The sequence below is a fragment of the Carassius auratus genome, chromosome 18, assembly GCF_003368295.1.
Source record: "Carassius auratus strain Wakin chromosome 18, ASM336829v1, whole genome shotgun sequence".
Lineage (NCBI taxonomy): Eukaryota > Metazoa > Chordata > Actinopteri > Cypriniformes > Cyprinidae > Carassius > Carassius auratus.
The window spans coordinates 23,420,617-23,656,019 of NC_039260.1; the positions used below are offsets into that span (position 1 = coordinate 23,420,617).

The 235,403-nt window shown below is 36.6% G+C and overlaps 7 protein-coding genes across 9 annotated transcripts in view; 5 read left to right on the forward strand and 2 right to left on the reverse strand.

Annotated features, from left to right (window-relative positions):
• The first annotated feature begins 16,977 nt into the window (after window positions 1-16,977).
• Window positions 16,978-24,468, forward strand: LOC113118705 (bone morphogenetic protein 2-like). Its single transcript, XM_026288093.1, has 3 exons — window positions 16,978-17,429; window positions 22,151-22,482; window positions 22,857-24,468. Exons 2-3 carry the CDS (start codon window positions 22,158-22,160, stop codon window positions 23,807-23,809), a joined length of 1,278 nt encoding a protein of 425 aa, XP_026143878.1. The 5' UTR covers window positions 16,978-17,429; window positions 22,151-22,157; the 3' UTR covers window positions 23,810-24,468.
• A 24,784-nt stretch (window positions 24,469-49,252) lies between these two features.
• On the forward strand, window positions 49,253-89,580 carry LOC113118706 (protein phosphatase 1 regulatory subunit 37-like). The gene is made up of 13 exons (XM_026288095.1): window positions 49,253-50,787; window positions 63,523-63,620; window positions 75,316-75,361; window positions 76,071-76,171; window positions 80,825-80,944; window positions 81,019-81,169; window positions 81,989-82,144; window positions 82,253-82,365; window positions 83,539-83,680; window positions 83,792-83,958; window positions 85,023-86,268; window positions 87,793-87,894; window positions 87,987-89,580. The coding sequence occupies exons 1-12, from the start codon at window positions 50,199-50,201 to the stop codon at window positions 87,879-87,881; spliced, it is 3,018 nt and encodes a 1,005-aa protein (XP_026143880.1). The 5' UTR covers window positions 49,253-50,198; the 3' UTR covers window positions 87,882-87,894; window positions 87,987-89,580.
• A 604-nt stretch (window positions 89,581-90,184) lies between these two features.
• Window positions 90,185-97,389, forward strand: LOC113118708 (zinc transporter 10). The gene is made up of 3 exons (XM_026288097.1): window positions 90,185-90,629; window positions 93,571-94,215; window positions 95,216-97,389. The coding sequence occupies exons 2-3, from the start codon at window positions 93,576-93,578 to the stop codon at window positions 95,848-95,850; spliced, it is 1,275 nt and encodes a 424-aa protein (XP_026143882.1). The 5' UTR covers window positions 90,185-90,629; window positions 93,571-93,575; the 3' UTR covers window positions 95,851-97,389.
• Window positions 97,390-101,810: 4,421 nt separating this feature from the next.
• LOC113118707 (SH3KBP1-binding protein 1-like) lies at window positions 101,811-111,247 on the forward strand. The gene is made up of 18 exons (XM_026288096.1): window positions 101,811-102,009; window positions 102,296-102,349; window positions 102,558-102,603; window positions 102,698-102,771; window positions 102,853-102,911; window positions 103,014-103,094; window positions 104,129-104,266; window positions 106,069-106,159; window positions 106,234-106,424; window positions 106,507-106,622; window positions 106,738-106,825; window positions 106,943-107,059; window positions 107,193-107,363; window positions 108,067-108,222; window positions 108,302-108,398; window positions 108,482-108,666; window positions 108,741-108,867; window positions 109,879-111,247. The coding sequence occupies exons 1-18, from the start codon at window positions 101,963-101,965 to the stop codon at window positions 110,432-110,434; spliced, it is 2,394 nt and encodes a 797-aa protein (XP_026143881.1). The 5' UTR covers window positions 101,811-101,962; the 3' UTR covers window positions 110,435-111,247.
• Window positions 111,248-113,303: 2,056 nt separating this feature from the next.
• Window positions 113,304-121,015, reverse strand: esrrd (estrogen-related receptor delta). The gene is made up of 7 exons (XM_026288098.1): window positions 120,885-121,015; window positions 119,802-120,196; window positions 117,930-118,046; window positions 116,935-117,045; window positions 116,563-116,724; window positions 116,209-116,478; window positions 113,304-115,336 (listed from the first exon to the last, which is right to left on the reverse strand). Exons 1-7 carry the CDS (start codon window positions 120,938-120,940, stop codon window positions 115,092-115,094), a joined length of 1,356 nt encoding a protein of 451 aa, XP_026143883.1. The 5' UTR covers window positions 120,941-121,015; the 3' UTR covers window positions 113,304-115,091.
• Window positions 121,016-125,689: 4,674 nt separating this feature from the next.
• On the reverse strand, window positions 125,690-203,236 carry ltbp4 (latent transforming growth factor beta binding protein 4). Of its 3 annotated transcripts, none has more exons than XM_026288099.1 (38): window positions 202,993-203,236; window positions 198,967-199,037; window positions 197,528-197,816; window positions 193,386-193,588; window positions 184,989-185,183; window positions 172,863-173,087; window positions 165,631-165,899; window positions 163,548-163,650; window positions 160,433-160,501; window positions 157,492-157,614; window positions 154,717-154,881; window positions 153,144-153,521; window positions 152,955-153,062; window positions 150,568-150,696; window positions 149,669-149,794; window positions 149,444-149,563; window positions 149,097-149,216; window positions 147,960-148,082; window positions 147,585-147,704; window positions 146,167-146,286; window positions 145,508-145,627; window positions 145,056-145,175; window positions 143,158-143,277; window positions 141,305-141,430; window positions 138,510-138,635; window positions 137,391-137,513; window positions 136,145-136,276; window positions 135,935-136,060; window positions 134,974-135,117; window positions 132,718-132,942; window positions 131,621-131,692; window positions 131,410-131,538; window positions 131,183-131,326; window positions 129,911-130,063; window positions 128,416-128,680; window positions 127,037-127,287; window positions 126,805-126,954; window positions 125,690-126,720 (listed from the first exon to the last, which is right to left on the reverse strand). In XM_026288099.1, the coding sequence occupies exons 1-38, from the start codon at window positions 203,160-203,162 to the stop codon at window positions 126,584-126,586; spliced, it is 5,889 nt and encodes a 1,962-aa protein (XP_026143884.1). In that variant the 5' UTR covers window positions 203,163-203,236; the 3' UTR covers window positions 125,690-126,583. The 3 variants fall into 3 exon arrangements, with proteins under 3 accessions (XP_026143884.1, XP_026143886.1, XP_026143885.1); XM_026288101.1 differs by lacking the exon at window positions 202,993-203,236 and adding an exon at window positions 201,487-201,519; XM_026288100.1 differs by lacking the exon at window positions 157,492-157,614.
• Window positions 203,237-233,293: 30,057 nt separating this feature from the next.
• The window catches only part of LOC113118836 (uncharacterized protein C14orf132), an 8,896-nt gene continuing 6,786 nt past the window's right edge, over window positions 233,294-235,403 (forward strand). Inside the window, exon 1 of the mRNA XM_026288248.1 lies at window positions 233,294-233,342. Within this exon, the coding sequence (XP_026144033.1) occupies window positions 233,316-233,342 (27 nt within the window). The 5' untranslated portion in view covers window positions 233,294-233,315. The remainder of the gene's footprint in view (window positions 233,343-235,403) is intronic.

A 235,403-nucleotide genomic window follows, 5' to 3' on the forward strand; every position in this document is an offset into this window, starting at 1 on the left:
GTTTTAGTTAACTATTACAACCCTGTTCCATATTCACTATCAAATTTATTTATTTATTTATTTTTTCCTTAAAAAATTTATTCCAAGCATTCAGGCCTTCAGATCAAAAATGTTGAAGATCATGGTAAGCATGTTTTGTGCCTGCAGCCTCCCTCCTGATTTACAGTGAAAAAACACACCTCTGTGTGTGTGTGTGTGTGTGTGTGTGTGTGTGTGTGTGTGTGTGTGTGCGTGCGTGCGTGCGCGCGCGCGTGCGTGCGTGCGTGCGTGCGTGTGTGTGTGCGTGCGTGCGTGTGTGTGTGTGTTCCTCATGAAAACCAGTAGTTGCTTCTAAGGTCAAACATATTTCAGAAGAAATGTTGATTTTAAATGAGAAGTCCGTGAGTCAGCGATGGTACAAGAAATCTGCCCTGTCCAGCTCCATTGGCCAGCAGGAAGCACATTCCAGTCCGTCCTGTATGCGGCCCTCTCTCTCTTCCTGCCAGGCGCAGGAACATGTCTGTGATAACTTACAAAAATACACCACAGACCCTGCGTCCCCTCTCTGAACCATCTCTACCAAACCAACCAGCTGAATGAATGGCCATCATATATTATCATCTGCACAACTCAATTTTTTTCTACAGCGATGACTGCGTGTACCTTCCAGTGAGTCACATGATTGATGTGAAGTCTTTAACGGTTGTGTCCGTCCATCATCCAGTGACCTTCTGTTATCGCCTGCATTGTTATAGATCTATTTCTGTTGAAACAGAATCTGGTGTGTAGTTCACCTGAACATCACAGTGAATCACAGATAATGGGAGCTGAAGAGTCCAGCAGTCCTGAGTTCCTAAGATGAATAAACATAAATGGGACAGATCTATACAGTATTTGACTTTGTATCTCGGTCGGCACACAGTCTCTTAATGTTTGGTTTGGGGCAGAGATGTTGGCTCCGTCTCTTTGGGATGTTTATCGCTCTGTGCCCATTGTGAAGGCTCTGAGTCACCCTCGACCCGGCCGGCCTGAGCTTTGTTTAACTTGCTTTCAAGGAATTTTGGAGCTGCTCCAGTGATTGTGCCTCCGCAGGAGTTAATGTGGCCCGTGAACCGATCACACTCCTGAAGAAGGACAGAGACGAAGGTCAAGGACATGTCAGATGACACTACCAGAAACCCATGGCCCCACGGTAAAACACTTCAAAACACGACTGGATGTTACTTTTGACTCTGTGGACAATTAGAAAAGAAAAAAAATGTCTTGCATTCTCACTATTTCATTTTTCAATTAACATTGAACTATTTTATCATGACTTGTTTCGTGGGACTCATATTGAGCAGTTCACCGTGCAATGCTGCACCGGGTTCGCTAACGAGCAAGTTTACTATGACAGGAAAGCCAAATATACGGAGCTGGTTATGTGATGCAAACACCAAAATGTATTAGTTAATTAATCATGCACTATAGTAAAAGTGTTTGAGCTCATAGTATAGTATCGTGCAAGGAACTATGGAAAAAAATATGTCTGTATTAATTGATAATCGGCCCCTATAATCATAGTTTGTGTGAAATATATGTATTAAGTGTATAAGTGTATTTTTATATATACAGTTTGATTAGATTTGTACTTATTTCATACCTTTCGTGTCTCATACATGTTTCCTAATAGCTCAGTACAATATGCTTGCTTTATTAGAGGCAAAATTGTTGTTTATATCAGACATGATGCCACAATTTTGATGTGTTGTGTATAAAATATTCTCACATCATAAATCACAATAAATAAATAAATAAATACCATGATTGTATGATAATTCCAATATTAGTTTTTATATATAATACTATTTTTTAATGTCTTTTCATAATATAAATAAATTTCCACATAAACAGCATGTGAAAAATTGCTTAATTAAATGAAGGCATCAGAAGTCACTGTAGCACAAATAACATCAGACGAGTTCCATACTGAAGTTAAATCTTCATAGAGGTGTGTTGTAACTCTATAATAGTGATTTCTTGTCTTGGCTAACTCTACTAAAAGCCTCGAGGAGTTTTCTGCTTGTTCTGGTAAAACAGGTGGAGGTTGGGTGGGACACACGGCATCTGTCTCGACAGGAAGGACTGGACACAAGGGGAGATCCTAATTATAAAGAGATGAGAGATAGCTGCTTTTATCTGAACCAAAGTGGAGGGTCTCTCCCCACACCCCTCTGGGATTAAACACAGGAAGATTGCGCTAATGAGAGACCGCGCTGCTTTAGATGACATTAAACTCTGTCTTATGGGGAAGTTCACTTGACCATTCTCCCACGCATTATCTGATGGGAACATGATAACCAGCTATAGAGACGTTTTCCGAAGGCCAGTATCTCTTCGGTCTGCAAAAACCAAACTGTTTTGGGTTCTGGGAAGCAGTGCGGCTGGAGGAGGATGAGTCTGGATCAACTTATGAAGAGTCTGGATCTTATGTAAACCTTACGCTAATGATAACTGTGTGTCTGATGCTCAGCCTGCCCTTAAAATCAAAGCAGGGTTATTATTAGAGTTAAAAATAAACATAAACCATAAAAAGTTACTTGAAATAAAATATAATAAAATGTTTTAAGCGAGTTACTGCATTTTTCATTTAAATTAACTTGACATACTAAAATAACTAAAGTTATAGTTTTATATCATAAGACAAAACATTAAATTACTCAATCTAAAAGGAAAAAACATACAAAATATAAAAAATATAAACTGCATGGAGGAAGTTGGTTCAGAAGCATCAGTATTTGTCTGTAGTGAGCTCTCTGAACAGGTTTTAGCGAAGCATTAGGCCTGACAATGAAAGCTGTTAAGAATTTGCTATAATAATTCTCTAATTAGACAAAAACAGGAAGTAGACAAGCAATATCTACTGAGTGGTTTCCTGTTGGAAGCCAGTACATTTGTTGTCGGTCCAAGTCCTAAAACTGGGACCCTGCCATGCCAGAGTTATTTTCATTTTGACTCTGAACGGCATTCTTCTCTGCTGAGAGGCAGTTTAAGGGCTTTCTGTCAAAACACATTATGAATCGCCCTCAATTTATTCAAGTAGTTACATTGAATCACTCCAGGAATGTTGTGGACAGGATACACAAAGAACACTGTAAATGTGTGTGTGTGTGTGTGTGTGTGTGTGTGTGTGTGTGTGTGTGTGTGTGTGTGTGTGTGTGTGTGTGTGTGTGTGTGTGTGTGTGTGTGTGTGTGTGTGTGTGTGTGTGTGTGTGTGTGCGTGCGTGTGTGTGTGTTCCTTATGAAAACCTTTAGTTGCTTCTAAGGTCAAACGTATTTCAGAAGAAATGTTGATTTTAAATGAGAAGTACGTGAAAAAAAGTATTCACTCTCTCGTGTTGTTTGGAGAAAGAAATACAAGTGTAGTGGAATCTATAATAATTTTTGGTTGAACTTTTCCTTTAAGTGTTCCAGTGCCAAATATTAAATAAAAATATTGCAGGACTCTTTCTGAAACAGATTTTGCTGAGCCGTTTATCTGCATATTGTCACATTCATAAGACTTTAAAAAAGGTACGTCAGACTGATTCCCATAAACCCATCCCTATGTCCTCTGAGCTGTTACATTGCCCCCCCCCCATCTCTCTCTCTCTCTCTCTCTCTCTCTCTCTCTTTCTCTCTCTCTCTCTTCCTCTCCTTCATTCATCCTCTCGTCTGTCTCCTGACCACAGCTGTGTTGATCGGTGAAGTGCAGAAAAATGGAATTAGGAAAGGCGCTTTGTCACTTGTTTTACACCAGTGAGTAACTCTGTGGATGGGCTTGTGTTTCAAGTCAAATTAAAGACACAATTATTTCTACTGGATAACATAAAAAGATATTCAAAGAAATATCTGAAGCTGTCTTAACAGAAAACAATAATAATGTAAACAAATACTAATATACAGAAGGTTCACTGTGTCATTCACATCAATCCAACACACAGTCATGACAACACACGACACTAAAATAATAGAATAGACATTCATTTTACAATTTAATATAACAATTATATTATTATTAGTAGTAGTTTATTTTATTTGTAATTTTTTTTACTGTGGCATTTTTTATTTCATTAAAAAATAGTAAATATTATCAACATCTGGTTCATAGTGTCATTCCTGCTTGATCTGTCCGCTGATTTTGACACGGTTAATCACCAGATCCTCCTATCAACCCTACTGGCAAATGGCATCTCAGGAACCACACTTCAATGGTTTGAGTCTTACCTATCAGATAGATCCTTCAAAGTATCTTGGAGAGCTGAGGTGTCCAAGTCTCAACATCTAACTACGGGGGTGCCTCAGGGCTCAGTTCTTGGACCACTTCTCTTCTCTGTCTACATGGCATCATTGGGTTCTCTCATTAAGAAACATGGCTTTTCATACCACTGCTATGCTGATGACACTCAACTCTACCTCTCATTCTATCCTGATGATCCGATGGTAGTTATTCGCATCTCAGCTTGTCTAACAGACATTTCTTCCTGGATGATGGATCATCACCTTCAACTCAACCTTGCCAAGACAGAACTGCTTGTGATTACAGCATATCCATCGTTCCATCACAATTTCACCATCAAGTTAGGCACATCAACCATAACTCCTTCAAAAACAGCTAGAAGCCTCGGAGTTATGATTGATGATCAGCTGACTTTCTCAGACCACATTGTTAAAACTGTCCGATCCTGCAGATTTGCTTATTCAACATCAAGAAGATCAGGCCCTTTCTTTCGGAACATAAAATTCAAGGCATTGATGTTTGCCTACAAAACTACCACTGACTATGCACCCATTTACCTAAATTTGTTACTTCAGACTTATGTGCCCTCTAGAAGCTTGCATTCTGCAAGTGAACGTGGCTCGATTGTGTAATCCCAAAGAAGCACAAAGTCACTTTTACGGACATTAAATTAAATGTTCCCTTCTGGTGGAATGAACTCCCCAACTCAATCCGAGCAGCTGAGTCCTTAGCCATCTTCAAGAATCGGCTTAAAACACATCTCTTCCATCTTTATTTGACCCTCTAACTTTAACACTCACTATTCTAATTCTATTCTTTAAAAAAATCTTACTACCTTTTTAATCTTTTGTTGTGACCCAGAGATTTTATTATTCTTGAAATTGCGAGTTAATATCACATATGACTAAATCCTACTTACTTTATTCATACAGAGCATTTGGCCATTTTTGTACTTTTTTGGGTCATTTTTGCACAGTGAGCACAGATTTTGCATTTCTTGGATCTGACTGTTATGCATCTGACGTTATGCAGTTTTTGTTTGAACATTATCCACAAATAATGATTTCCCAGCTTAAAATCTGAGGTGCATGAGCTCAGATCAGTGTGGTCTATGAACAATCAGCTCCTAACAGAAATACAAAAAAAATGCACTGATTGAAAGAAAGCAAGTTTGAATCCAGTATTTGGAGATAAAATAGCATAACAAGAAATTTACAAGCAATTTAGAAAAGGCTGTTCATTTTTGACCGGGAACACCAGTATAATAAGTAATAAGAAAGTTTTCAAAGAGACTTTTAACCATCATATGAGCATTTGTGCAACTGGTCTTTTGATTTGATAGCTAACAGCTGAGATATTGCCCTTGTGTCTCTTCTTCTGTAATAATTTGTCTCAAACATGCACATTCATTTCCTGCACACTTTTCCTTCTCTCTCCTCTCCATCGTTTTCTCCAGCACTTGATTTACGTCAGTCAGGACAAGGACATTGAGCCGCTGACGTCGATGTGACCGCCCATCTCTCCTCCCTCTCACAAATTGGGGTCACCAACCTTCATCAGCCAAAGCGTGTGAGTCATCATTGGGCCAGAGTCACCGCGGGACGCCTCCACTTCCGTCTCTCGCCCAAATTAAGCAGGGCCGACCTGACATTGTCTGTTCTGTACTCTCAACCAGAGAAGAGGAAGAGCGGCTGGATTCATGATTAGGGGCTGGAGGAGATCCGGGTGGGACGAATGATGAGATGAGAAGAAGACAAAATAAAGGGGCAGAGAGGAAAGGATGGAGGGATGGACTGGCAGGGTCCCAGGGCACATCGCTCTTGGCCAGCGTGTTTACTGATCCTATCAGTGAGTCTGGATCTGAATAAACACCGGCTCTAGATAAGGAACAGAAGACATATACAGATATGCATACACACTCAGTCTCCTTCCAGTCAAACAAGGCCATCCCATATCTTAGACTTCAGTGGAAGAGTGATTTGCACATGTATTTGCATATGTTGTCTGTGTTTATTTTAGCACCTAGTTTTACAAATTAGCTAACAGCAGAAGCAGACACACATTTAAATGATGATCTCTCTGGAATACTTGATTCTGATTGATTAGTTGCTGTAATGCGCCTTCATATATTTCTATATAATAAACAGTATGTTATATTGGACTTTGTGCATGTGCATTGTGTTTTAGTTTCCCTTTCAAGGGGAACTTCGAACTGCCTCCTCTAGTGGTCGCTATGGGGAACACCTCGTCGTGAATCATGTCTGGGACATACATTAAAAAAACACTAACAAGTTGGCAGGCAACAGCTCTTGATGTCACTACTGGTACGATTATAGATAAATAGGACACGTTATAGAACACGTCATTCTCTTCTTCATCTTCATTGACTGTTCTGTTTGTAGCGTGCATCTGAACGTGGTAAGAGCATTCCTATCAGTCATGGCGACTACTAGCAAAGTGTTTAGACAGTGTGTGCATCCGTGTCAGCATTATTTGACACCCAATGACACACACAATCTTTGCGTTGTTTGTTTGGGTGAAGAGCACACAGGCGATGTATTTTAGGGAGCCATCTGCGTGCAGATTTTCAATGAAAAACCTCCGCTCTCGTTTGTGTCTCTTTCCAAGGAAAGAGGGGCAGCCATCTTCTTCCCGCTTTTCAGTACCCGCTTTTGCTGAGGCATGGAGGAGGATGAGCTCGTGGGGATCACAGGTGGATCTGGCTAAGGAGTTTGGACAGGGACTTTCCCTTTCGCGCTTGTCTGTGGCTGTGGACGAGAGAGAGGATGATGTTATTTCTTTAACACTTTCCGATACAGAAGATAGTGTTCTGCTTGATTCGGCCCAGGAAGAGCAGGAGATGTTTGAGGATGGCGAAGAAGCTGAGGGTGAGCCTTCTCAATCCCTTGTCCTGCTTATGTAGAGCTGTTGGAGGTTATGGATCACACCATGGCAAAGTTGGACATGCCATGGAAGCGTATTAACAATGTGACACCATGAGGTCGCTTTAATGAGCGTTATCTTTCTGACCATAGCCCTCCAGCTCAGGTGAGCCTTCCATTTCTGTCTGATCTCCATACAGAGATCGAAAAGGAATGGAAGAAGCCATTTTCTTCTCGCATCCATCGGTTTCAGCATACGAGTTATGTCAACATTGAGACAATGCACGAAAACCGATGCGCCGCACAACAGATCTCTCTCTCTGTGCTAACAAGGATGCCCCTGCCATAGGCAGGTCTATGGCAGCCATGGTGGTTATGAAGAGACATCTGTGGGTGAACCTGGCAGATATTGGTAAGAAAGAAAGGGGTTTTCTTCTAGATGCTCCGTTTTCACCTTCCAAACTTTTCGGAATTTCCTTTGAGATGGTAGAGGTGAAGGCGTGCTCAGCTGCCTTCAAATCCTTCGTTCCATGAAGGTCCAGGTCTGAGCCCGAACAACATAGAGGTCCTAGTCCGTCTCGGTCTAAGGATAAAAGACGGGCACAAAAGGCTAGTGTCACGACTCACGCTCCTCCCCCACCTGCGGGTAGGGTTAAGAGGAATCCTGGGTCAAAAGGAAGGTCGGCAAGACCTAAGAGATGTGATCCAAAGGAGGCATCAGCGCTTTCGTCTAAATCAGAGCGATACTTGAGTATCTACTCGTGCCCTTTGGGGGTTTTTACATCTGCCCTCATCTTCCCCTTCCCCTGTAACCACCAGCTCTCCACCTGACCAAGGTTAAGTGGGAACTTCTTGCATAACTCCTATGCTGGACCTATGATGTTTTTGGTTGGTTCTATGGTTCATAGTAACCACCTTACTGATGGGTTGGGTTCCAGCACAGGAACCAGGGTGAGTATGATCCATTCTATATATAGATATACATGTATTAAATTGCTGGTGGTTATGTGTGTTAATCCTTAATTTACTAAACACTTGTTGATATTATGTCCAGCCAAAGTGATGTGACATTCAGCCAAGTATGGTGACCCATACTCAGAATTTGTGCTCTGCATTTAACCCATCTGAAGTGCACACACACAGAGCAGTGAACACACACACACACACACACTGTGAACACACACCCGGAGCAGTGGGCAGCCATTTATGCTGTTGGTTTATGCCCTTGCTCAAGGGCACATCAGTCGTGGTATTGAAGGTGGAGAGAGCACTGTACATGCACTCCCCCCACCCACAATTCCTGCCAGCCCGGGACTCGAACTCACAACCTTTCGATTGGGAGTCCGACTCTCTAACCATTAGGCCATGACTTCCACGACTTCATGCTTCCGGTATCATGCGGACAGGTCATAGGTTTCTGCGGGAGCCTTCTTGCTCATTAGGCCCAGCACTATACTGCAAAGAATTTTCTGGATGTCCGGCCAGCTCACCCTGAGGGGCTTCCTGGTCACCTGGATATCCCTTCTTAAGGACGCATCGAGTGGGAAGTAGAGGTGACACTTTCTAAAATCAGTGCTGGGGTTGCTTCGTGCCCTCTCTTGAGTTGGTAAAAGCCCAGTTCATCTTGGGAGCCACTCCACCTATATGTATCCTCACATACCTATCTAAACAGTTGCTACTAGTGATCTGTTAAGACAGTTACTTCAGCAAATTCATGCAAGAGCAAGTGGTAGCCGCTGTGTGACAGGCAAGACTTAGTATAAAATGCTAGGCTCTTTGCCGTATCCCTTTAAAGGAATCTTTCTTTATTTTTTCCAAGCCTTGAGCTCTACCCTGGGTTGAGACCCTAACAGGTAAGTTGGGTATGTAGCCTTTGGCCATAAGGGATGATGTCACGGACAGCCGTCTAATGTCCCAGGGGCAACTCCTTTGGAAATGGTAGAGTTGGTACTTAGTGTTCACCATGATTCTGGCCTGCACTCCCCTCAGAATGGTGGCATGGGTATACAGTTCCCCATAGCTACCCCTAGTGGACACAGTTGGAAGTTCCCTTGAAAGGAAATGTATCATGTTACAAAAGTAACCATGGTTCCCTGCGTAAGGAACGACACACTGCGTCCTCTAGCTCCCTGCCATGCTTCGGGCACAAGACGAAGAAGTGTTCTCCTGGCGCCTATTTATCTATAGTCTCACCGGTAGTGGCGTCAGAGGCTGTCAGCAGCCAGCTTGTTGGTGTTTTTTCAATCTATGCTTCAGACACGGGTCATGACGAGGTGTTCCCATAGCGACTCCTAGAGGAAGCAGTGTCTTGTTCCCTACTCAGGGAACCATGGTTATTTGTAACTTGAACAATTTTCTTACTCATTTTGGCTCAATATTCGAGTGATATTTTTTTTTTTTTTTTTTTGAAACAGTAAGTACAAATCTCTGAACAGTTACTTTCTTGTGTGCAAAGAATGAGCAAAAGTATCTATAATTTGAACAATAACTAAAATGCACATGCTGATGAGCTGAATGTCAAAATAATATTTTAATTTATTTTTTTCTTGTGAGCCACCACATGCAAAATTATCCATTCAATTATGAAAATCTATTAGACATACATGTATATTTCATAATTATCTATGGCATGGAATGTTTTCTGTTAATACGAAAACAAATGTAGTCCTGCTGCATACACACAAATGTGCAAATGGTTTTCTGTGAACTATTGCTCTGATTTTCCCCAGTAAACTTTTACCTGTTGAAATATGTATTTAGAACACTTATTGTGATACTATATAGTAGTGTTTGTCTTGTTGCTGGACTTTTTTATGTTACAATGAACAAATTTTCTTTTTTCTTTTTTTAAGCGGGATATTATACAGTCAGCCTTTCATTATCATAAAATAAACCCCTTAATGATGCAAGAGCCCCTCCAAGATGAATGGAAGACCAAATAATAAAGTTAGGCAACACCCTTTGTCTTCGTTTGACACATAATGAGTTTGTCCTGTTGTTTAGAATGGCCAGATGTGATGCAACACAACTCTGCTGAAAGAAAACTACTGCTATTCTGAATTCAAGCTTTTAAGATAAACTAAATCTATATCATCCACACATGTAGGCACCTGTTTTTGGCTGGTGGTCTCTGTGTGCTGCATGGTACGGGGTCTCAACTCGACCTTCGGAGGCCCTGTGAGTGACCTGTGGAGGAACGGAGCACAGGTGTGTTAATGTGCGTCTGAGCACCTGCAGGCTCTTTCCTCTGGAAGCCATCCACATCTGGCCGGGATCATGGTTTTGCCCCAGCAACAGACATAAATTAGATGTCCAGCAATGTGGGACCATCCTGCGCTGTCTTACCAGCTCTGAATTACGACCTGCTGTTTTTCTCTCTCTGTCATTTCTCTCGATCTGCCTTTTGTCATTTTCATTTCTCTTGTTTGTGTTATAACCCCCCTATCAGTGGGTGAAACATTATCTTCTCGACTTGAGATGTTTTGAAGGACGTTTTCACCAGCCACATGATTCCAGTGATATTGGATTAGACTGGCATCCTTTCAATGGGATTTCTGATCAGAGATCTGAGACTGGAGTGGTGTTTCATATTCCATCAGCTCTCTGGCACGCCTGTGTGGACACAGTTTCCAAGAAAAGTTCAATTGCTTGATGATTTTTAGTTGTTTTTTCTTTTTTTTTTTTACTTCTTTCCTTCTTTTGGAAAGTCTGTCTGAAGCCCAAACTGTGCGGAGTTTCCATGTGTTTAGAGAGCGATGTATATCTCTCTGATATCGAATGGCACATTCTGGACATGTGCATTAAATCCAGAGGCCACCCATGAGGACAAAAGAGAGACTGATGATTGGAACTTTTCAGCAGGAGTCTGTTAGAGTTATCCATAACATAACGCCCAGTTTACTGCTCACTAACTAAGGGATAATGTGAGATACTGTTGCACGCTGTTGTGTTATTTACTTTATAATTAGTGCAACACAAATTCTGATTGGATGAGCCATGCTCTGTAACACACTCTTACACACACTCTCGTATCTGCACATTATACAGTACATTAATGTCCCAGGGTAGTTTGCTATTCTCCATCATCAAACGTCTACAAATATGAATAAACTATTTAACTTTTTAATTGTATAGTCTGATTATTATTAATAACATCAGATAGGCGGACATATAGACAGACAGAAATATAGATCTGGTTTTACCAGGTTTATTGTGGTTGATTGTCTATTATCACACTGTTGTTCACCCCTAAGCAGGTTTTTTGTTCTGTGCTCCTTCACTCATGTTCTCTACTGTAAACTGTTTACACACAGTATGGATGGTCGGCAAGGAGACGGATCATGGATGTGGTGGAGGGAGTCACAGGTGTTCCTGTTTGGATTCTCCGGGGTTTGTGTGTGTATGTGTGTGTCGTGCTGCTTTCTCTGTTTCGGAGGAAAAATTCCACCACTGCTATGGACGTCTCCAACAAGGCTGATTTATTTATTTCAGACGTCCAATCACCTAGACACGTTTACATGAGCAGAGGAGAGCGCACTTCCTGTTAGTTCTAATCTTCCTCTTCTTCTGAAAGCCCCTCACCCCTGGGGCTTGCTGAATCCTTACACTCCTCCTGCCTCCGCTGGCGATAAACAGAGGTCTAGATTAGAGCTAATTGCAGGACAAGAGTGTCACTTGCTATCGTTTATGAGCGCAATCTTACAGCTGAGACTCCTGCAGCCGTTTGCCACGCGTACAAACACTGAACAACATGAAGAAGAGGTCATACAATCAACAAGATTAGACTAAACATCTGTGTATCAGCAGGTTCAGATTATTTCACGATGAGTGTTTGAATGACAGCTCATATCACTTTAACAGCAGGTACTTACAAGCAAAGTCTCTAGATGGGAGTTCTTATCAGGATGATAAGCAGTCAAACATTTTAAAAGTAGCTGAAGTGTTTTCTTAGCAATGTTGCATGATGAAATGATCAGGTTTCTTTGCAGTAAACATTACCTGAGAGGTGAGGATGATGCTCGCATTCATTGAGACCGTTGGGATAAGAATATGGGATTACAGTGTGTGTTTTTCCCTTTTTTACCTCTGAAACATCATGTGAGGAATAGCCAACAAAATATACATAAATAAAAATGACATACAGTAAGTATTAGCATGTGTTTGTTTTTTATGAACATCAAAAGTTAACTTTTTTAATACTTAAAAACACACACGTGTGTATATATATATATATATATATATATATATATACTTGCAGCAGTCTCAATAAATAAAATAAAAATAATATAAATTGAGTAAAAATGATTATTAAAAAAAATCTATTACCAGAAAATATACTATATATATTGTTAATATAGATTTTAAAATATATACTTGGAAAAGTCTCAATAAAGACAAAAAGAGTTGTCATGATTTTGTCATTTTTGTTTTGCAAATATTCCCAAAATGGCAACCAATATGTAAAATATGTAAGTAAAACATGTAAAATCAGACTTTTCTTTGATTTAATTGCTCATTTGGTTTTAGATTTGTTTATAGCAATTCGATACATATTCTAAAGTAACTGGGCATGTTACCAATTTAATTGCTAGTTATTTTCATTTACTAAATGAGTTGATTTGATCTGATTTCCCTTTATTTACTTGCCAAAACCATGTTAATTGCATTTGTTCTCAATGCACAGAGTTTTATTCTGGACTTTGCATGTAAATCCAGGATCCAAAATGGACTTTATTCAAGGAAAACCGTACAGATCAACAGTGGCTCTTGCATTTTTAACCCAGTACTTGTTTTTGTTCATTACTATGAAGTCACAATTACAAGACATAAGATATAAAGTTGAAGTTACAACCACCACCAAGTCAAAGTGAACAGTATCAGGAACTGAAGTTTAACAAGGATTTGAGATCTTTGTTTTGTTCACACCTTCCCTTGGGTGAACTGATGCTTAATTGAGTCTCAAAAGAAGCTGTCAGGGCCTTTAAGGGCCAAGGTGAAGTTTCAGGGGCCACCAACACAGACTCTCATCCACCTACACCAAGCTCCTGTGCATTAGATCACTGACAAAATCACTGCATTGATAACAAACGGGACGAAAAGCCTGTTTACATAGAGACACACACCCTGGTGCACGTTTACCATGTGATGACCTTCGATGACATCATTGGAATGTGTTGTGGAGGAGGGAGACGATAACACAATGAGAGTGTGTGTGTGTCTTTATATATCTGTGATGGCCAGCCGTGTTTTATCATGTAATGCAGAGGAGCGAGGCTTGCCAAGTGTATGCTAGCAGCACAGCGATTAACACTCAGGAAGCCGCTGGTCTCTCACCGTCTCATTCAAAGAGCAGCTACGGGAACGAGGCATGGGACACCCCCAACCTAATCTCATCACTCTCTCCCTCGCTCCGTCTTTCAACAAACCATGACCTAAAGAGAAAGGAATCTTATCTCCGAACGTACTTTGGAATTCTATCGAATGCAAAGCAACCCGTGTTTGTCCATTTGTGTGGAAGAAAAACACAGGGAGAGAATTATTGGAGCAAGTTATTCACCTGTGTTAAGTAAACTCAGATTAAATATCATGATCAAGTAAAAGTCGCTGCATGCACCAGCTCATTTCATTGCTTTCTTTTCTGTATTGAAAGGGTCTGTTATTTATACTAAGCTCTTCAAATGCAAGTAATGCACATACAGCATGAATCTGACGTCTAAGGTCATCATAACCATGTCTTGAACTTTAAGGCGCGGCGTTGTAAAGCATTCCTTTTTACATAAAGAATAGAATGGATTTAAATGAATTAAATGGAATTAAGAAAAATAGTAAAAGTAAAATAAATGTAATTTATTGTAAAGCAATACATTTGAGCTGTCTGCAAATAACATGCACGCATGCACTCTTAAAAGGTTACCAAAATGCTAATTTTACCATAATTTACTCGCCCTTATGTTGTTCTAAACCCATAAGACATTCATTCATCTTTGGATCACAAAACATATTTTGGAAGAAATCCTTAGAGGTTTCTTCCCCCCCACTGAAACTCTGTTCAGGTAAAAGTTTCAAGCTTCAAAACGATCTGAAAAACATTGTAAAAGTAATCCATGTGACTTCTGGGGTTTAATCTTAATTTTATGAACAAAATAAATTTAAAACAAAAGCTAAATATCTTTATTTCCAAATGGCATCCAAATAAACTTTTAGTTTTGGGGTAAACTAACCCGTTAATTGCATGCCTAATGTGTCAAAAAAAAGAGCTTTGTTTATGTTTCTTTTCTTTACAGGTACATGAATCACAAACAATAAAGATTATTTTCAATTCCAAAAATAGAATAGAATAGAATAGAATAGAATAGAATAGAATAGAATAGAATAGAATAGTTTGCATCACTGGATGTCACTGTCAGTCATTTGACATTTTCTATCCAAACATATTTGTAAAATATTAAATGCTTTGCTTCTTCTTACCTTGTACTCTCTTAACACTGAAATTAAATGTTGTGCTGGAATTCATGTTTAGCTTCTCTGAACAATAAACTCCATCTACTTTGATTTAATTGGCCATTTTAAACATTTTGTTGGCTGCTGAGGAGGACCAGCCTAAAAATGTAAGTTTTTAATCATGCCAACTTTTTTTTACTAAACTTAACCTAGCAGTGGACTACTACTCTAATGAGATTTAGTTGAAAAGTTGCAAAGCTGTTTACAAAAAATCAACTTGAATTTACATGAATGTAAAGCGATAACGCCTCTTGTGTCATTACCAGCGGAGCCACATTTCCTTTCCGCACACATCAGAGGTTAAAGTGGACGGGAACTCCTGAGTACAGACAGAGCTGGAGGGCAAAACAAAACCAGATAGAGGGGGGAAAGGAGGAAAAGAGGAAGGTAAGATGAGAAGAGAAGGAAACATGAAATGATATCATGGCCATCATTGGGGTGGGTGTCACGTTTTCGATTAGTTTAACAGTAAATCTCATCTAGTGTCCCTATATGGCTATGATGGGTAATTCACGGAATGCACGGGAAAATCATGCTAGTATATGCTAGGACTGAAAATACATGTAAGGAAAAGAAAAAATATATAACGTCTATTGAGCGAGCAGATGGTGACCGTCAAACAACAAAGCATCTCGAGAGATTAAGAAGAAATATTTCCAGTGACATTTGAGGGTTTGCATTCGGTTAGATGTAATTTTCCTGCCGGCCACAGGCCAGAAACAGCACGCCACAACAGAGAGGAATAGTTTGTGAATAAATTCTCACAGATCTGCACAAGGACATCGCGGCCAATAAATAAATGAATTAATTCAGGATGCCCCACCCGTGTCGGAATGCAGAAGACTCTCCCAACTCCGAGGAGGAAATGTGAGGGCGATGACATTTCTCTTTCTCTCTGAACCGTTTCAAACATTGACTGTGAACATCAACTGAGAGCAAGTCTACAGGAAGATCCTCGTTTTATCAGCCAACAGTAGTCTTGCTCTTTTTCCTTCCTTTTTATTTCTAGACAAACCAGCCAGTCAGACTCGTTGACCAAAAATGGGTTGCAGGTCTGGTCTAATATGGCAAGGATAATGCATTTGGGAACAACTCCTGGAGGATAGGATAGACAGGTTGCATGATATTCAGAAAACCATGAGTGAAACTACTCAAAATAAAGACAATATAAACTCTGACTATAATAAATGTGTGCGATAGGAGAGCATGAAATGATTTCCAATTTAGACATGTTAATATTTGTGTATTTTTTTCCTGTGCAATTTATATATAGAACTATAAAACATTTAAAAATATATATATTTGTGTGGGTGTTTATTATAATTTTAGACATAAAATCCATCAAAATTAGATTTAAACATGAATAATTATTATTGTTTTATTTTATTTATTTATTTATTTTGGAGGTGAATTTAGCAATAAATATTAAGATTTAAGTTTTCAAACTCCAAATTCTAAATTCTAAAACTGAAAACTGAACAGAAAAATTCCAAAAAATTGTTTAAAAGTCACATCTCAAATTTAGATCTGTCATTTTATTGTTCTATAATCATGTTACTGATTTTTTTTTTTTTTTTTTTTTTTTTTTTTTGAGTTGCCACTTGATTTCCAATGTAAAATCAGTATCATACAGTACTATACCTTAGAAAATTCTGGAAAGTAGTGTCCTTGCATGAGTGAACCAGTTTCTCTGTATTTGAGTGTGTGTGTGTGTGTGTGTGTGTGTGTGTTGAAAAGGGGGTGTTTCAACTGATTCAACAGATGCAATCCAATCTGTCAGACGATGCTTGTGAGGTTACAGACATTTTCTCATTGCCCTGCCAGATGCATACCAATGCAGTCCACTCCACCGGAAGGACGAGCACACCTTGCTCCCTCTTTCGTCTCTCTTTCTTTTTGCGTTCCTTTTGCACTCATTATATTCGTGCCCATTTCTCTCTCTCTCTCTTTCTGGTGATAGATGTGTTTTTCTGGCACCCCCTGGCTGTTCATTAGCACCAATGACAGTGAATTAATCTTGTATCATCATTAGTTCTCTTTCACCTTCATGACTCCCTCAAAGAATAAACAGTCGCTCAGATAATGTCAGATCAACCGGCCGTTGTGTGCTCAACTTTATCTCTGACGTTTTTTCCCGTTTCCTGCTAAAGAAACATTTAGACCCAAATGTAAAGTTGCAAATGGCAATCTGACCTGTACTGTGTATTTAAAGCAGCCCTGACCTTATCTTTGTTTGTGTGTGTGTTTGGAGAAGGTGGGTGGAGGGAGGGGGCATCGGTGACATCACTATCAGGGAGGATCCGAATGGACAGGAAAGTCAATTAGAGTTTAACTGAGTTTACCAGCTGGTAAAAGAGAGAGAGAGAGAGAGCGAGGGAGGGAGGAAAAAGGGGAGGAGAGCACAAAAGAGAAGTACAGACAGATTGAGAGAGGAAGGGAGAAAGTCAGCTACAAAGCCAGAGGAACAGGAGGGAATTTGGCCGGCAACAAACTTCCAATTCTTCCTCTATCATCCATTTCATTGTCCTGTGCTCCTGTGCTCCCCTGGACCTGGCAGAACAGCGGCGTCTGGTCAGCCACAGGGAAGCCGGTGGATGTTTTTTAAGAGCACACTTCTCTGACTCTCAGAAGAGGATGAGTGCTTGAGGACAAGCTGGAGAGGCTGACGTTATTCCAGAGGTACATTCACTTACCCAGGAGAGACAGACAGCGTCTACTCCATCCTCAGGAGCGAATGAGAGGAGAGGGTCTGTAACGCTGGAGCTCAAGGACAAACCATGGACTCTGCACACCTCCCACTTCACCTGGACGTGAGTACCAACCTCCGTCGCAGAACACCTTGACACTTCCAACATCAGTTGTGTCCTGTGCCACGGGCAAAACTAATGACAAGTACTTGTGTAGAACATCGGAACTTTTTTTAATCAAGACAAACTGACTTTGAGAAGCAAAGTGGTGTAAGAAAATTTGAAAATAACTCCAGAGTTAAGTTTATTTTATTACCTTTTTGTATAACACAAAGGCACAGATAATATCAACTTTACTGAGGTGTTTGCTTTGAGTTTTATCTCACAGAATTTTACTTCACGGGTCAATTGATCTTGATTTAAGGATGTTTAGATAATGGAAAGTGATTTAGATTATTATAATCCACAGTGTGTGACTCAAATCTTAAATCGTCAAAGAACCACCCATTCCTTACCAATCTGTCTTCTCCATGATAAAAATTCACGTTACTCACCAAACCCAATGACAGATTCATAGTGGAGATGCATCCTCAGAACATGTTAAATGGGCAGGTCAATGTTTCCACCAAAGGCAAAAAGCAGACAATGTTCTGTGAAAGACTTGCCTTGCTTTGCTGGAGCATGCACACAAAACTACTGTGGAGAGTAGATCCTTGCTGTCCAGGGCTGGCAGAGAGCTGAATATATGCTTTTGGCTTGGGGGATAAAATGTATAGCAAAGCCCTTTGATAACTGGATAAATCATAAAGACACAATCTGGCAGAAAAAGGAAGTTGTGATATGCGATGTGTCTTTTCAGAGCTTACAAAATGGGATGTTACAATGTTGTGTTAACTCATTTAGATCCATCTGCATTTGCCAGACGATAATACAACATTGCCTGAGGGTTTCAGGGCCGTCGAATAGGTCAAATTGATAACAGATTGTTACGTTGGGGTCAGGGGAGGATTCTGGGAGGAAATGTCTTGTCTGGTCTACTCATCCTTGGAGACCACTTTAGTCTGTTCTTAGCTCGAACCTTTGGCAAGCTGCATAGAAAGTGTGTCTATGTTCCTATAACTGTATCAGTTCTGGAGTGTTTTTCAGTCTGTAACAGTGGGGTTCGTGTGTATTTGTGTACAAACACACGAGGTCACAGAGGATTGTTCCGCTGAATGTTATGGGGCACAATCTGAGGTCTGAGCTGCTGTCATTATCTCTTAATCGTCCAGCTGAGATAAATTACAGTTTGATGCTAATATACTCCAATAAATCTACTCCTGCAGGCTACCTGCAATACTATTCTAATGATTTCATGTCTTTAATGCAGCAGAACAGAGGCACAGCTCTAACATTTGTGACTTCTTGTATGCCTTGGGGACTCAATATATAAGCCCCATTTCCAGCGCAGGAACTTTCTCCCAGGAACTAGGGACACTGTGTGTTTCCAACACAGGAACCAGGATCTAAATAAAGTTCAGGGTAAAACTTTGCCGCGAGGTTATACTTTTTTAAAGATCAGGAACTTTCTGGGATGGGACTTGGTCACTGAACACACTGATTGGTTGAGTTCAAGAATTGTATTTCAACCACCATTTATTCACATATTTTTTTTAAATATTACTGTTAATGTGTCATGAAATTGAAAACTCAAAAACTCAAGTTTATTTATAAAGACAACACCTGATTGAAAATGTGCGCCGCTGAATATGGAGATGTGAGCTCCATGCGATCAGCGGGCGTTCAGTGCTCATATATCCCAGTGAGAGCAGCCACAACTCGGCATTTTCAACTGAGGTGTTTTTCCATTTGCAGAATTACCATTTGCATTTGCATCGTCCTTTCTCAAGGAGTTCTCACTCCCGAGTCGAACTCGCAAAGTCTGAAATTTGCGTAGGCATACTTGGTATAGAGAAACGCGTGCAGACCATCATCAGACTAGCCTAATCTTCACGGTACAGACAGCAATACACCTGTGGGGAAAAAAGTTCCTGGGACAAATTGTTCCAGGTAATTTCGGTGGAAAAGCGGCTATAGTGTGGGTAATTTTTGCATATGAAAATTTAGAGTAATTCATGCTTAAGAGTGTTCCTTCAAGAACAAAATGGTTGTGGGGGGGGGGGGGGGGGGCGAGCTGGGGAGAAGTAGCCTAGGGAATGAAGGAAAGGAAGAACAACAGGAAAGGAGAGTGGAGGGAATGGGGTATGGAGTGAAATGTGAAACATGAAGACAGCGGTGGAGGATAAATCAGCAACAAGCAGAGGCACCATGACCCCCACGGCCCTACACTGCTGACTTCTTAGTAAATCTGAAAAGGCGAAACATAAGAGAGAGAGAGAGAGAGAGAGAGAGAGAGAACGTGCTTTTCCTAGAACAAATTAACAATATATCAATTCTGGAAGTCATGCTTTACAGGAAGAGAACTGATAAGAAGAATAAAAATGAAGGGGGGTTGGAAAGAAAGCTGAAAGAGATAAGTGGATGCAAAAAAAAAAATCCTGCCCTCCATTCTGAGGTCGACAGGCCATGTAGCTCTGGTAATGGCACGAGTCTGGCTGACCTTTTCTCTGCTTGTGTCACCTCCTGCCGTCTGTTCTGGGGTCTAAAAAACGCCTCTTTCCGCCCCTTCTGTCTGATTACTGCTCTCCTCCTGTAGAGGAAGTGATTACATGTTGAATCCAATCGCAACAGAAACCATAACACGTAGTCGGCCCAAATGCATGGGGGAGGGAATGTGGGGAAGACAGAAGCGAAGGAGTCTGAATGAAGGTTTATTGGCGAGGCAGTATTCAAGACAAGAGAACAGCTCCATCTGGAAGCTACACCTCTGAGAGCTCCCACTGGGCGGAACAATCGAGTGGATGGGTAAAAGCCACTTAATCTACTTTACTGCCGGATGATGTGGGCGTGGGGGACTGTCTTATCCTATGTGTCCTCTGAGGATTCAGCTGGAGTTTGGTGAATGAGTGCGAACGAGATGGAGGGGACGTAGAGGACAGCGGGAGGATGGTATACATCCTCTTTTCCAGTGCGTTTAACACCTGCAGTTGAGGGTAATCCAAGACTCCCAAAGGAGACACTGCTCAGCAAGTCCTGACTTGAGCACATTCTACATCAAAAGACTATTTAGTTTGTCTCAGATGTAAGTGTTCCTGACCTGTGAGACCACCCAGCACCTTGTAGAGGCATATTCTAAGCTAAATACAAGATAAGCTGTTTATAGGCCACCATTTAGACTAATCCCTCAGTATGTAAGAACAGACTGTGTGATGACCATTGTTAAATAAGAAAATAAATCCAAGCATACAATGGATGCCCCATCGACTTTAAAATCGACTGTAATTCAATTTCAGCTGAAGCTGTTGATAGAATTGCATTTAACCCCATATATTCTTTTAACAGTGTTTCTATCAAAGCTCTCCAATGACCTCTTCAACACCTCTCATGAACTCTACCAAAGTACATATTTGTAAAGAACCCATTAAAGGCTTATGCTGACTTAGAGTTGAGACCAATGGGAAGGATAATTCAGTACAGTAAGCTTTGAGATTTTGTCACTAATGGATGACAGCTTGGAATAATTAGCTGTTACTGAAAGGAAGGAGATCTAAGTGCTGGAGGGTCTAAGTGTTTCTGTGCCAATCTGTCCTTTTAGGTTTTTTTTTTTTTTTCATGTAGAACTCTTGCATTGCAGTTACGTACACAGGGCCCAAATTTGGGCTATACATGTTATATATTAAACATGTCAAATCCAGTTCATAAAATGTATGACTGTTTCCTCTTTTATTTCTTTATTCTGCAGAGGATATCAATGAGTACATAGATAAAAGTGCTATCAAAATTATTCACAAATATGTATGTACTAGGATAAATGTCTATAAACCATGGCAATTTTAAACCTCTCACTCTCAAATTACTTTTGAAAGGTGATTTACTTTAGATTGAGTGCTACCATAAACATCAGTGTGCTGATACAAACTTTAAACCTTTAGCCTAGTGATTATTTTCAAACAGCTGTTTTAGACACAAATGACAATGAGTCATTTTCTCTGGGTCACTGGCAAAGTCAACAAACGGCAAATTTCAAATCTACTTTCATCATACTCTGAACATTATAATCATTTAAGAATGATCATGTGCCTCATGAGCATCCTATAATAAGTCACGCCACATAATGTAGTGCAACATGGCCTAGAAGAAGGATATATAAATTTGCAAGCAAGTTTGCATGCTTTTCAAGAACACAGTGCACCAATGCTCTAACTCCTGGGTTATTCTCATTTGTCAGTTAAATCAACTCAAGAGACACAGGGTTAATGAATTAGTCTAACAGGCCCATTGTAGACCTCTAAATCAAACAGCACACACCATAATCTCTGTTAAACTACTTCAGTTCCCTAATGACACTGTTTCTACGATTACGGTATCCAACACAACAAATACCAGTAAATCAACAACAAAAACACAGAGCGATAGTTTCTTACCACTCTATGCAACAAACCAGACTATTAGTGTTAAATCAGCCAACATATGAGGCAAAACAAAGACACATGACTTAACGGCTAAAGCTTAAAATATGGTTAAATGCAACACTAATTGGGACAAGAAATACATTATGAAAATGATTTCTTGTGACTTACTGGAATAAAACACCATCAATTAATGGAATAGTTCACCCAAAAATACAAGTTCTATCATTGTGCCATTCCAAACCTATATGACGGTTTTTATCCATTCAAAATAGCAATGAAAAACAAACTTTTTTTAAATGTCTCACAATGACTTGTCTTTTTGTCGTTCTGCAGGTCCAACATGTTCCCTGCTAGCCTACTGGTTCTGATGATCCTGCTGCTACCTCATGTCTCATCAGGTCAACAGGAGGGTCCCAGTCAGAAACATGAAAGCCTTGGTAGTCCTCTGGAACCTAGCTTGGCCCATACCATTCAAAACCTCCTGCTGACCCGCTTGGGTCTACAGTCACACTCCAACCCCAGTACAGAGGCACAGGTGCCCCAGTATCTTCTAGACCTGTATCGGTTCCACACTCAACAGTACCATCTCGTTGAAGACCCAGAGTTTAGCTTCCCATCCCAGCATGTGCAAGGAGCCAACACAATCCGATGCTTTCACCACACAGGTATGAGCAGCTATTGCACTAGGTCATAGGAACACAGATTCCCTTGGCAGTCATTAAAAGGCTAAATTTACCATAAACGCAGCACAGAGACATGTGGAAGTCAATTAGCCTGCCTTAGGTGCCAGGATGCCCACTGAAAACGCTACCAATGGATATAACATTCTGATATTTTTCACTCAAGTATTGGCATCAGCGTAGACATCTTGGAACAAGTTAAGAGGGACGAGGCTTATTTTCATAAGTGTTCCTAGCAAATAATGTGCAATTATTATTTAGTTGGACAATTATGCCATTACCCAGAGAGCAAGTGTTTGAACATGATGGAAAGAAAGATTTTTACAGCTAGAACTTTGTCTCTCCTTTTTCTCGTCTAGATTCTACAGTCCTGAGTGTTCCAGAAGAGCAGAAAACGACAGGGGACAGCATTCACATTGGCTTCAATCTGTCCTCCATTCCGTTAGAAGAGAGTGTGGTGTCGGCAGAGCTCCGTTTCCTGCACGAAGGATCAAGTAAAGACTCAACTCACGTGGTCAGCCTTTATCTTTCCAACAACGACCCTGCATCAAAGCCCACACTGATCCATTCTCGCCGACTTACTAGAGATCAAAAGACGGCAGAACTCTGGGAAACCTTTCCCTTGGATGGAGAAGTGTTTCAGAATCTATCTGAGAGGTCAGGGAGCCTGTCTTTCATTCTGGACATTATTGCTGACAATAACAGCAGCCTTTACAAAGAGAGACATCTGCGGGTTCGCAGGTCCACTGGGCAAGATGAGCACAGCTGGGCAAAGCAGAGGCCGTTGCTGGTAACTTACAGTCACGATGGCCGCAGCGAGCCATTTATGCCCCTTAAAAAGCAGACCCCTGCTGGCAGACGAGGCAGGGGCAGATGGACCAGAGGCAGGTTTAAGGGTGATAGGGGTCAGGGCTCTGACACAGGTTGGCGGGTGGGATGGAATGAAAGGCGGGTGAAACGACATGGTGGGAGGGCTGCCAAGCTCAAACGGCTCTCCCGTTCTCGCTGCCGTCGACACCCGCTGTATGTGGACTTCAAAGATGTAGGCTGGAATAAATGGATCGTGGCCCCATCCGGTTACGATGCTTTCTTTTGCCTCGGAGAGTGCCGCTTCCCACTGGCTGACCATATGAATTCATCTAGCCATGCTATGGTGCAAACGCTGGTCAACTCCGTAAACGGGGCTGTCCCGCGGGCCTGCTGTGTGCCAACGGCCCTTAGCCCCATCGCCCTCCTTTACCTGGACCAGGAGGAACGTGTGGTTCTGAAAAACTATCAAGACATGGTGGTGGAGGGCTGCGGCTGTCGATAGCAAAATTCTCATGGAATAGATAGGAAGGGTGGACTTGAAAAATAGGACTGAAAGCAAGTTCAAAAAGAAAGCATGGTAAAACTGTCATACTAAAAACATAAGCACCTACTTATAGTCCTCTGGAACCCAGCTTTGACTTCTTGTGTCCAATGAAGCATTGTGTTTGTGTGAACAATGACCCTTAGAAGCACTCAGTCCCAACGTGATGTGTCTGTCTTATGTATGTAGTACACTCCAGCTTTCGGTCTTGTAGGTGTCCAGTAGCGACAGTATGTTATTGTTGTTGTGTCCTTCCTGCTCCTGTTTTGTGCGTCTTTCCCTCATAATCATTAAGTCATTGACAACTCAAAGGGACCAAGAAGTGACCGTGGACTTATTGAGCATTTGGCGCTGGGCAGACTTAAACCTGAGGAGAGACAATAAGAAAACTGAAAGAAACTTCAAAGTGTGCACTGTGACAGAGACTATAACTGATTACAGGGCACTTCTCCTTGTGAGCTATTTAAAAATCACGACACCAAGAAATTATGATGTTATTGTATGAATGTGTTAGTGCTATTATTTATGGTGACCTGTTATTTTTTTTTTATGTATGGTGCAGCCCAAAGAAAAGTTTAATATACAAATACTTCTGTGGTAGTAAAGTAAATCTAATTTAAGAATGCATATATATATATATATATATATATATATATATATATATATATATATATATATATATATATATATATATATATATATATATATATATATATATGTATATATATATATATATAAAAATGTAATATTTAATCTTGACAAATACTGCAGATATAGAAGTACCACAACGCCTTATAGATCCATTTAAAGCCAGTTAAAACTGGTGTTACTTATCTATTATTTGTAAAAACAACAGCACTGAATCATGGCAGCTTTATATTGGCATTAACTGAGCTATGAAGGAAATTTCATTACAATTGAAGCTTTGTGAAACAAAGAAATTTGCCTAAACATTCCACAGTGCCAAATGTTATGGTATGTGCCATAGGTGTGCAAGCTTGCTAAGTGGTATTATACATAACTTTGTCTCTATTGTCATCATGTAGTTATCACACAAGTGTTGACCAAACTGTTTGTATTTATAGACAACAGGTAAAAAGAAAAAAATGTCAGATCTTATTCCGATGTTCTGCCATGAATAGCTGATTATATTTTAGTGTGATGCTTTACGTGCAGTTTAAACAAAAAGCCTTGAGAATGTCTGACATTGTCTGGAGCCATTGTGAAATGTGTAATAATAAAGAGCAAACTAATCAGGCAGTTCTCATTATCTCAATCTTTGATTTCTTTTTCCAGAATTGATTTCCTAAAATTTTAATTTGAAAAAATACAGAGTAGTTAACATGACATAAATAAATACAAGCTGTAATCTGTCTTTTTTTGTGCGCTTTAGAACACTAGTTAGACCAGCTTAAGCTAGTTAAGTTTAGGAAGGTACTGTCATTTCAGGATGGAAGGAAGTTATCTGATGGAAAGGATCTGAAGTGACAGGAAGAGACTTTCACACACTCTAAACTGTCTGCATAAGTTTATCAGCTCTCATTATAGATTCTTTCTCAACATCTGTTTTTCATCCTCCTGAGGATCTTGGACCCAGTCTGCAGCGGTCTTGATGTTCATTCATCTCATAGTAAATGAGAGGAGCTTCAGTATTCTCAGTTCCTTAAGCCTTTGGAGACAGAAATGATAAAGATTGAAAATGACTGTACAGATAGCTCATTAGTGTTGCATTTATCTTTTACAGTGTGTGTGTGAGAGAGAGAGAGAGGGGTTCAGATCAGACTTACATTTTGTACTTAAACAGATGTAAAAAGTTCCACATCATCAAAAAGAACATGTGAAATACTACATGAAACATCTTAAGTAACACTAAAGTAGAGACCTGCACCTCCGCGGGAGTACCGCAGGACCCAATGCAACAGGTTGCGGCACAGGACAACAACACTTGATGGGCGAGTGCATGTGTGGGCGGGAAAAGACTTGTGTTTGCGGGATGCGGGAGAAAAACTTATTTTTGGGACTCACAAAATAGAAATTATCTGAACGTAAAGTGTCTAAAACATATATATTTTTATTTATCTGTTGCACAAAGGAAAAAAGATCAACTAATATTAACATTAAAATGATTCACATGTGCAAGCTAGGCATCGTTTCTATTTACAACATGTGTTTAAAGGGTTGCGCAACTTAGCCAATCACAGACTCACCTGTTGATTTCTGGAATGCAATGGCCAATCAAGAATCGACTCAAATTGCATGCTCACAAAACCTCTCTTTTTGACACAAGAAGTGTAGACAGACTGTGAAAGATGCAAAATGCAAATATTAAATATATTTATTGTGAGCTTATTTCTGAGCTTTATGAGATTATGAGAGGTTTTTGAGGGCGGGAGCGGGACCAGATAAGATATATTACTGCGGGAGTGGGCGGAATGGAAAAATCACCCCATGTGGGTCTCTACACTATGCAGGTCTCCACATACTTACAGGAATATGACCTTCGACCTCGGATGTCTTCCTCCCCATTCCCATATCTCAGTTTGCCATCACAAACAGAGCTTATCTTGCCAGGTGTGAGGGTCGGGCTGGCCTATGAACTGAACTGCAGTGGCCTTGACATATTTACATGTATACTGCACATTCTCACAACCATTAATCAACAATGAGACCCATACAGCATCCATGGGAAAGCATGGATTATGTTCATAAATTAATTTCTATGGCATTAAAGTCCAATTTATGTGCACTTAATGCTTTCTAACTACAGGCAATTTTTTAGTTTGTCTTTCATCTCTGCCTCCCTAAAAATCTTTCATAAACTCAACTGTCAACACCCAATTTATAATAGCCTAATTAGTCCCCTTAAAAATTAGGCCTCTGTGATTATCTGATCTTTCTTTTCATGTTTACTGTAAACAACAGCTGCTGATTACTCAGGAACCCACAGGCAGTGACAAGGCCTCAGCGTAAGCCAGGACAAAGAGAATGAAGCTGTATTCAAACAGTTGTGCTTGAAGTCTCCACTTGTCTAGACATAATGTTGTTGAGCAACACTCCAGTTTCACAAAGTAATACTGTTTGAAAAAGAACAGAACAGGATACAACGTTCTGTTATGTTTAAAGCTTCATTCAGTAGTTTGGTGCTAATGTAACAAATATTACACATCAAGAAATAAACTGTTTTTGTGATTTGAAGAGCGATCTGAATGGTGAACAAAGTTTTCTTTTATATATATATATATATATATATATATATATATATATATATATATATATATATTATGTATGGTGCAGGTCACCCCTTTTAATGTATTCTACCAAGCTGAAATAAAGTGACCCATGTTGTTTCATTAAACGTCAAAGAGAATACTCAGAAAGTGAAAATTAGATACTGGAACATACTTATCGTTGGGCTATTCGCTAATGATTGTATGGATGAAAAAGCAGAAACATCTTGAACAAAGAAGACTCACAATTACAAAAACTATTGCAAAAATTAGTACAGCATCATTATCATTTGATCCAGAGCAGTGGTGCCTAAGTTGCTGATTCACATTGATAGATGGCAGTGCAGAGCCAAAAAAAACTGGTACATGGAAATGGTACATAGTTAACAAAAAAATAAATAAAAATTACAGTGATGCTAATGCTAGCCAAGAGACTGTTAAATGCATCTTTGAAAATATTAGGCTACTCAACAATGGGAAGTTTATTCACACCAACACATAATGAACTACCAACTAAGGTTTTGGCCTCAAAAATATTCTATTCTAAAACGACACATCTTCATCAAGAAATTTCAGACACCAGTCTTCAAAGATTTTATCTCACTGGTCGGTGAGGTTTCTTTTTTTTTTCCTCAAGCAAACTAAAAAAGAAAAGTGCATGTTGTGGTTGTGTTTTTCACCATTTTTGAGGGTGTGCCTTTTTCCTATTTTAAAGATTTGAAAAGGTGTGAAAAGGTCTCTAGACATTCTGTCTGAGATCCATGGTAAATCAACTCTGAAAGGTGTCCATTGGGTCCCCTCATGAACGACAAGTTGAAAAACAACCCAGACATCTTTTCTTCCATTTAGTCCCACCTTTCAAGTAGTCTGCAACTTGTCAAAACCACAATTGGCCTGGGTATGAACTTAAAGGTTATGAACAGAATTAATAGGTGTGAGGTGCTCATTTTCAACCTTTTACAGAGGCGATGTTCCCATTTATTTCATCAAAGGCCATCCTCTTTACTTTCCAAGTATAAGTCAAACTACATTTATTGCCAACAATTTTAGCTGACAGGATTCATAGCTTCGTCATTGAGCAATTCAGTTTAGTTAATTACCACATTTCAAATGACACCAAAGGTCCAAATAATTCTAAGTAGGCTACTCTATGTAATGTTACCCTCTTACACCTGGTTCATAATAACTTCATATATACATTTTTTTTTCATAAGAAACATTTTGAAAGACACATTTTTTTTTCCCTCTGTGTTCAGTTACAGCAGGGTTGTCCAATCTTGTTCCTGGAGGGTCACTGACCTGCAGAGTTTAGCCAAAGCCCCTTGAAAGCAAGCTTGCAACCTTTTTGCAAAAAATCATAGCGGCTAATGATAGTGTTGCGGCCATATATATGTATTGGCAGTACACAGAAAAAGGAGACCAGACTCCATTGTATGATTGGCTGAAATGCCTTACATGATCAAAGTTAGCCATTACACTTTTTTTAGTGGTCATTAATACAGACCCTCTTATCTCCCAATAATAAGACTTTGGACGCACTAGACTGTGTCTAAAAACTGGAAAATGCTGCCTTTGAAGAACACATTTCAAGATATTTCAAGGTAGGCACATTCAGATTCAAAGTTAGCTTCACTTCCTGTCTCCTGAGATGCCTTCTTCTGCTTGGTTTTTGAAGGCAGCACAGATGTGTCCTTTGCTGCGTTTGGATTATATTCCATAATCCTGTGCATTCCATTCCAAGATGGTTGAGCTAAAATAATACAAAATTGACGTCTGAAAGTTGTGTTCGGTGGTGAGTTTGCATCTAAATGTATGTTTCTGAACTTTTTGCACTTCTGATGTTATTTCTTGTCTTTCCACAGTTGAAACACTGATTAAACGATTACATGAGATGTTCATTCATTCAATTTTGCGTTGAAACTATAGTAAAGATGAAAGGATGATCGCGCTCCACGCTGGTATTTGAACTGAGGCATTTATAAAACATCCTGTCACACCACATCAAAGAGCATCATAACGGCATATACTCTCTGAACTTCCTGAACAAATAAGACCTGTATGGACCAGAGATATTCCTACCTGCAAAGGTGAGAATCTCTCAAATTAGCTGAGAATGTCGGTTAGATTATTAAAAACAAGGAAGACAGATCTTGAGGCTTTGATCGGTAGTGTAGTTGACGGAAGCAAGAGAATTGAAATCTAGATGATATGGAGATTAAATGTTGTACTTTAAATCAGTGTTCCCCAATCCAGTTCCAAACCAACAGTTTTAATGTCTTCTTTATCTGACACATTTATTTTTAGTCTTGGAGTCTCTATGAACAAGCTGAAGAGTTGACTCAGATGTGTATTAAGCCCCTTTCACACTGCCATTCCGGCAAATACAGGGGTAAAGTGTTCCTGTAATTGTTCCCTGGTCGCTAGATTTGGCACTTTCACACTGCCAGTGATGACCCGGTATATGTGCGTGCTTTCACACTCAACCCTTGAAGATCCCGTAAGGACACGTGACATCAGCGCGTGACGTGTAATGTACGAGTCGACAACGCTTGGCACTTTATACTTTAACTGAAGCAAGCAAACGATCTCTGAGTCAGCGCGGAAAGTGAGGAACTAACTGATCTCTGCTTCATTACAGTTTGCACATATGTTTTCGTCGCGAATGTTGATCTTCCTTCAAAACAGCCGGTAAAAGAGTCGCGTTATCGCGCGTCATCACTTCGATACGGAATTAGATCTGGCTTTTGTTCACACAGCGCTCGTTCCGGATCGATTACCGCAATGTTACTATGTCCCCGACCCGGGTTCGATTCGGTAATCAATTCCGGGACGTGGTTGCTTTCACACAGAAGGCGACCAGGCAATGTTACGGGAATATTGCAGGTCCGACGTGCAGTGTGAAAGGGGCTTTAGTAGCAAGAGTCTGAAAATCTGTATTGTTGGTGTGCTTGCAGGAGCGGAGTAGGGCAACACTGCCCTGACTGCAGAGTTTGGCTACAGTTCTAATTAAACACACCTGAACCACCTAATCAAGATCTTCAGGATAACTAGAAACTTCCAGGTTGTAACTAGACTGCAGTAAGATGGCCCTCCAGGGACATAATTGGTCACCCCTAGGAAAACATGCGCTGGTCACTGATCCCCGTCATGGGAAATTGGTACCCGCACCAGGTGCCTGGTCAAGCTTCTACCAACTTTGTGAGCTGGCGAACCTGCTACCCCAGAACCAAACAAGCTGGTTGGGTCTCTGCTTCTTGGACAGAGTATGCCTTTGTGGTCAATGGAAACCTAAAGCAAGAAGCAGGACAAGGACTTAGTGGTAGCGAAGGTAATCACACACATGCACACATGGACCAACCAAAAATCATTCCTCTCTTTTTCTCTTCCATTTTCAGTCTGCTCCTTCCCCCATAGCCCGAGATGAAAAATTATGTTTTTACAGGTGTCTCGCGATGCGGATGCTATCCCCGCTCGGCTGGAATTCACATTCATTGCTCCTCCTCCCTTTTGCCTTCTCGCTCCCTCTCTCCAAGGTCCATCTGCCAGACTGTGTGTAGCTCGGCCAGTGCCCTGTTTGAGTGGATGCTATGGGAGATATATCACCAAAACATTACAGCAGGAGGTTGGCTCAGGTACATGTGAGCTTAACTTTTACAGGTACCCTAGGGCTCAGCTAAGGGTTTACTCGGTTGTTGTGTCTGACTGTCTATATCTCGTGTACTTGCCCTCGATGCTCCTGTAGCCTCTCAGGAACTCTCTGTGGAGAAGCAATAAAAAAGCAACCAAGATGAATTACAGTAACTCAATGTGCGCCCTACTGGAATGGGGTTCACAATGTACCTACTCACCTGCTCTTGTGAAAACACAGTGAGGTCAAAGTGTTGAAAACAGGATTTAGGTTTATGCAAACATAATAGAACAATTTATTGAAGAGCTTCTTCTATAGTTCACCCAGACTATTTACAGAAACTACACTGCTTAGTTAGAATTTGACATGGGTATGATGCCACAACTATGGTTTTCTTAATTTGCAGGTGTTTTATTCTATCTGCCTGCATTTTGTCATTTGCAGCACATTGAGCTCTCTCGGCCACCGTGCACAACCTTGTTATCATGTGAATATATCACATAGGTCAAATTAATATATTAGATATTTAGTATTCAGGAGCGTGGTCTGCCATAGGGTCAACTATTCTGGAGGTTAGCCAATCAAAGATGTACCTTCTGAAAAGGTACTGCCCCAATGACATCTACCTTTATTTCTTAGAGACCACAAAAAAAAACAAAAAAAAACATCTTTCCTGTTTAGGACTCTTCTGAAGTCAATTGGTTTTCGACAGTCCCGGTTTGAGTCCCACCTACAGCATTGGTAAACATGGTTGTCAATCCCAATAGAAATCTTACTGATACAGTAAAACCACAGTATGGGCAGCATATCTTAAAAGCATTGTAAGCCTAAGCAGAATGTACTGTAGAAAACGTGGCACTGACAGTCAGTTCAGGGCCAGACAGAGGGTGCAAAATAATAGTTTGGTTCAGGTTTTCTGTCAAAACAAACCAAGGTAAAACCTTGGCTATCATTACAAGAGGTCTTCAGGGAAAAACTAAAATACTATAGTCACAAATAATATGCCTTCTTTAATATAGCATGCAGGAATACTGAAACGCAGCAGGACTGAGAGTCTGTTGGCCACATTGAGGGGACAAGAAAAGCAAGGAATGAAAAAGGGACGAAAGGGAAGAGAGAGAGTTGGAAATGAATAAACGGAAGGAAGAGAAGTTATGACAGCTGTTCGGCTGTTTACTCCTCAGATGAAGCCCACAGAGGAGCGACAGGCAGGAAAGGTGGGAGGCTTGTTGCCAGGATGGAATCATCATAGAACGTGTTTTATGACTTTCACATACAAAGTGCTAGAGAGACTAGACAGGAGCGAGGGTCAATAGCAACAGTGCCCAGTACATCAGCCCAGTAAACAGAAACAGAGTCGTCCGAGTGGCACAGCAGGTCTTCTCATTATATCTCTCAACAGCATGAGAGTATGCCTATTTTGAGACGGTTTCATGACATGCCAAATAAAAAGTGACTAATGAGTTTATGCTGTTGTGGCAACTTAAAAAAAAAATAACCATCTGAAATGTCTGCTGCTCAATCTTCTATGATAACTAGGACAATCAATTAAATCAATTACCTGATAATTTGATTAATTAATTGAATTGTGTGTGATGAATCACCTGTAATTATTTTTTTTTTCTAAAGACAAACCCCAAATGAAGATAATTCAAAGACATTGCATCATTGTGGCAGACAAATTATTAAACAGACCAGTGGTTCTCAAACCCTTTTAACTTCAAGTTTTTCAAGACAATATTGAAAGCACCATAATGAAGACTTTGAGCATTCAATTTAAATACGCAGTGCAGCCACCCATATCATTTGAGATTTAATTAATGGTTCTTAAAGCAAGGATTACTACATCGTTTTAACATTATATTGAAACAAATGAACAGCTCTGTGTACACATGGCAATTTGTTTGGTTTATGCTCAATGGGAAAAAATGCAGGATTGATTTCTGCTCAATGATAAAAAATTAAATCAGGATTGCAGTGACATGGCTGAAAAAAAAACAAGGACAGTGGGAGTGGACAGGTGTAGATAAAAGCTCAAAGTCAGTAAATCAGCATGCACATATACCAAATTCAGTTGACATTTTATAGATCATAATTTATGTCCATTTTAAACATTTCAAATGTAATTAATTTAATTGACCGTAACAATAACTGCATTATTAATTAACAATTGATGTGAACCCGTTCTGGCTGGGTGGTCTCGGGTTAATGTTAAACAACAAGCAGTATTTGATTTCACCAAAAATAATTTCACTTTCAGTGCAATAAGAATTGTTCCCTGTACGAGCTGCCACAATATTTCAATGCGGCTACTGTATTACAAAGACCCCTCGTTCCCCGCCAGTGAAAAAGAGGGGGTGAAAACGGGAAAAGGAAGAGATGTAGGCCAGAGCAAGACACAAGTCAGTTTTTCCACTAAAGTAGAGTATAATTTCAGATATACGTGACCCTGGACCACAAAACCAGAATTAAATCACTGGGATATATTTTTAGCAAAAGCCAAAAAATGTATGGGTCAAAATTATAGATTTTTCTTTAATGCCAAAAATCATTAGGGTATTAAGTAAAGATCATGTTCCATGAAGATATTTTGTAAATTTCCTAATGTAAATATATCAAAAACTACATTTCGATTAGTAATATGCATTAATGGACAAATTCAAAGGTGATTTTCTCAGTATTTAGATTTTTTTGCACGCTCAGATTCCAGATTTTCAAATAGTTGCATCTCGGCCAAATACTGTTCTATACTAACGAACAATACATCAATGGAAAGATTATTTATTCAGCATTCGGATGAAATATAAATCTCAGTTTCAAGAAATTGACCCTTATGACTGGTTTTGTGGTCCAAGGTCACATTTGTGGGATTTTTACATTTTACAGCAGGATCGCAACCTGGTATTTTATCCCGTCCATAACTATGGAATTATGTCGTGAAAGAAACAAAACACTGAGTGAGTAAATGAGAGCTGTTCAATGAATAAAATGACTACCTGAGAAAAAAAATGAGAGCTCATCGAATATGATAGATGGTCACCAAGGGTGACATTACCTAAAAAACCTCATCCTTCCCTTTTCCCCTTCACCTCATCTCTGTTCTCCACTTGTTTTTAGTCAGCTCCGGATTTCTACAAGATTTTTTTTTCCCCTATTTTCCATCTTTTCCAAGAGAAAAGGCCCTCATTACATTTGCACATGTCCCTTTCCTCAAAAACATGGCCGCTAACAGGCAGATGAATGACTGCAAAAGATTACCTTGCATAGTACATGATGCTCCTGAGAAGCATTAAAGTGTATTCCATCCTTTCCAGAAAAGCCACGAGAAAGACAGGAGGAGGAAGAAGGAGTTAAGAAGTAGAGGCCTGGCAGAGAGATTAGATTAGCACTTTAAAACATCTGTGAATTCGTCCAGCCCAAACTCCTGCTTCCCGACAGATTACCCCTCCATCTCGCAATTCTTCAGCTCCTTTCCCGGCTCTGATCTGTTTTCCTCTCATCGAGCCTGTTTATTTCCCCAGTCTCTCCATCCGTCGTCGGCCGCTCTGAATCGTAAAACACAATAAGAAGCTTTTAATGTCTGCGGTCGCGTCGCTTTCAAAGGAAGAAGATGGTTTGGCAACATCTCTGAAATATGACAAAGAATATAAACTTTATTAACACATAAAACCTTTGTATAACTCACGTCTAGGCTGAGTTACCAGAAAGAGGGCCACAGTGGCTTTTGAACCTTGAGTTTTGGATGTCAAACGGCCCAAAAGGTGTAATATCATGACACATTAAATCAAAAGGACAAAAATATTTAAGCTTTAGAAGCAGGACATTTAATTTCAGATGCTTTAAAACTTGTCAAGTGAGCTGTTGGTGTTGAATATTCCCATCCTCATCCCAAGAGTGGCTGCCAATTCCAAGAGGGATTTTAAAGAAGTGATAACGTGCAGTCCTATGATGCTCATCCAGGAAAAAATCAGCAAAGGGACATGGAAATGTGCGTTAGTCTTTAAATGCCTTTTCCTCCCACTGCTCGAAACTCTTCCTGCAGTGTGAAAGACAACATTATCCCACACCCCACACACATATACACTACAACACACACACACCCAGTCCAGAGGGAGATTTCAGCTAGGACTGGGGTTTACGAATCCATTCTCATAATCACTATTAAGCCTACCTTTCCTGCATTAAACAGACCACTGACTGAGAAGCAAGTTTAAAAAAAAGAAAGCACCTCAGGGATGATATACATCCTCACAGCACCCAGTAGACTCCATTACTCTTCCCAAAGAGAGGTGCTGATCTGTGAAGCCCACGCAAAACCAAATCAGCTCCTCTGTTTATAGGATCTGACCATTTCAGGACCTCTTTCGCCACCAAATATATCTTGCTTGTTGTGCCTTTGGAGACCAACTATTTGAAATTCAGTGATTAGGAACATTAAGAGCTGTGCATTTCTCCGTGGGAGTATTGCATGCACTACCATGCTGTCAAAAATGTCTTTCTACATTGAAGACTATCCTAAGGGAACAATGCCATTTTTATTTATTTTTTTGTATTGCAAATACGTATTGAGTTTACTCATAAAAGTGTAAAATGGACTTTGTTTACCCATTGCTCCTGAATAATATGAAACGTGGTGTTTATCCCAAACTCATTGAATTCAAAGTTGTAGCTCTTATTGAGATGAATTGGAATTGAATTGTAAACAGATGGATTTCTCCAGGTGCTATAAACTTGCTTAGATGTTACTGAACCACATGTTAACCATGACAATTTGCATCCATACAGAAATGATCTTAAAATGCAACATGAACAAGCTAAATGACTTGACTGAGTGCATAGTTTATAATCTATTTCTCTTAACAAAATGTGTCATCTGGGGCAATGGTTTGATTTAACATTAAAATGTGCTGTATTAGAACATAATGGAAAACAAACCAGATTTCTTCTGGAAGTAAAGTACTATATTTCAATTCCTTCCGCAGCTATTTCCAGTACCGACATCCAACATCAATTTATTTGCAAACGCACCCTATTCTAGTTTGCATTGCAGCTCTTAGAGATGAGAGCAGCTCGGGTGAATTATTTTCAAAGATGTGACTACATTCAAAGAATTATAGCATAGAATAATAGAGAAAAATGTTTGGGTAGCAAGACATGACAGTGAACATATGCAAAGTCAGCAAAAACATCACTGTCAGTGGAAAACATATGTGGGATGCATCTTTTCTTCTCCCACTTGATTTCTTCGCAAACATGCAGTAGATCGAGGTTGTGTTCGACACAGAACCTGCATGCAAACCACCTGTGAGAGGAAAGAAACAAATACAGACCTCCCAGCATGGTTCCAACCGTTATCAAACATCACTGTTTAATGATAGTAATGAGAATAAAACAATCCTTCTCGCACCAAAATCGGCATGGGATAACAACTGGGTTCACCGTCACAGAAATAAAAACAGATTTTGGCATTTTCTTACCAATGCATCTTACGAATGCAAAAGGACAAAGACACTGTAAGCCAAAGAATGAACCAAAAATAACAGTATTAGATAGTTAAATATTAACAATATGCATTACACTGGTTGATCAAGGTGTACACTTACAAGTCTACTGCCACAGTAGGTCACTTTTACAACTGCAAGAATGGACTTGAGTCTGGATCTAAATGGATATTAGGCGTTCTCTGAATAATTTTTAATTCACAGTTGTAAAAAAGGTACTCAGTGGAACTCTAGTACTATAACGGGCCAGCCACGCATCAAATGAACTTTCTAAAGAGCCTCCCCAGGTTGTGATGTGGCACTGGTTCAAAAAAAAAAAAAAAGCAATAAGTATCACATGGTTTAACTGTGCTGACATTGGAGCAGGTCAGCGGTGTCGGTCATAAAAGGTTATTATGGAGTTTTAATTTTACTAGGTTGATGTGTTTCGTGTCACAGGAGAGGAATCTGGTACCAATGTATCAAGTTTAACAGCTGCATAAAAACAAAATACCTAAAAGAATAAAAGACCCACCTTACGCTATCAGAAAGGAAATTACATCACCTTGAATTTCTGCGTAACGGTTTAATGGCCAGTGGGAAGTAAATATTAATGTCAAATCCAATGCAAATGCTTCCAAATTAAAGGGACGGTTCACACAAAATGTAGTCACCATCCTGTTCTAAATTCATATGGCATTCTTCTGTTGAACATAAAGAGGCAATTTTGAAGACTATCCTCTCTGCTATTTTTTCCCCCATACAACAGTGAATGGAGGCTGGGGCTCCAAAATGAGCAAAATCACCATAAAAGTACCATTATAGTATTTCACATGACCTGCACACTATATTCCATGTGTTTGCACAACATACTATACATTAGGGCTGTCAAAATTGCTCAAAAATGACGTTCGAATATTCCCTCTAAAAAATACACTAATATTCGAACTATTCGAACATCTAGTTGCGCATGTTGTCAATGACGCGCATTACGCCAATAACAGGCCAAAATAATACAAAGAGACATAACTACTTGTATAGGTAGTCTATTTAAGTTTAAACATATATGACAACGTATTACCTACACAAAAACAAGGAAATCAACTAATGGCCAAGACTGCAGACCTCACGCTCTCTCACCCTCACGTTCTCTGCGCATAACGGTTTAAATGAACAAACACATTTTTGTGCAAGCAATTTAAGGTCGCGACTGTTGTCCCAAATATAGCAGGCTTCATTCAGTGATTGAAACAAATATTATTAATATTAATTGAAGTTTTACAGCATATAGAGGTGACATTGAATGCTCCGAGCGAGCTGTGCTGTGGTAAACATGGAACTTTTCTTTGATATGAAACGATAAATAATCAAACCTTTGATCCATTGCTTGACAGAACTCTCATGTCAGGTCTCATGTCCTTACAAATGAACGAAATTATTTTATCCATTATCGCCTCTTGTCGTGTTGCAGACAAAGAGCTTGCGGCGGGTGATGCAGAGTAACGTTAAGTGTCAAGACGTGATTGTTTAGCTGGAGTTCCACACATTATGCCATGCTCATTTGGGTGCACATTTTTGAGATGTGACCATGTTGCTAGTGGTCGAATGGTATGCTAACTGTATCTTAAATAGCTTGCATACAACTTTATCTCGAGGGTCAACAATTTTACATCACTTTCTCTGCTGCGGTCGAGTTGGGCTCTGCACTTGCTGCCATCTTCCGTGAAGACACGTCAACTTTCAGCAGTGATGCTGTGACCTGTCCCTGAACCCTCAGGAGCGCTAGTGCGCCCACTCGCAAAGCAGACAACCACACCTCTACTACCGCGGGCCTTTTTTTCCACATTTTTTTTTATTCGAATATTAATTTTCACCTTCGAAGTTCGTTTTTTTAAACTATTCGAATATATATTCAAATTTAGAATGTTCGTTGACAGCCCTACTATACATTATCTTTCAGTGAGAAACAGATAAAGAGGAACCAACAGGTCTGTCATCACTTACTGTTCATAGCCTTTGAATCAAAGAAGCTGCCTTTAAATGTGTCACATCAGATTTAAAGTTGAAGACATCAAGTTACATTGCAACACATCTAAAGTTGCCATTTTTTTTTAATCAAATATGACCATTGTGTCATCATTTGAAAAACCACACTCATGTAAATATGGAGAAAATGCGTGCTCAGGTCAGGATATTCTTCTCTTTTTTTTTTTTTTTTTTTTTTTTTTTGTGTGTGTGTGTGAAAAATTATGTATTTTTTTTTTCCTTTATCAATGTTTTTTTTTTTTTTGCTTCATTCAATAAACATAGCTATAGTGTAAAAACTTGCACTAAAATGAGCAAAATCAGAAGTATATACTTGGTTATTGCACTTAACCTAGTGGATTGTACTAAATGCAATGTGTGAATGTACTTAGTGCAAGGTATTTGTTTTCTTTTTTTTTTTTTTTTTTCAGTGTAGGCTTATCAAACCACAAGGTTTTACTTTAATCCATAACCTGGATATCTCAAGTCAGCAAACTGCCACAGATTGATAATCTTTTTCATTCAGACAGCATGGCAGATTTGCAGTGAAGTCTCACAAGGTCAAGAGTCAGAAATCATTAAGTTTCCTTCTGTTTTTGGCCATGGATATGGTACAATAAGATAAATGACACACCGTTCATCGCCAGAATGAGAAAACCAAACGTGCTAAGTCGTAATACTTCTTTACTGGCCCGACCCAGCTCACCATCCCACACACAAACACACTCACAACAACACATATGTCCTCCGTATCGCTCACACACACATGCACTTATGTATATCTGAAGTTCTCACGCTATCAGCAGACTCGGGTAAGGCTGAATGTTATTGTGAAACTGACACGCAGAAGGACATGAGGCCTGTACTTTGAGACCCACTGCTCAGAAACAGCTAAATTACTACGGTAAACAGCAGAGGTTTAGCAAAAGATCACCAACCCACTAAAATCAGCCCAACCTTCATCTCAAATCAAGTCGGACCACCTCAGAGAAGACCCTTAGCAATTACGCTGCCGTGCACATTGTCTCCAAAATGCAAATAAACAGAAACACTGGTTTTGTCCCCCGTCACGGCCTGAGTTATATTCCCGCTATCCCATTGGTAGAGTCCATTTTTTGCTTTATTTGGACTGGACTGCCCTCAGATTCATAAACTGTAGCATTACAATTGCAGCCAATTTGTCCAAGTCTGCCTTTTGTTAAGCAATGCATGTGTAAACCTGGAACAAAATGAGAAAAAGCTGCTCTGGGCTCAGGCCTCAGACGATGTCAGAAATCACCTGATGCTGCAGAAACAGTATATTTAGGCTTACTGTGAAAATGTGACGCTACTTACAAGAAGTTTGACTGTGGTTAAACTGTTTACAAATTCGAGTGGCCTTTCCATTAACAAACTTCTTTTTCCAAAACAGTAGCACGATAAAACACTGATTGCTGTTTAATGATAATGAGCACGCAATCTTTCCGTCGAGTGAGTTCAGGGAAGAATCAAATGCGCAGCATCGGAAGGTTTGATTCATTAGTGAACCGATTCAATTCTAGTGAATCAGTTCACATGGATCTTCCTATTTTAGCACAGGAAATCTGATTCATTTTAATGAATTGGTTAATTTTGACGGTTCATGTAAATGACCAACTCATCCGAAATGATTCATCCGAGTCTTCTTTTCTATATCACAATACTAAGATAGATTCTGCTGTTTAGATTTCATCATTCTGTTTTCGATCTTGTATATTAACCTATATTACTTTTTTTTTTTCAGATTTGACTTTGATGTTATATGATCATATGAAATAATTATGAACAAAATGTATTTTATTGCACCTGAATAATGACATTTCACCCTAAAAAATTTATTTTTTAATAAACTTTAATTAAATTAATTTAACTTAGTTTTAGCTATTATTTTGCATATAAGAAAACAAAGCCTGTTTTAAAACAATTTTTAAACAAATATATATATATTTTTTTTAATAAAATTCAAATATGAATCTTGTGATGTCAATTTAATGACAATTAGGCATATTTGGAACATTTTACTTTATGTAAAAAATTCTAAAAGGCAAAAAGTAAATATTATGCAACATATTGTAGGCCTAATTTGCTTTACTGTATTTTCATGCTAATGCATACAAAATATATATATATATTGTTTTGAGGTATTTTATTGCAACATATTGCAGAATTGCTGTATCAACAATAATGAGAAAGAATAAAAAACAGATTTTCTCAGTATGCTTTAAAGTAATGGATATTTTAGAGGGAAATATGTTAATATGTATGTAATTAGTATGTATGTAATAATTAATATGTAATTAGCTATCATAAAAGTAAAGAGCAATTAAAAAATAATAATTTTCTCTGTTGTTGATGATGAAAACGGCAGAGTGTGCAGACAGACAAAATTATAGGCCTTAATGTTTCTCAAGTAGGCCTGTAGGTCCTTTACTAGAGCAGCATATGCAAGTAGTAATTCAGACTTATTACAGGTGCTATTAGATGACAAATCTGACATATTACCAGTGAGAGAAAGAGCTTTAAACAGCTAAACTGAGCCTCCCTCCAGGACCCCACTTTCTCCCCCAGATGTCAAAGCAAACAGCAGATGCCATGGACGAGGTCCTGAACAAGCACAACTACTGAGTCAAGAGCAGGAGTAATGTCAGTAATGAGAGCGCTCTGATGGAGAGGGGCAAACTAACGGGTGATGCAGCCTCCGTCGGTTCTCAAACGACTCTCTGGATGCACTCCGGCGCCAGGACACACAGAAACTACATCCACTCCACTTCCTACAGATCTTTCCCAGGGAAACCAGGGGGACTGGCGCAGGAAGCTCTCCCGAACACATCCAGGACGGAAATTAATATTGAAAAGAAGCGGGGAGAGGACGCAAGGGGCGTGGCTGAGTGAAAACACCGGTGAACGTTCTTCACGTGCAAGCAAATATTTCATGATGTCATAATTACAAGTTCAGGTGTTGTGTTGTCGGAAATCTTTGAGGACACCAGGTTCATTCTAGCATTTTTCTTTGGGAAGTCTTATTAACTCTTTCCCTGCCGTTGATGGAATTGTCCAGCTTTCCATGTTTGTTCGTTTTTTGAAGGTAAATGCGATGCACAAAATCAAGCTTGCATATGGAGAAGTCTTTGCATTCGCATTCTCCGTACTTGAGTGTCTTTAGGTCAGAGATTTGGGGTGCAGGAAGAGATAATGTTGGAGAAGAGATAAGGTTCACGCTGCACAGGTAGAGTTCAATCAGTGGACGCTGGAGGAAAGGAAGAGGAGGGAGATCAGGCCCCTGTTCTCTAAAGACATGGAAAAGGAAGAGAAATTGCGCTGACTGGTCGACGGTCCCCACTCGCAGGTGCTCGGTCGCAGATCAAATAGGTCCATGGCTTTTATATCTCCTCTGTTGCTTTCGTCAGGGTTTAAGGAGAAGAGGTGCTTTGGTGATTCGAAAACCTTACAGACATGTGGAAGTTATCAGCCAACAGACTGTGGCCTAGCCTTTTTCCTTCACCCCCGTTTTGTCCCGCGGCCCGAGAAAAGCTCGAGGGAAACTGGGAGGAAGAGAAAGAGAGACACAGAGGTAAACACAGAGCGAAAGGTGAGAGCTAATTGCGGTTTAACGCCTGTCTGCCATCGGAGTCCTTTAGCTGATTAATAAACGGCAGCAGGCCACGGGCCAGAATGTGCAACTGATGGGATAAGTGACAGGAAGCATGTCGAGCCGGTGTTTGTATTTCCGTGCGTGTGTGTCGAAGGATTGATTTGATTAATGTCTGTGTTGACTGCACTAACTCTGAATTTACACTGACGTATAAACACGTCTCTGAACTGCAGCGTGGGTATCGCTTTACAAATAGCCTCATGTGTTTATATATGGGTCAGTGACAAATAAGGATGTCTTGAGTTGATGAGGAGGAGAAATCTTTTAAAAACCTGGTTTAAACGCAAGCGCCAAGATCTTGAAATGTAATCTTCAGGATTCATACAGTCTTGAAAAATGTGCAGCATTTTCTCGCACATTTTGTTTCAATGGTTCAGAAAATGTCAAGTAAAAAAGTCATCGGGAATTTTCTTTACAGCGTGAATGCACCTTTGGTGTATGCTTTTTAACTGTGTTAAAAAAAAAAGGTCCCCCCCCCAAAATATTCAATGTTAATAAAAAAATAAAATAATAATAATAATAATAATTTGAATTAATAACTTTTAAAAATTACATTTATTCTTGTGATCAAATCGGATTTTTTTAGCATTATTAATGCTGATTTGCTCCTCAAAAAAACATTTTTGATTATTATTAACGTTGAAAACTGTTGCCGAATATTTGTAATGCAGTTGCAATACTGTTTTTTATGGAAGTTCTAAGCGGCCATGCATTATAATTTTTTTTCTTCTCGTTTTCTCGTTATAATGACTTACTTTTCTCTTTATCTTGACCTAACGAAAGTTTTTTTCTCGTTATAACGACTTAATTTTCTCGTTATCTTGACCTAACGAAAGTCATTTTCTCGTTATAACGACTTAATTTTCTCGTTATCTTGATCTAACGAAAGTCGTTTTCTCGTTATAATGACTTAATTTTCTCGTTATCTTGACCTAACGAAAGTCATTTTCTCATTATAACGACTTAATTTTCTCGTTATCTTGATCTAACGAAAGTCGTTTTCTCGTTATAATGACTTAATTTTCTCGTTATTTTGACCTAACGAAAGTCGTTTTCTCGTTATAACGACTTAATTTTCTCGTTATCTTGACCTAACGAAAGTCGTTTTCTCGTTATAACGACTTAATTTTCTCGTTATCTTGATCTAACGAAAGTCGTTTTCTCGTTATAATGACTTAATTTTCTCGTTATTTTGACCTAACGAAAGTTGTTTTCTCGTTATAACGACTTAATTTTCTCGTTATCTTGACCTAACGAAAGTCGTTTTCTCGTTATAACGACTTAATTTTCTCGTTATCTTGATCTAACGAAAGTCGTTTTCTCGTTATAATGACTTAATTTTCTCTTTATCTTGACCTAACGAAAGTCGTTTTCTCGTTATAACGACTTAATTTTCTCGTTATAATGACTTAATTTTCTCGTTATTTTGACCTAACGAAAGTCGTTTTCTCGTTATAATGACTTAATTTTCTCGTTATCTTGATCTAACGAAAGTTGTTTTCTTGTTATAATGACTTAATTTTCTCGTTATCTTGATCTAACGAAAGTCGTTTTCTCGTTATAATGACTTAATTTTCTCGTTATTTTGACCTAACGAAAGTCGTTTTCTCGATATAATGACTTAATTTTCTCGTTATCTTGACCTAACGAAAGTCGTTTTCTTGTTATAACGGCTTAATTTTCTCGTTATCTCAACATAATGAAAAAATGAAGTCGTTATAACGAGAAAACAACTTTCATTAGGTCAAGATAACGAGAAAATTAAGTGGTTCCATATTTTTCCATATTTTTTCAGGATTCTTTGATGAATATAAAGTTGAAAAGAACAGCTTTTATTTGAAATAGTAATCTTTTGTAACATCATAAAAGCCTTTACTCCTACTTTTAATAAATTTAATGCAACTTTGTTGAATAAAAGTATAAATTTCTTAAAAAACTAATCAGTGACACTTTAATTAGTAATTAACAAATGGAATCATGTGTTAAAAAAATTAAATGTCATATTGTCCCACGACTGACCCCTAATGAAGGTGTTTATGAATGTTTCTCCATATGCTAAAACAAATCACAGGAATTCAGTCTAGAATTTATTTATAGACTGACACTTTGTGTTGGGGCCATGTGTGTGTTCATTTGAGGTTCTCTAAATATGTAGCATCTGTGTAAATACACGTGTATATGCATTCATTACACACAAGCCCCAAATGTTTGCCTGTTTATAAAGAGTGTCCTTAGGGACTAGAAAACATGAAACTTAACCTTTATATTTTTCTCGCTCTCTTTCCCGGACCAAGTGTGCGGTCCAATACACACTTAGTTTCATAGAAATAGAAATAAATGTGAACATTAATCTTCTATAAAAAAAAGCAGAATGAAAAGCCATTCAGACTCATTTTACCTCATTTATATTCTATCAGAGGAGTTTCATGACAGTTGCAGGATGAGCATTCAATCGGGTTGTGCTGCTATGAGTTATGAGTCAATGTTACTGTCGTGAAACCAAAGACTTTGGCTTTGAGCTCCTGTATGTGGTTTTTTTAAGCTATCTCCCAAATTTACAGTCTGAACTGTGGTCTTATTTGAAACGATCAATAATGTAGTCAAGGAAAATGGATGGATGATACCTTAAATCCTGCAACTTGTTGACAAGGTTTTCTAATGGACTGAAAACAAGAGAAAATAAATCCCAGAGAAGGATCTGTTCGACTTTGGGAACAGGTTTTTTTTTGACACGGTCCAGTAAGAAGCCATCGAGCAACCATCTTGCAATTGCATAGAAACTAACCAACAACCATTCAGAATACCACATGCATCCAATCTGAAGCAAAAAAATATAAAAAATTAAAAATAAAAATAGTTTTAAGTTAGTTTGACTGAAGTCAGATTTAGATCAGCTGTTCTTTAAAAAAAGATGCTTAAAGTTAAAAAAATAATAATTTATCTAAAATATCATGTACAAATGTTTTTACAATATCAATTTAGTGCATCCTTTCTTTGTAGAAGTTTTAAAGGAATAGTTCACCCCAAAATGAAAATATTTTCTAAAAATTTCCTTACCCTCTGACCATCCAAGATGCAAAAGAGTGTGCTTAATGAGATTTGGAGAATTGCATCAGTGTCTCATCAATGAGAGTCCAAACAGCTGATAAAAACATCACAATAATCCACAGCACTCCAGTCCATCAGTTAACATCTGGAGAAGACAAAAGATGAAACAAATCCAGCATTAAGATGTTTCCTACAGTAAAAAAACAAATATATATATATATATATATATATATATATATATATATACATATATATATATATATATATATATATATATATATATATGTATATGTATACTGTATATAAAAGTCAATATCCTGTTTGCTCTCATCTGATTAGACCTTTTTTAGACTGTTATTTTATTTATTTATTTTCAGCAAATATGGCTTGATTGGTGCATATTTCTCAATTTCTCATATTTCTTCATGATTCAGACAAGACATATTTTTCGATGGATAAAGGAATATTATCAGCTGTTTGGACTCTCATTCTGACGGCACCCATTCACTGCAGAGGATTCATTGCTGAACAAGTGACAGAATGCTGCATTTCTCTAAATCTGTTACTGACCAAAACGTACGATGCATATAGTATACTCAGGTTAAGTTGAACTGATTGCTTATATGAAACAAATTTTATAGCTTGTTTATATCATGGATTTTATTTTATAATCAGCAACGAGTGTCTCAGATGAATTCTTAACCCAGCTGTCCTTTAAGAAAGAAGCTGTTTCTTCTTCGCACTTCATTGACCGAAGCCTCATTCTCACTCCCCGAGTGTGTGAAAAGCATTATCTTTATTTAGAAAATGAATTCTTTCCCTGGGACCCAGAGCCTTCTCCCCCAGCTTCTGCCTGACGTCTCCATAAAGAAAAGCACCGACCTGAGATAGAGTAACAGTAAAATCCTCCGACCCGCCACATTTGTGGATTTACAGCTGACTGAGGGAGAGCCAGGCCTCCCTGAAAGCCCACCAGTAAAAGTTCCCCCCCGCTCCCGTGCACCTGCCTCCCACACACACACACACACACACACACCTGATAGATGGTGGACAAAAACAGGTGGAAAGAGCCGCTCTGTCGAAAACCATTTCAAGACACACCCCGAAGCCCACCGCGCTCTTCGAGGAAAGCCAACACAAACATTAGGACTGAGTCTGTGCTGTTTTCAGTTCACAAAGAGATGGATGGGATAAACACACTTCAGATTTCTCCCGATGCTCCCAGCGCCTTTGATACTGGAACACATTTTGTGAACTTTGACCCTTTCAGTCTAAAACCTCCTCAAGACCTATGGCTTCCTTATGGCGCAAGCAGATAAATCGCAGAAATTGATGTCGGTCGAAGCATATGAGTAATGTCCTGACAAAGACGCCAGCCTCCCCTAAGACAAGGATCATAGCTGGATTCGTTTTCAATTTGTGCAATGTGCACGATAAATCAAATGCGGAGGGATACTTAAAAAGCGCAGCCATGGCAACCTTACAGGAAGTTCAGACAGATCTGTGGTTTCCTGTGGTGTCAAATAAGGCATGTCCACACTTGACAGAGGAAGAGTCATCTCCAAGGGTCTGTCAGACATGAACCGAAGCGTGGTTATGCCACATCACGAGGCTTCAGTCTTCACATTTTCCCACATTCGCTCTCAGTTTCTCTTCACGGTTGGTTTAGGAAAAAGCGCAGAGGATGCAGTCGGTGTTCCTCAAACCGGATCACTGGCAGTGGCACAAGAAGCTGTTAATAACTGCAGAGGAAGCCCAGAAAAATCACACTGAAAACAAGCTAAGCAAGTGCCTCCAATCTGATGTTAAAATATTCACTTTCAGCCACCTGTGGGAGGTCTCTGTTCCTCGTCTTCGCTCAATTAAACTGCTCTGGTAACTGTTTCTGTCTTCTGCACAGAGGAAGGGTCAACTCACACATTACACAGGCCCGAATAATTAGAGCCTGAACGCTCACATGGTTATTTCAGAACCGTACAGAGGAACACAATAGTGCCAAGAGTTTCGAATGTGGAGACTTCTTAATATTTAGACAATGGGTCAAGTGACGGGGAACAGGCCACAACGGGCCTCTCTGGTTTAAAATATTAGTCTGGCACCCAAGAACTCAGCCATTTGTGATTATTTGATTTGTGCAGCTGGATTAAATCTAATCAAGTGAACATATACATTCACACTTACTTCTATGTATAGTATATGTGTGTGTGTGTGTGTGTGTGTGTGTGTGTGTGTGTGTATGTGTCTCGCTCTCTCTCTCTCTCTTTCTTGATAGATAGATAGATAGATAGTTGAGATCAGAAATAAATTAGAAATCAGATTAGAATTAAGGTGTCTCTGACCTCTAGTGGTGAGATGGATGAACTGAGTGTGTAGATCTTACAGGCATTTAAACAACTGAAATACTAGAAGGATGCAGCACACTATAGTCGACAGGGAAGTGTGGACATGCTGCATCATGATAAGAACATTGCAGTTTTATAATATTAAGGTATTTGAACATTTATTTTCAAAGTACTGTAGTGCCATCTCTGCACTGCACACAGTAGCTACTTTAAGCAAAACAACAAAACACAGATAATTACATTTCACACATTTTCTTGTATAATGTGTGTTACACATGAGACTGGCCAATGTAAACATTTAATGCATAGCCTACACGTTCTCCATCATCATAACATCATGAAATGTCATGCAGAAGGGAAGACCGTGCAAATGTAGTGCACTTGTAAAAGTGGGTGCCTCCCTACAGCCACAAGTGTGAAGCACACATTTCACACCTTACAGATGCACATTATCATCTAGTGTTGCTGCAGGTGGAGTTAGGGGAGGGGCTAACTCATTCAAACAAGCTTGTGATTGGACGGAAATCTCATGAGTCATGAGTATTGTCTGTTTACCATGTAGCCTATACAGGCATAATTCCATATACATAAGAAAAAGTGGGCTCAAAGTAAACCAAATGTTGTACATTTTATTAATGACTTATAATTATTATTATGACAAATTATATATAAATCTCTTGGAACAAACAGAAATTAAAAAAAGCACTGAAAACATGTAATGCTCTGAAATCATTGAAATGTATGAAACTTTTTTTCTCTCTCTCTCGCTCTCTTTTCTCTGGCAGCTAATGTTAATTTGATTATGTGAATATGTAATACCTCATGTTCTTGTGGCATTGAATTAATAAAGCATATAAAAAAACAAAGAAAAAAAGTTATTTTGTAATTACATGCTCTCTTTAAAAGATGTTACTTGAACTTATTCACACAAAATAAAAATGATTGAGTACGTCGTTAACTCTTACATTTTGGAAAGTAAATATTACATTCAAAAACAAACATTTGCGAAATGCATACCAAAATGTATTTTTATCGGACATTTAATATTTGAAAGAGTCTCTAATGCGAATTAATAACAAAAAGAATGACATACAGTTATATGTCATGGAGGATTATTGTTCTACAGTTCACAAACTTTAGTCCTTGATTTTGTCCTAAGGAAGGAAGATCATTTAAACTATTGTTTAGTTGTTTTTATGTATGTTTAATTATTATTATAATAATTACTTCATTTATTTATTTATCTCTTCTCTTAAATTCTGTTTCAATATTTTCTTCAATAAAAAAAGAGATATTTTAAACATAAAAAAAAAAACAAGCCTATACAGGCAATATATCTTTGCTAAAAGTGAATAATGACAAGGTCAAACACTGTGTAAACTAGTGTCTTTGACTTAATAGGGATTTCAGGAAACCATGTCATTACTGCAAATAATTCATAAAACACTGCCATGGTACCATTTTTAAACAAATCATAAAAAAACACAACAACACAGTCCCATTATTGACATCAATAACATAAGAACGTCATTTTAAATAAGACGCTTCCTGTGCTTTTTGTGGTTAGTTTTTTTTTTTGTGTGTGTGTGTGTGTGTGTGTGTGTGTAATATATAATTCGACGTTGTTTCTAAAATATGAGATATTTGGTTTTCTAAGTGTATGCTATTTACCCAGTAGACTAAACAAGCATGCAGTATATTTATTTACATTTACATATATCCATATAGATATATTGTTTTCTCAATAACACGCGTCATACAACAGCCAACGTGACAGCTGTTTGGCAAAGTTCAAATGTCAACTGATTCGTTTTTTTGTTTTTCTTACGGTAAAATTAAAATATAGGTGAATCACAAACGCAATTGCTTCAGATGAAAATCTGCTAAAGAAACACACCACGCAAGCAACTTTGTAATTTTATTGCGCACACGTCCTCATTAACAAACTCTCGTGTAGAAGTCGTGAAAGTGCGGCAGCTGAAACCTCCTCGCGTTCCCATCCCGCGGTGATGACGTATCTGTGAACAGTCAACAGACACACACACAAACACGGTCGGTCCGGACCGGACCGGAGCTACACCGGACAATATCTTCTCTTTTCCTGCTGTCTGTACGGTTCGGCGATCTGTTTAACATCGTTGACACGAGGCGGCCGGGATTGAGTGTCCACACGGAGCGGACGAGGCCGTTTATGTCGGTTTCTGTGGATGAGAGCGACGCCTGTTTTTATTCGTGTTCACTGCGACACGGAGAGAGACCGAGCAGAAGTCCTCCTATTAACATCTCAAACACACGACTGGAGCCTTAAACATGCTGTTTCACCTCAGTTCAATGACTTAAAGAGTCAGTTTGAGCACTTTAGTCGTCTCGCTGTAGGAGGCCAGTGGAGGAAGACTAATCTTCATCATCATAATCTTCGTCGTCATCATCATCATCATCCCACGCCTGTTGTTTATAGTCTAATGTTTCAGATGTATATACATCTGTCAGTGTTTAACTCATTCTTGAACACGATGAGAGGAAAGTAATGGAGCTTAGTGTTGTCAGCATGATGTACATGTGAGATATTTCTCTTTTAATGTGGATAAAACTGAAACTGATCGACTTTGAAAGATGCTGTAGGTGTTTACATGTTTGTTAGGAGCACAGGCTTGCTAAAGAGAAGACTTGAGACATAGACTAGAGTCAGGTGTCTTGTGCAATCCTTTAAATCAATACTACATATGAATGAAGCGAGGTGCATGAATACGGTAAGGACCTCCATTTAAAGCTACAATGTGAACTTTTAGTATTCAATGCACTTGTTAAGGAGATATTGAACTGTTTCTCCCCGGGTTTGAGAGGATTGGACTGTATTGTAGGTGATCGAGGGAACTCGTGTTGGTTTTGACAGACAGTGGCGTGTGCTCCAGCTCCCTGGAAATGAGAAAATGAATTGCGAGGGAGAAGCTGTAGATTTGTGCAATGTGTCTGCCGCAGACGAGATCCTTCCTCGTGACGGCCTCCTGGCGACGGATGGAGATCAGGAGATCCTGTCCAGCGTAAACGACGTCCATTCGAAAGACAACGGTTCCTCGGAGCTGAAAGCAGCACAGAGTAAAAACAACGGGTCTGTAGCCGTGTCGGCTGACCCTGTTAACGGCTCTGCTGGAGATCTGCAGCAGAACACCAGCGAGTCTGAGGATCCACCGGCGAGCAGGTGCTCCGCTGGAGACGGTGAGACGGATATCGGTGTGGATTTGAGTCTGGACGAAAATGGCGTTCTGGAGTCCGAGCCAACGGCTCCGACTCAAAGTGCGGAGAGTGCCTCTCTCTGTGAGAACTCGCTAACATCAGAAACTGTGAGAGAACTGCAGCCTCCAGAAGATCATCTTGAAGATGTGGCTTCAGAAACCGTCTCAGCGGCTGAGCCACCAAGCAGTGCATCTGGTAGTAAACACGGGTCCAAAAGAGTGACCTTTCCGTCAGACGAAGACATCATCTCGGGTGCGGTTGAGCCGAAGGACCCTTGGAGACACGGTAAGATCTTTACAGCTCTTCTTGCATCACTTCTGAACCATCTGAGCTCATCTCCTGTGGTTCGCATTGTTTGTGTAATTGTGCTCCAAGTCTTCAGTCCCTGCTTAGTTGAAGCCAAGGCTTTGAACGTGGCTTCTGTTACGCTCGGAGTGATTCAGGACTTTTCCTGAAAGCCTCCCGTGATCTGAGTGTCATTTGATCCGTGCGTCCTCGAGGGTCATTCATTCGGCTGTATAACAACTGCGATCCGTGTGAGCCTGCGATGGAGAAACCTCCCGAACTCTTCCTGACGGTGGCTGATGTGTAAAGCACATTCAGAGACATCAGCATCCTGCCGGACGAGAGCCGGTTCATTTCCTGGAAAACCGAGAGATCCAGTACCGCACGTTTTTCTGCTCGATTAGCTGTTGAGCTGTTTTGGAGCCAGCAAAACTATAGCAGCGTGTTCTGTGTTTTCTAGGCCAAAGGTGTTCGAGGTGTGTCTCCTTTTAGCCTGCAGGGAACCTCCTCTGCGTACATCGCACTGGTCAAGGTGTCGCCCGTCGCTTGTGTCTGCGGAAGTCTTAAAAGGGAAACAATGACGCTGTTGAGACACAATAAACACAGTGTTTTGTCTGACAGCTGCTGTTTGTTTACTTAGAAGCGCCACATTATAAAGGCACTTGGAAAATGCAACGTTTAAAAGTATTTGTCCATTGTTTCCAGTCACCTACAAACGCAGTTTAGTCACCTTTTAAAAGCCCCAGGGAGGGGCTTCAGAGAACCAGCCGTTTGCACCAAAACAGAAATGTAAATAAAATGTAAAATATGTGAAAATAATGCATTAAAAAACATGTTACGCAACCCATAAACACAATCAAGCCTTTGAAAAAAAAAAAAAAAAAGCTTATTAACCACCCCTTTAAATATGAATATATTCTACATTAAACAATTAAATATTGTGAACAATAAACAGTAGTTTTACAGTTTACATGTTTAAAACATTTTTAACATTTAAAGTTGCATAAATAAAACATAATGAATTGTGAACGAACTTAATCAATGAATGTGCATTTACATTATTCTGTAAAAAACAAAACAACTGCATTAACTAAATGATACCTGTGTTATGCAGTGTCTGAAAGATCATTAGTAATGTTTATTAGTTCAAAGTATTATCAGTTTACTTCAGTTTATGCATTATGTTATCCTCTTCGTGGAAAAGTGAGCTTTGAATTGCACAGTTGATGCATATTTTAAAGGATCCAGGTCCAGCTATCCCAGGCTGTTTGTGCTAATGGCCTAATGTTTAAGTATCTGATTAGTAAGCACAAAGGTTGCTGGTTCATTTCCAAGTAATGTTGTCCCTGGAGTTCCAGCGATCCTTATCCAGCTCCGCCATCATTGTGCCTTCGAGCAGGGCACAGTGTGTTAGGTCGCTCCAGCACGACAAATACTGTGGATTGCAATAGTTTAGTTAAATTACTGCTCTGAATTTTAAAGAAACTTAAACATGTAGTCCACACTCTCTCTGCAGGCACCAAGTTGCATGTGCATTTTTCTCACAGCTTTTCATTTCTTAAACTTGCTTTCCAATACTCTTTTGTCATTAATGATGATTGGGAGGGAAGCTTTTTCCACAGGTGTTGGCTGCTCTTATTTCACAGTCACACATTGTTCTGTTGTTATTTAGGTTATGAGGAAGTCGTTTAAGTCACCTGCCTGTACTGTACGCACTATAATTTCCGTATATTCTGAGGCTGAACTTCCCACTTTTGTAGCTCGGTTTCCTACACCATTTCCTCCGAGCCGGAGACTTGGTCTCAGGGAAACACTGCAGTGTTTGTGTAAATGACTTCATGAGAGAGCCACTGGATCAGATTGGAAACCGAGCTGTTGTTCTCTGTTACTCGGTGACTGGTGACTTACTACAATAATAATAAAAAAAAGTATATATAAAGAATATTTGTAATTCATATTTAACAAATAATTTAAATTTCAGAAACTAAATTCTTTTTTTTTTTCACTTGTATAAAAGTTTGGGGACAAGTTTTTTGTGTCTTATGTTCATCAAGGCTACATTTGCTTGATTAAAAGTGCAGTAAATCCGTAATATAGTGATTGCAACTTCAGTTTGAATATTTTGTAAAATGTCATTAATTCCTTTGATGCAAAGCTGAATTTTCACATGATCCTGTTTTTTTGTTGTTTCGCATTTTATTATTGTTTTGCATCGTATGCCAAAAAAACGCTAAAGAAATCATGGGTTAAATACAACCCAGTGCTGGGTAAAATATGGACAAGCCCAGCCACTGGGTTGTTTTGACCCAGTGCTTAAGTTACGTGTTTAACCCAGCTTTCTGGGTCTGTCCATATTTTACCCAGAACTCGGTTGCATTTATCCCAGAATTTTTTGAAGTGTATAGACAAGTGTTTATGAATTTATGAACTTTTTTGCAAATGTATTTTTGCCATTGCCATAAATTTATATGACAGAACGTTTCTTGGCAGCATTTCTATATAGCTGATAATTTTTGTCAATCCGTTTACCAATGTACATCCTTGGATGTTTCTAGACATTCCCGAGACTTCTTTAGGACCGATATCACTCATGTCTGATTGATCATTAACAGGATTCCTGATTCCTGTTTCTTCAGACAAAAAAAAAAAAAACATGCCACATGACACACCTATAGTTTTACCAATTTTACTATTTTATTTTTCCCCTTCTATTTGTTATTTATAGAATTGATTTAGTTTTTATTTAAAGGGTTAGTTCACCCAGAAATGAAAATTACCGTGTTTTACTCGCCATCCTATATATGACTTTCTTCTTTCAGACGAATTCAAACAAAAACGTACACTTCTCTCTCACTTCATGTTACTGTGGTACGCAAAAATGGTTCCAGTGGATGACGTTGGTGTTGCGTGATTAGTGACGAACGCAGAGAGAGAACAAAATAAAACAAAAAATTAGTATTTGTAGCGAAACATGTTGGAGGATTTCGATATAAGCCAGGAGGAGACTTGTTTTCCTTAAGGAAAAGGGAACTTTTTTAGCATTACTTCGAGGCGAGTGCATCACGTCATCCGCCAGAAGAGCTTCGGCATACAACAATCAGCAGAAAATATGGATATTTTCTTACAAAAACGCATGGGTCTGATAAAGGAGGCCTTTATTTATGCACGAGACTTGTGAAGCATGTTTTATTTTGGATGCGTGTGCTTTATTTACCGTGTCTTGGACTGTTGAACAGAAACACCCACCCACTACAGTAATAGAGCTTAGAAGAGCCAGGACAACTGTAAATATAACTCTGATTGGATTGGTGTGAATGAAGGAAGTCATATACACAGAAGGGCTTGAGGGTGAGTAAAACACAGGTGAACTGAATTTGCTGCATCTCTCTTATTGTTCTATAACACGATGTTAAAGAGGCTTTTTAACTCCTCTGGTGGTTTCATTCAGGTATTTTTGATGTGTGTTAGCTAGGGAAAGGGCATGGCTAGCGTGGGTGTGTTTTCTCTCTCTGTGACCGTGGCACTGCTGTGTGAATGACTTTGAGGTCCTCTAGCATGAGGTGGTGTGAAGATCTATTTTGGAGCGTATCGCTCAGATGTTACTGCCCCGTGGCGTCCCTGAGAGCTCACTCATGTTTGAGGCCCCTCCTGATATAACGGGGGGTTAGGGATATGCCTTCGTTCCCCAAAAGTATATCTATTGTTAATGATATTTATTGCAGAAATACTTTGTAGAACTCATGGTGAAAAGTTGGAAAGTACTTTGGAGGCAATGGTGTACTAAAAACTGAAAAGTCTTTCCTTTTCTCACATTTTCAGAAGTTTGCATTTTCAGTCCCCTTTCCATTTCCATTGAGAACATTTAATATCTGTGGAACCTTCCTTTGCACAAAAAGTTCTTTGTAGTAGAAAAGGGTTCTTGAGACTAATACAGTGTCCTTCAATTTAATAATAAAACAAATGTTCTTTTAAGAACTAATTGGTTCTTATATGGTTTGACTGCAAAAACACTCATTTTGGGATCATTTCAGATAGCATATGAAAGTCTGTCTACCTTTAGTTGCGTTATTGTCTTATTTCTATTATGCTTTATGATTTGAGGCCAGCTAACAGGCTAATCAGACAGGTTGGTTTGCTCTTTTCAAACAAACAACCAAAAAAAAAAAAAAAGTGGCTGATCAGGTCACTGAGTTTAAAGCGTTTCCTCATCATGAATATGAACAAATCTCATCCATTTAGCAGCACAAACCAGTGGCCTTTCTTCATCATAAAAGCCTGAGTCTTGCTGACACTGCAACCTTACAGTAATAACAGAAATAGAAGATTGCTTTTCTTTTCTCACGCTTTGTTGGTCTGTGAGATATTGGGAGGCTTGCACAGGAGATTGTAATTCATGACACAATCTCATTTGGTCTGTGGTACTTCGGCTTTGGAAGAGATTTTAGCCGAGTCTGAGCTTTATTACAGCTCCAGTACTCCTCAAGAAATACTTGAGTATTTGTCCAGCTTTAGTCACTTTTATGTCAAGGGGTTAAACAGATATCAACATTTTTCATTTTTTTGCATTACGGTCACCTCATAACAGTCTTAGGAACTTAGGGATAAAGCCACCATCAGTTTTTTGTTATAGACAAAATTATTTATTATTATTATTATTTTTTTACTCAGTTCCTACCTTGGCACAACTAGAAAAACACATATTCATTATAAAAATATCTATTATAAGAGTGAGATATTTTAAGACTTTTTCAGGTCTAGAAATCCAACTTTTAAAATGAGCCCTTTTTAAAAAGTGTGGGAACCCTGTTTTATTTATTTTTTAAGGTTGAAGTTGTTGAGTGCGTGAATGAAACTAAAATATTTATTGACTTCTCTTTTTTGTGATTCATTTAAATCGTTGTGTCTTATTTTGAATCATTTTCTTTTATTTTGAGGCCTCCTGGTTGAGAGCCCTTGTCTTAGATTCAGTTTTTATATGAAAATGCGATAAATATTGAATGATAAAACGATTGGATGAAGTTAGATTTAATAAATTCTGACTTTTAGTTTCCTTCATTTGTCACAATCAACAATTTTGTTACTAATACAGATTTTAATGTTGTTGTTCATCAAGGATTGTGTCAGTGAAGCGCTTGCTTGAGATGGATTATAAGACATGTGATGTGTGAAGAAAACAAACCGCTGTTTTAATTTCATTTTCACTGTGAGTGTGTGAGTAGTGCCTAGGGCTTGTGAGGTGCGTTTGGTCTCGTGCCTTGAGCTGAGAGGAGATGAACACGGTGATGTCTGGGCTTGTTTGATGGAGAATGAGGACAGCGTGCAAGCGTTTGCATCTGTACCCCGAGGGGCTCGATTCTGTCTGCTGGCAGCACCTCGCGTCAGTTGCCAACATTTAGTTTTTTTTTTACACGTTATCCTCATCAAACGGTGAAATCCAGAAGCTTCCAGTATCTTTGCTCTGAGGAAGACCAGGCCTTGCTGTACTTTACAGTTTGAAGTTTGTGCAATCACACTCCTAGAATCTGTTTAAACTGATGCACTTTTATATAAACTTGTATAATGTTTAAATGTAAAGTTTCTTAACTGAGCACCTGGAGTATGGAATGAATTTCAAAATGTGTCTTTAGAAACTGGACTGTTGGAGAATTGACATAGTGCCATTTTAAATGTAAAACAGTTCCAATATTTTCAGAATCGGTGGTTTTTGTGCCTCTTTGTTGTTCTGATTACGATGTGGAGAATTGTGTTGGTGTTAGATGCATTAACTTTGTATTGATAGGTTTTTTAATAATTGTATGTGGCTCGAGCTGGATTGAAATGGCCTCTGGCTTTGTTACCTTACTTATTAATTTTCTACAAACATAAATACATTATGCAGTTAATATTCAGTTGCTTCAGGGCGGGCGAGTAGACTCTTCCTGTGAATTTCAGGGATGTATTTCACAGTAAAGTGGCACAGTTCATTTACACTCTTTAACCGCTGGCTTCAGAAGATGATTTTTGTGCTCTGAATTATCATCAAGGTGTGTTTTACCATTGAGTTTTGGTGGAAATGTGCATCAACACACCTGCACTTTAATGCCTTTACAGTTTACAAGCTCTTTTATTTCACTGATGTTAGCTGCTCTGACATCCGCTGTATACATTCAGGTATGTATTTGATTTAAATCAGATGGAGATAGTTTACATAGAGATGTACGAAGAAGGGAGCTTTCTGAACTGTGTATGCTGACAACTGCTTCAGTTATTAAAGTTCATTGAGTTAGTGTATTGTTTTATCTGCCACTGATGAAATTGATCTGCTTTGCAATTAGGTGAAGGTGACTGGAGAAAATATTGTCTAAAGGGTTCATATGATGCATTTTCAAGTTTTTCATTCTCTTTGGAGACTCACAAGATCTTGGTGCATAAAAAAGATGTGTAAAGTGGACGCTGTTCAAATTTGCCGTGCCACAGAGCGCCATCTGCATAGTTTTAATTAGGGCTGTGACGGTGGCCGATTTTTACCACTGCGGTAGTCATGGGCCAACAAACACCGGCGGCGGTGTTGAAAAAATAAATAAATATATATATATATATATATATATATATATGTGTGTGTGTGTCAAAATTTGCTAGTTATTGAAGGCTATATATATATATATATATATATATATATATATATATATATATATATATATATATATATATATATATATATATAATTATTATTATTATAATATATATATATATTTTTTTTTTTTTCAGGTTAACGTAAAAAAAACTAAACTCTGGAAGCACTGTTGATATAAATGCCAATTTATAGTGTTTTTAATTAATAAGCTTAAGTTCTTCTTTTATATTCGTTTCTTATTTATATGGTTTTATCTTATTTTAACTTTGTATCATTTATTTAGGCCTATTTTATTTTCTTATTCGTTTTAAAAACACTCTAATATTGATTGGCTAAGCAGTAAACGTTCTATGGTTCTTATTTGTTTGGGTCCACAGTTTGCCGATTTCAGTTTTTTTTTTTCAGCCTATTCATGGTCATGGTGGTATTTTTATTCGTTATTTGTAATAAAAGGTCTGTATTTAATATCAGTGAGCTTTTTTTTTTCATTCAAGCAATTGACGCCGGATTGCCAATTGACACTAATTCGAAAGTGAATGTATAACGTGCACGCATTTAAAAACTAGGATAAGAGGACACCAGGGCTTGAACTGATGGTAAAACTAAGGACATTAATAACTCTCTTTACATTTATTTTGAAAGATGAAGTTTATGATTATGGAAAGGGGCATTACATTTCTGATGAGTGCTTGCGGTGTTCGGCCAATCACAATGCACCGAGTCAGTTGGCCAATCAGAGCAGACGGGGGATAGAGGACCTTCAATAATGTACAGTATTTGGAAAATAATGTGTTTTTTGAACATTAAGGCATGTCAACAAATTATGTTACACTACTAATACACAAAATAATGATCTTTAAAAAAAGCATTATATGACCCCTTTTTTGTGTTTGAATGCTGCTTTATGATTTTGAGTAGTCCAGGTTTATTTTCTCTGTTGTTTACAGACTCTTTGAACTGATTTGTTTCTCAACAGCCTTATGACTTATAAAGTGTTTCAACATGAAATACATTCCTTTGAAAAGTGACTTTTTTCCCCTCACACAATAAAGTCTGTTAATTAGAACTAATGTTTGTTTGTAATTTTTCTAAGAAAAACACTGAGAAAGTACAGACACTTAAAAAGTACTTTTAAAACAAAGTAAAAATACTTCACTACTGTCCGTCTCTCCAAATCTATTTATCAGTTCAAATCTTTTTTTTTTCACTTGTCTTTCTCAAAATATTTATTCCTGACATTCTGAGGGAAAAATATGTAAAATAAATATACTAAACATAAGACAATATCAATAAGTAGCATGCATGTCCATTATTGTGATATAATATTTTATGCCACGTCTAAAATATAGCTGAATTTAATTGCAGCATGTGCTTATTTATTTATTTATTTTTTTTACTATATTTCAGTTAAATAGTGATATTAAATCTGGCATACGTCACCTTTATATTGGCTTTCAGGCCTCCCTGCTGGCTTCAGCATTGGCATCAAAAAGCACATAGAAGGGACTGCTAACCAAAATAGTTTGATTAGAAATATTTAATTTTGTGTTTATTTCGTGAATGGAATGACACACGTTTGAGTGAAAGATGATGACAGAAGTTTCAGTTTGTATGAATTATGTTTCATGTTTGTGCATGTTTTTCTAGGAATGTGTGCTGCAGTACTGCTCTCGGTGTCGTGATCGAAGTGTAATGAGTTTTAATCTGAAGGAGCAGTCTTTAGTTTAGACGTCTGGCCAGCTCAGCAGCACACTTTAGTAAGTGTTCTCCACTGATGCTTTTGGAAAGACACCATTCAGAGGAATGCAGACCTCAGGTTTCCCCAAAAGACTGTGTGCTGACGGACAGATCGTCATTGATTCACCCCGCTCTCATGATCTTAGTGCATGTAGCAATAGGGAAGGAGATACTGCGTGGTGGTTAATGTTTATCACGGTAACGTTTTCAAATGTACCACGCTGAAATCTCACCAATGTGCAGGTCTATTTATCTCAGTTGATCTGGAACCTGGAAGTGGTAGACACGTGCACGTGCTTTTGGATGTTTTTTTCAGGTTATGAAACCTACACAGATTGCGTGTCCAAATAGCTGTGCCAATTTGGTAAAAATGCGAAGGCTGCACTGCTTTTCTCTTCTTTGTAGACATTTCATGACATGGACTTCATGATCTCATCTAATGCTCAATGCCAGCGCTGGCACTGCTGAAGGAGCCAGCTGTCACGTAGTCAACATGTGAAAAGAGATGGCATTTATCTGTGTGCATTTGGAAATATTAAGCGGTGTTTGGTATTGTTTTCCCATTTTGGGAAGTCTCTCTCTCTCTCTCTCTCTCTGTCTTTCTCTCTCAGAGAATGTTTACCCACGCTGAGACTAAAAAGCGAATGCTTTTCCAAGGACATGTTGTACACAGAGTACATGGAGCATGTTCAGTACTCTGCCTCGTCTGACACGGCCCTCATGTTCATAATACACGTGCATTTAGGCTGGAAATCTGTATGGTCAGCATATTTTACACCTTTAAAAAATTACCCATACCTTACACTTTAACCCACACTTAGATCTGCCCATACCACTACCACCAAATCTAGTCCCTAACATCACCCGTATCCCACCTCAACCACAGCAGAAGTGTTTTGCAACACAATATAAACACAATAAGTACATTGTACAAATAGTACATAGTAGTTAAGGCCACATAATAAAAAGTGGGACCACTAAATCAAACATATGACTGTGCAAAATCAAGAAAGGAAAGAGAATTTGCCCAAATTGGCTCAACTAATCGTGGGACATTTTGCACTAATAATAGAAGACCGCAGAAGAAACCAGTTTGAAATCAATAATTTGTGCAGTTAAATAAACGTTGCTGGAATAACACACCCCAAATTAACTCTATACCATGTCCACTTTCACTGAGTTGGGGACCTCTGTACTGAAAAACGCTCATTACGTTACTGATAAAACCACAGAATTGAACTGTTAAATATTGACCACTTTCACTAAGAGCAATGTTCACCAGTAATGATTATTTCCTGTGATAATCTACAAGGTTAGTTGTACTAAGTGCACTCAAAAGGCCTCAGTTTTGGTCTTGAGGGAGTGTGTTTTATCAGCTGCTGTGACTGGTTGATGGAGCTCAATCTGATCAAGGGCCGTTCACACAGAATGTGTCTTTGTGTCTGAAAATGCCACACTCATCGCTCAGGAATGGTTTTTAAAAAAGGCCAAGGGTTCTGGAGACGCGCTTTTGAGACGTGATACAACACCGGAAATATTTACCTCCAGGCTTTTTTATTATTATTATTTATTTTTAAAGAAACAGTTTATGATCACTTGAAGAAATGTTGTATAATTCAGAGTATCCCATAAAGAGTGCCTCTTCCACCATATTGCCATAAAATAAACAATACCATGCCAGTTTACGGTCTATGCTTGCCCCGCCTTGGTTTTCTGATTGGTGCACTGTTTTGGGACTAATATTGACAAAAGTTTGACACTAAGTCTTAAAAAACGTGGCGTTTGTGTGAAACGCTGTAAAATACGTGAGCAAAAGGGTCATGTTGCGTAGTGCATTTACATAGAACAACAATAGATAAGTAGAGCAAGTTTTTGGTACTGTTCTGTAACAAAAAAGTGCAATCTTACAACTGTAAAGTTGCATCAACGTCTGAATGAAACTACAACAGTGTTAGTAGCCTAGTGAGAAGGAGGTGTTGGGGGAATCACCTTTTTTACTCTATTTCATCAAACTGCAGTTTTCGCAAGTTCTCGCAATATAATTTGGCTTCACTGTCATGTAACAAATCGGGAAACTGCTTTGCGCGTTCTTTTGCGCTTATTTTTGTGGGCAAATAAGAATGATTTGCGCGCTTCAAGTTTCACCGCGGGGTTTGCAGATGATGTTCACATCATGTAATTACGTCACTTCATAAGGTTCCCAGGCAATAGGGGAAAATGGCAATTTACTTGTGTGAAGGAAACGCAACATTTTTCAACTTTCTGCTAATATATATGTGAGTTTTTTTTTGCAACGAAAATACAGGGATTATGAAATCATGCTAGCCTTTCTGAAATCGGCAATTTATGCGGCAAAAGAGTGGCATATTTGAAAAAAATGCGACCCCGCATAAATATGCGGCCTTTGGCTGATTATGCATTAAATCAAGCGATCGCATAATTGCGTTTTTCTGGAGGGACTGATTTGTGAGTAAACCGTGCTTGATCATCACAGTTTGCAAACTTTCAATTAACCTAAATCTTTTGGAATTTAACTTTAGCACTTTGTGCCGCATTAGTGTTAGTGTTGTAATTCTTGGGCTTTGTTTTGGTATTGCTTACATATTAGACACTGCAGATGTAGACCGGATTAAAGAAGTTTTGCTGATTCGCCAGAAGGTGTTCCAGGTCTTCGCTCTCGGAGAATGAGCCATTGGAAATCTTTTAAAGCAGACTTTAGTTTAATTAGATTGCCTGAGGAGAAGATGAAAGACTCATGATGCACTCTTAGCTGAATGGTTCAGTCGTTCATGTATTGGTTTATATTTATAGCCAGTTTGGTGGTCGTGATTGGTCTGCAGCTTCTTAGATGATAGCAAGTGTGAAATGCTTGAACGGCATCCAGTCATCTAATTATCATAGAGTCATCTACTCTAATCAGCAATACTCTGCTGTGTTTCTGTGTTTATATGGACAAAAGATGTGCAAAAAAACAAGCAGAATCCACGTTTGCCTTTTTTACAATAATTAAAGATTTAAAATGTGCTAATATTGCACTGTTTTGATAGCCTTGCGGTCAGTATAGCTACGTCAATGTAAACATAACACAGCTTTATTCCTGAAGTCTGCATGGAATCAAATTAAATAAATTATATTCAGTCTTTCAAGTCATGTCATCTATGAATTAGTAAATATTTTTAGTGAATTAAATATCTGCAAAGATCACCAGAAGAGACGTGGAAGATGTGATGTAACTAATTTTGAAGTACAAATATTGAAGAATGATTAAAGCTCTGAAACACAAGCTTTACACTTCCTTGTCAACCCTCAGGCCTGCAGAGCTCACGCTTGTGATTGTGTTTACAGTAAACATGCTTCTCGTTTGTGTATACACACGGAGAGACAAGTCATAATGAAATTACTGCTAATCAACAGCATGCACAGCTGCTTTACATTAACATTAGAGTCAAAACCACCCACAATATTTTTTTTTTGCAAGATGTAATTGTTTGTAGCTCACAGTGTGAAATTAACAAAAAAGAAATGCAAATAATTGCTTTAGTATCATTATTTTTTATTATTATTGTATTGGTATAAATGTTATAAATATTTTCATAATTAAAGGTGTATTTAAGTAGTGATTTGAGTTGGAATAATTATCGTTATTACTACTTCTAATCCAAATTTTCATTATGCATATGTATTTACATTAATAATAAGAGATTAATAAACAATTAAACATTGGTTCCACATTTTGTTATTGGATTTGTAGCAGTCATACAAATAAAATTGCATAGAATTACTTGAAATGATCTGTAATAATAATAAAATGTTATGAAATATAGATATGTAAGCAATGCTTTTTTGCACTTAAACAGTCAGCATGCAGTAATACATCATGCATTAGTTCTGAATTGCTTTTGGTGCTTCCTTTGCTTTAAGATTTCCGTTGCCTATTTTTATATTATGGTTAATATGTTTGAATAACAAATGACACTGTAGTATCACTGCAATGCAAATGCAAGTGAAATGCTCGTGTTGTAGAGCATAGTATTTTAGTTTAGCCTTAAACCATCTTCCACACTGTGTGTGTGTGTGTGTGTGTGTGTGTTCATGTGCTACACAGACCCTACAGAGAGCGCTCAAGAATCATAGTGTACACGCATTTCTCTCAGTCTCCTCAAAGACTCACTCGCTTACATTGTTCAAACTCTTCTGTGTCCAGACTCTGTCACAAACCTGCCTATGAAAGCTGTGTTTTAAGGCATCGTAGGAGCGATTGCTTTTCCAAACACAGTATGAGACGAGCTGTATTCAGAACTGCATCCAATCAACTGTTGCATATGCTGTGCAGTGTGTCTCTGTATGACCTTTGACCTTGTCGTTGTGCGGTTTTGTCTCTGCAGCCCAGAATGTGACGGTGGAGGAGATTCTGAATGCCTACAGACAAGCATGCCAGAAGCTCAACTGCAAACCAATCCCTAAAGTGTTCAAACAGATCCAGGTAACACACATTTATTCACTCAGTCTCTCACTTCAGCAAAACATCATGGGGATTCTTCAAACGTTCATTTTGATATGCGACAGCAGGTAAATGTTTCAGCTGTGTCCAGCTTGGACAGTTTGACAATATTGATTCCTCTATGTAAATCCGTCTTCATTTTAATGACCTGAGGTCTTTGTCTCTACTGGTTTTCAGTAATGCGTGAACAAAACTTAGAAGCTTTGCACTTTGCTACTTTTTATACGAAAGTCTGGGCTCTAAAATTCTATTTTGTAACAAAATTCAAACAACAATCCATGTCATTTCGAAATGCATTTTCCTCAAGAAATGTACCTAAATATATGCACTATGCTACATATTTAGGGCTCAAGCCCAAAGGGCGAGAGGCCTATTGTTTTCCTTAGGATTATTTTTTATTATTATTATTATTATTATTATTTTTTTTTTCCAACGTCTCGGGGGCTTTTGGGGCCCTTAACGTGCTTAAAAAGTCTTGAAAATTGGCACACAGATTGGAACCTGCGGCCATTAGGGCCGGGCAGAGACTGATACACGGGCGTGGCACAGGGGCTCTACAGCGCCCCCTGGAATATGGAGGGCCATATATCATACATTCTTGCTCGTAGACGTATGAAACTCGGTACACATATAAATCTCATCAATCCAAACAACTTTTGTATTGCATATCATAGGCTCCGCCCAACAGGAAGTTGGCTATTTAGGGTTTAGTATTCAAATTTTTCGTCAAAGTTGTGGGGGCTTTTGGGGTCCTTAACATACTCAAAAACTCTTGAAAATTTGCGCACACTTTGGAATCTGTGGCCTTTAGGAGCCTGCAGAGGCTGGGACCCGGGCGTGGCACAGGGGCTCTACGGCGCCCCCTGGAACACAGTCAGAAATGTTGATGTATAGCTCACACATACTTGCACATTTTCATATGAAACTCAGTACACATATAGATCTCATCGTGCCGAACAACTTTTGTATTGCATGTCATAGGCTCCGCCCATCAGGAAGTCAGCTATTTAGAGTTATGTAAAAAGCGCATGCTCTGGAATTTGAAATACTTGTCATAGGTTTTTTTCTCGATTGCCGCCAAACTTGGTCAACATGATCTCAAGACACTGGGGATGAAAAATTGCCAGGGGATTTTTGATATCTCGAACGGTTTGCTCGTGGCGAGGCGTTGAAATTATGGCGAGAAATGAGAAACAGGAAGTGTCTAATACCGTCCACATACATTTCCTGATTTTAATCAAACTTCATCAGATTATTCGTTGTATGATGTCGATCGCATATATGTGACTATTAGGAGTCAAAGTTATAGCGCCACCAACTGGCAGAAGGAAGTGTGTCATTTTCAAAATGATTTGAATTCAGCATCTTATTATTACTCGATTTGCTTCAAACTTCATCAGAATAATGTTAAAACACAGCTGATATAAATCTGCAAGGGGGATATTGATATCTAAAAAATTGTTGGCGTGGCAACATGTCAAACTGGAATACTTCTCAGGTGATTTTGAGGCAAATAACATACTTAGAATTTCACAAAACTCTGAACACACATCAGTATTTCTGATAGGAACTTAAATTGTGAATGGATTTTGGATAGCTTGAATGGTTTTGCCGTGGTGATTTTTTTAAATGACCTTACAAAGGGAATCATTATTGTATTTTTAAATTGCAGCTTCCAAACACGTCAAATAATTTTTTCATACAGATGAAAAAGTCATTCTGAGGAAATATGCATAGTTTCACGACTTTACAACACTGTATGGATAACAGAAAATTAAAAAACTGTCAGACATCTCATCTCACTCTGTCCCTCTGTTTGAGTATATGTGCTTCAGACTTCCATCGTCTGAGAGAAATAGCGCCCCTACAGGTTCAATTCCCGGACTTTTACTTTCACTTTTAAATCGGTTAAAAATACAAACAAATACTTAGATTTAATTCACACTGACAAGCTAAACCAACATATCTGATTATTACCGGTTCAGGGCTCATGGATAAATTATTTCTGGCCAGAGATACGTGAGAAATAGGAGAGATGAATCACCGCTGTGATCACGAGCGTCTGGAGTAAAGAGCTCAGAGAAAACGAATTTATTCCTGTTTTAAAGCTTTTAAAAATAAATTATTACAGCGATATCACACAATCAACCAATTAGAACACACCAAGAGCTAAAATAAGATGTTTTTGAACTGTTTGTGTGAAAATGAAATATTTGCAGCTGCCTATCTGAAATCACCGCCTCCGATCAGCGCGTACAGTGTCGAGCTCAAAACAAACGAATTTATTCTTGTTTAAGAGCTTTTTTAAATAAAATATTACCACAAATGCACACAATAAACCCATTGTAACACAACAAGAGCTAAATGCAGGTGTTTGTGACCCGTTTAAGTGTGCAAGACTATTTGAAAGCGCGACTGGCAGAATAACATATCTCTCGAGCTGCAGGATTCTGGCTTTCGTCGTACGAACGAACACATCACGGACAAGATTATTTCAAAATACATAATAGCTTGGCGACTATAAACGAAAACAGCCACGTGAACATAAACTGGATCTACTGGATTTGAATATTAAAGTGACCACATTTACCACTTGTTTCTGTCTTCAATTTTAATCTATATAAAAAAGGAAATTCATTCGACTTGGCTGCTTTTTTAATGTGTGCGTATTTATTTATTTATCTTTTTATACATTTTGTATAATTTCATAGTTTGTGTATTACAATTATAAAAACAAAAATAAAATTAGCCACTCACATAGAAATAGCTTAGGCCTTAACCTTTTTCTGACAGTTTTAGGGATTTTTAAAAATCCTAAAAAAACCTTATTTGTGCTGCAAATAATAATTTCAAACTCATTTGATACTGACCTATGACATCCTGTGACATTATATTTATTTTAATTTACATAATCTCATGGATGTAACAGTAAATCTGTTCAGCTCACAGATCAATACTAAGCTGTAATACAAGCAGAACTTTCACAAATGCTTATGAGTCATTTAAGGATTTGATTACACTGTAAAATAATGTCTAATTTGTTAACATTAGCAAATGCATTGATAACACTTTATAATAACTGCACTCATTAGTAAATAGTCAGTTCATGCTTTATAAAGCCTTGTCCCAATATCAATAGTCAGTAGTAAGCAGTTTATAAATACAGCTATAAATAGCTTGTCCTTGGTTTATAAGCACATTTATTAAAAAGGAGAGTAAGTTATCTTCCTATGAAAAATAAAAGATAAAAATAAACAAACAACAACACAGATTGATACAGAACTCAGAAATTTTATTGTGGATTTATGATAAAGCCTGCAAATGAATTCATACTCCTACTCATACTACTCCATACTCCTTTTTCAACATTATGCCTATATACTGAGATGTTAAATTGTGAATGGGTTTAGGATAGCTTAAATGGTGTTGCCATAGAGATTTATTAAAGTAACATAAAAAAATACAATAGTTATTTTACTATATCTTTACAATTTTTCATTCTAAATCTTCATAATTTTTTATATAAGTAGAAGTCCTCATTTGAAGGAAGCACAGTAAGTTTCATAGCTTTATCACTTTCAAGAGCCAGCATAAAATGTAAACTATCATAACTTATAAATCAAGCTTGCAATTCTTAGTACCTATAATGGCCACCAGAGGGAGCTATAGGATTACTTTTAAATAATTATTGTAGAAACGAGTATGATTTAAATCATTTATAGAAATCTTTCAAAAAAAAAAATGAATTGTATATATTTTACTGATAAAATGACCCTCACTTAATTAGAATAACAAGCTGAAGTATTTTGATCTGTATATTAAGAATAATTCTGTATAGGCTTTATGGACAGATAACTTTTTGAGTGACTCTTGAAGGTTCAGCACCACATCCTCGTTTACCACTGTTTAAAGAATTAATCTTACAGAATAGGTGTGAATGAATTTTGGATAGCTTGAATGGTTTTGCCGTGATGATTTTTTGAAATAATAGTAAAAAAGGAACCAGTAAATGTCTTTTTATTTTTTTTTAAAGTGCAGCTTCTAAACACTTAAAAAAAAAAATGTACACATAGAAGACCAGTCATTCTGAGGCATATTTCCTCAGAATGACTGGTCTCATGACCATAGTTTCATGACTATACAACACTGTATGGATGATAGAAAATTAAAAAAAACTATCATACATCTGATGTCACTCAGTCCCACTGTCACTGTGGGTAATGTGTGTGTGTGTGTGTGTGTGTGTGTTAAGTGAATTAGGTGTGAAACTATCAGGGTGCATTTAGTCTCCAGCGCCAACATTTTACAGAACTGCCACTTTCCTGGAGTCTCAGAATTACTCGGTGTCAGGCTCTGAGAGACTTAACATTCCAAAATATGATTTAATTAGAATACCATGAAGTATTGTGAAATACTATATATTAAGTCTTTATATATAGGCTTTATGAACAGATTAGAGTGACTCGTGAAGGACCAGCACCACCTCCTCTTGTCCGATGGTTTGAGGAATATATCTTCCAGAATCCAGGATTAAGATTTAGGAGCTCATTTTTATTCCACCTCCTTTCCTGAAAAGTCTGTCTTGCAGAATTGACTAAAAATTAATCTTCACATTAATTACTAATTATTTTGCAATTCTTTTTGTCAGTTCTTCTTGACCTGCTTTTTTCTTCTTCTTTTCTGACCTCATGACCCAGTCAGTATTTTTTGTACAATGGTCAAGTCTTAACTTATCCATTTCTGTATTGCATTTGTGTTTGATATTTATCATGGGTATTTCATAATTTTCGACCTTACAGTTTGAGTTAAAAGTCTATTTTAGCGCATTTCATCTGTAAAAGAAAACATGCCTAATAATTCTGCACACATGAATATAAGGAGTTTTCTCTTCCAGCTTTCCTGGACTATTGTATAGCACTCATAAATGATTAAATAAAAAATAATGGTAGTTATTAAGATTTATATGGTTAGGAATTGGTAAAATGTGCTTGGAAAAAAATCACAATAAAACAATGTTTTAATGTTTAAGTTTGGAATATTAACTGACGTGAATGAATGCTATATAAATATTGTTCATGTTAACATAATGTTTATGAATGGAATCTTATTGTAAAGTGTTACTAAAGTTATACATATATATTGTTCTGTGAATGTGATTTTAAAGTCTAGATGATTCGGATTAACCCTTTAACTGCCATATCCTTTAAAACCTCACTGCCAGAGGGATATTGTGAATGCATGTGCCCGCTGGGCACAGTTTACCTGATGCCACCGGGGTGGCGATGGCACTGGTGGCTTGAGCCCGCCATCGCTGCTTGCAGCTATATTCATTATATTTGTACTTTTAAATGTATTAATGTGCATTTGAATAAATATACTATAGCTTTTATTTCAGACGCTTTGTGTTTCAACGAATCGTAGTGGAAATATAATTATATTGCAATTGAATGTAATCTAATAATAATAGTTAAAAAGTGCAATTTAAGTGTTAAGATACAACTCTGTTTTTATTTGAGTGTTGATTATCATTTTAGTTAATTATTTGAAAAATACTTTAGTTTGAGTTAAGTAAAATCGTTTCAGTGTTTAAGTCAAAATTTCAATGCTTCACTATTCAAGACCTTGAAATTCTGCTTGAGGTCGTAAAGTGTTAAATTCACACTCACTGAAGAAAAGGGAAGCCTGATGGCGCACATTAGTAACCTGTGTTGTATCCTCCTTTGGCCTGTTGCGCTGGATTACATCTGTGCTCGGTTCACAAACGTATAACCTCACAAATCCTCTGTACAGTCACATGCCTCCTGCATCACGCTCACTGAAAGCCTCTTATACACACAGCGCTGTAAACATACCATACTGAGTCAACAAACGGTCAGGGCTTCCTGTCCTGATGACACACACACACACACATTCAGAGTCAAATTCTCAAACGTCAGGGATTTACCTAAAGCATTTTATTGGTTTGGTTAGAGCCCAACATGAACGTGCCTGTTTTCTGTCAGTGAACGTTTAACTACATGACTTCCTAAAACAAATATAGCAATTGTGTGCTCTAGTTACTAATGTTATGATTTTCAAAGGGTCAAATTGGTCACATACACAGAAGCACAAAGCACAGTTACATAAGAGTCTTAATGGCTCCGCACCAAACATCAGAAAGAGGGAGGGGGAAAAATACCTTTGATGTCTGTGATGATTCATTGTAACTTTTACAGTTATAATGGAACCGTAGTAGCAACCAAACTTTTACTACATATTGTGACATATATCAAAAGTGAACCAGTTTATTAAAAATAAATAAATGTAGGGTGGATATTTTGATATTGTAGATGATCAATAAGTTTTAAATAATGAGTGAATGCACAAAAGATTAAATGTTATTGCTACATTTACCTTTAATTGAATATATTTAATTATGTCTAAGCATATATATATATATATGGTTTTGTAGACTTTTCCAGTCTGTATTGGATTCAGTGTGCAGCTAAACAACTTCTTGTTCATATTAGATTCATTATAACATCATGAAATCTGAGAATCATTGGTATCAACTCTAATTGAAATCAGTTGATTTAATTCACTTTCTTTGAACTTATAACTCATTGGCTGCTCAAAAATAGTCAAAATTTATGAAACCTACATATTCAAACAACCTAAATAGTAATCTGCAAATAATAATTAAAGTAATAATAATAATAATAATTTTACTTTGATAACTTTCACATTGAGGTCGAAAAGATTTTATCAATTTTTTTTTATGTTCATGAAAGTGTGAAAATAAGTCTGTTACATTGCATAGAGCAGTGGTTTTCAACATGTGGTCCGCAAAATCGTCATAAAATCACAATTTGAGTGTGTGCGATTTCTAAATCGCTATATAGCACATTTTTCCATGGCCCTGACCTCCCGTAGTATGCTGTCCAATGATCCAATCAGAATGCATTCACGCGGTAAAAGTCTAGAAATAAAAACGTGTGAAAATAATTAATATATAACACATGAGCATAAAGAGAATTGTGAGTGCACAGGACGATGTTTAAGTGAGAGGAGACACATTTTAAGTGCGCACACTCTCTCCGCACAGAGCAGTGTGTATTTGAGCAAGTACGTCTGGTTTTGTGACAGAGCAAAGGAAATTTGTGTTTGGACAGAGAGATTCGCACTCGTGCATTATTTTAATGTGCTTTCGCGTCATATGTATGCGCTCTCGCTGCTGACCGCATACACATACTGTATACACACTGAAAACACCTGAGGCACCGCTACAATTAATGAGCTCTTTGTTAATGATTTTTTTGTTGTTGCCATAAGTCTATACATTTTGTTACATCTTTACCATAGTGATAATTTTGACTTATGTCTGTTCTAGAGACGTTACAACTTTTTGATAAAGCTCTAATTGGGTTTCTTTTAGAAATGTTTCAAATTAATCCTGAAAGCATTTATGACTGTAAAGCATATCCGTGTGTGTCACAATCGCAAAATGGATCAAAGAAATCACGATATCATCACGTTTTTTTTTTTTTTTTGTCCATATTGCACACCCCTAGTTCATTCAATAATACAGTTAGCAATCTAGCTTCTGAGTACTAAGTTAATAACCCAACAATACTGGGGTCAGTTAATTTTTTTGAAGTGGGCCGCACAAACGTGTGTGGTGAAAAAGGTTGGGAACCTAAAAATGGACCTAAACGCAAAATCTGTTACTTTTTTTAATGGTTATATATCTTCAAAACCTCAAAAGTATCCATATTTTGTTATGACTTGCTCAAAAAATGCATTTTGTAGGAAGAAAGTATTTCATCCATGTCCAAAGACCACAATGCATTATAAGAGAGTTAATGATAGACAGGGTTCAATTTTCATTTCATGTCGACTTAAAGAAAACCCATGACAGATTTGAGGTGAGGTGAGGCAGGCGTTATAATGAGACAGGAGTGAAGCAGATCAGTTTCTCCCGTCACTGAAAACAGACCGACAGAAAGAAATCATTATGGCCTGATGTTAGCACAGAGATGCCAGCTAACTCCCACAATCCCTCTCCAACCAGCACTTGCTGCCGCTCTCCTCCCCTCTTTCCCTCCGCTCATGTCCCGCTCTTTTCTGTTTCCCATCTGTTACTTTCCAATCTTTCTCTGAAAGTGTAGATTTTTTTTTTGTGTAATGTGTTTTTGTGCGGTGTGTGTAACCTGTAGCTGTCCAGAAAGGCATCATCAGTCTGTTAAACCCTTCCAAGGGCATGATGGTAAATTTCCACTGGGAGTCCCCAGGGCAGAAAATAGCCGGTCATTACTCTGTGTGTATGTGTGTGTGTGTGTGTGTGTGTGTGTGTGTGTGTGTGTGTGTGTGTGTACGTATGTATGTGTTTTTCCACCACCTCAGTCTGTGCTTGTGTTCCTCTCTCCTAATTGCTTAGTCACTCTTGGAAAAATGACTTCACAAACAGGCCTGTAAAAGAAATGCACTGGAAAGGAAGAGAGTTACTTAGATTAATGCTCCTTTTATGTCCATTTACTCTGCGCAGATTATATTATATTATAATGTTATATGCTATTATGGATTATGTAAATGCAATGAAAGGAATGTTTATGTGTTTATATAATACACATTAAGAGTGTTTGTGTTTTATCCCAGTACAGCTCCCACTTCCAAATGGCGCAGCAAGAATAATCATTTTTAAAACATTACTTAAATGACAGTGTTTTAGGATAATTTTATTTTGGGATTTGTTATATATCTGGTTCTCAGTTATAAGGTAAAACCTGTTATTTGCAGCCAATTAAATCCTATTATACAGATTTTTTACTTTTAGTCTAAATCAAGGGCCAGATTTATGACAATCTTTTTTAAGAAAGAAGCCAAGCAGTTTTTAAGATAATGCTAAGAATGTTTCCGAGTGCTATTCTTTCTTTAAAAAGTAAAAAAAATAAAACTGACTTAACTGACAATCAGTTAAGATGTTTGACACAAAGTAACCAACTGCAGTTTGTTTTTATATAAAACCAATTAAAAGCATGTAACATCAACAAATAAAATTTATTTCATAATATCACAGTAGCATGTAAAAAAGCTTTCTGAGAATTTGTGAGAACTTTATATATATATATATATATATATATATATATATAATTATTTTAGTAAACATTGAATAAGCATTTAACCCTTGTGCTAGGCTGAAAATCCTTTACCTAATTTGGTGCTCCTGGTCAAAAATGACCAGCATTTCTGAAAAATCTCTCATTCTGCTATATTATCACCAACTCTTCTACTGTTTTTTTCTTCAACTTGCTTTCCTTCAATCAGCAAAGGCATTTTGGTGTTTAATTTTGCCACTGATTGATCATAGGCCTCATTGATCTGAGCTCATGAGTGAATAAAGCATGATCTGTGGATCATCTTGTTAATGTTCACTCAAAATCTGCAGTGCACGAGCTCAGATCAATGAAACCTATGTTTCAAAAATAAATGCAAAACCTGTGCTAGTTGAAAGAAAAAAAATTGATGAAAAGATTAAAGACAACATTTGATGATGATATAGCATAATAAGAAATGTGTCAGCAGTTTTACAAGCATGTCATTAACTTTTCAGGGGGAAATCCTTTCTGGGTCAAAATGAGAGGAATGCAACATGAGGGTTAATATACAGGTGCGTCTCAATAAATTAGACTGTTGTGGAAAAGTTCATTTATTTCAGTAATTCAGCTCAAATTGTGAAACTCGTGGATTCAATTCAGACGTAGTTTAAATTCTGAAGTAGTTTAAGTCTTTGGTTCTTTTAATTGATAAAACAAAAACCCACCACTTCTCAACATCAATCTCAACAAATTATAATATTTCATAAGACCAATAAAAAATATAAAAAAAAGTGAATTGTTGGCCTTCTGGAAAGTATTTTAATGTACTGTACATGTACTCAATACTTGGCAGAGGCTCCTTTTGCTTTAATTCTTGTCTCAGTTCAGCGTGGCGTGGAGGTGATCAGTTTGTGGCACTGCTGAGGTGGTCTGAAGTTCAGGTTTTTTTGACAGTGGTCTTCAGCTCATCTGCATTGTTTGGTCTCTTGTTTCTGATCTTCCTCTTGACAGTAGCTCATAGATTCTCTCTGGGGTTCAGGTCTGGTGAGTTTGCTGACCAGTCAAGATCACCAACACCATGGTCATTTAACCAACTTTTAATGCTTTTGGCAGTGTGAGCAGGTGCAAAACCCTGCTGGAAAATGAAATCAGCATCTTTAAAAAGCTGGTCAGCTGAAGGAAGCATGAAGTGCTCCAAGATTTCTTGGTAAATGGCTGCAGTGACTCTGGTTTTCAAAAGACAGAATGGACCTACACCAGCAGATGACATTACAACCCCAAATCATCACAGACTGTGGAAACTTAACACTGGACTTCAAGCAGCTTGGGCTAGGAGCTTCTCCAGCCTTCCTCCAGACTCTAGGACCTTGGTTTCCAAATGAAATACAAAACTTGCTCTCATTCCTCATTACGCCACTGGGCAACAGTCGAGTTCTTCTTCTGTGGTCATCTGTGGTTCAGGAGTGGCTTAACAAGAGGAATATAACAACTGTAGGCAGTTGTGAGGGGGCTCTTGATGCCTTGACCCCAGCCTCAGTCCATTCCTTGTGAAGTTCACTCAAATTCTTGAATCCAGTTTGTTTGATGATCCTCATAATGCTGCGGTCCTCTCGGTTGGTTGTGCATCTTTTTCTTCCACACTTTTTCCTTCCACTCAACTTTCTGTTAACATGCTTTGATACAGCACTCTGTGAACAGCCAGCTTATTGGCAATGAATGTTTGTGGATGACTGTCAGATCAGCAGTCTTCCCCATGATTGTGTAGCCTAGTGAACCAAACTGAGAGACCATTTTGAAGGCTCAGGAAACCTTTGCAGGTGTTTTGATTAGCTGATTGACATGTCACCATTTTCTAATTTGTTGACATAGTTAATTGGTGGGTTTTTGTTAAATGTGAGCCAAAATCATTACAATTAAAATAACCAAAGACTTAAACTACTTAAGTCTGTGTGCACTGAATTTAATACACGAGTTTTCACAATTTGAGTTGAATTACTGAAATTAACTTTTCCACAACATTCTAATTTATTGAGATGCACCTGTGTGTGTGTGTGTGTGTGTGTGTGTATATATATATATATATATATATATATATATATACACACATAATGCGGTTTTGGTCCTCCCCTGTACGAGGTTTGTCTGTGAATGGGGAGTACAGATGAGCGCAGATGTCTTGTGTAACAGCAGAAACACAAGGTTCATTGAAGTCACATGAGAAAGCTCAGGGTCAGATGCTGCTTTCATGGCAGCGTTAAATGTCTCTGAATGCTTCCGAGTCTTTGCTGATCACAGAACAGGTTTAGGGCCGCTGTTCCTGGTGTCTCACAGCACAGACATCACAGTGTTTACACAGCCTTCAGACCTTTCAGTCCATTTGTTTGTCAAGGTGTAGGGTAACCAAGAGACATGTTACAACACACACACACACACACACACACACAGTGTATTAGTCAGCATATTTATTGATTCTTGTGTCTGCAGGTGAAGGTGCACACACACTTGTTAAACTAGAGTTATATTAATGGCATACCTGTCCAATAATATTCATCTCTCAATAGTAAACTCTTTCTACTTTGTTTTTTCTTTTCTTTTCTCCATAGGACTTAAAAGACCTGACACAGCGAAACGAGTGCCTAGAACTCAAAGGTGAGCTTAAAAAACCTCCTTATCTCAATGTTCAGTGTCTGAATGATCGAAAGTTCAGGGAGTTTTAAAAAGAAATGGTATATTTCCCATCTTCCAAAAATGAAAAGTCTTGGAAATTTGAGAAATGTTTCTTGAGCAGTAAATCATCATATTTTCATGATTTCTGAAGATTATGTGACACTGAAGAATGGAGGAATGATGCTGAAAATACAGCTGCGCATCTTAGAAATAAATTACACTTTAACAGAGATTCACACAGAAAACAGCTGTTTTAAACTGGAATAATATTTTAGAAAATAAAAATCTTACCATTTACAAACCACACAATTTTTACATTTAGGTATACATTTAAATTTACATTTTACACAATCTATGAATAAGGAACAGTTACGTCATGAGAATGCATTGAGATCACACACACACACACACACACACACACACACACACGTGCAGGTCTTCTGTTGAGTTCAACCTGTTAAGACTGGTTTGTGTCCTTGTTTGGTTTGTGTAGTTAATGGGTGTGTGTCCGTTGGCGAGCTGATCTCACCATCAGATGATTCAAGTTTACTGTAAATATGAAAGTAGCAGAAAAATCATCACTATGCGTTTGACTTTGATCAGTGTTTTTACCAAATAAAAGGATCTAAAGAGCCGTATCAGTGCAAAAGTTGCATCTAATATCTCTGTCTCTCTGTGTTTTCCTCTGTAGGAGAGAAGCTGGACTATAAATCATGTGAATCTCTGGAGGAGATCTTTAAGAGGGTGCAGTTTAAAGTGGTGGATCTGGAACAGACAAACTTAGACGAGGATGTGAGTGCTGCTCTTTTTTTTTTTTACCTCGTTGAGTTTCTTACCGATCTCATTTCCTGACCAGCTCTCTGACCGCGGGGTCATTCTTGGTCTGTCTCTTTCCATCTTTAAACCTGTCTGAGCTTCTGTTGTGACGAGTGCAGCGCTCTGATTTCTTTTATCAGTGCCGTTACATGATGCAGATGTGAGGCATGTGTCTCTGTGTGTGAATACATGTGTGCTGTTCTGACACGGTTTGTGTTTGTCCAACATAAACAGACATCAGGAGCTCTGGAGATTCAGACGGTTTCTGTTAGGTTACTTAAGGTCACTCCTGGCCTCTGACTACTGTGTTTGAGTTAATGCAATCATTTTGAAATAAATCATAAGTCGGGTGGATCTCAGCATCCTCCATACACACACACACACACACACACACACACACTCCTTACAGCTCATCTTAAGGGAGTATCAGTGTTTTTTTTTGTTTTTTTTTGGCTCTTTTGAAATAAAAGATGTGCTATGTACACATTCTAAGTCAATATTTATGCACGCATTTGTTTGTTTTTATTTATTCTAATTTAATTTGTATTTTTATTCGGGATGCAACAATACCATTTTTTCAAAACGATCCAATCTGATACCAGCAGTTTTTTTTTATCAATGTTGAAATTTTTTATGTCACTCTTTTGTGTGTTAATCACAATCTACTACATATAAACAACTTCATTTGAATGAAAAATAAATGAAAACATATAGAATCATAATCTATTACAAAAATACTATTATAAACTAGGTTAGTGGATAATTCAGCAGCAAAAAAAATGCACAATTTTATAAAAACTAGTGAAATATTTTATTTTGCAAATAAAAGAGAATAAGTCTAAAATCTGGTAAAATGTTACACATTGTTCTTTGTATTGTTATAAAATACATTCATGAAAAAACAAGTTTATACATTTATATAGATATCTAAAAGACGTTTCTTTTCAATGTATAGCACTGTGTAATAAAGGCAGCAACATATGATAGATAGGACAGAGCAAGAAAAACTATTAATAATCTTTTATTGTGCAGAAAAGTATTATAATACTAAAGGCTCCAGTATTGAGCGCCACAGAGCGCTTCTGCACATCCTGTGTGCTGAATGATGAGCTTGAAACAACACAGAGTCACAGTGTGCAGGAGACACGAACCGTTTCAAACGATTCAGTCCGATTTGGTGAATCGGTTCACTAAGAAGAACCGGTTAAATCGAACGATTCATTTGCGAACTGGACATCACTAGTACAAAGGCAAGAGATATTGATTCGCAGTGTATTAAATCTGTGCGTTAGTTTAATGAGCCTTTTCTTTGAACAGTTATAAACCTCAATTACTGTGCGCTCTTAAAGAGTTTCGTAGTTTTGACTGTAGTAACCGAACGAGAGAGACAGACTGAGCACTGAATGGAGGATGATAGACAGCCGCAGTGTTTTTCATTTATTTATATTTATCTTTATGTGATTTTTTTTTTATTGATTGCATTTCAATATTTTTGAATTATTTAATGTATTTTTTATTTTATTGCCCTTAATTGCTGTTCTGAGATCAGTTTCTCCTGCCCAATTTCATCTTCTCCTTTAAGTGTTGTTGGAAGCAGGTTTTGTCCCCGATGCAGAGCCATGATCAGCATGTTTGTTGTCTTGTTTTTCTGTGTCTATAAGTGTTTGTTGCACTCCTGCTGCTTCTAATCTTCTTTATCTTTAAACCCTCTTTATTATGAACTGCCTTGCACTTGTTCTTATTTTTTGGCTCCTCCAGAAACGTTGAGCCTGTCCTCCTCCTCTGTGAGAGCTCTTGTATGCAGACATTGTATTTATAGGGTGTGTGTGTGTGTGTGTGTGTGTGTGTGTGTGTGTGTGTGTGTGTGTGTTCAGGGTGGAGCTCAACACCATACGCTGCAGAGACCTGCTCAATTAAACACCGCTGAGTTTCACTTCTGTCCTCATTCTGTATGAGGGCAGAGCAAAATGTCTAGCATCATCTAAGGAAGTGATGATGTTTTTTATTTTATTACTAATGAAACTATTTGAAACAATTATACAAATAATACTCTTAGTTCCTAAATGGATAGTTCACCCAAAAATGCCCCTCATGATGTTCCAAACCTGTTAAGAACGTCAGTAACCAAGAATCATCTTGTTCCCCTTTTTAAAATGTTTGAATCCAAGTGAAGAAGATATTTTGAAGAATGAGTTTCTGGTCTCAACTGACTTCCATACTTTTTTTTCCCATACTATGGAAGTTAATGGGAATATAAGATTATATAATTTATATATATATATATATATATATATATATATATATATATGTATATGTGTGTGTGTGTGTGTGTGTATATTTTCTACTTGTTACTTTAGAATTTATTATTTTTGGGAAAAAAATAAATAAATGTTAACTCTTATGTCTGTTTGATTGTACTGTATCATATCTCTCTCTCTCTCTCTCTCTCTCTATCTCTCTCTCTCCATCTCTCTCTCTCTCTCCCTCTCTCTCTCTCTCTCTCTCTCTCTCTCTCTCTCCTCTCTTGGATGTTGTGTCTCATCTTGTCTGAGATCACTGTGTGATTCATGCTGCTCAGAGGACAGTGTAAATCTCTAGTGTAAAGATGCTGGAAACAAAACCATGTTTTCTCTTGAGGCACACATATATACATAGACATGTGCACATGTATAGACATGCAGACTAAATCTTAGCACTTCTATGGGACACATTCTGGGGCTTTATCCTGAATAAAAAAAATGCATACATCTTCAAATATGCCGTGGAGAATCACAGAAAGTGACCGAATTAGGTTTTATTGTGGATTTTTTTTTATGGAAAGCAAAAATATAGCGAAATTCGGATTTCATTTTTATTTATCGAATAATTAGAGCAGAATGACTATTCGAAAGTTCGACTATCTGTGCACACCCCTATAATCAAGGTTTACATCATATCTTAAATCCAGTACAATTTCACTGCCAGGTTTCCTCATCAACAGTTTCTCACTCTTGTGGGGTTCCTCAAGGGTCTGTCCTAGGGCCATTCATTTTTTTAATCTGTACATGCTTCGACTTGGTAATATAATTAGACATATTTAATCTTGTTTCATTTCTACGCTGATGATTCTCAGTTATACATTCCATTAAAAAATTGATATTATTCGCAGCCTCTTATGGACTGTCTGAAGGATTAAAATATGGATGAAAAATAATTTCCTCCAGCTAAATAATGAAAAAACTGAGGTGATTATTTTTGGTCCCTTTAAAACCAGAAACTCTGTAGTTAGACAGTCTCACTCCATATGTTAAGTCCCATTCAAAACATTTAGGTGTTATTTTTTTTACTCTGAGCTTTGCCTTGAAAAGCAAATTAGCTTAGTTGTTAAAAACAGTTATTATCAATTGAGAATAATTTCTAGACCTAAATCAACACTTTCCTTTCAAGACTTGGTGAAAAGTTAATTATGCATTTATCACATCACGACTGGACTATTTTAATTCCTTATACCTAGGTTTTCAGTTCAGTTGCCACCTGACATTGAGAATGCTCTGTCGGTTTCAGTTTTTAAGTCTAAACTTAAAACACATTTTTATTCTATGGCCTTTCCTGATTTTTAATTTCTGGATTATTGTTATCTTAGATTTTAATTTGTATTGTATTATTTTATTTTATACTTGTGCTGTATTTTATGATTGTTTTGTACAGCACTTTGGTCGTCAGTGTTGTGATTTAAATGTGCTCTATAAATAAATTGTACTTACTTGTCACAAATTAATAAGTCATAGGAACAAATTAACAAATTGCTGTGTCACCTGCAAAGTACACAATATGTAATAATTATCTGGTGAAATTACTTGGTTACTACATTTCTATAGCTTTCCGTGTTGAACAACGTGTTGTTTATATTTTGATGTACTTTTAAAGTTTAAATCACATTAAAGGCCTAATTTGTACATGGTAAATGAATCATGATGCATATATATTTGATCACCGTCACTCACAGACACGATTAATTTTTTCTGACAGTTTAACTGAGTTATTGTCATGTTTTATTTAAACCATAACAAATAATGTAAAGGTGTCTAAATAAATTTTAGTTACACTGTGTGTGTGTGTGTGTGTGTATATATATATATATATATATATATATATATATATATATATATCTTAGTAACATTATGACATAAAACATTTTATGTATATGAAATGAACCGGCTGATGAAGTAGCAAAGGTTGAGAACTGTATAATTAATATAGCTATTTTAGTTGTTATTATTGTTATTTTAGTTTAAATTGTTATTTTTATTTGTATGTCAATTTTTTTTAAAGATTAAATTAAATTATTATAATCATTATATTGAAAGGATCTTGAATGGTTTTAATGATGCTATTGAATTGTTTTTGCCATGTGTATAGCCATTGTTGCTGACTTGGTATTAAATCATAAATCAGTTAAAACATACAGACATGTATTTTCCCCCCTCATCAGTTTCTGAAGCAGGTTGTTATTATGGTAACTCAATGTGTCTGCATTTGATGCTGTTTTGCATCTCTTTCATGATCTCCTTCTGCTGAATAAACACAAACAGACTGCTATTAATTCTGAAATGCTGTGCAGAATAAACATTGTTTCTTTCTCTCTCTCAGGGAGCGTCTGCTTTGTTCGATATGATCGAGTACTATGAATCCGCCACTCATCTCAACATCTCCAGCAACAAGCACATCGGCACACGCGGCTGGCAGGCCGCCGCACACATGATGAGGAAGGTGAGGCTTGAGTTCTGCTCCGTTCACACTTTACTGACGAGCTGATCTCCTCATGTGTGTGTGTGTGTGTCCAGACGAGCTCTCTGCAGTACCTGGACGCCCGTAACTCCCCGCTGCTGGATCATTCGGCTCCGTTCGTGGCCAGAGCGCTGCGGATCAGCGGCAGTCTGACCGTCCTGCACCTGGAGAACACCGGCCTCTCAGGACGACCGCTCATGCTGCTCGGTAACACTGTGGACATTAACCCTATAAAACATCAGCAGATTTGAAAAAGTGTTTCTAAGTGCTTTAAATGGCCTGCATGATAAACAAAAAAACCTGTTTGTCTACCAAAGGGCTTCTGTCATAGTGTGTGCTTTTTAGCATGTAAAATGCCTTTTACGATAACTGTACAAAGGTCCATTTGCAGCTTGTATGAGAGTTTTTCTGTTGAGTATCATGCATCAGGCTTTTTATGCTTTTATAGTTTGATATAGTGAGAATATGAGGAAAAACTTGTCATTTATTCAGAGACTCAAACTGAGCAGGAATATGTAGTTTGGTGCAGATATATGATGAAATTATGATGCTTGTAATTTAAATCAATACGATTTTATACATATAAATGTCAGTCATCATTCTATATTTCCAAAAACACGTCTTAGTAAGATATATATATATTTAAATGCTTAGTTTAGTGATCAAAACATAAAATGCATATGTAATACAGTAATGATTGAGAGATTAACAAATTAACGTGCCATTAAAAGCCTGATGATCATATTTATGACTTTATTTAATTAAAAATAAATGTTTATATATATGATGGATAATCAAGTAAACCTTTAGTCCAGTAATTGTTAATTTTGAAATGACATTACTTGATTAAAAAAATCTAATCAAATCAAAATATTAATCAGACAACAAAAGGCATGTGTAGATTTTGTTCAATAGATATTAGAGGCTTTAAAAATGCATGCATCATAAGATATATATTAACAGTTTTCTCAAAATGAAATGTGAATGAAGCAGTTAAAAAGCGGTTTATTTCATACATGTGTTCAGCCACAGCACTGAAGATGAACATGAACCTCAGAGAGCTGTATTTGGCTGAAAACAAGCTGAACGGTCTGCAGGACTCGGCTCAGTTGGGGAACCTGCTGAAGTTCAACTACAACATCCAGATTCTGGACCTGAGGAACAATTACATCCTGGACTCAGGTCTGACCTCGTCCTCTCTCCAGATCTCCTCCGTGTCTCGCTGATTGGTCTCCTGCTTCAGTAGCTTGTCGTTTAACTCTCTGTGTTTGCGTCCGCTCGTTTCCTCAGGGTTGGCGTATATATGTGAGGGTCTGAAGGAGCAGAGGAAGGGTTTGGTGACTCTGGTGCTCTGGAACAACCAGCTCACACACAATGGCATGGGATACCTGGCCGCCGCTTTGGTAAACACACACACACACACACACACACACACACACAACTGTGTCACAAACGTTTCCATGAGAAAATACACATCTTCAGGGCTTATTCTAACCAAGAGCAACACAACGAACACAGCGAAATCGCCAAAACTCACACTGCAGAGTTATTTATATGAACCAGTAATTGACTATTCTGCTTATTTACAGACCATTTCTGAAAAATGGAAAATATTTGTTGACTTTATAGTTGGAAATAGTGCTGCAAGTTAGATATACCTACATATCATCTACATATCTCCAATAAAAAATAAAAAATAAACCTACAGGGCAGAAGAAAATTTAATTTCTGGTCCATAATAAGCATTATTTTGACTTATTATCTTTTATTGTGAAAATTAACACTTGAGCAGGTGTTAAAACTCGAAGTTAAACTTGAAATAGAAATATTTTGTAACATTATAATAACATTTATGTTCACATTTGATCAATTGATTTATTTGTATCCATGTTGGATAAAAGTATTAACTGAATAAAAGTATTACAATATTTCAGTTTCCACAAAAAATATTGTGCATCACAGCTGTTTCCAACATTGATAATAATCAGAAATGTTTCTCGAGCAGTAAACCATCATATTTTCATGATTTCTTAAGATCATGTGACACTGAAGACTGGAGGAATGATGCTGAAAATACAGCGGAGCATCACAGAAATAAATTACACTTTAACAGAGATTCACACAGAAAACAGCTGTTTTAAATTGAAATAATATTTCACAGTATTACTGCTTTTAAATAAAAGAATGCAGCCTTGAAGAGCTTAAGATCTTCTTCTAAAAGACCGTAGTGAACAAAAGACGATTCTCTTTAGCCTCATCGTATAATGACCCATAATGCAGCACATCCAGCCCAAACACACGAGATGAGCTCAGCTCGTTCACTCAGATGCTCATTAATACTGTGCATGTCTGCCAGCTGCTGACCATGCAACGCTCAGGTTTACGTGTGTCCTGCCGTCGTCTTGTTAATTAAGGACAAAACACACACACACACACATTCTCACAGCCTTGTGTTTAATGTACTGCAGTCCGTGCTGGTCTTCGCTTGTATCATGAAAATCTCTCACTGCAGAGTTAATCCACTTTCAGTTTTTCTGTGTTTACCGATCCGTCTGGTGTGCTCTCTGTTGCTGTAGCCTTTCACTCAGAGTTTGGAAACGCTGAACCTCGGTCATAACGCAGTGGGGAACGAAGGAGTGCACAAACTAAAAGACGGACTCATAGCGAACCGCTCCATCCTCCGGCTGGGTCTGGCCTCCACCAAACTCTCCTGTGAAGGTGAGATCGGGGACGAAGTGTGAAGCTACTGTCATGTAAATAATGAGTTAGTTTCTTCTAATGCAAAGTTTAGAGATGGGCTTGTGATAAGCGTGTGTGAATGTGTGATAGGAGCGGTGGCTATCGCTGAGTTCATCGTTGAGAGTCCGAGGATCCTCCGGCTGGACATGCGTGAGAATGAGATCAAGACCGGAGGCCTCATGGCTCTCACGCTCGCATTTAAAGTCAACACATCGCTGCTCCGACTCGACCTGGACCGAGAGCCCAAGAAAGAGACGGTGAGCGCTTGTTACATGGGAAAGGATTTCCCTGCATGTTTACATTTATTCTGCTACTGCAACTCTTAACATGTCACAACGTGGGTTTATTCGGACGTTACTTTCCATTCTCATTAGATTTTTTCCTTTTTTTTTTTTTTTTATCTCACAGCATACAATGTGCATTAAAAGTGTAAGGTCATATAAGACCATTTTAATGGAGTTTAAAACTGTTTGAAAATCATGAATGCTCATTGAAGTCTTCTTGTGGCCTTCTTTATATATTTAAATAAATGTACATATCGCTGTTTATTACAGTATGATGTTATATCGATGTAAATATATTCAAATTACAAGTTATATATTAGTATATAATATTTACTGATTTTATATTGGTTTTCAAATGATTTTATATTTTATATTATATTTTTTTATATTACCATTCAAATGATTGGGGTCAGTAAGTATTAAAAAACTAAATAAATAAAGACTTACTCAGCGAGAACACATTACATTTATCAAACGTGACCGTAATGTCATTTATAATGTTACAAAAGATTTCTATTTCAAATAAATGCTGTTCTTTTGATCTTTCTGTTCATCAAAGAATACTGAAAAATTAAATGTATCACTGTTTCCACAAACATATGAAACTGTGTTCAACATTGATGATAATCAGAAGCAGCAGATCCTCATATTAGAATGATTTCTGAAGATCATGTGACACTGAAGACTGGAGGAATGATGCTGAAAATACAGCTGTGCATCACAGAAATAAATTACAGTTTTCTATATATTCGCATCTATTTTTAAATTGTAATAACATTTCTGTATTTTTGAGCAAATAAATGCAGCCTTGGTGAGCACAAAAACATTTAAAAGTCTCCCCAAACTTTTTAATCCATACTGTATATATATATATATATATATATATATATATATATATATATATATATATATATATATATATGCAATAGATTGGATACATTTGTTTAATTAACTAGACTTAATTATATGCCTCACTGTTCATTACATGCATGAACTTTTCATTGCATAACTGCACGCTATCTGTTTTTGTCTCACAGGTGAAGAGTTTCATTGAGACACAGCGCGCCCTGCTGGCAGACATTCAGAACGGCTGCAAGAGGAACTTCATCCTGGCCAAAGAGAAGGAGGAGACGGAGCAGAAGATGAGGCTGTCGGTTTCAATGGCCGAGATCGCCACTGAGGACCAAACTCAAGAGGATGAAGATGCATCTGCAGAGAAAATCGAGGAAGAAAACCCCACAGATCAGGGAGACGCAAACGATGAGGGCAGTGTATTTGACAGCGAAGAGGTCAAAGATCAAAAAACGACACTACAAGACGACTCGGACTCTGACACCGAGGATGAGGACGCAGTGGAGGAGCCGAAAGCTTCTGCAAACACCACACCTCCCATAGAGATTCCTGCAATAAACGCCTGTACGGCCGTGGCCTCGACGCCTCCTCCACCAGGATCTCCAGCGAGAATAACAGTGACCGAAGCCAGCCCTGTCCCCGGATCCCCAGCATCTCCTGGACGCTGCATTTCAGTGTCTAGCCCTGGCAGAGGACGCAAAATCTTTATGGTAACCCGTGTGGAAAGCCCTCCGGAGCAGCAACAGATGAATGCATTTGGGAAAGGCGTCAGCGAGAGGGCGGCAGAGAGCCAAACTCCCACACAAACTGATATCAAAGCACCTTTAGATGCACCATCAAACCAAAAAGCATCTGAGCTCAGCACGTTAACATCACATGCAGAAACAACACCAGCACCTGTTCAACCGCTCAACGTGTCTTCACATGATGAGCAGGAGAATACGAAGGAGTCTTCACCAACAGGAATCGCACCGGAACCTTCTACGCCGTCTGAAAGCCAGAAGGACGCCATCGTTGCCGATCACTTGATTGTAGATACAAACATAGAAACATCGCACAATGTAAGCGAGACGTGTTCTCACACGGAGCAGAAACAGGACACACAGCCATCAGTTTCAGGACAATCCCGAGATCCCGAGACGCTAAAGCCAAAGGTCGCACCATGTCCAGAACAGCTGGGGGAAGTTCATCCAGGTGCTAACGGAGGAGAACGAGTGCAGTCAAGTGAGCAGCAACAGGCCACTCACGAACCCCTCGATGAGGACGACTGTGCCCGGGCGGGATCTCCTGACCAGATCTCCACAGAAGAAGCTGAAGGTCATCCGGCTGGGAGTATGGGAACAGCGCTGCCCAACGGGCTCAAGCCAGAGTTTGCCTTTCACCTGCTCGAACCCGAGGGACCCAAACCAGCCAGCTGCATTATGGAGCATGGTGAGTTACACTGGGCCACCTCATCTTCCACAATATCGGATTCAATTACATTTACATTTACTCTTTATACCAATCCTGATGCGACTAGATGACATGATACAATATTATCTGTCGGGGTGTAACGGTTTGTCACGGTTCTGCAGTCACCGTTTTGGTACGGTTCAGATGTGTTATGTTCGGGGGAATTACTATATTGTTAAATAGAAATAAAGAAAATAAGAACAAATTGTCTAATTACAAGCAAAAGCACAAATAAATACAATAAAGCAAATATACAAATAAAATAATCAGGGTTTTTATGTAGGTCTAACACTTGTTTTAGGTACAGGGATTGAATAAAGTAATCGAATGTAAAATAAAATTGCATGTTTGACTATAAATTAGAGCCTGACAGATACAGGTTTTTGGGGCCGAAACCGATATTAGGGAGTAAAAAAAAGTCTGATTTTGATATATCAGCCGATATTCATTGTGTGTATGTTATTGTAGACAGTAGATACACACACTTCCCATTCGACTGTATATAGAATACAGTATATATGGCAATAAAAGCAACAATGTTTGTCCGTGACAAGTAATGTACAATGCTATGCCATAATAATAACATGCTTGTTCATCAGGCGGATTCAAACCGATAATACCATGAATTTTTGAGTCTTTCTGAGTGATTCATGAACTAGCTCCATAATGCGATTATTCAAAAATAGAAAATAAATCAGTATTGCAATGTTTTATATTTAACTACACATTTAATATTGAGACTGATATCATGCAGGGCATTGTTTGAATCATTTTTACTCAGAAATGCTGATTTAGGTAAAGATTCATCAAACCGATATTTATTAGTCTTTCGGAGTAATTCATGAAAAACACAGGTCCAGTTTCTGTATATTTATATAGTGAGTCATGCTTATTCGTAAAAGTTCAGAGTTCATTCATTTGAAGATTCATCACACCGATTCAAACCGATAACATCTGAATTTATGAGTCATGATTAGTGAATCAAGAATAAACTGGCTCATTTTCTATATATCATATATTATTATATTATGTATTATAATTTGTGATTCTTTGGGGGTTAGTAATGAAGAAATACATACTCATAACAGTAATTGTCTCGTGAATCAGATTATGCTGGTCACATTGTACGTTTTTTTGCGTGCAGCTTGTGAAGACGATTAAATAGAAAGAAGGGTTTTTTTGCTATTAATGCCTGTTCACGCCAAGGCTAATATTAGACACACCGTGAAATTAACTAATTTAAATCTCTCTGCTGAAAATTTTTGTTGGTTTGAACAAGTGTTTACCTTGTAGTATTTGTTTGTTTCATCGTATCACATGCTAAGCTCAAATATTGATGCTTTTGCATCGTTTAGTCGTATTGGACTAAGCTGTGAGCGAGAATTTATGAATATAATGAAAGCACAAAGACATGTGATTATTATAGTGATTTTGAGCATGCAGTGAATGATTCGGTGTGTGTGTGTGTGTGTGTGTGTGTGTGTGTGTGTGTGTGTGTGTCAGTGAGCGTGACCGCAGAGCTGAGCTGTGGGCAGGATTTAGAGGAGCTTCTCCTTGATGCCAGTCTGGACACCAGCAGAGATGCACCATAATGCTGTAACCAAGGTAATGCAAGGAAATTCCCATGTTTCTGAAGGAATTCCTGGAATTATAAGTCAGGTAAAATGAACCCTTAACCCGTCTTTGTCTCTTCTCAGGATCCACACATGCAGAGAGAATCAGAAGGGCCGGTTTGTTCTTGGCAACATGGCATTCGCTCATATTCCTCGGGTCTCTTTTTCATGTCTTTTCCACTAATTTTCCAATCGTTGCATCAGAACACAGAGGACTCCCCTTCCCTCCAGTGTCCAACTTTGATTGAAATTAGGAAAATCTCTTCTGCGATTTAAACATTTGCCGTAAAGTTATACATTCGCACAGTTACCAAAGACGCACAAGCAGAGAAACACACACACACTTGCTAACCGGCGAATTTCTTCTGTTCCTCCCCGTTACGCTGTCGACTGTGGCTGCCCCCTGGTGGACTGGAGGCTGTAATGCAGCACAGAGACTGACCGGCTGAAACACGCGAAGACATTTCATTGGTTTTGGCTTTGCGATACGGTCACACTGTTTGATGAGAGCGTCGTTGCGTGTCTCTGTGTGTGTGCTTGTTGTTATTAAAGTCTCGTTAACACAAAAAAAGACTTGAGATCTGCTTTCCGTTGGTTTCTGCTGCTCAGGAATCGGTCAAAACACTCACTTCTGATCTCAGATCTCACCAGGTTCCCTTCATCAACCAGCCTCCGAAACCTGCAGGAACGTGTGGAACAATTTAGCGAGTCATCTGAATGATTCGGACATCTGAACGAAGCTGTACGCTTTTCACGCTCTCTTACTATCTCAAACACTCATTCTGTCTTCCATCGGTAAATCCCTGTGCGTCTCTGTACGTACCCATCCGAAGACAGGACAAGACACGTTTGCCTTTAAACCTTTTTTCAGCTCTTTATTCTGGCTGCTTGGCTGAATCAGTTTGTATTTATTTTAAACAACCCGAGTCTGTTGTGTGATTTTATTTTATTATTATTTTCCTCTTCGTTTTCCCCATCTTTTTTTTTTTTGTTTTTTTTTTTTTTTTAAAGCTAACCCTTTTTGTGGGACTTTCCCCCTTTGGTGGTGTATATTTTCATATTCTATAAAGAGCAAATATTAAGTTTAAAGTTTTCCTATTTTGATTGGTGGGGGTTTGGGAAAGGTATTGATTTATATAAATAGGGCTGGAGCTCTTGGAGAAGAGTATATGATATAAACGGGGCGAGAAATGAAGGCAGTAGGAGTGCCGGAGCACAAGACATCATGAAGAAAACACTACGCTTGTGTGAAGCTGCTGCCACTGGAGACACTAGAGACGACACTTTACCTCGAGAGACGTCGCCATCGTCAGACTAACGTGTGATTCTAGGGCAAACGAGAAGCTTGTGAGATCTTGAGCTGATCAGTGTAGTACTTTCCACCATTCCAGGCTTCTGTGGTTGGTGCTTTTCAGTCTCTCTCTCTCTCTCTTTAACGTCTGGTTGATGTCGACTCTGACGTCTCTCTGCCAGGCTTCAGAGAAGCTTTGCATCTACATCCAGATCGTCTTTGACCTTGAAATCAACACTTCTGTGCTGCTCCCCAACCCGATGTTTGTAATGCTTTATTTTTAGTCATTTTTAAAATTACCTGTTAAATTAATCCAACTGTACTGGTAAAAACAAAGAGATGTGTACGGCTTTTCCCTCTCAAATAAATGCATGTAATGACAAAAACAGCACGTGTGGTTTTTATAAAACACCTTTCCTAATTGCACCTGTTTGACATTGGTTTTGATATATGAAGTAATTATTTAAAAGTAAAAAGTGTGTAAGAGTGGATGAAGCCATTTTTAGCTTGAATGCAGTAGACTTTATAGTTATTTCATCTTTACAGCAGTTCTCTAAGATGCTTAATAATGCATTTCAGCGTTTCTTGCAGTCTCTTTGTAATTATTTGTGAAATTTAGTAGCAATTGCAGCGTTGTTCCTATGTTTCCCTCCAACATAAATTAATAAATAAATCAAAGCTGTGTATAAAATAGATTATTGGACTATGTTTCTCAAGGAAATGTTATTTAAAAATATTAATAGTTAGGTAGTTATTAAGTTTAGGTATGGGGACCTAATATATGATCATGCATGAAATAAATGCTTTTTAAGTATAAACCGCTAATATGATAGTAATATGCATGCTATTTAATAATGAGAAATAGCGCTTAATAAAGTTAAGAAAGTAAAACTATTGCTATATTACTTTGTAATTATTTGTGGAATTGAATAGAACTTTCGTTTCAGAAAAAATCCTCCTACTTGTTATTATTATTATTATTATTATTATTTCAGTGTAGTTGTATGCTGTTGTTCCTAACGTTTTCTTCATCCACTGTTCTTTTAAAGTTGATCAAAGAAGGACCGAACGGGTGCAAAGAAATACAGAACTTGCACACTGATTCCTGTTAGTCATTAAGATCAGAGTATTAGTCATTTCCCACAATTACTGATCAACAGCGGGTAAATGTTAAATCTGAAGCGTGTGGTCTGCTGGTAGTTCAGTGCTTTTAAGAGCCTCTCTCTTGTCAGACTGGATGTGACGTGTTAGTTTTCTGCCTCGAGTTCTCTGTCAGAGCTGTGTGAGGAGGATTCCCTCAGAAACAGAGAGTTCAGTTTTTTCTGTGAATGTGAGCGAGCCGCTTCTGCTTCCTCACGTGACCGCGCTTACAGAGCGAGCGCGCGCTCTTCCACTCTGGACTCTGAAGACTCTGGAGCGCGCAGGATCCTAAACAGGTACATGTTGATCCTCTTTAATACTCCAGTCTGACTTTTTTGAGAAATTTTGCGTTTTTACAATATAGTGTTATTCTGAATGCAATATAACTAAAATATAATATGACTTCTCCCTCAGAATTCCAAGTTTACATATCCACGTTTTTACTTTTTTTCCTCAGAATTCTGTTTACTTTACTTTAGTTTGTTTACTTTATATCCCATAATAATAACGTGTTTGTTCATTTGAAGATTGATCAGGCTGATTCAAAACGATAACACCTGAATTTGTTTGTTTGTTTTTTAATCATATCCCAGTTTTGACTTTTGTTGTTGTTGTTTACATAGTTGAAAAATAAGTTGTTCTTCCTTTTTGCATAACTTTAACAACCATTATATTAAAATACTTAGTTGTCAAGTACTTTTTGAACCATAGATAGATAGATAGATAGATAGATAAATAGATAGATAGCAAATGTTAGGGCAATTAAGCATGTGTTTAATTATCATAAAGATAAAGCCACAATGAAGTCGTTGGTGTATGTGCACCTGTGGATCTGTTAAGCACATAATAAGTCACATCAATAAGTCATAATTAATGTAGCTGTTTAATCAGTGTGAAGTCTTCACTGTCTCTCCATCCAGTCCAGGCTCGAGCACTTCATCATGAAAGCTGTGTGTTTTCTCCAGTCCTGGGCTTTTACTGTAGTTCAGGTCAGAGTGTCTCAGACAGAGATATGTGTGGATTCGTACAGTCTGAATGTGCTGAAGTCCTGATCGAGCTCATGGCAACCGAGTCCATCTCTGACACTTAGTATTCAGCTCCACTCAGTGTTAGTCTACAGCAAACAGCAGAGAAACCATCACTGTAATGTGAGGAAACCAGTGCACATGTGATTGAATCAGAGAGGTTTAATCCTTGTGTGAGGGTGGAGATCAGCGTATACAGATGAGTCATGTTCACCGAAAACATTTCATAATCAAGTCATGTGTGTTTTAATCATTTGTTTAGAATCAGATTCCTGAATTAATCACTATCTAATCTGTCTGATGCATATGCAAAAAAAGAACCCCCAATTTATTACATTGTAATACGAAAGTAATTGCAACTTTTTCTCTTGCAGTTGACTGTTTCTTCATAATTGCAAGTTCATATCACATTTGAGTTTTTATGTATTTTATTTATTTTTTTTATTCTGAGTTTACATCTGTTTGCTTTTTGGGAATTTTCATATTGCAGGCCTTTTTTTATCTCTGAACTCTGAGATTATATGTTATAAATGTTTTTTTCTATGCATTTTCAGTTTAAATTCTGGCTTTATTTTTTTTAATTTTTTTATTTTTTATTCTGAGTTTGTGAATTTCTTTTTAGAATTCTGTCAATTTTGTCTTTTTTTAATTCTGAGTTTATATCTTGCAGTTTTTTCCCCCTTATAATTTCCTAACATCTAAATAACAATTTATAGGGTGAATACTGGTGAAGTGGGACACTTTCTGATAATTTATATTCTGCATACTTTTTTTATTATGATCCAAATGTCTTAGCCGCTCATATGATACTATTCTAAATAGCTTAGGAGCTCTACTATACTATAGACAATAAAAAAGAAAGAAAAATTAAACACAGGATGGATGACTCTTCCTCAAACACACAATGACCCCAAACCACACTTTTCAAGGCGCTACTGTCAAACTGGGACATCTTTATTGGAAAACTGGGACACTTAAAACACATTCAGTTGTTATTCAAGTGTAGGCCTTATAAATTAAATACACCATAACAATTTAAACAACAACAACAATAATATAAGCATCGCTTTTTATAAGAAGGGGTGCAGGTACAGCAAATTCAACCAACCCCCTCCCTCGCCTGCCCACAAAATGTTATATTGGGTTAAATTTATTTCATACAAATTTAAAAAAATAAAATAATAACCTTCATTAACAGAGAGAGCTGAGATTTTTTTATATCTTAAGTAACCCGCTCTGTGTAGTCTGTCGGTCTCCGTGTCCTCTTTGCTTTGCGTGAGAGCGTGTGAAAAGTGTTAACTGCGTGTGTCTCACGGTGAAGGCATGAGAGCTGGCATAGTTTAAGTCAGTCTTTGTTGAAATATCTAGCTAACTAACTAAATGTATGAGGGACATATAAAAAGGTAACTCAATTCCTCCATTAGAATGACTTGAATGGCTGTCCCAGTTTGCCAGTAATACCCTGTCTCAATTTAACAATATGCTATTGGCAAACTGGGACAGTGTCAAAGTCGCATAAAAAAAAACCCCAAGAAGATTAATATGAATGTGATTTTTTTTTTAAATTCTGATTCACCATTACATCCTATAACAAAATATGTAACAATTACAAATGATCCATGAGTTGTTTTATTTTTATAACCTTAACATTATTTACCCCTGAATGCTATGTCATTTTACTTACCATCACAGTTCACTGCGAGGTTGTTAAATATGATGTGCCACACCCCGGAAGTGATGTCATAGACACAGAATTTTTATTTAATTTTTATCACATAATTGCTACTGATGAGCTCAGTGTTGATTTTTAGTTAAAAAAAAACATATCCATGTAAAGATATAAATTATTAAGCTTAACTGTCCCACTTTACCAGTATTCACCCTATATATTTTTTGTTTGTTTGTTTGCTTGTATTTTGGAATTTAAAATTTAAATCTTGTAATTTTGAGTTTTTCCTTTTTAATTATTTTTTTTTTTACATTTTGCAGTCTTTTCTTTGCATAATTCATCTCACAATTCTGCCTTTTTTATCTCTCTCTCTCTGAATTCTGATAAGTTTAAATCTCACAATTATGACATTTTCTTTACATTTTACATTTCACAATCTTCTCAAAATACAGTGTCAAAAAAGCGTGCACCAGTGCAGAAAGTTTTCGAACACTCCTGGATTAAACGGCGTCTTTAAATCGATCCTTGCTTGTTATTGTGCAGGTGTGATGGTGAGGATATCCAGCTCTTCTTACATGTTCCTGCTGGTCTTGACCTTGGGCTTCCTCGTGTTTGAGATTGTAGTCGGCCAGATTTGCAGATCTCTCCTCATCGCGGTGGACAGCTTCCACACGCTCTATGTTTCCATAAATCTGGCTCTATCATCCCGTCCAGACGTCTGTGCTCCTGGAGCTCCGGGCTCTCTCTGTGTGGAGGACTACAGAAGGATGCGTCTCAAACCCTTCGGCGTCCTGCTCTCAGCTCTGCTCTTGGCCTCTCAGTGTGTCTCCATCAGTCTGGAGATCCTCACACATCTCGTCCAGCCTGAACCCGTTCAGCACCCGCTCCTGTCCACTGTGGTTGGAGGAACTAGTCTGATATTCAATGTCCTTGTGTTGGCCTGCAGCAGAGGGACTGATGGAGCTGCTGATGGGATCAGCAAGAGTCTGGTCAGAAACGACACCCATTCTACATTTAACCCTGAAGCCTCTAGTGATCAGGATCCAGAAGGAGCGGAGTCACCAAAGTCCAGCATCTCTGATCCAGTTCAGTCCAGTCCTCGTATCTGTGGAAGTGCTCAGGAAATCATTAACTATTCAGAGCCACTTCCAGAAGAACCGCGTCGCTCCGCCTGCACTGAACCCACCGGTGACCACAAGTTCATTTAAGACCATACAGATCTACATGCATATTATTAAAATGTGTGAATCTGTGATGCTCCGCTGTATTTTCAGCATCATTCCTCCAGTCTCCAGTGTCACATGATCTTCAGAAATCATGGAAATATGATTTAATGCTCAAAAACATTTCTGATTATTATCAGTGTTGAACACAGTTTGTGCATTATACGTGTCTTTACCGTGACTTTTGATCAATTTGGTGCATCATCGCTGAATAAAATTTAAATATTGTGCAGCATAATTATTTTCAACATTGATAATATTCAGAAATGTTTCTTGAGCAGTAAATCATCATATTACAATGATTTCTGAAGATAATGTGACACTGAAGACTGGAGGAATGATGCTGAAAATACACAAGAGATAAATTACAAGAGAATAATAAGAGAAAACAGCTGATGATAATATTTCACAGTCTTAATATTTATAACTGTATTTTTTTATTTAAAAAATGCAGCATTAATGATCAGAAGAAACTTCTATCAAAAGCAATAAAAAAATAAAATACAATAATTTCAAACTTTTGACTAGTAATATATTTTGCAAAATAGCACTAAAAGTGGTTATTTGGCTCATAATCATACAGAGGAACCACTTTGAGTGCTACATAGCTCCTATATCTTTAAAGATGGTGCTATATAGCCATTACAGGTTCTTCATAGTTGCTATAGCACTTAATTAAGTCAAGTGCTTTGTCAATTCTTCCACATGTACAGTACATACATAGAGAATCCAAATTGCGTAACTCTCAGACCCCTGGTGCATACAGATAACACTAACAGTAATGATCATGAACCAAAGAACCACTTAGCAATGCTATAAGTACTACCATAAAGAACCGCTGAAGAACCACATGTCTTGTGTGTGTGTGTGTGTGTGTGTCTACAGAGATGTCAATATGATTGCTTAATTTCAACATGTCACAATATATATATATATATATAATTTGCTGGTTTTTAACCCGTCAGTTTCCCGGTGTGCTTATGGACTCATGGGCTCCCTCGCCGTGGTCCAGGATCTTCTGGGTTCAGTGCTGGTTCTGTGTAATGGTCTGGTTCTCCTGCTGTCTGCAGCACACTGTCATCAGCCTCACTCTGACTGTCATCTGCTGGTGTATCTGGACGCTGGGTTGTCCTCGGTGTGTGTGCTGGTGCTGTTGACCGTGGCTCTGCCGAGGCTGTGGCGCTGTGGGCTGCTGGTGCTGCAGGCGACGCCGCTGCATGTGTCCGTGGCTCAGGTGCGGCGGAGGATCACACGAGTCCCAGGTGTGCTGTCTGTCCACGAGCTGCACGTGTGGCAGCTGTCCGAGGCGCTGCTGGTGGCCTCGCTGCACGTGCACTGTCCGGCCGAGCTGAACGCAGCGCAGTGCACAGATGTGATGGAGAGGATCACAGCAGCGCTGAACGCTTTCGGCATCAAACACTGCACCGTGCAGCCGGAGCTCAGCCGGAGCGCCGCCACAGCCTGCAGTCTGCGCTGTGGTCAGGAGTGTGTGGACAAGCTCTGCTGCTCCCCTCGAGAGGAACAGGAGGAGTCCTGCTCTCCAGCGCCGGGCAGTGGTGATCAGATCACAGATGTGGTTATTCAGAGCACGTACCTGTGATGATCAAAGGGTCATCGGATGCCCATCTTCCACGAGTTCATTTGTGACCCTTGATCACAAACCAGTGTTAAGGGTCAATTTATTTTATTTTTTTCATCGAGATAAATTCATGAAAAAATAGTCTTTCCATTGATGCATGGTTTATTATAATCGGACAATATTTGGCTGAGATGCAACTAAAAAAATAAATAAAAAATAAAATCTGGAATCTGAGGGAGCAAGAAAATCTAAATGTTGTGAAAATCATCTTTAAAGTTGTTTAAATTAAGTCTTCAGCAATGCATACTACTAATCAAAAAGTATATTTACAGTAGGAAATTTACACCAAATTTGTATGTAACATGATCTATATATGATGTCCTTTTTGGCATAAAAGAAAAATGGATCATTTGTACACTGTAATGAATTGCTGTAAAAATTACAGCATTATTTTACAGCCGCGGACTGTTTTTTAATAATACAGCATATTGCTGTAAACTGCAATGCATTCTGGGGTCACGTGTAGGTCTGACTCAAATTTACAGAATTTTGCTGTAAATTTCAAATCTTCGGAGCCGCATCGTCAACGGTCGAGGAAGATTAACGTTAAAGACAAGAGGAGTGATTCACAACTGTGGTAAGTGACTTCAGTTTTTTATATTTCTTGTTTGGTAGTTTATAGTATATGAATGCATCTACATTCGCGGATTATATTGGTAACCCCAGATTCAAGCATCATCCGTCCGCGGGGCGCGAGGCAGAATTGCGCGGGGTTTCAGTAGCGCGGTCGCGGTAGGATTTCACACATCCCCCGGCGCTATAGCAGCCATGGACAGAAAATCTCTGGAATCCTTCGTTATGAATGACATGTTTCAGTGCTAATAGTTTATATTCACTGTAACTTAGTGTTTATCAGCACACTTCGTCGTGATTATTTTATGATGTAAAACAACTTTGCACATGCAGTCATCTGTTAACACGGGCGCCGAAATAAAACGCGTTTCTAAAGCCTCGCGGTCAGTCAGGGCCGCTCACGGAGGATGTGTGTGTCATATAAATTCTCAGTGGTGCTTTTCTAAGAGGTTAACGTAACCAGTGAGATGTAGATTTTTTTTGAGCATTTGCTAACTTCAGGTAACGTTAATGTGAAAACTTTAACAAATCTGTTTGATATAAAGTCTGCTTTGTATAGTTAGCCTAATTTATTACCTTAGGGCGACCAAATACGTTTTCCTTGAAATTATTAAATATGCTATTTATAGATATGTGTCTATATTTATGTCGGCCGGCAAATCTTGTGTGTATTTTGGCACAGGGTGCACAAATGCTCCTTATCAGTGCGGTGACACTTGAACAAATGAACTGATCATGCGCGACACTGACCAATAAACAAACGAGTTGTTTTATTGCGTCTATGACTTGAATCTTATCATCAGTTGTAGTGATGGGAAGTTCGGATCATTTTACCGAATCGGACTTTTGAGTCTCGTTCAGCAAAATGAACGAATCTTTTTTCGAGTCATTTCAAATGAACGAACAACCAGAAGGTTCAGGAAGAAAAAAACAAAGTGCTTGCAGTCTGTTTCACATTAGGAGGCATTTTGCTTCATAATCGATCCACCACAAACCATATGCAACTATGGAAGCTCAACTTCCATTAAATGGACTGAAAACGCTCAAGTAACGTTATAGGTCTCAAAACGCTTGCTCTGCGCCAGTGGATACACACCATAGACAGTAAAAGAAATATGTGCATGTCACAGACTGTCTGGGCATGCACTTCCGCGTTTCAGAGATCCGCCTTTTACTTTCCGTCAACATTACATTAATTAACGTTTAGAAAATTTATTTTTGACATTTGTGAATCAGTTCAGAATCGTCTGCTTATGCATTGCGATACATTTAAGAATCACATTTTTATCCCACCCCTACTAAATATAGTATGTAATGTAAATGTAAAAATCTGAAATACAAAAAAAAAAAAAAAATGGTATAGGTATTAATTACTATTGTGATATTGATTGTTTTAGGAGACACTTTGACAAGTGGGCACTGGATGCTGAGTATTGAAGGCGAGGTGGTGTGTGAGGGCACTCAGCCCAGTTTCCTGTCCGGCCTTGCCACTCTGTTTGCTGCTTATTACTAGTTTAATCTTGAGTATCAGGAGGAAGCAGTGTGTACCTTGGAGTTCATTCAAAGGTAATGGTTGAATTCTAACAACTTCAGAACCAGCATTTTATAGATAAGTTATATCAGAACATTCCTTTTAATAATGTTATGTTATCAGTGTTATTTCTGTTGATGCCTTTAAAACAATGTGTCTTAACTCGAGAAGAGAATATATTTGTCTCCCTATTTAACACCAGCAAGCTATTGAGTTAAATATGTTTTTTTTTTTTTATTAGTGGACATCTCCAACTTTCTTGGAGGTCCTAAAACCGCTCTTAATTACATATTGTCTGTTTCATGACCCTTTAGGTGCTTTGTGGGCATAAATCCAGAGAGAGGACCCAAAGCCAAGGGAAAAGTGCCATCGAAATAAAAACAGGACAAGTGATACAGAAGAAAATGTGTGGCAGTCAACCCACATGTTGCCACTCTTCTGTGCAAATTCCAATGGAATTTCTGAAATGTAAGGATACACACACACCAAGATTGCGTCTTCCTTTTATTGTTCTCTATCTGCCTTTGACTGTACCTCTCATCCCTCTGTCTCTCTCTGACTGTACCTCTCATCCCTGTATCTGTCTCTGACTGTATCTGTCCTCCCCCTATTTGTTTCTGAAAGTATTATTATGTTTTGTAATATATCTAATGTATTGTCCTCTTTACTCTTTTCAATATTTCTAGTCACACTTTGAATCCTGGGATGGAACTTCATCTGGAGCATAATTGTTATTTGGTTGATTTTTATCTGTTTGATGGAAAGTTTGTATGACTTCTGCAAGTGCGCGGCTCCTTCCGGTCAGTCATGCATCACTTTTTTTTGTATGACTTGTTTGGCAATATTGGTCTATTCCTTAATTATGATAGCTATCTGAAATTGTCTTTGTGGTTTTTAAAGGATTAGTTCACCCAAAAATGAAAATTAAGTCAATAATTACTTATGTCGTTTCACACCCGTAAGATCTTCGTTCATCCTCACAACACACATTAAGATGTGGCTCAGTGAAGCGTGCATTTCTAGCAAGATCATTTCTTTTTTTCAATGCCCAGAAAGCCTCTAAAACATTTAAAACAATTCATGTGACTACAGTTGTTCAACCTAAATATTATAAAGCGACGAGAATACTTTTTTTGCCAACCCCCCCACCCCCATCTCCCAAAACAACGATTTTATTCAACTATATCTAGTGATGGGCGATCTCAAAACACTGCTTCATGAAGCTTAGAAGCTTTACGAATCTTTTGTTTCAAATCATTTGCTCAGAACGTGTATCAAACTGCAAAAGTCACACGAACCATTGAAATTTCAAAACACTTATGACGTAACGAAGCCTCATTTACTGAAATCATGTGACTTTGGCAGTTTGATATGCTCTGATTTGAACTGAAAGATTAATAAAGCTTTGAAGCTTCATGAAGCAGTGTCATCCATCACGAGATACTGTTGAATAGTCATTATTTAGTTTTTTGGCACACAAAAAGTATTTTCATTGCTTCATTACACTAAGGTTGAACCACTGTAGTCACATAAACTGTTTTAAATATGTTTTTAGTACCTTTCTGGGCATTGGAAAGGGAAATGATCTTGCTAGCAATGTAGGCATCACTGGGCCATCAGGTTTTATAAAAAATATCTTAATGTGTGTTGTGAAGATGAACAAAGGTTTTAAGGGTGTGGAATGACATGAGGGTGAGAAATGACAGAATTTTCACTTTTGGGTGAACTGTTTTAATATGACCATGTTGGTCATGTTTCGGTTATAACGCAGTTTGAATATTTCTTTGTGTCAAGGTCCATGATGGCCATTATGTTCCAAGTAATAAAAAAGAAATCATGCCAAAATTTCATATCCATTTAAAAAAAAATGAAATAATTTTAAAATAAATAAAAATGAGTTCAAAATAATATACTTTTTATGTCATTTTTTAATGTAAATTTGAAAGTGATTTATAACATTTTGACCTGTTTTTTCTTAGATTTTAAAAATGTTATTTTTTTATTTTTTTTGGTGAATTAAGTTATGCATTATATAACACTTTATGCAGTTAAAGTTAAGTCAGCAATAGGGAAAATATATTGTATGCTATCATTTTACATACTTTAAATATAGCAAATACACATATGCTTTTTTTCAAAGAATTGCTTTGCACAGTAAACTACTTGAAAGTGTGCATTTGCTATTTAAATAATTGTTAAATGCCATATACAATGTATTAAAAATGCAGTATATAATATATTTTTTTGTAAAAATGCAGTATACAAAATATAAAAAAATTACTGTAAATTTTACAGTAAAATACTGGCAGCAGGGTTGCCAGCCAGTTACTGTAAATTTTACAGTAGTCTTACTGTAATTTAATTTACAGAATTTTACTGTAATTGAGAATACAGGAAAAATCTGTAAATTAAATTACAGTACGACTACTGTAAAATTTACAGTACCTGGCTGGCAACCCTGCTGCCAGTATTTTACTGTAAAATTTACAGTAATTTTTTAACAGTGTATAGTTGGCTATTGCTACAAATATATGTGCTACTAATGACTTGTGCTCCAGGGTCAGATCAGATTCTTTAGGCTTTTAAGAGCCTCTTGTTTTTTCATGCACTTGTCAAGTTTGAGTTTTTTTTTTCTTTTCAGACTAGTGGAAAGAAAACATCCAGAATATATTTTTTTCCCATATATATATATATATTTTTTTTTTGTCAATAGATGTCCATTACAATAAATGTTTTAAAAGCTGTTTTATCAAAGTGATTTTCTCCTACACTGACATTTGTAGACCCCCCAATTGTGATAATTTATTGTTTTCTCGCTATATTTCCTGAATTATAGAGTGAAAATAAATGACATTCTCAAAATTGATGTCAGTAAATAAATACAAATTTTAAAACCGACTTCACTCGGTGTTTAGATTTTTGTAAAAGAAATGTATGCACATTAGTGCCTATTTCATTAAATAATTTTTAAACAGCAAAAATGAATAGAGGAGGATCTTGCGCTTGGTTCCATTCACATGTAACAAGACTTTCAGTCAGAAATATAACCCATCATACAAATAGAATCCAAATAAATGCCTTTTTTTTCTTTTTTTTTTCTTTTTTGCTGTGTTCAATACGTATAAGCATTAAATGTTATTTATATACGTAAATATACATGACTGTAATGGCAGGAGAAAGCAATGTAGAAACGAATAAAAATTCACAGTATACTGCTATGTTTTACAGGAAAGTTATTACAGCTGTTGAGAAAGGCCAGAGCATTAAGGTGTATGTGATGAGGGATGGATGTCCTATACTTTATAACATATTCACACATTAGTGTTAATGAACCTTTTTAATGAAGAATATTACTTCCATGATGTAATGCAAATAGCAAAAGCTTAAACTTGTTGAAACGCAGAAACGTTTTTTTTTTTTTTGACAAATGATCTCGCAAAACTCAAAACCCAACTCAAGTGAGGTCATTAGTGATTATGTTTTGCTGCTGAACTCTTGTACCTTTTCTAATTAAAGGTGAGAAATATGCCTTCCTCTAGGGCGCATTACTAATGTTGCATGTCAAAAACAGGCACTAAGTATTAAAATGATTGTGGATTAGGTGTCTGATGGGAATGTTATTGTTTGTAGCCTCCATCTGTTGTTTTTCTTACTTCGAAGTATGCAAACAATCAACAAAGAATACTCTCTTTCTAAAATCATGAACTAGGCATTGATTGAATCAAAAACACACGTCTTTTCCTCGAGAAGAAGGAGCGCTTGATACTTCTAGGTTAGTTTGAGGACCTTTATTCTGAAAGTCGGGTGCGCCTTTCACTTCCGCAGGAAATATTGCGTGACAAGTTCCGCTCCTCTGCCGTTTCCTCACCACGGCTAGTGAACTAAACAGCTTTTTTATTATGAAGTTAATATTAACACCTTCTTAAAAACACGATAAACTCTGAACGCTTTGCTTTAAAAGCGAAGATCATGGCGAGGATTGGAGACATCATTCATCTTAACGTCGGGGGGAAAAGGTTTTGTTTTAAACCAAACTACATCCTGCTCGAGACAAGCAACACAACTTATAAACATTAGCATTTCTTACCCTATAATGATGCTTTAGGCTATCTATCTTTATAACAACTAGTCTGCAGTAGTGTTTTAGTGTTGTTTTTGACTTAACTTACTGTAAATATAGATTAATAAACATCTGCACACCTTTACACGGAACTCTGTCGTGTTCTGGATGGGTGAAAATGATTTTTTCCTTCTTTTTGGCTAAATGTTTTGTTGTTTTTCCGTCTGAATGAATAAACACAGGTTCAGTTCCTCCAGACAGACTCTGACATGGGTTCCTGACTCGTTCTTCTCAAGGTTTGTGTGCTTTAGATCATGCACTAGAACAAACCTCTGCATCTTTGATGGATATTGACAATTTTAAGAGCTTTTAACTTAAATTAGGTTTAATTAATAATAACTGATATGTAATATATAGGCTTGTTTTTTGGAGTAATTCTTATAAGAACTGAAACAATAAATGCATGTGTGTGTGTGTGTGTGTGTGTGTGTTTAATACTTCTAGTTTACTAAGTGGACGGATATCAACCCTGAAAGATGAGACTGGAGCGGTAAAGTTTATTATACATTATATACTTGCTAATAATACTAACACACAATCTTTTCGGAAATGTTTCATGCAGCCCAATGTTTGTCTGTCTTTAGATCTTCATTGACCGAGATCCGTCTCTGTTTGCTCCCATTCTCAACTTCCTGCGCACCAAAGAGCTCCACCCCAGGCGAGTCTGTGTTTTGTAAAGGAGATAATTTAACACTGTCTTATTTGGTTTTAAATGGCTTAACTCTGTTTTGGCTGACAGGTCTATAGATGTGCGCTTATTGATGCACGAGGCAGAGTTCTATGGGATCACGCCGCTGGGTGAGATCAGGCTGTTCTGGGATCATTCTGATGTTTTTGAGACACTTGCATGTTGATTAGATGGTGGTTTCTCCTCTAATTGTGTCTTTATCTCCTCCGCAGTGCGTAAGCTGCAGCTGTGTGATGAGTTGGATCGCTCCTCCTGCGGGAACGTGTTGTTCAACGGCTATCTGCCTCCGCCAGGTACACAACAAACCCTGAGCTCAGAGACAAAGTTCAGCTCTACTTTAGACAGACTGCATGATTCAGAGAGACTCGTTTGGTGTGTGCATGCAACCATTCCTCAATTCTATTCAAGCAATCCATTTAAAAAAAATCGGTAATAAAGCAATAAACCGCTTTCAAAATCATAATAAAACATGAATCTATTAAGACTTTAAAAAAGCTATGATTTAAATAGATATATGCGGTGCAGGTTTATTATTTGTGCATGCGTACAGTAAGTGTGTGTGTCAGAGCGGATCCATTCACAGTAAATGCTGCTTCGCACACACTTTTATCGTCTGACAAGGTGGCTCTGCACTCTCTCTCTTTTGAAGCTCTGGATCTTTTTTGGTGCAATCAGGAAAAAGCCTCAAGCTTCACAAGGCTTCATTCTCCAGTTCTCATTTATATGTGTGGAGCATCTCAAACTCCATCTCTGCATGTTTTTGTGTGTTATAACGTTCATCTATGAGTGCAACGTGTTATTTCATCAGATCTGTAAGGCGAATCATTAAGAAAGCAACGCAAATCCAGAAGAATACAGTGATATATTTTTAAATATAACTTTTGATCATGATTTTAAAGTTAGAAGCTTGGACCCTCGCTCTGAGTGTCCATGTTTTGATGTTCTCACATCACATTGGCTTTTCTATTATAATGAAATTGCCAAAGATTAAGTGGAGATTTAGCCAAACGAGGATTAGATCGTGCAGCCTCTGACCGGTGGCGCCCTCTGCTGGTGTTTGTTATAATGCGTAAAGTACATTAGCTCTATTGTTTATAATACATTTTGTATTTTAACAGTTTTGTTGAATAAAACCCTATGGTAACTTGCTTTTGATTCTTAATTTGATCTAATTATTATCGCCTCATTGCTATTATATATGTATTTTAAGTCATTTCAAAGGCTATTGTTCAATTATAATTATGATTACTTGATTAATCGTCAGAATAATCGACAGATTGCTCGATTACAGAACTGATGGTTAGTGACGGCTGATTGTGTGTCACAGTGTACCCGGTGAAGCGCAGGAACAGGCACAGTGTGGCAGGAGCCCAGCTCCGGGGGCCGGTGGAGAGGGCCCCTGTGAGGAGGAGTAACACAATGCCTCCGAACCTGAGCAAAGCTGCTCTAGAGGAGAGAGCCACAGGTCTGCCTTCATCTAGAGAGCCTTTCACTATTCTATTCTACTCTCATTTTCTCTGCTCTTCTTCTTCATTGCATTCCATTTTAATTAATTCTGTTCTATTATATTCTGCTGAGATTTACATTTGCCAATTAAATTTTTTTTTCTATTATGATAATTTACTTTGGTATGTTCTATTCTGTTATTTTCTATTATACTGCACTCTTATTTACTCTGATTTATTCTGTTTTGTTTTCTATTTTATTCTACTCAGTTCTGCCTTATTATATTCTATTGTACTTGGTTCAGCTTATTTCTACTGGTTTATTCTATTATTTCAAATACTATAACTCCGTTATTATCTGCTTGCTTCAGTTTTATTTCACGCAGTTTCTATTAATTTCTGCTCTGATTTTATTCAGTTCTATTGTACTCCGTTTCAGTATGGTTTATTCTGTTATTCTCTATTTTAGTCTGATAGTTTCTACTGTGATTTATTCTGTTTTACTCTACTAAGTTGTTCTCCTTTCATCTGATTTGTTACATTCTATTAAAATTGTTCTACTCTGTTTTATTGAACTTAGAATCCGTTATACTCTGTTCTGTCTGTTTTTTTATATATATATAATTTCACTCAGTGGTGGTACTCTACTTGGTTACTAATTACCTCTGGTGAATTCTGTTCTGTTTTATTCTATTATTCAGTTCTGATCTTCTGTTTTATTCAGTTCAATTCATTTCCACTCTGGTTGTTCTATTCTGTTCTGTTTTACTCAAATAATTTTTGCCAAGATTAATTCTATTTGACTCTATACTAATTTCTACTCTGATTTCTATTGCACTGTAGTTAATTCTATTCTATTTTACTATGTTATACTCTACTCATTTCTACTCTGAAAAGTTTTATTCTATTTTATTTCACTCTACTTGGTTGCTAATTTCCTCTCTGGTGAATTATGTTTCGTTTTATTATATTTTTCAGTTCTCCTCTTGTCAGTTCAATTCTGTTTTATTCAATTAATTTCAGCTCTGGTTCTATTCTGTTCTGTTTTAGTCAGGTCATTTTGACCCAATTAATTTTATTTTACTTGATTCTACTCTACTAATTTCTACTCTGATTTTCCTATTGCACTGTAGTTAATTCTATTATATGTTACTATGTTATACTCTACTCATTTCTACTCTGAAAAGTTTTGTTCTATTTTATTTCACTCCGTGGTGGCATTCTGCTTGGTTGCAAATTCCATTTCTTGTGAATTCTGTACTGTTTTACTCAATCATTTTTGCCATGTTTAAGTCTATTTTACTCTATACTAATTTCTACTCTGATTTCTATTGCACTGTAGTTAATTCTATAATATTTTCTTTTATTTTACTCTGTTATACTCTGAAAAGTTTTATTCTATTTTATTTCACTCTGTGGTACTCTACTTGCGTGCTAATTTCCTCTGGTGAATTCTGTTCTCTTATTATATTTTTCAGTTTTGCTCTTCTCAGTTTAATTCTGTTTTATTCACTTCAGTTCATAATTTGAAGCTCTTGTTTGTTTTATTCTGTTCTGTTTTAGTCAGGTCATTTTTGACGTGATTAATTCTATTTTCATTCTATTCTACTGTGCTAATTTCTACTCTGATTTTTGCTCTGTGGATAATTCCATTCTATTTATTTGAGTCTGTTCTACTCGTCTCTATTCCTGTTAATAACCTGTCTGGTTATTCTTATTCTGTGTTATTTTACTCTAGTTCTCTTGGGTTTTCTCCCAGTTTTCAGTTGTAGCTAGTGATTATTCGTACTCTCTTGACTGGTGTGTGTTGTGTGTTGTCCAGGGCCGGTCTCTGACCCAGGTATGGTCAGAATCGTGTGTGGTCATCATAACTGGATTGCTGTGGCATATGCTCAGTTTGTGGTGTGTTACAGGTAGGGCTCCTCTCTGAATGACACACACAGGAATGATTGGGATGTATACGTGACTTGTGTTCTCTGGTGCTCAGGGTTAAAGAGTCGACTGGGTGGCAGCAGGTGTTCACCAGTCCTCAGCTGGACTGGGTGATTGACCGAGTGGCTCTTAATGCCAAAGTCATGGGCGGATCCCTGGGGGACAATGATAAGATGGTTGCTGTTGCATCAGGAACAGAAATCATACTGTGGGCGATCTGTCCTGATGGAAACGGCAGTGAAATTGGTAAGCTCTCATGCTATATAATGCAGTCCGGGCTCTTTCTCAGATGCTAGTAAACCAGGATCTTGTGTGCTGTGATCCGCAGGTGTGTTCAGTCTGAATGTGCCGGTGGAGGCTCTGTTCTTCGTGGGAAATCAGCTCATCGCCACCAGCCACACGGGGAAAGTGGGAGTGTGGAACGCCGTCACCAAACACTGGCAGGTAACCAGAGCTGACCGATGCGTTTGTGACTCATTTCTTCAAATGACAACCATTCCTTCATATGGAAAAAAGCAGAAGTGTTCACGTCCTGATTTCTTCACCTCTCTTAATGCAGAACCAGGATGTGGTTCCTATCAACAGTTACGACACAGCCGGGTCATTCCTCATTCTGGGATGCAATAATGGATCTATTTACTATATAGGTAAAGTGATAATCGGTGGATAAATACCTAATATATCATGCTTTCAGGTTTTGATTTGAGTTTTTTCATGGTTGATGAAGCTGATCTCAACACGCTGTGCTTTTCTGTGTCTGTCAGATGTCCAGAAGTTTCCTCTGAGGATGAAGGATAACGATCTGCTGGTGACCGAACTGTATCGAGATCCCACCGAAGACGCCATTACTGCTCTGAGTGTCTACCTGACGCCCAAAACAAGTAACGCCAGCCCGCATAGCACTAAACCCTACTCAACTAGTGAAAGAATAAATGAATGCGATGTTATTAAATTAAACTTGGAATGCACTGACTTGCATTTAACTGCACTGTAATGTAATCTGTGTTTGTTCAGGTGACAGTGGGAACTGGATCGAGATCGCGTATGGCACTAGTTCAGGCACGGTGCGTGTGATCGTGCAGCATCCGGAGACGGTGGGATCCGGTCCACAGCTCTTCCAGACCTTCTCCGTCCACCGCAGCCCTGTCACCAAGATCATGCTGTCTGAGAAACACCTCATCTCTGGTACAGTGCAGAGTGTCTGGAGATCAGTAGTAAAAAATAACCATAAGACACTTTACACAAAACTTCTAAAACATTTATTTTATTCCTTTTAATCAGTGACCTTGAGATATTTATTCTTCATCAACTGTCATGCTCATTTATGTACAGAATATAAAAGGGATCAAAAATATGAAATGACTTTTAAAGAAAAAAAAGAATAATAATTTTTTCACACTGAATTGAAAAACAAGAACATCCGTATTTTTTAAAACTGCAAAAAAATTGATACTGCATTGGAGAACAAGAACTTCGGTGTTTTGCAAAACATTAACTTAAATTAAAAGTAAATTGCAAAAAAATTAATACAAATAATAATACACGTGCTCATTTATGTGAGGAATATAGTAGAGATCAAAAGTCTGAAATCACCTGTAAAAATATTTAGCTTTTTTCTTAAAAGAATAATAAATCAGTGTAATTAACATTGAATTAAAAACAAAAACATTTTGCATTTGATAACAAGGATCAAAAGGAAGAATCACTAGTGTAATAATTTGCTTTAAAAAAAAAAAAAAAAATCATTAATGCTAAATTGGATAAAAACAGTAACTCCAGAATTTCCTAAACCTACAAAAAAAATTTTTTCTTCAAATTCTTTTTTTTCGTTATCTGTTTCCCCGTGTAAATGAAAGAAGTAATTAACCCTCTGTGGTCCTTGCTGCAGTGTGTGCAGACAACAATCACGTGCGCACCTGGACGGTGACACGCTTCCGAGGCATGATCTCCACTCAGCCTGGCTCCACCCCCCTCACGTCCTTCAAGATCCTCTCACTGGACGATATCGACGGCCACGGAGGCTGCTCTGCTGGCACTGAGATCGGTGAGATGTAGTGAGTGGAGTGAAATCACATTCATATTAATAGTGCTGCTTCAGGGTCATGATGTGTTGAGTGGTGCAGGTCCGTATGGAGAGCGTGACGAGCAGCAGGTGTTCATCCAGAGAGTGGTCCCCGACACGGATAAACTCTACGTGAGGCTCTCCTCCAACGGGAAGAGGTCAGACACAAACAGGACACACCAGCACCTGACTAGTTAATATAACCGATGTTAGCTCACACTGCTGTGTGTCTCCTCTGAAGGGTGTGTGAGGTGCGTTCGGTCGATGGGACGTCCATCACAGCGTTCGTGGTGCACGAGTGTGAGGGATCCAGCCGCATCGGCTCCAGGCCGCGCCGGTACCTCTTCAGTGGACACAGTAACGGCAGCATCCAGACCTGGGACCTCACCACAGCCATGGAGATCGCAGGGAAGGTGGACATCAAAGGTAGGAGCGGAGGATGACCGTGAGGACAGCCGAAGACATCGGTTTCTCAGTTTGTGTGTGTGTGTGTGTTGCAGCTCTCGGGGGTCCCACTGAAGAGGAGCTGCTGGAGCTTCTGGACCAGTGTGATCTGGCTCTGACCCGAACACCAGACATGAGTCCCGCCGCGTCTCTCACACACTCCTCACGCAGCTCCACCTGCAGGTACACACAGACGCATGATCACACACACGGGAAACACTTAACATCATACATGTTAACATAGGTCTGCGGGTTTAACTATTGTAATCACCTAAATATAAACCTGCTGCATTTTACAGACATGTGGTCTGTTTTTTTAATCATCTGAAATGTGCTGCAATTCATTTTCTGAAGAACTTTTTATATTGCATGAAGCACACGAAGCGTGCATGGATTTGCACGCTACATTAGTTACATTAGTTCATTACGAACTTGACATCATCACACTACATGCAGTCAATCAAACTTTTATTATGCATATATAAATGCACTTTCAGAAAATATATTGTTTTGTTATATATTGTATAATATAAATATATAAATGTACATTTAAATATTTTCCAAATATATACTATATGTGTGTGTATTTAGATATACAATATAAATTAATATACATAATAAATAAGTTAATTTAAGGTACATTTAGAACATATAAAATGTGTGATTAAGTTGCGATTAATTATGATTTTACTCAAGACAATCATGTGATTAATATCAATATAAAATCAATAGCAATTTAATATTTTTATCAATTAACAACATAATATACATATGTATATTAAAAAACATATATTACTAAATATTACCATTTTATTTGTTTACTATATAATAATTAGTAATTAAGTATTTAATACTCCTTTATTTTAGAATATAATAGTATAATCACACTTTATTATTATTATTATTTTTTAAATAACTAAAAGTGCAATAATATTATCACTATTATTATTATTATTATGAATAATTTATTTTTGATCGTTATATTTAATGGGTCACAGTATGTGCAGATCTCCAGGTTTTCTTATAAATGTGTGTGCACCTCTGTTTATTTGCATGTAAATATGAAAGACACAGTAGAGTGAAGTGTTCCTCTTGTCCTGTAGATGGCAGTGTTGCTGGTTTATATTGTGTGTGTGTGTGTGTGTGTGTGTGTGTGTGTGTGTGTGTGTGTGTGTGTGTGTGTGTGTCCCTCAGTCTTCAGTCTCAGTTCAGTGAAATGGCTCGAGCTGCTGGTGGTTTTCGGGGTCCGGCTCCTCTGACCGGGAGTCTGCCCCGTCAGGCCCCTCTGGTCCCCCTCAGACCCCGCGAGCCGCCCCACCTGGGCCTGAGCCAGGCGTCTGTGGCCGGCAGCGACCTCGGCTCCATCCGCAGGGGCAGCTTTGTGGAGCGCTGTCAGGAGAGGGCCAAGAGCTCGGACGCGGCCGGCCTGGACGCGGGGAGACGGAGCTTAGCCGCCTGCAGCGAGCTGGACGCACGGATCAGCCTCAGAATACAGTCCTCATTCTCCACACCTTCATCATCATCATCAGCAGCAGCAGCGGCATCCATGAGGAGACCAGCTTCAGCAGCACCAAGTCCTGCTCCTTCACCGCTCAGTCCAGCCAGATCACAGACGCCCGCCTCTCCAAGACGACCTCCGACCTCTCCGACCGGTGAGAGCCCGTCCAATGAGATCGTACCTGGACAAGAAAGCCCCGCCTCTTCATCGTCCACCAGCCCCAAACCTCATATGAATGAAACCAGCTTCTGAGAGGAACGTGGACACACGGGACAAAATAATAATAATAATAATTATCAGATTGAATGTTCTACCCTTAAGCAGAACTATTCAGAAATACAGAATTAGTCATTGAATAATATTTATCTATAAGTATATATAAAAAATGATATGTATACTTCTTTTAGAACAGTATTCTCAATATCAGAGAATATATATATATATATATATATATGTATGTATGTATGTAATTCACAAAAACTGAGTATTTCAAAATTATGATAACATATTATAGCATTTACAAGATATTTCTTTTAGAACAGTGTTCTCAGAATCACTGGGTGCCTTATAATACAGAGTGTGGAGTTATTATGATCCACAAAGTCTTGATTTGTTTAATCATATACAAAAATGGACTGGCTGGTAACTTTTTTTTGGCATGTTAACATACTTCCCAAACGTATGCAACTAACGATCACTGGAAAGTGGAAACACTGTGTCTCTGGTGCTGTTGAAACATTGATCGACCAATCGAGTGAGAACAGGGCGGGGCAGTGGGTTTAGCCAGCCAATGACAGGATGGGGGCGTGTCTAAGCGGCCTGTATGAAAACGGTCATTATTTGGTCAGGTTCATGACGTGATGCTGCTGGAGCAGAAGTTACACGTCATCGTCTCGAGGCTGTGCTGGGTTTAGAGTCAGAAGTGTGTGTGAATGCTGTTCAGATTGACAGGGATGTGTAATCACTGCTCGACAGCTCTGTGCTGATTCTGACATCTGTAGAGCACCATATATTACAGTGTTTACATTACACATGTGCATTATAAATCAACAAGAGCAAAACAAATCTCATGTTTTATGTCTGTAATAAGCAGTTTACAGGTGGTTCTTTTTAAAAGTAAAAAAAAAAAAAATACTGTAAATGTCAGCATGCATTGCAAAACAGAGCGAGAGATGAAGTGTTTGCTTACAGAGTAGTGCTTGCAGCTCTGTTACAGGCAGCACTATATATATATATATATATACAGTAGAGACCAAAAGTTAGGAAAAATTACTATTTTTAATGTTTTTGAAAGAAGTTTCTTCTGCTCATCAAGCCTGCATTTATTTGATCAAAAATACAGAAAAACAGTAATATTGTGATATATTATTACAATTTAAAATAATTGTTTTTAAATGTATTATACTTTAAATTATCATTTATTTCTGTGATGCAAAGCTGAATTTTTATGATCATTATCACATGATCCTTTAGAAATCATTCTAATATGATGATTCATTATCAAAGTTGGAAACAGTTCTGCTGCTTAATATTTTTTCAGAACATGTGATACTTTATTTTAGGATACTTTGATGAATAAAAAAAGAAAAAGAAGCTATGTTTTTAAAATGTAAATATTTTGTAATAACAATATACACTACTCAGCTGTAATTTGTTTTTGTTTTTTTTATAAATAGATATTTTTCACGTTTTATTGATCAAATATATTAGACAGCAGAACTGTTTCCAACACTCATAATAAATCAGAATATTAGAATGATTTCTAAATGATCATGTGATCGACTGATGTTACATGTGACACTGAAGGCTGGAGGAATGATGCTGAAAATTCAGCTGCGCATCACAGGAATAAATTATTTTTTAAAGTATATTTAAATAGAAAACTATTATTTTAAATTGTAATAATATTCCACAATATTACTGTTTTTTCTGTATTTTTGATTTTTGAAATTAATGCAGGCTTGATGAGCAGAAGAAACTTCTTTCAAAAACATTAAAAATAGTAATGTTTCCAAACTTTTAGTCTGTACTGTGTATGTATGTATATATATATATATATATATATATATATATATATATATATATATATATATAAAATCAGCAAACTTTGAACCGGGTTTGCACAGATACACACACGAGCACAGACTGCACTCCGTCACGCATCAGAGGACTGTTGTGTGTAAACGCAGACTGCTGTCGGAGAATCTGTGCGCCTCTGAGATGACAAAACATGAGTTGCATCTTATAGTCAGCTTGAATTTGAATATGTTAGAATATGAAGTCTGAACGTTCACTGCATTCATATCATAACCTGTCCATGACAAGCTTGAAAATGTGGTATCTTAACAGTATTAATTCCTAAATGCATCTGAAACTGAAAGTTTTGAATGCAATGAAACTTATTGTGGTTATCATGAACCATTTAATGAGTTATACTTGCATTTTTTCTAACCCTATTCCTCTTAGAACACTGAATATAGCTTTTTAAAGTTATTGTTTGTAAATGCACTTGTTCAGATATCAATATCTACTTTTGAAAATACCAGAAAACCATTTTCGTATAAATACATTAGAATAATAAATGGTAAAATAAATCTTGATCATTATTATAATTTGAATTGATACATTAATATTAAATATACTTATTCATGATTAATTATTAGTTTTGTATAATATATATTGTCTTTTATATATACATAATATACATTTTATATTGTTACTGATTATCACTAAAATAATTCATTAGCATAATAATTTAAGAAGTCATTCAAATGGACATTAATAATATATTTAATTATTATTTATTAATAATTACATTTGTATAATAATGTATTTTATGTAATATTGTTACTGATTATCAGCAAAAAAAAAATACAATAATTTAACAGATGTTTTAAAATATTATATAAATTATATAATATTTTATTATTCATTATTCCTTAGTAATATGTTTGTGTGTAATATAATAAACGTTTGTCGTTATATATAAAATTACATTTTAACATGATTTTTATTTTTCGTTATCTACATAATATTAGAATAACTTTCTATTATATAGTTATTCTTCCTAGAATACTTAACCTTTTTAAAGTTTAATTTACCTGAAAAAAAAAGCACTCTGGACAATTCCAAAAAAATAATTTATTTTCATATAAATAACAGCAGATAGGTGGCATTTGTAATAAATTAGACAATAAATAGAAAGGCATATTGCTCAATAGCTTGACAATGTTCTGCAGACTATTTGTGCTGCCGTTTATGATGCTGAACTGTTTCGCGAATTCCCAAAACTAGAGAAACCTCTACAGAATCAAAAAATGAAAAACATTGATATATCATGTAAAACTAAAAAAAATGCCTCTGAACTATCGCTGACACCATATCAAATGGTAATCTCGGTATAAACCATATAAGTAGTAAAAGATTGTGCTTCAGTGAGACGGAGAGCGATATGAACCTCTCGTCGTTGAGTGCGGTTTAGCTGCCAGACTGGGTTAGCACTGGACGTGATTAGCCTGATTTAAAACCCCTTGAGTGACATCAGCCCACCTGTAGGACGCTTGGTGCACTTTATATCGTTGTCTTTTATCTTTATTACATACGATGTAATCTCGAAATTCATCCTGTGAAAACAATGCTGAAAGGGGACATTGCTTTTCCAGAGCCTGTCTACGGAGAGCCTTCTCACTCCCTATTAAGTCCAATTGTACCGAATTTTGGTTGCAGTACCACCAGAGTTCCACTGGGGGCGCTCGCCATGAGTGCAAAATGAATGGGAGTCTATGGGGCTACACGGCTAAATTTGTCCCTTTCACCCGATTGCCGCTGAGAAATCTCAGATCTGATTGTAGGTTTTGCAAGTTCAACATTGGTTATAGGTCGAAAGTTGAATGAACGAGTACTTATGTCCTTTCGATTTCTTACAGGCTGGGTTGTTGTTGCCCATAACACGCTAGCATTCTGCTAATGAATGTGAATGTGTATGACGTCATTGACATTTTAAAAGACTTTTTAAAGCAAATAAGTGACTCTAAAAAATCTAACACCCAGCAATGTGTAATTTCTCTGCATCTCCTTTTGAATACAACATTCAAATTACTACACAAAAAAATTATATCTTGAGAAAAGTGGATTCTGAGGGGTATACCGGCTTTGACATCCATTCATTCTGCACTCGTCCTGTGAGCGCCCTCATATGGAATCAGAGTGGAACTGCACACAGTTCAGAAGCCGGAAGTGTAGTGAGAGTGAAACTTCTCGCCATATTAGACATTCTCTGATGGTACTTTGTTTTTGTCAGTCTCCTCCCCCCAATTGGGCGGGGTCAGGTGTCATATTACGCACTTTTAGTACCAAAACTTTTTAATAAACCACATATCGTCGGAAAGGTCTGTGTCTCCAAACTCCATATTGGGTGGTTATTTTGAGATTGAAGTCATGGGATTGTAATAGAGTAATAGTACTAGTTAGTATTACTTAGTTATTTGACAATTATTTTCCTTAATAGTTAATTAGCTAATAGTATTCATTAGTTTTTAATAGTAATTAAAAATGATAGCACAGAAATTTAGATATGCATAAAAAAAATTCAATGGAGTTTGGATAGCACCTTGTGGCTGTTTGTGGTATGACGCTCTAAATATTTTTTTTATTTTTTTATATCAACTTCAAATTTGGAACATAGCTTTTTTAGACATAAATTTACTTTTATATCAGTTTTGGATTGGAAAATAATTATTTTACATTAAAAGAAATGGTACAGGTTTCTTTACAGTAATTAAAATTTCTATAACTTTTTTGAAATGATTCCGCTTTTTAAAACTTCTGGATAAGCTGTGATAGTGCACTTCCACATCTATGCTCATAAATGGGGGTGACACTTAAGGGGTTGAAACGCCTCAGTCCTGCTCTAGATCGTGGCGTCCAGCATCTCCAGGAAGAGTTTGTGCATGGGCACGCGTCCGTCTCTGTGCAGCCGGCTGAAGCAGCGCACGGCTCTGAGCGCCGTCTGACGCAGCAGAGGGAGCGTCATGAGCAGGCGTCCGGCGCGGTGAGATTCAGACGGACGCTGGCTGCTCTCGTAGTCCTGTAGGGCCTCGTGGAGCCCGTCCTGGAAGCGCTGCACGGCCTCAGCACCCTCCACGTTTTCTGCGTCTGAAAGAAAGCGTCGGCGAGGTCACTACAGGCCCTTGGGTGCTGGAGCGCAGTGTTAAACACTTACTGTGGCTTAATGCATTAAAATGGGGTTTTAAAAAGACCAAACTGCATAAACATTATTGATAAATCATTCTGTGTACAGACAAGCAATTATGAGCCCATAATACAAACGCAATGCTTCCTATTATTTTACATTTAGTTATTTAGCAGACACTTTTATCCAAAGTCGACTTAAATTCCATTGATGCATGGTTTGTTAGGATCAGATAATATTTGTCTGAGATACAACTACAACTATTAGAAAATCTGGAATCTAAGGGTGCAAAAAAAAAAAAAAAATCTAAATATTGAGAAAATCACCTTTAAAGTTGTCCAAATGAAATTCTTAGCAATGCATATTACTAATCAAAATGACATTTTGATATATTTACGGTAGGAAAATTTATATATATATATATATATATATATATATATATATATATATATATGTGTGTGTGTGTAAATATGTATATTTGCAATGTTTATTGAGTTTGGTATTTTTAAAACACTGTTTTAATGCATTAAGCCACTTTACCTTTCTTTATAGTGGTTTTCTTTGGGAGGAAAACACAATGTGTAATTAAATGCACTGCCTTCTTATTTTGGACTCATCTGCTTGTCTGTAAATAGTTTACTTGATTAATAATGTGCTTACTGAGTTTGGTGTTTTTAAAACACCATTTTCATGCATTAAGCCACAGGGTTTAGGCAATCCCTCGACACTACTGAAGAAGCATCAATACAAGCATAGATCAGGAATCATTTTTTTCCCTGTCATTCCACTTCATGACACACAACTCAATGTAAGAGGTTTATATAGGTGGATGTACCTGAGTTGGCCAGAGCCATGGCTTTGAGCGTGAGCAGCTCCTCCTGGCTGAGGCTCATCTGCTGGTATTTGGAGGTCAGGTGTCTCAGAGCCGTGTAGAGATCGTGGAGTCCTGCGGCTCGGCTCTGGCTCTCGTTCAGTCGCAGGTTCTCTGCAAACTGAAGCTCGTCAGCCGAACCCTGAGATCTCCAAACCACGTTCAGCACCAGCGTCTCCATCCAGCCGCTCTGGAGCAGCGCCATCTGATCCACCAGCGAGAGGCCGGAGAAACCTGCCCGGCACATCGCAGGTCACTTACACAGTCAGATGAAAAGTGTGTTGAGTATAAAAGCATTAAACCCCACTGGCTGTGTACCTGGAATGTGTTTGGCCCAGCCGATCATGACCAGCAGCTCCCTGTTCAGCAGGTCACATAAGGTCAGCAGGGTTTTAAGGTCACTGTCAGGGGTCGCGGGGTCAGGGGCGGCTCTCAGAGGAGCTGGTTCACATACGAGGAGCTGGGAGATCACTTTGTTTCCTGGAAAGGAAAAGATGAGTATGTTTTATTAATGATGTTAAACCGCTAATCAGGTTAAATGCTCAACCACTCATAATCCGCTGAGCACAGTCTCTAACGCTGGGCTTCATGCTCAGGTCCGCTGCTCTTTTGTTCATATTTAAAATGTTCTGAAAGTTGCGTGAAGGCTGTTTTAGTGAATGTTAGTTGTATGTGTGAGGTGAGACTCACGGATGGGTTTGTTGGGGTGAGCGTAAGGTGTTTTGGTGAAGAGAGAGAGCGCTGAATCCACTCTGCGCTTGTATTTCTGTCGGCCTCCTCTCACACGGTCCATACGCACACCTGCACACACACACACACACACACATGGAAAACAGTGTGTCATTATAACATAAATAAACATGACTAGTTCTTACTGCTGTTGTGTTTACTCTTAGAAAATAGAAATAGAAAGATAGACACTGTGTCCAAATGTACGGAAGCTCATTTCTGCAACATTAGAAACAAGGTCATAGTTATAAACTATAACATGTACTGTCACAACTATGACTTTAGAAAGTTGAAATTAAGACAGAAAACCCATACTTACAAGATAAAGTCAAAATTCTAACCAAAAAAAATTTGACTATAGAAGTCATAAATGAAACGCACAAAGTCACTTTACAATTTGAAATTGAGATAAAATCTCACAATGAGATTAACTTGAAATTGTGACAAGAAATCATAATTAAAAGATAACATTATGACATACTAAGCCAATAAAAAAATAACATCTCATAATTTTGACATCATAATTTAAACTTTATCTCATAATTATGATTTAGTACATCATCGTTTCGACTTAGTATGTCGATTTCAACCTTTTATGCCATAATTTAACTTAAACATAAATATGACTTTTAAAGTTTTGAGACTTGCAGATAAATACTGCACCAAATGTATAGCTCATTATTAGTAGCTGATGTTACCATACAATAAAGAGTATCTTTTTGTTTTAACCACACATATACTTCTTACCAAACTTTTCTAAAGAAAAAGAAAGCACATTAGCAATATTCGCTCAAACGGTTGTGCTACAAATATCTTTTCATGTATATACATGCAGTACTAAAATACTAAATATAAGTGGTCTCAGTCTTTTTGGATCGCACTGAAGGCATATATATGGAGGTGAGTTATCATTAGCCGAGGAAAGCAGACGTCTAAAGGGTTTCAGAGGAGCTCACCCTCTCTCATCATCCCGGCGCGCAGGCACTTCTGGAAACGACACGCTTGGCATGATTTCCTCCGTCTCTTAGTGATCTCACAGTCGTTCACCACCGGACAGCTGTACTCGATGTTTCCTGAAACACCGACACATTTACACTTAACCCATTTCACTTTCTTCTTTTGGCCTTATTCAGAGGAAATTAAAGACAGGGAGGAGGGACAGTATCAGAAAACACTGCTAGCTGGAGTTGATCTCATGTTGCAAGTGTGAGCAGCACGACTCAATATGCAAGTACACATGATTTAATGTTGTTAGTGGATGGCATTAATTGTTTGTTTGTTTGGGTTTTAATTAAAGACAGATGCTCAGTTGTATGTACTAAGTGCGATAAATCTATCATATGTTCAATCAAACATAAAGTCCATTGGTGCCATGCTTCACAAGCTGAGCTTTCACACAGAAATCCATAGGAGTCCAGACAGAGCTCAGCTATTGATCTGCACCGCCTCATAATTTAATAATCATGGCAAGAGGTAGGAAGTCAGTGCTTCCCCAGAGGCGAGAGTATTGACGACTGTTCAACACTCATTAATGCCCAGAGAAGCAAATCCCGGAGTTTCCACGGTTAACAGTGATCAATAGATTTGACTAAATCACGACGCTGGACAAGAGTCTGTGGGACGAGAGCATCCATTATGTGATTGAACACTTCATCAATATATTGATGTGTTAACACACACTTGTTCTTTGTCTGCCCAAGGCCAAAGCCAATACAAACACTCTGTCTGCATCCATCAAAGAACCTTTATAAAACTACCCATACATGTACAATATATATAAAAATGGTTTTCATGCAGATATGTAATGCATATGTTGACAATACGTGCCAAGAGACAACAATTCTGTTTTTATATTATGCATGCTTTTACTACATTTTTCACACACACACACACACATGCACAAAAATCTAACAATAGAAATAGAAAAAATGTGATATGAATTCCAGTGGTTAATTATTAATCACTGGCAACAGTTTCATCTCAGCTTTACAGTTCATAAAATAATAATAATGATATAACTGAATTTTAATTTGGTATTTTATGAATACCGTTCAAAATAATCAAAATCAAGACAGTTGTATTGACTGTGCTTTGATGAAAACAGCAGCACACTGAGTCTTCACACACAAATCAATGTCAGACAGATAGTTAACTCATGTCATATTGATCATTACATTCATTAACAGCACTGATGCTTTAAAAATACACCCACACACGTGAAAACACATTTTCAGGATTAAGTCTTTAACTAATATGTGACCATGGTGGACCACAAAACCAGTCACATAAGGGTATTTTTATTTATTTATTTATTGTTTTAAATTGAGATTTATACATCATCTGAAAGCTGAATAAATAACCTTTCCAGTGATGTTTTTTTTTTTTTTTTTTTTTTTTTTTTTTTATGGATAAGATATTAGGCTGAGATACAACAAATCTGAGTGTGCAAAAATATGAAAATGAGAAAATCATCTTTAAAGTTGTCCAGATTAAGTTCTTAGCAATGCATATTACTAATCAAAAATTACGTTTTTATATATTCACGGTAGGAAATGTCTAATATATCTTCATGGAACATAATATCCTAATGATTTTTGGCATAAAAAAATAAAATAAATTGTTTTAATTTTATATATATATATATATATATATATATATATATATATATATATATATATATATATATATATATATATATATATATATATATATATATATATATATAAATTTTTTATTTTTTTTCTATTACTATATAATAATTCAACTTTTTTCAGTTTATACTAACTTCCATTAATAGTCTTCTGATGTTTTGTGGCTCCAGCTGTTACCTTGAATGGTTCTTTTGAAGAAGGCCTTGCACGCCTCACACGACGCGACGCCGTAGTGATACCCGGACGCGAAGTCTCCGCACACCAGGCACAGGCGCTTCGGCCCCGGGTTCAGAGCCGCGATGTAGTCGCAGCTGAGCAGGGACTCTGTGTGACCGACGGGCTGGAAGAGAGCCACAGCGCTGCTGCTGGAGATGGAGCTGGAGCTGACGGGGGAGTCCGGGTTCAGAGACGGGTTCCCGGAGAAGACGCTGTAGCCGCTGCTGTCCGACGCGCTGCCGGGGCTGAAGGGGGTCGCGCTGCTGTCCAGGCCGAGCGAGGGGCTCAGCGGAGCGGCTTTGAGCGGAGCATCGGTCGGGGACGGAGGCTCATCAGAGGCGGACGCATCCAAAAGACTGATGTGAGGTGGAAGGAGTTTAAAAAGTGTTAGTTTGTCTTTCAATTACTCGTATATGAGAGGCAAAAGTGATGAATTAGCATGTCATACTTTTCAACAGATAGTGTAAGCTCTTTATGAATCCATATTTTATATGTAAACTGCATGAATTACTGACATGTTAAGCAAAGTATAATATTTATGAATGAGTTAGGTTATTAATCAATGACTTTTCAGTCATCTAAATTATTTGCCTATGCACTAACATGCATTAAGTACCAATTTAGTCATTTCACAATCCTTGAAAGTGAAATACTACAGATCTTAAAAACATATGCATTGAATAGTGCACTGCACATTTATGATACATCATGAAAAGTATAGCATTTAAGTTACATATTTGCAGTGACATGCAGTCTTCAAACAGTCTTGTGTCATCACATTACACACCACAAACGTTACGGCCCATTAAAACTGTAAACTGAAGCTTCGTTACTGGCATTTTTAGTCAAATCAAACAGTTGCAAAAGTTACAACCTGCACAAAAAGTTCATTTTGCTTTTTAAAAAACACTCTTTATCAATGAATAAGAACTTTGAGCTGTAACTGATGTATAACACATAGGACAACACTTTCTGCAGAGTTTAGGTCTTAAACGTAATATATAAAAAGGCATTTGAATTAGTAACAGTATTAGTCCTGCTTACTTGTGCTGGTTTAGAAACTGTAAGTTCTCACTCAGGCAAAACTCCTTGAGGTCCATCACTTCTGTTCCCCAGGGACTGTCTGTGATGAAGGGAAGGAAGCTGCACACTGAGCAGGAGCTGCAGAGCTGCAGGTTTATGTAAGTGATGCGCGGCTGTGGGCGGGTCTAATCTAATCCAGATGCATGCTGATTAAAACCCTATTGATGAGCTCTCATAACTGACATTATGACAATATAAGCAACCCAACTGCAGATCAGCTGCTTCATAAAGTTTATAGAATACATTCTTATGGGCTTCAATACACATTGAAACCTGTGGAGAGTTATTAAGACGATGCTTTTTCATAATTGTTACCCCCCCCCCCCAATTTTTTCTCCATTTTCCACAGTGACCAAGGCTCCTTGTTGTATGTAAATAAATATAAAGACATTCCTTATCTGCAGTTGGCTGTGAACACCAACAAACCACTCCCGCCACATCAAATCTGCTTCATTTCCTTGTTGCTGCCTCTGTTGTTGACCCTCAAAACAGACTCCAATTTGAGCTCTCTGTACTGGAACTACAGGATTTCTGCAAGATTAAGTCCCATCCAATGTCACTAGAATGATTGTTTGATATTCATTCTATGGTGTAAAGTTGGGGAATATTGGTGTAATATGCTAATTCTAATTTGGCTGCTACATTAAAAATGTATTTTGACGTCTTTTACTTGGTAAAGATTAAAATAGAAAAAGAATAAAGCAAGCTAGTGTTAGAGGCTTTTTTGGTTAATTGTATGATAAATAAAAACATAACAAATAGAATACAAAAATAATAGAGAAGCTAGTTAAAAAAAAAAGAAAAGAAAAAAGAAACCAAGCAGCTAGTAAATTAATATAGAGTACAAGTCTAAAAGGGGAATGTTTTTATTTTTTTATTTTTAAGAACAGAATTAGAATAGTGCTAGAGTTAGAGGGTCAAATAAAGATGGAAGATATGTGTTTTTAGCCGATTCTTGAAGATGGCTAAGGACTGAGTTGAGCAGGTCATTTTAACAGGAGGGAACAGTTATTTAAAAGTCTGTGAAAGTGATTTTGTGCCTGAATTGGTGAAATTATGATGAAATGATGAGTTTGATGGAACCACAAGCAGTTCTGTCTTTGCAAGGTTGAGTCGAAGGTGATGGTCCATCATCCAACATGAAAATGTCTGAGACATGCTGAGATGCGAGCAGCTATCGCTGGATCATCAGGATGGAATGAGAGGTAGAGTTGAGTGTCATCAGCACAGCAGTGGTATGAAAAGCCATGTTTCTGAATGACAGAACCTAATGATGGCATGAAGACAGAGAAGAGAAGTGGTCCAAGAACTGAGCCCTGAGGCACACCAGTAGTTAGATGTTGAGACTTGGACACCTCACCTCTCCAAGATACTTTAAAGGAACTATCTGAGATAATTATTAATAATTTGCAGTGCATTAATGAATGTCAACATAAACTCTTGATTTTAAAACTGTATTACTATATGTTGAAATTAGCAATAGGAAAGATGATTAAATACTGTAGAAGTAATCTTTATTAGTAGTTCAAGTAAACCTATTTTAGTATCATTGAGATACTATTATAATTTTTTAATTAATATTTTAAATTCATTTTATTTTTATATTTTCTGTTTTCATTTCAGTTTTATTAATTTTGCTGTGTTTTGTGATTTTAGCTTTTTAAAATGTCTATGTAATTTCATTAATTTTTATTTCAGTTTTATTTGTAGTCATTTTAGTGCATCTAGGTAAACTAAATGAAACTGAAAACATTTTACAACTAGATGGAATAATTTATTTTTTTCATTTTATTTATAAATTGTTTTTGTACTACACATCCTTATTTTAGATTTTATTTTCTAAAATTGATTTATCTTTTTAGTTTTATGTTTTTAGTTCTATAATAACCTTACTAATGCAATCAAGTAATTTTGCCAAATAAACCTTAGTGTAAATTTATACTGGATAATTGCACTGGTTTAGGCTAATATGTTTAAGGATGAGAATTAATTTCATTAGTGATCCAAACAAAGGCATCCAACAAAGGTTTATTTCTGGTAGTGGTCAGATTGGGAGCGTGGCTGTAGATGTCCAGTCAGTAGGTCAGGATTTGTGCAGATGCAGGATTACATGATGCCTTAAAAAACTGCTGAGGCTCAGTATTTAGCTGCACTCTTTGTACTCCAGTGACCTACTATGAGAATCATAAACCTGTCTGTCTCACACACTGTGATGCAATGCTTATGTCTGCGTAACCTTATTACATGCAGTACTTTGTTATGAAATAAGATACACTTTCTAAGAGTCATGTATATATATAAATGATTCAGCATAAATAATTATCATCACAATTACAGTGAAAAGTTGAAAGATCCACACATTTGTGTAAAACCCGACTCCCATTTTCATGCTTCAATGAAAGAACAACATCCGAATGTCTGTCCATAGGGTCACGTGATCAATGTCACCAATTTGATTAGTGACCTAGAAATAGTGCAGAATCTGAAATGTTTAAAAACAAATAAACAAACAAAAAATATTTAAAATTAAATAGGGTAATAAATATATACAAACTATTAAATTTACAAAAGCACAAAATTAACATTAACCCCATTCATATAAATATAGTACATTGTGCCATTTTTATGTTTTTTTTTGTGTTATTAAAAAAATAATAATAAAAAATATATACTCAAATAAGCTGTGCTCATATTCCGTACTTCTGCATTCAATATTTAATTCCTAAGTATAGTATTTATTATGATTTTGCATGAAATAAGTGGGATCATGTACAGTCAGATGGTCATTATCGTGGAGTTACAAGACAAAACACGGACTGAGCAGCTGCACATCGTCCCTTACATAATTATTACAGTTCTTTTCAGTGTTTTCCACAAAAGTGTCTGTTCTTCACACCATAGGAGTTGATTTACATAACTCACAGAGTTACATTGTGGTGTGAGGAGGATTAGAGCGCTTCCTAAAAATATGTGTCACTTGGTTTGCTCGGCTGTGCGATGTTGACCCGGTTTGGGGTGTGAGGTGATGACCCTGTTTTGGAGTGTTACAGAACACTGACCCATTTCTGACCCAGCGCAGGTGAGAGGATTAGTGTCTAGGCCGGCCAGGAACACCTGTCTTGTTCCCCACAGGCCTTAATCCAGGAGAGGCCTCCTCAGCAACAAATACAGACAATTGGTGTTGCATCGTTCAGTGAGAGTGTGACACAGCGATGCCGAGCACACTCGTGTTTCTCTAGCAGACGCTTGCATGCGGTGTGTGAGATCAGGAGCTGTGCCGCTGTGTTCTTTACTGCAGTGTCATGTGTTTATGTGTGAGAGAGAGAGAGAGAGAGAGAGCTGACTCTCACTATCGCTAACATGAGCAGGAACACACACTCAAACTCTCACACTCCATCAATACAGACACTCACAGAAACTCTCGAGAAATGGCAGGGTGAAAATTCACTTAAAAATCAAGAAATTATATGTTTCTGAAAGAAGTTTCGGTAACACTTTAGTATAGGGTCCAATTCACACTAATAAGTAGTTGCTTATTAGCTTGTCTAGTATTAACATATTGGCTGTTTATTAGTGCTTATAAAGTACATGTAATGCATGACATCCATAATCCTACCCAATACCCTAAATTTAACAACTACCTTATAAACTATTAATAAGCAGCAAATAAGGAGTTAATTGAGGCAAAAGTCATAGTTAATGGTTAGTGAGAGTTGGACCCTAAAATAAAGTGTGACCGAGGTTTCTTATCTGGAAAAACATACATGGTTTTGTTTTTGAATGAGTTGCTTGTGTTTTTTAAGTGGTCTTTTTTTGCAGATGGAACTATATATCATTGTAGTATTTGTTGTACTGAATATTGATGTCAATTAAAAAATATGTGGCTGGAAAGATGACTTTCATCACATTATTTATATAGCATTACATTAAGGAGAATTTTGTGGGGAAATGTATTTGTCATGATAATGAAATGCACTGCAAAAAAAAGAAATGCAATATATATACATGTGTGTGTGTGTGTGTGTGTGTGTGTGTGTGTGTGTGTGTGTGTGTACAGTATGCATGTGCGCATGTACTTCTATATCATTTTGGGGTTAAGCATGACCCACGCATTTCATTTCGACATTCACTCACCCACCACAGCAGCACAGTGAATATTACTCTCTTCTAAAATGACCCGTAGCCGTAACAACAGTGTGTAAATCAATGATAGTGTCACTACATGGTGACGTCAGTGGAAACTTAACCGAATCCAAGAACTTTGACCTAAAACTCCACCATAAACATCCAGCAGCCAATTCCAGTCTTGTGTGTTTGTGAGCGAGTGAGTGAGTCATTTGTACTCGTGCCAGTCCAGTTCAGGCCGTGTTTAACCTCAACACACTCCAACACTATCAACAAACGAGGATCAGAGGAAGTTTACGGAGAAAACTGAAATCCTCCACACAATGGAGTGAAAGCTGATATTCCGCTGCTCGCTGCAATCCACCGAAGTACATTAGGAGCGAAGTGAACCCCGTTAATCGGCTTGGCTGAGTGATGTGGGCGGATTGGCCTATAAAAGGACTTATGAGCTGGATTCATATAAACACTAGGAACATTAGGAGCACGCAGAGATAAGCTGGTTACAAACCTTCTCAAACAAAGCACGTGAGAGAAAGAGAGACGGCCTAAGAATGACAACAACGGGATTTCAATTATATCGGCCACATTTAGAGTAAAAAAAAATCATGAAGGAAGCTCATCAACAAACAAACACTTCGAGATCGGTGGGAACTTGTGCAAATATATTTCCAGACGACATAGAAGAGATCAAAAACGTACACATACAAACATCTGAGATGTACAATAGCAGTTCACGACTGCATTTCCCCCACAAATACAGTGCATTTTGTGTTACGTGACGCGGGGGTTTCTGACAGACTAAGAGAAGAGATTTTACAGTATCAAAAAGCAACGTGGTGAAATTCCAAAAATACATATATTTATATATAGCATACATGGAATTGCCTTCATTGATATGGGTATATAAATATGAAATCTGAGTAAAAACACTTCTAGTTTATGCAGTTTCGTAAATATTTATGACAGACATTCAAGCTCATCTGGCCTGCATTCAAACCAATGAAAAAGTCCACTAATATATAATTTTATTTAACACTTTATGTATAACACATTATAAAAGTAAGATAAGGATAACACTTTTAATGCATTAATTATGTCTTGTAATGCACTTCATAATGCATCCCGTGAACCAGAGTTAAAATACATCAGCTATTCTGTTGCTCTTTTGTTGTTTTTGATTGCTTCTGGATAAAAGTGTCTGCTGAATGACTAAATGTAAGCTATACACTAACACATCTTTAAAGAGTGTAATGCATGAAAAACAACCCTTCAAATATTAGAATGCTTTTTAACTTTGGTTACAATTACTTATGCATTACAACATGCATTGCAAATACTTTATAATGCATTATAAATAAAGGCTTGAAGTGTTACCGATTTTTCTTTTGCGTACGACATTATTGATCCCCGTGTGTAAAGCTTCACTATTAGACTTTTAGGATATACACACAAGCATTGTCATAAAATCAACAATTTACAGCAAGGTGGTGGAAATAGGGAAAAATAATTAGTAAGTCTCTAAATGCAGTCCCTGATCAAGCCGGGATGCAGTGGTTGGGTGTTCGGGACATGATGAAGCCCCTGAGACACACACACCTGTACGAGCCCTCCGTGTTCACGCAGCGAGCGTTAACGCAGTCGAGCGCGTCTTCATCGTCACACTCGTCCACATCTGCAGGAGTCAAACACACACATCTTCAGTCGCTTCCCCTAGTGGTGTGGCTGTTTGAGAAGAGATCATGGAGGAACAATCTACCTGTGCACGTCATGCTAGTGATGTCCAGCTGGTAGCCGTCGTAACAGTCGCACGTGTAACCCTCCTCCACGCGAATGCAGCGTCCGTTTTCACAGCCGTGGACGATGCCACACTCTTCTGAACTCAGACTCCCGTAGGATTCATATCTCCCTAAAACACACAGCAGTCAAGAGTTTTTCAAATACATTTTGATATTTTTTATCACTAGGGTAGACTTTAATTTCAGACTCACGCTCATAGGCTTGTCGTGGTCCCTCCCGTCTGTCAGGAAACATTGGGAATGGGGGCGGGGCTCTCCATGACTCCTCCCCCTCTCTGTACGGGGAGTTTTCCGGGAGCGGGGCCAAACTGAACGGAGGTCTGTCCGGACGGGACGGCAGGGGTCGAGCATCAAAGGTTCGCTCGCCGTGAGGATCCGGGATACCGAAGGGAGGGCCGGGCGCAGTTTCATAATCATCCTCCTCCTCATAGTAGCGACTTCCACTGGAAATGAGTCGAGTACAGTTACACACAATCAGGTTATTACAGTCTGCTTACACACATTTTCAAAGCTTTTTTTTTTTTACACAGAAATCCAAGAATTGCACACACAAAATGCAAAATCCCTCACATGTCTTGCAAAATGAAGCAGTGCATTCAAAATATCACAATATGCATCTCAAAAACAAACATCTGCAAACACCTGTGCCATTATATTAATTCCTGTTAGATTTTTGTGTGTTAAATAGAGAATTGTGAGTTTTATGAAATTGAAAAAGCTGAGTCAAAGGCTGAGAATTAGTGTATGGTTTTGCAGATTTGGTGCATGCTTCTGATGTTTGAGTGTCAGCTTTCAGAAGTTGTGTGACAAGTAAAAAGTTTGGGCCCTATTTTAACGATCTAGGCGCATGATCTAAATCAACATACAGAACTCCCAAATTTTGCTATAAGTGTGACTGCATCATATAATAACTGCTGTCACTAGTGTTCATCATCTGGTTGAGTATGTCTTTAATTTATTTTTTCCGAAAATTTCTGTCATATGCACATAAACTGACAGTCACCACTGATTAGGTACTACTAAATATTGTAGAAATGTAATTTTCTGTAAAGTTGCTTTACATTGATTCGTACCGTAAAAAGCGCTTTACAAATAGACTTTAAATGCACCTGCGCCTTGCACTTGAATTCAATTAAATTCGTGTCTGAATCCTGGTGCATTGTCTACAAAGTTTGTCTCTATTCTCTTAATGATTAATGAGTGTGTTTTGGGCATAACGTGCAATAAAACAATCAGAATTACATCTGCCATTCCCTTTAAGAGACAGTTATGATCGTGCCATAGTGGAGTCGCTATTTACACGGTGGAATTTGCAAGTGCAAAGACAGAACGCATCTCCAGAGATGAAACAGAGCTGATTCTGGTACATGCAATGACTATCCATTATGGCATGTAGGGATTTTTATATTGATGTAGCCAATACAATAATAATCTTTTACATTGCAATACTTATTTTTTTTTATTTGGCATGTTTGTGTGTATGATATGATAGGGTGTACGATAGGACTCTCTGTGTGTAAGCAGTTGAGAAGAACTGCAGTAGTTGTGTGTCATTCGTGTGACCCACTCACCCAGAGGCCGGGGGCCTGTAGGGGGCGTCTGGGAGCCCGTATGAGCTGGGGGGTCTGCCTCTCAGCCCCGAGCGCCGATCACCCGCTCCAACAGGGCTGTAGTCATCATAACGAGGGGATATGTAGTCGGTGCGTCCCGGCTGGGGTTCGGGGTACTCTGGGGGGCTGTACGGCGGGCGGTACTCTCCTCTTTCAGACAAGCGCTCATAGTAAAGAGGAGAGTAAGGAGGAGGACCGAACTCATTACACAGAGCCTCATAGGCCTCTAATCAGGAGTCAGACAGAGAGACTGAATGAGTGTGTGAGCGTTGGGCAAAACTGAACTTAAACATTAAAATTTAAATTAAAAGAAAATAAACATTTTCAACACTTTAGCATACTTTTATGATGGAAAGAATACACTTAGAATATACTCGAGTGTGAACTAAATGTAATGTTATGGACACTTAAGTGCATTTTATTTAAAACTTTAGAACCTTAGAGTGTTTTTTGACCCACTTAAGTAGGACTTCAATACATGTTTATATGTACCTTCATAATTACTTAAATTGTCTTTGAAATGGTAAAACTTACTCCTGAATGTACCGACAAGCATTTTAAATATACTTGAATGTAATTTCTATTGAAACTTATATTTAAATATATTTGCAAGTGCATATTTGGAATGAAGCTACAATTTAGTACAATTCAAATATATTAACTTTAAACATAATATGAAATGTCATGCTAAAAAGTTAAAGTTAAAATATACAGTGCTTTGCCCAATCTTAAGTATGGTAGTAAACATCAAAATAAGTGTACATCTTTAAAACACAACATAATATTATTAAAACATAATGATTTCAAATGTATTCAAAAGTTAAAAGTATTCAGTTGACATTATTACAAAGCACACTTTTTAAAAAGTCTTCTAAAGTGTGTTAAGAAACAGCCATGAAAGTGTCTCTCTTTAATTCACTTAAGTGCTCTTTTATTTAAATAGTATTTTATAATCTTTAAGTAGGGTCTTTAATAGCATACTTTTGAGATTTGAAGGACACTTCAAGAGCACATTCAGTACACTTTAGCACACTATTTTAACAAGGCTTGTAAACCTGATTAATGTTGTTTGACTTGATTTTGAAGACTTCAGATGATCTGAATTTAAAAGGCATTTGATGCATCCCAAATACACTATGCATTTATTCACTATTTTTCAACCATGTAATGTATGAATTTTATTTGTCATAAATAATTATAGCCTGAATATCTCCTCCCTCTCCCTTGTTGAGTGCAGGAAGTGTCTAATATGCCACAATTAAAAAAAATAATAATAATTTTGCACCATCCAGGTTTTTAAAGCACACTTTTTTTGGTGAAATCTCACTATTTATACTACAAAACGACACAGAATAGTGCATAAGTACACAAATTGGGATGCATTGAGAATCCAGTTCTGACTGGCACACATTTCTTTTGTGTGTGTGTTGTATGTGTGTTGTGTGTGTGTGTGTACCTTCATCTCTGTGGGGGCAGAGGGCACACTGCAGACCCCAGGCTTCACCATACAAACAGCAGCACTCAGTGAAGGTCAGCTGAGTTCCTAACAAAGGACTCTGACACACTAGACTCGCTGTGACGTGACGCCAACAGAAGTTTAAGTTCTCATCTGAGAAAAACACAGACATACAGATGACAAATAAACTTTAAAAAGGAGCTAAAGTTGTCATTTTACACATCACAACTTTTATATTTTTCCATTCTTAAAGGGACAGTTCGCCAAAAAATGGAATCAGTTACTCACTCTTATGTCGTTCAGAACTTATAAGGGTTTAATTTATCTTCAAAACAAAAATTAACATATTTTTAAATAAACTTCTGCACGAGGTTTATTCTTGCATGTCATTCAAGTGATCGAGCTTCCACTGACCATATTTAATGAGCTCTAAATGTGTGTTGGTGGATATGTGAATAAAAACCTACATTAAATCTGTTTAAACTGCTTGATTACAGGGTATTTACAAACTTTAACTTAGAATTTTTGGTGATTTGGACTTACAGTGGAGGGACATGTGCTCCCAAAAAAATAAAATAAAAATAAAAAAATAAATAAAAATAAATTGTGTTTGGAAGTACATGAGGGTTAATTTTTGGCAAAAATGCATATAAAGAAATAAAAAAAAAACTAAATAAGAAAATACCAAAAATGTATATAAAATTAAATTAAATATCTCTTTAAAACCAAAACTTTTAACTCATAATTTATATAAAAATATTTAATAAAAAATTATAGCATTAAAATAAAATATAAATGCAAAAATAATTTGAATAAAAAAATAAAAATACACCTTTAAAATTAAATACTTAACATATAATTTAGATAAGAAAATATAACAAAACACATCTAGTAAAATAAAATATATTTACATAAAGTGACAAATATTTATTGTAATAAAAAAAATCCTTTTTAAAATTAAAGACTTAACTTAAAGTTTATATAAAAAATATCTTGAAATCTATCACAATCTATATATATATATATAAATATATATATATATATATATATATATATATATATATATATATATATATATATATATATATATATATATATATATAGTAGTAAAACCAAATATTATCATAATGGAATGGTCAAAAAAATATATTTTTTTATAAAAATAAAATACAAATAGTTATATGGCCAGCATGAAATACTGGTGGTTGCTAAATGTTATCAAAGGCAGTGTCAGAGAAGTCATTGTAGTGTGTGTCTCTGTGCATCTCTCACCCTCGGCGAGGCCGCTGGCATTGACACAGTTGCGCTGTGTGTCGTCCAGCACTAGAGGGGGCTCACACGTACAGTAAAACGTTCCCAGTGTATTGACACACTGACCGCCAGCGCAGGTCTCCTCACTCTCACATTCATTATTATCTACAGGAGAGACAGAGAGACAGAAACATCAGTCTGCTGAGCTGACTTCTATCCCAGCATGCACTGGTGATTTGAAGGCTGACCGATGCACTCCAGCAGATCCGTGTCGTAGTAGAATCCACTGGGACAGTAACAGGCGTAGCCGGGAATGTTGTTGACACACACGCCCCCTTTACACACCTCCGGGTCAAACAGCTTACACTCATCCACATCTGTCCGGAAAACAAACACACTTAGATTATAAACAGCCAATGCATGGGGACTTGAGGGACGTTTATGGGAGAGTCTGTTTACCCTTGTAGCTGAACGCTCCCGTTTCAGTGGTGATGTACCCTCTTCCGCTGGGACACAGAGACTGGAACTCCACTGAACACAGAGATATTGGATGACAGGAAAAAAAGTGAATAACTCATCCGTGTGAAAACTGGAATTTGTACTTGAAATCTTAAGCGTATTTTTAATACTGTCCTTGCAGAAGTTAATTACATCTAAGTGCAATTTCTTTACACACTTGTGTAGACTTTTAAGCAGTGCACTTTGTATTAATGTCAAACTAAAAGTTTTCATTTAAAATACACTTAAAATAAAAAATAAAAAACTTTGGTCATGTTTAAAGTACACTTATTTTGAAGTGTTTACTTACATAAAGTTAATACATTTTACATAAAATACATAAAATGCAACTTAGATTTAATGTGCAGATCCATTACACTAAAATGTGTAATTGCAAATATATTTAAAATGACAAAAGTAGAAATAGAAATTATATTAAAGTATATTTGAATTAAAATTTCAAACGTTTGAATTATGAAATCACATTAAAATGCACTTAAGAATGTTTTTCAAATTCATCAATTCAGTTCATAAAATACACTGAATAAATACATTTTAATACTTTTAAACTATTTTAATAAATTTACACTATACATCATTTTTATTTAAATAACATGGAATTAAGGGTCCAAAAACCTTATATTTTCTTTAAGATTATTATATAGTAGTCAAAATTTGAAGTGGATTAAAAACTTTCATCACATTTGCCTTAAAACCTAAAACCAAAATAGGACAACTTTTTAATGAACTTTTTTGATCCGCTTTAAATGTTGACTACTATAGTTACTAAACTAAACTAAACTAAACTAAAAATTTTATTTTAAATAAGATAATATTATATTTAACACTAAACATTATTTCAGCTAATTATTCAACATTTATAATTTTAATGCATTTTATCAGGATTTATTTACATGAAAAAAACATATAGACATAAACAACAACTAAAAAATATACAAAAAAATTACTACTTCACAGTATGTTAGAGTGTACTTATTTTTCGCAAGGCTGACTGATTTGCTGCAGCATTTCCTCAATGTTAGTGTGTGTTTGTTCACCTGTTCCCATCTCGGGACAGACGTCATATTGGCACATGAGGCCCCAGCCCTGTCCCGCTGTACAGCAGCACTCCTGCAGTGTGGTGTTTGGGGCCAGTATCTTGCAGGAGTATGGCTCAGATACACCATAGTAACACTCTCTGGTTTCTCCGGGCCGAGACTGCGGCAGAGAGCCGGACGATCCAGCCGAGGAAGAGGAGGCTCTGCCAGGCAGCTCTGACTGACCTGCAGCCAATCCACACACAGTAAGACTTCATTTTGGGACTGGTTCTCACTATCAACTAGCTGCTTATTAGTATGCATAATTACTAGCATATTATTAGTATTTATAAAGCAAGTACAGTATTAATGGCTTATTCTGCACAAACATATTCTAGATCCCTAAATCCAAATTAATACCAAAATGTAACAACTACTTTACTAACTATAAATAAAATAAAGTAGGAGTTTACTGAGGGCAAAGTCATCGTTAATGATTACTTAATAGTAGGAATTGTCCCCAAACTAAGGTGTGACCAGAAAATTGTCCTTTGATCATTTGGAAATAATGTTTCAAATACTATAGAAATATTTTTTTACTATAAAAATATCAATAAATATTCAGAACTCAAGAAGACATTCGAGACAGTGGCCAGATAAGGACTCATTACACTTATAAATATCACTTCTGAAAAACAAGTGCACTTAATCATACTAAATGTGCTCTTGTAGTGTACTTCAAAGTTTAAAAGTATATATAAAAAACCGTCCTTGCAAATAATATAATATTACTTTTAAAAGACCACTTAAGTGACTTTGAGTGTCACTTTCATGACACATTTAAGTAGACTTTAAAATTAACTTTGTAATTTCAAAACACTCTACTTTAAAGGACATTACAAATCATTATGTTTAAATAATATTGTGTCCAGTGTTAAAGAAGTTAACTTTTAAAATCAATAAAATAAATTATGAAATGCCATATAATGATGTACTGAAGTCCTATTTAAGTGGATCAAAACACTCTTAAGTTTAACTAACTGCATTTAATATAAGTGTAAACTATAATACATTTTTATTTGTTTGTATATAACATAACAGTTAGGTGTACTGTACACTCAGTTCACACTTAAGTATATTGTTTAAAAGTACATTATATGTACCCCCAAAGGATACTATTATTTCAATAAAAAGGATACTGGCAATTTATATAAAAGTAGATTATTTACCCAGTATCTGCATGAGAATTCTTACTTGTATGACACAGAATCACTGCCTTTGTAGAGTGTAACATCAGTGTTACTTCAGTGTTACTTCAGTGTTACTTCAGTGTTACATCGTTACATCAGTATAACAACAGTGTTACATCAGTGTAACATCTGAGTTACATCAGTGTAACATCAGTGTAACATCAGTGTAACATCAGTGTTACATCAGTATAAAAACAGTGTAACATCAGTTATACATCAGTGTAACATCAGTTATACATAAGTGTTACATCAGTGTAACATCAGTGTTAAATCAGTGTAACACCAGTGTTAAATCAGTGTAACACCAGTGTTACATCAGTGTAACAACAGTGTTACATCAGTATTACATCAGTATACCATCAGTGTTACATCAGTATAACATCTGTGTACATCAGTGTAACATCAGTGTTACATCAGTGTAACATCAGTATAACATCAGTATAACATCTGTGTACATCAGTGTAACATCAGTGTTACATCAGTGTAACATCAGTGTTACATCAGTATAACATCAGTATAACATCAGTATAACATCTGTGTACATCAGTGTAACATCAGTGTTACATCAGTGTTACATCAGTGTTACATCAGTGTACATCAGTGTAACATCAGCGTTACATCAGCGTTACATCAGTGTTACATCAGTGTAACATCAGTGTTACATCAGTGTAACATCAGTGTTACATCAGTGTAACATCAGTGTTACATCAGTGTAACATCAGTGTACATCAGTGTTACATCAGTGTTACATCAGTTACTTGTAGTCAGCAGAAAGTCAAGCAGTTGGCTTGTTTTTGGAACAAAGGCATCGTGTTTGTTATATTGTTTGGTATGCATGTGTTTATGTTATATAAAGTAATAAAATATAAACTTAATTTATAGCAATAAGAAAAACTTATTAATAATCATTATTATTATTAGTAGTTGTAGTAATACCAGTAGAGGGCAGCACTGAAACAGAGTTACTGTGCTCCTGCTGGAGGTTCATTAGAGTGTGTGTGTGTGTGTGTGTGTGTGTGTGTGTTACCTGTGCTCTCTCTGTTCACACACTGGCCTGCTTTTATGTCAAATTCCTCCTGTCCGTTCTCACACTCACACGTGAACGAGCCCTCGACGTTCCAGCAGCGCGCCGAGCCACACACACCCTGCATCGTCTCACACTCGTTTATGTCTGTGCAGGGAGAGACACAAAGGGGTTACATAGAGAAGAGGGGATAAACACAATTTCTAAAGAAAAAAAAAATGAAATTAAATGTGTTGAATGTGCACTTGTGGTGGAATTCAAATCTTGCAAATATATTAATGAAATAAAAGGCAACTTAAGTGACTTAAAAAGAGACACTTTCATGACACTTTTTCAAGTTAATTAACATACTTAAGTAGATTAAAAATAAGTTTTACTTTAAAGAATCATGGCCATGAGCTAGAAATAATCCCCTCGGTTTATTATTTGACTGGCATTTTAGTTAAATTGTGGCCACGTTTTACTTAATAATCTCCTTTTTATTATTTTAATTTATTGTATAGATATGGTGGCAATTTTATAAAGTGCACTTTGTAATCATGCCAAATGTATTTGTTACTTTAAAGTGCATTTTACATCATCATGTTTTAATTTAAAATGTAATTACAAATATATTTTAGAATAAGTACACACAAATACATGACGTTTCAATAGAAAAGACATTAAAGTATATTTTTGTTGATCATAAATGCTTGTCAATAAATTTAATTTCACCATATATAAGTAATTATGAAATGACCTATAAAGATGATCTGAAGTCCCACTTATGTGGGTCAAAAAAACTCTTAATTTAACAAATCACATTTAATACACATTGAAACTGTAATGCACTTTTATTTAAATCACATGCAGTGAGTGCATTAAGTGCCTGAGAACATGCAGTACACTCTTTCGAAGTATATCATTTCTGAAATATCTCTTGTTTTTTTAAATGACACTTGTCTTCCTGCAGTCATGGACTCACCCACACACATCTGTCCATCTCTGGTGGAAGTGTAGCCCTGGTCACACAGACACTGATATGTGCCGATCAGATTCTGGCAGAAGGCGTGATGTCCGCACACCGTCTCGTTAGCGCACTCGTTAATGTCTGCGAGAGAGACCCTGCTGTCATTCTGCACATGTGTGTGTGTGTGTGTGTGTGTGTGTGTGATTTGCTGCCGGTCAGACTCACCCACACACTCTCCGGAGGCAGTGATGTGGTATCCGGGCTCACAGGACGCCAGACAGCTGAACGAGCCGATGGTGTTCTCACAGCGCTGGGATCCACACACCAGTCGCTCCGAGTCCAGACACTCGTTCACATCTGCAGAGCAAACTGAGCTGAGATCTACACACACACATCCCTGACACACAGCTACTTTACTGGCCGCGTGGGAGCTTCACACTCTAAGCACAAATAAAGCGTAAAATAAAGGGAAAAGCTAAAAAAAAAAAAAACATTCTAATTTCAAATTATATTACAATAATTGTAGACTTTTTATTAGGTCTCTATAATGACTTAATATGATCATTTTATCCTATAATATACTTTTTTTAACAGTGCTGAAAATTTGCCTAAGACATTCTAATGTGAACTTTTCCCTAAGAACTTTTATTTTATTTTATTTTACTCACCTTACATGCAGACGGAAATGTACATCACATATATATTCCCCTGTTTTTAAGTTAAATAATTTTAGTTTAGTTAGTTTGTTTAATATTTTTTTAACGCCATGTTAGGATCGGGTCTATTTAATTATTTCATGGTAAACACAAGGTCAGCATCATAATCCATACAATTTTACATTATTATATTAACTTGAAATAAAACAAAAAATCTAAAATACATTCAGGTGATACATTACAATTTCTTCAACTTGAATATCCACAGTTTAGTAACTTGTGTCATTGTTTCAGTTAAATCATAATTGTTGTATTAATTTGTCCCTCATTTAATTTGACCACAATAATGTTTTTTTTTTTTACATCATGTTGAGTGCAGTGCTCTTCAATTTGTATTATTTGGTTAAATTTTAATTTAATTTAATTTAATTTAATTTAATTTAATTTAATTTAATTTAATTTAATTTAATTTAATTTAATTTAATTTAATTTAATTTAATTTAATTTAATTTAATTTAATTATTGCTGTTGCCAGTATTGTCATGGTTAAAAAGCCAATAAAAAAATAAATAAATAAAAATAAAAAAAGAGCCAGGCCAACATATTGGTAATACTTTATTATTTTAATTTTTGTTTTGTTTTCTTTAGCATGAAATTGTAGAAAGTATAACATACTGTTTGTATGTTTCCCTGATGTAACCCCTAGAAATGTTGTGATAGTAATCTGTGGATGTGGATGTGTGTGTGTGTCTGTCTGTGTGTGTGTGTGTGTGGCTGTGGGTGTGTGTGTGTGTGTGTGTGTGTGTGCGTTTTACCCAGGCAGGCTGTTCTCTCTGGGTTGGTGGTGAAGCCGGTGTGACACTGGCACAGAAACGATCCCTCAGTGTTGGTGCAGCGGCCGTCCTGACAAACTCCCTCCTGAACACACTCGTCCACATCTGGAAACAAACACAAAATGCATGAGATCATCCCACGCAGAAGCCATCAGTAAGAATGCTCAGTCTCACAACAGTTTTGCTCTGCTCTGGATGATTCAGACCGAGCTCGATTCACAGGAACAGGAAGACTGGATAACTGCATACTGAGTCAAATTAGCCCAATTACTGAAAGTCGCTCCATGATTGCGCAAAACATGTGTCTTTTATTATGAGCATTTTACACCCTCTCTCTGACCCTCTGAATCAAACTGGCTGCTTTTTGCTGTACTGTTCCTTTAAGATCTCAGTGGAGAACACATATGAGTGCTGTAATAATACATAGACTTTTGATAAAAGTTCATAAAACTAAATTCATTTAAATGTCAGTAAATATTAATAAATTATTGTAATATAAAAATGTGTCAATATATAAATATATGTAATAGAATAAATCATGAAAATGTCATTCAAATAAACATGTATGTTTAAAATGAAATGTGTCAAAAAAATAAATATAAAACTGTTCTGCAGAAAAAAAGCAAGCGTTATAGTTTCTGACCTACATTTTTAATTACTAAACTAAAACTAACTAAATATTTAAACAAAATATTTTCAATAAAAGTATATGCATTTGCAATATAAATGATTCAATACTAAACACATAGAAAAATGATCTCCAATTACAGGTTCTCTACAGTATGTGAGGGTGATGTGCAGATGTTTCCCTTTATCGCATTCTGCCTAATTATCCTGCATCTTGATTTTATCTCCTAGGGTGTGTGGTGGACTTGTTGAAAGGAGAAATGTTTACTTCAGACATTTGACTAATGCAGCTATGTGAACAGAATCATTCCATCAGAGAATTGAGGAAAATTTCACATCGGAGAGATTGAAACAACTCCCTGATGACAAGGTCTTATATAAATTCAAGTTCACTGAGAAAAGCACCAGTCACGGTATAATTTTTGTGAGAAACGGCTGCTTAATGTTGGCTGTGCATCTCCTCTGGAGCCATACCTTGGCAGGACGTCCCATTAACGGCGCTCCTGTAGCCCTGCGCACAAACACACTTATAGGATCCCTCCGTGTTCACACACTCTCCACTCGGGAAGCAGAAATCTCCTTCCAGACACTCGTTAATGTCTGAGCCGGACAGAAGGGTGTTAAAAACCACAAAACCAGTCACAAGGGTCCGTTTGTTTAAAATGAGATTTGTAAATCATCTCAAAGATTAATAAATAAGATTTCCATTGATGTATGGTTTGTATCAGGTCAATATTTTGCTCAGATGCAACTATTTGAAAATCTGGAATCTGAGGGTGCTAAAAAAAACACATATTGAGAAAATCATCTTTAAAGTTGTCCAAACGAAGTTTTTTGCAATGCATATTACTAATCAAAAATTAAGTTCCCTTTCAGTCGGTCACTCTCGACGCCACGTCGGGGAACGACGAGAATGTGATATTGCTTCAATAGACCAATCTACTTTGAATGTAAATTAAACAAGCCAATGTACATTGGTATGCAATTATTGCATCCAGCTGCCGCTGATCACAAAGTGAGTATAAGAAGGCAGCAGGTGCAATGCATACCAGCTTTTCACTTCGGGGCCGAGCGTTAGTATTGTTCTGCTCAACTGTGTCTGCTGTGACTTACGTTCAAACTTAAGTTCAATTGGGGCGTGGAAGCGGGGAACTCACCGTGTCCAAGTTACACCGGCCTGTTGCAAAACCCTCACCCCGTGGTCAGATCTTGCATTTCTCCGGGGAGGGGTGCCCCTAGAGCAGATCTCCAGGCATGCTGTGGTTTACACGGATGCCTCCACCACCGGCTGGAGGGCCACGTACAATGGGCATGCAGTCTCAGGGGTTTGGACGGGCCCACAGCTACAGTGGCACATCAGTTGCCTAGAGTTGTTAGCAGTGCACCTTGGCTTGAATCGTCTCAAAGGTCACTTACAAGGCAAAGTCCAGGAGGACAAGGAGCAAGTCTTGCTAGTGGTGCCATATTGGCCCACTCGGACCTGGTTCCCAATCTAGTGCTCCTTGCGACAGCCCCTTCCTTAACTGAGTCCTTTGAGGAAGGATCTACTGACTCAGAGACAGGGCACCGTTTGGCACCCGCATTGAGACCTTTGGAGACTCCATGTCTGGTCCCTGGACGGGATGCAGAGGTTCTAGGTGACCTACCCCATGAGGTAGTGGACCCCATCACTTTGGCAAGAGCACCATCTATGAGACACGCTTGCACCTTGAAGTGGAACCGGTTTGTCGAGTGGTGTTCTTTTCGCTGAGAGGACCCCTGTAGATAACCGATTGTAGTCGTGCTTTCCTTTCTGCAGCAAAGGCTGGATTGAAGGCTGTCTCCCTCAACCCTTAAAGTCCAGGTTGCCGCTATTGCTGCGTATCATGACCCTGTGAATGGGAAGTCTTTAGGTAAGCATGACCTCATCATCTGGTTCCTTAGACAGGCCGGGAGGTTAAATCGTTCCCGGCCCCCCTCTATACCCTCTTGGGACCTGATTCTAGTGCTTAAATCAGTACAGCAGGGCCCATTTGAGCCTTTCCATTCAGCTGAGCTAAATTTTCTTTCATTGAAAACTCTGCTGCTGCTTACACTGGTCTCCATCAAGAGGGTAGGGGACCGGCATGCATTTTCAGTCTACGATTTGTGCCTAGAGTTTGGGCCGGCTGACTCCCAGGTAATCCTGAGGCCCCGGCCCGGCTACGTGCCTAAGGTTCCCACTACACCCTTCAAAGACCAAGTGGTGAACCTGCAAGCACTGCCCACAGGGTGTGCCCTGCCCATTCAGGTTGCAAGCTCACTCAACTAGAAGTGTTTTTTCCTCCTGGGCGCTGGCTCATGGCACCTCGCTGACAGATATTTGTAGAGCTGCGTGCTGGGCGACCCCTAACACGTTCGCTAGGTTCTATAGCATTTGTGTAAAGCCGGTATCCTCCGGTATCCTCACCTCAAACGGATAGTGGCACTGAGAGGTCCCGGTTAGTGTCGGCTTGCTTTAACTGCTCCAGTGTGTCCGTTCTGTAGACCCTGTTGAGATCCTCCATCACCCTAGGCAGCTGGACGCAACGGAGCGTCTGGTGCCAGGCCTTCATGATGTATCCGTGAGAACCACGGAAGGGTGGGTTCCATATTGAGACCTAAGCGGTACTCGCTTGTGTATAGTCCACGGTATAGCCTTAGAGCCCGTGTTTCCCCAGCAGACTTCTACCTTTCCAAAAGGGTTTTAATCACCTCAAATTTCTTCATATACACCTAAACAGATGCAGATGCCCAGTGAGGTAGTGTGCATTGGCTCATTTAGTTTACACTCAAAGTAGATTGGTCTATCGAAGTTATTACTCATACTCGTCTGTCACAGATGTGGCGTCTCCGTTCCCTCCTTCAGGGAATGAGGGTTACCATACGTAACCAAGATGTTTTGTTATATCTATGGATATGAAATTTACAACATACCTTCAAGGAACATGATCTTTATTTAATATCCTAATGATTTTTGGCATAAAATAACAATCTATAATTTTGATCCATGCAATGTATTTTTGGCTATTGATACAAATATACCCCAGCAACTTAAGACTGCTTTTGTGCTCCAGAGTCACATATTTGCATGTAAATACATGTAAATATTATCAAACTATATGCATGCACTTGTTTACATAATATATGTTACATAATAAACAGTACACACACAACAGAAAATTTCATTTTGGATATGATTAATGGATTGGCAGCACGACTCAGAAGAAGAAGAACAGAAGACGAGTATAAAGCAGTTATATTTGTCTGACCTCTGCACTGGCGCCGTGGTCCGGCCGCTCTGAACCCTGGTGAGCAGTCGCAGCGGTACGATCCGTCCGTGTTCACACACACGCTCTGCGGCCCGCAAAGGTTAGGACTCACACATTCATCGATGTCTGAGAGGAAAACAACACGAAATGAGTTAATAGAGACAGTGCACAAACATACAAGCTGGGCATTTATAAATTTTTATATTTGTCTGACAACACAGGTTTAGTCTGACATGCATCTCATACTTTATCTTCTGCCTTGTCGCTCCCTTATTATGTCAATCATGCTTTTTGCACCAACAACAGATATCATTTAGTTTTCATGACATTTTACGCCCTCTCTCTGAATCTCTGAATTAAACAGATTTTTGCTGTACTGTGCCTTTAAGACATAAATAAAATAAAATAAAATAAAATAAAATAAAATTCATGCAGTTAGCAGACGCTTCTTTACATTTTTTAAAAATATTTTATAATGTATATTATATATATATATATATATATATATATATATATATATATATATATATATATATATATATATATATATTATATATATATATGTATATGTATATATATGTATATATATATATATATATATATATATATATATATATATATATATATATATATATATATACATATATATACATATATATATACATATAATAGACATATGCATATAATAGACATATGCATAAAACACATGGAGGATTTTGAATGCCTTATTAATATATTTTTGTAAAAAGTGCAAATAAATAAATATGTCAGTAATTTAAATAAATTAAGAAATGTGTCAGTAATTAAATGCATGTTTTACAAAAATAAATTCTAAAATGTCAATAAAATGTAAAAATGTATTATTATTTTAAATAAATATGTTAAAAAAGATATGCTTTAAAATAAAGAAATAATGAAATGTCAATAACATTTATAATTACGTTTAAAAAAGATATGAAATGTATAGGTAAACACTGTAAATAATATTTACAGTGTATACGTATACATTTCATATCTTTTTTAAATGTAATTATACATTTTATTGACATTTCATACATTATATGTATCTGTGTATACTGAAATACAGTCAATGTACATTTTTATTTATAAAATATAAAATACTCTCAACATCAAATGAATATTTATAAAATAAATAAATATTAATATTTGTCATTAAAATAAATACAAAATAAATAAATAATGAAAAGTTAATTAAATTAATAAATAATTATTTAAAAATACCTTGAAAATGCATCCTCTACAGTAAAGATAAAACTAGCATTTAACATGGAAATAAATAATGAAATGTGTTTTTCAGTAAACAAATAAACATAAAATCTGTTAATAAATAAACTGATCATGAAAATAATATAAATAATTATTTAAAAAGCATGAATGTCAATAAAATGTTTTATAAATAAATAAGTCACGAAATGTCAATACAGTCAAAATCGACATAAAATAAATACATTTTGTAAAAAAATGTAACCAAGAAATGTCATGTAATCATGATATTATCTTATCTTAATAAAATGAATAAATATGTTTTTAAAATGGCATTAAATGAGTAATGAAATTCATGAGAAAATGTTTAAAAATGGCATAAATCAATAAACTGCAATTTATGCTGTTATTTATTTACTGACACATTTCATGATCCATTATTTATTAACACATTTTATGTGTTGACTCGTTTATTGAAAAACATATAATGATTTATTTTTATTGGCATGCTATAGCTCGGACACATTTGATGCCGTTCATTTGCCAAAGCCGGCTTCTGTGGAGTCGCCAGCAGAGCAGCTGTTTGCAGTCAGAGAGCTTCGAGACGACTGTGGTTGAGCTCGTCTGACCTGAGCAGCGTCCGTTCTGCATGCTGTGTCCGTCTCTGCAGGGAACGCACTTATACGAGCCCGGAGAGTTGAGGCACTGCTGCCCGGGACACTGCAGCGCATCCAGACACTCATCGAGATCTAACACACCCACACACACACACACACACACACACACACACACACACACACACACACACACACAAGAGCCATGTCAGATCTGGTGAAGAAATGATGTGAATCTTCCGAAGTCTTATTTTAGTATCACTGATATACTGTTATAGTTTCTGCACACATTGTGAATTAGATTAAATTTTTACATTTTCTGTTTTCGGTTAAAGTTTTAGTGCTTTTATTTTTAATATATGTCACTCTTATTAAAATCTATTTATTACTTTATGTTATTTTAGTACATTTAATACATTATATTTAGTACTTCAGGTTAAATTAAACAAAAGTGATAAATGTGTCTTTGGTAATAAACTGAAATAAAACATTTTTATAAGTAATTTAAATATATATTTTTTTCTGTTTCAGTTCACATTTAATGTAGTTTTTGTTTAGAGTCTGAATTAGATTCTAATGTTTTCTTATATTTTCTGCTTTTTAAAAGTAATTTTGAAGTTTGTTTTTGTGATTTTTATCAGTTTTTACCCCCCCTCCCAATATGTCCATTATATATATATATATATATATATATATATATATATATATATAAATATTTGAAATAACATTTTTGTATTTTCTGTTTTCACTTTAATTTTGGCTAAGATTTTAGTGTAAACTAAACGAGCCAATGTACATTGGCATGCAATTATCACATCCAGCTGCAGCTGATCACAGCGGGAGAATAAAGATGCAGCAGGTGCGATGCATACCACCTTTTTGCTTTGGAGCGGAGTGACAGCATCGTTCGGCTCCATCCAAGTATATTCATGTGAGATACGAGCAAATTCGGGTGTGCTGTCGCCCTACGGGATGGTGGTAATGCCTAAATTGGATCCAAAGATGACAGCTTTGCTTTCCCGGGCTGCCGAGATGGTAGGGCTCGAATGGAAACCTCCACACATCCCGAGCCTTCCAGGCTGGATGATTGGTTTCTCGGGTCGGCCTGTGCTGGTTAACAGCTCTTCGCCCTTGTGCCTTTCTTCCCAAAAGTGCAGGAGAAGCTCACCAGGTTGTGGACGACACCTTTTACTGTCAGAAACCGGTCTGCTGGTTCCTCCTCCCTCACCACCCTCAACGGAGTATTCGGTGGCCCCCTTGGTGAAGCAGTCTGTAGCGATGCAATTGTGTTTTAAGTCAGCCTCCTCCTGGCGGGGAGACCCAGTGCTCCCTTCCCGGGCCTGTAGGCACTCATCTGGTCTAACTGGTAGTGCCTATGGCGTTACTGCAGGTGCACCGTCTCTAAGCAGAGGCTTATCAGGCACAGTGTGTGCCCTGCCTGTTCAGGTTGCGAGCTCACTCTACTAGAAGTGTTGCATCCTCCTGGGCGCTGGCCATGGCATCTCGTTGATAGATATTTGTAAAGCTGTGGGCTCGGCAACCCCCGACATGTTCGCTAAATTAAATAGCTTTCTATAGTGGAGATATATAGATTCTATAGTGGAGCTGGTATCCTCCTGTGTTCTCTCCTCAAATGGGAAGTGGCACTGCGTCGGCTTGCTATAACTGCTCCAAAGTGTCCATACTGCAGGACCCTGTCGAGCTATACTCACGCTGTGATCAGCTGGATACAATAATTGCATGCCAATGTGCATTGGCTCGTTTATCAAATTTATTTTATCGAAGCAATATCCCAGTTTGTCGGTCACTGATGTAACATCTCCTTTCCCTAAAACTTTTTAGTGTGATTTAATGTTATTCAATTTTATTAATTTTTATTCAATTTAATTAAATGTAATGAAGTGCGTTCTTACCAGTGCATGTGCCATCCTGTAGATTGAAGCCCAGATCACACACACATCTGAAGCTGCCGGGAGTGTTCATGCATTGGCCATTAGTGCAGCGTGTTGGCTTTAGCCTACATTCATCTATATCTAAAAAACACACAGGAGAGACAGCACACATTCAAACTCCCAAACAGTACTAACATCTTTATCATCTTTATCAAAGAAACCAACAGTGAATGGATTTCTTCAGTACACATATTTTCTTTTATTATCTCATAACTCTGTATTATATGTCTATATGGTCATTAGTGAAACACACTGTGGTCAACTTCAAATGTGCGATAGACATAAATATGAAATGACTGACTGATAACTCGGACTTTGTGTCTCATAATTGCATTAAAAACTAAACTACATCACTTTTCTTTGATCATATTCTACATCATCAAATCAATGTTATTTGTCAACTGCAGGGATACCTTGGCATCGGCCGTGAAGAAACTCGAAGCCTGGCTGACAGGACACACACTTAAAAGAGCCGACTGAGTTCACACACTCTTTTCCTGGACACTGAAGCTCGTTTTCACACTCGTTCACATCTGGAACAGGATAAGAAACAGACTTGAACCATTTGTGCTTCATGGGTGAAACTGGCAATAAACACTTGTGAAATAGATACTTAAAATCTTAAGTATACATTAAAGATAATATAACTTAACTTTGATGTGTTGACTAACATACTAAAGCACATAAATTACTTTAAATGTTAAAATGTGTAAACATTACAAATGTGTAAAATATGTTTAAATATGTGACATACAAGTTTCAAGTACATTTTAATAACTTCAGCAGTAACTTAAACCATAATTCAAAGACAATACAATTATGAAATTATGTATAAAGATGCATGTAAGTGGCTCAGAAAGCACTATTAAGTTTAACTAATTGCATTTAGTATTGATTGTAACTATAATAAATTTCATTTAATTATAAATAACGTATCTGAAATTATTACATTCAGTTCACACTTAAATATATTCTTATAAAGTGCATTATTTCCATAATAAGCACTCTTTTTAAAAGTATGCATAAATGCAGTTGTTGAGATTGGAAAGGTTTAACCCAGTAAAATGGTCACCTTTGCAGATGTTTCCCTCCAGTCTGAATCCAGCGCGACACACACAGCTGTAGCTGCCCATGTTATTCACACAGCGGCCGTTAACACACACATCAGGAGTCTGACGACACTCGTCGATATCTGAGACACAGACACTACTTACTTTTCAATCTCACAATTCTGACTTTTTTTTTACTTCTCATAATTGCGTTATATAAACTTGATTAAAAAGTCATAATTGTGACATATAAACTAGCAATTCTGAGATATAAATTCAGAATTGCATTATATAAACTCACAATTGCGAGATATAAAATCGCAATTCAGAGAAATATAGTCAGAACTTCAAGATATAAACTCTAACTTTTTTTTTTTTCCTCAGAATTGTGACTAAAAATATGAAGCCGCAATTATGAGAACATATCAGGCCCCCCACCCTCAAAATTGGACTTTACTTACGTGTTATAAAATCAGAACTGCAAGAAAAAAAAAAAGTAGAATTGTGAGATAAAATGTCCCAATAACCTTTAAAAAAAAAAAAAATCAGTGGCAGAAATGGGGTTCCATATGTTTCCACTACTGGATAATAAATATATAAATACATACATAAAGAAAAGGTAATTGTGATTTTTTTAACTCACAATTGACTTTTTTTTTCTCACGATTGCATGATATAAACTCACAATTTCAACTTTTTTTTTTCTTGCAATTCTGAAGGATAAAGTTCTTTATTATAAATAATATTTTTACTTTGAATGAGTTGAACATAACTCGTGTTTTTACCTTTGGAAAAATAAACACATATAAATATATATTTTTATGTTTTATATTACATTAAAATTAGAAGAAAAAAATATATATACAATATATATACCGTATTTTTCGGACTATAAGTCGTACCTAAGTATAAGTCGCATCAGTCCAAAAATACGTCATGATGAGGAAAAAAACATATATAAGTCACACTGGGCTATAAGTCGCATTTATTTAGAACCAAGAACCAAGGACCAAGAGAAAACATTACCATCTACAGCCACGAGAGGGCGCTCTATGTCTTCAGTGTAGACTACAGCAGCACTGAGCAGAATAGAGCGCCCTCTGGCGGCTGGAGACGGTAATGTTTTCTATTGGTTCATTTCTCTTGGTTCATGTCAAATTAATTTTGATAAATAAGTCGCACCTGACTATAAGTCGCAGGACCAGCCAAACTATGAAAAAAGTGTGACTTATAGTCCGGAAAATACAGTATATAACTGGAGAAAAACTAATCAATTCAGATGTCTTTTTTAAGCTGGTCCAAAGAATCTTTATTTTTATTCTCAATGTGATTTTTCCTGCCGTATAATCGCATCATTTGTTTGTTATAGAGGGCAAGGCCAGGTTTACAATGATGATGGTCCAGTCATGGTTCAGTTTGAGTCCAGATGTGTCGTATTTACCTGAACAGGCTCTGTTTTTAAGGCTAAATCCGGGTCTGCATGACACACAGTGATACGATCCCTGAGAGTTCACACACTCCTGTCCGGGACACTGCAGCGGATCTTCACACTCATTCACATCTGGAACATCACGCACATCCATCCATACATACGGGAACACACTCATAATCATCATCTAAAAGTACATCCACTAGTAAAAAAAGTTAGATATTTAAAATACACTTATTTTATACTAAGTATATGTAATGTAAGATATACAGTGCATTAAGTACACAATTTGCAGACTTTAAGCATTCCAGTTTAGTGTAATAAAAGTGCATAAATATGAAAATGTATTTCTCTTTCACTAGGTTGCTTTAGTCTTTCAGTTCTTACCCACGCAGACGTTGGCCTGGAATCTGTATCCCGCTCGACACGAGCATCTGTAGCTGCCGGGAGTGTTTTCACAGCGGCCCGTGGCCGGACAGGGAGACGGCGTCCGACGACATTCATCAATATCTGAAGAAGAGAAAGATCCACTGACTTTACCCTGACAGGCTCTTAGAAACACTTGGAAAATGTATATTTTGAAAACCATACTTGAGGATAATATGATAGTAATGAAAGCCACTTAAGTGGACTTAAAGAGAGACAACTTTCACAACTTAACACAAGTAGGCTCTAAAAAAGTGTCAAATTAAAAGTTTTACTATAAAGTGCATTTTAAGTCACGGTTAATCTTTTTGTGGTGCTTTGAAAGCATGTGTAAAATACCAGACTGTAATTTTAACTGTAGTGTGTTATGTAACAGTATATCTATATTAAATGTACTAAATAGCATTTTTTTTTGTAGTACATAGAAAAATATGCATACTTTTAAAAATAATATGAGAATAAACAGTAATGTTTTTAAAACTCTATTTAGTTTTATTAAGTAAATTAAACACTGAGTAACAAAATGTTTTTAGTTTTATCTCAAGTGAAAGATCTACTTGTACTATTATTGCTACTATAATATAACTAATTTAGCTTTTGTTTATATATATATATATATATATATATATATATATATATATATATATATATATATATATATATATATATATATATATATATATATATATATAGTATATATATATATATATAAATAAATAAAAGCCCCCAAAATTATATTGACCGACATTTCAGCAACAACTTGGCTTATGTCCAACTTAATCATTATGACATTAAATGACAAAATATATGAAATAAAAAAAAACAAAGACAACAGAAGTAATTATGAAACAACATATAAAAAATCTGAAAAAAATACATTTTTATTTAATTGTAAATAACATGCAATTAAGTGTCTGAAAACATTACATTCAGTTCACACTTAAGTATATATACATCTTTTAAAGTATTGTTTCTGTTACAATTACTCTTTTTAATAGTGTGGCTCTTTTCACAACAAAACAGGGTCCTTTAAAGATTAGTGTGCAGTAAAATAAATATTTAGAGTCAGTCCGTTGATATCTGTGTGCAGTGTGTTACCTGAACATTGTCCGTTGAGCAGATCAAAGCCCGGTTTACAGGAGACACACCTGTAAGAGCCCTGAGAGTTCACACACTCCTGACCCGGACAGCGCAGGGGGTCCACACACTCATCGATGTCTAAGAGCACAAAACACCACATGATTTACATGATTTAAAAAAAAAAATACTGTGTTTGGAGACAATTCATTCTTATCATGGAGCACATTTTCATTGCGTCATTATTTATCGATCAAATGTTTGGGGTCAGTAAGAGTTTTTAATGTCTCTGAAAGGATCTTCTGCTCAACAAAGATGCATTTCTTTGATTAGAAATGCAGTTCAGATTATGAAATATTATTATATACCTATGCAGCTGTTGCCCTGTAGCTTGTGTCCAGTCCTGCACGAACACCTGAAGCTGCCCAGTGTGTTTTCACAGCGGCCGTTTACACAGGGATTCGGCACCTGACGGCACTCATCCAAATCTGTGGAACCCATCGATCTCATCAATGATTACGTGCACAACATTCTACAAACAAGCTATCAGGACGTGTTTATCCAGCGCACTGAGAGAGAGAGATGTTTCTCACCCACACACAGGGTCTGCTGCGAGTTGGTCTGGTATCCTGACGGACAAACACACCGGAAGCTGCCCGCTGTGTTCTCACACTGACCCACAGAACACGGCCGGGGCGTCAGCACACACTCGTTTATGTCTGCATGTGTGTGTGTGTGTGTGTGTGAGAGTGAGAGAGAGAGAGAGAGAGAGAGAGTTTGGGACAGTGTTATTTTGATATAATACATGTACTAATATAAAATATTTTTGTTTAGATTTTAAATTAGGTTTATTTTTTGTTTTCATGGTAATTTTATGTAATTTTAGGTTAAGTTTCACTTTTATATTTTTCTGTTTTAATTATAACTTATAATTTTTTAATGTTTACACCATATTCATTTATTCATTTATGTTATTTTAGCATTTAAACTAAACAAAAATGTGATCATCTTGGCACCTAGCTTAAATAACATAAGTTTAAGTTTTTGTAATATTTATTTATTTATTTCAGTTAACTTTTATTTTACAAGTAACATATTTTCAAATGATGTTACTTTATTTATTTATTAGTTAACGCTTTATGGGTCTAGTTAACTATAATAATCCTTATTATGATACTACTAATATTTCTTGCTCCTTTATAAAATATATTTAGATAAATTGCTTATCCTTTTCCTCAATGTAAGTGACTTTTACTGCTGCAAATAACATATTATAAAGCCATGCATGCATGTAAAACAAAATCACACAGTTAAAGCACTGACAAATCTGAGATGATCAATCTCATGTACTTGACTGAACCTGATTGAATATTTACAACCCTTTTTAGGAAGCAGGCTACATAGATATGTTACCTTATATACTTTTCTTCTTTAGAGTGGAAGTCTGAAGTGTTGCGTATTTCTCATATTAGGGTTATTTTTAGGTTCGTACCTTGGCAGTGGCCCTGCTGAGGGTTGAGGATATATCCAGTGTTACACACACACGTGTGTCGACCCCCTGGCAGGTCAACACAGCGCCCCGGGCCACACACCTGAGGTCTCGATGCACACACTGCACCATCTGGAGAACCACACACACAAGGCCAAAACATTTAAACACACAATTAAAAAACAATTGCATTCAATTAGAAAGTAAATAAAAAAAGAAAAAAAAGAGAGAAAATTATATATAGTACTGTATAATTTTATATGTAATATAATGTAAAAAAAAACAACTAAATATTAAAATTGAATTAAAAGGTAATTATATATCTATATAAAAATATTAGTGCTGTCAAACAATTAATCATGATTAATTGCATCCAAAATAAAAGTTTTAATTTACCTTATATATGTGTGTGTACTGTGTATGTTTATAATGTACAGTATATATAAATACACACACATACATGTATATATAGTTCAGAAAAATATTTACATGGAAATATTTTCAAAATAGATACTTGTATGTGTGTGTATTTATATATACATAACAAATATACACAGTATACACACATATACTATGTAAACCAAAACGTTTATTTTGGAAGCGATTAATCGCGATTAATCATTTGACATCACTAACAATATATATATATACTATACATAATGCTTGCATCAGTTCAAGTGCATTCAAACGTTTTGAAATATCATGAAACATTCATTCATCATAATTAGAAAAATGTTCATTATTATTTATCTAACATTTGTTGATGATTAAAAAGTGATGAAACTATTATATTTCATTATGTAACTCAATACACTTCTTCTTTGGTAAAGTGATTCAATATCAGGTCAATTTGTGGTTTAGATAATCAGATCAGCCAAACTCAATCTCAGAAGTATGCAATGTTCCTGACATTTATTCATTTCTCTCCAAACCAAATTCATCGAACAATTACACTGAAGACAAATGATGAGAAAATTACAGTTCTGTATCCAGCTCGGCATTTTTCAAGCTTGATATGAATTTGGCTTCACTTCAGCTCTGGAAATCAAAGAAGTCAGTTATTGCTATGAGCAGGCTGATGGATTTTCTGGGCATGCTCACAGTCTCCTGGAGAAGTGAGTCTTTATGCTTATCAAGTCACCGTAACGATAATCGTAATTGTCCCGTTGAAGTTCTGCTCTGATTGAACCTTTTGTTTTAAGACCAATATCCTGAGGAACATCTTCACTTGTATACTAACTCTTGCCCTAAAACTATATTTCTGACATTACAATAAAGAACAGATTTAGAGCAACAGTGAAAATCAGTTCCCAAAAAGTCAGTAAAGAAATGCAGATGAGGACATAAACAGCCTATTTTTTTTTTTAGCTGTTAACAGCTGTTAACATTTGTGAGGACCCTTCTGAATCACAAAATCACAAATGGGACGTCCAGCAGTTTCACATCAAGTGCAATTTTTTGGGAGGGGGCCTTCAAGCCACAAACATCCTTTTATGAAAAAGAAGTGTGCTTAATTGTACTAAAAATACTGAATTAAAATAAAAGGCCACTTAAGTGCACTTAAAGAGTGACATTTTCATGACTGTTTCTTAAGTAGACTATTAAAATGTGCTCTTTGTAATAATGTCAAATAAAAAAAATGACTTTAAAGTACATATTAAATCCTTAAATTATATTTAATTCAATATAAGTGCACTTATTTTGATATGTTGACTAACATACTAAAACACATGTTAAGTGTTATTGATATCACATTTAAGGATAATATATTGAAATGTTCTAAATTGCAACTTCATCATAACAAATTTGTAATTACAATTATATTTAAATATAATTTACATTCAAATATGTCACTTTCATGATGTTTATTAACTCCCTTAATCACACTTTTTCTAATGAAAAAGTTAAAAGTGTTATTTTAAAATACATTTTACATAATTACATTTTAATAATCTTTTTTTCATTCTTTATTAAGAAGTGCACTCAGTTCAGATGTGTTAACTAACATACTAAAGCACATTTAATGTAATTATAATGTACGTATTTGATATCTCATTTAAAGTGAATCTCTTTTAAATGTAATAAATTGCATCTCCAGTTCAAGTACATGACGTGTTTCGGTAGAAATTATATTAAAGTACTGAATTTTTTAGTTCACCATGCATGATTGTCAGTGAGCTTGTCAACTTAAAGAAACAGCATTAATTATGAAATTACATGTAAATATCTATTGAAATCCCACTTAAGTGGGTTTAAATGTAAACTACAATACATTTTCATTTAGTTGTAAGTACCATGCATGTAAGAGTCTGAAAATGTTATATTTAGTTCAAAATTAAGTATATTCTTTTAATACTTCATTTCCGCCATGCAGTCTCTCTGATGCTCACCTTGTCTAGTTGGAGGTGGTCGGGCTGTAGCCGGTACAGGGGGAGGTCTGATGGGAGATATTGGCTGTCTGATAACTGAAGGCCGGCTGGTTTGCGTCCGTACAACAGCTGTACACAATCAGACTGAATCACACACACGTACACCAGTGACTTTTAATAAATAACCTCATGAGAAACGCTGCGGCTCACGTGTGTTCACTCTGGCCGGCTGGCTGGAAGGCTGCTGAGGTCTGGAGTTTGTGGTTTGAGAGCTGCCGCTTGTTGACAGGTTTGGTTTTGGTTGAGTTATGAAGATAACCGATCCGGCCTGTGAAGCAGCGTCAGGTTGCTGTGGTCTCTGCTGGACTCGGATGGTCTGCGTGTTGGTCGCTGAATGCGGCGTTTGCTGGATTCGGGTCCTGGAGCCTTCAGGTTGGAATGCGATGTCTTGGGTGGATGTGCGGACATTTTCGGACACCAAAGGAGGTCCGCCGGTGTCAAGAACCTCAACTATCCTCTGGTTAATTTTGACAGGCAAAGCCGAATAATGGTAACCCGGTCCGGCAGGACAGATCTCTTTGAAGGCGGCTGTGAACAGAGTTAGATGCTGAAAACCTTCAACTTGTGCTATTTCAACAAAGATAATCAAGCTACTCAGAAAATTCCATGCACTTTACATGTGCTTTAGTATTTTAGTCAACACATTTAATTAAGCGTAACAAAAAATAAAAAAATAAAAATGTAGTGCACTTTTTAAAAGTCTACTTAAGTGTGTTAAGAAACAAATGTACAGTATCTCTCTTTAAGCACACCTAAATTATTTCATTAATATCTGCAAGAACAGTTTTTAAAATGATATTTTTAAGATTTAAAAGGAATACATATTTAATACAATTAAGCAACCTTCTTTTTTATAAGGGACATTTATAACTGTTATTTACATTTACGTACTTTAAAGCCATTTCTATTTAAACTTGTAACATTTATATTTGTAAGTAGTGATTACACATCTGTTTAAATGTATTACATTTTAACAAATAACACTACAGTTAAAATTCGGATCAAGTACTCTACATGATACATGAAAAAAGTGTACTTCTTTAAAGCCCGGCAAATAATTATTAAACAGGATCATTTTAAAAGTACCTCAAAGTAAATAAAACAATTTGAGTGCATTTTTAAAGTGTACTTAAGTGTGTAAAGGAATAAAGTCAGTGTCTATTTCAAAATCACTTCAGTGGCCTGGTCATATTAAATTATCAATGTTTTAAAATACACTTTTAAGATTTGAGGTACGCTACAAGTGCACTTTCAGTACTGTAAAGTGCACTACTTGTATCTATAGCTTTGTGTGAGATCAAAATTGAAGACACTGAATTCACTGAAATGGACACAGTAAAAAAAAAAAAAAAAAATTGAGTTTTACATTTTTGTTTTTTAATCGAGCCAGAAACGTTGAGGGTCAACCGGGACATCGCTAGAACCTCAACTTGTGGTATTTAAACTAAGACAGACAAATTACGCAGTAAATTCCAACTGCTTTGATATTCCTCCAAACATCTTCTGAGAAATATTGCTGGTGGTGTGGGTGGGACGGGGTCCTTGAGGAACAGTTGGACTCTTTGTGTAGAAACCAAATCATGTTGTTTCAATATTCTGTATTAACACACTGTAATGTTCTCAGTGCTGTTCTTCCTCCCTCTCTTTGCCCCAACTTCTGCATTAAAAGATGTTCATTCCAATGCAGTTGTTTGAAAGGAGAAGTGTCGGAAAGGTTTCTTACCTGAGCCGAAGTACGGGCATAACTCGCACTTCTTCCCCCAGGCTTTGCCCACTCGACTGCAGCAGCAGATCTGTTTGGTGATGTTCCTCAGGATGGGCAGAGAACAGGAGCCCTGGTTCAGGATACGGAAACACTGGTCCTTCTCCGAGGAGATCACCTTCTGTGCTGCGAGGAGGGAATAATATAAAATAACATCACATAGGGATACAGCAGGGATACAGGCAGGGACACGAATCTCAACATGCAACCGATCGTGCATGCAAGTACAAATGCATTGATTTATGAACATGAAAAAATATAAATGATCTTCACATTAACTGCTGCTTTAAATGTCTTAAAATGGGACAGTTCGCTCAAAAATGTCAATTCTGTCATTTCTCCCTTGTGCCATTTGAAACCTTTAAGACTTTCTTTCTTTTGAGGAACACAAAAGCAGGAGTTTAGAAGAATGATTATGCTGCTCTTATCCATACAATAAAAGCATTCAGTGTCCATAAAGATATCAATAAAATCAGTCTATAGCTACAACTTATATATCTTAAGTCTCCAGCCATATCCTTGTGAAGAAGAAGTACATTTTAGCATACTTTTTTTAAAAGAGTATTGTCACAGAAACAGTAATACTTTAAAGGAACAGACTTAAGTGTGACATAATGTATTGTTTACAAACACTTCCTTGAGTGTCATTTACAGTAAATTTGAAAGGAAAATTATATTAAATGCAATTGTTTGTATTATACACATTTACATTTAATGCATTTTTAATTTAATTATAAATAATGCAAAATACATTAAAATGTTTTTATTGTATTTTTATTTTACATTAAGAATTTTCAATATAGACAATTCTTCTTTTCAGGTCTAGTTGAAATTACAGTAAGAGTGTTTTTAGACCCATTTAATTGGACTTAAGAACAACATTTTTAAAATATTATTAAAACATAATTATTATTAAAGTATTTGACAGTAAAACTTTTAATTTGTCATTTTTACACCTTTTAAAATGCACTTAAGTATGTAAATAAACAGCCATGAAAGTGTCTCTGATTAAGTGCTCCCAACTGGCCATTTATTTCATTATTAATATGAAGTTTTGCTTTGCTTTTCTTATATATATATATATATATATATATATATATATATATATATATATATATATACTCAATTCAAACTAATTTCACACGTCTTTTCCAACAAGGGCCATTACTGCTTTAAAAATATAAGAAATAATTTACAAAAATTTGACCTTTAAACAAACTGATGCAAGTGTGTGGGGGTAAGTTTTTAGTTATTTTTTTTTAAATGTAGCTCATTACACAAAGTTATTGTATGGCCTACAATACAGTGCACAACTTTTAATGGTGTTGTTTTAAAGCTTATTCACTGTCTATTTTTTAGTGAATGGAAAAAGAGCAGCTCAGACATTCTTCCACAGAAGAAAGACAATCAAACTGGTTTGAAACAACAGGAGCACATGATTTTTTTGTGAACTATTCCTTTAAGTTGGTTGTGTTTGTTACTGACGTCATACTTACGCAAATCTAGCTTTAAAAAGTTCTAAAGTGATAAATATTTCTGCTACTCATTTTACACTGACATCATTCGTGCCACTCTTGGCGCTTTGATTGGTTTAGCAGCACAAACAAAGTTTAAAGTAGAGCCAGGCATACAATAATCAGCCACAGAGCCACTGGAAATGACATACAGATCAGCCCAAATCACAGCAGGAATACGCACAGAACCACACATATACAGAACCAGACACAGCAGGAGATGTAGTTACACTTACCTGACTGACACACATGAAAATGCTCAGAGTCACACGAAGGCTTGACAAGATTCAGACAAGAAGAAAATCTGATTAAAAATAGAGTCTCAAAGTTTCCCAGATGCAAAAACTCAGGCAGAAAGAGGCAGCTCCCAATCGACGGGAAAACACAGGAAAACACTGAGCGATCAGTCAGGACAGGCCTCGATGTAGGGATGCATATGCAGAGTCAGGACAAAGGGAAAAGTATAGCTCCACTCATCAGGCATCTCTCAAGCAGAGCACAGTAATGCCTGCTGGAATAGACAGAAGCACAACGCCACCCAGCCAAAACCTCCACTCATCTGTTTTCACGTTGTAGTGTAGATTTGAAACTCATGCTTTGGTATAGTACCTGAAAATGCTCACCTCAGACCATCCTAGATACAGTACAAATGACTTTGTTTCTTCATCAGATTTGGAGAAATGTAACTTGCTCAGCAATGGATGCTCTGCAGTGAATGGGTGCCGTCAGAATCAGAGTCCAAACAGCTGATAAAAAACATCACAATAATCCACAGCACTCCAGTCCATCAGTTCACTGCAGAGCATCCATTGATGAGACCCTGATGCAATGCTACATTTCTACAAATCTGATGAAGAAACAAACTCATCCTAATTTTAGGCTTTGTTTACACCGCAGGTCGTGATGCCCAAATCTGATTGGTAGCCTATATCCGACCATCCGTTTACACGTTCTTTCAACTGTGACCCATATTTGATTCATGTGTCCACCTCGAAATATCTGAATGCATGTTTTTTTATTTTTTATCTGTTTATATGATGATAGAACACATCAGATTTCTGTGTAAACGAGGCCCAGATGGCATGAGGGTGAGCACATTTTTGTCAAATTTCCATTTTTGGGAGAATTATTGCTCTACATGGGTGTACGACTGAAGGCTGTAGCTGTGTGGTTTGGCTCTCCTCTCAGGTGACACCGGGGGGTCCGACAGCCCCGTACTTACAGATGCAGATCCCATGAGAGGCGTCCAATAAGTAGCCCTCTTTGCAGACACAACTGTAGCTCCCTCGGGTGTTAACACAGTTCCCGTTTTCACAGAAACCCGGCTGCAAACACTCGTTAATATCTACACCAGAGGAGGAAACATGACTGTCATAACCTGACTTGTTGGATTGTTCATGCTGTGAAAAAGAAGTATGCTCAAGTGTGCTTAACACACTTAAGTAGACTTAGATGGATAACTGAGAATGATTATGAATGAAGAAGCAACAAACATCCAGACGCAGCTTGCTTTCAATAAAATATAGTTTCCTGAAAGTTACAGTTTGTTCATATAGTGCAATAATGATCAAGAAAATGTGATTCCGCATGATACACTTCCAAAAGGACCAATACTTAGCAGTGTTAATTTTGACACGAAATTTTAATTTAGTTTTAGTCTTAGTCTTTTGACTATAATTCTTTTTAGTTTTAGTCAAGTTTTAGTCATCTGATTTGTTTTAATTTTAGTCTTATTTTAGTCGACTAAAATTGCTTGGTATTTTAGTCGACTAAAATAAGACTAAAATCAATAACAGATTTACTAGACAATTTTTTACAGCTGGTATAGGAAACAAACTTAACCTAAATATATAAAACACAAATTCAACTGTGTCTTTATTTCGATTCAAAAGCTTCTATGCAGCAACAAACACTGTCATGATAATGTAAAACAATAACTAGCTGCCAATTGACCATCAATAAAAGAAAAATAAAGTTAAGTCCAGGACCTTAAAGCTTACAGCTGAGCTGAACAATAAGTGCATACATTTAAAGTTTAAATTAAAATTTTAATAAGTTGGGTGGATAAAAAAAGTAACAAGATTTTATAAGGTATTCATTTGTCTAGCAATATTGTATGTTTTAAATACTACAATATTGCTAGATTAGTATGTATAATGATAGGATGTGAACATTCACGTTTTACATGACTAATATAGAAATATTTGTGATATTGTCAACAAGTAGAACATTATAAAATATACTAAACATTAGTATTAATCAAATGTATGTATCATAATATTACATATTAGTATTGTGCTCTCTTCTAACTTGAAGGGGCTATTTTACAGTACTTTTCAGTTCGTAATATTTAATGCTACAACATCTACGCACTGCAGTCTTCCAATTTTGCTTAGCTCAATAAACAAAAGAACATCGTTGTGAAATTATATTTGAGAAAATGTCCAGGTGGCTCGTCTGTAAATGTCTTTTCAAATTGGTTGTGTTCTTGCCACGAATGAGCTCTCCGCGTGCTTTACAGTTTGTTTTGTTTTGTTCGTCTTCAAACGTGAAGTGAGCTGTGGACATTTTGTCGCTCTTTTAGACATCACCTCTTCGAATGCCGACTTCCCGGGAGCTCATTTAAAAACTGAAAACCTTCGCTTCACGTCTCAATAAGTCAGGCTCTGATTGGTTCTCTTCTCTCATGCAGTCTCGCCTGTTCCATTTTGCCGGTTCTTTTGTTCATTCCTCGCATTTCTCCCGTCTGCTGATTTGATTTTCGTCACAGTCTATTTTCGTCTCGTCCTTTATTCGTTGACGATAATGTCAATCAATTTAGTCATAGTTTTAGTCTCCATCAGTGCCTTCTTTTTTTAGTTTTCGTTTCGTTTTCGTCCGCAAAAATATATTCGTGACTAAAATAATGACGAAAATATTTAGTCAACGAAATTAACACTGATACTTAGTGAACTTTTTAGTAACAGTTCTTAAAAGAACTTTCTTAGTGTGAAGAACAATTTAATAATTGAAAGAACCATTTTCTACTATAAAGAACCTTTTGTCCAGGTGAAAGTTTCCATGGATGCTAAAGGTTGTCCATCGATGTCAACAGAGGACTTTTAATTTAAAGAGTGGACATGCACTTTTCAGTACTTATGTAAGGATACCTTGAACCTGTGGTGTACAATGTTATTACTTCAAATGCAGCAAATACAGGAACCATTAATGTTACATAATGACAGAATGAATCTGTGGTTTGAAGAAGCAGGAGAGGAAATGTAGCAGAGAGAGAGAGAAATAACAAATCTGAAGTTGTCATTATTTGACCCTGTGACCACCTCCAGCGCTGTCTTGATAAATTGATTTTACAGTGTGTTTATCAAGCCATCTGGTCTGTCGTTACGGTCAGAATCAAGATTAGAAAACAATGCCGTAGATCTCCTCCGGGGAAGGTGGTCTCTGGATTTCACACATACTGACAAATTGTGAAAGATTCATTCCGTCATAATTACTACCATGTGAGAAAACCTGGAGTTAACAGCTATGTAAGGAATTTTCTTTTTCTCTCCTTTAAATTAAGCTGGACATGCTCCTCGTATGTATTCCAAAAGCCAAACATGATATGTGTCAAACTCTAATTCAAATAACTCCATTGGAGTCGAAATAAGTAAAAAAAAAAAAACAAAGTATATACACAATTCTCTATAAATTGTAATGCATGCATTATGAAAGTAAATATGGCCAATTTCTATTCACATTTTAGGATTGGACCTGCAATAGATCAAATACACCCATCTCACATTTCACTCAGAAATATGGCACATTATGGAAATGAAATGGGTTGTATATGCAACCTTTTTCTCAATGCAGATTGTGCTTTGTGTTGAACGATCTGTTAAATGTCTCCTTCTCATATCAGCTCCACAGCATTAAAGCAGCATGAAGTACACAGCGAGCGAGACTGAGAAGATCTGCTTCAGCTTCAGTATTTACACAAAACTAGATGTGTGCAGCAACCATTAAACCCTCTTTAGAGACTGATGCATTTGGCTGACCTCTGGAGGAAGGAAGGAAGAACAAAGTGATTGTTTGCATGTTCCTAAAATGTGTTTTGGCCCAGGAGAGATAATGGCGAGCGCTAGCATCGATCTCGCACAGGAGGACGGGGAGAGGACTCTTACCCACACACTGCGTCCCGTTGACCCTCTCGAAGCCTTTCGGGCAGCTTCCCTGTCCATTCACAGTGTTTCCTGATGAGATAAGAGCACGTCAATCTCACATCTGTCAAACTGCAGCTAGTTTAATAATGCGTGCGGAAGGACAGTCAAACTGAGAAAGAGGACAAACATGCAGATAATTAACAAATGATTCATCAGCAAGACCGGGGGCTGAAAGAAATACAATAACACAAAACATCCTGACACTATATTTCATAAAGCCACATTCTGGCTTTGTTCTTACATGTGACAATATGTAGCTTATGTGCATGCATGTACTGTATATAACTTAATGTAAAGCTTTACAGTTCACCATGAAATAGAGAGTGATTTGTTTATTTATAAGGCAAGCCTTGAGAAAAAGCAGTACACTTTTAAAATGTAATGCATGTAAAGTTTTCAGACGCTTCGTTGCACATTATGTGTTTTGAGTGTGTTTGACCCACTTAAGTAGGCCTTTAGTACAATTAAAAAAATAAAAATAAAACACTTTGGTAAAAATTACTGCTGATTGTGCTGACAAGCATTTGTAGTAAACTAAAAATACTTTAATGTAATTTCTCTTGAAACTTCTGTAATTTCTCTTGAAAATTTTAACTACACACTTAAATTATAGTAACTTTAAATGCGATATCAAAGAACACATTATAGTTAAAATTATTACACTTCATACATGCTTACGTATGTTAGTCGACAACATTAAAATAAGTGTTTACTTCCTTAAAACATGACAAAAGATTGTTAAAACGATTTCAAATGCACTTTTAATTTGACATTTTTACAAAGTGCACTTTTTAAAAGACTGTCAAAAAACAGTTGTCTCTCGTTAAGTCACTTAAGTGGTCTTTTATATATATATGTATATATATATATATATATTTACTTTTAAGATTTGAAGTTCACTCCAAGTACAGATTCAATACAATTAAGTAAGCTTCTTTTTCACAAGGGAAAGCATGTTCTCTGTCTCTCTCTTTGTTTCTTTTACAACAAAGTCTTCCAGCATGTTCAGGCATACTTTCCAGAGTGCTTCACAGAAAGGAAAAATAACTATTTGTCCCTGTGAGGTTAAATATTTGTGGCTCTGGGGAGCCGGAGATCCTGAAGCCTGTAACAGACGGCTCTATTGTTCCAGTCATTATTCAGAACGGGGTAAAATGATTATATAACCGTGTGCTTAACTTTATCATCCACTCTGGGTCGCCAAGCAGTTATGAAAATATAACCTTAGCAAATGTTTCTCTGCACTACGAACAACAGCAAAAAAAGTTAATCAGAAACATAGTTATGAGATTTTGGTCACACTTTATTTTAAGGTCCAATTCTCACAGTTAACTAACCACTGACTATGATTTCTGCCTAAATTAACTTCTAATTTGCTGCTTATTAATAGTTTATAAGGTAGTTGTTAAGTTTAGGGTATTGGTTAGGATTATGGATGCCATGCATTATACATACTTTATAAGCACTTATAAACAGCCAATATGTTAATAATAGACAAGCTAATAAGCAACTAGTTATTAGTGAGAATTGGACCCTATACTAAAATTAAAACCTTAAAACACATTTTCTTGATTTAAAATACAATTCTCACTATTATCAAGTTGCTTATTAGCATGCATATTACCAGCATATTGACTGTTTATTACAAGGCTACTTATAAAGCACATATTAATGGCTTATTCTGCATGATCATATTTTGGATCCTGTAATCCAAATAACTAGACTTTCATCTAATGAGATAAAAATGTACATTTTACAGAGACTAAAGTCACAGTTAATGCCGGCAATTGTTCCCCAAACATATATATATATATATATTTTTTTTATATATATATATAATTTTATATATATATAAAACAAATTATTATATTTCTTTTATTTTTATTACTTTTATAATAATTTATTATTAAATTATTATATTTCTTATTTTCATTTGGTTTAACTTTAAGTACTAAGATGATAAACATTTTAACTAAGATTAAAATGTAAACACACACACACACACACACACACACACACACACACACATATATATATATATATATATATATACGCTAAAATATCAACAAAAATATAATATCAATGATACTAACATAGCACTGATCAGTTGCATTATTAATAAATGCTTTTCTCTATAAAAAGAGTTACAATATCATCATATTTATTGTATTCATTTTTTTTATTCATTCATTCATTTATTTATCTATCCAACAACTATTATTTATTATATTAAATTATTATAAAAATATGCCAGGTCTAGGGAGGATGTCATATTTTTATTGCGGGAAGTTGGCATAATTTGACAGTTTGATAAATGTATTTTCCATTTACTGTTACATAAAATATGTTTCATAATTATATGAATAAATAAATATATATATAGTTAAATTTTTGTTATATGCTAATATTGCTATGCTTACCATATACTCTCATTGTGACAACTTACCCCACAGTGTTACAAAAAAAACTGCACAAGAAACATTGCATGTTTTGATCTGTATTAACATCTCAAAAAACCTAAAAGATCATTTCTGGGTAAACTATCCCTTTAAGTTTTACTCCATTCCTCATATAAAGCTTTTGTGTATCGCATGTCCCATGTACCTGCAAGAAATTCTCCCAAAAAAATGACGCATTGTGTCATTGCATGTCACTTTATTTAACATGAATGAATGATAGGGGTGCTGAAGTCAGTTTCTATTAAAGGCTGCAGCATTCATCGAGTGGATGAGGAATGTAAATACGCTGTAATGTTTAGCCAGACGGCTGATGCAGGGCTAATGGCGACACCTTGACTGTTGCAATAATAATATAGTTGCAGGACTTAAATGAGATGTTTGCCAGAGAGCTCTCAAAGCTATATTTATCTCCTGAAGTCATGCAGCAACTGCTGTACTTTCTGTTTTACAAGATAGACATGTGTTTTACCAGCCAGCTGAACTGACATCACCGGTGTTTTGTTGCCTCTTTGTGCTCAAAGTACAAACTGTGCAGCTATAATGGCTCAGATGATTTATAGATGTGACCCTCCAGGCCTGTCTGACAGTACTGACATACTCCATGTGCAGACTCTCACCTAAGACTGCGGGACAGAGCGTGCATTCGTTGATGCCCCAGGCCTTCCCAGCTCCCCGGCAGCACATCTCCTGACTCCTGAGACCAGGTAACGGAGAACTGCACTGTGGGACGGAGCAGAAGACACACAATACTTCACTCATCCATTCACTCAAACCACTGAATTGGGCATGGAGTGCACTGTTAAAGGATAAGTCCACTTCCAGAATAAATCATTTACTCACTCCCATGCCATCCAAGATGTTCATGTCTTTCTTTATTCAGTCGCAAAGAAATTCAGTCTAATTCCAGGATTTTTCTCCATATAGTGGACTTCAGTGGTTCTCGACAGATTGAATTTTAAAAATGCAGTTTAAGTGCAGTTTCAAAGAGCTTTACATGATCCCAGCCAAAGAATAATGGTCTTATCTAGCCAAACAATTGGCCATTTTTTGGAAACAAATAATATTTATAAACTTTTTATCCACAAATGCTCTGCTTGCTCTAGCTCTGTCATGCGCGTCTTTACACATAACGTAATCCTGTTGGAAAGATCGTGCATTTTTAACCTTCAATCCGTTGAGCACCACTGAAGTCCACAACATGGAGAAAAGTCCTGGAATGTTTGAATCTCGGATGACATGGGGGTGATTTTTTTTTATTCTGGAACGTATCCTTTAAGCAGACACTCACTGATACTCTAATGACTGCTAGATGACATGCAGTTGGAAACAGTGTTTGGCGGAAACACATTACAAGCAATGTTCATGTATTCAGATTATGCTTTTACAAGTAACTAGTAAAGTAACGCATTACTTTTTATTTACAAGACAATACCCGAGGCTGTTACTTTTGTCAAAAACAGAACTTTTTCATTTTAAAAACAAACAAGCAATCCCAGCCCAGGTAAGGAAAAGCAATGTAGCCCATAACCTTCCATGAAAAGTAACTAAGTGATGTAATTAGAGACTTTTATGTAGCAATGCAGTATTTAACTTTACCCAATACTGGTTGCAAAGTTGCTTGGTGTTAGTAGATTGTCTAAAGTAGACATTTTCATAATTTGCTCATGTTGCTCAATGCATGTTGACTTTAGCCTTTGACTTCCATGCTATTTGTTCCTCTATACTACGGTATGCCTGTAAGTCCCCTATAAGTCAATGGCTACTGTCAGCTTGTTTTTTTTTTTTTTAATGAAATTAAAATTAAATTAAATAGTGTGTATTTTATGTCCAACAAAAGGGAAATCATACAGGTTTAGACCAACTTGAGGGTGAGTAAATGATGACAGAATTCTGTTTTTGTTTTTTGTTTTTTTGGGTAACTATCCTTTTAAATTTCAAACTATGCGACTGCATACTGACTTATTTTATTATATAGTCATGTCTCTTGAGAAAAAGAAGTGTGCTTTACTTGTAGTTTACTTTAAATCTTGAAAGTATATTCTTAAAAATAAGCTTTCAGAAATTATAACATTAATAATAAAATGTAATTTAATAAAAAAATAAAAATAAAGAGGCACTTTCATGACTGTTACTCAACACACTTAAGTACTTTTATATATATATATATAAAAAAACACTGTAATAATATCAAATTAAAAGCTTTAATTTAAAGAGCTTTTAAAATCGTTTTAATGATATTTTGTTGTGTTTTAAAGAAGCAAACAGTAATTTGATGTGTAATTATTTGATGTAGTATATGTACCACTTAAGTGTGTCAAAAAAGTGTTCTTGCATTTAATATAAATACAAATTAAAAAACTTTTTTGTTCCTTTTGGGGAGCTTGGCAGTCTCTGGTCTTCATTCCCTTTTGTTGTATGGAAAAGAGCAGCCTTGTCATTACGTTGAATTACTACAAGTGTTTTCCATAGAAAAATGCATATTTCCAGCAACATGCATTTGAACAAATGATGAATTTTCATTTCTGTAAGACAAATCTCTCAAACCACAAGCTGCTCCAGGGGAATCGTGCTATAATGAGAGTACTATGGCTAAACAATCTTGGATGCACACACTTCAGCTAACCTTGAAGTTTAGCATGATCACAATAAACAAGTCATACTCAATTCATCCAGCACAGTCCAGACAAGTTTTCAGCTAACCTGTCCGTTGCGCACTTCTCTGAAGCAGTATTTGAAGCCGGACGTATCGGTGTAGACTGAATCCCCGCGTATGGTCTGGGCTTGAACCCTGGGCGGCGACGCCTCTGCTCTCTCTCCCCGCAGCTGGTGAGGACGGGCCCCTGAGAGCCCCGCAGACCAGGTCACGGTTTCTGAGTGGACGGAGGGGCTGTAGCCCACCTTCAGGACCTGGTGGATCTTCACACTGGCCTCTGGAGGGTGCTGGACTCGCACCTTCACCATCGGGGACGCTGAGAGACGGAGAGACCGGATCAGACTGAAGAAACCCAGAGTACATGTATGCACTAACAATATCCAACAGTGTGTAGACATGCATACTTTTTTTTCTGAAAATAATGCTAAGACCCACCACAGTATCATATGCAATTTGATGTTAAATTATTTAAATGATGTACTGTGTTTATTAGCAAAATGGCAATTTATGGACAATTTATAGAGATGGAAAAACTAATTTTGTAATAAAATTGCAGACTCCTTTTTCTCATTGAAGCTCATAACCAGTATTTTATGCACTGTAAATGCACACAATTAAATAACATTGTCACACTTTCATTAGAAATGATGCTCAATTAAAATAATGTGTTCACAAGGGATATTTTTTTCTTCACACATAACATATATTTCATTCAAGCTGCTCCTTACTGACACGGTTGTCTGCATGACAAGTACACTAACTTTTTACATAAAAATGCATTAGTACACTTCAAAATATATATATATTTTGAAATTACTGGACTGTTTTCAAGAAAATACTATTTAGTCTTCAAAATGTCATACTTGCCAATATTGACTTGCAATTTCTGAATGAAAATTTCTACAGTAATTTCTATAGTTTCAACAGGTTTTTTTTAAGTGTAACCACTGCAATAAATAATATGAGCATTGCAGTTTATATGAAAAATAATAAAGTGTACTTAATAAATAAATAACAATAATAATTAATACTAAAATGTTATTAAATGTTATGTTATTTAAAAAAATGTGCTTTATGCAGGGTTTTCATATTTTAGAATGAAAGTCTGGATCTGTGACGAGCAACACAACACAATACACTACATTCATGAAGTTTGTAAGTTTCTTTATAATTAAGTGGCATGCCAAAATTATTTATGGGGACAGACAGACAGACAGACACATATTTAATAATAATAATAATAATAATAGTTTGTTAATTATTTGTAATTTATTTGTTATAATTTTATTTTTTTTAGTTATTAAATAAAAAAATAAAAATAAAAATAAAAATAAAATAAAATAAAATAAAATAAAATCTGTTCAGCAGCAGGTGAGGTACAAAGGCAAATATAAATGAATAATAAATATGGCATGATAAAAATGTTCCAAGACGGAATCCAACACTTTTAATCCAACACAGCATGATTGTAAACATCACAAAGAGCCTTTACGATCATTTCTTACACACATTAATGAATATCCGGCCCTCTGGGGTCAAAGGTCATGTTCTGAGTCTATGCACTGAATCATAGTCCTGGAAATAACACTACACGACTCTCACATACTCAGAACAGAGCAAAAGAAAAAGCAAGATTAAAGTGTTTACTGTTTCTCTCATAATCAGACTGATGATCCAGAAACAACAGACGGGGAAACAAGAATGGCATAGAGAGATCTGAGTCTGGATCTCTGCAAACAGAAGACTCATTCTGCTGAAGCGTGTTCGAGCTGTGAGTCACCATTACCTCCTGCCTCTCACAGATTAAACTTGGCAAAACACTTCTCCAATTTTCCTCCGGGAGAAACCCCTCCTCGCCAAACAGGCACTAAATACAATGTCGGCATTTTCCAGTCCTCTGAGTTTCATAAAAGATGATTTGAGGTCTGAAGACAATATGAAGACAGCTCTGTGATAATAAAAGCCTAAAAAGACAGGCACAACATGGGCCTTATTAGTTTGGACGAACATCCCTACAAACCTATCTGGGAACACCAGGTTCAGTCTGGGATTCAGATTGTTACACAACAGACGGTGTTTAGTGCTCATAACCCCAATTCGAGTCACCGCTTGCACAATACAAGTGCTTTTTAGTTTGAAAGCTGTAGGGTTTACTGGCACCTTGCACTGAAATGTAATGTAGTATGGAAAAAGTGGAGCATTTCCCCTAAAAAGCTATTTTTAACTACCATATAACAAACATAATTATAAATGCAACACTTTTGTTTTTGCCCCCATTTTTCATGAGCTAAACTCAAAGATCTAAGAGTTTATGGACATAAAAGGCCTATTTCTCTCAAATATTGTTCACAAATCTGTCTAAATCTGTGTTAGTGAGCACTTCTCCTTTGCTGATGGAAGTTTATAAGAAGTAGCAAAGAGAAAAAAAAACTGCCAAAGGGGTCAACAAATAAACAATTATTTGAGAAAATTATTTTTACCTTATTAAGCATTTAAGCATGTAATTAAAGCAAAGACCCAATATCTTAAGTCACGTTGCTTTTCAAGTAAATGTATCTTGATTTAAGAATGTTCAGATTTAAGTTAAGAATTAACTATGGTTCCAACCACGTAAGTTTACACTGAGGTTGATGAATATTCGTTGATCTATATTGTAATGATGGAATCTAATTTGGTATCAATGGTTGTTGGGAAACATCTCATTAATCCAATCACCCATTTCTGACACGTGGTAGGCCAGACTTGTCAGCTGTTAGATCAACACATCAGGTCTCTCTACACAACTGGTACTGAAATGAGGTTCACATTGTCTCTCCTCATCACGCCTCAGGTCTTGGTCAGGTTTAGTTGTTGTCGTATCTAATCAGCTGTGGAGTGAATCCGCCTTGGTCTGCTTGTTCATGTGTCTCTCTGCCAAAACACTGAGCTCACCTGACACTCCCTCATGAAGTGCAGCAGAGTCTGTGGCATGTCACTGAGCGACGGTTGCCAGATTGAGATTATAGGGTTAAATGCCAGAGGTCAAAGGTCCTCGGCTTCTTAGGAATGAAGTGAAGTAAAAAAAAAAAAAGCACTTTTCTAAAATAACTGATCATATACACGACTTTTTTGTTATTGAGGGATTGGTTTAGATGTTTTTTATTTTCTACATTTGGTAGGGTATGATGGTTTTTAAGTTTCTGTTATGTTGTTTTTGGAGGGTGACCATCATAGTGATGAATGAAGCATATTTTGCATATGGATAATGTTAAGAGCAATTAACAACATAAAAACCTGCTTACTCCAACTCTGAATTTCTTGAATCAATCTTATTGATGTGATTTTATTTTTTGCCAATTTATTTGGGGTTACAGTGTTACTAACATTTTAAATTTAGTCTTAAATTTATTAATAATCTAATGCTAGTTTCTTATGAAAAAGAAGCTGCATACTTCTAAAAATAGTAAGGAAATAATACACTTTAAAATAATATACATAAGTGTGAACTTGTAATGTTTTTGGATGCTTAAGTGCATGCTAGTTAAATGAAAATGTAGTAGTTTAATCTAATAAATGCAACACTGGTGAGTGTTTTTTTTTACCCAATTAAGTAAGACGTCAGTATATATTTCTATAAAATTTCATAATTACATCTACTGTCTTTGAAATATGGTTAAAATTATTATTGAATGTAGGGACAAGCATTAATTTTATAAGCAACTAAAATATACTTTAAAACCATTTTTATTGTAAGTTTTCGTGCCATGTTTTTAAATATATTTGTAATTACACATTTGTAATGATTAAGTTTTAATCTAGTATGTTAAAAATATATTATCTATCAAATGTAATGTTGAATAACACACTACAGTTAAAATTATAATCCAGTACTTCACATGTGCTTTAGTATGTTAGTCCACACATCAAAATAAGTGCACTTCTTTAAAGCATGACAAAAGATTATTAAAACAATGATTTAAAATGCGCTTTAAAGTAAACATTTTAATTTTCACATTATTACAAAAAGTGCACTTTTTCTCTCTTTAAGTCACTTCAGTGGCCTTTCATTGCATTAATACTGTGTTATCTACAAATAATGATTTTTAAAATGTATTTTTAAGATTTAAAGTACACATCCGTACAATGGGTTGTGGATCAAATACAATTTGTCCGTTATTTTTATGCAGATTTTTTTATTTAATGAGACCTTCAACCCGTTGACTCCCATTGAAGTCCACTATACGGAGAAAAATCCTGCAATGTTTTCCTTCATTTCTTTCATGAGGGTGAGTAAATAATCAGGACATTTTTATTCTAGAAGTGAACAAAGAACACAGCTAATGATTGGCAGCATACTAAATTCAATCCCTGACAGAATAAACACACATGGCTTGGTATTAAGTGTTGTGGTGTTGTTTCTTGTAGAATTAAATTGCAAAGAGCTACAGCAATGAGTTTGGTTTAGATGATCAACCTGAAAGAAAGTATATGACTATTTACTGAAGACCTGTGTTTCTCCTGAGTGACGCAGACTCATTTCTGGCATTGACGTGTCCTGTCACTCTCCATTACCTCTGTCTAACAATGAGGCCAAACGCCCAGAAAATACGTACCGGTATATTAAAATGGCATCAGGTCTTAGTACAGCCCAGAGCAGATTTCAGAGTAAAAACTGTGGACATGGTGCTTTCCCTGACGTCATTCTTCCTCAACAAACCCACACACGAGACACATGATCTATTCAAGCACTGCGCTCACATATTCCAGGTGTAACTGACATCTGCATGATGCATCAGCCGTGTTTCTGCTTTAATTCCTTACAGGACTCCAATGCTGTCATTTACGGATAACAGCCAAATCAAAACAGAAAATAAATGTCGCCAGTCTGAGACACAGTCATTTTTCACCATCACAACAGTCTGGATCTGTATGTGGCCATGAGTTACACAACGGACTACAGCGCCAAAACACATATTACCGTAAAAATTTTGATTAAACAAGGTTTGTTTGTTCTATTCTTCTAATTTTGCTTAAACTGTTAAAATTTGCTGTACCCTTGTGAAAGACACACACTTTTAAAAAACATACTTTTTGCTGAAATAATACACTTAAAAAAAAATAAAATAAAAAAAAATAATATATATATATATATATATATATATATATATATATATATATATATATATATATATATATATATATATATATATATTTGAATTGCAAACTGAATGTCAATTCTTTAGACATTAAAAAATTAAATAAATAAAATAAATTACATTAAAATGCAATTAGTTGAACTTAAGATTGGTATGTGACCCAGTTGCTGTAAGTAGTATCTAAGTTTATTTTGATATTGCATTTTATTTATCTAGTGTGCATGTATGTCACATATTTTGAACATATATTTTATTACACATTTGTAATAAAGTTGCAGTTTAGTACATTTAAATACATTAAATAAAATATTTTCTAGGCCTTTATTTAACACACACACAACATTATATTGAAGTACTTTACATGTGCTTTAGTATGTTTCTCAATACATCAAAATCAGTGTACTTTTTTTAAAACGCAACAAAAGATTATTAATTTTTACATTTAAAATATTATCTAAAATGTACTCTACTTAAGTGCCGTTTTATTTAACTAACATTATATTAATTCCTGTTTTTATGTACTTTTGAGATTTAAAAGGGTTAGTTAACCCAAATATTAAAATTGTGTCATTAATAACTCACGCTCATCTCGTTCCAAACCCGTGAGACCTCCATTTATCTTCAGAACACAGTTTAAGATATTTTAGATTTAGTCCGAGAGCTCTCAGTCCCTCCATTGAAGCTGTGTGTACGGTCTACTGTCCATGTCCAGAAAGGTAAGAAAAACATCTTCAGAGTAGTCCATGTGACATCAGAGGGTCAGTTAGAATATTTTGAAGCATCGAAAATACATTTTGGTCCAAAAATAGCAAAATCTAAGACTTTATTCAGCATTGTCTTCTCTTCCGTGTCTGTGTGAGAGAGTTCAAAACACAACAGTACAATGATATCCGGTTGGCGAACGAATCATTCGATGTAACCAGTTCACCAAATCAAACTGAATCGTTTTAAACGGTTTGTGTCTCCAATACGCATTAATCCACAAATGACTTAAGCTGTTAACTTTTTTAATGTGGCTGACACTCCCTCTGAGTTCAAACAAACCAATATCCCGGAGTAATTCATGTACTCAAACAGTACACTGACTGAACTGATGTGAAGAGAGAACTGAACACCGAGCCGAGCCAGATAACGAATGAATGATTGACTCGTTCACGAGTCAAGAACCAGTTGCATTGGTGTTCATATTACCAGTAGTGATCGGAAGTTTGGTTCTTTTCCACGAACCGGTTCTTTTGAACAGTTAAATTCAATAAGAATGAAGAAAACGTTTCACTCCTCTTTTGCGCTCGACATTATGACGTCATTGGCGATGATTGCCCTTGATTGAAGCCTTCGGTTTACCCGCGCTCATAACACTAGCACAGAATCAGTTCAAAATCAATCACCAAAAGAAACCGTTCGGTTCAGACAAAATGGTTCTTGACTCGAGAATCTGGCTCGGCTCTGTGTTCAACTTCAGTTCTGGTTCAAGAAGATCCGATTACATCGAGTGAACCGTTCGCGAACCGGATATCACAAACTGCTTTGTTTTGAACTCTCTCAAAACAGACACGGAAGAGAAGACAATGCTGAATAAAGTCGTAGTTTTTGCTATTTTTGGACCAATTTTTTTTTTTTTTGATGCTTCAAAAAATTCTAACGGACCCTCTGATGTCACATGGACTACTTTGATGATGTTTTTATTACTTTTCTGGACATGGACAGTAAACTGTACACACAGCTTCAATGGAGGGACTGAGAGCTCTCGGACTAAATCTAAAATATCTTAAACTGTGTTCTGAAGATAAACAGAGGTCTCGCTGGTTTGGAACGACATGAGGGTGAGTTATTAATGGTATAATTTTAATATATGGGTGAACTAACCCTTTAAGTACACTATACTGTAAGTGCACATTCACTAGAATTAAGCACACTTATTTTTCACATGGTCAAAATCATTTCACATGCTTCGAAATATTTGAAATACCAATATACTGTTGAAATGTCTTTTAACTTCAGGTAGAACTTAAAAATTGTAATGCAAATTGACATGATTGAACATCAGGTCCCCATTTGTGTGACAAAATGCCCCTCCGTAAACCAACATGTGTTAAATGAACTGTGCTTTTTGAGAAACCACCCTGAGAGACAGTCACTCTCACCATTGGTGTTGATCTGCTCAGGCGTCTGCAGAGGCAGGATGTACTCAGATGTCATTGGCTGATTGGCTGAATCCACAGCACCCGTGGCCCGTTTCTCGATGTCATTGGTGGAGGCGGCGGTAGAGACGGGGATGTGGCAGAACTTCCCAGTGAAGTTGGGCGGGCAGAGACACTGATCCTTCTGTACGCACACTCCTCCGTTCTTACACAACATCGGACACACGACTGACGGGAGAAAGAACAGAAAGTGAGTAAAAATACAGAGAAACAGAGAAAATCCCTGATGAATGACTTCATCCAATCACTCATAAACTTTATGCAATTATTGCTCTTAAACCCACTGCAGCTTAATAAGGTTCTGATGAAAGACACAAAACACAGTCATCATTGTCTTTGCATGGATGCTGTTAACAACCTAGTTATGAGTCTTGGTTTAGTGCCTCTCAAAATGGAAAGTTTCTATAAAAAGCAACTGATTTTTGTTGTATTTCTTTTATGTCATCATTGGCCTCAGAATGCCTTCTATATCACATGTCTGAGATGTATTAATACGTTTGGAAAGCTTGGACCAAGCCCATGCATAAAAAAAAGAAAATAAATGTACCTTGTGTGAGCGAGAGAAGGAAAGAGAGAAAGAGAGGTTCTCTCCATGGTTGTTTTTGCAGTTTTCATCTGCAATCGCTCTAGCAAGATTTCTAGATCCAAACACATCTGTCAAACAAACCCCATGTAGAAAGAGCTCCATACAACAACATACACAACTCAGAAAACAAGCTGTTGAGAAAGAACGATCAGACAGAACCAGACTAAATCTAATCTTCAACATAAAATCAAATCACAATAGTTTTCTTTCATAATGATTCATTAACACTTTCCAGCTGTCGTCACCAGTAAGTATTATTTTCTGCTTCTCCAATCCAAAAACTCAACATGTTTTCAGTGGTGTCCTGTGACCACATCGTTATTTTGAGGTTTAAAATAAAATTTAATCACGGGAATAAAGAGGAGGTTTTAGGGATTTGATAAAAATGTAAAACAAATGATGGAAAATGAATTTCTAGGTCACTAATCAAATTTGACACTGACCATGTTAACGCTTTGTAGAAAAGTTTTGGTTCTTGCTTTCTCAAATTATCAGTGTTGGGGAAAGTTCATTTTAAAAGTAAAGCATTACAATGTTACATTACTCCCTAAAATAGTAACTAATTACATTACCATACTCAGTTACTTTTTATGGAAAGTAATGTGTTGCATTACTTTTTAAATGTGAGCAGGGCTTGATTGTTTTTAATATAAGAAGTTCTATTTATAGCAAGTTTAATAGCCCTTTCACACCAAAACGCGTAATGAATAAACCTCAGGCTGAAGGAAAAGTTAATTCACATCTTTACAGTAGAACACAGGAGAAGGTTGAACACTCTTCAGTAAAAAAAAAAAATAATAATAATGATGAAGCACAATTGTTAGTTTATCTAAAGTCATTTTTGCTTATTAGTAAAGTTGAACTGAATCATCAAAGGTCAGCAGCAAATACATTAGTCAATAAAATGGGATTAGATACATTTGTGTAATTTAACATACTGTATTTAATAACTGTAGGTTTGCGTCATATTCTGATTTTGCCTTTCACGGTTTTAATTCATTTTGATGAAAACTGTATTTTTTTATGAGTGGGATGAATTAATGCATAGTCTAATGCATAGGTTGGAAGTCGTGGCCTGATGGTTAGAGGGTTGGACTCCCAATCGTAGGGTTGTGGGTTCTAGTCTCGGGCTGGACGGAATTGTGGGTGGGGGGAGTGCATGAACCGCTCTCTCTCCACCTTCAATACCACGACTTAGGTGCCCTTGAGCAAGGCATCGAACCCCCAACTGCTCGATGGGCGCTGCAGCATAAATGGCTGCCCACTGCTCCGGGTGTGTGCTCACAGTGTGTGTGTGTGTGTGTTCACTGCTCTGTGTGTGTGCATTTTGGATGGGTTAAATGCAGAGCACAAATTCTGAGTATGGGTCACCATACTTGGCTGAATGTCACTTCACTTTTCACTTCACTTTAAAACTACAGTAACATCATGTTCAGACAGTGCACAAAACACCTCTGTACTCCTGATTTCTCCAAATATGGGGATAGGAGACTTGTCAGTCACTTTAAAAAGGTAACTACAATATTTTCTTGTAAATGAAAAAGCAGTACCCAAAAACTGTACTCAAGTAAAAGTATGTATAGAAATATGTACTTAAGTAAAACTAAAAGTAATAGTCTGAATAGAAATGAATAAATAAAAATTAAAAATAAAGTTAAATAAAGCAGCGCAAGACAAATGACAGATATAGTGCAAATCAATGAAGTAAGAGTAAACAAGTATTGAGAAAAAAAAAAAAAACTACTGAAGCAGTTAGTTACTAGTTACTATGTACAGGTTCATCTAAAAGAAAATATCATGGAAAAGTTATTTATTTTTTTGTAAATTAATTTTAAAAAGCAAACATTCTTATATTCTAGATTCATTGCACACAAACTTAAATATTTCAAGAGCTTTGTGTTTTAATTCTGATGGTTATGACTTACAGCTTAGGAAAATAAAAAATTCAGTATCTCAAAAAAATGTGAATATTTTCCCAAAGATCAATCAAAAAAAGAATTACAAATCAGAAATGTTCAAGATCTCCAAAGCAGGTTTAATTATGCACTAAATACTTGGATGGGGCTCCTTTTGTATGAATTATGGTTTCAATGCGGTGTGGCATGGAGGTGATCAGTCTGTGGCACTGCTGAAGTGTTATTGAAGCCCAGGATGCTTTGACAGCGGCCTTCAGCTCTTCTGTATTGTTTGACAGTATTGTTTCTGTATTGTCTCTTCAAAATACCCCATAGATACTCACATGTACCAATGCTGGAAAATGAAATCGGCATCTCCATAAAGCTTGTCAGTATGCGGAAGCATAAAGTGCTCCAGAATTTCCTGGTAGATGGCTGCATTGACTTTGGACTTGATTAAACACAATGGAGCAACACCAGCAGATTTCACTGGACCCCAAATCATCACTGACTTAGGAACTTCACACTGAACTTCAAGCAGCTTGGATTCTGTGCCCCTCCAGTCTTCCTCCAGACTCCAGACCTTGATTTCCAAATGAAATGCTAAATTTACTTTCATCTGAAAAGAGGACTGTGGACCACTGAGCAACAGTCCAGTTATTTTCTTTTTGACTTCTGTAGCTCTTTTAGACATCTAAGTTTCCTGACAATCTTCCCAAGGCCATGGTCATCCATGTTGCTTGTGCACATTTTCCTACCACACTTTTTCCTTCCAGTCAACTTTCTATTCATATATTTTGATACAGCACTCTGTGAACACCCAGCCCTTTCAGCAATGACCTTCTGTGGCTTACCATCCTTGTGGAGGGTGTTGACTATTGTCTTCTGGACAACTGTCAAGTCAGTAGTCTTTCCCATAATTGTGGTTGCATGTTCTAAACTAGCCCAAGAGGAACTCAGTATTTATACTCAAAATTAATCAAACTAATCAAGCTCAAAATTGAATATTCAAATTTTTTGAGATTCAGAATTTTTTATTTTCCTAAGCTGTAAGTCGTAACCATCAGAATTAACACACACATAAAACAAAACCTTGAAATATTTACATGTACAACAAACTGGTAATGTCATAGTGGTCTCGTGTACTGTAATCGAAAGTAGCCTATCTATACCTGTTGAACCGTAGACAGCACATGCGGTGTTCATCTCAAACATCTTTATAAATAGCAAACAATAGCCTTTGCAGATTTGCTTCCAATTGACTGTAGATCCAGAGCCACATCTTCAACGCTCTTGATGTTCTTAAACTTTGTTACAACTCTGATTGAGAACCGCTTCACACGACTCAGCACATGCAGCAGGGAACTGAACAAATCATTCAAACTGATTTGTGAACCAATTCCCTGGTTTGCCATCTGGTTTGATCAAGCCTTTAAACAGAATTGACTCAAAAGAATGAATCATTCATGAATGGGCTTCGCTCATTGCCAAGAGTAAAGTAGAAGGTGCTTTGGAAATAAACTGTATTATAATTTATAATAAGTATTTATAACTTGTATTGCATTAAAATAAAGCAATGAGACGTGCGTCGCCCGCAGTAACAAAATAAAAGTACAGTTTTTTTAAATAAAAATTATCTTTAAGTATCCATATTTAAATATACTTCAAAAGTATTAGTTACCCAAAAAAATTACTCAAGTAAATGTAACGAAGTAAATGTAACTTGTTACTACCCACCTCTGTTAAAAAGTAATGGGTTACTTTACTAGTTACTTGAAAAAAGTAATCTGATCACTGCAAATTATGCTGGCTAATACTAAGAAACTAAGGTCAAACTAAAAAATGGAAACATCTACACTAAATGGTTTTATTCGATCCATAAAACCAACCTGTACAGATCAAGATCAAGAGTCTAAAGTTTTCATAAATGTAAAAAAAAAAAAGAATTTTAAGTGGTTTTTGATCCAACTGTTTGTCCAGTTACCGATGTAAACTTTCTTCTTTTACTTTAATCAACCCAGTTTGCATTTTGCAATCTACATTATTTATTGACCTAAAAACCTAAATAAGTTCAGAATATATTTCAACAGAGTTGGTGGTAAAAATGGTACAGAAGCCATTATGAATCATGTTTATCAGGGAAGAAAAGTGCGTTTTCTAATTCAAATATTGACTAAAATGAAGCAAGAAAAACAGCACAATGTTTGTAAACGCTGTAACAGGAATGAAATTTATTGAGAAGATATGACAAACATGATATTATCTTTTTTTGTTCTTTAAAGTAAACACACATAAACAGCAAGGAGACGGTTAAGATCTGGCGTCTTTGGCTGACCCATTTCCTCCCAGCTGTTGCTGACAAGAGCTTGTATGTGGAAGATGAGAGACATCTGAGCAGTTTCATTTTGGGAATTAAAGACGCTGAGGTCACCCAACCAATTATATTTGGTTAGATGAGATTTGGCTTGCTTCCTTGACACACACACACACACCTCTATTAGCCAGGGTTTAGCGGAAGCTGAACAGCATCCAAAGTCCACAGGTATCCATCATTTTTATGGCAGGGTTCAGTGCCAGGTCAGCATTGATTTTCTGCTGTATGCATGCACATAGTTTTAACTCCTATTTGTGGTAGTATTTTTACATTTCTAGAAAACATAGATACATCAACCTCGAGGCTAAAGTTTGCGAACAAACTTTGATGTTGGCTTGGGAAAGCCTGAATGGACAGCGTGAGTCAAAAGAGCCCAAACACATATCAGTTCAGACTTCTGAAGCTGAAATAAGGTTGGTTCAAAGTGTCATGTGGTTGCTAGGGTCCTTAATATGGTTGCTAGGCCATGACTTGACAATTTTCAGGTCGATACCTGAAACCTGTCAATAGTCTGAATCAAAAGAGCCATTTTTGTATTATTATTATTATTATTTATTTTTATTTTTTTATGCAGCAATATTATATACCACATACTACTGTATATGGTTGCTAGGGTCCTTCTCTAAATGATTTTAAAATTCCTGTCTAATTTAATCTAGTAATATAATAGTTTTTTATACAATAGCTGACTTAAAACAATCTAGCATGTTGGTTTCACCCAGTGCTAGGTTGCCAAATAACCCAAGTTGGGTTGTTTTTTAATCCAGTATTTTTTAGAATGTACTTGACCATATTCAATGGACATTAATGTGAAAGAGAGGGAGGTTGGCTGTTGTTTGGAGATGATGTGGCATAGGTTTGTACGTTTGGAGATGAATGAACCATGGTGGTTTTTGAACCAGGATATAGAACTTGTTCTTCAGCTCATCTGTGTAAAAATACAAACATTTGGCAACCCCCTTACACTTTATAAAACTAAATCTCCAATACCTTTTCATTTTCTAGCCTTCGACCTTCATTTCTGGACCACAGATATTCTGTTGTTTTGAGGGTTCAGATAAATATTGGCTCCAGCCAGATAACAGGAAGCCAAATCTACACTTTCAGTGAGGGGGGAAATATGTAAATAAAATTCTTCTGAAATGAAGAAAGGCCAGGAATACTCTGCTTGACTGAAACAACAAAATTATAAAACTCTTGACAGGACACGAATGGAAGAAAATTACATTTTCATTGGAGAAGGTCCAAGAAGAACGTCTCATTTACACTTCAAAGATTCATTCATGCTTTCAGCTTAAATAAAAGGAAAGAGATCCTGCCAGACTCGACTATACCAGTTTAGGATTGTGTTTAAAACTAAAGTCTTAAAGAAGAGATATGAGTACTTTTAAATAAAAATACATTTGGAAGAAGGTTTGTATCCACACATTTTGGGCACATGTCTATGAACTTCAAGGCTGACTGCATCATCACTCAAGTCAAAGGGGAAACAGCAGAACTATTTTGAGGTAAATTAAAGACACATGCTGTTGTGCTCTTAGTGTGCTGTACTCTGGGAAAGAATAAAGAAAGTTGCAAATCCATTCATTTCAATGGTGATAACAAGTGTGTCTCACATACGTATTGGCTGACCAATGACAATTTTTCAATAATTTTAGCAGATTTACTCTAAGGATTTTGCAAGGATACCACACTATAAAATTATAATAATGATCATTTAAATTTATTAGAAATTTCTGAGGGAGAGCTGTTTGAAAGTAAATTGAAAGTAAAACAGAACACTGTCTTCTCTAACACTCGAACACTTTTCATCAACTCAATGTGTCCTTGCTGAAACTTTGTTTAATTTTTCTCTCCCCATTTTTTCCCTGTCCAGCAAAGTAGCTTTTAATTTTGTAAAATTTATTGATTGATTGATTGATTGGTGGTGTTTCTAATTAAATCCTCATTTTCATAAAAAAACTGCATAAATTAATGTCAGTATGATAATGTAACCATCAATTTAGCACTGACCCCCTTACCGTACCCCCATAAAACCCCCCCACCTCTTGAAAAGCTAAGTGTTTTTGTGCCTTTGTGTTCCTGCAAGAGTCTATCTCAAAAACCAGGGTTCAAAAGTTTACTGTACAATATCACATATCTCTCTGTAACCCATTAACACACATGAATGTACTTCCACTAATGTCAAACCACGATTGCATGGAAGAATTTTTCCATATCATAAAAAACTAGGACGACATTTGAACCGTTTAGAAAGCCGAATCTTTCATGAAGCATCCGCACATACGTACAGTACATGTACGGTAACACACATGTTGTGAGTGCCTCTGATAGTCTCTGGCTCTCTGCCACGCTCCAGATGTTTCAGGGCCCCTGAGGGCCACTGCAGGTAAACTAATTAACCCTTGGAGATGCACGCATGTAAGCAGTGAGAAGAAATAGCTGCTTGATTTCTCATGGCAGGAAGAACATTTCACGCTTTCTCCACTGATTTCAGCTAAAGCAGCTGAAGGATTGGAAGCTTTTATTTGGCACCACGTGTTCGACTCTCTATTTGCCCAAAACCCTCAGCCAGCTATTGGAGGAGATTTATAACAAGCCCTACAAACACGTGCCTCAGATCGGACACAGATGCTCAGCCCATCTGCATGTATACATTTATTGTTAACTCATCTTCATTTGAAAATCTAGAGAGACAAACTGAAAAACTATGAATGCTTCAGTTCATTGAGCTTCTTACTTGTGCTGTGTAGGAACATTATTAAGAGGCTACTATGGTTTTTCTAGTTGTATAAAAAAAGAATAATATATATTATATATATATATATATATATATATATATATATATATATATATATATATATATATATATATATATATATATATATATATATAAATAAGTGGTGGGCCGTTATCGGTGTTAACGTGCTGCGTTAACAGAAGACTCTTATCGGGTGATAAAAAAAGATATCGCCGTTAATCTATTCTCAAAGTTGGGTTGGGAGCTGGGTCTATACTAAGCAAGCTATGATGACTTTCACCTTGATATTTTATATAACCAACTGGTTGAGGCCAGCCTAAAAAGATGCTCAGGACAGTTGACGGGCCACTGCTGCGCATCGCCACGAAAGCTAATCTTTTTCATGTGTTTTTAAGCCTTACCGCTTGTCGATTTAAACATTAAAGCATCCAAACACAAGACGCAGAAAAGCTGAACAGAGAAGCACGTGCCGTGTTAGTTTTAAACCGTCTTATTTTTGCTCTTGTGCTGACAAATACATACAAAATATGTAAAAATATCCACCTTGGAAATTATGTTCGAAAAAAAACTGTCAGTTATTTCTTAAGTGAAAGTAAACAGTTGAGGAAACAAATGGGATGTGTATTATACATTGGATGCGTTCATCGTCTCTTAAAGTGACTGCGCCTAATTTAGCTACTGGCTGCTGTAATGTTAATCCAAGAAAATGAAAATGAAAATCACTCACTGCTCTTCACTGAATTACTTTGTAGTTTTAACAGACAAACCAAAAATATTCAGACAACAGATTTATAGCAAAACTGTAATAATGTGAGAAATGTTGAAGGTGTCTGAATTAATGTAGGTTTTATTGTAGATTTAATTTTTACATTGATAACTATCCAGTGCTATTTTACATTTAATTATTTGGTTTCTGTACCTTAACACCTACAAACTTGGAAAAAACTTTAACATTGTGTAAATAGCACAAATAAAAATAAACGAACATACAAATTAAACAATTTCAAACAGGGCCCACTGGTACAACCTTCACCGGGTCACCGCTGACCCCAGCTTCGGCAGAATTCGAATGAGAAATTTTAATCTAGATTAATTTCAAGATCACAGTGAGATTAATCTAGATTAAAAAAAAATATATATATGCCCACCAGTAATTTATATATATACTCATACTTGAGTGTATCACACCGGGTCCGCTAACAAGCAAGTTAACTTAATCAGAAAAGCCAAACGTATGGAGCTTTTTATGTGATGCAAACATCAAAATGTATTAGTTTACAAATTATGCATTTTTGAGCTCATAACAGAGTTTTGTGCACAAAATATCACAAAAATAAGACTTTAAGCAATTATGATCTGCCACTACAATCATAATTTGTCTGAAAAGGAATAAAAATTGTTGGTGTTTTATTGCCACTAGTGTTCATATCCTCTGGAAACGACATTATTATACTTTTCCAATAAGCCCAGGTTGGGATTTTCAATTATTGTCACCTTTTTTTTCTACATTTGTGAGCATTTCGTTCACAGTCTGCAGCTCTGAAATCAGAACCATATGACATCAATTTGGCGAAGATGAAACGTTTCCAGGCCAAAGGAAGCACAATCCAGAAGAAACACGACTAACAGTCCCACATGGATCCACAGAAAGTGACTAGGAGCTACAAAATAGCGGAGACAAATGTGTCCAATCAGGATCTAACCCCTTTGAGATGAATCCAGGAGGGGCAGGGACGTTATTTATATAAATAGTTATATAAAGAGCTCTGGATTGCATTGGCGAGAAACATCTAGTATTTTCAGCAGTCAAACTTTCACTACGTGTTTACAATCACTACTGTGAAAGATTCGAATCATTCTCGTCGTCGTAATTCAGCTGTCAAATGACTCCGACGAGCAAAATTACAACCAGCACTTGGCCTCGTGCCTGGATGCCAGACTTGACCATGAAGTCACTGTAAAAGACGTAAGCTCCGGCATCCATCCGCTCAACTAAAAAGATGCTTTGGGCGGAGGTTTAGTAAACTGATAAATGAGAAGAGCTGCACATTTCTCAGAACTGGAAGCCAACACCATTTCTTTTGATGCCACACACATGGCATGTGTGTTTATGCCCATTTATCTCCAGAACACGCATAAATCATCTCCTGCTTTTATGTACGGACGTGTTTACCAGAAGAAAACACAAATGTATAAAATTTATCAGAGGAAGCTGGATGGAGATTGCAGGCAGCACTTGTATAAATAGGTCACAATGTAGCTGGACTGTTGGAGCTGATTTTCTCTTGGACAAGAGGCAAGAGCTGAATAGGAAACAGGTCCCGAGTGGAAACTGAAGTCAAGGGGACTGTTCAAGCCTTACATAAGCGTATACCGTGGAACAGTGACTAGGAATACAAGCTTGGATTCACAAAATAAGCCACTTGCCTCGGGCTCAGAACTGGACTGAAATTTGGGGCTGGGTTGGAGCCGATCTCGCTATTGAACCGCCATAATATCATGATTCTTTGATATAGATATATATATATATATATATATATATATATATATATATATATATATATATACACACAAATCCATGATATACAGTGCTTTTTGTAAATTTAAAAAAAAAAAAAATCTCTTATATGTACATTGGGGCTATTTTCCGTCACGTAATGAATAAATTAAAAAAAGATAACGGCGATATTTAATCTAACAATTCTGTTATTTTTCTTGCATATCTAAGTTTATTTCTCGAAATTCTTACTTTTTCCACACAATTCCTAATCCTAAATCTTATTCTAACCCTAACTCACAATTGAGAAATATAAACTTGTAATTCAGAGATAATGTGAGATATAAACTAGGAAATCTAAAGAATTATAAAAAAAAAAAAGAATAAGAAATAATTCTTACATTCTTAATGAAACACAGAATTAAAAAAATGAAATATATTTTTTATATATTTATTATATTTTTTATATATCTTCTTTATCTCAATAGCCGGTTGACATGGTTCTGTGTTTATATTTTGCAACTTTTTCTCATTTTTATTTTTTTCCAGAATTGATGGAAAAGAGTTGTCAGAATTTCAAGCAAAATCAGAATTGTGTGAAAAAGTCACAATCACCTTTTATTTTCTATTCCGTAAGAGGAAAAAAAGCTTTCATAGATTACACTTTTTCATATTTAACAACCTTTTGGTTCAGAGATGACATCATCTTTATAGAAGTTTTTTTTTTTTTTGCATCATATAATAATGTTAATAATTTTCATTGTCTGGCTGACTACTATTATCTTGTTTTAAGTTGTAGAAACGTACTTTTCTGTAAAGTTGCTTTGTAATGATTTGTATCGTAAAAAGTGCTATGCAAATAATAAAAAAAATTGATTAGTAACCTAACAATATGGGAGGATCTTCACTAGTTTTGTTTAAATTAGATTCTGAATGCCAGAATTGAGTGTGATCTCAGACTTTTGGAGCCCACTGAACATACATTATCAATAACGCCTACAAATTGAAAAAATAAACAGATATAAACAGAAAGAACAATAAACAGTGACAGAAACACATTTGATAAGCATCTTAGAGCGAACGCCCAGGTCAAGCCCTCCGTCTCTCAGTACAGACTGTACTGCAAAGTCCATGCAAATGTCCAGCGAGGACCTCATTCATTCCACATGTTTGTCGCTCCTGAAGAGAAGCAGACACCTCAGCACAAACACACAGCGCTCGTGAATACCTTCAGATGAATGTCTGACACACCTGCGCGTCTGTGCATGTAGGCGTGTGTTTGTCTGCAGAAGTGTGCAATCATCATTCATATTGGAGACACAAGCCTCCCCAGAGTTTTCAGTAACACTTCCATCATTCCATCATGTCTGCTCTTCAAGATCAAAGGCTGTCAAATTTAGTCTTAAATAAAAAATACTTTCAATTATATTATTATATCTAATTCAATTATACTATATATTTATTTCTAAATAAACAAATTAATATTGTTATATTAATAAAATTGTATTTACTTTATCATCACCATTGTGAACATAACATATCGTTTTCAAAAGTATTTTAATAAATAAGTCACTTATTCATCATATTAGGATTAATATTATTACTATTGTAAATGTAAAAAAATTGCATAACATAATATTGTATTAAAACTATAATTTAAATAAACAAATTAGTTATAATAATAATAATAATAATGCATGGTTTAATTATTTAAATTATTGTTGTTGTTGTTGTTATTGTATAGAAGGTTTCAAAAACCCAACCTACATTTATATTTATTTTTAAAGAATAAATCTATTTTCTTTATTTTTTATTTTTTTATTATATAGGTATTAGATATAAATGTATTACTGAATATCAGGATTTGAAACACTACACACTAAATGCGAATCAGACCACTAGGCTAAGGCTGTTAGTTGTTAAACAGTGTAAACTCAATAAAGTGTCTTTACTCACACACTCTGAAGCCGGATCCAGGCGGCGTCTGTCCTCCCTGCTCACTGTTGTAGATAGTGGTGACATTTCCGCGCTCGCAGTAGTTGGTGCAGTGTCCCTGCGTGCAGCGCAGCCTGCAGATGGTGGGGGTGAAGAGCACTTTGATCCGCTCCGAACCCCCTCGGACGACAGCGGAGCTCTGCTGCTGAGCCACGGCTAGACAGAGGCAGAGGGCAAAGCCAAAGCAGAGCAGCAGAGTCAGACAGTGAGGACGCATGGTGAGCCCCGTTCACACACACATCACACACACACTCGCAAACCCGGGATGAAGACCGAAATTCTTTTTCTTAAATCGTCTCTGCAATATCCCTGGAAAAAAAAAAATCAACTAGTGCACAAAAGAAGCCCAATTCATGTGTTCTGGCACGGATATGAGGTAATGTGCGCCACACACCTGTGTGTGTGTGTTTGTGTATGTGGCTGTGAATGTGTTCAGAAAGCTGTTTGCTGAGGAGACCACAGCCGTCCTGGTGTTTGAAGGAGCTGTTGCAAGCAAATTCTGGCAGCGATGGAGTTCAGATCCATCACCCGCTGATGTCCCTCTTGATCTCCTTCAGCCCTGCGCTCACAAACACACTGACAGGCTTCTCAGCGCTCTCACTACATGAGGAGAGAACTTTGTCATATGAGGAGGAGAGAGCAGAGTGGGCGGCGAAACCCAGGAAACTAGCAGGGGAGAGAGAGAGAGAGACTCTGCGTCTCTGGCATTGCACACGGGGGTGAGGTCAGTGCCGTTTAATGTGTGTGTGTGTGTGTAGCGGTTGCTTGTAGATGAAGGGAGGGGTTTATTTTTCTCTGCATTTTCAACGCGGTCATTTGGCGAGCTTTCGCTGGTCCCCTGCAGCGCACGTTGAGCGTTTACGAAGAGTTCAGCATGAATAAATAATTTAGTCACTTTTGAGACTTTGCTTCTTCTGTGGAACACAAAAGGAGAAATTCGGAAGAATGTTCACGTTGCTCTTTTCCAGAAACTGATTGTGGACAAAATGACAAAAAACCACCATAACATATTATAAAGGACTATAATTCAAGTCATATGACAGCTTTGTTTGAAGAACAGACCAGTGTTTTGGCTTCTACTATTACTCTAGAGTGGAATGGAACGGTTCTATGCATGTTTCTTGGAACGCTCTTCAAAATAAAAGTTCTTTATTTGCATCAGTGGTTCCATAAAGAACCTTTTGTATGATGGACCGATATGTGTTTTTGGAAAGCAGGGGGCCCGATAGCCGATATAAAGCCGATTTTTTTATTATTATTCTTAATATTTAAGAAATTTGAACTCATTTGAAAATGGATTAAAAATAAATGTGTAAAAGAAAAATGCTTATACTTTAGAGGACAGTATTTTTCACAAATAAATACATATTTAATACAAATATAATTAAAAAGAAAACAAACACTATAAGTATTCTGGGAAGTTTGTGTGCACATCATATTTTCTTTGTTGTCATTTCTTTGTCATTTTATTTTCAATAAAATTACTTTATTGAAAAGAGCTGTCAGTTTTTCCCCCTCAAGAATTCCATGGATTTCGAAATTCCGAAAAATCCTTTTGAGTTCCACTGTAAAAAGCAGGTCATTCAGGTTTGGAGTGACATGAGGTTGAGCAAATTATGGTAATTTATATTTTTGGACAAACTTTTCTTTTTAAACCGAGTATAAACTTAATCTAAAACAGGCTTTTGACCGAATAAGTAACTGGATCAACACAAAGTCAACAACTCCACAAAGCAAAGAACAAATTGTTCAGATTGTTTAAAGGGATTAGTTCTTATAAAAGATGATGCCACATTCTTCACAGATGATATGGTTTACCCAAATTTGTTGTTTGAGCAGTACTTCTGTCGAATACACCTACAGGGAATAAAATCTAAAAATGTTTTTCCTAAACAGCAATGAGAAAGCTAATTGAATTTTGCTCAAGTATTCTGTTTCTTAGACTGTCTTCTCCAGAGAAAAGTCTTAGTAATCTCTCAGACTTTGCTTAGATTTGCCAAAACTCCAATTCTGCAACAAAATGGTTTAGATCTCAATACAGAATGATTTCTCATCATATTGTTCCAAGATTACGTAATCTGCAGTCCCAATTTATATGTCTATTTTATAAATCAGCAATGGATTTATTTAGATTTATTTTCCGGAGTCTATGCCAAAGGGAATACACACACACACACACACACACACCATGGTGTGAAAAAGTATTTGCCCCTTCCAGTTTTTAAATTTTTATGCATATGTCACATTTGAATGATTCAGATCAAACTAATTTTAATATTACTCAGTGATAACCTGAGTAAATGCAAAATGCAGTTTTGAAATAATGATTTTTATTTATGAAGAAAAAGAAACGGTCTAAACCTGCCTGACCCTATGTGAAAAAGTAAATCTAAATAAGTAAATCTAATAGCTGGTTGTGCTACGCTTAGCTCAATCAACTGCAATCAAGCATTTGTGATAACTGGCAATGAGACTTTCACATCCGTGTGGAGGAATTCTAGCACACTCTTCTTTGGAGAATTGGGTTAATTCAGCCAGACTGGATGGTTTTCGAGCCTGTAAGGACTGTTTAAGGTCATGCCACAGCATCTCAATCGGATTTAAGTCCGGACTTTGACTTGGCCACTCCAAAACCTTATTTTTTTTTTCTTGAGCCATTCAGAGGTGGACTTACTGGTGTGTTTGATAGCATTGTTCTGCTGTATAACCCAAGTGTGTTTGAGCTTGAGGTCACAAACTGATGGCCACACATTCTCCCTCAGGATTTTCTGATAGACTGCAGAATTCATGCTTCCATCAGTTATGTCATGTCAAGCAGCCCCTTGGCTTGTAACTCTCCCATGGATGCCGTTTTTGCCCATTTTTTTTCTTAATGTTAAATCATGAACACTAACCTTAATTGAGGCGAGTGAGGCCTGCTGGTCTTTAGATGTTGTTCTGGGTTCTTTATGACCTCCTGGTTGAGTCGTTGTTGCGCTCTTGGGGTAATTTTGGTAGGCCCGCCACTTCAGGGAAGGTTCACCACTGTTCCAAGTTTTGTGGATAATGGCTCTGAGTGTGGTTTGCTGGAGCCTCAAAGCCTTAGAAATGGCTTTATAACCCTTTCCAGACTGATGCATGTCAACTTTTTTGTTTCGCATCTGTTCTTGAACTTCTTTAGATCGCCACTTGATGTGTTGCTCTTTAAGCAAGCTTCACTTCTATTTAAGTGATATGTTGGTTCAACAGGTCTGGTAGTAATCAGGTTTGGGTGTGGCTAGTGATATTTAACTCAACTTTCTAAAATAATGTGCTTAATCACATTTCTTTCATGATTTAACAGGAGGGGGCAATTACTTTTTCACAAAGGGCCATGCAGGATTGGACAGCTTTCTTCCCTTAATAAATGAAATCATCATTTTAAAACTGCATTTTGTTTTTACCTGCATTATCTTTGTGTAAGATAAAACTTAGTTAGATGACCTGAATCTTTTTAAGTGTGACAAATGTGCAATTTATACTGACAATTTCTGCCAAAATATACTTTAAATATGTACTAAATATACAGTATGTAAATAGCTAAGCTCAGTTAGTATAAAGTTGATACAAATAAATTGTGGACAGAATAGCCAACTAGAGATTAAAAAAAGGACTATAATTATTTTCTGCATTGTTAAATATGTTTCTTACATTACATTACACATACATTTATTTAAAATGCTCTATATGTTTACATGTGTCAAATATTTATGCACAAAACATTTTCTTCAAATGTGAGATTATGTGAATGTATTTTACTGGATTAAAATATATTCAGGACAAATATATATTTTTAAATGCTTATAAAGCATACATTTATATTTGCATATATATATTCAACAAAAATGGCTACAAATAAATTGGTAGAAAATATATTTACACATATAAGCTTGTTTGTTTACTTGTTTTTACATGAAATAGAAATATATCAGATGAAACATCACCGAGCAATGAAAGAGCAACATCAGTGTGATGCGGTTTTCCTCCAGGAAGGAGCAGAGCGTGGGTTAAATGTGCAGAAATGAGGTGAACTTGATTATAACTCAGACTGACTTGACACACTTTCAGAATCTGGAACAAATGGGGCTGTTTTGAGCGCAGGAGCCTGAAGCGCAGACGCTGTTTGCTGAAAGAACAGATTTCTCCCCAAACACACACACACACACCTGTATCTGAGACTGGCTGCTCTGACACGTCCCGCAGCTGCAGGAATCAGGCCTGCTGGGACCATAAATTAATAACGCTACCGTAGGGAAGACTGAACCCTGCACTCCTCTGTACGGATGATCTATGGATGACTTCACCCAAACTGACCCAACAACCACATACAGGATCCCACAGTCAATTATATCCACGTATCTCTTAGTAAAACAAACAAACAAACAGCTAAAACAACAGCATTCCCTTGATCTACTTTAAAATGACTCCATCAATCATTTGGGAGGAGCTGCTCGGCTCTGTCATGATGCCAATGTTTTACATATTAATGAGGCAATAAAACATGCTTTACTATGGCAACTGGTCTTGTTTCTCATGTTGTTTGGGAATTAAGTTGAATTTGTAAGCTTATTGTTGTAAATGATGTCATCATGCGGTACTGGAACATGCACACTCTCTCACACAGACACACACATGCACACACATGCACAAACACACACACGTTTGCTTCTGTGAATTGTGGGGACTTTCCACAGACTTCTATTACTTTTATACTGACCAATCTATATTTTCTATACCCTAACCGTAAACCTACACCTCACAGAAAACCTGTTTGTATTGTTACACTTTAAGATAAATATAATTTGCTATTTTAGAGAGTTTTTGACTCTACTAAAGCATAAAGATACCATAATATGTGTGCAGATATTTAAGAAACATGCTTAAGTTAACATGTTTATCTGAAAAAAACAATACTACAGTTAGTTATTGTCTTTTGAAAATGTGCGTTCTGGGCCGGAATGTCGCGCTCTGTTTTGGTTTGTGAAACCGCCCGATTCTCAGGGACTTTTTGGGTTTTTGAGCTTGTCATTCGCTCTTCGAATCTAAAATCAAATCTAAAAGCACAGAAGAACAGGTCACATGAGTGCACAGACACTGGGGAAAACCAGCATTAATCATAAGCTCACCAAAATCCACTATCAACAACATCTCACACAGGCATTCATATTTGGCAAAACAAACTGGACAGTAAAATCCTGATGAAGAGCGTAGGGGTCAAACTGTTGTGTAACGGATCTATACGACTGCGTCCTGCGCTCATCGTCCTGATGTGTGACACCAGGGGAATTCAGCTCTTGCTGTACGAAAGTAAATATTTATAAAGTGTGCCATTTCACCCGTCATCGCAAAAATAGGCCATTAATGAAGAAGTGGTTTCCTCATGCGCTGGAATGCTGAGCTTCTGTCGCTCCCTCTCTACATTACAAACCCTCTCAGCGTGGAAACTTGGATTCAGTCGGCATTAAGTGTTGGATTTCCAGAGATCTGGCTTTTGGCAGCTGCTCTTTTCTTTTCCACGTGAGACGACATCCTTCATTCGAACATTTTCCACTTCGCCTGGCAATAAGCATTGACGTTATGTGGCTGGAGAAGGTGTATTATAGCGTTTGAAGTTAAAGGAGAGAGAAGAGGGAAGCCCTGAGGTTCTGTGGGGTTGTTTACATGCTGGCTCCGGATTTAAAGACCGGACTGGTGTTAGGAAAGGACTGTTGGGAATATCTGTGGGCTGCAGAGCACACTCCATTACATAAAGCCACACTCAGCTTGGGAAAAAACTGTATAGACAAAGCTCAGAGAACTCTAAATAACCTCAGCTCACACTGTGTTACTGTAGTATCATTTATATTCCATTATAGTTTTGTATGTTTTATATTTTCTCATTTTAATTTTTGTTAAAATTGTGGTCACTTTCCTTCTTTAAAATATATATATATATATATATAGATATATATATATATTAAAAAAAAAAAAAAAAAAAAAAATATATATATAGACATTTAAATTAATTTTAGTTATTTCAGTACATATTCAGTATATATATATATATATATATATATATATATATTAAAAAAAAAAAAAAATATATATATATATATATATATATATATATATATATATATATATATATATATATATATATATATATATATAGAATATATAGACATTTAAATTAATTTTAGTTATTTCAGTACTTTAACTTAAAAAAAGTGAAATGTTGCCTTGGCAGTACATTATTTCCATTAATTATTTATTATTTTATTTCAAGTGCTAAATATGTTTTATTGGTTTAGTTGAATGGTTTTAGTTTTAATTATTATTATACTATTATTATTTTGTGAATACTTTAGATTTAATGTGATTTGATATGTTCTGGTTTTGTTTTAATTTTGCTCTAGTAATTTTGTTGCGTTTTGTCCATTTTTCTTCTTTTTAGGTTTGATTATGTTTTAATACCATAAAGCTAAAATCTAAAACCTTTTAATTTAAATAATGACATGATGGTTGATGGTTACATGAATTACATTTTGCATTTTTTACATTTTCTGCTTTTTTTTTTATTTCATTTTTTTAGTTAGTTAGTTATATATACCCTGCTTCTTAATAAAATATGATAGATATTAAATGAATTCCATGAATAACCTGAAACAAATATTTTCTGGACTAGACTGAGGAATTGCTGTAACATGTCACTCAAAGTTTTACTCCCTAGAGCTTCACTTATCAGCTACAGCTTCATATCCAAGAGCTTGAAGAGCATAAATCTAGAGATAAGCAACATTAGACATCTCTCTCTCTCTCTCCTCTCTCTCTCTCTCTCTCTCTGTGTGTGTGTGTGTGTGTGTGTGAGTACTCTCTCTCTCTCTCTCTCTCTCTCTGTGTGTGTGTGTGAGTACTCTCTCTCTCTCTCTCTCTCTCTCTCTCTCTCTCTGTGTGTGTGTGTGAGTACTCTCTCTCTCTCTCTGTGTGTGTGTGTGTGTAAGAAAGAGGTCAGTCTCCTCACACTTCCCATGCGCTGTCACAGAAGGTCGTTCCAGTGTGTTATGAGGTCATGGAGACACGGGGGTCCCCATTAGCAAAACACCACATCCATCCCCTGAGTAATTACAGCACCATCACCTCTCAGCCAAGCTAAACAATGGCAGGAATATGCTACAATGCTGTATCTAGACTTGCCTCAATGCAAACCAGCCCGAATCTACAGGCAGATAAACCTTATCGCGGCACAAAAGTTTTAAACCAGGAAACAGGACGAAATTACTAAAACAAGATATTCTCTTCTCAAGCCCACTGATTTGAAACCATTGTTGCTTCTTCCAAAGAAAAGGTAAACATGTCGACACAGATACCTGTATAAACCTTGACCTTTCTGACTCCAAGTCCATAATGACATTATGTCCCATTACTTTTCCAGATTTCCTAATTAATAAAATATTTAGTATGAGTATATTTACTTGGAATGATTTTCACTTAGAAATTGCTAGTACATTTCACAAAAAAAGACAATTGTCACATGATTGAATTGAGCACTAACCTTAGAAAGAGGAAAAACTGAAGTAGTATTTTATTGTCAAACACAGTCCAATTACCTTTATTTACAACTTAAATAACATACACTAAATTATTTATTTACCTTTTACTTTTTTCAGGTCTAAAATACATACTTTTTAACTAAGGCTACCTCATATTTCCAGGTTTTTCCAAGACCGTGAAAAATCCAGTTCTTCACAGAAGTTTCAAGATGTCGTGGAAGTGAATTAAAAACTAATAAATAACTTGATTTTTAGTAGTTATGTCTATTTCAGTTAATGTTAGCTTATCTTGAAGGCCCCTTGTAAGTGTGCTGAGGCCCCCTAGTGGGCCCGGGACTCTTGGCTTGACTGCCTTAAAATGGACAACGGGAAATGGTTCAATATACTACTACTAATGTTATTAGCGGTAGAAAGTTTCAAAAAGCTAAATGATGTTTGTTTGATCACTCAGAGGTGCTTTGATAACCCATTTATGCTTCAAAAAGTAGAAAAATCACTATAAAATGACACAACTGTTGAGATTCTGTTCGACTGCAATGCAATATAAATTCTGTGAAACATACAGGTCAGATAATTTGATCATTTGATATCACAATTAAATCTTTGACTTTTGATAGCAAAGACTTAAGATTTTTAAGACTTATGTATAAGATTTATGTTTAAGACATTTTTGAGATCTTATTTGCTTATTTTAAGAGACAAAGCCAAAGTCTCCTTTGGCTTTCTATCTAATCTCATTGATGTTTAGGAGAAACTGTTTAACTATTAGAGGGATCTCATTTCTCATTTCTCATTTCTGGCTTGGACTGACCTGCGGTGTAGATGAGGGTGAACTGGCCGCGTTGAGTGTGGAAGGTTTTGGTGCTGGAGTTTTCTGTTGCTCCGGTAGAGGATAAAGACTCCAGTCTTCTTCGCTCTGATTCAATGTATTTCAGTATGACACTTGTGATCTTCTCTCCACCGGTTCCACTGGACAGAGCTTTTTTTAACAGGACCGACTGGTCCTCTTTTAAACTGAAACACAAGCCAAAATGAAAGCCATTTTAATGTGCAAAATGAAATAAAAAAAATAAAAATAAAAGCAGCACACTAATAACACAGTTAGCCTAGCATAGCATCATTACAAACTATTTTATTTATTTATTTTACAGTTTCTGCCAGGGAAAGAAATGGCTAAAATATATTTTAAATGGGTAAATTGCAATATTTATAAAAACGAGCGTGGATTGAGGTGTTGAAGTCATTGTACAATTTAAACACCCTTACGAAAGGAACATATATTTACCAATATATTTCTTAAAATATATTGTGATATATTGTAATATATTATTTCCCCTTTTTATTTTCTTATATTTTATATATTTGAATACATTTAATAATATATTGATGATAAATATATTATGCAATATATTGCAAAATATACAAATGATTGCCGCCTTCAATATATTGCATAAGAATATATATATATATAAGAATATATGCCTTATATTATACATGATATTTTCCAATATACCACAATATATTTTTGTTTCATAATTAATTTTAAAATAATGAAAAGGACTGAATTAATACCATTGCTAACAGACAAAAGTTATCAACTTTCTTCTTGCAGTGCAATGGTTTCCGTACAACTCTTTGCTCTTGATGCAAATGTGCCAACCCTTTTTCAAATCCACAGCCTGGACATAAAAAGTAAAATGGTTCAGCTTGAACATGCCATGAGCTAATTTTCCTAAACAGAGATCATTTACAGTGAAAACAAGCTGACGTGAGCTTGGGTCAACAGAAAACAGCCTATAAAACAAGCATATGGCCATTCCCATTTTACATGCAACCTTTCCAACTCTGCATGTGTTACACACACACACACATTCTGCTTAAACACCCCAGCTATTAAAGGAGATGATTGAGCAAAGCCGTATTCACAGAAAACCATGACATAAGACAAATGGATAGGTCCTAATACAGAGCCATGGGAGACTCCTAGATTTGCACTGAGCTCCAGCAAAATGAACCATAATGATAATCAATCCTATACTCTATTTTTCAAATATAGACTATGTCTCTGATTCAAGAAATTATATAAATTGTTCCAAGTGCAATATTCTTTTTGGATTGTCAATAAAAGAGGCAAGAAAAATTCTCGTCTTTGGGGTGCAGTACTATTTCCATTCTTTATTTTATGCTTTGTAAAGAAAAAAAACCTTAACAGCTAATAAAATTGGCCCTCTATGATGATACACTACCATTTAAAGAAAATTTCTAAAATAAATATGCAGAGCACATACCTTTCATAGCAAACTAATGTAAGCATTCATATCTGACTAGAAAAGCCATGGAAATAAAAGCAGAACTTGCTTGTTTTAGCGATTGCACTCTCTGGGTTTAGTTGGGACTTTCAAAAACAGAGGACTTATCTGACAAATCTAGTTCACACATTGAATGTGATTTAAAACTGTTGAAAGACGGTGAAATTGCAGGATGTGAATACAGAATGAGTATGTAGCATTAACCCATCAGTTAAATCATTGAAACTGACCCATAAATGCAGTCTTTCAATAGTCTATTGTGAGAGAAGTGTTTCCACAGCGCAGGAACTTCCTTCCCAAGCTTAGATTCAGCTCAACTTACTCAACAGTCTGAGATCACTGCAGAGTGGGCCTGATAGACCTCATGAAGGCAGTAAATCTTTCAAACTAGGACACAAACCCAAATTGTATTAGCTTTAGAGTAAAGCAGATGTCAAACCATGTTAATTCTGAATATTTGAAACAGTTTCAGTACTAATTTTCTGCAGTATCGATACAAATACCAGCAATGATTTCCGGGTCTCTATTCTTTCTAAAAGCAGGCTGACATACACAGTAGCATATAGTATAAATAAATAGTCCATTGCATTGCGTGTTTAAAAAACGAAGCACGGCACTGTGTTCATATGTACTTGAGCAGCTCATGACTTGCAGTTATTTTTAATAAATAAACTGCTGTCATTATTATATGGGACTAAAGAATCTTAAATAAGTTTCAAAAGGAAATAATTTAATCGTGGTCAAATTTACAGTTTTTGTTCTTAATTTTATGCCAATATTTCCCTGTGGTATAGTCCAAAATCCTATTCTGTGTGGAAATTGGTCAAGGTATTGCATCACAGTTAGAAATGGAAGTATCATGACAAAACTACAAAGATATTTCTAATTAGATCTAGTTTCATTTTATTGTATCAAAACTACTGTCTTAAAATCCCAAATGTTGCAAATTCTTCTCTGACAGGCAATATTCTCGCACATGAACAGGCACAACAGAAAAGTTCAAACTGAAGAAGAAATAATCTCTATAAATTGTTATTGCTAATCTACCAACAAACTAGCATTAAGAACATTAACTTACATTACTAAATTGACCTGTGTTTTGTGCATCTCCACTGACCCATTGGCTTTCCAATAAACCACTTCTTAACCACGACTGCTTTCTATCTGCATTTTGATTCCAGATTCCAGCGTGTAGATACAATCTATCTTAAATATCAAAGCTCTGATCAGAGACTACCAAGGGACAAGACGCCTAAACTTTATGGTATTCATTGCCCAATCAATCTGAGATCAGAAGAGGTGTGGCTCTCCAATCATAACACTTTTCTTCAGAGCCTTTTGCATCTTCTTTCATCTGAATACAACATAAAAGAAGCATCTGCCTGTGGGGCAGCCAATCACAATAAATATGTCAGTTTAAGGGCGAGCAGTATGTCTTCTTCTCCACATTATCCACCTTGGCAAAACATGAGGTGAGATTAGAGATAGCTCTATTTTTCATTTCAGGGTGGAGAGCGAGCTGTGAGAAGATAAGGGTTACTTCAGGTCTCGGTATAAGAAAAAATAGAGTTAAAATCAGTCTATACTGGTGTTACAGTTGTTTAGCATCTGAATGGAATTAAAAGCCTTCGGTAAACAAGAATAAATCTCCAGCGTGCTTTCGGTATCTAGTACTGTATGTTTCTGACCTACCATGTGAAGTGGGAAAAAGAGATCGCATACAATGAGATTCTTGAATGTGCTGGTTTCACTGGTATGAATACAAGTCCTGTGTTGCCATATGCTGGCAGCAAGGTATAGTGCAGACAGATGGCTATTACAGTAGATATGAATTTGAGGTATTACAGTGCCTCCTGTAGGCACATCCTAGTAATGCATAATTTGTTTCTTTTATAGGAAGAATGTCAACAAACTGAAAGAGAGAAGATATCCATTCTGAATTGAGATTCTGCCATTGTGCTTTCCACCAACATTTCAATTAATATTGAATTACATATAAATATTTTATTTATTTATTTTTTATTTAGGTGTGAGTTGTTGAGTGAATTGTTTGCGAGTCGTTGAGCAACTGAGTTAAAATGAATGCATATTATAAGACAATGAAAATGTTTTTGTCAACCTGTTGTTAGGGACTCCCAAAAACAAAATAAGAACCTTTTATTTCCCATAATGGGGGACTTTAATTGTTATTTTATTTGCTTGCTATTTTAATTGACATATTTAAGTTTCTCTGGAAAATTACAATGGATTATATAATTAATACTTCAACGTGCATCATTTCCCTTTTTCCATTTTCTGGAAATATATCTATATGCATTCCGACCCGAACAACCTGTACAGTCAGTTAGACCCCTAATACATATATTTCACTCTTATAGTGGGTGTTTAGGAATACAAAATAGAGCTGGTGATACATAAACATCACGCTGCACGAGACACTGTATCCAGCAATACAACTTGCTCAACATAACTTTCCGTAAACAGTGTGACCTTTAAGTATTTATTGACTGTTAATATATTTGAACTTCAAACTGGATTAAAAAGGCACGGTAAACAAATATACCATTCCTAATATAGCCATGCTTTACAAGGCACTCGCTTTAGTGTAAAACACATTAGTCTCAGTTATGAAGAGTGCTCTCACCTGGGTGGCTGCCAGTGTAATGAATACGTCTTTCTTGTATCTGAAGTGGCATCACTGGAGGCAGATGTGGAGCTGTTGCCAGGGATGGTGGTGGATGCAGGCATTACCATAGTAACTGTTGCCATGGTAGGGATTGATACCGTGGGACCAGGATGTGCTTCAAACCATGAGCTCGTGGTCAGTGTGACGTCTGTGTGTTCACAGCGATGGCCGTGGAAGCCCGGACGGCACTGACAGATGTTCGGCCGACGACAGACTGCTTTATTATGGCACCGCGGATGACATCTTGCTAGTGAGAGAACAACAGAGAAACTATATTGTCATTCTGTTAATGGTTTACTAATGCTTCTCAGAACATGTCAAGCTACAGTATTTCCCAGATTAAATCCTGGAGTGTGACTTTCCAACACATTCCTAGTCAAACATTTGATGTTGCACTGGCCCTTTAAATGCACATGGGTCAAGGGGTTAGTTATTAGTTGGTAAATCTAGCTACATACGGATTAGGAAGATGTGGATTATGATGAGAAAGCTGAGAGACTGGATTAATGCAGGTCTAGAGCTAAGGCACCATTCAGAGGTTTGGCCTACTTTCAGCAAAGGAATGTTCACACATCCAGATGGACAGACATGAAGGACATTTCTACTACTGAAAGTAATATGCACGATCGTAATATACAGAAAAATGATTAACATATTATATAACAGACATAAGCTTAATAAAATCTATCAATAAAACAAAGAACTATCTAACTGAACAAATAACTGCTGCACGCTGGAACAAAGAACGCTGTGTACAGGTTTGGCAACTTTGAATACACTTGAATATACTGTATACAAAATAACAAAAAATATATTTGTGTGTTATATGGGAACATACAAGCTGAGCAGATTTTAAAAGTCTTCATCGTCTGCTCAAGACAAAGGATGTAATGAATGACAAAAAACACTCAATACTCTCTATTAAAACCATACAGAATACACATGAAAAATGACCAGATTTAGGCATTCAATTGGCAAGTCTTTACAAAAAAAAATTGATTGAAATCTTTTATAATATAATATAATATAATATAATATAATATAATATAATATAATATAATATAATATAATATAATATAATATAATATAATATAATATAATATAATATAATATAATATAAAAGGTTCCTCTTTCCTCTCTGAATATTGTGTTGGGCAGTAGGGGGCCTTCAATTCAAACAGATTGCGAAACCACATTTTTCCCCTTCCCTTCTGTTTATTATGTTGTTACAGCTCCCAGCTGTGCTGACACTTCAGTTCATTGCCTCATTTGAAAAATCTGACAAATGAAGAGGATTTCAACTAAATGAAATACGCACAGCCGTATATGTTTATGCTTTTCTGTGAGCATAATAAAAATGCATGAAAGCGTCTGAATGGCCCTGGAAAGATACTCACGTTTTGTGCATTGTTTGGTTTTGGGATTGACCAGCCATGAGTAACAGCACCTGGTGCCACAAACGTTGGGCCTGGAGAAAGACGGACAGAGATCAAGGGTGAAACTCTGAGCTTGACAGTTGTTGAAAAAGTAAAGCCCATCTTCTGCCACAATGCACAAGCACTGAGTCTGCTTGTCCTTAAAACTGCAGAATGCACTTCAAAATTCACTTTTATTTCACCTTTGCAGGCTCCGTGCCAAATCAATCTGTCCGGCATAATCACAATTTAAACACTTCTGAAAGGACATTTTTAAAAGACTTACAATCCATGGCCCTGGGCCCCTTAAGATGCATTGGACTGAGTGAATAGCCTTGGGTTTAAGCTGACCCTTCACCCCGTGTTGCATTCTGCTTGGACAAATAGCGCTGATGAATAAAAATGAGGGGGGTGCGAGTTTGTTATAGACGCCCCCCTCGTCGGGCCTCCGTCCTCCCTGTGCCAATGCACATGAGAAATATAGTTTTTCCCACAGTGGCGCTGGCAGACACGTCTGGTGGGTAAACTTTGCTGGATTAAGAGTTTTCTTCAGATGCCTGGGCCGCATCTGTTTATCTAGCGGCTTCAGGGAGAAAAGGCAATTAGCACACCAACACAAGCCCCGATCCTAAACACTCACGGCCGGCGTGCATCAACCTGACCCCTCTGTAGCGTCCGGAGGGATTTGCTAATTAGTTACAGTATGTGCCTGTATTGTATGGCTTCTGAAGGGACACTGTTGGGAGCTGGCAGGCCGAGGGACGGCTGTTGTCTGAGCAGCGTAAGCCGATTGAGACAGAGCTGGCATGGGCCGTCCAGGCTATGTGGAGGTCAGAATGACCTATGACCTTCCAAAGCTAATTCAGCACATGCAGATTTGGAGCGTTAACTAAAATCACTGGATCAGTATGCAAGCTCTCAACTTTTCTGTTGATCTTATGTTGCATGCATTTAATTGCATTTTAAAACACTGCTTGTAAATATGATCCCAAAATGCATTTGTTAGAAAAATGCATAAAATAATATATATATATATATATATATAATTTTTTTTTTTTTTTTTTTTTTTTTTTTTTTTTTTTTGTCTGAAGGGATCATTGAGCCAAAACTGAAAATGAACCCCATGTCATTTCAAAACCCCATGAAGAACCATTTGCATAAATAATTTTTAACATTCTTGGAAACTTTCCATTGCATAAGAGGTTCTTTATAGTAGAAACAACAACAACAAAAAAGATTCTTTAGATTATTAAAAGGTTCTTCACACTAGGAAAATACTAGTTCTGGAAGGTTGTTAGGGGAACTAAAAATGGTTCTTCTATGGCATTTTTACAAAAACACACTTTTGAAACCTTTATTTTTAAGAGTGCATGACTTTTTTCCTTTATGTAACATAAAGGAAAAACTTGAAGCTTTCAAGCTTCATAAAGGACGCAAAAGTATCATTAATTAGCGGTAGCTGTCCTGATTTGAGTGTTGTATTTCAAGCCATACAAAACTAAAGCTGAATTTCAATTAAAACGTTGCTCATCCTTGGCATGCTGATAAGTCAGTTGATTCTTGGAATGATTTGTCTTTTTGCATTCAATGTATAAAAAGAAAGCCATACTGTTTTTGAGTCATGACGTCATGGAATTATTTACATTTTTGGGTGAACTGTCCCTTTAAGCAGAAGCTGTGTTTCGATGTCTTATAACACTGAGACCTTTTACCAACCTTCTGTATGTCTGATCTCTAAATAAAGGCCTTGACCCTACACTTTGACCCCTATAAGGCCCAAACAGGGACATTTCAGCACTGACAGAATGAAAAGTGGCCATCAACTTTTATACCCCGTTTGGGTTTTAACGCGAGTCGACACCTAAACGATACATTCTTACAAACGATGCATGTTTACAGAGCTGAGAGGCTGCCATTAGAGCAAGACTCGATAGTGATCAGAGATGTCTGTGTTTATTCTGCTCACATGGCTACGACGGACACAACTGTTTTTCCAAGATTTGGACGTGTTAAAGGGATAGTTCACCAAAAAAGGAAAGCTGTGTCATTGTTCAGTCACTTATGTTGTTCGCAAGCTGCTCTTTTGCTTACAACTAAAGTGGAAACCGTCGTGATTGACATTCACTTTAACTGTATGGAAAAGAGTAGCTTGAACATTATGCTAAATATCTCCTTTTGTGTTCCACAGAAGAACGAATGTCTTATAGGTTTTTCTAAGTGAGTAAATGATGACAGAATTGTCATATTTGGCCGAACAATTCCTTAAATCTGTTTTGCTATCACAAAATATAAAATCCTGGATCTGAAGAATAAAACATCTGTTCTTTACCAGCTGCGTTTGCACACGTATGTAATTCTCTCGGCCTACAGCTCTTGTTTTCTCCGTGTTAGCAGAAACAAAGTGGTGAATGCATCTGTACATATTTTAACACGTTAGTGGGAGCAGAGGCTGTAAAATAAAGATGGTAAATCAACCTTTTGTATATTAAAAATGTTATTTACGTTTGTGCAATACAAAAAGGATGGTTTATGGTTTTCTTCTTGGCCCCGGCTCTTTTTTTCCAGCACCTCGTAACAGAGAAGCTTCAATAAAACCTCAACAGTGGTCCTCCTCGAGGTCAAATATGTGGGTTAACTGCTGGATTATCACAAAGCTCCCACTTTGCTCGGCATCTCCATCAAGGAGGACATAATCGTCTTTTTGTCTCCCTTTGAGGCACCGTTGATGCGCTCTGAAATGAAGCCGTGTTCTGCATTCAGTCTTCTGAGCTCTGAACTGTCAGCTTTACTAAACTCTGCAAGAACACCCTCCTTCTCCTTCTAAGCTACCATATTCCCCCCATAGCCCCAGGATGGACATGTTTCCACAGTCAATGTCCTCGCTTGACCCAAAAGCACAATGAAGTCCAGAGGAGGAGGGATGTTACAGAAGAGCAGCGGTGCATCCTTGATGAACTCTTTCAAAGGTTCAGTGGCATTCTGGCTCCCTTCAAATGAATCTGAAAAGAAGGGTAAGTAATTTCCTGCTCTGTTATGGATTACAAAGACCAGTCACTAGGTCTCAAACTTTTCAGGAGAATCAGGAATTCCCCTCATTGCTTGAAGGATCAACACTTCCGGTGCACGTCTAGAGAAACATCTGACTGGATGTTACTGCAAACAGAGACGGCCCAATGTTCTCACGTCATTCTGGATCTATAAAGAGCTTTGATCGGAGTAAAGTGCTCTGTTATGTCTCCGGAGACTATAAACTGCTCATAAACGTTGAATTAGAGAAGCAGTGAAGACAAAGACACAACAGTCTGGATGCCAGAACACGGTGAGATGTGTGGTAAACATGATGTTTGACCTCTTTAACCAGCAACTGTACCGAGAAAAGAAAGTAAAGTAAAGAAGAAGAAAAACGAATGGAATTTCATTATTTGGAAAGTTCCGAAACAGTTGTTCTAATGGAACTACAAAAAATATTTGCATAATATAAAATAAGAATCATTTTGGAGTTTTTTTGTACTGCATTTATCCCATTAAGGTTCTTTATGATTGATCCAGTAATAAAAAAATAAAAATAAAAATAAAAAAAAATAAGATTTGAAAAGCAATAACAAAGATATATTACATTTCCACGCCATTTCGAGGTCACATATGTTCAGTCATATCTTGAAAAATTTGAAAAAGATGACTGATGTTATCCCTTTTTTCAAATCAGTTTCAAATTAAAATTTGAGATTTTTTTTTTTTTTTTTTTTTTGCTAATTTTAGTTTATCCTGACACTTTTTTATTGATTCCGTTCAATTTATTTTATGATGTATTCAATAATATATGAAAAAAAAAACATAATTGATTCTGTACATGTTTACTGTATTAAAAAAAAAAACAATGTATATAATAACTAAAGGACTATTTACTTTTCACCTTGTTTTTCGAGGACACGTATTCACATGTATGTATTCAATCAGCACAAACATCAGCACCTCTCGCGATGACTTACCCTTAGATAAGACACTTACCCTTTTAAATCTGTGTGTGTTCGTGTGGAGTTGATCTGATGTCTGTGTGTCTGTGGAGGATGGATGAGATCAGGAGACATCTGATGACTGACTGATGAGGTCGCCAGGGACAGAAAGCTTATAAACAGAACTCCAGACAGGCAAAGTGACGAGCTCCACGGCTCTGACATCGTTATTCCGAGCGTCTGAACTGATGCAGCTGATGAAAGTCTCAATCACTCAATCACTCTCTCATCCACACGCGCTGTTGCGAGCCGCAACTGACATCAATGAAAGAGATGGAAAGCGTGGAAAACTTTCAGCCAATCAGATTGATCCGTGGCTTCAACCAAGAGACAGCCAATCAGAGCTCAGATTCACCGAGCAGAAGTGCGAGGAGTGAGATAGATAGATAGACAAACATTACATGTTCAGATGATCGAAGGCTTTTCTTATCCTCAGCATTTCAAGGGAAAGACGAACACGCAATTTGATCGACTTTGCAATAATAAAACAAGGATTTCGAGTTTGAACATTTAAAACATGAAATTGTGCAGGTATGTTAGGCCTTTATATGACAAATTTTGCATCTTATTTGCAAATATATTTAAACAACTGGTAAAGTTTTAATTTATATTATAGGCTATATATATTATTTTTCTGCATTGTTTTTTTTTTCAAGCTTGTTATTTTCAAAAGTTTATGTGTATGTGTCTGTATGTGTGGTTATGTGTATATCTATCTATCTATCTATCTATCTATCTCTCTCTCTCTCTCTCTCTCTCTCTCTCTATATATATATATATATATATATATATATATATGCTATGCTAGTTCAAAGCATGAGAAACACAACGGTATATACCCATTGTTCAATTAAAATTAAAATGTAAAATGTACATTTTAAACATGTTTTCACATTTTGATTTTAGAATATCAGAATCAGGTATTTTATTAATCATGACGAAATGTTTTAAAGTGAGAAAATGACAAACCGACACAGAATCCAACAAATCCATTTGCTTACACCTTAACTGATGTTTGCGCTGTTGTTATTTTCCCTCCAAAATGATGTCACTTCCTGAAGGATGATGTCGTTATGAGCTTTATTATTTAAAGTTATCTTACTTTAAGCTTGTGCATTTAGAAAATAGCATGGAGAAAATGTTAGCATTCGGTAACATTGGTAATATTCATTATCTAAGATGTGGTTTTACATTTAATTTGTCAGCCACTGCTGTCCTTTGACAAAAGACAAATCTAACACAAATCACTGGCATGGGAGATATGTAGTGTATATTCCCAGTCTGTTCACTGGAGAGAACACAACGCCAGTCTCTTCCCTCGCCGACAGTGAAGCCGTCCAGATGTCTGAAGGTTAGTGGTTGGGTAATGAACTACCCCTCACACAGGGGTGTAAATGTACACTAACACCACCACTAGAAGATTGAGGATGATAGCAGTGACCCCGATCAGGCAGAATACTCTCTCTGGGGCTCCTCTGGGGCCACTGGCTCCTCCTGAGTCCAGACGTCTGTGAGCAGTTCCTGTGACAGACAGATTCCTCAGTTCACCTGTGGATTTACCATTCATCAGTCCAATAATGCCTTGAGAGACTAATACACTGACATTTTAAAGTGTTTAAATTAACCAGGGAATGCATGGGATTATTCAATAATATTCTCTTCTAATTTCCTATTCATTATGATTATGCCAAAATAACCGCTTTTTTTTGTTTATGGTGAATAAGTAGAGTGAATGATTTTAATTTGAAATGTAAAAATACATGCACAATTTATTATGGGATATGTAAATGAATATATTAATTTATTTGGTTAATTTAGTAAAATGTTTATTATCATATTTATTTAATATTAACATAAATATTCATATTAAATAATATTTATATTAACCATAATTAATTAAAATCGAATTCATAAATATACAAATACATTTTAACAAAAATTAATGAATTGATTGTGTAATATAGAAATGTAATTATCATATTTAAGCTTGCAAACACTCATCCATAATAGGTTTTTGTGTTTAGTAAATGTCTTGAAATATTCTGGACACATGCTCCAGTTCTCCCCCCACTGATTTCAGCCCCTTTTTAATAAAACTGTGCTAAATGTTTGCTGTTGTGCATCATATTCACTAGATGGCACTCAAAATCAAAGTAAATGTTTCACTAAACAGAACATAAATGTAGCTCTTTAGCTTGAATCACTACACATAAAATCACTTCACATGCAGCCAGTCAATAGAAGCATACGGTCAAACAGAAAGAAATAAAGAATATAATGGAATACACTCCTAAATATTTTCACATAACACATAAATCTTCAGTACTGATATTTCATTAATACATGTACTTTAAATATTTAAGTCAAGTGACCAATTTAAATATCATTTTAAAAATACTTGCTAAAAATGCTCCTGAATAGTCCCTCCACCTCACTACAAGTGCACATTTAAGCTGTGTTTAAACACACTAAGGGGTGTTTTCTGGGAAAAAGAGTGCAAAACAGGACCCTTCTGAATGTCATATGCTTTCTGAGCCCTTCTGGAGAGTGCTGGGACTTTTGAAGGTGAATTGAATTCTTGCTTTCAGTGCAGAAAGCATAATCCCTGTAGCCCAGGCTGTGCATTAACAGGAGAGACTTTCCTCTGATAAAGCCTGACACAGAACTAATTGCACAAGACCTCAGAGAGTCGGCAGAAAGAGAGATCAGATGGGGCTGAAATGTTAGAATGGCCAATTACAGTTTGCCGTTTCTAATGAGCACTCAGGGTATAATTAGAGGTCAGAGGTCAGTGAACTATAACCGAGGGGTCACAACAGTGGTGAAGTAGGTTCAGATTCAAATGTAGTACATAATCAGACAGTATGCGATTTAACTATTTAGCATGACTTAAGTAATACAAATAATTCTAGCTGATTTTGAAGAGATCAGTTTGTGACTCCCCAAAGCTCTTATGTGGCCCCACGTGGAAAGCTGTTTCTGTAAAATACTTTAAAAAGAAAAAAAAATCCAAACATAATAGTTGTGTCAATAATTCAGGATCCTGCTTCCAGCAAGAGGTCTGTAAACACAACAGATCTTCACTCCGTGTGTCCTCCTGTACCTGCGCAGGGCTGATATAACAGCAGGACACATACAGGAGCTGCCTCGTGTCCCAAGAATACACTATTACAAATCAAACCTGTTTCTGTTATGGGAGTTCAGGAAGAGGACATGGCACATGACAGTGGCCACGCTGAAATATTTATAACTGCCTTTACGTTTGAAAGGTTTAGGTCTGAGGCTGACAGAGGTTCTATGGCTTTATGGGATATGGCATATGGGACTATGAGAATATGGGAGCATTCGTTACAAATCCTCATACATCTCAATTCAGTAAAAAGAAAATGAGGGAAAGAAAGCAGGGACTTTCCATGAATAGGTTACATAATAGATCTTGAAACTATTTTTATTTTCAGCAAATATTCAGTGAAAGAGGTGCTTGACCTATTTGAGCCTTTTAATTTTTTGGTTGTTGCTCATTTTATACAAAGTACAGTTAATTTTGTACAGCCCTAATACCAATTATATTTTCCCATTAACTAAATAAAAATCAGCTTGTCAGTTAAAATAAATTTGACAAAAAATTCTGTAAAAACTGCGAGCATAAAATGTATCATTCACACCTACTTTCCAAAATTTGAAATTATTAAACTGAATTATTTGTATTATTATTATTTTTTTTTTTTTCAAAATCATGATGATTTTAATTGCTGAATACAGTGGAGAAGGTCAAGATCAGGTGGGACGCCAAAACTTCCATTGTATTGAACAGGTACTGAGATTTAACACATTTAAAATTAGCTACTTTTCAGGCTAGGTTATAGTTATATTAGTTTATCAGACACATATACAGATTCTCACAACAGAGCCTCATTGGACATTTAGAACTGTTTTCATCATACTGCATCTTTCATATCGTATTTACATTGCTGGGTACTTTCCGGATAGTGCTTGTAAATATATAGAAGATGACATGGCATAGTCACGTTGGGATGCCTCTGTCCATGAGAGCAGATGGCTTTGTGTTCGCTGCAGGCATTCCAGCTCCCAGCGGTCACGCTCACCCCCTCAACTTATTTTACTGACGTTTCCCATCCGAATGAGCAAATCAGAGAGAGGGAAATCTCTTTTTATACTTTCAGACATCATCTATTCTATTTTTATTTTATTTTTGCATCATGTACCAGAAAACACAATATGCCAAGGGCTTAATTCATAAAATCAGCCATGCTGAGTGCTTTTGTTGAAATTCCTAGGGATTCCCTTGATAATAAACACTGCATTTTCTAGAATGTTTTTTTTTTTTTTTAAATGAGCTCAGAGCACAGAAACTCTGTGGTTGAAATAAATTCTTAAAGGGACCAAATGAAAATCCATTCATGTTGTTTGAAACCTGTATAAACCAGTGAAAGACAAAGGAGATGTTAAGCTGAATGGAAGTCAGTCACCATTCATCTCCACTGCATCTTTTTATCCACACAAAGGAGGTGAATGTTGAGCGAATCTGTCATTCTGCCTAACATCTCCTTTTGAGCTCCAAAGAAATATAAAAATGACAGATTTGTAATTTCTGGGAAAACCCACCTCTAAAAAACGAAAAAAAAAAAGAAAAAAAACATCAGATCTTCATGTCAACTTTATTCAATAATCTTTCTTTCGAAACATTGCGGAAGAAGCTAAAAGCCCATTTCAACAGTCAAAACCATTTCATATGATGTTATAAAAGCATATTTCTAATGCTATATTTCTCTTATTTCACATTACTCAAACCATTTTTGCTGTACAAAACTATAACAACACTATGCCTTCATCAGGCTGAAGTTGCAAAAAAGCACACTGAGTAAAAAGTGTAAGTCGAGATACACAATTACGAGCGTGACAGTGACAATAGAGGTCGTCAATGCACCTTTCAAGTAAACGTTCCTGCAAAACTCTGCTGAACACCTGAGAACAAGACGTCGTTGTGGCATTCTGCTCTGTTGTGCTTTATAAAGAGACAATTCAACATAAAACAAGAAATTCAATAACCATTATTTCTACATATCATATCTTCAACATAATATTGCACTCCTCCAGATCCAGCTCAGCTGTAAGTGAAATTCACACACATCTCAAATAGCATTTATTAATTACTGTAAGTCCAGAACATGCAATTATAATCAAGACTCTACAAATGAACCATGAACAGGTGTACAAATAACGGACGACCACCTTCTAACTGAAACGAAAAGGTTTTAGCTTAGTTTTGAACGTAATGCTTGCGTTTTCTCGACTGATTGAATAGGTCAGGCACTGCTTGATGGTTTTTGGTAATGAAACATGAAGCCAGTATGTTCTCCTCGGCTTTACTGTCATTTCTTCAGATGAGGGCATCCTGTCTTTTGAGATCTTAGAAGGTGGTGTAGATGTAGACGAAGATGACCACCAGCAGGTTGAGCACGGTGCCGATGATCCCCAGTATTGCCAGAATCCTCTCCTCGCGGTCGTTCTCTGGCTCCTCCACGATGGCCTGACACCTGTGATGATGGCCATGGGGGAGCATGTTTAATATCACTGATCCCCACCTCCAGGAGGCGCCACGCTTGCTACAGAGAGAAAGACAGAGACCTGTGTCAAGACTTTAAAAAATAAATAAAATGATATCATTTTATGGTATTACAGTGTTACTAAAACTGATGTTACATTGTTATGGTGTTACAGTGTTACTAAACTGATCTCACATTGTTATGGCGTTAGTGTTACTAAAACTGATTTCACATTGTTATGGTGTTAGTGTTACTAAAACTGATTTCACATTGTTATGGTGTTAGTGTTACTAAACTGATCTCACATTGTTATGGCGTTAGTGTTACTAAAACTGATTTCACATTGTTATGGTGTTAGTGTTACTTAAACTGATATCACATTGTTATGGCGTTAGTGTTACTAAAACTGATGTCACATTGTTATGGTGTTACAGTGTTACTAAATTGATGTCACATTGTTATGGTGTTACAGTGTTAGTAAAAGTGATGTCACATTGTTATGGTGTTACAATGTTAGTAAAACTGATGTCACATTGTTATGGTGTTAGTGTTACTAAAACTAATGTCACATTGTTATGATGTTAGTGTTACTAAAACTGATATCACATTGTTATGGCGTTAGTGTCACATTGTTATGGTGTTAGTGTTACTTAAACTGATGTCACATTGTTATGGCGTTAGTGTCACATTGTTATGATGTTAGTGTTACTAAAACTGATATCACATTGTTATGGCGTTAGTGTCACATTGTTATGGTGTTAGTGTTACTTAAACTGATGTCACATTGTTATGGTGTTAGTGTTACTTAAACTGATGTCTCATTGTTATGGTGTTAGTGTTACTAAAACTGATGTCACATTGTTATGATATTAGTGTTACTAAAACTGATGTCACATTGTTATGGTGTTAGTGTTACTTAAACTGATATCACATTGTTATGGCGTTAGTGTTACTAAAACTGATGTCACATTGTTATGGTGTTACAGTGTTACTAAATTGATGTCACATTGTTATGGTGTTACAGTGTTAGTAAAAGTGATGTCACATTGTTATGGTGTTACAATGTTAGTAAAACTGATGTCACATTGTTATGGTGTTAGTGTTACTAAAACTAATGTCACATTGTTATGATGTTAGTGTTACTAAAACTGATATCACATTGTTATGGCGTTAGTGTCACATTGTTATGGTGTTAGTGTTACTTAAACTGATGTCACATTGTTATGGCGTTAGTGTCACATTGTTATGGTGTTAGTGTTACTAAAACTGATATCACATTGTTATGGCGTTAGTGTCACATTGTTATGGTGTTAGTGTTACTTAAACTGATATCACATTGTTATGGCGTTAGTGTCACATTGTTATGGTGTTAGTGTTACTAAAACTGATATCACATTGTTATGGCGTTAGTGTCACATTGTTATGGTGTTAGTGTTACTAAAACTGATATCACATTGTTATGGCGTTAGTGTCACATTGTTATGGTGTTAGTGTTACTTAAACTGATGTCACATTGTTATGGCGTTAGTGTCACATTGTTATGGTGTTAGTGTTACTTAAACTGATGTCACATTGTTATGGCGTTAGTGTCACATTGTTATGGTGTTAGTGTTACTAAAACTGATATCACATTGTTATGGCGTTAGTGTCACATTGTTATGGTGTTAGTGTTACTTAAACTGATGTCACATTGTTATGGTGTTAGTGTTACTAAAACTGATGTCACATTGTTATCGTGTTACAGTGTTACAAAGACTGATGTCACATTGTTATGGTGTTACAGTGTTACTAAATTGATGTCACATTGTTATGGTGTTATAGTGTTAATAAAGCTGATGTCACATTGTTATGGTGTTAGTGTTACTAAAACTGATGTCACATTGTTATGATATTAGTGTTACTAAAATTGATGTCACATTGTTATGGCGTTAGTGTTACTAAAACTGATGTCTCATTGTTATGATGTTAGTGTTACTTAAACTGATGTCACATTGTTATGGCGTTAGTGTTACTAAAACTGATGTCTCATTGTTATGATGTTAGTGTTACTTAAACTGATGTCACATTGTTATGGCGTTAGTGTTACTAAAACTGATGCCACATTGTTATGGTGTTACAGAGTTACTACGAGCTTGCTAGGACATTGAAGATGGTGACCAGAGTGTTGCTAGGAAGTCATTAGGGCATTCTGGAAGGTTTGTATATGCATTAATAGTAATTTAATTAATTTAATTTAATTAATTAATTTAATTTAATTAAATTAATAGTAAAATAGTGATAAAGTGTTAACAGGTGGTTGCTAGGGTGTTCTTACTGGCTGATATGGTGTTGCTAAGAGCTTGTTAGGACCGTTCTGGGTGGTTGCTAAGTTGGTAGGGGGGTTCTTATGTGTTTGGGGTGGTTGCTAGGGTGTTGCTTAGGCTGTGTGAGTGGCTGCTAGGGTGTTTTAGGTGTTTTAGGGTGTTGCTAAGTTGCTAGTGAGTTGTGAGTGCTTTTAAGTGGCGTCCTAGGGTGTTGCTATTCATTGGTGACTGTTAGACTGTTACTAGGTAGTTGGTAGAATGAGGCTTGGTGGATCATTTCTTAGTCAAAAGTTATGGCTCTGTCTAGACCCTTTCACTGTAAATCTTGGTGATCACTTTTAGTCATCTGACAGGGGGAAAGATATTCTGACAGCCTAGAACAATAATCTTCAGGACACAATAATCAAACATTAATACCAGCCCTTGATTTTATCTTAATATTAAAAGCAATCAATATTAAAATGTTGGGAATAAAAAACTCAACTTTGAGATAAAAAAATATTGTATTGAGAAATCTTCACATGAACAATTGTACATTTTGCAATTGTAGATTTTTAAAGGCATTTCTTTGGGATGGCAGAAATATTCATGCATACATGACTCCTTCATGCTTGGTTCATGCGTTATGAAATCTAACAAATGATGAAGTCATACAAAGCATATTACAGTTTACTGAAGGGCTTGTTCTTAAAATAGAAATCCTTGGGTTGTCGTGTCTGTTTTGTTTCAAGAATCCACGTGATCCACGTGTCAAAGTGAATGTTTTATAATGCATATTCACAATCATGGCATCCGTTTTTGCCACCTTGTCATTAAACGGCTAATCTGTTGGACAAGAACTGAGCAGATGCACACGCTTTGAGGGCTGCCAGAAAACATGCCCGTTAAAGATGGCCATTCATCTTCTCAGGTGTTGTGTATTTCTTGTTTTCATCATAGAAGATGGCTGGAGGTCAGCAGCACTGAGCCGAGCAGCTGTTGCAGCAGCATAAGGACCCATGAGAGCCTGTGAGACAAGGCTGTCACCCTCTCTCCACTTTGCTCAGGCTTAGCCATTCAGCAGTGAAACACGATTATTTCCAACCCAATTAGGGGGGAATAGAAGTGGCACCTCCTCGCTCTCATCAGAAAGGCACTTGCACATGGCCTGAACACCTTGCGAGGCTCAGAGGGATATTCCACAACCATGCGTAACAGCCAAATGGCTTCTAGAAATGAGGGGGAGTCGAAGTAACGGAATGAAAGAGATACACTGAGAAGAGAGGAAAGAAAGGAAAAGAGTGCAAACAATGATTTTCTGGATCCCAAATTTAGAACAAGAATTTAAACACTTGTGTATAGAGCTGGGTACTGGTTACATTTAATCTGGATTATGTAATCATTTTCTAATCACAAGTACTTGTAATTAGATTAACATTTTCAGAAGTACTTTTTTATTGATTACATTTCATCTTTTTGGTTAGTGATTTATTTTGATTGGTGTTATTTTAAAATTATTTATATTAATTTGACAATTTATTTGATTTGATTTAATTATTAGCTTTTCATTAAATTCTCGGACCCTCTGTAGTTCCTTTACGAACCCCAGTTTGGGAAACCTTGATGTAATACAACAATACAATGTATAATGCACTTCATGTTGTTAATGGCGAATGGAATATATTTTCTTACTCTGTGTATATTACCCTATTTAAATCAATATGATAAACAGGTTAGGTTAAAAGCAATCAAAAAATTGTCTGATTACATTACCTGTAATGGATTACATTACTAACTACAATTATTGTCATGCAATTTAGAATCAGTTACAGAGATTTGTAAGTAATCTACCCTGCACTGTTTGTGCATTATATAGAATCTGGGGCTTCTATATACTACATACTATATGCTTACTGGGGAAAGTTTAATCTGGATCAGAATGATCTGGATTTGGAAATCCCATGTTTGCTATTCAGGATCAGGTAACTCATCTTACTTTTGTGCCGTTTTTTTTTTTTTTTTTTTTTCTCAAAGCATAATTGGAATTTGATCATCTTCATGCAGATACACACTTTTTCAGATTTGGAAATCTGGATTATTAATGCTCTATGGAGCCTCTAAAGGGACAATAATAATAATAATGAAAATAATAATAATGAGATGGTGGGGTTTGTGTCTGGAATGCCAATGTTTTGCATTCTAGTTTTGCACTGCATTAGAAGAATTTTTTTTATGCATGTATAAATACATAAATAAACTTTCAAACTTTAAATATAATATTTTTGTTTGATATTGACTGCTTTTTGGGTTTAAGGGATATATTACATGTTACAAATGTTGTTTTTATTTATTTATTTTATCAAAAGTATCCCAATCTTATTGTGACGAGTGGGGCGGGGCCGAGGGACGTGGGAACGAGGAGTGAGGCCAGGTGTAGTGATTGGAGATGAGCTGCACCTGCGACCCACCACCGGTCTCGAGTCCCACATAGGCGATGGAAGGATATAAAACTGGAGCGACGACAGTGAAGGATGAGAGAAGACCAGGCCTGGGTTTTATTTGATGTTTTGATTTTTATTTGCGCGCATCAGTCGTCCGTGAGGGGCTGATGCGCTGTTTTGGTTATTTTGTGATCATTAAAGTTTCAATTGATTGTGCGCCAGTTCCCGCCCCCTTCTTCCCGATGATTATGGAGTTTATATTATTACACTTATTTAAAAATCTAATCAGATTGCTTTTGAACAACTGCCCCCAGATGATAAAACTATAATCAAAATCTCTATGGCATTTTCCATACTTACCTTCAGAAACCCTATGTATTTCTATATCATTAAATTTGTAGATAATTGTTATTAGCGTTAGCATTTGGAATTTTAGATTTTTTTTTTATTTTTATTTTTTTATACAGATGCATCTCAATAAATTAGAATGTTGTGGAAAAGTAAATTTATTTTAACTCAAATTGTGAAACTCTTGTATTAAATAAACGACTTCAGTCTGTGTGCACCTTTTTTAAAATTCTTTGGTTCTTTTAATTGTGATGATTTTGGCTCACATTTGACAAAAAACTACCAATTCAATCGATGTAATTTTGCACAAAGAAGAAAGCACGACATTACGTATGTGTCTGAAAATATAAATAGCTGCGGTATATTTGTAGCAATTGCCAAAAAAAAACAAACATTGCATGGATTATTATTATTATATATATATATATATATATATATATAAAATAAAGATATGCCAAAAATCATTAGGACGTTAAGTAAAGATATTTTGTCAATTTCCTGCTAATATATCAAAACTTAATTCTTGATTAGTAATATGCATTGCTAAGAACTTTACTTTAAAGGCGATTTTCTCAGTATTTTTTTTTTCTCAGTTTTTTTTTTTTTTCTCAGTTTTTTTTTTTACACCCTCAGATTCCAGATTTTCAAAAAGTTGTATCGCTGCAAATATTGTCCTCCTTACAAACCATACATCGATGGAAAGTTGATTAATTCAGCTTTCAGATTGTGTGTAAATCTCAATTTGGAAAAATTGACCCTTATGACTGGTTTTGTGGTCCCAAATTATATAAAATACACTGATCTATATTTTTAGCCCAAAACACATGAGCAGCATGGCGGAAAGTGTGAAGAGTGAACCAATTAGTGTTCTGCAGTGAGTCTAGCTCCACTCTTTAGGTACCGGACTACTATGCTAGGTACACCAACGAAAGGTTCCAAAAATGTGGTACAGTATGGTTCACTAATTTAGTACCAATGGAAACGGTAATTATTGCGTAGCGAACTGTACTGCACCGCTCGGTGGAAGCAAGCCATTAAAAAGGGCACCGTTGAGGGGTCAGCGGTTTGTAGGGGTGTCTGAAACCATAGTGAACGCTATCAAGAGCACCCATTCAATCCCATAATACAAAACACTATGGAGTGTACAACTGATATACACTAAACAGCTAGTGAATACCCATAATGCACTGTGATTTTGTGCCGAATTAATTCACAAGACTCCCCAGAAGATGGCGCTTGCAGCTGAATCATCCATCCATTCATCCAGTCCCAAACCACTTGTCCAATGTGGGAACAGCCTAATATCATAGAGCTATACATTTCTTTGTTATTGATTATTAGTTTAATTAAGGTTTACACAAACTAGTTTTCATGAGAGGGTTCAAGATAAATCTTTTCATTAATATTGGAGCCGCCAGTTAAGTTTGAATTATTATTTAACAGCAAACACAAACTATGCAAAAATGGCACTCAGTGCTCAAATTTGCTCTCAAGTTTTAATTCAGTTGGACTATATTAGTGAACTAATGTAGGGAGTAGTGAATGAGGGTGTAGGATGCGATTTTTAACAGCAGTTGTGTTTTTTTAGTCTTTATAGTGCTCCATATACCAAGAGTACAAAAGCGAGAGGAGCATGTTCTCGGTTCAGTGACATGTACTGTATGGCTCTATATGTCATGGCAGCGAGCTGTGTGAAAACTGGAGGAACTCCGGTGCTGTGTTGAGTCAGAATTGTACAAACGGAGAAAAAAAGGGAAGAAAAAGTGGGGGTGGAAGATTAGACGAATGAAGGATGGGTCGGGTTGACTCACACTGTGTGAGCCCAACAGCCTAAAACCACTGTCAGAAAAATCAGCATCATCTGATGAGCTCAATGAGTCAAGCAACTTGTTCTATCCATTTTACTTAGGAGCTCTTTAAACGAACACAATGGTTCACAACAAAACAACACTAGTGCTTGAAGCCAGGATGAAGAGTTTGTATTACATGTGTTTTTTGTTTTTTTTTACTCTATCTAACTATCTGTTAGGGGTGTAACGGTACACAGAGGTCACGTTTTCGTACGCACCTCAATCTTGGGGTCACTGTTTATACGAGTTTGGTAGAACAGGATATGTATTCTTTCATTTATTTAGAACAATTTAGAACTAGAATTAGAATTAGATTGTATAATTACAAGATTTAAAGCAAAAACAGAATGGTTTGACTTCAGCTTTGTGAAATTATGCTACATAAGACACCTGCACAAAACAAAAACAGCAGACAGGCTGAATGAAAATACAAATTCACTCTCTGACAGCAGGTGGCGCTTATGGACTAGCAGCCATATAGAGTATCTATCTATCTATCTATCTATCTATCTATCTATCTATCTATCTATCTATCTATCTATCTATCTATCTATCTATCTATCTATCTATCTATCTATCTATCTATCTCCAGTGAAAAGCCTAATTCAGAACATCCGTAAACTGATAGTGTGTGTGTGCTATTGTATGCACTGAAACGAACAGGTTTTTTTCTCATCCAGGCTCTTCTGTGCTAAACAACAGCAGACCTCCAATATCTCCGGCTGAGATCATCAGTCAGAACAGTCTAACCATAGCAAAAGCATATCAGGCCACAATGTGGTCAGAGATTGTGAAAGGAATGCAAAATAAAACCCTCAGTTACAGAAAGCATGTGTGTGCAGTCCGGAGAGAGTGAGAAAGCAGGCCAGAGCCGGTTTGAATTCAGAATGAATACTGAACACAGGAGTACACATTCAGCTCAGTACACAAAGCATGCATTAGTGATAACCTTTCAGATATAGCCACACTGCAATATTAATATTATAAGGGATCTCAAAGAGCCAGTGTATGTTTAATGTGGCTAAAATTAGATCCTTACTATGAACATGACAGATACCTGTAATGGGAACCCTCTTCCTAAAATATAATAAATTGATACATATATAAATTAATATCATATAAAAAAAATAAGTGAAATTGTCTTCTTTAGTGTATTTTAATTGCTTAATTTATTTAAATGTTGATTTATTATTAATACTAAGTTTAATAACCCACTAGCCACATTTTATTTCATTCATAAATTGTGCTATATTTATGATAAAGTTATTTTATTAAATTTTATTTAGTTATTTTTTAAGATATTTTATTTAGAAACGAAAATTGCTGAAATATCCAGACTATTAGAAGGTTTATATATATATATATATATATATATATATATATATATATATATATATATATATATATATATATATATATATATATATATATATATATATATATATGAAAACAAAAATATTTAATATTATAATTTTTCTTTTTATTATTTTAATTAAGTTATTTAATTGATTAGAGTTTTCAATTATTTATTAATTTAACGTGTGTTATTATTAATACATCCATTTGGATAATTCTAATTCTAACAAAAAGTGCAAAGGTGCAACTTTAAAAGTTCTGCCCCAGATGAGTTGTTATTCTTCAAAGTTGCTCTTTTTCCTCAAAGTGTATTACATAACACAGGACAAATAACAGTTACGAGTATTTATAATAGAAAACAAACAAACAAACAAACAATCAACACTTTTCCACATCTTCATGTGTACTGTCCATCTAATGCTAAATATTTAAACATGTTTTCACTTTTCACACATTTCACTTCAGGTTTTATATTTAAAGACAATACATTCAATCACTCCAAACTTTCTTTGTGTTTTAAAAGTGCATTTAAAAACCTCAAAACTCACTCATTCTGAAAAATCGATTGGTGTTCGAGCTTTATTTTTAACAAGCTTGCGCAACAAATTTATGTTCTTCACAAGCCTTTAGGTCAATGATGATAAACTATATTAGTCACAACAGCAGAAATACTTCTCTTTTTACCCCTAAAATGTATTCTTTTCACATGCAAAGTCAGTCTTTACATTAAAGCCACATCAGACGAAATCAAACATACCACAGAGGACCACAGAGATGGCAGAAAATCATCCCCTTAAACATCAAATCTCTGTAAACTCTGATTCAGATTTTTACACACGTGATTCTTCTGAAGCATGAATCCAGTGTCCTTAGGCTATATATAAAACACTTTTCAGGAAGTAAAAATGAACAATTACTTCCTCACACATCTGAATCATCCACCGACCCTTAATGACTGCATAAAAACGTCTCCATCTATTGCGAATGAAGAGCAGACAGATGACTCCATGTCACTGATAATCAGGAAATCTAAAGTGATGCCAAGTTTCCAGAGGCACTAATTGGCACATAAATCAATCAAAGTAATTAATAGACTCGAGCTTCACTGGACGTGTGCCTTTATTCTCACTCATTCAGTGCCTGCACCCAGACTTCCTTTCAGCTCCAGCCAATGCAGGCAAAAATAGCTTCACATGAAGACGAGGTCAGAGGAAGAGAAGGACGAGAAATGCCCTCAAACTCTCAGATAAAAGACCAGAGTGTGTTTAGGCCTTGTACATCAGCCTCGTATTTGCATCACAGATTTTAGTTGTTGAGTCCAAACAACACCATTAAACTGACACGGAGACCTCTTAAGCCCGAAAGACTCGAAATAGTAGAGCCTCCTCCCTAATGGAGCGTCTGTGGCCCAGATCTGTCTGCTTTCAAAGTCGACTTGCTCTGACCAGCATTTGAGACAAGTTGGGGACATTCCAGGTCCACACACAGACATCCCTAAATACTTCTGTCTCAAAACCAGGTTGGGCTCACCTCAACAAGCTGACTTTCCTCTCACGATTCAGTTGCACCTTTGCAGAAAGTCATTTTAACTTTTGAGTCACCCAGTATGGAGCCCATTAAATAACATGCAGGAAAAAAAATTGTAGGCTAAATCGTGTGCACGATTTACTAATTCGTTCCCTCACTATAATAAAAATTGCACATGATTACAATTGTGTTTCCTTGATTTACTATTTCACTTGATTTATAAATTGTGTGCACGATTTAGGAAATCGAGGGAACACAATAGTAATCATGTGCACGTTTTAGTACAGTGAGGGAACGAATTAGTACATTGTGCGCACAATTTATTTATTTTTTCTTGCATGTCATGTGCGGGGCTCTGTAACCCAGACTGAAATCCATCAGGGTTTCTGCAGGTCCTAGAACTTCTTAATTCCACAAATGAAGGCTTCAAAAGCTCTTAAATCAGAGCAGAAAGTCTCAAATTCATAAAGTCATGCCATTAAATGTTGCATGCACTACAATCAAGCAAGCAAGCAATAAAGTTTTTCCTATTTTTGTTTTGTTCTCCAATACAAATATTTAAACATCAAGATACATTGAGTAAGGAGTAATTGATGACGGACCGTTGAATTATTAGAAAAATAATTTTTCGGAGCCCATACATAACTTCGAGCTTCTCATAAAACAAGACAATATTACTACATTTTGCTTCTGAAGTAAGCAATCTTTAGATGTTTAATACCTTTGAATTAAGTCATTTTAACTTTTGAGTTTACCCAGGGGTTTAAAAGGCCTAGAAAGATCTTAAATCAGAAAATGTATAAAATCATGACATTAAATGCTCTGAGCATGAATTGCATAATTTCCTTAGTAATTTTTTGGGTTTCCAATATAAATATCTAAACATCCTTAAATCAAAACACATTTACATGGGATGATTTTTTTTTATTTATTTATTTATTGGAGAAACTGAACAAAATTAAGTGAGTTTATGCTTAATACAAAAACAAACATACGTCATTGGGTTTTAAAACCTTTTTCTGAACTCCTTTGGCATATATTTGTTCTTGTTTTAGTCATGAACTCACTTATATATATATATATATATATATATATATATATATATATATATATATATATATATATATATATATAAAGAATCAAAAAGCAATGGATATCTTTATGGAAATTGCCTTTTCAGACTTAGAATCCAAATATAAAATCCAAGACATTTACATTTAGTTACCATAATAACACACTATCTTAAAATCATAGATATACCTTCATAAAGCCCTGCATTTCACCATATCTCTATCTGTTCCACAGATCTCTGTGCATAGATTGTGCATAATACACATACAGTATCTTCCACATTTTCTTCTGCATAATGCCTTTTCTTTGATCTCTCTGCAGTAAAGGGCAGGGAGAAACTTAAATTACAGTTATATAACAGCAACGTTTGGAAACTTTAAATGAAATTACATTTGGAGGTGGTCAGAAACACGTGTGGAGTCAATGCTAATGCCTCTCAGACAACAGCGAATGGTCTTCTGCTCCAGTCTTCTGGTTCTTCTGCTCCAACAGATGCCAATCAACTACTGTAAATGCATGCACACTGAGTTTTACATGCTTTACTGTGTGCAGTCTGTTTGAGAATGCAAATGCTCTGTAACAATGCTTCTAAGAAAAATTTATATTTTTTTTCTAGGTAACTGGATTCATTTTAGGGGTGGAAAAAAAGATAGCTGGTATTGGAAGACAATGCACTGAGGATAATGATGGAGAAACATTATGAGGACGTAAAGAAAAGACACGTCTGTACACGACTGATCTGAAACCCACCCACTGCATGCAAGTGACGAACACTGAGTTTTGGGTGATTGCGTAAGAGAGGAAATAATGAGATTGCTACGGGTCACTGAACTGAGACCATGCTGAAGACCTTCAGGTCTGCAGAAAGTGAGAGGATTTCACAGTGAGAGTGTTCCCTGCAGAAAACACACTCCCGGCCTCGGGAATAAACCTCTTCTCACTTTTAGCCAGAGAAGAGGGCACGTGTTAATGTGAGTGTCATGAAAACTAATGTGTCCTTAATTTACACACGGCTCAGTCACATCCTTCACAAACACATTTCAGTCCTCTTAAAGTCTGAAGAGGAATAAGGCAGGGTTGCCTTCTTTCGGGTCAGCTCTACAGTTTAATTCATGAACTGTTACTGGGCAAATTAAGAACTTCATTAAAATGTTTACATATTGAAGTTTATTTTAATGAATACTGCTTATCCTTATCGAAAAGTAGTATACTTCACGTTGGTTAAATGACCATGGTGTTGGTGATCTTGATTGACCAGCAAACTGAGCTATTGTGAAGAGGAAGATGAGAAACAAGAGACCAAACAATGCAGATGATCTGAAGACCACTGTCAAAGAAACCTGTGCTTCAGACTACCTCAGCAGAGCCACAAACTGATCACCTCCACGCCACGCTGAACTGAGACAAGAATTAAAGCAAAAGGAGCCTCTACCAAGTATTGAGTACATGTACAGTAAATGAACATACTTTTTTTTTTTTTTATGAAGTATTATAATTTGTTGAGATCATGAATTGGTGGGTGTTTGTTAAATGTGAGCCAAAATCATCACAATTAAAAGAACCAAAGACTTAAACTACTTCGGTCTGTGTGCATTGAATTTATCTAATACACAAGTTTTACAGTTTGGGTTGAATTACTAAAAATAACCTTTTCCACAACATGGTAATTTATTGAGATGCACCTGTATAGTCTCAGTAAACTACTAGCTTAGTAGTTTTATACTGCAAGTATACTTATAAGTTTTCTTTAAGTGAGCTTAACATCGTACTTTAAGTATACTACCATGTCCTTATCTAGGTTTTAATTTGTATATATTTTGTTATATGAATATCTGAACATACAAAACATCAAGCGAAAGAACAGGGTATCTAGCTTCATGCATTCTTTTTTTTTTTTTTAAACACTTTAATGTGGGTAAGTTTAATAAAAAATAAAGAAATAACGTTTTGAACAAAAAGTTGAAAAAAGACTATCAATTGGATTCAGAATGATAATTAAAACCCAGATGTAGTTAATCAACACCCCAAAGCTTGACTGTGATTATTAACTCTTCATCGTTCGACATTTTATTCCATAACGTTACAGTTTTTATGCTGTTTCATGCTGTTTCAGATGATCTTGTTACACGTGTTAGTATCTGAGATGTCTGTATGTTTATCCAACTGGAAACGGCTGCTTCCTCAATTTTCATCTTGATAGTGAATAACCTTTTTGTATCTTCACTGTGGCATAAAATGGCTGTTTTGGATTCTCCTGTAAATCTTGTCAAAGATATTCAAAGACAGTTGGTTATTTACAGTATTTATTTGGTCAGGACAGCGTTGGGTGAGAGAGGCTGTCCTGTGTTTAACAACTTGTGAAGGAGGACAAGGATTTATTGACAGTGAACATGGATGCAACCTGTGGACTGTTGAAAAAAAATTAGGGGCAGTTGGGCTTTGATCGACACCTTTCGTGAATGGACCTTGATGGAGTGGACCTTTTTATAAGACAATATAGTTTTTTCAAGCTCTCGCAAACAAGGGTATGTTAAATATATTTGGGGCAAATTAGAACCCCTAATTTACAATCCTGTGCTATCAGTAAAAACGTGCTTTGGATAAAGAATTAGAGCAAACTGATGAAAATAAAATGAAGGAGTTTCCATAATTAAAATTAAAAGCTGGTGCAGTTTCTTGGAAGCCAAGAAGGCCATATATTTATGGTCCTAAGTATTGGAATAAAGCAAGGGATGTTGAAACATTGTTGAATTACTTGTATGGACAAGCTTATTTAAGCATATGGTTGACAAGGAAAGCTAAGATTATGGAAAAGGTTCCACTAATATTGTTTTAACATGTATGGGTCTGATTCCACTCGTTTAGTCGTTGAGTTTGCTTGTTATGAGCTTACTGGAAAATTGGTAACCTTTGCAAGAAGTTTGGTGTTGAAATTGAATTCTTTGTAACATAAGTGATGGTTTTTTAGAAAATAAATTGTTATAGGATTTGTTTTAGTGCAAAATCATGGAATGCTTATGTAAATCTGGTTTTAATTGTAATTAAAGGGTTTTGTAAAAGCAAAAGTCTCTCTCTCTCTCTCTCTCTTTCTCAGCCGTACACCCACCCACCCACACACACACCCGCACACACACACACACACACACACACACACACACACACACACACACACACAGATGATGATTCATGCTACTATGGTACAGTGGATACAGACTTGAGCTTCTACAAATTAATACCCTTTTTCGTTTTCTTGAGGTCTACCACTATTGTTACCATAGTTTGCATAAAAACAAATATCCAGAATGTAGTTTTTATGAACACATTCCATCTTCCAATTTGAAATACATTTTGAAATTAATTAATTAATTATATTTATATTATATTTATTTTGCTGTCGTGCACATAAATCTTGGCACTTAATTTCTCCTCAGGTTGCTTTTTTTCCTACTTTTTAAATTATTATTTATTTATTTTTTATAAGAAAGCATTTTTTTTTTGTTATTGTTGTTTTTAATTGTATTTATTTATCTATCTACGTTCAGAATTGTATTGGAAGTTTTTGTGGATAAAGGGCTGAAAACAATGGCTGAAATCGGATCAAGAAATTTCACAAATCAGATTCAACCTTGTGTTCCTCACAAACACCGTTGCTCAACGTTTTATGGTGCTTCTGATAAAGTTAAGTCTACAGTGATTTTTTTTTTATCATTCAGTTATTTTTGTTCATTCACATGCATACACAATTTTTATTTGTGTTTTATTTATTTGTAAACCTCTCATTCAGTCCAGTCTTGTGCCTAGTGAACTTGGCTTTGATTTCAGTCATAACTCATTTTTGACTAGACATGTTTCACAATGAGAAATTATGTTGATTTTATCTCTTATGTAATTTACTGCACTTGTAAGCATTTGCATTTTAGCCACAACTTTATATTTGAAGATGACGTTCAAAACTATACTGATTTTCAGTCTTTCTCTCTTCCCCTTGTTATTTCTCCCTTTACAAAAATGTACCATGGTAAACATAACTTGCACTGCGATAGTTAATAAAAGCATAAGCTTATTAGGGAAACCTTTGAAAACGTACCTATACACACAGTTCACCTCGGTTTCCAGCTGAAATGAGCACTAGCGGCAATAAAACACCAACAACATTTATATCATATTATATTATACTATAAAAATCATGAAGATTATTGATTAATAAAGGTATATTTCCGCATTGTTCCTTGCACAATTCTATGTTATGAGCTCAAGACACTTTTATTATAGAGCATGATTTGTTAACTAATACATCTTAACGTTTGCATCACATAAGCAGCTCCATAAGTCTTTCCTAATGTAGTAAACTCGCTCATAGACACACCCGGTACAACACTATACTTGTGATGTGAAGCAGTCGGCGCGAGTCTGTGAAACATGATTCAATATAAATGCAAGATAAAAAATGGAATGCTTCAGAGATTGTGTTTTAATCTCACGTTTACTATTGTTAACACAACCAATCAGTCAGATTTAGTGTTTCTCCAAATACCATCAAAAATAAAGCATTTAGAAAATGACAGAACAATTCTAAAAGCTTTTACACAATCTAAAAAGTTTGTATCATAGCAGATTTTTAAACAGGAGAGAATGGTTTTACAAAGAAACACTTCGTCTTTAAATGGAAAAGTGAAATAGTTTTCTGAAATCAGTGTCTGATCACTCATTGCTCCACGTGTTTGCATGTGACGCATTAAGAAAGCTGCTTTTCTAATACCCAGAGGGCTGTTTACAGGCGTCAGTAGCTTAACACAATCACTGGAGAGCATTAGGGGTAACAGAACGGACTCAGTTCAACAATCAAACCCTCAGAGGGACTCTCATGACCATCTCCTCAAGCTCATTGCACAGTTCAATCACTGTTAGAGACATAGGCCACAATTTAACAGAACTGATCATGTATTAAAAACCTCCACAATCTACATCACAGTTTTGGATTAAATGCTAAAAATGAGTGCACAGTATGAGTGGACTAAACATGAAGCGTCTATCTAAAAAAGTCATTATCCACTGTTGCAAACACGTTCAGAAGTGCAACAGCAAGTAATGCAATGCACGTATTTTTAAGCCCATGCTTTTTCTAGGATTTATATTCTTGAACTGCATATAAAATCTCCATCCATTTGTTGTAACACAAAATAAACATAATGTATATGTGTCAGACATGCATATATGAAACAGGCCAGATTATTTACTTTGACTTGGAATCTTGCTGACAAATATGCATCACATTAAGTTTATTAGTTAAATCAGTGTGATCGAAATGGCTGAAAATTTGACATGCAATTCATGAATATCTATACTATTTTGAGTGCATATATTTCGAAATAAACAAACAAACACACACACACACACACATACAGTGAAAACAAAGGCACTGACTTCCAATATGTAGAAAACTCCAACATTTTCCCAAATATCTTCTTCTGTGTTGCACAGAAGAAAGCAAGCTGAGCTGTCTCTCTAAGAGCATGTAGAGATGCATCACGTTACTCACCACACATTGTACCAGTGGGACCGCAGAAACTTCCCGTCCTCTTTTTTATTCTGGTGTTGCATCCATGCCTGCGGAACTTGATAGAACCGCTGGAAGCCCCTCGCGGCCCGGATCCTCTCCCCCTGCACCCTTGTGTCGGACCGGTCCAGTTCTGTCCTACTGAACAATCCCTCAGCGTTCAGACGGCTCGTCTGTCCTGAGCTCAGACCGTCTCTGGAGCCGGGAGAATCCAGTTAGTGTGCTGAGAGAAGGAGCTGCTGGACGTGAAGAGAGAGAACGAGAAGCATGCTGAAGCTCATGAATCTTTCACTGCTACAGAACTGAGTGAGTTTGAAGGTCCCGCTGTCCTCCTCCTGCATGGTGTCGCTCAAGCTTGTCTTGATTGTGCACATCCAAAATAACACATTCTGAGTTCCTTTTACAAGTCAAAATGACCCTCCTTCGGAGTCTGTGTCAAGTCGTTCTGAAGATGTCTTCTGTTCTAATGGGAGACAGGTCCTCTTTCAACTGGAAATGAAGGCTTCCAGATCAGTTAACAGATGGAGAGGTTTAAAGGTCAGAGGTCAAAGAACCTTGTAGATAGTTCCAGAAGAGAGCAGGAAGGATGCTTGGAGTTAGGCTTTAAAAAGACTTTAAAAATCCCCAAACATCCTGCATTCGCCTTCAGCGTCTCCCGTTTCAGAATCTGTGATCGGTTTTTCTTTTCAGTGCCATTTTTAACTGCGTTCAGGTCTTTCTTCATATTTCGTCTGGCATCTTTCCTCCCGAGGTCTCAGTGCTGCTCAGAGCTGCTCACTCCATCTCTCTCTCTCTCTCTCTCTCTCTCTCTCTCTCTCCATCAGTTACTTTACCTCCTCCTCCTGCCCTCCTTGTCTGTTTCCTCCCTCTCTCCTCCTCGTCTCTCGGTCCACATGGAAGCTCCCAGAGCAAGAGGCAGTGACAGCCTGAGTTCATTCATCAGTGTCTGCAAACTCACTCATGCACACAGAACATAGACATGAACAACATTTGAATGTGATTTCAGAACGCCAGACTGACAACAACACTGACATATTTATGTTGTTTTATTTTATATAAATTATAAATTCATTGTATTTTTTTAATTCTAATGTATGTGTAATATTTAAATAAACTTCATAGTAATTAAAATTCTAAACTGTATAAACATTTTGATTTTATATATATATATATATATATATATATATATATATATATATATATATATATATATATATATATATAATAAAAAAAATTAAAAGCATGAAGGTACAACCCATTTTAAAGGGGAGATTAATTCAATTATTTATATATAATAATAAAATAATGTATTCACATTTTAAATATATATATATATATATATATATATATATATATATATATATATATGTGTGTGTGTGTGTGTGTGTGTGTGTGAAAACATTATTTTATTAATAATTAATATAATATAAATAAAAAATATATAATGATTAATAAAATATAATTACATTTTTATCAATAAAAAAAATAAAAACTGAAATATTGAAAAAAAAAAAAGAAAAGAAAAAAAAAAAATCTGAAGCAAAGTGAAAAGGGGGTAGGTTTTCGCAGGCTTCTTTCCCTAAATTAGTTTCAGTAGCAGAGCACGTTGGGGTATGTGATCGTAGAGACAACTTCTGCTGGCCTGACTCATTCACACACATGCACACCATCCCATGCTTGCGCTTTCTTGCTTCGGAGTTAACCCATAATCCAACAGTAGCCAGTTGCTTAGCAACCGCCTCCAGGGAGACTTTTCCCACATCAAAAGCAGCCTGCACAAGACATGTGAGTCAGAAAACTGAGGATGTGGTGAGGGGAATGTGGGAGGATGGAGAGGGAGGGAGAGATAAAGCTGACACAGACTCAGAACATATGTCAGAATAAGAGAACGCCAGCTCCTCGTGAGGAGGAGGCGGAGTCCTGCCCAATTCCATCAAATTTTATTTATTTTTTTATTCACCCTCCTTTATTTTTAGAGGAGAGGCTGATGAAATATTCACAGGCTGCAATGCAAGATTCACATTGCACAGGCAAACCCAATGCAAGCATCTCTTTCACAAAGCTGAACACAGCACAATATCACAGCTCAAGATGATAAATCTGCTGATTATGTTCAAAATGGTGTCTTTTTTGTTTGTTTCGTTTTTACAGATGTTTTATTAATTCATAAATGTTATTAAAATCTTGGGGAGTTACATGGCATTATACCATACAGTCTAACAAACTAACCTTGCCTTGTCATAAAAAAGGCAAATTGTCCAATACTTTAATAAACTTGTTGATCTTGACTTTTTCTGAATACAGTACCCATTACCCCATGATGTATATGTCTTTCCCTTTCATGATACGTTTTTCAACCATATTAAACCATACATACTGTATACACAGACTCTATGCAATTTTGTTAAAAGTGTTAATGTGCAGTGACATTATTTATGATTCATTTTTAATCTGGTAGGTCTGACAGAATCAGGATGACGCTCACATGATGCATATGTCAGAATGTTAATAAATATGTCATTCATTATTCATTAAGTCATTCGTTGCTGTGTTAAGTTAGTATGGAGGCTAGTAAAAATGGACAAAAAAAAAAAAAAGTTTCATATGCGGTAGAAATGGGGCAGTTATATTTGACTGACAGTGTGGAAGTGGAGTATCCTGTAATATCCAACAGAATGAAGTCTTGATGAGATCAAAACAACAACACCAGCAGCTGTGTGAAGGCCAGTCACCAACTTATTGATTTCCTCGAGTACAGGAGTAATTAGTAACAATTAAAAGAAGCTTTATTATCTAGTGTCTGACTTACAGACAATATCAATCAATGGAAGATCGACAAGCTCATGATCCTCACACACACACACCATTAACCCTTCACAACATTGATTATATTGGCTTACAGTGCACACACACACACACACACACACACACACACACACACACACACACACACACACACACACACACACACACGTTTGTTTCTGTGAATTATAAGGATTTCCATAGACTTCTATTACTTTTATATTGATCAAACAATATTTTCCATCCCATGCATTGTTACACTTTCAGTTTCATGTTCAAGTATTTTTTTTTTTTTATAACCTGTTCTGTATGGAGAGCCAGAAATATGAAGTATAATAGTGTTCTTCCGCCTTCTGCTGGCTTTGTTATGAACTGCACTTTTGTGATGGGAAATAAACAGGATTTGCAAAAAAATTAAAAAAATAAAAATATTTTTTTTTAATAAAAAATAATAATAATAATATTTGAAATTATGTCTCTACATATGATCATAGGGCACCCAGCATTATTATTATTATTTGTAGTATTTTTTTGTATCAATAATATATATATATATCTCAGATTTTATCAATATGTAGAATAGTTTTTATTTCTATATATTGAGTTTTTTACCATTTTCAAAACCTGGTACACACACACACACACACACACACGCACGCACGCACGCACACACACACACACACACACACACACACACACACATCCTCCGTACATTAACATTGCATTTGATCACAGCGGAAACGTAGCTCTCTAGTGGTGAATCAATAGCACTGCAGTCATTTACGGAATCAAAGAAGAATGAAAATTATAATAAAAATAAATGAATAGAAATGGTGGAGAACTCCTTTATAATTACACATTATATGATGCATTCTTTTTGTCTATTTCATCTGAATAATCTTTAAAATATAAAGTCTGACTGTTGGCATTAAATCACAGACATGCACATACATTTCTTTGAGCTGTTCTGTAGGATTTCAGAAGTATTTCTTTCCTTTTTTAATTCCCTCCTCTGCTCCTCTCACCCTCATTCAAAGACGGAAAAGTGGGATTTTAGGTTAGAAAGCACTGACTCTCCCTTTGTCCTACACCTGGACCACAAGGAAAAAGATCTAGGTTTGTAGGTTTCGCAGTGTATAAAGTGATTTGTGAGGGTTTGTCTAAATTGTGAAGGACCAAATGTTCAGCGAGATCAACTGCAAAACAACTTGATAAAATGTACAAAATAATACTTTCAGCAAAGTCTTAAAATGCAAAAGCTTGGTTTAGTTTCAAATTTGGTTTAAGAAAGGGTAGAAAACATAGTACAGTGAAGGTATAATAAGGAGAATCAATCGAGAAATCAGTCTCTGTCTTATGGGTTCCTACAGACCAAAAAAGTGCCTGAATTGAACAGCCCTTGTGAAGTTATAAACATCATCATAAACACATACACATTTTAACATAGCTGCTCTACTTGAGTGTTAGTGTGACCTGTCTGTATGTACTGGGGTCAAACTGGATCAAATTAGTGAGAGTGTGTGAACTTTAATTGACATCTGTGGAACTGCTTTAGCCCCGATAGATTTGATAGGTTATTTCAAGTCAGGTTTAGGACTTTAATTTCCACTTTTCTTAGTGTCTTTTATGAAACCGACCCCTTTTGTATCATTCACACTATGATACAGGCACAGAGAAGTGTTAAATTGTTAACAATGACAACTTTTTTTTCCCATGACTTCATTAAACACTGACTTTGACTATATCAGTCAGATTTAATAAAGCAATAACCACCGCATAATAAATGTCTTCTTTCACTTTTCCCTCGTCCCAAGTGCTGCAAAGAATGTGGCCCAGAACTGGATTAAAGACGAGGGCCACACATGGGCCATCTGGCTGAAAGGGTACATGCCATTGCCGACATTAGGCCAGCAGTGCCAGCTTGAGGCCTCATTTGGGCCAAGTCCATTTGCTATGTGGACCCGTGAAGCCATAGTTTACAGTGAATTTATAACAGCAAGGTGTTAGGCACAACGCAAAGCACCTTAGCTGTTATAAACTGTAAACCACAGCTCCATGGAGGTTATTGCTTTTATGAAACAGTTATTCCATATATGTAGTAAGGTTTCACAGAATGAAACAGAGCAAATAAAGTTGAATGATATTAACAGAAACAGTATTCTTCCACCAAACAATGTAGCTCTTCAGAATCAGGTGTAGTTCCAACAAAGTGGTTGCCGAGCAACACACAGAACTAAACACAATATGTTTGTAGTGTAATTTACAACAGCTTTGATCGCAGCTCAACCAATCAGAATCAAGGACTGAGACAATCCATTTTATAAGTAGCTACACACACACATATAGAAACATCCATAAGAACAGTCATTCTCTCTCATTATCTCTGTCACACACACACCACATCGGGTCTCCTCATGCGTGATCAGAACACACACCAGAGCCTGAAGCGACCGCTGTACTGTCCGAGATTAAAACTGTGTGACATGACACGACGTCTGAATGAACACTAAAGTGAAGCACAGCACGGGAGAGCGGCACTATGAGACAATGAATGGGCACACCAGAAAAAAACAAACGCTTTGGCTTAGTTCTGCAAAACTGAGCTTGCACTGTTATGTCAGATAATACAGAATGTGTTGTATTGTCAGATTTCGAAGTCAGGACTGGTATTTTTAACCCTGTATTGCTTGTCTATCATTTGGAGTTACAGCCCTCTAGCTCTTCAGCCATTAACTTAACCAATACAGTGTGACAAAAGTCTGAAGCTTCTGTTCAAATGATACTCTGCTTTTTACATTGCTTTGAGGCGAGAGATGTGTTTTCTCTTCACTGTGTTTCGACACTCATTGTGTGTCCGCATGAGGCATCTACTCCCATCAGCCACCAGCAGCTTGTGTCATCACTTCATAAAGCACATGTGTGAAAATAGCTTCAGCCAGAAGGTTAATAATATTTAACAGTTTGATGTGATTTCAGACCTGGAGCAATACAATGTCTATGAATGACAGATTGCCTCAAAATAGTTCCTTCTAGCCCATTAAATGTTTTATTTCAGTGTGACATGTAGGACTTTGAGTTTGAATATCTATTTAGTGAAGAAAGATTTTTATTTTAATTTTTCTAAAGATTTTTTTAAATAATTTGTAATATGTAATGTATAATTTGTTTAAATCAGTTTACCTAGTCATTACACAGAAGCACATAATGTTAAAATAAGGGGCTATATTTGTATTTTTCTGTCATATGTGACAGCTTCATAATTACACAACATTAACATAATTTACCCCCCCCACCCCCCAAAAAAACACACAAAAAAAAAAAAAAAATCTTTTACCCAATCACATTTAGATGGAATTGAATCAAGCCAAAAAAGTGATTAATCAAACCTCCTTGTGGTGAAGAGAACGTATGAAGAACCTTTAAAAGATCTTAAAATAATATATCTGTCGAATTAATAAAAGACCTCAAAACAACATTAAAAAGGCATATATAATATCAGATTCACATATACACTGTCTGTAGCTATTAACCCATGCACAACTCTCCACTGAAAGTCTCTGGCCTTTTTTTCTCCCTTTCTCCTAAAGAGTGAGAGTGTGAAACTTTTACACATGTGGCGTACAGTGCTTTCTTCTCAGTTTTACTGAACAGGTCCAGTTCAGGTGTCTTGAAGGTCAACAAAGACCCTTCCTTTTCCTCAAATATACCCACAGAGTTATTCTTAGTTCTGGAAAAGTGATTTGTTGTGTTTCCACACTGCATTTAAATTCCATTGATAGGCTCTCGAGAATTTCATTTACCAGTCTTTGTGTCTGACAAATTGATTTTATTCCAATCTTGGAGGCTAGCATTTCAGGAGTCATCCATCCATCTGAAGATATTAAATGTCCAAGCTTTACAACTCCTGCAGCCTTTAGAAGATTCCTCATCTATGGTGATTTTAAAATCACTGAGTCCACTATAGAAATGTGCATTAGGGGTTCATCCCTTGACCAGTGACCACCCTCATCCATGACGTCTCTTGAGATATTAAAAGTCCTCCAGGCTTTGAACACTGAATGATAAAAGGAAGTTAATCCAGTCAAATCAACATTTTGAAAGTCCAGAAGAAACAAATGTTTATCCCCATCCCTCCTGCTCTTCTAAGGAGGGCACAAGCTACTCCAGACTAGCTTACATCCACTCCTTATAGAAATATTTTTACTGTCTGTAGTCTGAAAGTCTTTATTCTGCTTTTTATGTCCACTACTCCTTGTCCACCTTCTTGTCTGGGCAGAAACAAAGTTGATGCTTTTGTTCAGTGGTTACCGGACCAAAAAAGTCTGTTAAGCATTTATTTTTTATTTTTTTAAGAGGTGGGACTGTCCATATCCTGTATAGATAAGAATCTGTTTCTCACAAGAGCTCCTTTAACCTTTTCATTTAATATAGAGCTCAATTTTAATTTCTTCTCAGACCACTCATGTACACTGTAAGAAAGATCTCCTATCATGTTTTTTTCAATGGCAAGGATTTCTCTTTCAAGCCATTCCAGAGACCGTTTCAAACAACAATTAGCGTGAGATGTATACTTCTGGCAAAATTCCCTTAAGTGAGCTTTACCAGCTTCCCACCAAAGAATAACATTATCAAACCTTGTTTTCTCTTTTTACCAGGTCTCCCAAAAAAGTTTAAAAGATTCACAGAAACTCTTGTCTTGTAACAATTTGACTTTAAAATGCCGGTAAACACTTCTGTTTTTCTCAGAATTCAGTGTACAAATCTTCTGTCTCTACTTTTGACATTTCTGACCCTTCAGAACAATGTCCATCATCTTTCACACTATCATCTGTGTACTGAGATAACCCATCCATATCATCCACCGTGCATTTGTATAACAGTCACATTCATCTGATCTGATATCGGATCTTATCGCTATTTGAGTTTTAAAAATGTTATTATTATTATTATTATTATTATTATTATTACTACAAGTGGTCTTTGATCGCTTTAAGTAAAGTAGCATCAGAAAAAAGGCAAGATATGAGAAGTATAATCCATTGTGAAAGTTGATGCACCGTGTTCATTGTGTTATAAATCATCATACTCTTTAAAGCTATAACCACAAATAAGTAAATGTTATAATATATTAAAACTGTTCTTATGAATATTTATGAGATGTTACAACATATTATACTTATATATAAATAAATATATTATGCATTAATTATAATGCATTAAGAATACCCTTATAGTATATTATAAACACAGGCTTCGTAGAAAGTGTTACCACATATTTTAACCATGTGTAAACAAAAATAGAACCTAATAAGTAGCAATTAAAAAGTATTGAATGTAAAAATGCATTTCAAATAAAAAGTCAAGTACACTCGTACATGCGCACAGAGAGAGAGAGAGAGAGAGAGAGAGAGAGAGAGAGAGAGAGAGAGAGAGAGAGACAGAGAGAGATAGAGAGAGACAGAGAGAGAGAGAGAGATGTGAGTTTATCTCAGCATCAGGAGGCAGGAGCAGACGAGCATGGAGCTATCACTGATGGCAGCACAGGTAGGACTTACAGTACTGCAACATTTTTATCATGTTTAAATACTTATACTTGGGGCTAGTTTGTGGAATAGTGTATTGCAATAATGCTGGATTTGGTTATAATGTGTCTTCAGTGCAGTGTGTAACTTCTGCTAGCTGATGAGTGAGGAGACTGTTTTAACACAATATTCTGAGTGAAAGTTACAAGGCATTTTTATGTTTTCTTTCAAACTTGTTAAGCAAAGAAATACTTCCAAATTGTGTTACACTACATTTAAAATGGTAGATTTAAAGCATTCAATAATCATGTTAAAAACTCATTTGGAGAAATGTAGCATTGCATCAGTGTCTCATCAATGGATGTGAATGGGTGCCGTCAGAATGAGAGTCCAAACAGCTGATAAAAACATCACAATAATCCACAGCACTCCGTCCATCAGTCAACATCTGGAGAAGACAAAACTGTGTGTTTGTAAGAAACAAATCCATCATTTACTTTGATTTCGTGTAAAATACTAGCATATTTCTTTTTCCAGTCAAAAAAATGTGTCTGGTCTGAATCTGTAGAGAAATATCCATAGATCAAGCACCATTTAAGATGGATTATTTTAAATGGAGGAAGTGCTATTATGAATTATGGAATCATATTTTGGCCAGAAGCAAAGTTAAAATGCCATAATGATGCATTTGTTTCTCACAAGCGCATTACTTTTTCACCTGAAAAGATGTTAAACGAGTGACTCACTGTGGAACATATATTGTGATGTTTTTTATCAGCTATTTGGTCTCTCATTTTGACGGTACCCATTCACTGGAGAGGATACATTGAGCAGTGCATGTGAATAGAATATAGTGCCAGATTGCATTATGCATTAAACATTTGCTATGTTATGATTTAACAGGGGCACAAAAAAGTATACAAATTAAATTAAATTTAATGTAATTTTAGTTTATTTTTTTCCAATTAAAAAAGAACTGAAAATAAATTTAGACTTGTATCTTTAGTAGTGAAGTAAAGACTCAACGAGTGTCCTACAGTGAAGCATCTGGTGACGATAGCACCTGTTTTTTTTTTTTTTTTTGGGGGGGGGGGGGGGTATATTAACAAGTGACGGAATGCTAATATTTGATTCTGATTGGCCCGTTATTATTGTGCAATGTGCATCATTTGACTGATGTGGTCTGTTCCTCACATCATAAATAATTTCAACTGTTATCAATATTTAATATCCTTTATTTTATTTTTTACACGTTTGATATAGTGTTACCAAAGTATTTTTTTGGAGGCTTGTTCACAGTTTAGAGATGACTGTCAACAATGTCAGTAAGTAGGTAATGTGAGGTTAGGGAGGGAAGCTATAGAGCAGTGCTTTCTATTCATATTTAATGCACGGTTCAAGGTCTTGAACATCGCTCAGCCCTTTGGAAGTTACACTCCTTCAAGTCTTCATGAAAGGCATTTCAGAGTTTCTCGAGCATGTCAGGAAATGACAGTAAGAAGCAGCGGCATCACTGCAGTCTCAGCAGGACACAGACAGAGACAGATGAGACAGGACGAGGGTGTAGATGAAGGGTTTGGGGTCTGGCATCATGCACAGGTGAGGACAATGCAAATACATGTCACGGAGCGTTATTCTATTTACTGAAGCTTCGTTACTGGATGATACGCATCATGGTGCATTTACAGTCTGATGCTAATGCATGAAATACTGAAAAGTGTCAAAAAGGAATCCATTTATCTTTATATGGTAGGACTTTACAATAAGTAACAATGAATAATACATCTGTTACAGTATTCATCTTTTGAAAAGGGTTTTAAGAGTTTGTGTTTGAAACTTGACAGAAATGTTCCTGAAAGTGAAAAATCTCACAACTGTCAGAGCTGTCACAGAAAAAAAAGAAAGGAAAGTATCAGGATTTAAAGGAATAGTTCACCCCAAAGTGAAAGTTTGTGAATGTCTTCAACCCTCGAAGATGTGGATGAGTTTGTTTCTTCATCGGATTTGGAGAAATGCAGCATTGCATCAGTGTCTCAGCAATGGATGCTCTGCAGTGAATGTGTTCTCTTCTGAATCAGGAGAG

Excerpts from the sequence above, each read along its gene's own strand:
- ltbp4 (XM_026288099.1), bottom strand. The coding sequence starts at position 203,162 with ATGTCAGAGCCGTGGAGCTCGTCACTTTGCCTGTCTGGAGTTCTGTTT. Across the intron at positions 146,287-147,584 it reads TAAAAACAGAGCCTGTTCAG|ATATCGACGAGTGTCGTCAG; the intron begins GTAAATACGACA and ends TCTGTGTCTCAG. Across the intron at positions 126,721-126,804 it reads CACTAGCATGACGTGCACAG|ATGTGGACGAGTGTGACGAT; the intron begins GTAGATTGTTCC and ends TGACTCCTGCAG.
- LOC113118706 (XM_026288095.1), top strand. The coding sequence starts at position 50,199 with ATGAATTGCGAGGGAGAAGCTGTAGATTTGTGCAATGTGTCTGCCGCA. Across the intron at positions 76,172-80,824 it reads AGACAAACTTAGACGAGGAT|GGAGCGTCTGCTTTGTTCGA; the intron begins GTGAGTGCTGCT and ends TCTCTCTCTCAG. Across the intron at positions 86,269-87,792 it reads CAGCTGCATTATGGAGCATG|TGAGCGTGACCGCAGAGCTG; the intron begins GTGAGTTACACT and ends TGTGTGTGTCAG.
- LOC113118707 (XM_026288096.1), top strand. The coding sequence starts at position 101,963 with ATGGCGAGGATTGGAGACATCATTCATCTTAACGTCGGGGGGAAAAG. Across the intron at positions 102,350-102,557 it reads CCTGACTCGTTCTTCTCAAG|TTTACTAAGTGGACGGATAT; the intron begins GTTTGTGTGCTT and ends TAATACTTCTAG. Across the intron at positions 106,623-106,737 it reads CCGTCACCAAACACTGGCAG|AACCAGGATGTGGTTCCTAT; the intron begins GTAACCAGAGCT and ends CTCTTAATGCAG.
- esrrd (XM_026288098.1), bottom strand. The coding sequence starts at position 120,940 with ATGGACCTCAAGGAGTTTTGCCTGAGTGAGAACTTACAGTTTCTAAAC. Across the intron at positions 120,197-120,884 it reads CAGTTTCTAAACCAGCACAA|TCTTTTGGATGCGTCCGCCT; the intron begins GTAAGCAGGACT and ends ACCTCACATCAG. Across the intron at positions 116,725-116,934 it reads TCACCCCAACAAACCCATCC|GAAACAAAGTGATCTCCCAG; the intron begins GTGAGTCTCACC and ends TTTCCTTTCCAG.
- LOC113118708 (XM_026288097.1), top strand. The coding sequence starts at position 93,576 with ATGGTGAGGATATCCAGCTCTTCTTACATGTTCCTGCTGGTCTTGACC. Across the intron at positions 94,216-95,215 it reads CGCCTGCACTGAACCCACCG|TTTCCCGGTGTGCTTATGGA; the intron begins GTGACCACAAGT and ends TTAACCCGTCAG.
- LOC113118705 (XM_026288093.1), top strand. The coding sequence starts at position 22,158 with ATGTTCCCTGCTAGCCTACTGGTTCTGATGATCCTGCTGCTACCTCAT. Across the intron at positions 22,483-22,856 it reads CCGATGCTTTCACCACACAG|ATTCTACAGTCCTGAGTGTT; the intron begins GTATGAGCAGCT and ends TTTCTCGTCTAG.